Raw genomic sequence first — 288,358 nt, 5'->3', positions numbered from 1 at the left:
GGAGCTCTATCCAGCTGCCATTCTACCCTGAGGTGACCCCCAGGGTCTTATGGGCACCAATCAGTGGAGTAACCCTGGAGATAGACACAGAGCCACCCTACAGGGAGATGATGTCGAGTCCACCCCCCTGACAACAGTGCATCCCAGGGCTAGCGTGCGGAACAGGTGGCATGGCAAAGCATGCGCCACCGCCAAGTCAGATGGGCCCCCTTCTGGCTGGGACTAGGACATGGTAAGCAGCAGATTTTCTCCACCTCTGTTGTGCATCCTGGGGAAACACCGAGACATAGCGGCAGAAAATGGAGGGCTAAGCAGATAGAGGATCACTGAGATGACACTGGGCGAGAGGGGATCAGCACCATCAGGAGTAGGGACAGGTGGGTCACATTAAAACACGTTACACACGAGACAGCCCCGCACCCAGTTGCCCTCCCATGACGCCAGCCCCCCGGGCACACTACTAATAGACCTGGGCACACCCCAACCCCACACCGCAAGGTATACCACATGCAGGTTATGGACGTGGGCACGCTGTCAGCAGATATACAGGAGTCAGACTATGGCATAGATTGAGGAGCACCGGAGCTCATCAGGGAAAGCACAGGCCTTCCAAATGGGGCATGCTGTGCTTCTGGCCACTTCCAGCATAACCTATGCTAGGTGTTGCCAACAGCATGACATGCATGCACCAGAAGCCTGTCAGACCGTGACATTATTATATCAGCCATTATGACTGAGTTTGGTGCACAGTATTTGAATCTTGAAACCTGAACCAAACAGATCCATTTAATACATTTGCTTGCCAGTCACCAAAGAACATGCAGCTAGCTGAAATCTGGGACACCCTTCCATGGCGGTGCTACAATTATTGTAATGTAAGGGTCCTCCTGTTTGTTTCCCGTTTATTCCTTTATTTCCCCTTTCTTTTAGTTTGCTGACACCATTTTGATCCATGGATGAGTAATGGACCTGTGACTTTAATGCAGCCTGTATCTTTAAAGCAAAGAAGCGGCCTGTATGCAGCCTTGAATTCAGACAAGCAGATTCCAGAAGGCTGTGCTGTTTTAGACTGACACCAGTGGTATCTCAGGTTGATTGATGTGGCTAGTGGCCAATGAATGGGCCCAGGAGACTGTACCCTGCCCAGTGGTGATTGGTTATTACCTCACTGGAATGTTCCTCGGAGCCACGAGGTTCCTGGTAGTTTCACTTTCAATTCTGCTGGCTGGATGGGGAAATCTAACCAACTCACCCCAGGATTATCGAGTTAATTATCACCAAAAGGCCATTGTGAGAACCACCCCTTTCTACAGAACTGGCTGTGCAAGCAGAATCCAGAATCTGATAACTCCCTGCACAACAGGCTGATGTGAAGCCAGAGGCCTCTCCTGCAAAAGCTGTAATATGTACTGCAGAACTGCAAAAGAAGCTGTAGACCAGAGAGTTTAAACCACACTCATACTGTGAAGAGAATGCAGAGAAACAAAATCATCCTCTGAAGCAAGGACCCTCATCTTTTGACCTTAATCCTTATTATGTTTTCACCCTTTTATTTCTCCTCTGTGTTTGTCTTCCTTGTGTGTGTGTGGCTGGAGAGCGGGGCTGTGAAAGGGGAGTTGGGTATCAAAGGACATTTAACAAACTATATTCAATGCCTATTTCATCTTTGTTCTAGTTACAAATAAACAGTAATTGTGTTTGAACTTACAACCTTGGTGACCATAATTATTGGGCAGTGAAGAGCCAAAGATTTCGCATTTTTTAATAAGAATTATTGGTTAATTCACTTGTATTGTGACTCCGGGTGCTGGAACTGACCGCACAGTTGTTCAGGGTGGTGTAACGATAGGGCCAGGCACGCTACTTGCAGGTAAGATGCTTTAGACTAACGTCTGTTAATGCAAAGTTTGTGGAAGTACTGTGGAGTGCTTTGGGAGTTGTTATGGGTTTGGCAGGAAGTGTTGCTGCATCTGCACCAGGAGGGCAAGGCTTGGTGACTGGCTGGCTGCAACAAGCTCACATCCCAATAATGCATTGAAAAAAGATATGGGGCTCCACGTCTCTAGTCCCACAGCATGACAGAGAGATGGAGCAGAGGTTGCAGAGTGGGACGCTCATTGCAATGTTGTTTATTAAGTGGAAACTGGACTTCTCCATCCTCCTTGACAGTGCAAAAGGCTCTGTGATAGGTCAGCCAATGCAACCAATATTTCAATGTGCATGTTCATCAGCATTCTTCTGTTAGCTGCCCATTGAAGTCCTCATCTGAGTTCCCCGTAGCATAATTCATCTACGACCTCACTGTCTTAGCTGACACACAAACTATCCTTTCCTCCAGTTTGGCTGAAGCCTGCTCATGCCTGGTGACCCACCAGCTGCCGATCCCAACTCTATCATAGCCTCTAAATTACATTCAATGTCAGTGTCTGAGTTGGTAACTGTAAGCGTCAGCTCAAGTATTGGAGCCTCTCCATCACCTCTATTTTTTAAATCTCTATTCCACCTGTCGCTGCAGTTGCTGAGCAGCAGCAATTGTGGGTGTCTAAAATCAGAGAATTAGAAGGGAAACGTGGGGTGAAGGAAATGGGTTGCATTGGAAAGCAAGCGGTCCATGGACACACTATCTGCAGCATGTGTATCTTGCCATATAACAGGCCGATAGTAAGGTGAGATTGAAAATGGGCATCATTCTCAATGTTCGCAGTTAACCCTGATGCCACGGGCTCTGTTCCACCTACAGAGTACCTTCTCCTCTGTAAACCAGGAGATGCAGATATTCTTCTCCCAACATTGGTTCTGCTTCTCGTGATGGGCTACCTTCTCCTGAACATGATTGTGGGGCTCTCTGTTTGGGTGAATTGCCCGTCAGACTCAGCAGCAGTGTAAAGCTGGCATTATTCGAATATGTGTGAAGTTCAGATAGAATATCTAGTTGTAAGGATTGACTCCTAAGTGTTAGGGAATGCTAATGGGTGAGTGGGGAGATGTTGAATTGAGCAGTGAGAAGTTAGTGGTGCGATGGTTAAGATGTATCTTGTGCATTCAATAAACTTGACCACTGAACTTATTGTGATGTTATTGCCAGGGCCTCAGTATCAGCCATTGGACATTGGCCTCCTTGGCCACATATGGGTTTGCTTTAAGGTCCTCCTGGTTGCATCTAAGCTCCACCATCTACGCCTCTGGAATGCATTTATAAATCTAGGAATCGTCTCTCTTCCCTGGTGGTCCATTTGTGTAGCTCCTATTTGGAGTATAGGCAACTAACGGCAGCTCTCTCAGTTCTGTAGAAGGGTCATATGGGCTCAAAAAGCTAACTGTGTTTCTCTCTCCACAGATGCTGCCAGACGTGCTGAAGTTATCCAGCATTTCATTATAGCAGCATCCTTCTACTGTGTGCTGTTCCTCAAGAGCGACAGGCAGCCTTTAAATGAAAATCGCTTATTGTCACGAGGAGGCTTCAATGAAGTTACTGTGAAAAGCCCCTAGTCGCCACATTCCGGCACCTGTCCAGGGAGGCTGGTACGGGAATCGAACCGTGCTGCTGGCCTGCTTGGTCTGCTTTAAAAGCCAGCGATTTAGCTCAGTGAGCTAAACCAGCCAGAAGGGCAGGATGGCTGCATCACATGATGTATGCTGCTATATCCTTTGCTGAGTGCACAGGCAGCCAGTAGCATGGGTCCTGCTCAGTGTAATGCAACAATTAAGTAAATGTGGAGGCAACTCCAAATTTAAAAATGTTTTGCTTAACAGGAAATGGCGTGGACAGATTTCAAATTGTGGCCCCTCCCAATCCACCAAGGCCAAAAACTGACTTCAATGTATTTTAGCCTATTAAGTTGAATAGCAAGTTTGACGTTGGATATTGCTTTCTAGGTTGTAAACTAGAACACAATGCTCTGCAATCGATTGCCAGCTGTCATTCTTCTCTAAATCTTTCCACAGCATACTTAACCTTCTTTCTCTCCCAGTAATAAAAGTATCATAAACTTGTCAAAATCAGCTTGAGAAAATTATGTTTGAATGAAAGAAATTGTGTTTATACATAAATGATTATATCCTCATAACATCTCCACTTATAACTAGAGGGTCAGTTTTGTTGCTATGTCAGCAAATGGCAATTAATTTCACACAGCAAGGTCATGTTAACAGCAAATGAATGAATGATCAGATCATTTGCTTTGGTGGTGTTGGTTGAGGGATAACAAATGTCCAAGATATCAGAAGAATTCCTTATTCTTCTGTGAGTGGAGTTCTGGGATCTTTCATACCTATCTTAATAGATGGACATAATTTCTATTTACTGTCTCATTTAACAGCTCTGATAGCTCGGGCAGCGTGGTAGCACAGTGGTTAGCACAGTTGCTTCATTGCTCCCGGGTCCCAGGTTCGATTCCTGGCTTGGGTCACTGTATGTGTGGAGTCTGCACGTTGTCCCTGTGCCTGCGGGAGTTTCCTCCGGGTGCTCCAGCTTCCTCCCACAGTCCAAAGATGTGCAGGTTAGGTGGATTGGCCATGATAAATTGCCCTTAAATTGAGGTATGGGCTGAAGCGTGGTGCTCTTTCCAAGGGCCGGTGCAGGCTCGATGGGCTGAATGGCCTCCTTCTGCACTGTAAATTCTATAATTCTATAGTACCAGATTGAATTCCAGGTAAAAAAGAGAACTGAACCAGGAGATTGTAGGAGGAGACAGCATCCTTGTAAACAGAGTGGGGATTTGGACGAGGAACAGTATCTTCGTAAATTGGATCTGAGGAGTAGGGTTTCTCTATGAATGAGCAGATTGGGAGGCGAGAAACACAGGTGGATCTCCTGCTGTTGGCTGCCATCCAGTAATCCTTGTCAGAAAGTGCCTTCATGTTAGTCGAGGACAATGCCCTCCAGGCTTCAATACTTCTTTTTACACCAAGTTCACAGATAAAGAAAGAATGGGTGCTTTGGTAAATATTTGAGCAGATGATACAGCTGCAAAATGTACCACAGCAAGAGTTATATATTTTGGATAGAAGGGAATAAAGATTAGAAAATACTGGCGGTAGGCTGGGTGGTGGTGGGGCGGGGGGGGGGGGGGGGGGGGGGGGCGGGTGGAGAAAGAATTAGCTAAATATTTATTTCACTGTTTACAGCAATGTTCTGAATTGTACATACTGATCAGAAAGAACAGAAAGACCTTTCCTGAAGCTATATCCTCTTCATTTTGAAATTATTTTTTCAGTTACTGGTCAGTATGACAGTTCAATATGGTTCCTAATTGTGCAGTATAATATTTTACACAGTGACAGCTTTTGTTTATTTACTTTCTGTTTTCCGAAAATTTTAAATATGTCGCAAGAGTACTGAAATTCAGGCTAAAAGCAAATTACAGCAGATGCTGGAATCTGAAACCAAAAGAGAAAATGCTGGAAAATCTCAGCAGATCTGGCAACATCTGTAGGGAGAGAAAAGAGCTCACGTTTCAAGTCCCGATGACCCTTTGTCAAAGCTTTGTCTTCCTACAGATGCTGCCAGACCTGCTGAGATTTTACAGCATTTTATCATTTGGTTACTGAAATTCAGGTCACAGGTTCCAGGATTCGATGTGGACTTTGTAAAGTTATCAGAGAATTACGCATTGTCAGTCAAATCCATTTATTCTGACATAAAGATGTTAATTTAATACTTATGGTTGTATGATATTGGTTATTGTCAGCAAATTCATCACTTTAGAAGTACATTTTTTTAAGAAATGGGGAAACTAAAAGCTTTGGATAGATTTCATGTCATTATTACATAAGGCACTTCCCTCCTGTCCCAAGGCACTAATCAGCCATGACATTGCTGTTCTTCTTTTGTTAACTCCCAAGAACTGTTTGCTCGGAAAGGCCATTACAGCTTCTCAGTTGTCCAGTATAAACCCAGCCTTGCACAATTTTAGAGCAAAATGTACCTTTAAAATTAACAGCAAATGCTATTGGAGAAACCTTTCCTCAAAGAGCTGCAATATTACAATGTTATTCTGAAGGTTTTCTGTGACCTAATTTGTTTTTAAGTCTAGTTCTTGTGGTAAACAAAGCTACTGTGCATTGAATCGCTCATTTTAACATTTGAAACTGGATAATTCACATAAACATGGCGGAACCTTTCCAAGATGAAACTTAAAAACCTACCCTTGTCTGTAAATGTTATAATTCCCTCAGCACTAAAACATATTTTGGAGATTTTGCAGCTATAAACTAATTCTCACATACACTTCAGAAGCACCAACACGCCCCAAATGAACCTTGCACAAGGTAGCTTCTTTCTGTTACAGGATTATTAGCTGAGTGTTAAGCCAACGGATTGCTGAATTTAGCAATCTGCAAAGGCTGCAGATCTCTAGAGAGGAACAATATGATAATTGCATTCATCGTAATATGCAAAACAATCTGAAGGAACATTTAAGACTATAATTTAGAGTTTATGTTTCAACTTTTAAAATGCCAGAGGGGCAGCACAGTGGTGCAGTGGTTAGCACTGCTGCTTCACGGCGCCAAGGACCCAAATTTGATCCCAGCCCCGGGTCACTGTCCGTGTGGAGTTTGCACATTCTCCCCATGTCTGCATGGGTCTCACCCCCACAACCCATGGGGCAGCACAGTAGCACAAGTGGCTTCACAGCGCCAGGGTCCCAGGTTCGATTACCCGCTGGGTCACTGTCTGTGTGGAGTCTGCACGTTCTCCCCCTGGGTAGACGATGTGATTGACAGGAAAATTCTATTGTTCCTGAGAAGACCTCTGCATGGGTTTCCTCCGGGTGCTCCGTTTTCCTCCCACAGTCCAAAGACGCGCAGGTTAGGTGGATTGGCCATGATAAATTGCCCTTAGTGACCAAAAAAGGTGAGGAGGGGTTATTGGGTTATGGGGATAGGGTGGAAGTGAGGGCTTAAGTTGGTCGGTGCAGACTCGATGGGCCGGATGGCCTCCTTCTGCACTGTATGTTCTATGTTCTATGTTAACCCAGGTGGATTGGCCACATTAAATTGTCCCTTAATTGGAAAAAAAAAGAATTGGGCTGTTTAAATTTATTTTAAAACTTTTAAAATGCCAGATAGCAATCGATGAATCATAAAAAAAATGAGTATTCTTTGCTCAGATAAAAAGAACTTGCATTTAGATAGTCTATTTAAGAACATCCCAAACCATTTTACAGTCTGTTGCTCTTTTCTTTATCTAAACCGCACAGTGTGTGTTTAACCCATAAACAGTGGACAAATGATCACACAAGTTGTTTCGTACAATGATAGTTTATTTAACATACATAAAGTTAGTTACTTAATCAATCACACATTCATGCACATTGGACTATAAACTAATACACTTAAACAACCTTAACTTAACTTCCAGGTGACCGGCAAATACAGAGGAGATATGGTTTCTGGTAGTTTGGCAGTGCTGGGGTTCTGGTAGGTGATCCGTGTCCTCAGTTCTAGTCCCTCTGTGGATGCCGTGGGCTCTCTTGGTTGGTGGTAGATTCACCGTTGTTGGTGGCTGTCAAAGTTGCAGTCGAGAGGGTGGTGGCCTGCATTGTGCCTTTTAACTGGCTTGGATTTCTCTGCCCCTTTAGTGAGTGGTCTCTGGGTCGTTGTCAATCAATTGATCAGGGCTCCATCACCCTGATCGATCAAGTCCAATCAGGGGCTGCCACATTGATTTTGGGGTGGGTACTCAGTGGCCATGCCTGGAAGTGTTCAGAGCAGTGCTTGGGTGCTGCTGTGTCTGGTAGACAATGTGATTGACAGGAAAGTTCTATTGTTCATGAGAAGACCTTTTAATGGCCTTTTTCTTGTGTTCGTTTCTGCATAATCTGAGCTGCAGTTTGTATATTTGCAGGCTGCAGCCTGTCTGTGTTCAAGCTTCGCCAAATTTCTGAGCGTTCTTTGTGGGAGGCCATTTTAGATGGCCACAAGTCACGACAATACTTTTGAACTGTTCTCATTGCTGTCATTCAGGAATCGCAGCAGTCAATTCAACACAGTAAGGCCCCTCAAAGAGCAAGAGACTATTGGCTTTATTTATAGTGTTGGTTGAGAGATGAATGTTATCCAGGACACTGAACTCCAATGCTCTGCTTTGAATAAGAATCATGGAATTTTTGACATACTTGAGAGAGATAATGGGGACTGAGTTTAACTTCTAAACCAATAGGCACACCTTCCCCACTACTGAAGGGTCAGTCTAAATTATGCACTCAACCCTTGAAGAGGCTCTTGGACCCACAACCTAATGATTAATGGGTGAAAGCACTTGAGCATTTATGGTAGCTCACACAATTTATATGGTGGTTGAAAGAAACTGCTGATTGAAACTTTAAAACCAAGGATGTTAGAAGTTCTCATGTTCACTTTGATTGCTGTGGGATTGATAAATGGCAAATAAAATTTTCCCAAGATTTAGTTGTTCGACATTTGAAAGAACATGGGCGGCATTCTCCGTTGGCCAACTCCGGAATCGGGAATTGGGCGGAGAATTTGGAATTAGCCGAAAATTGAGGTTACCACTTGGCGCCCGACGGGATGCCATGCTACCATGCCGTGAATGCATTCTACGCTGCACATACATTAAACACCATTGGCATATCATTAACAGACCTGTCCCGGTAATCACCCGGACTCACGCGATTCTCCCCCACCAGGGTAAGTATTACCAACGACGAGGTTCACTTGCGGTTTTAAAAATCGGGGCATGGGACGGTGAAGGGGAACCTGGAGTATTCGTCGACTATGTTAAGGAAGTACGTGTTTCGGTCGGTGGAGGGGAGAGGCCCTTTGAAAGCCACGCTGAGGCGTTCAAAGGGGCGGGAGGCCTTCACCAGGTGCACTCGGTCTGGCCGGCAGAAGTGCGTTTTACACTCCGCGCAGACCTGGCAATCCCTGGTGTTATTCCTGATTTCCTCGATGGAGTAGGGCAAATTGTGGGCCTTTATGAAGTGAACAAAACGGGTGACCCCTGGGTGGCAGAGGTCCTTGTGTAGGGTCTGCAGTAGGTCCACTTGTGCGCTGGCACATGTACCTCGGGATAGGGCATCGGGGGGCTTGTTGAGCTAACCGGGGCGATACAAAATCTCGTAATTGTAGGCGGAGAGCTCAATCCTCCACCTCAAGATCTTATCATTTTTGATCTTGCCCTGCTGTGTGTTGTTGAACATGAAGGCAACCGACCGTTGGTCAGTGAGGAGAGTGAATCTCCTGCCGGCCAGGTAATGCCTCCAATGCCGCACAGCTTCTACTATGGCCTGGGCCTCCTTCTCAACGGAGGAGTGTCGAATTTCGGAGGTGTGGAGGGTGCGTGAAAAGAATGCCACGGGCCTGCCTGCCTGGTTGAGGGTGGCGACCCGAGCAACGTCTGATGCGATACTCTCAACTTGGAAGGGGAGCTTCTCATTGACCACGTGCATCGCGGCCTTGGCGATGTCGGCCTTGATACGGTCGAATGCCTGATGAGCCTCGGCCGTCAGGGGAAAAACGGAGGAGTGAATGAGTGGGCGGGCCCTGTCCGCATAGTTTATGACCCACTGGGCGTAGTACGAGAAGAACCCCAGGCATCGTTTGAGGACCTTGGGGAAGGGGGAGTTCCATGAGGGGGCGCATGCGGTCGGGGTCGGGCCCTAGGACCCCATTCTGAACCACATAGCCGAGGATGGCTAATCGGTTAGTGCTGAACACGCACTTCTCCTTGTTGTAGGTTAGCTTGAGGAGTTTTGCGGTGTGGAGGAATTTGGAAAGGTTGGCGTCGTGTCCTGCTGGTCGTGGCCGCAGATGGTGACGTTATCCATATACAGGATGGTGGTCCGCAGTCCGTACCGGTCAACCATTTGATCCATCTCCCGTTGGAAGACCGAGACCCCGTTAGTGACGCCGAAGGGAACCCTATGGAAGTGGTAAAGGTGGCCGTCCGCTTCAAACGCAGTGTACGGGCGGTCCGCCTTGCGGATGGGGAGCTGGTGGTCAGCAGATTTCAGGTTCACTGTAGAGAAGACCCGGTACTGTGCAATCTGATTGACCATATCAGAAATGCGTGGGAGGGGGTACGCGTCGAGCTGCGTGTACCGATTGATAGTCTGACTGTAGTCAACGACCATCCTGTTTTCTCCCCAGTTTTTACAACTACCACTTGGGCTCTCCAGGGGCTGTTGCTGGCGTCGATGATGCCTTCCCGTAGCAGACGCTGGACCTCAGACCTGATGAAGGTCTTGTCCTGGGTGCTGTACCGACTGCTCCTGGTGGCAACGGGTTTGCAATCCGGGGTGAGGTTCGCAAACAGAGAAGTAGGGTCGTCCTTAAAGGTTGTGAGGCCGCATACAGTAAGGGGTGGTAGGGGCCCGCCAAATTTGAGTGTTAGACTCTGGAGGTTGCACTGGAAGTCCAGGCCGAGTAATAAGGCAGCGCAGAGATTGGGGAGGACGTAGAGCCGGAAGCCGCTGAACTCTATGCCCTGGATGGTGAGGGTGGCGGGAGATATTTTGATTAATAGGGTATATCGTGAGGGAGCAGCGCTTTACCGTATCGGGGTGGATGAAGCTCTCAGTGCTCCCGGAGTCCAGAAGGCATGATGTCTCGTGCCCATCGACCTTCACTGTCGTCGACGTGGTCGCGAGGTTGTGCGGTCGGGGCTGATCGATCGTGATGGAGGCGAGACGCAGCTGATCAGCGGCAGTTGCAGGCGATGATCGGCCAGATGAGGTGCCCGATGAGCAGGGGTCCTGAGGCGGGGAAGATGGCGGCGCCTTTTGTGAGGTGAGCAAGATTGAGGCGCCCATGGAACGCACATGGGGGGTGCAGGGACAATAGCGGCAATGGAGCGGGCCTGGCACACAGCAACGAAATGTCCTTTCTTCCCACAGGCTTTTCAGAGCGCGTTCCGTGCCAGGCAGCGCTGCCGGGGGTGTTTTGTCTGTCCACAGAAGTAGCACTTGGGTCCCCCGGGGTTGGTTGGCTGCCGCGTGGCGCTGGCCAGGGGTTGGCTGGGGGCGGCCGCTGGTGGGGTCCACGATGGGGTGTTCGCTGGCGTGGTCCACGATGCCCAGGAGGTGTGAGCTGAGCGGTCAGGGGCATATGCCTGTACATTTCGGGAGGCGACCGTGAGTGAGATCGCTAGCTTCTTGGTCGCCGCGAGGTCGAGGGCTGCCCCTTCTAAGAGGTGCTGGGGGATGAAAGCTGACCCTATGCCAGTAACGAACGCACCTCGAATTAGAAGTTCAGAATGTTCAACATCCGAAAACGGCCTGGCAATCGCAGTCCCTCGCCAGGGCATGCAGGGCATGCCAGAAATCTTCCACAGACTCACCGGGGAGTTGATGCCGCGTGGAAAGGAGGTGCCTTGCATAGATTTTGTTGGTCTGTTGAGTGTAGTTCGCCTTCAGTAGCACCATGGCCTCAGCGTAGGTCGGCGTATCCTGGATGAGGGGAAAGATGTCGGAGTTTTGAAGCACTATCAATTACGATGAGACGAGAGTAGAGTGTAATCGAGGCTTTATTACGCAGAGATATGGAGTCTCCCGCAGCTGCTGCGGAAATGGCTGCAGCTCGGAGAGCCCACACATTTATACTCTGCCTACTGGGCAGAGCCAGCAGGCAGGGATCTTCCCCCGTACCTGTAGAACAGGGGCCTTACCATAATACACCTTATATACAATATATACAGCACAACAACACAACACAACAGTGATGACTCCCACAATGCGCAGGGCATTGATCCCCAGGGTGGAGGAGACAGAATACTCGGCCATTGCAGTCTCCGATCATGTTCCACACTGGGTGGATTTGCGTCTTGGGAGGAAGAGAGGTCAGCTCCCACTATGGAAGCTAGACGTGGGTTTGTGTGCAGATAAGGAGAAACATCAAGAATTACCTGGAAACTAATGATACGGGGAAGATAGCATCCACGGTGTGGGAGGCCATGAAGGCAGTTATCAGAGGGGAGTTGATCTCAATCAGGTCTCATAGAGAGAAGAAACAAAGAGCGGAGGGAAAAAGGCCAGTTGGGGAGATACCCAGAGTAGACAGGTGCTACACGGAGACCCCCGAGACGGGGCTACTGAAGGCGCGCCGGAGGCTGCAGGCGGAATTCGACTTGCTGACCACTGGGAAGGCGGTAGCAGCTGAGGAAGGCCAAAGGAGCTGTCTACAAATACGGGGAGAAGGCGAGTAGAATGCTGCCGCACCAACTTCGCAAGAGGGAGGCGGCCAGGGAAATTGGGAAAATACAGGATAAGGAGGGCAACACATCATCGACCCAGAGGAGGTGAACAATGTTTTTAGGGCGTTTTACGGTAAATTGTATGAGTCAAAGCCCCCACAAGGGGGGGGGGGGGGTGAAGCAATTTATGGACCAACTGAGGTTCCCAAAGGTGGAAGAGGATCTGGTGGAGGGAATGGGGGCCCCAATAGAGCTGGAGGAGATGGGAAAGAGTGTAGGGGACATGCAGTCGGGCAAAGCCCGAGGGCCGGACGGCTACCCTGTAGAATTCTACAAGACATTTTCGGAACTGCTGTGCCCACTCCTGCTAAGGACCTTCAATGAGGCCAAATTGAGAGAGACCCTCCCCCCATCAATGTCACAGGCTTTGATTTCACTCATCCTCAAACGAGAGAAAGATCCACTACAATGTAGGTCTTATAAACCGATATCGCTCCTGAATGTAGACGCCAAACTGCTGGCCAAGCTCTTAGCTGCTAGGATTGAGGACTGTGTCCCTGGGTGATAGGGGAGGATCAGACAGGCTTCATCAAGGGCAGACAATTGAACTCCAACGTACAGAGGCTCCTAAACATCATCATGATGCCCTCAGAGGGAGGGGAGGCAGGAGTGGTGGCGGCAATGGACGTGGTGAAATCCTTTGACCGGGTGGGATGGAAGTACCTGTGGGAAGCACTAAGAAGGTTTGGATTCGGTGAGGGGTTCATAGGTTGGGTCCAGCTACTATACCAGGCCCCAGTGGCAAGTGTGTACACGAACAGGGTGAGGTCGGAATACTTTAGGCTCCACCGGGGGACGAGACAGGGTTGCCCCCTCTCCCCGTTATTATTCGCCGTTGCGATAAAGCCGCTGGCTATAGCGCTGCGGACTTCAAAGATCTGGCGGGGGTTGGTTCGGGGGCGAGGAGCATCAGGTCTCGCTTTATGCGGATGATCTGCTCTTGTATATTTCGGACCCACTAGAGGGGATGGGGGAGGTCTTGCAGATTCTGAGGGACTTTGGCAATTTCTCGGGGTACAAGCTAAACGAGAAGTAAAGTGAGATGTTCGTGATCCAAGCTAAGGGGCAGGAAAAGGGACTGGGAGAGCTTCCGCTGAAATTGGTCGAGAAGAGCTTCCAGTACCTAGGGATACAGTTGGCTCGAAAATGGGATTCCCTCCACAAGCTTAATCTATCTCGGCTGGTAGAGCAGATGGAGGGGGACTCAAAAGGTGGGACATGCTCCCGCTATCTCTCGCGGGGAAGGTGCAGACTGTTAAGGTTACGGTCCTCCCCAGATTTCCGTTCGTCTTCCAGTGCCTTCCCATCTTCATCCCAAAGTCCTTCTTTAAGCGGGTGAACAAGATCATCTTGGGATTCGTATGAGCAATTAAGACCCCGTGAGTAAAGAGACTGTACCTAGAGCGCAGTCGGGCGGGGGGGTGGGCTGGCACTGCCGAACATTTGCAGCTACTATTGGCCGGCTAACATAGCCATGATTAGGAAATGGGTATGGGGGAGGGGTCGACGTGGGAACGGTTAGAGGTGGCCTCATGTAAAGGTGCCAGCCTAGGGGCACTTGCAACGGCACTTCTGCGTTCCCGACGGCCCGCTACTCCTCTAGTCCAGTGGTGGTGGCGGCATTAAAGACCTGGGGTCAGTGGAGAAGGCACAGGGCGGGGTAGAGGGAGCTACAGTCTGGACCCCGATACGCAACAATCACAGATTTAGCCCGGGCAGGATAGACAGAGGGTTTCAAAGCTGGCATAGGGCAGACATTAAAAGGATGGGGGAACCTGTTCATAGACGGGACTTTCCCCAGCCTGAAAACTCTGGAGGAGAAATTCAGTTTGCCTCCTGGAAACGCTTTAAGATACCTTCAGGTACGTGCCTTTCTGAAAAAGCAGGTGGTATCATTTCTATTGCTACCCCCACGCAGGATAGGGTGGTCTCCGGCACCTGGGTAGGGGAGGGGAAGGCATCGGACATTTACCGGCAACTTCAGGAGGCAGACGAAGCCCCAGTGGAGGAGCTTAAGGGAAAATAGGAGGTGGAGCTAGGTGGGGAGCTGGATGCGGGCCTGTGGGCGGATGCCCTAAACAGGGTCAATTCCTCCTCATCATGTGCCAGGGTTAGCTTAATCCAGTTTAAGGTGGTCCACCGGGCACACATGATGGTAACCAGGATGAGCAAACTCTTTGGGGTTGAGGATAAATGTGAGAAGTGTGCGGGAAGCCCTGCAGACCATGTCCATATGTTCTGGGCATGCCCGGCTCTTAAGGGATTCTAGCAGGGATTTGCTAAGGCAATGTCTGATGTGTTAGGTAGGTTGGTTCGATGTGGACTGCACTCGATGCAGGGAAGTTAGAAACAGACGTCTAACACTGGAGAAGATCCAACACTGTTTTATTCAACTCTAGAACTGCTATATATATTCAGCTGTGGGTCGACACTGACTGGTGCCACAAAGCCACCGATCTGCCAGCAATCCTGCCGGCCCACCCGACCACCGCGATGGCAGCGATCCCACCTATCCAAGTGCAGGCGGCTCCTGATCCACCTCTGCGGCGATCAACAAGAATTCGTCACCCACCACAATGACTGTGGTGATCTGACTGGTGACCTTGTAGTAGCCTGACCAGACTTACTAGCTACCGCATGGTGTTTGCACTTGTTGGCTCGTGGACTCTGACTGTCTCAGTAGCTGAGTCCCGAGAGAGCAGGAAACCCAGTGCCCTCTGGCTTTATAGTGGTAGTGTCCTGTCTGGTGATTGGCTGTACTGTGTTGTTTGCTGACTGGTCATCCTGTGTGTCAATCACTGCCTGTCTGCATCTCATTATAAACATGAGTGGATATTATGACATCTCGCCCCTTTTTTTTAGTTAAGTAAATACTGAGGTATGTATACGTATATATATTCATATATATGCCTGACTATATACAAACGGTGCTTTAAAAAACGTATATACATGGGAAGGTGTCGATAGTGCAGATACATGGCAAACAAAGCAATATTTACAAAGGTTAGATCGATGAATTCAGTCATAAAATTTACAAAAGTTCAGTCTACAGATTCAGTCTTTGTGGTGGGTGCCGAATTCTTGTCGATCGCTGCAGAGGTGGATCAGGAGCCGCCTGCACTTGGATAGGTGGGATCGCTGCCATCGCGGTGGTCGCGGGGGCCGGCAGGATTGCTGGCAGATCGGTGGCCTCGTGGCAGGGTACGTCCGGAGGAAATATGATGGCCGGCGGTCAGGTGGTGGGCGTGGAACTCTTCGCAATGCCCATCTGTTGCGCCATAGCAGGGAGCCATCAGCGATGTGGACAAGGAAAGACCTTGGGGCAACTTGTTTGACAACAGCAACTGTGGCTGACCAGCTGCCCTCAGGCAACTGGACGCGAACATGATCGGCTGGAGCCAGCTCGGGTAGATCCGTGGCAAGAGCATCATATGTGGCCTCCTATTGGGCCCGGGACGGCTGCATTTTTTGTAAAACCGTGAGATGGTCAAGGTCTGGAACATGGATGGCTGGAACTGTGGTCGTCAGAGTGCGATTCATGAACATCTGCGCTGGAGACAATCCAGTGGACAGTGGGGTTGCCCTGTATGCCAGCAGTGCCAGGTTGAAGTCAGAGCCTGAGTCTGCAGCTTTGCACAGCAACCGCTTTACAATGTGGACCCCTTTCTCGGCCTTCCCATTTGATTGCGGGTAGTGAGGACTGGAGGTAACGTGATGGAAGTTGTAGGGCTGTGCAAAATCAGACCATTCCTGGCTGTAAAAGCATGGACCGTTGTCGCTCATTACCGTGAGCGGTATCCCGTGCCTGGCAAACGTTTCTTTGCAGGCTTTGTCGACCGCCTTCGACGTGAGGTCGGACAGTTTCACCACTTCTGGGTAACTGGAGAAGTATTCGACCAGGAGTACGTAGTCACGCCCCTTGGCGTGGACACCTACTTTGGACCACGGAGAGGTCACAATCTCGTGCTGTTGCAGTGTTTCCTTGGGTTGAACCGGTTGAAACTTCTGACAGGTGGGGCAGTTGAGGACCGTGTTGGCAATGTCCTGGCTGATGCCCGGTCAATAAACTGCCTCCCGAGCTCAGCATCGGCATTTCTCGACTCCAAGGTGACCCTCATGGAGTTGACCCAGCACCATAGCCTGCATGCTCTGAGGAATAACAATCCTGTCGAGTTTCAGAAGGATTCCCTCCACAACCGTCAGCTCGTATTTCACGTTAAAGAATTGGGGACATTGTCCCTTCTGCCAGCCATGGGTAAAGTGCTGCATCACACGCTGCAGTAGAGGATCCTTGGCCATTTCCTCACGAATGTGGACCACCCGTTCGTCAGAGGCTGGGAGGTTGGTGGCACACAATTGCACTTGCGCTTCTATGTGGCAGATGAGGTCACCTTGTTCACACGGTGTGGTGATGGACTGGGATAGGGCATCTGCAATGATCAGCTCTTTGCCAGGTGTGTAGACAAGTTCGAAGTCATAGCGGCGGAGTCGAAGAAGAATTTGCTGTAACCGAGGTGTCATGTCATTTAAATCCTTCTGGATTATGTGGACTAGAGGCCTGTGGTCCGTTTCCACCGTGAATTTCGGCAGGCCATAAACGTAGTCATGAAACTTGACTATTCCTATTAGGAGACCCAGACACTCCTTTTCGATCTGGGCATACCGTTGCTCAGTGGGCGTCATGGCCCTGGAGGCATATGCCACTGGAGCCCAGGACGAGGAGTCATCTCTCTGGAGGAGCACCGCCCCAATGCCGTCCTGGCTTGCATCAGTTGATATCTTGGTTTCCTTGGTTGGGTCGAAGAACGCTAGAGCTGGGGCTGTGGTGAGCTTTGCCTTCAGCTCACGCCATTCCGCTTCATGTGTGGCCAGCCACTGGAATTCCGTTGACTTCTTGACGAGATGGCGGAGGGCCGTGGTGTGGGATGCCATATTGGGAATGAATTTCCCGAGAAAGTTGACCATCCCGAGGAAGCGGAGGACGTCCTTCTTGTCCTCCGGGGTCTTCATGGCGTTGATCGCCAAGACCTTGTCAGCATCTGACCACACACCCTGCTGCGAGATGTGGTCACCAGAAACTTAATATCCGATTGACCAAATAAGCACTTGGTCCTGTTGAGCTGGAGACCATGTTCATGAATTCGCTGGAAGACCTGCTTGAGGTAAGCGATGTGTTCCTGGGGCGTTGTGGACCAGATAATCACGTCGTCCACGTATACTCGTACCCCCTCGATACCCTCCATCATCTGCTCCATGATGCGGTGAAACACTTCGGAGGCAGATACGATGCCGAAAGGCATGCGGTTGTAGCAGTAGCGACTGAATGGGGAGTTGAACGTGCACAGCTTGCGACTGGACACGTCCAGCTGTATTTGCCAAAAGCCCCGGGAGGTGTCCAGCTTAGTGAAGAATTTGGCATGAGCCATCTCACTGGTCAACTCTTCACGTTTTGGGATCGGGTAATGCTCCCGCATGATGTTGCGGTTTAGATCCTTAGGATCAATGGAAATGCGGAGCTCCCCTGTTGGCTTCTTTACGCCGACTATGGAGCTGACCCAGTCTGTGGGCTCTGTGACCTTCGATATGATGCTCTGGTCTTGGAGGTCCTGTAATTGCTTTTTCAGATGATCCTTGAGGGGCGCCGGCACCTGGCGTGGTGCATGAATTACAGGGGTGGCGTTCGGCTTGAGCAGGATTTTATATCGGTACGGGAGCGTGCCCATTCCATCGAATACACTGTGGTACTGCGTGATAATGTCGTCTATGTCTGCTTGCAAATTTCCATCGGGCGAAGCCGTCGACGGTGATGATGACATGGTGTGGACTCGCTGAACCAGGTTTAGGAGCTTGTAGGCGCGAGCACGGAGCAGGGACGCCCTGTCAGGCCTGACGATTTCAAACCGTAAATTTGCCTTGATCGCCTTGTTGGATACCCCTAGTTGACACGGGCCACTGGAAGCTATGGCATTGCCATTGTAGTCAAGGAGCTGGCAGGCCGGTGGAAGAATGTTTGGTCGGGCCTGGATGGTGTCGAGGTCGGATTGTGAGATGAGGTTTGCAGACGCGCTGGTGTCCAGTTTAAATCGGATGCGAGCATTGTTAACTGTGAGGACAGCACACCACTCATCGTCTGGATCCACACTGAGGATCGAGAGGCGTTGTGCAGGTGTGGTGGAGGCCAGCTCATATGTGGTTATGATGCCCACCCGATATGGAGACTTGAGGCAGTCAGCATTAGGGTCCGTTGGGTTGTCGGGTTTGGAATCTGGCATGCCTTGCTGTATTGAGCGGACACTTCTGCGCCGCAGCTGGGATCGCTGGCTGCTGAGTGGTGGAGCACAACTGCAAAGGGCTGTGTAGTGGCCAAGCTTGCCACACTGGAGACATCGGCGTCCTTTTGCCGTACATTGCCGCTTTAAGTGGGCGGAGCCACAATTCGGACACTTCATGATGCTGACGTCAGCGCGTTCCGTGTGCCATCGCGCATGCGCAGTGCGGTTGGTCGGCGTAAGCACCTACGCAGTTGGGTTGTCGGTCTCATCGTCCACTCGGTCGTGGCGCACATGCGCAGGGATCTGGGAAAAGCGCGTGAAACAGCCTCTCTCCTCGATGCTCAGGCCCTGCATCTGTGCGATGGCCTGCACCCTTTCCGCCTCATGGGAGGCCAGCTTTGCAGTTTCTGCCGCCCTGATATGGGAGTAACGATTCTTGGCATGCTCATGGACAACGCACATCTCGATAGCGACAGAGAGGGTCAACTGTTTGATTTTAAGGAGCTGCTGCCGCAGGGAGTCGGAGTGGACCCCAAAACCCATCTGATCCAGGATCATGGAATCAGCCGTTGAGTCATAGTTACCTGACTGCGCGAGGATGCAGAGATGGGTCAAGAAGGAGTGAAAAGGTTCATCTTTACCCTGAAGCCTCTGCTCGAAGATGTACCATTCAAAGCTCTCATTCACCTCAATGTCGCAGTGGCTGTCGAACTTCAGCAGGACTGTTTTGAATTTTGTTTTGTCTTCGCCTTCAGCGAACGTAAGGGAGTTGTAGATATGGATGGCGTGAACCCCCGCAGTGGAGAGAAATAGCGCGATCTTCCTGGCATCCGATGCTGCCTCGAGGTCGGAGGCCTCGATGTACAAGAGGAACTTTTGCTTGAAGAGTTTCCAGTTGGCACCGAGGTTGCCGGAGATGTGGAGTTGCGGAGGACGCTGGATGTTTTCCATTTCGCTGGATGGCTGTTGCTAGTCAATGCTGATTCACTCGAGGTAGGTCCGTCAAGATCAGTATCACTCTGGTACCATGTGTTAGGCAGGTTGGTTCGATGTGGACTGCACTCGATGCAGGGAAGTTAGAAATAGACGTCTAACACTGGAGAAGATCCAACACTGTTTTATTCAACTATAGAACTGCTATACATATGCAGCTGTGGGTCGACACTATACTGACCTGACTGGTGACCGTGTAGTGGCCTGACCAGACTTACTAGCTACCGCATGGTGTTTGCACTGGCTAGCCCGTGGACTCTGACTGTCTCAGTAGCTGGGTCCTGAGAGAACGGGAAACCTAGTGCCCTCTGGCTTTATAGTGGTAGTGTCCTGCCTGGTGATTGGCTGTACTGTGTTGTATGCTTACTGGTCATCCTATGTGTCAATCACTGCCTGTATGCATCTCATTATATACATGAGTGGAACAATGTCCAAAATCTTAGGCACATGGGTAGTGCCAAGTCCAGGGATAGCGATCTTTGGTGTGTGAGACGATCCGGGAGTTCAGGAAACGAAAGAAGCCGACGTTTTGGCCTTTGCCTCCCTGGTAGCCCGGAGACGGATCCTTTTAATGTGGAGGGACTCAAAACACCCGAGTGTAAAGACCTTGGTTAGCGACATGGATGGGTTTCTCAGTCTCGAGAAAATAAAGTTTACCTTGAGAGAGTCCATGGCGGGGTTCTCTCGGAGATGACAGCCATTACTCGCAAGCAGTAAAGGTCAGCAGCAGCAGCATCCCGGAGTGGGGGAATCATTACGTTGTATTGTTCCCTTCTTTGTACAAACGGTTAACATTCTTTTTTTCCTCTTTGTTCTGTTAATTGTTGCGTACGGTTATGCAAAAATTATGTTTTTTGACAAAAATTTGAATAAAAATAATTTTTTTTAAAAGCACCATCCACTTATTACAGCTAAGCTAGCTAGTACCCAAAGAGCATAATGCACGAGTAGGAGGTAATGAATGATGTCTCAATGTATCAAAAATTCAGGAATACATTAATAAAATTATTTTCACTAATAAGGTCTTCCGTTGATCAGGTGAATTAGACCCTGAATGTGATCCAAGTTCACAGTACATGTTTGGGCAAATATTTGCATTTAAGGTGTAATGATTTTTCTCACTTACAAAAAGCAAGTGATCTTAAGAATAAAGGTCTGGTCAGATACTTTGAAATATACACCCTCATAAAAAGCTCCTAATGTTCAGGTTGTTGCAAATAGTAACTTTGAAGAAGTTCAAGATCCAGGGATTAATTTTCTTTAGAAGTTAGGGTACTTGGTCACCATAAAACTCTTTGTGGTTTTATCCTGAAAATGTGCTCCAAGATCCCAAACAGTTCTTCCACATGAAGTAGCAATTATTTATTTTAAGTTATATTCGCTGCTCATGACTATATACCAAGGAGACCGCAACTCTACCATGTCATTGAAACTTACATTTCCCAACTGCTTCGGTAAAATTCTAATAAAAAGTTTAGAATATAGTTGCGTCGTGTGCATGTTCCAGGACTCAAACTTCTGTTTGATTTTCATTATTTAGTTTTGATTTATTGATAGTAGCACTATAGAATGTGGTCCATTTTTGGGGAGGGGTGTGTGTGTGTGTTGCGGGGGTGGGGGGAAGGGTGGGTGCAGAGCATGTGGAGAAGGTAGTTAAGAGAAACAGGGCAAAATTAAACTAGAGTAACTTTTATCATGCAGTAACTAGTCCATTAACAAGCAGAACAATGCTCGGCCCAGCAAGGCCGGCAATGCAATTCAACATTAACTGGTTTACTTAACGAGGCCTCATAGGCTTTTCGCCCCAAAATGCCAGCCCCCCTCCCCCCCCCACCCGCTCCGCTAACAAGGCCAAGCAGCACTTGCTCAGCCAACACCAGCCAGCTCGCAACAATGGCACCGAGGCAACCAGTCCCAAGATTCGGGGATACTGACCTGGGGACGCGGTGGAGTCCAGGTGGGATGTCCTGTTCCCCCGAGGGTCCAGGAGGGCGAGCCACAAGGCAGCCAGTGTTACCTGGGGTGAAGTGGCAGCAGCAGTCAGCTCTTGCAGTGTGACCAGGAGGGCTGGCCTCCAGTGCCGGAAGAAGGTCAAAGACCGGGCAGCACGAGTGAGTGGACACCAATGTCCCACCCACCCCCCCCCAACCCCCAAGGTAGCACCCCCCCCCCCCCCCCCAGGTGACCCCCAGCCCTCTCTCCATCTCCATCCCCCTTCCGCCCTCCCTCCACCCGCCACTTCAACTCTCCCTCCACAAACACTAGGGGATGGATGGTGAGGGCGGGGGGGGCGGGGGGGGGGTTGGCTGCAGCATTGGGAGAGTGGGGATCTGTATTGAACAATAGACACACCTGTGCACAACCAGGAGGAAGCCTCTGTCACTTTCTTCCGCAACTGCATTCAGGTTCACCGCATGCAGGTGATGGGCGTGAGCGAGCACTCAGCAGACAGGTAGGGGTCAGACTATGGCATAGATTGATGTGCACTGGCACTCAGCTTTCTGCAAGTTATCATCAGCCCCCCTCCCTGCCCTCGGCAGTGACCCGCTGACAGTGCTGACACAGTCCCAGCATCATGGAGTGATGTGATACAGACCCTGGGAGGGTGGGAAATGGAAGTGGTGGTGGGTAAGAAAGCGACAGTGGACCAGGCTACATCCTAGGTGAATTGGGCCAGTATGAGGGCCTCCCTGGCCCTCCGGGGTTGCTGGACCCTCACCGTTGCTGCCTGTGCTGCAGCCTCTGGCTGGGCCTCAGGTTCCTCCCTGGCCTTGTCCTCCAGCCCCTGCTGTTCCGACACCTCCCAATCATCCTCATTCCCATCTCCCGCCTCCTTCCCCCTTGAAGGTGGCCACATGTTCCTCGTCACCAACCTCCAGCTCGTCGCCCAGTTGCTGTACGAGGTTGTGGAGGGCACAGCAGACCACAACAAAGTAGGCGACCCTCCGGGTGGTATGCTGGAGGGCACCACCGGAGCGGTCGAGGCATCGGAACCACATCTTGACGAGTCCGATGCACCGCTCAATCACAGCCCGGGTGGCCATATGGGCGTCATTGTATCGGGTCTCTGCTTCGGCCTCCATACTGGCATCATTAGCCAGGCCCTCAGCAGATATTCCTTATCCACCAAGAGCCAGCCACCCACCCTAAGGTGCTCCTCGAAGAGGGCGAGGATGACTAACTGCCCCAGTATGTAGCATTATCTTCATATGGTGGTTGCAGACAACAAAGAACAAAGAACAAGTTGAATATTGAGGGAGTAGAACCATTTCAGTTGATAGAGGGCAATCCCAGATGGCCTGCTGAGCGCAGAGCAACATGCATGGCATCTATGGCCCCCTGGACCTGGGGCATCTCGCCGATGGCGGAGAAGCCTGCTGCCCGGGCATCTTGCTGAGCTTGGTCCATGTCAAACACGATGTAGTCTTCCGCTCGGGCATAAAGGACATTCGTGACCTGCTTGATGCACCTGAGGGTTGTAGCCTGTGAGATACCACACAGTGACCTTGACAGCCAGCAGGAGCAGGTATCCTGCTCCTCCACATGGTGACAAATCCGCGAGCACATGGCACAGGCATCGCACCGTCTCCTTGTTGAGGCGGAGCCTCCTGCAGCACGCGCTGTCCATTATCTGTTCAAACGATCAGCGGCACCTGTACACCCTGGACCGTTGCGGGACTCCCCCTCTGGGTCCCTCCCCAGCCTGATGGGCGGCTGAGTCCTCAGTGTATGGGGCGGGGTATGGCACATGGGCCGTTGCCTCAAACATCTGCAGACGTTGCCTGTGTCGCAATCCGTCTCCGGCTTCTGGCATCATCACGTAGTGATGCGCTAACAATTGCACACAAAGACACGAATCGGTACAAGAGAGGCTTTATTATCGTGTGATGTTATTCCCTCGACTGCAGCTGTAGAATGGCAGCTCAGGAGAGCTCATGAATATTTATACTGCTGCCTGTGGGCAGAGCTAGCCGGCAGGGGCTTACCGGCAAACCTGTAATAGCAGGTACTGTTGTACATCCCCAATACAGGCACACACATATATATACAGTGGTGGATCACCACACGTAGCATCAGCACCATTAGGGCAACCTCTGTGTCCAACATCCCTGCCATAGCTTTCAATATCTGTAAAGAAGTGGGAGAGGGTGTTAGACTGATAAACTGCAGTGGCTCCTACCCCGGGAACCTTCATTGCCCCTATGATCCCCCCACCCTTGCCCTTACCTGGAATGCCCTGCCCACGCACACCTGGCAGCAGAGAGCCTCCCTCACCTGGCCCCAGACCCTGCACTGCAGATACCCGCTCACAATGTCAACCGGACTCCCCGTGGTGCCCATCTATTCTCTGGCCATAGACAGATCCCCAGAGCTGTGTCTCGTCCCCTGGGTTTTCGGATGTTGGCTGTTGCTTGTATGGTGTTGCCTCTCGTGTGTTCAATCACAGTGTCCAGGCATCAAGGTGTGATGCTAGGCAATGACTCCCACATGCTAAATGGCCCGCCCACTCACGGGAATCCACTTGACATCTGTGAACTGCTCACTTAACCACGATTGCCAATTCTCTATTAGCAATAGCCTTCAGCCGCACAGCCAGAGGCCTCAGCAAGTTATGGGTAGTCATTGGGGCAGACCTGCAGGGACAAGGGTTGGCCCCAGAATGGGTACACACAATCCATGGTGATGCAGTGAACGGTTGCCCCCGTTTGCCCCCACCAGTACCCCTCATCTACCCATGGTGACCCACCCCTGCGGAAGGACCTTCCCCCGCTGAGCATAGGGGCAGGAAGCGCAGTGCCCCCCGGGCATTTTGCCTGCGAACTAGGATGACTACTCCTCTCCTCAGCTCCCCACAGAAGCTCTTCCACCAGGTTCACTTTTTCAAAAGGAGTACTAATCAGTGCCAGCGACCCAGTGACCACTTGCTGGGGAGGCCGGTAAATGACAGGAGGCCATTGGATAATGGGGTAGCTCTCGTTAATTGTATAGAAATGGTGTTTAAGTGGTGATAATTGGTTTCTCGTCATGCTGTGGGGAGATCCTGATTTTGCCTATGGGAGCGGGCCGGTTGCATCGTGAACTGTTTGCCACCTGGCGCGAATCTCGTTTTTGGTTTCTCCCGCTATTCACCAGCCTTGAGCGAGAGTGTAACGAGGCTGGATGATTGCGCTCCTTGTCTCTCTTTTCAACATTAGTGTGCGAAGTTCAATCTCTGTATTGATTGCATTTTCAAGTCTACACCTTGTGGAGGAACAGGCTACCCCTGACTGCAATTTCTGGATTTCTGCATTTAACTGTGCAGATGCAGATGCTCGAGGTTGCTGTCTGTTTCAATAGACTCCAGATTAATGATGCCGAACATTGATAACCACAAAATCTTGGCCAAGGCTTCAACAAAGCCTGTACCCCAACCCAGGAAGGAGGCTGCAGCCACTGTCATTTGTCGTGCCTGGGCACAGGTGGCAGAGGCCATCAGCGCCGTGAGCAACACCATCCGACCGGCCAACAGTGCTGTAGGAAACTGCACGACCTCCTCAGGACAGACAGGCTGAGTAGGCAGCATGTGCCCCTGGCACCAACCCCCGCCTTACAAACCCATTACCCTCACTCCCCAACCCGGAGGGAGGCCGAACCCTAAATCTGTACCACATGCCGGCACCCATACCAACCGCCATGGCCAGTTGCCCTCGCCATCGAAGCCACCAGCTACTCAACACCTGGGCTGCATACATCGGACTGTCTAACACTGTCGTTTTTATTTCCCCCCTCTCCAAGAAAAGGCAGCCCAGAACCACCGGGAGCGGGAGAAGACTGGAGAGGGAGTTCCAGACCTGCAGCTCCTCACCTTGGCAGAGCAGAGGGCCCTGGACGTGGTCAGCAGCCTGGCGGAAAGGGGTGGAAGTCAGCGTCGGGTGAGGAAGTGATACCCCATTGAGTTGCAGTTCCCTGTGACACATGTGTCAACCCCCCCAACACCACCCTCACCCCCACACCACCCGAACTTCCCCCAGCCTGCGGTCTAATCATGCGTCTTGTCTTGTGTCTTGCATGAGCTGCTGGTGATGGGGCGGGTCCTTCTGGTGCCCTCGCCACCCGCCCCCATCACAGTCACAGTCGGAGCCCCAGGTGCCGACTAAGGTCATTGACACCGACACAGATGCGAGCCATAGACCTGAGACCCAGGACAACCCGGAGCACGAGTCCGAAGATGACACGGATTTCCTGAAACAGTTGTCACGAACACCTTCCACCATCCCAGAGACACTCACCTCAGTTGGGCTCCTGGGGCACTATCCTGTGCTCACCACACAGTTGCTCCAGTATAGCAGTTGGAGGTAGGAACTCCCGAAGGGGCGGACTGTTGGAGGGCAGGCCGACCCCAGGCACTAGCTGCCGTCTAGATGGGTTTCAGGCTCCTGGAACGGACAGTCCCAACGATTGTGGAGATGCAGTCATAGAGCCAGGGACTATATTAGGGGTTGTCGGCGAGCATCCAGCACCTGCAGGTTCAGGTGGAGGAGTCCAACCACAATCGGGAACAGGAGGTGGTGCTGGCCATACGTACCAACCAGGCCAGCAATGCACGTGTGGCATCCATGTTGGAGCCCTGAGGCAAGGGTTTCGGCAATGGATCAGCATGTCCAAGGCCTGGGGTAATCTGTGCAGGCAGTGACCGAGGCCCAGGAGAGGCTTGCCCTCTCACAGGCTACCCAGACAACCTGGAAATCGCAGCAGTGCTCCAGAGCATGGACCAGTCACAGCCAGCCATGGTTAAGAGCAACGGCGGCATTGCCCAGGTGCTGGCCGACATAGTACAGACACAGCGAGAGGTGACCCAGTCCCAAAGGGAGTTGGTGCAATCACTGGCTGATGTGGCAAAGACCCAAGCCCGGACCCCGTCACCCATTCGGCCCTGGAAGGACCCCCATCCCAGCCAGCCCAACCAGTGTCAGGACCGGCAGCCCATGTTGCGCTTCTCCGTGTCCCACCTCCTCTCTCTCCTTCATCAGCCACGGCGTCTGTTTCCCGATTTTAAAATGCACAAGTGAACCTCACTGTCGGTAATTTTCCCCAGTGAGGCAGAGAATCGCAGAGGCCCCGGAGAATACCAGGTTCGGCCTGCTAATGATATGCCAATGGTGTTTATTCCATGTGCGGAGTGGAACGCATTCACGTTGCTGTCGACACACCTCAGAATTGCGATTTGGTGTGAAACCGGCGCCCGTCATGACTTTGGCGCCAAAAACAATTTGCTGCCTAATCACGTTTCCCGATTCCGCCATCAGCCGACGGAGAACCCCGCCCAATATCTGTGCCTTTTTATTGTGCTGAGGTCAGAAGGCAGCCCCAAATTTCATTCCAACTCTATAAACTAATTGAGGCAGCATCACTATCTTCAGAAAGACCAAAATGCATCTGAAGAGTTGTTTATTTACATGATGTCATCAGTGTCAACAGGACCATATTTTCTGTCTAAGCACTGAATCAAGCAAAATCAACTCCTGCGTTCCCTTGATCTGGATGGGCTGCATCTTCCATCTGTCCATCCAGACTAGCAACAGCGGTTTCTTGTGATTGACCTCAAAAGATTTCCCCCAGCAATTGGTGCAGGCATCAATACATACTTTTGCAAATTGTAGCTTTCCAACAACTGAGCTTGCACAGTTTGGTGTTGTGATGACTGCTATGGAATTCACCATGAAGTATAAACAGGATTGATTGCGTATCAGCAGCTGCCAAGCCTCAAAACTATTACCAACCCATTTCGGCAATGTGCTGGGTAAACTGGGTGGATGTGACAGGGATTACTATGCTTCTGCAAACACTCGGACTGCGCAGTTTATATTCCAAGTATGTTGCCTCTGTCAGCATTCATTTATTTTTACACTTCCATATTCTGTTGAACTGGTTGGCCTGCGCACCTAACTTTTCTCGTCTTAGCTCTGACTGGGAAGAGCTGCCCTTCTTGTCAATTATCATTCCACATTGGTTTTCGCTAGACGATAAACACACCAGAGGTTGCTCCCATTACTGAAAGCACTGGAAGAGCTGCATGATTCAACTGCAGTTAATCATTACTTCCAGGCAAAAATAACCACTGTGTAGGTGAAGAAGAATCCAATTTTAGATGAACATATTTTATGTTGTCTGGTCTTGGTGTAAATGAAAATTAAATCAAACCATGGAGAAAAAGCCAGAGGTCCAGAGAAATAAAAGAGAGAGAGAGTCAGAGAAAGAGAGACCAGGACGATAGTAAAAGTGGAGATGAAAGAGGGTACATGGGGTCTCGGCATGGGAAAATGTATTCCCGAAGAGAGAGAAGGATATGATTGAGACTAGGAATTGAAGGGTGGGAAAATGAGGGGAGAGGATGATGGAGCTGGGCTTAGGAGCTTAGGGGTGTGGCAGAGGAAAAGGGAGATCCGGGGCTAAGATTCGAATTGGGGTGAAGGGGGGTAGGGTACCTGGAGATTGGGATTTGTGGTGGGACGAGAAAAGGTGTGAGGAATGGGCTCAGTAAGGGGAAAGAGGAAAAGGTAACTAGGCACTGGGACACATTTTAGAATTCACAACTCTCCCATCAACACCACCTCAAGTAAAAAGTAAAAGAAGTGCATAGATAGGCACGTGTTACTGAATGAACATTAAATTATTCAAAGTTCCATGACATTTTACAATAAATATAAAATTGCATTTTGATGTTTTAGAGCAAAAGCAGCTTGATTGAATCTTTGTAAAGGAAGACCACTTCCACATTACTCAACAATTCACAATAAGTGGGCCACATGACCGAGAGGATGTTGTGCAAGATATAAGGCAATGTTATTTTATTCAAAATGCAAGAAAAGCATTTGGATGAGGCAATAATCAAATTATAACTGTAAAGCCAGGAACACTTTGCAAACAACGCAAACCACAAAAAGTACAGTTTGTACCCTCGATATTGAGAGAAAACAAATGTTAGTGTTAATTGCTTTTTATCTGGAAAGGCGATTATTTTACTTTAATTACTTGAGAATTGCTATTAGATTTGGGCTCAAATATACATGGATAAGAAGAAGTGGTGACAGCACGGTAGCACAGTGGGTAGGACAGTTGCTTCACAGCTCCAGGGTCCCATGTTTGATTCCTAGCTTGGCTCACTGTCCGTGCAGAGTCTGCATGTGTTTCCTCCGGGTGCTCCGGTTTCCTCCCACAGTCCAAAGATGTGCAGGTTAGGTGGATTGGCCATGATAAATTGCCCTTAGTGTCCAAAAAGGTTGGCTGGGGTTACTGGGTTACCAGAATAGGGTGTAGGTGTGCTCTTTCCAAGGGCCGGTGCAGACTTGATGGCCGAAATGGCCTCCCTCTGCACTGTAAATTCTATGATACATTTTTAAATGGAATACCAAGTTTGAAAAGAAGTTGCTGAATGGTGAGTGAACCTAGGTGTTATCGGACATGAATTAGTCTCTGTTGCCAGTGCTGGGAGGCTGTAATGTCAAGAAAAGTTATATATAAATCATAAATACTATTCTTTCTATGTACAAGGCCTCGTCGAGAATGCTGGGTCCAAGTTTGGTCCCCTCACTTGGTTTGTAATATAGAGGATCGGGTAAAAGTTCAGAGATGGGCGACTAGATTGATACTTAGTTTAAAGTCCAGTTACTACAATAGCCTTAGAGTGGTGGAGGGGTGCAGAGAGCTGTAAGATGGGGAACATTTATTCATAATATATAAGTATACATTCTGAAAAGGGCTAGAGTGGCTTTTGGTCCCTTTATGTACATATAAGAAAATGTGTCTGCTGACATGTCGGTAAGTGTACCAAATAAACTGTCAAAATCATCATTGTTGTGTTTGGTCTTCCATATCTTGCAAAGGACTCCATAAACACCTAGACTGGTCCAAACAAGGATCTTTATTGAATTACACGTGGTAAGATGGCAATCTGTCACAGAGAAAGTTATCATGGAGTTTCTTTGAACTCCTCTGGAACTGCTCCGAGCACGACTGTTCACCTGTATGTCTTACTACCATCTCCTACAACCATCTCACAATGGCCACTTATATGGGAGTCCCTGGTCACACGACCACGGTCTTGAGACCGCATCGCGTGTCTGCTCCGCCACCTACTGGTTGGAGGTCGCGCACCATCCATCTATGATATTCTTTACAATATGATTGGATATCACCACAAACATTTTCTGGTTAAGAAAGACTTCAAATCTATAAAAATAAATTTCTATTTGTGTAGTAATGTAATTGAGGCCCACTTCCAAAGTTGTTCCCAGACCACTGTTCAGGCATAAAGGACAAGGCATACTGCATCTTCAAGGGTTAACAGAAGATCCTATACGCTGTTCGTTGAAATTCCAGAGGATCTTTCCCCTTTTAAAGTTTGCTCGTGTACAATAAAGTAAGTCCTGAAAGTAGCCAGATTTAGCATTCATATTTAAAACGTCAAACTCCACTTTTAACAAACACCCAGTCTGATATGATCTGGCTAAGGACTGGTAACATCTCATTTTAACAATATTTCACTTTTTTTTAAAAACAAAAAATCTATTATTGTATGTTAAAGAATTTTAAAAAGCAAGCACTATTAATTTAACCATATGATTTATAATTATGTATATTATGCACTCAGGTTTATTTCTTACTTTCCCCAAGAATTGTCTTATAAGACACATCAATCTTGAAGTAATTTACTTATGTAGGGTCACCCATATGTATGTCATAGCCTCCTGAGAGGTGAAACTTTGATTTAGTAGCTCTTGAATGTGGATGCCTCAGTCCCTTGTTCTGGTTACTTTTCACTACTTTCAAGCGTATCCGTTTGTTGTTTTCTTTGGTACAGGACCATTGTAGATTATCCCACAAGTTTCAAACTAGTCAATCTTCAAGCTTCTGTTCCGCCAAAAAATCCAGGCTGAGATTAAACATCACCACATTCCACACAATCAATAATGAAGTTAGTTTTTTTACTCTGCTTACAGCCCAGGCCTAGCTATCATTTACTTCGGCTATCTATTAACCACACAAGGTCCAAACTGCAGTTAAAAACTCTCCCAGCAAACACCCAGATAAATTGAAACCAAAACAGCCTCTCTAAACTTCACCCAACTCCATAATGATGTAACCTGCTCTGGGATGTCTACAAAACAACCTTTTAGATTAATTATCCCTCATTTACAAATTCTTCTTTAATCCGACGAAGTAAATGGGTATTACAACCTTTCAGGAATTACTGAATGCCTTTAAACTAATTTATTGCTACCTCCCAAAATAAAAGAAATTCTCTGGAAACTCAAGGATTGCAGGCATCAGCCCTCCAGTTCTTTAGCTAAGTAAGCTCCTCTGATGTTTTATAGCACTATCTCTTCTATTCTGAATTAATTATATAAACATAGGTCACCTTTTCAACTGCCATTTCTTTAGGTGGTTCGGTAATCTCCAAAGCCCAGTATGTTAATTAATGTACCTTCACAACCTTAATCCTCCGAGAATTAAAAGTTACCTCTAAAATATTAACATGGTCTCTTCCTGCTCCTGTTTTCTATGTTTTTATGAGCCATGAACGAGTCCCACTCCACACTTTACAAAAACATGGAGAACAGAAATTTAACTCACTCAATGAGCTTTTGGAAAATCGATATATATAATTTTGGCTACTTTTCTTTAATTAATTTTTAAGAAGGTTGCACTCTTGGAAGATACTTTTACCCATATCAATAATGACGAAAGGATTTCAGGTGGTTTGTTATCTCGTTGATACACAGAAAGTGTGCCCCCCCCCCCCCAACCAGGGAGTATATTTACATTAGCTGGATGGGTTGTCAGTGCCAGTCATTTCTCCATAGCCAGCTTACCCATTTCACATTATATGATATCAAGATTAAGCATTCCAAAGGTAAATCTTGGGATGGAGGGAGTGCTGGAGCAGTAATGTTGGGGCTGATTGTGAGCTCTGAGAAGTTGGGGAAAGCTACGCCTGTCCCCACAGTAACATTTTCAGTCTTTAGAAACAAAAACATTACCTTCTGCATACAGAATTCCCAAGTACGTTTCATACACAAAAGTAAGATTATGCAAAACATTCTGCCATGTAGAAGATACAATGGTCTAGACTTGGTTGAAATTATTGAATAATTTGTCTCTTAGCTCATAAAACAACTTCAAATTATTGGGAGTGGAATTATGAAGTGATGGGTGTATTGAAAACACACCACACATGTTTTTGCATCTGATAGCAGATATCAGAGCTAATAGTCTGGCACAGAGTTTGTTTATCACTACAGTAAAGGCAATAGAAGTATTTACATTCATTTGTTAATTATTAGTTCAGTCAGTTGCTTTTTTTGCTTTGCAGTCTGAACTTGTGGACTCAAGCTCCATTTCAGGACTTGAACTTTTAACTTGGGCTGACTGATATTTCACTTTATTGCTGAGAGTGCTGCATTGTTGGAGCTGGAGTTCTTGGAATTATGTGTGCTATCAGAGTCATTTCCAGAGAACCTGTGTCAAGAGATTGAGGGAACATCCATAGAATTTCAACGCCATTGCCTTTTAGACACAGAACTGGGGCCACGGATACCTTTGGGGCAGTACGGTAGCATTGTGGATAGCACAATTGCTTCACAGCTTCAGGGTCCTAGGTTCGATTCCCGGCTTGGGTCACTGTCTGTTCAGAGTCTGCACATTCTCCCCGTGTGTGCGTGGGTTTCCTCCGGGTGCTGTGGTTTCCTCCCACAGTCCAAAGATGTGCGGGTTAGGTGGATTGACCATGCTAAATTGCCCAAAGTGTCCAAAATTGCCCTTCGTGTTGAGTGGGGTTACTGGGTTATGGGGATAGGGTGGAGGTGTGGACCTTGGATAGGGTGCTCTTTCCAAGAGCCGGTGCAGACTCGATGGGCTGAATGGCCTGCTTCTGCACTGTAAAATTCTATGATTTCTATGATTATCAGGTGAATGTAAAAGATCTGTTACTATTCGGTGTCTACTAGTATAGTTCTAGTATCCAGTTGCACAACCTGCTGCTGTCTGTTTATGTGTTAAGTGACTACAGTTGAAAAACAATGAAGCTGTGAAACATTTTGGGACATCCTGGGGATGTGTAATGTGCTATATACAACTACAGGGTTACTGTGTAATCTACTTTAACATACAGCTTACCGTCTCTATAAAAACATTCATTTTAGTCTCTTACAAACAAAAACTGCAGTTGCCATATTTTGCTGCATATATATCTAATAATTCAATCACCCACCACAGCAACTTGACTTTTATTTACCTTTCATGTGTATTTATTATATGTTCTCCTTTCTCAAATTTCAGAAATTCATTTCACTCCACTTTGTCAGGGTTTACTATTGTCAGTCCTTTAGTTTGTTACCTGTTTTGATCCCCTCTGTTAGATTGATCTATAGCAGATGTAAAGACTTCTTGTTTTTTCATATCCATCCATGATAACCAGGAACATGTGTTTTTGAAAAATGTTTGGTGCATGTTTCTTTCATTTACTTACAAACATATGCCACGCCAGCATTAATAATATTTTTAAAACATCGCTGTGCTTTTTGCCCTTGGCCTTTTATCTTTATTTGTTCTTGGGATATGGACAAAATTAACAAGGCAGTACCCAATTCATTTTTTCCTATTAAGGGGCAATTTAGCATGGCCAATCCACCTACCCTGCACCTCTTTGGGTTGTGGGGGCAAAACCCACGCAAACACGGGGAGAATGTGCAAACTCCATTCGGACAGCGACCCTGAGCCAGAATCGAATCTGGGACCTTGGCGCCGGGAGGCACCAGGGCTAACCCACTGCGCCACCCTGCTGCCCCAGTACGGCAGTATTAATTGTACTTCCTGAGTTGCCTATTCATGAGTACCTGGATTCAATATAGAAACAGAGACAGGTAATGCAGTCATTTGACCCTATTCTACCATTCATTCAGATTATTGCTGATCGGGACCTCAGCTCTATTTACTCAACTTTGGTCCACAACCCTTGATACTCTTACCAAACAACAATCCAGCAATCACAGTCTTGAAAATGCCATTTGACTCTGTCCCTCCTCCCAGTTAGAAGCAGAGATTTCTGTAACAAAATAATTCATTCTGAAAAACAAGTAGTTGAAGTTAAAGTAGAATAGTTGCTGGGCCCTAATAACATACACCCTTACCCGTTAAAGGATTTCCAAGAATTGATGGGAAAGCTTCTGACTACAATTTTTAATTCTCCTTAGACATACAAATTCTTTCAGACAACTGCAGGACAGCCCTTCGGCTAATGTGTCGGTTCAATTCAACAAATGAAGTAAGGATAAGCTGGATAACCATATGCCACATATGCCACATCAGCATTAATAATATTTGAGCCATTTGTGGGCAATCGATTTATTGACAACTGGTTAAACAAATTGGGGGAAATGTAGTGTTTATCATTGTTTTTTAAACGTTTTTGCCCTGGACCCATTTTTACCAACCGGCCATCTTTCGCGACCCACGCCATGCAACCATAGCAATGCATCATTTTCTCTTGTTACAGGTCCCTTTAATGTTACAGGTGAGCCTGCTTGTTCCTCACGATCTCACTTCAATCAGGTTCACAGGAGGAGAAGGTAATGGGCACACCAGGTGCAAAGTTCAGCCGGTTTCTTTGTGCTGTCTTCTTCTTTGTGAGGACAGAAATTCCAACCTCGGACATGTAAGCTGTTGTGATGGGCAATAGCAACAAAATGCTTGTTTTACTCAGCACTGGATACTCCTCAGGGACGCCACTCCAGAATTCTGACAGCCTCATTGACTTGTGGTGTGTTTATAATATGCTGTCACAGGTGAGGTGCAGAAGTTCAATTTCTTCATTTGGAGCCAGCTGTAAGTTAATAACTGATTCTGGGGTCTCAAACTCAAAAGGGATTTTTCACCCACCACTTCTCTCTCAAAATCTGAAACCTCTCTGGAAAGTAGTGACATAAACTGTTGATCAGCACATCTATATGTGACTGAATAAGGTTTGCCAGTCTATTGACAGTTCCCTTACTGACACTGTTTTTTTTAATGTGTTGTAGCACTGTGGGAAAATGTAGTTCTTTTGGCTTTCTACTTGCACTTGACAAACTTTCAATGACTTTTGTAAAGCATTGTTTTCTGTGATATTATTGGCTCTAAAGTACAGCATTCGCTCTGCATATTGATTCCAGGGGCGGGATTCTCTGCGAACCGGCAAGGCGGGCCACCCTGGCACCGAGGAGTGGCGGGAACCACTCCTTCCCTTGTAATTTGAGGTTCAGTTAGTTTAGAATTGAAAAGGTGTCTGCAAGGTAAGACATAGTTAGTGCCCAAGTTTCATCACCAAACAAATCAGCCAGGGGGGACGATTTCTCAAGGAAGAAAGCATGGATTGATACTTCAATTCATAAACTCTGGCAAGCACCCGATCATTTGTCAGCCAACGTACCTCTGTGTGGAACAATAAATGTTTGTGCTTGGCCCCCATATCAGATCACAAGGCCTCAAAAAGCCTGGTATTATGTATTCACAACTTTCACAATTCCTGTCAACATCATGGGCCTCACGGTAGCATGGTGGTTAGCATCAATGCTTCACAGCTCCAGGGTCCCAGGTTCGATTCCCGGCTGGGTCACTGTCTGTGTGGAGTCTGCACGTCCTCCCCGTGTGTGCGTGGGTTTCCTCCGGGTGCTCCGGTTTCCTCCCACAGTCCAAAGATGTGCAGGTTAGGTGGATTGGTCATGCTAAATTGCCGTAGTGTAAGGTTAATGAGGGGATTGTTGGGTTACGGGTATACGGGTTACGTGGGTTTAAGTAGGGTGATCATTGCTCGGCACAACATCGAGGGCCGAAGGGCCTGTTCTGTGCTGTACTGTTCTATGTTCTATGTTCTATCACTTGTAGATTGAATGGAATTCCTTTCGGTGCCAATGCCTCACAGTGAATAAAACAATGATTCCAAATGATGGCCTGATCAGCTGCCCCCTTAATCCTTATTATAACTCCACTGTTTTTCTCAGTCATGTTGGCTGCCCATCGCTTGTGATTCCTCTGCAATGAATCCAGTTGAGCCCCCACTTCAGTGCTTCATAAATCTCTGCACCAGTTGTGCTGGTTGGTAATGTCAGGCTGCAAATTCATTGTGCCAAACATACCTAACATAAACCAGCAAGGTTGCACAATCTGAAACCCCATCCAGTTGTGTTGAGAATGCCTGTGCTGATTTTAAATGAGAAATAAGCTGGACTTCTAAATTCTCAGCAACATCATATGTTCGGGAATCACTGTGTTATCATTAAGTGGGATGCATTTCACTTTTTCAGCTAACCTCTCATCTAGGACCATACGAACTATGTCTATTGCTGCAGGGAGAATTAATCTCTCTGCTACAGTGTGGGCATTTTATCTTTAGCTAAGCTACCATGTCAGCGGCTAATTGTGCTTTGTCATTCAATGTAACATTTCTGCTGAGGACTTCAGCTGACGATTTAAGTTCTCTCTGCAGTCTTTGGAAAAAAACAAGAGGTTTGTCCTCGAACTCGCCATGCTTTGTCTGGTTTAGCTCACTGGGCTAAATCGCTGGCTTTTAAAGCAGACCAAGCAGGCCAGCAGCACGGTTTGATTCCTGTACCAGCCTCCCCGGACAGGCGCCGGAATGTGGCGACTAGGGGCTTTTCACAGTAACTTCATTGAAGTCTACTCGTGACAATAAGCGATTTTCATTTCATTCAATTTCAAATGCCTTTGAAGTTTTGAGTGTTTTAAACTTTCATTTGCCAGTACTTCCCTGCATATAATGCACATGGGCTTGGCATCCTGATTTGCATTGGCACAATTAATAAAGCCAAAGCTTAAAAAGGTCATCTTAATGCTGTTTTGTTCCTGATTTCAACTTCTTTTTAATGGGTTGCTCAACAGAGACCCTAGGCTCACACCAACACTGCTTCATCTTGCTGTGTACTCTCTTGAGCAGCTCTCTCCAGCAGATTTAGCTGTGATATCCTGGCCACTCTGTGTCTCTGGCCCTCTCTTCCTTATTACAGAACAATCTATTTCCAATTCTTCAGTGCTGGCAGTTACAAAATGGAGGAATCTCTGTTCGGTGATTGCACGCTAAAACATGTGACATCAGCATATGGGGCGCGTGACCTGACTCAGTGGGAGGAGTCTGTCATTTGCTTTAAGAATTTCTGGTCCTGGGACAGTGCGTTTATGTTCGGAGGAGGCGGTCCGCTCCGCTGGGCTCCAGGCCTGTGCACTGCCTTATCTGGCTGAGGGGGCACGCATGCACTGGATGACTGGCAATCTCAAAAGTTCATTGCGGCTGGCAATTTTAAAAGCCAGTTGCTGCCGTTGGGCGTTCCTCCTGCGATCGGGAATGCCATGACTGATCATGCTGCAACCCTTCCTGAGATCCACCCACTGAGGTTTAAAACACCTGGGGTATATGGTTGTTCAATAGATGTTTCACAGGAGGCTTGTTACAAAAACGTAGGCATATCAGCAACAACATTAGAAGGTTTCTTGTCTAATAGGTAACAGTTAGATTAGAAAAGGACTGGATAGTGTACCATAGAACATAGAACATAGAACATACAGTGCAGAAGGAGGCCATTCGGCCCATCGAGTCTGCACCGACCCATTTAAGCCCTAATTTCCACCCTATCCCCATAACCCAATAACACCTCCTAACAGTTTTGGTCACTAGAACAATGCACTTTTAAAAAATATTTGGATATATTGGATAGGCGCAGTCTTCATCATATTTAAATTTGTTGATGATAAATTAAGGCTGTAAAAATGTGGCAGGTAAAGGGCATGATCTCACCAAATTGGTTTGGTGTCCTGTGACGAGTGCATTTAGCTGGGATTTCCCAGCGTTCAGGATTCAGATCACGATGTCTCACGTGGCTAGCTGGGTAGGTCCCGAAAGAGGGTTCTCCCAGAATCCACCGGCCGTGCCATGCCGCCTCTCAGGCACAGCGTGGCAGGTAGATTGTGCCCACATTTTAATTGGTATAAAAATGAGGTTTGATAGAGAAATAAGCAATGGAACTAAAGGTAAAGTCACCATAGTCCAAGATGACCATAGGCTGCTTTTCCCTTTGAGGGGGAAAGCTGAGTTGTGGCGATTTAACCTGAGGATCATCAGACCTTAGGTGCAGGACAAGATTGAGAAGGTGGGCCTTCATGAATAATCTCAGCTGGCATGGGAATTGAACCCACACTGCTGTACTTAGCTGCTCTACATCATAAACCATCTGTCTAGCCCAGTGACTTAAACTGTGCACTCAATGTAAATATGCTAAAGTATGTGAATGAAGAGAAAGATCTAAGAAGTCATGAATAAATTTTATTTAAGTGCAAGTAGATAAAATCATAAAGAAGATCAATAGAATTTTGGATTTGCTGAATCACACAGAAAAAGATTAAAAAAGCAATGATGAACGTTTACACGCCAAAGAATATGTCACATTTGAAGTCATGTGTGCAGTTAGGCACACCCCACCCAAGGAAGAATATTAAAGTCATAGAAATAGTACAATGTAGATTTGCCATGATGATTCAAAGGAAATGGAACCATAGTTCCATGAGATTCTGAGACTATTTTCACTGAGGCAGAGAAGGTAACTAGATGGTTTACTAACAAGTTTTATTCCAATAGTTAGCAGCATGAATAAACATGGATACTAAACATACAATTTAGTGGCTAAGAAAAATGTATTTGATCATTTATCACGAACAGCAGCATGCAGGAAAGCTCTAATTTATTAATCTGGATTATCAAACATAGCACTGTGACGAGGACAGTCAGTAACTGAAGCAATCTACAAAGTAGCTTCTAAATAATAGCTATCATAGCTTTCTTCCCAACTGAGTTGACAATATTTACTGACATTGAAGGCTACAAATCCTTAATATTGTAGCAATTTCTGTTACTTCAGTCTGGGAAGACACTTCATAACATGAGGATTCAATGATCATGATAATTCTCTGCACAAAATGTACTAGGTTTTTTTGTAGGTTGAAACAATGCCCCCAAAAATATAACAGACTTTTGAAAAACTCAGATAATATTTTGCGGAAAACTGTTTCGAACTTCAAATTTTTTATGTGAGACATGCGCTTGAAATTCAGACACTCTAAAAGCAGCAAAGTTACACATAGATTAACTGTTTGAGAGTTGAGCACCCCATGAAGTATTTCCTCCCTCAAAGACAGGACGAAAATCCACCCGGATGTCTTAAATGTCTCTGCAAAAGACGCTGACCTTTAGCAGAAAGCAGGCCAGAACTACTGGGGTAGGAGTTTCTCTAACAGCACCAAGCTCATTTCAGGAAAGGGCAATATGGCTCCACCTATACAACTTGACAGAATTGGTAGGAGAGGGTGAGGAGGGTTGGCATAGCCTCATTGAGGGTTAATTTCCATCTTCCAACCAATTCTGGTTCATGTGTCTGAAAAATCAACTTGCAGAACTTCTTTTGCAATTAAGAATGATGATGAACCCCCTAAGTACTTTGCTGTTTTTTCTCTTTTTATGTCTTGACAGGAATACAAAGCAATTAGAGACCATATACTTCATAGCACCCGGAAGAAGCATATCATTAGGCACCTTGTCACAGTTTCAAAGCTTGACATGCAGAAAAGGAGGGACGTCCACTCGGGTAGTTTCAGATACTGGATGGAAATTTCCAGCCGTTCCGGCCGGAGGGATCTTCTGGTCTTGCCGATGGTGACCTCCCGCCGCAGATTCCCAGGCGGCAGAGGGTGCGAAGAACAGGAAACCCTGTTGACAGCTGCAGGACTGGAATTGCTGCCTTTGCCACCACAAAACACGCTGTTGGGGAAGGGGGGCAGAAAATCCTGCCCGTTAATATGAAGGGAAGGATCACGCAGGCCTAGGAAGAAGAAACCATGAAGGGGGAAGAAGACGAAACCCATCATTTGAGGACAGTGTAATAACCTGCACGGGGCATATGGTGTGGGGATCATTATTTTCCCCTAGCTCCTTCAGAAGTATGAGCTTCCCTGCTCGCGCGGGGTTGCTTAACTGTATTTGTATAAAAGGTCGGTCAGTCTGGACTAACCAACAGGTGAGAGTACCCGGTGAGGTAAGACTCCCCGCGCCTTATTAAACTGGAAACGAGGGTATACTTGGAACTGTTGACGTGCGACTTCCCCAGCTAAGCCACCTCCCTACGCTAATTTTTTGTTCTGAACCAAACCGTGAAGTTGGGTGACTGACAATGCCTCTGTTTGGGGGTTAGGGTGCCTTTGACCCCGGCATGGAAAACCTGGAATCAGTACGCGGAGCGAATATGGTACTTTAGAGCCAATAATATCACAGAAAACAAATGTCAGACCGTAATATTGCTGATGACCTACAGAGCGCATACGTTTGGAGTGATCTGGGGCCTCTCATTTCCGCCACAGCCCGACTCAATGACGCCGGACCAGCTTGTCATGTTGGTGGGTCAGCATTTCAACCCAACTGCTATCATCATTCAGTGATACAGATTCAATTTGGCAGAGAGGTCTACTGAGGAGTCCGTTGCAGAATTGATTTCGCGACTTCGAAAGATCACTGAATATTATGAGTACAGCACTGTTTTAGCATACTTGCTCCGTAATTGCTCGATCTGTGGGGTAAAAGACAATGAAACTCAGAAGAAATGTCTGGGCGAAAATTCCCTCATGTTTCAACAAGTGCTACAAATCTCTCTTTCTCAGAAAGTGCAGCAAGGGGCATTCAAGAGTTACAGGGTATGGAAGTGAATGTTGTCCCCACATGGTTCCCCGATGTATCAGAAGAAATTCTACGGCGATTCCAGCCTTTGGTCACGGGGCCAGGCACTGCACCACACACCATCCCAGGACTCCACTAACAGCGATTCTGTCCCCTGCTTGAAGTACGGATATCGCGCCAGACATAGCCGGCGGCAGCAGGCGAGCTGACGCCCCAGGCGCCCTGGTTGTGGGAGGTGTCGACTCATGGCAAGGCCTTGCATTTGGATGACCTGAAAGAGGCTGTGGATGAGGCCGAGGTGCATCTCAATTGTGTGCCGGCACCCCATGTAGCCCTGATCTGTATTCCAGTACAATCCAATGGAAATTTGCTCTGGATGGAGTTGGACATCGGACCGGCTGTTTCAGTAATGCCACAACACACCTTAGACCAGATCAAGCAGGGAGCGAGTATCTTATTGTGGACGGGCATGGCAGGTCAATTGGCCACGTATACAGGTGAATGACTGCACATAGTGGGGGTCTACGTTCGCTCCAGTGGTTTAAAACGGTCAATCTCTGCACCGTCCCGTCATTATAATGCAAGTCGATGGTCCGAGCTTGTTGGGCTGTGATTGGCTGAGCCACTTGAAGATTGATTGGCAATATGTTTTGCGAGTGGGGGCGGGGGGCATAGACACAGTATTGAGCAAGTTCCCCGAGGTTTATCAGCTGGGCCTCGGTACCATTAAGGGAATACTATCCAGGTGGACCCTCTTTGTTCTTTGGTCCCTTATGCCATGGTCGGGAAGGTTGATACCAAGCTTTAATGGTTGGAAAGTTTGAGTATCATCCGGCCAGTGCATTTCGCTGACTGGGCGGTGCTGGTGGTCCTGGTGCTGAAGCCGGATCAAATTATAAGTTAACGGTGAACACGGCTTCTAGGGTAGACTGTTACTAGCTGCCCAAGATAGAGGATCTATACGCTATGTTGGTTGGTGGATCGACGTTTACAAAGCTCGACATGAGCAATGCTTATTTGCAGCTTCATTTGGATAAGGCCCCGAGGAAATGCATAACTATAAACACACACAATAGTCTGTACGAATACACCTGTTTGACTTGTCCTCGGCTCATGCTATATTTCGGCATGTGATGGAGGCACCTTGCGTGGCTTACCATGCATTGCTATCTATCTCGATGATGTTTTAATCAAGGGGGCAACGGAGGAGGAGCGTCTGCAGAACCCGAGGCAATGCTACAGAGGTTCTCAGAGTATGGGGTCCGCTGCGCAGGGAGAAATGCATCTTTCACGCCAAGTAGGTCATACATTTGGGCTACCAGGTCGATCGCAAAGGTCTACATTCGGTAACAGATAAAGTACAAGTGATAAAAAATGGTCCCTGAGCCACAGGGCGCCATGGAACTCTGTTCTTTTTTAGGCCTCATCAACTATTACAGGCATTTCATTCCATAACTGGCTACTGTCTTGGCCCCCCCTTCATTTACTGTTGAAGAAGCTGCATCCGTGGGTTTGAGGTGCAGCCGAAGCAAACCCTTTAAGGAAGTAAAGCACCGCTTATCCTCTTCAAAACTGCTGACTCAATACGACTCGTCCAAACCGCTGTATATGACATGTGATGCCTCATCATATGGGATAGGAGTGGGCCTGTCCCATTGAATGGGTGACGGCCATGACCATCCAATCACGTTTGTCTCCCAGACACAGATGGCTGCCGAGAAGAACCATGCGCATATTGAGAAGGAGGGCCTGGCTGTGTTTTTTGGCCTCAAACGGTTTCATTAATATGCCTATGGTCACCATTTTATTGTCATAACTGACCATAAGGGCAGCACGGTGGCCTAGTGGTTAGCACAACCGCCTCACGGCGCTGAGGTCCCAGGTTCGATCCCGGCTCTGGGTCACTGTCCGTGTGGAGTTTGCACGTTCTCCCCGAGTCTGCGTGGGTTTCGCCCCCACAACCCAAAAATGTGCAGAGTAGGTGGATTGGCCACGCTAAATTGCCCCTTAATTGGAAAAAATAATTGGCTAATCTAAATTTATAAAAAAAAATAAAAAAATAACTGACCATAAGATGCTACTCGGGTCCCTTTCATGAGGACAAAGAGGTCGCCCCAATAGCGTTCACACGATCCAGTGCTGGGCTTTGCTGTTAGCCACATATGAATACACTTTTGAACACCGTCCAGGGACACAAATTGTGAATGTGGACATGCTGTGTCATCGTCACCTGCTGATCGTAGCTGCTGACCCACCCATGACAGACAAAGTCATCACAGTCGTCACCTTTATGGACTCTTTGCCTGTAACTGTTTCTTGTGTTCACGAGTGGACGCAGACTACCCTGTGCTGGCTAAGGTGCATCAGCTGGTGTTGTATGATGGGCAGTGGCAACAGCTTCCAGGAGAATTCAAGGCGTTTTGTTCCAAGTTCTGCAAAATAACCGTAGAGCATGGTATTCTCCAAAGGGACATGAAGGTCCTTGACCCTGCAAAAGAGCAGGCTTTGGTTTTGAAGGATCTTTATGCGGGCCATCCTGAAGTATCCAAGATCAAGATGTTGGCTAGAAGCTAGGTTTGGTGGCTAGGGCTAGATGCGGCTATCGAGGCATTGGCCCAGAACAGCCCCATTTATCAGGAATATCAGAAGCTCCCCACGGCAGCGCCCTTACATCCCTGGGAATGGTTGGGTCCACCCTTGGGCTCGCATCCATGTGGATTTTGCCGATTCCTTTTTGGGCTTGATGTTTCTGATCATGATGGATGCCCACTCAAATTAGCTAGAGGTCCACCGGATGATGCCCACCACATCCCGATAGACTACGTACTTCTTTTTCGTCTGTGGTATACCAGAGGTGCTCGTCACTGATAATGGAGCCTTGTTTACGAGTGAAGAGTTTGCTATTTTTTGCAAAGTGCAACGGGATTTGCCATGTCCGCATTCCCCTTATCATCTGACATCGAATTGTTGAGCTGAAAGAGCCGTACAGATGGTGAAAAGGGGCTGAGGAAGCACACTGTAATCTCAATGGATACCCGGCTGGCCCACGATTCCTGTTTTTCTACCGGACCACTCCTCACACCATGACTGGGGTGGCCCTGTTGCGCTGTTAGTGAGTCGACGGCTTCGGACATGATTGTGTTTGCTGGTGCCAGACATTGGCATTAAGGTGTACCGTAGCCAAGAGTCGGAAGGATGTGGCCCGGCTTGACGTCGATCTCTTCAATGCTTTGCACCTGACGATGCCATTTACATTTGTAACTTTGACGACAATGCTCACTCTCTGGGATCATTGTTTGTCAATCGGCCCTGTGCCATAGCAGGTTCATGTTCGTAGATGGCTGGGTCATATCCACTCCTGGTAGTCTTCTTTGTCAGCTACCGTGAAAGAGTTCTTCTTCGGATCCTCAGACTCCAATGCTGGTACATGTTGCTGTGACACCTGCATTACCCTGCAATGTGGACAGGCTACGACATGGAGACCCAAACATCTGGAATCTCCAACGCCGACATCGTGGCTCTGCCGCCCTCGACCGATGTTCAGCCCAGGCGTTCTAGTCATAAACCCATTCGCTGGCAAGGTACGTGCCATCCGGTCCTACTCCTCCGCTCGATGGAGACCTGCCAGAGCCGCAACTTCATCGTCATCCAACTGCTGCAAGTATTGCGCCGGTTTCCTTCTTTTCTTTTTCATCAACGATCCTTGCAAATTCATCGTCTTCTCTGCGTCATCGCCCTTTGAGGGGGTCCTCGGACTTTGGTGGGGGGGGGGGGGGGGGGGAATGTAATAACCTGCACAGGACATAGAGTGTGGGGGTTGTTGTTTTCTCCATGTTCCTTAAGGAGTATGAGCTCCCCGCTAAGGGCGGGGGTAGCTTACCCGTATTTGTAAAAAAGGTGGGCCCGTCTGGAACCGGCTGACCGGTGAGATTCTCCTGGTACTCATATATATAATTTCTGTAAAATAAATGTGGTTTACCTTTTGCTTATTTTGGACTTTGCATGCCTTATTAAAGACAGCTAAGGATTATTTCGTAATAATAATAATAATAATCTTTATTGTCACAAGTAGGCTTACATTAACACTGCAATAAACTTACTGTGAAAATCCCCTAATCAACATATTCCGGCGCCTGTTCGAGTAAGCTGAGGAAGAATTCAGAATGTCCAAATTACCTAACAGCACGTCTTTCGGGACGTGGTGGAAACCGGAGGAAACCTACACAGACACGGGACAATGCATAGTAGCTGGATTATGGAGACATGGTTGCACGGTGACCAGGGATGGGAACTAAATGTCCAGGGGTAATCAGTATTTAGGAAGGAGAGATAAAAAGGAAAAGGTGGTGGAGTGGCATTGCTGGTTAAAAAGGTAATTAACACAATAATGAGGAAGGATATTAGCTCCGACAATGTGGAGTCTGTATGGGTAGAACTGAGAAACACCAAGGGGCAAAAAACATTAGTGGGTGCAAACTGCAGAGGCAATGTTGATAATGGAATTAAACAGGAAATTAGAGATGCATGTGCAAAGTTTGGGCAAATCAAACTAGTCACATTACCGCAGAGAAGGAATTCCTGGTGTGTTTATGGGATGATTTTCTGGACCAATGCGTTGAGGAATCAACTAGAGAGCAGGCCATTCTAGATTGGGTCCTGTGTAATGAGAATTGAATCATTGGCAATCTAGTTGTGCAAGACCCTTTGGGGACGAACAATCATAATGTGATAGAATTTTTCGTCAAGATGGGGAATTAAGTAGTTGATTCTGAGACTAGGGTCATGAATCTTAATAAAGGAAACTACGATGGTATGAGGCGCAAGTTGGCTATGATAGATTGAGAAACGTTACTTAAAGCGATGACAGTGGATAGGCAATGAGAAATATTCAAGGAACGCATGGGGGAACAGCAACAATTGTTTATTCCTGTCTGGCCAAAAATAAAATGGGAAAGGAGGCCAATCCATGGCTGAAAAGTGAAATTAAAGGTAGTATTCGATCCGAGGAAGAAGCATGCAACAGGCCTGAGGATTGGGAGCAGTTAAGAATTCCGCAAAAAAGGAACAAGGGATTGATTAAGAAGGGGAAAATAGAGAATGAGAGTAAGCTTGCAGGGAACATAAAAACTGACGAAAGGTTTCTATAGGTACGTGAAGAGAAAAAGACTGGTGAAGATAAATGTAGGTGCCTTATAGTCAGAAAGAAGGGAATGTATAATAGGGGACAAAGAAATGACTGAGCAACTAAACACATATTTTGGTTCTGTCTTCACAAATGAGGACACAAATCAGATACTAGAAATGTTGGGGAATGAAGAGTTTAGTGAGAGGGAGGAACTGAGGAGATCAATATTAGTAGAGAAATGGTGTTGGGGAAATTGATGGAATTGAAGACTGATAAATCCCCAGGTCATGATAATTTACATCCCAGAGTACTTAAGGAAGTGGCTCTAGAAATAGTCAATCCTTTAGTGGTTATCTTCCAGGGTTCTATAGATTCTGGATATTGGAGGGTAGCTAATGTAACTCTACTATTTAAAAAGGGAGGTAGAGGGAAAACAGGGAATTCTAGACCAGTAAGCCTGACATCAGTAGTGGGAAAAATTTTAGAATCCATCAAAGATTTTATAGAAGAGTATTTAGAAAGCAGTGGGAGGATCGGACAGAGTCAGCATTGGTCTATGAAGGGGAAATCATGCTTGACAAATCTACTGAAATTCTTTGAGGATGTAACTAGTAGGGTTGACGAGAAGGCACCAGTGGATGTGGTATATTTGGACTTTCATAAGATTTTTGACAAAGTCCGACGTCAGAGATTAGTATGTAAAATTTAAGATAATGAGATTCGGGGTAGTGTACTGAGAGGGATAGAAAACTGGTTGGCAGACAGGAAACAAAGAGTAGGAATTAAGGGGTCTTATCAAATTGGCAAGCAGTGACTAGTGGGGTACCACAGGAATCGGTGCTAGGACTCCAGCTATCCACAATATTTATTCATAATTTAGATGAGGGAACAAAACATAATATCTCCAAATTTGCAGATGACACCAAGATGTGTGGGAGCATAAGCTGTGATGAGGATGCAGAGATCCTTCAGTGTGATTTGGACAAGTTGAGTGAGTGGACAAATGAATGGCAGATGATGTATAATTTGGAGAAATGTGAGGTTACCCATTTGGGCAGCAAAAATGAGAAGGCAGATTATTATCTAAATGGTCATAAATTAGGAGGGGGTAATATGCAACAAGACCTGGGTGTCCTTGTGTTCCAGTCATTGAAGATAAGCATGCAGGTACAGCAGACGGTGAAGAAGGCAGAAGGTATATTGGCCTTCATAACGAGAGGATTCGAATACAGGAGCAGGGGTTTCTTGCTGCAATTAAACAGGGCCTTGGTGAGGCCACACCTGGAATATGTGCAATTTTGGTCTCCTTATCTGAGGAAGGATTTTCTCGCTCTAGAGGGAGTGCAGTGAAGGTTTACCAGACTGATTCCTGGGGTGGTGGGACTGACATATGAGGTGTGGAATTGGTTGGGATTGTATTCACTGCAGTTCAGAAGAATGAGGGGGGATCTCATAGAGACTGAGAAATTCTAACAGGACTATACAGGGTAGATGAAGTAAAGATGCTCCTGATGTTGGGTGTGGCCGGAACCAGGGATCACCACCTGACGATACGGGGTAGATCATTTAGGACAGAGATAAGGAGAAATTTCTTCACCCAAAGAGTGGTCGGCCTGTGGAATTTGTTACCACAGTGTTATACTATTATACTGTATATATGGGTTTTACGGTAAGGCCCCTGTACTACAGGTACGGGGGTAGATCCCTGCCTGCTGGCTCCGCCCAGTAGGTGGAGTATAAATATGTGTGCTCTCCGTACAGCAGCCATTTCATCAGCTGCTGTAGGAGGCCACACATCTCTGTGTAATAAAGCCTCGATTACATTCTACTCTCGTCTCGTCATAATTGATAGTGCATCAATTTATTGCACAGAGATTTTTCAGAGCTGGACCTCCGCATCAAGCTGGATCGCCTGCAGCTGCATCCTCAAGCAGACAACGCCAAAAATGACTTCGAACATTGGCTAGCCCGATTTGAAGCATACATCGGCTCTGCGCCAGATCCAATCCCAGAAGCACAGAAGCTCCAGATTCTGTAGCTGAGCTCCAATGTTTTTCCCCTCGCGCCGACCTACGCAGAAGCCATGGCACTACTGAAGGAGAATTACGCTCAGTGGACCAACAGGATCTACGCCAGGCACCTCCTGTCCACGCGGCACCAATCGCCCCGATGAGTCTGTGGAAGATTTCTGTCATGTCCTGCTCGTCCTAGTGACAGACTGTGGGCAGGATTCTCCCGTACCCGGCGGGGTGGGGGGTCCCAGCGGGACAGAGTGGCGTGAACCACTCTGGCATCGGCCCACCCCAAAGGTGCGGAATCCTCCGCACAATCAGGGGCTAGGCCGGCGCCGGAGTGGTTTGCGCCCCGCCGGCTGGCGTGGAAGGCCTTTGGCGCCACGCCAGCTGGGGCCGAAGGGACTGCGCCGGCTGGCGCGAGTCCGCACATGCTCGGGGACGTCATCCCCCGCATGCGCGGGGGGGGGGGTTCACCTACGCATCGGCCACGCTTGACCTCGCGGCGACCAAGAAACTAGCGCTCTCGCTTACGGTCGCCTCACGCAACATACAGGCTTATGCCCCCTACCGCACGGCCACCCCCCCTGCGCATCATGGACCCCACCGACGGCCACCCCATCATGGACCCCATCAGCGACCACCCCAAGCCAACCCCATGCCTGCGCCACGCGGCAGCCAACCAACCCCGGGGGACCCAAATGCTACTTCTGCGGACAGACAAAACACTCCCGGCAGCGCTGCTCGGCGCGGAGCGTGCTATGCAAGGCCTGTGGTAAGAAGGGACATTCGCTGCAGCGTGCCAGGCACGCTCAATCGCCGTTATTGTCCCGGCATCCCCCACGTGCGGCCAGTGTGTGCCGCCATCTTCCCCTCCTCGGACCACGTGCAGCCCATGGGCGGCACCATCTTGCTCTACTCACAACACGTGTGGCCCGTGGGCCCCGCCATCTTGCCTGCCTCAGAACCAATGGGCACCGCCATCTTGCCTGCCCCAGGACATGTGCGGCCCGTGGGTGCAGCTATCTTACCCGCCTCAGGACCCCTGCCCGTTGGGCACCTCATCAGGCCGCTCATCACCTGCAACCGCCGACAACCAGCCTTGGTCACGATTGACCAGACTCGACCGCACAACCTCGCGACAGCTTCGACAAAGGTGAAGGTTGATGGGTACGAGATATCTTGCCTTCTGCACTCCAGGAGCACTGAGAGCTTCACCCACCCCGATACGGTAAGGCGTGGCTCCCTTGCGGTACACCCCGTGAACCAGAGAATCTCCCTGGCCTCCAGAGCCCACTCCGTGGCGATCTGGGGGTATTGCATCGCCACCCTCACCGTCCAGGGCGTAGAGTTCAGCGGCTTCCGCCTCTACATCCTCCCCAACCTCTGCACTGCCTTCCTACTCAGCCTGGACCTCCAGTGCAACCTCCAGAGCCTGACCGTGAAATTTGTTTGTGGCCTCGCGATCCTTAAAGTCAACCCGCCTTCCCTTTTTGCAAACCTAACTCCGTATTGCAAACCCATCGCCACCAGGAGCAGATGGTACAACAGCCAGCACAGGACCTTCATCAGGTCTGAGGTCCAGCGGCTGCTGCGGCAAGGAATTATCAAGGCCAGCAACAGCCCCCGGAGAGCCCAAGTGGTATTGGTGAAAACCGGGGAGAAAAACAGGATGGTCGTTGACTACAGCCAGACCATCAACCGGTACACGCAGCTCGACGTGTACCCCCTCCCACGCATATCTGATATGGTCAATCAGATTGCACAATACCAGGTCTTCTCGACAGTGGACCTGAAATCTGCCTACCACCAGCTGCCCACCCGTAACGCGGACCGCCCATACACTGCATTTGAAGCAGATGGCTGCATTTACCATTTCCTTTGGGTTCCCTTCGGCTTCACCAACGGGGTCTCGGTCTTCAAACGGGAGGTGGACCGAATGGTTGACTGGTAGGGGCTGTGGGCCACTTTCCCGTACCTGGACAACATCACCATCTGCGGCCACGACCAGCAGGACCACGACGCTAACCTTTCCAAATTTCTCCACACCGCCACTCTCCTCAACCTAACTTACAACAAGGAGAAGTGTACGTTCAGCACGAACCGATTAACCATCCTCGGCTATGTGGTTCAGAACGGAGTTCTGCGGCCTGACCCCGATCACATGCACCCCCTCATGGAACTCCCCCTCCCCCACTGCCCCAAGGCCCTCAAACGATGCCTGGGGTTCCTTTCATATTACGGCCAGTGGATCCCAAACTATGCAGACAAGACGTCGTGGTCCTGCTGGTCATGGCCGCAGATGGTGATGTTGTCCAGGTACAGGAAAGTGGCCCGCTGTCCGTGTGCGCCTGGTGAAGGCCTCACGCCCCTTTGAACGCCTCAGCCTGGACTTCAAAAGCCCCTCCCTCCACCCACCGAAACACGTACTTCCTCAGTGTGGTCGACGAATGTTCCCGATTTCCCTTTGCCGCCCATGCCCCGGACAGTCTAAATTTGTAACCTTCTCTTAAAAGCAATCTGTATGTATATAGTTCTCCACCACCCCCACTAGACTCATTTTTAACAGGGGTAAATGTGGTAGTCCCCACTGATGTATTATACTGTATATATGTCTGGGTTTTACGGTAAGGTCTCTGTACTACAGGTATGGGGGTAGATCCCTGCCTTCTGGCTCCGCCCAGTAGGCGGAGTATAAATGTGTGTGCTCTCCGAACAGCAGCCATTCCGCCAGCTCTGTGGGAGGTCACACATCTCTTTGTAATAAAGGCTTGATTACATTCTACTCTCATCTCGTCGTAATTGATAGTGCATGACACAGGAAGCAGTTGAGGCCAAAACATTGCATTTTTTCAAGACGCAGTTTGTTCTCACTGGAACGACGGGGGTTGAGGGGCGACCTAGAACATAGAACATAGAACATACAGCACAGAACAGGCCCTTCGGCCCTCGATGTTGTGCCGAGCAATGATCACCCTACTTAAACCCACAACCCAACAATCCCCCCATTAACCTTACACTACGGGCAATTTAGCATGGCCAATCCACCTAACCCGCACATCTTTGGACTGTGGGAGGAAACCGGAGCACCCGGAGGAAACCCACGCACACACAGGGAGGACGTGCAGACTCCACACAGACAGGAATCGAACCTGGGACCCTGGAGCTGTGAAGCATTGATGCTAACCACCATGCTACCGTGAGGCCCCTAATACCTGATAGAGGTCTACAAAATTATATGGTTCATAGGCAGAGTGGATAGTCAGAGGCTTTTTCCCAGGGTAGAGGGGTCAATTACTAGGGGGAATAGGTTTAAGGTATGAGGGGCAAGATTTAGAGGAGATGTATGAGGCAAGTTTTTTACGCAGAGGGTAGTGGGTGACTGGAACTCGCTGCCGGAGGAGGTGGTGGAAGCAGGGACGATAGTGATAGTTAAGAGGTATCTTGACAAATAAATGAATAGGATGGGATTCGAGGGATACGGACCCAGGAAGTGTAGAAGATTTTAGTTTAGACGGGCAGCATGGTCTGCACAGGCTTGGAGGCCTGTTCCTGTGCTGTACCATTTCTTTGTTCTTGTTCTTTTATATAGCACTTAGGACGAAGGGGATCAAAGGATACTGGGGGGAAAAAACGGCATCAGGCTATTGAGTTGGATGATAGCCATGATCCTAATGAATGGCGGAGCAGGCTTGGAGGACCGAATGGTCCTGCTCCTATTTTCTATGTTTCTATGTTCAGCAACGAAAACATGTAGGGCTGCTCAGAGCAATTGGCAGATCCAGAGCAACAGATTACCCCTTTTTTATGGTTTCAGATCCCAGCATGAATCACAATCTGATGCCATACAGACCCTCAGTTGATCGGGCCTTATTTGATTATTGAAAATCTGCACTGAAGACAGGAAATTCCACAAACACTCATGAGGTCTGGTAGCATCTGGGGAGGGGCCTGGACTTTTGGACCTCAGTAGAATGTGCAGAAAAGGGAGACCTCTCCAAACATGGAAAAAGCCAAGAAGTTCTTAGGGGGAGAGCGGGTTGGATTAGAAGTTGCACCTTCCGCCTTTGGAATGAGTGCAGTGGCTGACAGATGCAGAGGTGGGCTGGCCGGAAGGCTGCTTCCTTGTGCCAACACAGTGTGAAAGATTGGCAAAAAAACGATAAAGCACCCAAAACTCATGTCCCATCTATGCCCCTCCCCATGACCCCTCATGCAAACCTATCCCCCTGTATCTACCCTTGTGAACTCCCATACTCTCCATCCCGACTAATGCCTCAGTGCCTGCTCACCTATGAACCGCAATACAGTCCATGCCAACATATACCCTGTACCCACCCCCATGGACACCCACACCTTCCATACCAACCTATGATCCTCTTGCCTCCCCCCTTGGCTCCTCTTGCCCCTGATTCCAACCCACACGCCATGGCTCTTTATAGCCCCAATACTAACTCATACCAACCAATGACCTCCACCCACCCCACTTTGCCCTTAACCCCTCCATGCCAACTCACCTAGTATGCACCATGGGCATGCTGACACAAACTAAAATTGAGTTTATTGATGATTTCACTATTTAACTAAAACACTCTCATTGCTGAAAAAAATACTATGTGAGGATATTCCTTCAACTAATCTCTTCTGAAAATGAACATTTCACTGAAGTACTTAAGGTCTCATGAAAACAAACATCTCTATCCTATAACCACTTGCAACTGTCAATCAAACTGCTCACTTAACAGACACCTCACTGTGATAATGTTAGGGTATAAAGCCAGTCATGCAGCACCAATCCTATGATGAAAAACCTCAAGATTATGTCAACAAAACAGAGTGAAATAGCCAACACTATCATTTTTAAACTCTACACTTTTGTTTTAAAATTTAGAGTCCAGCAGAATGAAACCCCTTGACAGATTTGACAGTTGCAATGAGTTTTGAACATAGCATATTTACAGTGCAGAAGGAGGCCATTCAGCCCATCGAGTCTGCACTGACCCTTGGAAAGACCACCCCACCTAAGCCCACACCACCCCATCCCAGTAACCCAGCAAACTCTCCCAAACTTTTTTTGGACACTAAGGGCAATTTATCATTTTCAATCCACATAACCTGCACATATTTAGACTGTGGGAGGAAACCGGAGCACCGGGAGGAAACCCACGCAGACACAGGGAGAACGTGCAGACTCCCCACAGTCAGTGACCCAAGCCGGGAATCGGACCTGGGACCCTGAAGCTGTGTAGCCACAGTGCTAACCACTGTTCTACCGTGCCGTTTTGTCAGTTCTTTGATGTCTTGACAGTGATTTGACAGACTTGGTAGGTATTTGACAGATTTACAATACTTCGACAATTCTTTGACAGGTTTCAGAGATCCAATAAGCTTGTGCACTTTTTACACACAGTCATGCACGCTATTAACAATCCTAAAGAATATTTGATCTCTCCCAAAGGGAACCTTATCTCGCCCAGAGAGTACCTTATTTCTACCAGAAGGTATCCCTGGACCATATTCAAAGTCATACCTCACCTCTACAAAAAGGTAACCTGGCTAGCCAAACAAATCCACATGGCTCAGACCTGCTCCTGCCAGGTTAGTCTGCTCACTTTGGGTTACCTACCTCACTAAACTCACAAATAAGTGGAGGCAGTTACTGATTTATGTGAGCAGCTGCTTCCAGAAACCATGGCTGTGCAATTTAGACTTCTGGATTTGGGTCCACTGGCATTTTTGCGCAGAGGGAGGGGAGGGCCTCTCCTTTAGCACAAAAATTCGGGTCCACGCTTCAGGTCAATGAGGTTCTGATGATAGGTTGTTGACCTGAAATGTTAATTCTGTTTCTCTCTCTACAGATGCTACCTAACCATCTGAGTATTTCCAGAATTGTTTGATTTTAGTCACATAATAAGTAGCTCATGCCATGCACCCGGTCATGGTAGCATGGGTTCTGACAATATTCAGAGGTACATGCTGAATGACGAGTGGACAGCAGAAAGGGGTTGGAACTGATGGTTGATTTGGGTGCTAACTTTGGAAAGCTCTCTCCTTTGGCTGCACAGGAGTCTTGAAGCTTACAGGGCCAGATTATGTCCACCAGAACAGATCCGTAGATTGCAGAAGAATGTTAAGAGGGCTGTGTGGAATTGTGAAATTGCCGGTGAATTTACAATCCATGAATTAATTTTGAAAAGAAGACAGTTTATTGGAGGTTCATATCCTTCCCATGCACTTCCCTGAAAACATTCTTTTTAGAGTAGACCTTCCAGAGGCATGCTGCTCACAAAGATCCAAGAGCATTGATTGAGGCCTATAAACCCACTCAGATGTGTTCCTTCAAACTGGTGCTTTTCTTCTTGTTACTGCCTTACAGCTCTCGAAACCAAAAAAGCTTCTTGCTCATCATTATTATCATCATGTTCATTGTAATTATCCTCCTCCGCCACCTCCCCTCTAAGTTGCACAAGTACAGAGGAACTCCGAAGGAGATCTCCATCATACAGTTTCAATGGTAAGAGAAACATTATTCCTTTAAGGTTCAGAATGGAACAAAGTGATTAAGTTTTCTCTGTGACTTCGGTTCCCATACCTTTAAATTTGGATTACAGTGTGCTCAAAGCTATTTGTTTTGCCAGCATACTCCTTTATGTGGGCAACTAACATGTGACATACTGTTATTGTGACAGGAAATTGAGTAGAAGGTCTTTCTGATGTTACAAATGTGAAAAAGAACCTGATTCATTTTAAAACCTCCATCAGTTACAGCAGTAACCATGACCCCTCACAACCATCCCCGAATGCTGCTTCCCTTTCCCACCTTTCAGGCTGCCTCCTTTTACTTTTTACTTCTTCACTTCCCCTTCCTTTAGCTCGTCTCTTTTTCTCACTCCTTTTCCTGCTGTCCCTCCACTTTGATTCTTATTGGACAACACTGAGGTAGAGGGTTGAGTGCTCCTGCCTAATTTGTTCACTGACTCAGAATGCCTCCAGAGTATCTGTCAAGTGACGGATGACTACAAGACACAACTGAACCTTTGAGTGAAATCAGGTCTTGCTAACACAAAGGACGTGATTTAACAAAAAAAGTTCTAAGTGTCATTTCGGGCACGATTGGCAGGGTTTTTCCTGATGGCCACGCTGGCAAGATCACAGCCCATACTTAATAGCATTTTATGCCAGAAATGAGCCCCCATTACTGGCTATCGCGCCATCTGATTCCCAGAACCGCACCTCAGTTTCTCACTGCTAATAAGGAGATCATTTTAAACGCTCTCTCAACACTCACTCCCAGTCAACACGCAAGCATGATAACGCAGACCTGCTCCTCGCTTTGGGGAAGCTGACCTGGCCAAGCTTTTGGGCGCTGTGGATGCGAGACGGGACATCCTGTTCCCCCGAGGGTATCGGAGGGCCAGCAGTAGGGTCATCAATACCACATAGGAGGCAGTGGCAGTGGCTGTCATTTAGGGCAGCATGACCAGGAGAACCGCTGTCCAATGTCGGAAGAAGACCAACGACCTCCACCGAGTTGCAAGGCAAGTTACCACCTCTCTCCTGCTAGCAGTTCCACCTGTTATTCCTCAAGTTCCCAACCATCCCCCCCCAATTCACTGGCTGACACCTTGCACCCAGGGCCGGTCCAAGGCACCGGCAACACGGGCAGTCGCCCGGGGCGCCATGTGTTAGGGGGCGCCAGAGACTCGGGTCCCGCGCATGCGCAGTTGGGCCGGTGCCAACCAGCGCATGCGCGGTGGCTGCCCTCCCCCAGGGCGACCCACCCGCCCGCCCGCCCCCCCCTTCCGTCCGCCCGCCCCCCCCTTCCATCCGCCCGCCCCCCCCTTCCGTCCGCCCTCGGGCCCGCCCCCCCCCCCCCCCCCCCCCCCCGCCGCCGCCTCGGCCCCGCCCCCCCCCCCGCCGAGAATGAAGAGATATTCATTGAAGATCTGCACAGTGTGTGCGAGGTACGGAGTCCCGTTTCAACACTCACCCAAACACCTAATGTGTTCTGTGGGTGGTCAGGAAATCTGCACAAAGAGTGAGAATCAAGTGGCGTGGATGTCCTGGGATCTGGTCAGTCTATCAGGAAGAATCTGGGATCAGGTCAGTTAATTGAGGCTGGGGGTGGTTGGCAGGGTGTCTGGGTCGGAGTGTTGAAGAAGGGGCTCAATAACATGGCAGGAGGTGATCATTAACGATGAGATGGGGTCAGTGTAATGTGGAGAGGATCAGCTTAAAGGGGTAAGAGTCAGTGTAAGGGTAGGAGGGGGTGGTGTTTGGTGTCTAGGACCAGTAAGTGTAATTGGTGGAGGGGCCAGTCATTGTATTGTGGGAGAGTTAGGATCAGTTGGGATGAACTGTGCATGAGGAGCTGATAGGACTGGTTAAAGTGCAATTTAGTTCCTTTCCTCTATCTAACCCCTGCCTCGGCCCCGCCCCCCCCGCCTCGGCCCCGCCCCCCCGCCTCGCCCCCCCCCCCCGCCTCGGCCCCGCCCGCCCCCGCCTCGGCCCCGCCCCGGCCCCGCCCGCCCCCGCCCTGCCCGCCTCGGCCCCACCCCCCGTCCGCCTCGGCCCCGCCCACCCACCCGCCTTGGCCCCCCCCCCACCCGCCTCGCCCCCCCCCCCCGCCCCCGCCCCCGCCCCCCTCGGCCCCGCCCCCGCCCCCCTCGGCACCGCCCCCGCCCCCCCCCCCCCGAAGGGCGCCGAAGTTCAACTTGCCCGGGGCGCCAGCAACCCTAGGGCCGGCGCTGCTTGCACCCTTTCCACATTCAATCTCTGTGCTTGGTCCTCAGCATCCCCTGGCACCCACCTACACAACATGTCCAGTTGCAGTGCCCACACATGCCACCTGCTATAGACCCCCTGATCCATCAAGCGTGAGGCTCACTTTGCCCTCTCTTTGTCCCCAAAGGATAAGTTGGCCCATAATAAGTGTGAGAGGGTCAAGTCGGGGGGGCGGTGTACCAGAGATCAGAGTCCTCACTCTCTATGAGGAATAAGCCCTGGTGTTCACGGGGTTGACCGGGGAGAGAGCAGTCACCATGAGCGAGTTTGGCCTGTGCCACAGAAGTGAGGACCCACTGCCCCTTCACCCAGATGACCTGTACCAAGTAAATATTTCCTTCCTGACAAAAAGATCCTTCCCTCTCACTGACCCCATGTCCATTCACTCACAGGATCTCCATCTGATGAGGCCAGATCATCCAGCATCATCCCCCCCCCCCCCCACCTTCCTCCCTCCCGCCACCCGAGAAACCACCTCAGAGGGGTGCTCCGAGGAGACCACCATTGAGGCACCACAGCTATCACCCCCACCTTCCACCGGAGCAGAGACACACACCTCAGTGGGCGACACTAGTGGACAGCTTTCTGGGGCACAATCTGGGTGAGCACCAAGTTGCTGATGCACATCAGGTGGAAGCAGGGACATCCAAGGGAGTCAGCAGTTGGAGGTCCGTTGGATCCCAGGACCCAGCTGGATCCGAGTCAGAGGCCGAGCTTCTGGACAACGTTATCCCAGAGCTGATGCAAATGCTAGGACATGGTCGTGAGATTCAGGAGGGAGATGATACCCGGGAGATGATGCTGGCACCGAGACCTAAACTGCAAGGATGGAGAAGGCAGTGGAAAACCTGGAGCACGAGGTCAGTGTTTGAGTCCGAGGTCTGGCTCAGTCTGTGATGACCATGGCTGAGCGCCTCAACATCATGTCCCAGACACTGAGCTACATGTCCCAGATGTAGAGAGACTGTCCCATACGCAGAGGGATGTGTCCAAGACGCAGATAGACATTTCTGAGGCACTGCAGAGCGTGACCGAGTCACAGTGTAGCATCGCCGAGGGCGTCGAGACCATGGGGAGGTGCCAGGATCCGCGGAGCCAGACAACGCAGAGGTCCGTGGAGCTCACTCCAGCTTCCTCTCAATTCCATGGAGACCCCCAGGGCCCCATGAACACCGTCAGGTAGGAGGATCAGCTGGAGGCCAACCCGGGGCCTGCCACCAAGGCGACAATAGGGTCTCCAGTTTCTTTGATTCCCCCCCCCCCCTCTGACATCAGCACATCTCAAGGACAGCAGGCAAAACAGGGTGGCATGCAATGTCTGTGACAATGGTAAATCTGCCGGGGATCTGTGGCCATAGGCCCTTCAGAGGACATCCGCCAAGTGCATCACAGGCCACATGGCATAGAAAGCAGCAGGCTGCTTCCACCTCTGATATGCATCCTGGGGAGTCACGTAGACGTAGCACTAGACCACATAAGATCAAGAGGAGTGAGGAGCACTGGGTTTGCACTGGTATGGAGGGGTTGGGTGTGGGGTCACAATCTGTAGCTAGGGAGAATGGAAATGTCCAATGTTCATTATTAAAACATGTTACACCTGGTATATGTGAAGCATCTGTCACGTTAATCTTCACAATGGATTGCCTGCACCCACACCCCTTGTTGCCCTCCACTGCCCCCACCGCTGGGCGCAATGGTCTAAGATCACGTGCCCTCAATGCAGACCCTGTTCAGAGGATGGTGTTAGCCTGCTGTCAGCAGAAACACAAGAGTCAGACATCAAATGAGGAACACCAGAGCTTAACCTCTCAGCAAGTGATCATCACTCTCCTACCTAGCATATTGACATGCTAACAGTGTCAGCACATGCCAATCACCCTGGAGTGAAGTACACATACCCTAGGAGCATGCAACTGGGTAGTGGGGAGGAGGGGGGTATGGAAGGTGAGGAAGAAGGCAAAGTGGAAAGGGGGGGGAGGGGTGAGCTGACAGACAAAGCCTTTCCCATGAAAAGCAGGATGAGGGCCTCCCTGGTTCCTTGCCACCACCTGTCCTCCATCCCCAGCTGCTGCCCCCACTCATCCTTTATCCCCACCTGGTCCACCTCCTCCTCCTCCTCAGGTGAGGTCAAATATCCCTCCTCCTCCTCCAGGCTGCCCCGCTGCTGTGCCAGATTGTGGAGGGCACAGCAGACCACCACAAAACGGGAGACCCTCTGGGGTATATTGCAGTGTACTACCAGAGCGGTCCAGGCATTGGAACTGTAAATTCTATTGTCCGATAGACTACTCAATGACAGCACAGGTGGCAGCATGGGCCTCGTTTTATCAGGTATCCGCCTCAGTCTTTGGCCTCCACATTGGTGTCATCAGCAAGGGCCTCAGCGGGTACCCCTTATCCCCCAAGAGCAACCCATCAGAGGAACCCCTTCCTGTTAATGAAGGGCACTCCCTGATGCCCCAGTGCATGCAAGGCAACATGCGTGCCATCAATTATACCGTGGACCGGTAGCACAGTGGTTAGCACTGTTGCTTCACAGCGCCAGGGACATGGGTCCGAGTCCCGGCTTGGGTCACTGTCTGTACGGAGTCTGCACGTTCTCCCCGTTTCTGTCTGGGTTTCCTCCGGATGCTCCAGTTTCCTCCCACAAGTCCTGAAAGACGTGCTTGTTGGTGAGTTGGACATTCTGAATTCGCCTCTGTGTACCCGAACAGGCGCCGTACTGTGGCGACTAGGGGTTTTTCACAGTAACTTCATTGCCGTATTAAACTACTTGTGACAATAAAGATTATTATTATTATTATCCCAGTGATGGGGGAGAATCCTGGGCTAGCGGGCGTGGTCCAGCTCAAAATTGATATAGTCAGCTGCCTGGGCATACAGGGCATCTGTGAGCTTACGGTTCCATTTGTGGGCTGTAGTTTGTGAATATGCCGCAAAAGTCCATGCTGAGCCCTGGAACAAACCGGTGGCATGAAAGTTCAGGGCTGCGGTGACCTTCACGGCCACCACGGTGGGTGTCCTCTCCTCCATGGTTGCCTTATTCACGAGGACATGGCACAGTTGCTGTACTGTCTCTTTGTTGAGACGGAGTCTGTTGCGGCAGATGCTATATGTTATCTCCTTGAAAGATCGTTGGCCATGTACACTGTGGGCCATCGCTGACATCCCCCTCTGGGTTCCTCCTTGGCCTATTGGGCAACTGGGTCTTCATGGTGTACAGCAGCCCCCTGCACATGGGGTGCCGCCTCCAGCCTGCGTAGACGCTGCTGCTGCCTTCCCTGACATCTGGCAGCCGGGGCTGCCACCAGCACTGCAAGGGGATCCTGTGGAGGATCGACAACACCAGTCATTCAGGTCTCTGTAAAGAATTGGAGAAGGAGAGAGACCGACAATCACTTTGGGCTTCCACCCAATTCCTTCAATTCCCCATAAGCCTCCCCCAACAATGCTTGTCCCACCTTCTCTCAGAATGCCATCCACCGAGCCACTTGTGTTGGAAAGGCTCTCTCTGCACACCCAACCCTGGCACAGTGAGAGCCCCGAACCCCAAACCCCAGACTCGTGCCGGGTACATTAGGGAGACCGTGCTCAGATGCCCTCCCCTGATCCACACATTCACCCTTTGGTCCCCAGTGCTGAAGCCCAGCTCGAGTGTTTACTTGTTAGCTGCAGCCTCTGTGGTTCTGACATTTCTAGCATTCAATCAAAGCATTCAGGCCTCAAGGTTTGAAATGCGATACAATAATCATCATCTAAGACACGGCATGTGGACTTACAGTAATACACTTGAGAATATTTTATTTATTAAACGGTCAACAGTAACAAAGTTCTGAAAATTATCTACGTAAAATTCCAAATAATACAATAACCATGAAACACCAAGGAAACGTCACTGTTCCATATTGGTACCAACACAAAGCTACATCAGCTCATTTTCACAAATAAATCAAATACACAGAATCACCCCTCGCAGGTTCCTCAACAGAAACGGAGGAGAAGCTTGAGAATGTGTTACCATGTCCAGACCTTTGTCATAAAATTGATCTGTTCATCTTGTTCCATATATCAGTGCCACTGTCCGTCCAGGAGCCGGACCGCAAACAGGCCCTACCACACGGCCCAATCTCACCGGAACCAAATCCTGGCATCCACATATTCCATTGCTGCTCAAGGTGCATTGAACATCCTTAACCTCCAGCGTGTTTAACCCGCGGTAACATGCCAGTTAGATGCGGCACTCGCCACACCAGCAACAAAAGCACCAGCAATCTGCAAAAGCATTTCTTCAACAGCATCATCAGGTGGCCCATTTGGATATAAGTCGTGCACCATATCCTGAAGCGATTTCATTCTTCAAACCGGATTACTTTCTGGAAGCTTTAGTCCTCCTGAGCTCGGTATTCCAGGACCCAGTTATCTCAGAAATAATTGTCCTTCTTTCTGGCTACAGAAAAGGAAGGAAACAGCAACAGTTGTTTCCAGGCATTTGCAGCCACAAGCAGGAGCAAGCAGCAAACACAAGCTGGAGTTCTGAAGTGCTCTGACAACAAGCAAGGAAATTCCTTATCAGCAATAGCCTTCAGCGAAGGGAGTTGAAATGGCGTTCAGCATATAACCAAGAACAGGGCTCTGTCCTGGAAGTGTTTTTTGCGGTAGTTGCCACTGTTATGAGTATCAACAATATTTAAAGATGGCTTGAAGGCCTCATGAATGGAAAGCCCCTCACCCCCCCCCCTCCCACCAGCCCAGTGGCTGTCCCCGACCTGGTTCAGAGCAGACCCTGGCCAAGCCCAACCACCCTGAGGGGCCCCACCACTCCCTGCTTCCCCCATCCTGAGGGGGCCCCCACTCTCCTCCACTCCCCCTGAGCATTGGGACAGCAGTTCCAGTACCCTTGAGCTGGATGCCCAAAATGGAAATGGCTACTCACCTCATCAGATCCCCTCAGCAGCCATAGTGCCAGCTTCACATTTTTAAAAAGGGATACTAAACACCCACGTGATTTTCCACTAATGATATGTAAATTTATGTTAATTGGGGTTAATGATATGCGCACTATATCTGAGCATGATGCAGAATATGGGCAGCACTGTAGCACAAGCGGCTAGCACTGTCGCTTCACAGCGCCAGGGCCCCAGGTTTGATTCCCCGCTGGGTCACTGTCTGTGCAGAGTCTGCACATTCTCCCCGTGTTTGCGTGGGTTTCCTCCGGGTGCTCCGGTTTCCTCCCACAGTCCAAAGACGTGCAGGTTAGGTGGATTGGCCATGCTAAATTGCCCTTAGTGACCAAAAAGGGTAGGAGGGGTTTTTGGGTTACGGGGATAGGGTGGAAGTGAGGGCTTAAATGGATCGGTGCAGACTCAATGGGCCGGGTGTCTCCTTCTGCACTGTGTGTTCTATGTTCTAATATGCCATCAGCAGCAGGCCAGTTAGATAAAGAACTGATTTGTGCCCTGCATGAATATTGATTTTGGTCCTTCCCGCTATTTAACTGCCATTCCCAGATTTGTGCCGGGTGCAACACAGTGGTTAAATCGAGCCCAAAGTATACCCATAAGACACAGTTTTATAAAGACATGCTCCTTGAAACGGAGCCTCCCTGGCTTTGAGTGCATATTGAGAAATCATAAACTTAATGTGCAGGAGGATCTGTGCACAGAACATGCATTTTGAAAACCAGTTTGTTAAGTCTCTTTCAACTTTGTAAATATGATTTCACAACTGGGTTGGGCTCAGTTATCAGGTCAAGATAATTATGGCATGCCGAGAAGAAAATAACTTACGTTTAGTGTTACTGTAAAAAGAAATATGTTGTTGAAGCTTTGTGTCTTATCATCAAGGCAGATTTACACTTTAGAAGTGAAAGAGTTTTACAAATTTGGTTCGAGGGATGAGAATCTTCAGTTCTGAAGATAGATTGAAAAAGTTTGGATTGTTCTCCTTTGAGATGAGAAAGATAAGAGGAAAGATAAGAGGAGATTCGATAGAGATCTTCAAAATCATGAGGGGGCTAGATAGAGTACACAAGGAGAGACTTTCTGCTCATAAAAGGATTGAGAACGAGAGGGCACAGATTTCAAGTGATTTGCAAAAGAAGTAAATGCCTTGTGGGAAAAAAAACTTGTTCACACGGCGAATGGTTCAGGTAGGGCATGCACTGCCTGGGCGTATGGTGGAGTATGGTGGAGGCATGTTCAATCAAGGCATTCAAGAGAGCATTTGATAATTATTTTATGAGAAACAATGTGCAGGATTACAGGAAAAAGGCAGGAGAATAGCACTAAGTAATAGTGCTAATTTTGGAGAGCTAGTACAGGCACGATCGGCTGAATGGCCTCATTCTGTACTCTAACAATTCTGTGATAAAGATTTATTCTCTCCACTAACAATGCACAGTGTGAGCAGCATGGTGGCGCAGTGAGTTAGCCCTGCAGCCTTATGGCGCCGAGGTCCCAGGTTCGATCCCGGCTGTGGGTCACTGTCCGTGTGGAGTTTACACGTTCTCCCCGTGTTTGCGTGGGTTTCGCCCCCACAACCCAAAGGTGTGCAGGCTAGGTGGATTGGCTACGCTAAATTGCCCCTTAATTGGAAAAAATTAATTGGGGACACTAAATTGGCAGTAGTGGGCAGTGTGTACCATCAATAAGATGCACAACAGAAACATACCAAGGCTTCTTCAACAACTTTTTCCAAAGCGACAACCTCTACCATCCAGAAGGACAAAGGCAGCTGATGCAAGAGATACCACCATCTGCAAGTCACCCTGTAAGAAACACACCACTCCAAATTGGAACTATATTGCTGTCCCTTCACTGTGGCTGGGTCAAAATCCTCAATTAGGAACCCTCTTCCTAACAGTACTGTAAATGTTCCTACAACACACGGACTGCAGCGGTTCAAAATTGCAGCCCACCACTACCTTCTCAAGGACAATCTGGGATGGCAATAAATGAATGGTGAGCCACCGTTGTCGACATCCCATGAAATTTAAAAACTGTAATTGCGCTCGTTGGGTAACGGAGATGTACAGAGCTAAACATGCAGTTTGATTAACCACAGCAATGTTGAATGAAAATGTCAGAATACAGTCCCTCATCCCTAGCCAGGAATAAATTACATCAGTGTCTTGAATGTTGAGGACCTCTTCATCCCGAAGTGCAATTGGGCATTTATATTCTGCCAATGATCAGGGACTGAATCAGGCATTGTGGAGACTAGCTATAAGTGTTGCCGGAGTAGAATCGCTCCTGGTCTCTGCTGGCGCAACAACCAACGCCCAGGAGTGATTCACTCCCCTTTTCCATGAAAATGTATGCATGGAGGGAGATTGGGGGATTTTGTAGGAATCCGCAAGTAAAGGCCGCCATTTTGAGCGGGTGGTCGAACTCCGAGGCTGGCCCACCTCCCTCACAATACAAATTCTGCCCCCCCCTCCCGATGACAGGTCAGGGCAATTTCTCCCCCCCCACCCCTCCACTACCATGGGAATTACGGGTCACCAGCCCCACAACACGCATGCATGATCTAAGCACCCCTCCACCACCGCCCTTACTGCCCCTCCATCAGATGCTCCAACAGGGACCCCATCAGTTCCCCCCTCAACAGAGGCCCATGTCAGAACTCCCGTCAGAGACCCCTGCCTGGAAGCTGAAGAACAGTCCAGATAATAGGTGGAAAAATCACTGCATTTTCACTTACCCTTTTCTAACATCTGCTGCTTCAGACAGAAGTGTTCAAAGCAACTGCTGTTACAAGTGTTAGAGGCTTCCTCCAAGCCCAGTACAGGTCAAAAGGCTTAACAGTCTTTGAAATGCAGATCTTCCAGGTCCTCACCACATCAAAGGCAGCTAAGTGCTTTGACTCCCTCTTTTTCACAGCAGGAAGCATTTCCTGAATCAGTAGGGTTCGGTGTGCAGCAGAGAATCCACCCCAGATTCAAATTATATGGTAAGCATCAATTTCTGTAAATCTGTGTCTCTATAATGTCCCTGAGCCCCACAAATTCATTCTTAGAAGGACAAGCAACTCAATTATATTTGTGTTTATATTCCTTATTTGTTAGTTATCCGGTTTAATTTTGTTGATAGTTTGCAAATTCATGGTGCTGTTTCTTCATTGGTGGATAAACCCTAAATTAGGAAAACAAATTATCCAGTTATTAACACACTGTTGTTTGTGGTAGCTTGATATGTGCCTATTGGTTGCTGCGTTTCCTACATTACAAGTGACAACACTCCAAAAGAGTTTCATTGGCTGTAGAGTGCTTAGAGATGTCTGGTGGTCATGAAAGGTGCTGTAGAAATACATTTTTCAAAATACCAGAATCTGTTAGTATCAGTAGCCTGAGATATATGGAATGAATGTGAACAGGTTACAGGGAATGGAGTCAAGAAGGCCACCACTCCATGTGTGCATGTTTTGTGCTTACTTTACAGTTAGAATACACTCAATATAGGCAACTTTCCACTTTTAATTTTCAAAAGCTTAATTGAAACAGAGGACCTTGTAATCAAACTAAACACAATGGAAGGAGAAAATAGCAAGAAAAAACTTTTCGGCCACCTGGGCTGCTGTTATTATGACGCTTGAAGATCTCTGGCAAAATGGGCCAACAAAGATATGAAAGAGTAAAAAGTCTGCCAGATATCAAAGGGTTAAGAGAGATCAACAAGAAAAGATCAAGAAGTAGAGAGAGATATTAATTATTGAATTCAGCCAGGTAAAGGAGTTGGCAAGATCTAAGAACTCCAAAATTACTCAGTAAATTGTGAATTGGATATAGTTAATGTTGGGAAGCCATATCTTCCACGACTGTAATTCCTTTTTAAAGCCTGGGAGGTCCTTACATTATTTGGACACTTGGGAGCTACATGAATTTTTTTATTGACACAAAGTCAGAAGTTCACCTTGGACTGAGAGCAAGCATGCCTGGTCCCAGAAATCACCTGACCACCATGGCACTTGAGGAGGAGACCTATTTACTTATTTGTACAGTAATTGCTTTAATGGCTGGAAAAAAACGATTTAAAGGAAAGTTACTGAAAGTCACACGATGAAGACGAGCTTTATGTTTTGAAGTTGTTTTTTCTGAACTCAGTTGGGAATGAACTGAAAAGTGGAAAAGCTGCCCAACTCACACTCTCCTTACCGGGCCTGAATCAGTGTGGTTATCAGCATGCAGTTAGGAATCCTCACTTAGTGGAACTTGTCTGTATTTGGAAACCCAAAGGTCTGAGACAAGAAAGGCTGCATCAGCTCTATTGTCCTTCACACTGAAGTTCTGATGGTTAAAACCTCCAGACATCTACTGGAACTAGTGGTTCGCCTTTGCATGAGGGAGTACCAGATTGACGGCATCAAAACCTTGCGAACATTATTCACAGAGTTTTACAGCATGGAAAGAGGCCCTTTGGCCCATCGCGTCCACACTGACCATCAAGCAGCTAACTATTCTAATCCCATTTTCCAGCACTTGGTTCATAGCCTGTATGCAATGGCATTTCAAATGCTCATCTAAATACTTCTTAGTAGTTGTGAGGGTTTCCGCCTGTACCACCCTTTCAGGCAGTGAGTTCCAGATTCCAACCACCCTCTGGGTGAAAACATTTTTCCTCACATCTCCTCTAGACCTCCTTCCTATTACTTTAAATCTGTACCCCCGGTTATTGACCCCCCATTAGGGGAAAAGTACCTTTCTGTCTCCCCTATCTATGTCACTCATACTTTTATACACCTAAATCAGGCCCCCCTTCAGCTTTTTCTGCTCCAGGGAAACAACCCCAGCTTATCCTGTCTCTCTTGATAGCTGAAATGATCCAGCCCAGGCAACAACCTGCTGAATCTCCTCTGCACCCTCTCCAGTGCAATCCAGTGCTTTCTATAGTGTGGTGACCAGAACTGCACACAGTACTTCAGCTGGGGCCTAACCAGCATTTTATACAGCTCCAGCATAACCTCCCCGCTCTTATATTCAATGCCTCGAATAATAAAGACAAGAATTCCATTGGCCTTCTCAACCACCTTATCTATCTGTCCTGTTATCTTCAGAGATCTATGAACCTGCACACCAAGGCCTCTTTGATTATCTGTACCTCCTAGGGTCCACCCATTCAATATATATTCCTTATCCTTGTTAGTCCTCCCAAAATGCAATACCTCACACTTTTCATGGTTAAACTCCATTTTCCACCCTTCTGCCCATTTAACCAGCCCGTCTATATCATCCTGTAATCTAAGGCCTTGCTCCTCACTATTTACCACACCATCAATTTTTGTGTCATCTGCAACCTTACTTATCATACCTCCTACATTCACATCCAGATCAAACAACAAGGGTCCCAGCATCGATCCATGCAGAACAACACTGGACACAGACTCCCAGTCACAAAAACAACCTTCAACCACCTGCCTCCTACAACTAAGCCAGTTTGTGATCAAGTTCGCCAAATTGCCCAGGATCTCATGGACTCTTACTTTCTTCATCAGCCTCCCATATGGGACCTTGCCAAAAGCCTTACTAAAGTCCATGTAGCCTACATCCACTGCACTACCCTCATCTACACACTCCGTCGCCTCCTCAAAAAATTCAATGAAATGCGTAATCATGGGGTGCAATTCTCTGGATGCGATGCACTCGAGCAAGAGCACAATGTGGCCGGTGAGTCCCAACAGAGTCCTTCCCGCAAGCTTCCCAGCAGCCTCTGCACCTTGTGGAATTCACTCATCCCGCGAGGCATCAGATTCGGAACTCTGCTCAAAAGGGGCGGGACCAAACAACGCTCATGGAAGTAGGTGTTTAACCTACTTAAGAAGTCCTTACCAAATTTCTACCGACCTCCCTCGATTCTCTGGCCTCCTCAGGGAGGCTGCAGCAGGGTGCTGATCAGCATTGGTCCACAAGAATGTTGACCAGGTGGAACAGCACCGGGGGGGGGGGGGGGTGTGGGGGGGGGGGGGGTCTCCGGGCCATCGGAGATGCCTGGGTGGTCAGGATCAGTGCGGGTGGCTCCCTGGTCCAGCCCCTGGAACATGGGCATCTTGGTACTGCTGAGCTGGAACCTTGGCACTGCCAAGGTGCCCAGATGGCACTGCCATGATGGCTGGAGCACTGCCAGGGTGACAGTGAATGGGAGCCCGAGTGCCAGGGTGGCACTGCCAAAGATAAAAGCCCGAAGGGCCCATGGAAGGCGGGTGGAGCAGGGGGGTGGGGTTGAAGGGTGAGGGTGTGCAGGGCAGATAAGTAAGGGCGGGGGGTTGCTGGGTTTGGGTCCTGGATGGGAGGGGGTGCTGTAAGGGGGCTTGAAGGGGCCTGAAGAAGAAGGGCCCCAGGGACCCCATAGCGGTGGAGGGGGGGGGGGGGTAGTTCCCATATGTGTGGGAGGTGACATTGCCCATGGGTGGCGTGTGTGGGTGGGACTCATAAGCTCACTTACAGATTGAGGCACCCTTTCAAACTGGCGACCCGATCTCTGAGTTCAGCTCCCCAGTGCCAAAAAACAAAAATGGGCACGATTCTTCCTCCCCAACCGATCCCCTGGCGAATGTGGCCGGAGAATCTCGCCCTAAGTGTGGGCTAAGCTGGTGAGAAACTCCACAGGGTCCAAAAAAGTGACTAAGGGCACAATCTTCCGGCCTCCTTACACTCGGGCTCAAATGTAACGAGGCCAGTCAACAGCGAGAGAGGCCAAAAACGAGAACCACACCAGGCGCCAACACTTTGGATGCAACCGGTCTACTCCTGTAGGTGAAATCAGGATCTTGCCGCAGCCTGGTGAGAAATCAATTATCACCACTTGAGCCCATTTCCATACAATCAACGAGAGCGACCCCATATCCAATGGCCTCCTGTCATTCATCGACCTCCCCAGCATGTGCTCATGCTGGCGCCGATTAGTACTCCTGTTGAAAAACATGACCCTTGCGGACGGGCGTCCGTGGGGAGCCGAGGAGGTGAGTCGCCATCTTTGCACACAGGCAAAGAGCCCAGGTGTGCTGGGCTTGCCACCCTAGTGCTCAGCGGGGGGTGGGGGACCCTCCGCAGGTGTGGGCCTCCATGGGAGGGTTGAGTGGGGGGGAGGTTCTGGGGGTTGACTGGGGGGGGCAATTGCTCACTGTACCACCATGCTAATCCCTGGATCCCAACCCCATTCCGGAGGCAACCCTTGTCCTTGCCCGTCTGCCCCACTGATCACCCATAATCCCCGCTGACTGCTGAGGTCTTTGGATGTGCGGCTGAAGGCTATTGCTAATAGGGAATTGGCAATCATGGTTAACTGAGCACTTGACACATGCCATGTGGATTCTAGTGGGTGGGCGGGCCATGTAGCATGTGGGAGTCATTGCCAAGCATCCCACTCACATTTTGATGCCTGGACACTGTGCCTGAACACTACAGGAGGCAAAACCACACACACAGCATGCAAACACCAAGGGGATGGGACTCAGCTCCGGGGATATGTCCACGGCTAGAGGGTGGGTGAGTGCCATGGGAGGGGTTGGGGTGGGGATGTCGCAAGAGATAGGCAAAGGATCGGGGGTCAACCCACATTGCGGAAGAAAGTGACAGAGGCATCATAATGGTTGTTCAAAAAGTTGTTGAATATGCTGTACAATACACCATCCTGATAGTGCCGCCCCAACCCCCCCAACTCTACCCCGTCCCAAGCCCCTACCTAACACCTCCACCTCCCCTATCCCGGTGCTCTCAGCGATGCCCAACATGCCTGGCCCTCCTAGCTCTACCACTACTTCTTGGTGTTTCACCAGGATGCACATCTGAGGTGGAGGCAGCCAGCTACCTACCTCGTCCCATAGCAATCAATGCCTCTGGCGGGCACCCTCTGGGGGCTCTGGGGCTCAAGTGCCCCGGCTCACTTGTCAGCAGGCACATGGACAGCCATGCCGCTCTGTCCCGTGTGCTGACTCCGAGATGCGGCCTCATCAGAGGCCACTCAATGGGACGGTCCGGGTTGGCACCTAGAGCACCCTTCTCCTGATCAATGCCAGTAGGGCCCTGGGGTTCACCTTGGGACGGAAGGGTAACTGGTTCGAGGCCCAACTGCGCCTACATCTTCTGGCACTACCAACCCTGGCGGTTCCCCATGGTCTGCACCATCGTGTCGACTCCCTCAACGATGCTCCTCAGTGACTGGGCCATGCTCTGCAGCACCTCGGCAATGCCCACCTGTGACTAGGACAAGCTCCGCAGCGCCTCGGCCATGCTGATCTGAGAGCGGGACATGTCCTGCAGAAACTCATCAATGTTAGCTGGGTACTGGGTAACATCCCCCAGCGAGGCAGACATGCTGCCGAGACCCACAGCCATAGCCGTCACTGACCGCAAAGCCTTTTATCACCTTCAATCATGGTACCTGATCTGTTGTGTAAGCTGGGTCTGCGAGGACTGCATTTACTGTAGCAGTGGTGAGAGACAGGCTTCCAACACTTGAAGAAATGCAACTCAATTTTATTGAACTCTTAACTATACATACTTCAACTGTGGGTTGACACTATGCTGAGTTGATTGGAGACCTGAGGTAACCTCACCAGACTATCTTACTACCACATGGTGGATGTTCTAGTTGTTGCTCACGGGCTCTGACTGTCTCAGAGGCTGGATCCCAAGTGAGCGGGAAAACTAGTGCCCTCTGGCTTTATAGTGGTCGTGTCCTGTCTGGTGATTGGCTGTTGTGTTCTGTGTGTTCATTGGTCATCCTATGTGTCAATCAATGCCTGTCTGTGCACCATCAAATACTTGTGTGTATATTATGACATCTCCCCCTTTTTGTTTACTTAAAAAAAATGTGTATAGGTCAATAAATAGTGAGTGTGTGTAGGAGCCTGACTATGTACAAAGTATGTGAGCGTATTTACGTGAGTAGGAGCCTGACTATATACAAAATATATGAACGTATTTACATGGGAAGGTGTCTAGTGCAGATAGAGGACATACAACAAATTAGGAAGAAACAATATGTACAGATGTGTAAACGGATCACAAGGCAATGCAACATTCAGTCTATAAGTTCAGTCTCTGTGGCAGGCGACAAATTCTGGTTGACCGCCTCAAGGGTGGGTAAGGGGCCGCTTGCACTGGAACGGGCAAAGCTGCCTCCAATGTAGAGGGTGGTAAAAGAACGGTCAGATCGGTGGCCTCGTGGAAGGGTGCGTCCTGAGGACTCAGCAGACGAGGCGGGACATCACGTTGAGGTGGCGAGTGTGGAAGCAGCCGCAGTGCCCGCCTATTACGCCGAAGAAAAGAGCCATCATGCATGCGAACGAGAAATGATCTCGGGGCCACTTGCTTGACCACCACAGGTGTGGCAGACCAGCCACCATCAGGTAGCTGAACACAAACTCGGTCAGCAGGGACCAGAGCAGGGAGATCTGTGGCGTGGGCGTCATATGTCGACTTGCATTGGGCCCGAGACTGTTGCATTCTTTGCAGGACCGGAAAATTGTCAAGGTCCGGGATGTGGATAGCCGGCACCATCGTCCATAGTGTGCAGTTTATTAGCAGCTGTGCTGAGACAGGCCAGCGGACAAAGGAGTCGCCCTGTAGGCTAGTAGCGCCAGGTTAAAATCTGAACCCAAGTCAGCAGCTTTGCACAACAGTCTTTTAACAATGTGGACCCCCTTTTCAGCTTTCCCATTTGACTGGGGGTAGTGGGGATTTGAGGTGACGTGCATAAAATTGTACTGCCGGGCAAAATCCATCCACTCCTGACTGAAGAAGCACGGGCCATTATCAGTCATGACTGTAAGTGGAATGCCATGATGGGCAAACGTCTCTTTGCATACCTTGATGACTGTTGCTGATGTGAGGTCAGTCAGTCTGACCACCTCAGGTTAGTTAAAAAAATAGTCCACGAGGAGGACATAGTCTCGGCCCTTTGGATGAAACAGAGCAATGCCAACCTTGGTCTATGGGGAGGACACCAGTTTATGCGGCTGCAAAGTCTCTTTCGGCTGACCCGGCTGGAACCGTTGGCACGTTGGTCAATGGAGAACCGTGTTGGTGATATCCTGACTGATGCCAGGCCAATATACTGCCTCTCGGGATCGACGGCGACACTTTTCGACCCCCAGGTGACCCTTGTGGAGTTGGCCGAGGATGAGCTCTCGCATACTCTGTGGGATTACTATCCTGTCCAGTTTCATTAGTCTTTTATATTATAGAACTGTGGGCATGCCCCTTTTGCCAACCATCCGTGAGATGGCGCATGACCCGCTGGAGTAAAGATTCCCTGGCCGTTTCCTGACAAATCTGCACGACCCTTTCATCAGTGGCCGGAAAGTTGGATGCACAGAACTTCACATGAGCGTCGATCTGACAGATGAAGTCCGATTGCTCACACGGCGTGGTGATGGATCGAGAGAGTGCGTCGGCCACAATGAGCTCCTTGCCCGGGGTGTAAGCCAGGTCGAAATCGTAGTGTCGGAGTTTGAGGAGGATACGCTGTAGGCGTGGCGTCATATCATTGAGGTCTTTCTGTATGATGTGAACCAGTGGCCTGTGGTCCGTCTCAATCATGAATTTGGGGAGTCCGTACATGCAATCATGGAATTTGTCAATCCCTGTGAGGAGGCCCAGGCATTCTTTTTCAATCTGAGCATATCGCTGCTCAGCAGGTGTCATGACTCTAGATGCATATGCGACTGGGGCCCAGGAGGAGGATTCGCCCCGCTGGAGAAGTACTGCCCCAATGCCAGCCTGGCTCACGTCGGTGGAGATCTTCGTCTCCTTGGCAGGGTCGAAAAACGCCAGTACCGGGGCATTGGTGAGTTTTGCCCTGAGCTCACGCCACTCTCGCTCATGAGCGGGGAGCCACTGGAAGTCGGTGTTTTTTTTAACAAGATTGCGGAGAGCTGTGGTGTGAGATGCAAGGTTGGGGACAAACTTTCCAAGGAAGTTGACCATCCCTAGGAAGCGGAGGACCGCCTTCTTGTCCTCCGGTGTCTTCATAGCGTTGATCGCCGACACCTTATCTGCATCTGGCTGCACACCAAACTGCGAAATATGGTCGCCGAGGAACTTTATTTCTGCTTGACCGAACGAGCATTTGGCTCTGTTGAGTTGGAGGCCATGCTCGTGGATCCTATGGAACACTCATTTGAGGCAATCGATGTGCTCCTGATAAGATGTGGACCAGACAATGATATCATCGACGTACACTTGCACCCCCTCGATGCCCTCCATCATTTGCTCCATTATTCGGTGGAACATATCCGAGGCAGAGATGCTGCCAAAGGGCATCCGGTTGTAAGAGTAACGACCAAATGGGGTGTTAAATGTGCAGAGCCTTCGACTGGACGCATCCAGCTGTATTTGCCAAAACCCCTTGGAGGCATCCAGCTTTGTGAAAAACTTGGCATGAGCCATTTCGCTGGTGAGCTCTTCTCGTTTAAGGATCGGGTAATGTTCCCTCATGGTGTTACGGTTCAAATCTTTGGGGTCAATACAAATGCAAAAAACCTGATGGTTTTTTGACACAAACCATGGAGCTAACCCAGTCTGTGGGTTCCGTGACCTTAGAAATGACGCCCTGGTCCTGGAGGTCTTGCAGCTGCTGCTTGAGGCAGTCCTTAAGGGGTGCAGGCACCCGACGGGGTGCATGAACCACAGGTGTACCATTCGGTTTCAGAAGGATCTTGTATCTGTAGGCGAGCGTGCCCATACCTTCGAAGACGCTGTGGTATTGTGCTATGATGTCATCTAATTGGGTTTTGAAGTTGGCATCTGGCGAGGCCGTTGCCTCAGCGGGCGACATAGTGTGAACCCACTGCACAAGATTGAAGATTTTGCAGGTCTGAGCAACGAGCAAGGAACCTTTGTTGGACCCTACAATTTCAAAACGCAGGGTGGCTTTTGAAGAATGATGGGATACCGCAAGCTGGCATGGGTCACTGGCAGCAATGGCATTGCCATTGTAGTCGAGAAGCTGGCAGGCCGGTGGAAGAATGCTCGGCTTGATGTGGACGGTATCAAGATCAGATTTTGAAATGAGGTTCGCTGAAGCGCCGGTGTCCAGCCTGAAGCGTATGCGAGCCATGTTGACCGTAAGGGTGGCACACCACTCGTCGTCCGGATCAATGCTCATCACTGGGAGTTGTTTAACCTTTTTTGCGGAAAGCATCGAATGCTTGGTGATGATGCCCACCCGGAATGGACTACAATGTGAGGTCCTCGGTGTCGGGATCTGGAACCATGTCGGAGTCGGAGTCTGCAACAGGTTGCTGCACTGACCGGACGTTCCTGCGCTGTGGCTGGGATCGCTGTGTGTTGGGCAGTTGAGTGGATCTGCAGAGGGCTACATAGTGGCCAAGCTTGCCACACTGGAGACAGCGTCGAGATTTTGTGGGACATTGCCGCTTTAAGTGGGCGGAGCCACAGTTGTTGCACATCATGGCGCCGATGTCAGGACGCTCCGTGCGCCACCGCGCATGCGCGGTGTGGTCGAACGATTTGCGCACCTGTGCAATTCGGTCCTCGGCCTCGCCGTCCCCTCGGTCATTCCATGCATGCGCAGGAGCCCGGGAAAAGCGGGCGAAAAGGCCGCCCTCATCCAGACTCAGGCGCTCGAGCTATTTTACGGCCTGCACCCGCTCCGCATTGTGGGGGCCTTGCCGCGCCATCTCTGCCACCTTGATATAGGAGTACCGGCTATTAGCGTGCTCATGTAGGATGCAGGTCTCAATGGCGATGGTAAGGGTGAGCTGCTTAACTTTAAGGAGCTGCTGGCAAAGGGGATCGGAGTGGACCCCGAAAACGATCTGGTCGTGGATCATGAAGTCGGAAGTGGAGCCGTAGTTGCAGGACTGAGCGAGGATACAGAGATGGGTTAGGAAGGATTGTAAAGGTTCATCCTTACCCTGAAGCCTCTGCTGGAACACATAGCATTCAAAGCTCTCATTGACTTTGATGTCACAGTGGCTGTCGAACTTCAGCAGGACTGTTTTGAACTTTGTCTTGTCCTCACCTTCAGCAAAGGTGAGGGAGTTAAAAATGTGGATAGCGTTGTCCCCAGCTGTAGAGAGGAAGAGAGCAATCTTCCTGGCATCCGATGCGGCTTCGAGGTCGGTGGCTTCAAGATACAGCTGGAACCTTTGCTTGAAAATCTTCCAGTTTGCTCCGAGGTTGCCAGCGATGTGGAGCGACGAGGGAGGGCGGACGCTGTCCATGTTACCGGATGGCTGATCGCTGGTCAAAGGCAGACTATCTCAAGGTAGGTCTGTCAAACTCTAACATGTCTCACTGGTACCATGATGTGTTGGGTATGCTGGGTCTGTGAGGATTGCGTTTACTGTAGCAGTGAGAGAGACAGGCTTCCAACACTTGAAAAATGCAACTCTATTTTATTGAACTCTTAACTATCATACATACTTTAACTGTGGGTTGACACTATGCTGAGTTGACTGGAGACCTGAGGCTAACCTGACCAGACTATCTTACTACCACATGGTGGTTGTTCTAGTTGTTGCTCACGGGCTCTGACTGTCTCAGAGGCTGGATCCTGTGAGTGGGAAAACTAGTGCCCTCTGGCTTTATAGTGGTCGTGTCCTGTCTGGTGATTGGCTGCTGTGTTCTGTGTGTTCATTGTTCACCCTGTGTGTCAGTCAATGCCTGTCTGTGCACCATCAAATACTTGTGTGTATATTATGGCAGTGCCGACGTTGTGTAACAGGCTCTCCACTGCGGTCACCACCCTAGCAGTGTTGGCCTCGGTGCCACTCATTGTCGGTGTCATCTCCTGCGACCATAGCCTCTGGGACTCCTCCAAACAGTTATGGTTCTGCTGGAGTGACGCTAACTGGGGTTGGCTGAGCAAGTGCAGTTTAAGTGCTGTTCAACTTTGTTAGCAGAGGGCTGGCAAGCACGGACCCGGTGAATTGGCTGATGAGGTGTTATTTGCTGTGGGAAGCCCGTGAGGCCTCGTTAAGTGGACCAATTAACATTGAATTGCGTTGGCAGTTTCACTGGGCCGAGTGCCGGGAAACTCGCTGCAATTCCCACTCGCTACAACACTCGGAAATATTTCCTGAACATCATGCTCGAAGTGTGATTGAATAGTGGTGGGGAAGTCGCTGACAGCCGGCGTGAAATTCCCTGAAAAACCCGCCACAAATGAACTTAGAAATTTTTTGGGAGAATCATGTCCATGATCTCCCTTTGTCAAAACCATGCTGATTAATCCTCACCTCCCCATGTACAGATTAATTCTCTCCCTCAAACTTTTTTCCAGTGGTTTCCTACCACTGAAGTTAGATTCACCGGCGTGTAATTTCTTGGCTCGTCCCTACTTCCCTTCTTGAATAATGGCACCATATTAGCTGTCCGCCAGTCCTCTGGCATCTTTCCTGTGGCCAGAGACAATTTGAACATTTTTTTCAGAGTCGCTGCAATCTCTTCCCTTGCCTCCTCTACAGCAACCAATGTATCTAATCTGACCCAGGGATTCATCCACTTTTAAGACCATTAAAAATGGTAATGCCTCCTCCCTCTCAATGTTAAGTCGTTCAAGTAAATCACAATGCGCCTCCCTGATTTCTGTACCTACATAGTGAACACAGATGCAAAGTACTCATTTAAAACCTCATCTATAGCTCCACATACAAATTGCCATGTTGGTGTCTAATGGGCCCTTCTCTTACCCTGGTCAACCTCCTGCCTTTTTTCATACTTATGAAACACCTTTAGATTTTCATTTATTTTACCCGCCAGTGCTTTTTCATGCCCCCTCTTCATACTACTAATTCATTTCTTAAGTAACCCCCTTTATATTTTCCTTTCGGACTTCTGCTGTTTTGAGTCCTCGGCATCTGCCATAAGCCTCCATTGTTTTCCCTTATCCAACACTGGTTATCCCTTGACATCAGGGTTCTCTGGACATATTGCTCCCACCCTTAACTACCATGGGAACATGTTGGCCCTGTACTGTCTCTATTTCCTTTTTGAATGAATCCCAATGCTCTGATGTAGATTTTCCTACAAGTAACTGCTCCCAGTTAACTTTGAACAGATGCTGTCTTATTTTATTAAAATTGGCCCTCCCCCAATTAAAAACCTTAATTTCCAGTCTATCTTTGTTCCTTTCCATAACTACCTTAAATTCTACTGAGTTATGGTCACTGTTTCCAAAATGCTTCCCCCATTGAAACTTCACCCACTTACCTGGCTCCAGTCCCTAAAACTAGATCTAACACTGCCCCCTCCTTTGTAGGATTTCCTACGTAAGTACATAAAAAGCTCTCCTAGATGCATTTTAAGAATTCCGTCCCCTCTGAGCTTTACAAATATTGACTATCCCAGTTAACATTGGGGAAGTTGAAATCCCCTACTATTATTACACGATTTTTCTTCCAATTTTTTCCGTAAAGTCTTCTTTAACTGCCAATCTCTGCAAAGACCAATGTGTTTTGTTTGTGTGTATGTGTGTGTATGCGAGGCTACTTTAAAAGTGATAAATAGTTACTTCCAGATTATAAATTATGTACAGATTACAAACCAATTCTTGCCACTTGTTTTTCAGAAATGTTTTCTTTTTTAATAAATCAATTATTTTCAGTCTACTGAAAGAAGCCTGGTTAAAGTCTCTTTTGTTGTTGGGCGAGCAATAGCGAAGTAAATAATTGGCCATTTTGGTGAGTGAGTTGCACATTTTCATTAATGGTGTGACCTGTGGAGTAGTGGCGCTTGATCAACTGGGTACTCCTGCCATCCCAGTCATAACATTAAAAATGATTTTCTTTGAATCAAAGCTTATTTATTAGTATGCATTATGCCCACTAGCTGTAAGACATGGATCCAGCCCAGTACTCCAGAAATAAATTGATTTCTGTTTACTGTGACATAGGACTGTGGAAGTGCAATAATACTAGGAGTGGAATGGTTGCCTTTATCGCTTGTTGTGCAGAATCAGATTTGTCTTAAAGCAGCCAGTGAAAAGTATGTAATGTTTCTTTAGCCTGCTGTTTCCATGTAGGGGATAGCTGAGCTGCTAAATTAATCATTTTCATTTTGGAATTCTTTCTGCTTCCCTGAGACCAAACAGAAATCTCCTCTGGGCTGGTAATCTTACACAGCTGAATGCTGTGTTTCCAGTTGATCTGGCCAACCGCCTCAAGTCCGGGGCCTGTAATTTATTACATTTTAATGGTACTATTATCACAATTCACATTTCCCCTGGTCTGGGGTGGATGTAAAATACCTCATGACAGTATTTAGAAGAAGAGCATAAGAGAGCACCCTGGCCAAGATTAATCCCTCAATCAAAATCACAAAAACAGGTTTGATCACTGCCACATTTTTGTTTGTGGGAACTCGTGGTCCACATTTCCTACAGTATAATAGTGATTAAATTTCAACAGCGCTTCATTATCTGCGAAGCACTTTCAGACATCTGCTAGTTGTGATAAGCGCTATATAAATGGAACCCTTTCTTTTGTTCTGTCTCCTCTTGTCATGAGACCCACCTCCTCCTCTCTTGAGCCTAGTCCATCTAAACTGCTGACCACCCAACTTCCCATCCTACTATTCATGCTGGCTGGTATTGTTGACAGCTCCCTCTCCTCAGGGACTGTCCCCTGCCCTTTCCAATTTGCCAGATTCACCCAATCTCCTCAAAACAGCAAACCACGCCTTGTATTTGTAAACTGCACACTACCTTCAAACTCGCATTATTTTCCAAAGCTCTTGAGCAAATGCCGACAAATCCGTGTCATCTATCCCACAACTTTTTATGTGAGTCCCTCCAATTATGTTTCTGTCCTGTCACAGCTTTAATCAAAATCTCAAATAGCATTCTCTGTGACTATGACTGTAACCATGGTGCTCCCCATCCTGCTCACTCATTCTGCAGACTTTGACATGGTTTATGACACTATCCTCTTGCAGCCATTGTTGAACTTACTCTTTCCTGCTTTCATTCTTATTTATCCAGTCTCAGCCTAATAATCTCATATAATGTTTTACATCTGGAGTCCTCCAGGATATCTCCTTGATCTCCTCATACTCTTTTAATTTTGTCCCTCAGCAACCACATCTGAAGACATGGGCCAAGATTCTCCATTTTGGAGACTAAGTGATGACATAGGGACTTAATTGTGTGCAGTTCGTGTTCCCATTGGGGGCGCTATTTGTGCAGCAATTCAGGACTTGCTAATGGGACAGCATTCTGCTGCTGTGAATTCCAAACAATTCCCAGCCCAGCGGGCGTTCTAACCGCTGGGGCCATAGTTAGTACCAAAGAGCTTGGCGGCTGAGGCTGTTTCTAAGTACTACACGCACCACAGACACACTACAGACACCAATATGGCTCAGAGAAGTCCTATCCTTGAGGTTAGGAGTCCGAGGTGGACCCACACCTCCATGCAAGTGAGGGGCGGAGAGACAACGTCTTCCCCAGTTAGGACTGCAGACTCAAGCCTGCCCTCCTGAACACTGCGTGGGAGGTGGTGCCAGGGCAGTCAGTGCTGCCAGTCTCACCAGGAGGAGACAGCTGGTGATCCAGAGGGATCGGGGGGGGGGGGGGGGGGGCACTGGTGAGGCCTCTGCTCTGAGAGGGGCAGTGAACCAGGGAAGGTTCCAAAGGCCGCGGTGCAGGTGTCCTCTGGTTGGGGTGAGCTCTGCTGCTCCCCTGCTTCATCTGCAATGGGGCAGCGCTTCTGAGTGCCATCACTTGGTGGGCCCCTGATTGAGCTTAGTCACTCTCAACCACTTGATACAGCTGAAGTATGCAGACGTACTTTGCAGGCGGCATGGCAGCATAGTGGTTAGCACAGTTGCTTAACAGCTCCAGAGTCCCAGGTTTGATTCCCGGCTGGGTCAATGTCTGTGCAGAGTTTGTACGTTCTCCCCGTTTCTGTGTGGGTTTCCTCCAGGTGCTCCGGTTTCCTCCCACAATCTAAAGATGTGTGGGTTAGGCGGATTGGCCATGCTAAATTGCCCTGAGTGTCCAAAAAAGGTTAAGTGGGGGTTACTGGGTTATGGGGATAGGGTAGATACGTTGGCTTGAAGAGGGTGGCTTTTTGTAAGGGCCGGTGCAGACTCGATGGGCTGAATGGCCTCCTTCTTTAAATTCTATGATTCTATGTATGAGGGTGTCCAGAGGGGCAGCCTGAGTGGGCTCCCAGATGACCAGAGGCCTTCTGAGCATTTAAAGGACACAGGCAGCACTCAGCAGTGTGAGTGTGAGCAGCCAGGAGCCGGTAAGTAGCATCAAAAGGGTGCATTTAAAAGACAGGCTGCAACAATGGCAGTCTGAGCCAGGCCACCCTGATCCCAAGGGGGTAATCTGAAGTCCACAGACTTGGTACCAAGACACTAACTGCTCCTGCCCCTGTCTGGGCAGCCACCTCCCAGAAAGCCCAATAGTTTTCAATGGTATTCCCCGAGAGAAGCCGTTTCTGAGGGGGCGAAGCATTGCAAAAATGGCGCCGCCCCCGATTCCGCCATAAATGGGGATTCTCCGGCCGATCGGCAAATGTGATTTCGACTTCAGCGATCGGAGTATCCTGCCCAACATCTTTTTGTGTCCACAACCTGATTTGTCTTGTGGTCACTGGTAACATCTCCAGGAAGTTTAAAGTCATCACAACAGCCTTAGGCATCAGTTGGGACGTGTGGAGCATAAGAGTAACGGGAGTTGGCTTAAGGCATCAGCATGACATCACGGCATGGTAGCACAGTGGTTAGCACAGTTGCTTTGCAGCGCCAGGATCCCAGGTTCGATTCCCGCTTGGGTCACTGTGCGGAGTTTGAACTTTCTCCCCGTGTCTGCGTGGGTTTCCTCTGGGTGCTCCGGTTTCCTCCCACAAGTCCCGAAAGACACGCTTGTTAGGTGAATTGGACATTTTGAATTCTCCCTCAGTGTACCTGAACAGGCGCCCAAATGTGGCGACTAGGGGATTTTCACAGTAACTTCATTGCAGTGTTAATGTAAACCTACTTGTGACAATAATAAAGATTATTATTATTACTAGAACATAAATGAATTATGCTCATCTAGAAAAATGAGCATAATTTTCGGTGTAAGAAGGTTGACCATTACCTTTATGGGCATCATTTACTTTTTGACCGATTATTGACCCTTGACTACAATCTGGGGGGGGGGGCGTAAACCTTCATTGGCAGCTAGCAGATTGCAAAGATGACCATTGATATTGTCGTCACACACTTACAATATCCAGTATCGCAAGTCTGAGCAGCAAGCAAATGCTGCTGCTTTATCACGATTGCCGTTACAAGTCAAGCATGACCCAGTAGAAAGTTTTGTCATTATTTTGTATTTCTCCCTTACGGATTGTGTACCTGTGACTTCATCTCAAGTTCAAAGATATACAGTAATGGGGCAGGTGAAAGACTTGGTCCAAAGAGGAATGCTATCAGATATTCATTAGAAAAACCCAGACTTCAAGCCCTACTTCACGCAAAGACTTGTGTTGATGGTTCAGAATAGAGTTCTATTATGGGCAATCCGTGTGATTATCCCTCCATGCTTGCGTAGTACTCATTGACCAACTGCACGAGGGACATCCTGGTGCAGTGAGGATGATGGAATTAGCACACAGTTATTTTTGGTGGTCAGGATTAGAGACACACATTAAAAAGAGAGTTGGACAATGTCAATCTTGTGCAAAATTAAGAAACACTCTGCCATTACAACCATTATATCTGTTGGAATGGCCGAAACAACCATGGCAGAGAATATACATTGATTATGCAGGTCCACTGGAGGGTAACATGTCCTTAGTGATAGTGGATATGCACTCCAATGGCCAGATGTCACGATAATGAAGTCAACGATGACTGAGCGGACCACTGAAAAACTAGACGAAATATTTGCAAGATTTGGAACACCAGAGTAGATTGATAATGGAACGCAGTACACATCGAAGGAGTTTGAGGACTACTTGAAAGGGAACTGTACACCATATGTTGTGGCGAGCATCAGGGATCACGTAACCTCCCCATCTGAGGCTTCGGCAAACCTCGGAGGCTATGTTACACCCAGCCTATCAGGGCAAAGCGCGTGCGATTCCTGCAGGCTGTGTCTTTTAAAACCTGCAGAACAGATGCAGTGTAGGAGAAGAGTTGGAGTCACTGGCTGGTATGTAATGTTCCTGTTTACTTTCTGTAAAGTTTTTGCCTCTAAATAACAGTCTGTTACTGTTATCCGCTGATGGTCACCTGGAGTTCCTGTTAGTACATTGACGCCAAGGGTAGAAGCAGCCGATTGTGGGACGAGCACGGTAGTTTTTCCATATCCGGTTTCTAGCAATTCCCAGTGCACAGCGGAAGGAGCTTGAATAAGCTAGAATCTTTCAATGTGGATGAGGAAGATTGGGTGCAATATGTGGAGCGTGTGTGTTACTTTTTGCAGAGCAAACTGCATAGAAGGGGACGAAAATAGACTTATCAGTGATAGGCAGCATGGATTTGTGCAGGGAAGGTCATGTCTTACAAACCTAATAGAATTCTTTGAGGAAGTGACAAAGTTAATTGATGAGGGAAGGGCTGTAGATGTCGTATACACGGACTTTAGTAAGGCGTTTGATAAGGTTTCCCATGGCAGGTTGATGGAAAAAGTGAAGTCGTATGGGGTTCAGGGTGTACCAGCTAGATGGATAAAGAACTGGCTGGGCAACAGGAGACAGAGAGTAGTGGTGGAAGGAAGTGTCTCAAAATGGAGAAGGGTGACTAGTGGTGTTCCACAGGGATCCGGAATATTGCACCCAATCTTCCTCATCCACATTGAAAGATTCTAGCTTATTCAAGCTCCTTCCGCTGTGCACTGGGAATTGCTAGAAACCGGATATGGAAAAACTACCGTGCTCGTCCCACAATCGGCTGCTTCTACATAAATGACCTGGAGGTCTGGAGATCTACATAAATGACCTGGAGGAAGGTATAGGTGGTCTGATTAGCAAGTTTGCAGATGATACTAAGATTGGTGGAGTTGCAGATAGCGAGGAAGACTGTCAGAGAATACAACAAAATATAGATAGATTGGAGAGTTGGGCAGAGAAATGGCAGATGGAGTTCAATCCAGGCAAATGCGAGGTGATGCATTTTGGAAGATCAAATTCAAGAGCGGACTATATGGTCAATGGAAGGGTCTTGGGGAAAATTGATGTGCAGAGAGATCTGGGAGTTCATTGTGCCCTGAAGGTAGCAACGCAGGTTGATAGAGTGGTCAAGAAGGCATACAGCATGCTTGCCTTCATCGGACGGGGTATTGAGTACAAGAGTTGGCAGGTCATGTTACAGTTGTATAGGACTTTAGGTTCGGCCACATTTGGAATACTGCGTGCAGTTTTGGGTGCCACATTACCAGAAGGATGTGGATGCCTTGGAGAGGGTGCAGAGGAGGTTCACCAGGATGTTGCCTAGTATGGAGGGTGCTAGCTATGAAGAAAGGTTGAGTAGATTAGGATTGTTTTCGTTGGAAAGACGGAGGTTGAGGGGGGACCTGATTGAGGTCTACAAAATTATGAGAGGTATGGACAGGGTGGATAGCAACAAGCTTTTCCCAAGAGTGGGGGTGTCAGTTACAAGGGGTCACGATTTCAAGGTGAGAGGGGGAAAGTTTAAGGGAGACGTGCGTGGAAAGTTTTTTACGCAGAGGGTGGTGGGTGCCTGGAACGCTTTACCAGCAGAGGTGGTAGAGGCGGGCACGATAGCATCATTTAAGAAGCATCTAGACAGGTATATGAATGGGCGGGAACAGAGGGAAGTAGACCTTGGAAAATAGGAGACAGGTTTAGATAAAGGATCTGGATCAGCGCAGGCTGGGCGGGCCGAAGGGCCTGTTCCTGTGCTGTAATTTTCTTTGTTCTTTGAAAGACAAAAAATTATTTTGCTCACGGCCTGTGATACCCAGATCTACAGCTTGACCTACCCTGAGGCTCCAGATTACAAATCATTTAATTATTTTGTGGAATTGGTTAGAGGTCATTATCACCTGAAATCCTCCATCATCCTTACGTGGTATAAGTACAATTCAATGGGATAGGCCACAGGCGAATCCGTTACAGTTTTGTGGCTGGCTTGAGGAAATTGGTGGAATATTGTGATTTTGGGACTTTCTTGAATGATATGTTACATGAGAGGCTGGTGTATAGGGTTAATAACACAGCTATTCAGAAGAGGTTTCTGGCAGAACCGGAGCTGGACCTAGAAAGGGCAATGGAAATAGTTTTATCCATGGAGTAAGCTGATAAAGGTGCCCGGGATTTGCAAAATATGTCTGGGGGCAAGATCCACTACTTGAAGCAAGGGGCCACAGGTACCAGCCCCAGGAACGAAGGTTATGGTTCAGATAGGGGGAGATTCACCCATGGAGGGAACTGGGGCAGGAGCTGTTGTCTTAATCGGACGGCAAGTTTCAACAAGTGTTTTAGTTGCGGGGGAAGCCATGCTCCAGACAGGTGCAGGTTCCGAGAGGCTGTAAAACAAAGCACTTGAGGCATGGATGGAGAGACAAGCAGAGCCTGTCCAGCCCAGGGAGGGGAAAAAAAACTGGCAGCTGTTCACAGTATGGAGGAATACAAAAACTCTCATATTGGAGCAGAGTGGCTCCAATAACCGTAGTATTACTTGTCAAGAGACACCTTTTAAAGAAGGAAGAAGATACCGGGGCTTCAGCAACCGTTATGGGGTAATAGATTTATTATTACTTGCAAGACCGGATCCAGCCAATGAGGTTGAAGAACACTACAGCCCATTTAGCCACTTATACAGGAGAGACGCTAAAAATCAAGGGGTCCACGGTGACTCCGGTAGCATATGAACAGCAGTCGGCCTGGCTCCCACTTTTGTTGTAAGTGACAGGGTCCAAACTCAAAGGGGTGTGACTGGCTTCAACACATAAAACTGAATTGGGTGGAAATAGTCAAACTGCGTGAGGGGGACCTGGAAGAAACTATCTGAAGGTATTCTGAGGTTTTCTGGGATGAACTGTGGAAAATAAAGGGGTTTCAAGCCAATAGAAAATGCAGATCCTGTGGCTACACCAAGATTTATACGGCCAGACCGGTCCCTTATTCCATGTTAGAAAAGGTGGAAGCAGAGCTTCAGTGCCTTAAAGACCTAGCCATCATTAGACTGGAGTAGTTCACAGAGTGGGCCGCACACATTTTCAAGCTGGATAAGAATTTGGAGTGATTATAAACTAATAGTCAATCGAAAGGCCAAATTGGACCGGAACCTTATACTTAAGATTGAGGACCTGTACGCTAAACTCACTGGGGGTTTGGTGTTCACCAAGCTGGACATGAGCAATGCTTACTTGCAACTGGAGATTTTTTTCTAATTCTTTCATGGGATGTGGGCGTTGCTGGCCAGGCCAGCATTTATTGCCCATCCCTGAGGGGCATTTCGGAGTCAACCACATTGTTGCGGACCAGGTAAAGACACGAAAAGACCCTTGCTGTCAAAAATCAAGCAAATAATTTTGAATGGTAGTTTCCCTGGTCTTGCTTCGGGCCCATTAAAGCCTATTTGACCAGGAGACACGAGTTGAGCTGCGAGGATGGTGTGCTCCTGTGGGGTTCGCGTGTCATCGTTCAGGGTCCTGGTGGACTATAATTGGAGGCGTTGCATAATGCCCGATGGGCAAATCTAAAATGAAGATGTTGGCACGGAGCTACGTGTGGTGGCCCAACATAGACGGGTGATATTACTAGCATGGTTGAGCATTGCGACCAGTGTCAAGAATATTAGAATTTGCCCACTGCCGCCCTTCTGCAGCCGTGGGAATTACCTGGTAGGCCTTGGGTGAGGGTACATGTCAACTTTGTGGGGCTTTTCATTGGGACCATGTTCCTTTAGTTGGTAGATGCCCACTTGACATAGATGGATGTGTACCACATGAAGGCCACTACATTCTTCGCAACCGTGGAGTGGTTATGCTAGGTCCATGGTGTACCCGAGGTCCTCATTTCAGACAATGGTACTAGATTTACCGGTATGGAATTCCAACGGTTTAGGTCTTACAATGAGATCGGGCACATAAAATCTGTACTGTCCCACCCTTCGTCAAACGGGTTGGCGGATGCCCTGTGCAGACACTATCCCAATAGGCTGGGGGCCTTTAAAACCTGCTGAACAAATCCAGTCTAAAGGAGTTGGATTCGCAGACACAACAACATAGAATGGTTAGAGAGCGGGCCTGGGGAAGAAACAGCTGCTCGAGCACAGGAATCGTCAAAAGGAGCAGCACAGCGAGAGTCAGAAAGACACACCACAGACTGGAGAGAGAGTGGACCAAGGGAAAAAACAGTTGCTAGAGCACGGAATACTTCAAAAGAATCCAGAGACAGAGCTCCTGAGACAACGTCAGGATTCAGAAAGTGAGGAGCAGCAGCGGGGCGAGGAGCCGTAGTGAGGAAATATCTGTACCATGTGCATCTTGCCAAGACCATTCAGGACCTTATATACTTCACTCTTCTAAACTCCAGTGTCCAACCTATCCTCATGGGACAATCTGCTCATTCCAGGTATCAATCTAGTAAACCTTCTCTAAACCATCACCAACTCATTTTCGCCCTTCCTTAAATAAGACTAAAACTGCTTGTTGCATTTGAGATGTGATCTCACCAATGTCTGTGCACCTGAAGCTCAACATCTTTACTTTTATGTTCAATTCTTCTTGTAATAAATTACAGCATTCCATTTGTCTCCTTGATATTCTGTACCTTCAAACTAACCTTTTGTGACTCATGCACTAGAACACTTAGATCCCTCTGCACCTTGGAATTCTGCAGTTCTTCTTTCATAAGAATCCCTACAGTGCAGGAGGTCATTCGGCACGACCTTCTGAAAGAGTACCCTACCGAGGCCCACTCCCTTGCCCTATCCCCGTAACCCCACATAACCATTGGACACTAAGGGGAAATTTTAACATGGCCAATCCACTTAACCTGCACATTTTTGGACTGCACATCTTTAAGCAACACTCTACTTTTTTATTCTTCCTGCCAAAGTGAACAAATTCATATTTTCCCGCATTAAATTCCATTTGCCAGAATTTTACCAACTCACTCAATCCATCGATATCCACCTGCAAATTCCTTGTTTTCTTCATAAAATACTTTACTACCTGTCTTGTGTCACCTGCAAATTTAACTACCATGCCTTTGCTTCCCTTATCTATATCAGTGGTAAATTGTAAAACGCTGAGGTCCCAGCAGACTCCACTCGTCATATCCTGCTATTTAGAAGATCACCCATTTATCCATACTCTCTATTTCCTGCCAGCCAGCTAATTTTCTATCCATGCTCACGTTAGCCATTGCCCCATGAGTTTTTATTTTCTGCAATAACCTTAGATGTGCCACCTTATCATATGCCTTCTAGAAATTCAAGTACAGCACATATACAGGCTCCTCTTTATCCATACCATGGGCAGGTTTCTCCATCCCGCCAGCCCCGTTTTCTGGCGTGGCGCACTCCCGCTGGCAGCAGGATTTGCTGTTCCCACAGCCAGCCAATGGACCCGCGGATGGAGAATTCCATAGCATATGTTGTGGTTTGAGGAAGAGTGTTCCAAAAACTCATGACCCTTTAAGGTTAAAAAAATGAAAGACCTCTTATTTTGTTTAAACAGTGACCCTTAGTTCTAACAAAGTCTGGCCTACCCAGTGTCTTTGCCAAAACGACAGCTAGTTTATCTGATAACGCTTTTCCGTGTTAAAGGCGCTACATAAATGCAAAGTAGTCATATCCAACTCTGCAGTGAAGCTGTCACGCCAGATCTGATAAGTTTTGCCAACGTTTTCTGTGTTTATTACAAATATGCAAATAGTTATTGAAATGAAATGAAAATCGCTTATTGTCACAAGTAAGCTTCAAATGAAGTTACTTTGAGTGTGGGAGTACTTTAAAAACATCTTCTAAATGGCTTTGAGCTTGGGGGGGAAACCTAAAATGAAAAGGTTGCGGTGAACCCAAACGCCTCACCGTCTGACAGCAAATTGTTATTGCTTTTAACTGCCAATGGCTCCTCTCACCCGTCAATCATTAGACATTGCCCAACCTCTATGAGAGACGAAGTACCTCAACCGGAGCCTCACCTCCTCCCTCAGCCCGAGCCGAGGACTCCCGATCGGAGCCGAAACTCCCCCCCGCCACCCACCTCAGCCCGAGCCGCGGACTCCCGATCGGAGCCGAACCTCCCCCTCAGCCCGAGCCGCGGACTCCCGATCGGAGCCGAACCTCCCCCTCAACCCGAGTCGAGAACTCCCGATCGGAGCCGAACCTCCCCCCTCAGCCCGAGCCGAGGACTCCCGATCGGAGCCGAACCTCCCCCCTCAGCCCGAGCCGAGGACTCCCGATCGGAGCCGAACCTCCCCCCTCAGCCCGAGCCGAGGACTCCCGATCGGAGCCGAACCTCCCCCCTCAGCCCGAGCCGAGGACTCCCGATCGCCGTTCTGTTGAGTGACACAAGAGAAGAAATGGCGCCCAACGATCCGTAGAGCCGGAGCGGCCGGGAGAGGAAAATGGTGCGGACTCGGCGGAACTCGGCGCTGGAGTCGGAGCTGATCAGCGGCCGCATCTCGTCCAGGACCCGCTCGTCTCGCTCCTCCGCCAAACACGACGACAGCAAGCGGGTGAGTGCGGGCCCGGTTCCGATTCCCATTCGCCCGCTTGTACAAGCCGGCCGGTAATTCAGGAGAGTCCGGGGCTGTGAAGCTGGGCTCGGGCCGGGGCAGACGCTCTTTTGTTTCGCCTTTTCGTTTCCCCTCAAACTAGGCGAGCTGGGGCTGTGACAGTCCGGGGCTCCGGGGTTACGGTGCCAAATGGCAGCCTGTCTGGCGGCTGTTATCCGGAGGCTTTTCAGTCTCAGTGTCTCTTGTGGGGAGAAGTCTTTGTGTGTTTTCCAATGTCTGCGGGGGGAAGGGACTGGGAGGCGCCATCAGCGGCCAGCTGCAGAATTACAAATAATAATAAAACTTCAAATCAGCTTTAAAACCGAATCTCCTCCAACTTGTTATTAATTACAGAGCGCGATGAGAAAATAAACATAAAGGGGTTTCTCTTGTTTCCTGCCAGCTCTGTTGTGGGGTTAGCGTTCGAAATAATGTGGTTTCACCGGCTTTCAGATGATCGTGTTGTGGAAATATATCGACTCGGTTCTAAAAAGCCCTGTGATCACATTATTATGCTTGCGTCTACATATTTTTGTTACCTTTTGAAATATTGTAGAGGTGTTGATTTTGACACGCAAAGAGCAAGAAAGCTATTAGGATTTAAATGCCCTGAAGGACTTTGAAACGTCTTAGTCGGCAAGAAAATGACAGATACTTGTCGGGTTATCGAGGTTTTTAGACCATAGAATGTACAGTGCAGAAGGAGACCAATCGGCCCATCGAGTCTGCACCGGCTCTTGCGAAGAGCACCCTACCCAAGCCCACACCTCCACCCTATCCCCATAACCCAGTAACCCCTTCCAACACTAAGGGCAATTTTGGACACTAAGGGCAATTTTAGCATAGCCAATCCACCTAACCTGCACATCTTTGGACTGTGGGAGGAAACCGGAGCACCCGGAGGAAACCCACGCAGCCACGGGGGAACGTGCAGACGTGACCCAAGCCAGTGACCCAAGCCGGGAATCAAACCTGAGACATGTAGACACTTGGAAACTGCATTTCAGAATGGTATCTCAATTTGGTATCTTTAGATAAAGTATATTCCTAACGTTGCAATGGTTTTAAGTGCAATTTAGTTGGAAACCTAAACAAAATTAATTTATGAGTTTTAAATCCTAAACTGATACATTAAGTTAATTTTGGAAAGACAACTGAAGCTATTTCACTCTCACTGGTGGAAAGGTGAAATGTTTTAAAACATATATTTGAGTTTGTTAAATATTTTACATGTAATGAATACAACATAAATAAATTAAGGGTTTGGGATGTTAGCTATAAAAAAACATTTAAATTATATGTTTACTAAATGAATCCATGGAATCCCTACAGTGCAGAAGGAGGCCATTTGGTCCATTGAGTCTGCACCGACCCTGTGAAAGAGCACTCTGTCTCGGCCCACTCCTCCGCCCTATCCCTGTAACGCCGTGTATTGATCATGGCTAATCCACTCAACCTACACATCTTTGAGCTGTGGGAAGAAACCAGAGCACCAGAGGAAACCCATGCAGATATGGGGAGAATGTGCAAACTCCACTTAGACAGTCAGCCAGGCTGGATTGGAACCCGCGTCCCTGGTGTTGTGAGGCAGAAGTGCTAACCACTGTGCCGTCGTGCCGTCCAAATAGTGTTGTCCTTGGCAAAGACAAATGCAAAACCCAGATGTCTAAACATGGGTCCTATTAATACACAATACATACAAATATTTCACAGTACAACCATAACTATGTAGCAAAAGCTGAGCAATGAATCTTTGTCTACTTTTAGCGGAACTTCTCTTTGCTCTTCCATGCTCCAATCGGCCCTTTGCCCTCTTCTTCCTAGGTCTTTGCCATTGCCTTCTGCTTCAAGTATTTATCCAAATTTTCTTAAAAGTAACAACTGTTGTCTCGACCACTCCCAGTGGCAAATCGTTTCATGAGTCCTATAATTATGTGAAATATACAGCACAAAAACAGACCATGTTGACATTTATGCTCTAATGGAGCTCCTCCAATTTTTAAATTTCTCATTTAACTTTTATCAACATTATCCTCAATTCCCATCTTCCTCATATTTCTAATTTAACTTCCCCATCAATGCATATAAATGCATAGTCACCTCAACTACTGCTGTGGTGTGTTCCACATTCTTACTTCCTCTGAGTAAAGAACTTTCTTCTGAATTCAGTATTTGATTCCATGATGACTCTCTTACATTGATTGCCTCTAGTTTTGCTCTTTATAAATTAGCACTTTCTGTTCTACTCTGTTATAGCTGTCATTATTTTGAAGACTTTGAGTAGATTGCCCCTCAACGTTCTTTTTCCTGGTACCATCACATTTCTGGTATCATCCTGTGTCAATATTTTAGCACCACCTTCAGTGTCTCTGCATCCTTTTTATAATGTGCTGACCAGGACGATATACAGTACCTAGAGCGGTCTAACCAAGATTTGACACCAGTTCCAAAAACCTTTTGTGTAAAGAAATTCACTTCGTTGATAATTTTAAATTGATGTGTGCTCACCTCTTACTCCCCAGACAGAAGAAATTACTCTTTTCTTATTTATTCTGTTGAAACATTCATTTTTTTCTATCAACTCTCTGCTTAATGAAAAAAGTCCTAATATTGTGCAACATTTCCAATAGAAGTAACTTTCCATCCCTAATATCATCTTGGTACATCAGTACTGAGAGTTTTCTCTGGTCACAGTTGGGTTCCTACGACCTCCATATGTGGTTGTGACGACCTCCATATGTGGTTGTGGCTGAATCAGTATCTTGCAGAAAATCTTCTTCATCTATTTATTCATATACTCTATCCCTCACTTTGTAAAACTTAAAATTCTTTTGGCTTTTTAAAGGTTTTATCAATCAGTACTCGTTTTAGGAATTTTGTATGGCTCCCTGTTCACATATATCCTTCAGTGTACACTCTTTTCAATAAATGTACACTCTGATTCCTTATTTTCTCCTAAAATATATTACAGTACAATAAACCACTTGCCAGCCTAATCCGTGCCTATTTTCTTGAAACATTTTAAAGTCCTCTCAGTATTTGCATAACCTCTTAATTTTGAGTTGTCAATAATTTATATACCTAAGTGCAATCATCTAAATATACAGAGAACAAAAGTGGACCCAACACTGACTCTGGGAGTGCATCACTTCTCTAAGTGTATTATTAACCAGATATTTTGAAATCTAGACTACAAAACAAGCACATTTAAACTCAATTTTATAAAGATAATATCTTATCAAAAGTGACTTTGTTAATTTAGGTTGAAATTTGAAAAAGTAATGGCAATATGAAATGGTGTGTTTCTCTCCCCACGTTTCTCTGAATCTGGGGATTAATTAAAAATTACAAATGGTAATCAGCCTTCTATATAAGAATAGTTCGAACAATTATTCTGTTGCCTGGCTCTAACATAATTATGGAAACGTCATATCGTATCTAGAAAAACACTAATTTAAGTCAACTAATTTTCAGCTCTTTTTATTAACATTCAAGATAGAATTGCTTTGTGCCACAATTTACTTTCCAAATTCGTAAATTAAAAACATTGTTTTGGAGGGGTTATGGAGGGAGAGTGGGTCTGTATGAAAAGCAACTGAATTCATAGTTGTTCGGTGAACATTTACATGGCTTTATTGATGTGGGTGGAATATAAGTACGTAATCTGTAATGCATTGTCTCCTCCATATGAATGCTGCCTGTCCATTATGCATTCAGTACAATTGACTTAAATTAATATCTGATTCATTTAGAAATCAAAAACTTGAAATGGATTTCTACACAGATGGAGCTACACAGTATTTACAGTGTAGAAACAGTTTTCACTGTCGTGTTGGTGCTTACACTCCACCAGTTCCTATCATATCACCCTGTCAATGGAGTCTATTCTTTTCATCATAGATTATCTCATCATAGAATTTACAGTGCAGAAGGAAGCCATTCGGCCCATTGAGTCTGCACCAGCTCTTGCAAAGAGCACCCTAACTAAGGTCCACACTTCCACCCTATCCCCATAACTCAATAACCCCACCCAACACTAAGGGCAATTTTGGACACCTAAGGGCAATTTAGCATGACCAATCCACCTAACCTTCACACCTTTCGACTGTGGGAGGAAACTGGAGCACACGGAGGAAACCCACGCGCACACGGGGAGAATATGCAGGCTCCACACAGACAGTGACCCAAGCCGGGAATCGAACCCGGGACCCTGGAGCTGAGAAGCAATTGTGCTAACCACAATGCTACCGTGCTGCCCCGTGCTTCTCCCTCATCTTCATCCAATTTTCTCTTCATTCATCTATGCTACTCGCCTCAACTACATTCCCTATAAAAGGCATCAATAACTCCCTTATATTTATGGCCCTTCATTCTGGTCTTCCTGCAAGTGGAAATATTTTGATGTTTACCCTAACTTAATCTTAACAATCTCTATCAAGTCATACACCCACTCCCCCAATCTTCTTTATTTTTCTCTGGGAAATGGATCCCCTTCCTGTTCAATCTTTTTTGATAGAAATTATCTCTTATTCGAGTAATTTCTATTTTTGTACCTCTTCCAGTCCGTTTCAAAATACGAGATCAGAACTGTTCACAATACGGTATCATAGAAAGGTTATGGCACAGAAAGAGGCCATTAAACTCAATGCGCGGGATTCTCCGGCTCCAATTTTTGGGCGGGGATCACTCCACGCTGGTCGGTGGCCGTTGGACCTGATGGGCCGAGCAGACGTTGGTTTCTGGCCAGTCCAGCCGTCGTGAATTGGACATGGTCCCACATGGTGGGACCTGGCTGGTAGGCCGGCTGGTGCGGTCCTTGGGGAGGCGCGGGGTATCTGGCCCCGGTGGGGGGGGCATGGTGGCCTGGCCCGCAATCAGAGCCCACCGATCTGCAGGCGGGCCTGTGCCGTGGGGGCACTCCTTCCTTCCATGCCGGCCCCTGAAGGGCTCCGCTGTAGCCGGCGCGGAGAAAACACCACCCTGGTCATGTGCTAGAATACCCTGGCCGGTGGTTCTGAGCATGCGCTAACTCGCGCCGACCGCTTTGGGGCCGGCTGGCGCAGCGCCAACCCCTCCGATGTCGGCCTAGCCCCGGAAGTGTGGAGGATTCCGCAACTTCCAGTCGGCCCGACGCCGGAGTGGTTCGCGCCATTTTTACACCGACATCGGGCCATCGCGGGGATTTGGGGAAATCCCGCCCAATGTGTCTGTGCCGACTGAAAATAAACAAATAGCTGTCCAGCCGAATCCCACCTTCCAGCACCTGGGTTGTAGCCATGCAGATTACAGCATTTTAGATGTGGAGCCAGGTACCTTATAAATGAATTGAGATTTTCTGCCTTAATGACCAATCAGGCAGTGAATTTCAGATGAAAATAATTCTAATGTGGGCAAGCCCGGTGAGGAACCCCCAGAATCCGAAAAAATGACAAACGCACTTCACTCACCCCAGGTACCCTAATGTACCCTCTAAATCTTCACCCTTTTTAGGCCAGCCTCGAGCTCGAGCCCTCTGCTTCCTCGAGTCCCCACTCGAGCTGTCGCCGTTCCCGACCTCCCATTTGTCCCCTAGTAACAGCAGGGTAGCATGGTGGTTAGCATAAATGCTTCACAGCTCCAGGGTCCCAGGTTCGATTCCCGGCTGGGTCACTGTCTGTGTGGAGTCTGCACGTCCTCCCCCTGTGTGCGTGGGTTTCCTCCGGGTGCTCCGGTTTCCTCCCACAGTCCAAAGATGTGCGGGTTAGGTGGATTGGCCATGCTAAATTGCCCGTAGTGTCCTAATAAAAGTAAGGTTCAGGGGGGGTTGTTGGGTTACGGGTATAGGGTGGATACGTGGGTTTGAGTAGGGTGATCATGGCTCGGCACAACATTGAGGGCCGAAGGGCCTGTTCTGTGCTGTACTGTTCTATGTTCTATGTAACAGTTCCTCCCCTGTCAGCAAAGCAGCTCCCCCTCCCCCCCCAGCGACAGCATTAGAAACCCAATCCCCCAAGTCAAGCTCCAGCATAACACCTGCTCACCCCCCACTGCGCTTCCGAGAGTCAGCTGACCCATGCTGACTCGATAGCTCCTGCCCCTGGCACCAAGCAGTCTGTCTCCCTATTGTATTGTACTCTCCTCTTCCCCCCCCCACATGAATAAACATTTAAAAGCATCACATTTCCCCAGTGAACATACAATAGAAAAAACAGTGACGAAACAGTCACTTTCGAAAAATAGTCATCCAAAAAGCAGAACTAAATTCAAAGCCCATCCCCCCCCTTAACAAGGTCCCTGCAAGACAGAGCAACCTTTAACCATCCACACAGCCCATTATTTAACATAAAGCTACTTAAATTTATATAATCCAGCACCACAAATCGCTGCCACAGTACTTTTCCAAGGCTTGTGTCTTTTAATTCGCCTCCAGCTTCATTTTTTTAATACAGGTCCATACTTTGTCTGGAATTTCAAAGTAGAAGTTCCGTTCCTCATGTGTGACCCACAGACGGGCTGGGTATAGCATCCCGAAATTCACCCCCTTCTTAAAGAGGGTCGTTTTTGCCCGATTGAACCCAGCTCGCCTCTTGGCCAAATCCGCTCCCATCCTGATAAATGCGCAACTCACAGTTCTCCCACTTGCTGCTCCGTTCTTTCTGGGCCCACCGCAAAACGTGTTCCTTGTCCATGAAACGGTGAAAACGTGCCACCATGGCCCTCGGTGGCCCGTTCGCTCTGGGCTTCCTCGCAAGGGCTCTGTGCGCTCTGTCCAATTCCAGGGGCCGAGGGAACGCCCCAGTCCCCATCAACTTCTCCAACATGTCCGTCACATAGGCCCTCGCATCCAATCCCTCACTGCCTGCCTCATGGTGCCGAGGTCCCAGGTTCGATCCTGGCTCTGGTTCACTATCTGTGTGGAGTTTGCACATTCTCCCCGTGTTTGCATGGGTTTCGCCCCACAACTCAAAGATGTGCAGGCTAGGTGGATTGGCCACAATAAATTGCCCCTTAATTGGAAAAAATGAATTGGGTACACTAAATTTATTTTAAAAAATCATCCCTCATCTTGCTTTCCAGCACGGTTATATACTCCTCGTGCTCGCACAACTTTTGTTCGACCTCCTGGATCGCTCTCCCGCGGGTTTCCTGATTCTGAACCACTTGATCAATCAAAGCCTTTATCGGGTCCAGCGTGTCCTTCTTCAGCCCTGCTGTCCCTTGTTACCAGCTCTGCTTGCGTCTCCCTTATAGGACTTTGTCTTCTCTCACGGCCACTTCTGGTCCAATTCTCCATACACCGGAGGGGATTTTCTCCTTACTGCCTCATTTTTCACAGATTTATCCCATAAAATCCGAAAAAAACGGGGGGAAAAGGTCCAAATGTCCGTTACAGGCGGGAGCTATCAAATGTGCGACCTACTCCTCCATGGCCGCCACCGGAAGTCTGCTTTTAATGATTTGTGTATCTGTACTCTGCTGTTCTACCGATTTTCAAATTCTTAGGCGCGATCTGTTGGCTGCGTCTTGCCTGAACGGGGGCATGACGCTGCCGGGAGAGGCCTCCCTGGGCTAGCTGATGGCTGTTGCACCTCGTGAAATCTAACCAGATTTCGAGAGGGGTAGCTATGTCGGCGGGATCCAGTGTCGCATGGCCAAGTGGGTTTAAGAACCGGCTCCCAGTATCTATCGCCCCCCCCGGAGTAACTTTAGCCAGGCGCCGATTAGTCCTGGTCCAGGAAAACCTGGAAGGTCAGAACCTGAGGGGGCCATGCCCATGAACAGAATGGGTGAAAGGGGATAGGGAGGGAGGATGGAGGGGTCTTCAGAAGTTTGGGGAGCGTGAAGATTGGGGGTCCTGAAACGGTGGGGACTGAAAGGGGGCAAAGAAAGGCCTGAAAAGGGGGACACTCAGCGACTCCATAGAGGGGTGTGATCACTTGGTTGGTGGGGTGTGTGGGGGATCCTGCAGCTCAGTTGGAGATTGGGGCACCCTTTCAACATGGTGGCGGATCTCTTGAGGAGCCAGTCTGGCTAGAGAATTCAACTCCCCAGTGATGAAAATAATTCTAAGTGTGGGCTAGCCTGGTGAGAAACCCCTAGGACCCAAAACAGTGACTTAAGTGTGGTTAGACAGTGTGCGGGGAACTTGCCAACAGAATTGGGGCGAAACTCCCAGCCAAAGCCCCCAGAAATGACATTTAGAAATTTTCTCGTTCGATTGCGTTCTTTATTTTCCAAAGAGTATGTGGCCTTCTTGTTCTTGCTGCCAAAATGTCGTACCAATCATGTCCAAGTGTTATGGATGTGTCCAAAGCTCAGGGGGTTCTGGCAGGGGTTCTCTGTGTAGGGGTGGCCCCGCGTCTGGAGGTGGCGATATTCGGAGTGCCAGAAGAGCTGGGAGTCCAGGTGGAGTGGCCGATGTCTTGGTCTTTGCCTCGCTGATAGCCTGGAGATGGGATTCTGTTGAGCTGCCAAAGGCGGAAGTGTGGGTGAGCGACCTGGCAGAAGTCCTGCACTTGGAAAAGATTAAGTTTGCCTTTTGGGGAGCGCAGGAGAGTTCACCTGGAGGTGGAAGCCTTTTGTCGACTTCTTTAATGTGAATTAAGGCGTCAGCGGGGGTGGATAAGGGGTTTTATGTTTTTTCTTTGTTTCGGGGGAGTGAGGAGAAGAAAGGGAAAAATTTAGGGATGGGGTGAGTTATGGGCTTGCTATCAGTTGCCGCGTTTGGCTTGTGTTTTGTATCTGTGGTTTTCTTGTTTTCTGATATTTTTAAATTGTAGTACTTCAAAATTGCCTTAATATCCTTTTGTAATTTGCTAAAGTCTCAGTAGTCTTACACTCAATCTGATACACTTAAATTGAAACTGTGCTTCTGATTCCAAATAATTTATGTAAATTGTGAGCCACCATGGCTCTTGCCAACTATTTGCCAACTTTCGCTAGTCTGTTTAACTATGTGTAATAATATTACCTGTCATCTGTTTTGTAGTAAACTTATTGTTTGTTCTGCTAATTGTCTTGTGACCTTCCACATCGGGGGCCCATTATGTGGTGCATTCGCAAAGATCTTTTGAAAATCCAAATATATTATGTCGCTGGCATACCCTGTCTATTCCTTCTGTTATAGAGTCATAGAGGCCTACAGGAGAGAAAAGGCTCTGCAGCCCATCACATCTATGCTGGTCAAAAACAACCACCTAACTATTCTAATCCCATTTTCTAGCACTTGTATGCCGTGGCATTGCAAGTGTACATCTAAATACTTCTTAAATGTGATGAGGGTCTCTGCCTCCACCACCAATCCAGACAGTGAGTTCCAGACTTTTCATCACATTCCATCAAAATCTTCCCCTTACCTTAAATCTCTGCCTCTTGGTCATTGATCCCTCCACCAAAGGGAAAAGTTTCTGCCAGTCTTATATAATTTTATACATCTCAATCATGTCCTCCCTATGTCTCCAAGGAAAACAACCCCAGTCTATCCAATCCCTCTTCATAACTAAAACTCCAGCCCAGGCAGCATCCTGGTAAATCTCTGCACCCTTTCCAGCGCTAACATCTCCCTCCTATAACGTGGATTGCAGAACTGCACACAATACTCTAGCTGTGGCCTAACCAACGTTTTATACAGTTGTAGCGTAACCTCCCTGCTCTCAAACTCTATTAAATCTGTCCCTCGGCTAATAAAGGCAAGTATACTATATACTTTCTTATCCACTTTGTCCACCTTAAGGGACCGGTGTATATGCGTATGCCCACTCAAGGTGGTTCCTCTGATCTTCGATGCTTCCCAGGGTCCTGCCGTACATCATGTATTCCCTTGTCTTGTTTGTCCTGCCCAAGTACATCACCGTACATTTATCCGGATTGAATTCCATTTGCCACTGATCAGCCTATCTGACCAGCCCCTGTATATCTTCCAGTAATAAAGGTTATTCTCTTTGCTACTTACCACCCCACTAATTTTTTTATCATCTGCAAGCTTGCTGATCAACCCTCCCACATTGAAGTCTAAATCATTTATATAAACCACAAACAGCAGTAACAGCTGTTAATTCAAATAATTCAATAAAATTGGACTAAGATGACCTTCCCTTTTGAAAGCCTTGTTGACTATTCATTACATTTTCAGTTTCTAAATTATTTTTCATTGTCTCCTTTAGGTATCTTACCTTTCCTACCCCAAACATCTTAGAATTATTTAATTCAGGCAGCTTAATACATAATATATCCAAGAAGTAGCCCTTATGTACCAAGCTATAATCGGTGAGAGAGTGGGAGTAGGTGGTCTGTAAAGAATAATTTGACCCTGTGAGAATTTCAAAGAAATGTGCTGAGACCTTTCTATGGATGGTTGAAAAACCTTGTGGCTGATTTCTTGTTTTGCACCTCATTGCATGCAGTGGAAAATATTTTGGAATTCAAAGGGTGTGTAACCCGCTTTTCATGGAGAGGTAGAGAGAAACCAGGGAGCTATAGACCAATGGGCCTATCGTCGGTAATAGGGAAGCTGATGGAATCCATTATCAAATATTTCATAGCACAGCATTTGGAAAGTAGCATTATAATCAGACAAAGTCAGCATGGATTTATGAAAGGAAAATCATGATTGACAAATATACTGGAATTCTTTGAAGCTGTAACTAGTTGATCATGGAGACCTTGTGGATGTGGTTTATTTAGACTTTTAGAAAGTTTTCAACAAGGTCTCACATAGCAGATGGTCTCACATAGCAGTTAAAGTGCATGGGACTGGTAGTGTTTTGAAACGGAGAGAAAGCTGGTTAGCAGACAGGAAACAATAAGTTGGAATAAATTGGTCTTTTTCCGATTGGCTGGCAGTGGCTAGTGGGGTACCGCAGGGATCTCTGCCAGGACCCCAACTGTTCACATTATATATTAATGATTTGGATGAAGGAACTAAATGTAATATCTCCAAATTTGCAGATGATACAAAGTTGGGTGGGAGGGTGAACTGTGATTTGATTTAGATTTATTGTCATGTGTATCGAGATATAGTGAAAAGTATTGTTCTGCATACAGTCCAGACAGATCGTTCCATACATGGACAACATAGGACATATGATAAGTACACAATCTAAATACATAGACATAGGGTGAAGCATACAGAGTTAGTGCTACTCTGTAGAGAAGATGCGTGGAGAGATCTGTTCAGTCCATAAAAGGGTCATTCAGGAGTCTCGTAACAGCAGATAAGAAGCAGTGTTGAATCTGTTAGTGTTAGGAGGATGCAAAGATACTTCAGTGGACAGGTTGGACAGGTTGGGTGAGTGGGCATATGCATAGCAGATGCGATCTAATGTGAGGTTATCCACTTTGATAGCAAAAATAGGAAGGCAGATTATTATTTGAATGGGTCTAAATTGAGACAAATGGATACTCAGCGAGACCTTGGTGTCCACATGCATCAGTCACTGAAAGTAAGCACGCAGGTACAGCAGGCAGTAAAGAAGGCCAAATGGTATGTTGGCCTTAATAGTGAGAGGATTTAACTATAGAAATATTGCAATTGTATAGGGCATTGGTAAGGCCACACCTGGAGTATTGTGTGCAGTTTTGGTGTCCTTATCTGAGGGAGGATGTTCTTGTTATGGAGCGAGTGCAACAAAGATTTCCCAGGCTGATTCTGGGATGCCGGGACTGTCATAGGAGCAGAGACTATAAATCAGTTAGATTATATTCATTGGCGTTTACGAGAGTGAGCGGGGATCTCACAGAAACGTATAAAATTCTAACAGCATTAGACAGGATAGATTCAGAAAGGATGTTCTCGATGGTGGGGGAGTTCTTAACTAGGGGTCATAGTTTGAGGATAAGGGGTAAATCCTTTAGGACTGAGATGAGGAGAAATTTCTTCACCCAGAGAATGGAGAATCTATGGAATTCACTACGACAGAATGTAGTTGAGGTGAAAACATTGTATGTAATTTCAAGAATGAATTAGATGCAGCTCTTGGGGCTAAAGGGATTAAGGGATGTGGGGAGGGTTGGATCAGTTATTGAGTTTGATGATCAGCCGTGATTGTAATGAATGGTTTAGTAGGCTCGAAGGGCCCTCCTGCTTCTAATTTCTATACATGTTTATATGTATGTTACGCTTTTATGGAGCTCACCATCTTCACAGTATTGTCCAGGACCTCCTTCAAGTTGGTAGACATCTTTTTGGCAGCAAACACTTTCCTTATTTATACTACAGTGCACCCACATAACTTTAGGATCTCATACTTAGTTGTGTGTCGTAACTCCACTGTACATATAGTAATAATAATAATAATCGCTTATTGTCACAAGTAGGCTTCAATGAAGTTACTGTGAAAAGCCTCTAGTCGCCACAATCCGACGCCTGTTCAGGGAGGCTGGAACGGGAATTGAACCCGCGCTACTGGTCTTGTTCTGCATTACAAGCAAGCTGTCTTAGCCCACTTTGCTAAATTCATGATGTTCAATTAATATATTATGACCAGGTATTATTTTGATTTATGAAGCTGTCAACTGTAAAATCTCCTCAACTGTTCCTCTGCTAGACAGCAACTGGGAAAAACAAAATGTCTTTCGAAATTGCATCTTCATAAATGTACCAGAAACTAAGCTAAATTTGCTATGTCTGTGCACTTCTCCAGCTGCAGAGCAAAGTACTGGCTGCTAATGACACGGGTTCTTAATTGAATTAGAACATCATTGGCTGCGTCATTAATTTGGCGTGACATGGTTGTTTGATAAGAGCATTAACTGAATTAATTATTTGCTGCATTTCCCAGCCTAATGCTTACCATGTTTCCAGCCACAGGTAGTACTCGTTCCTTTACTATGGTGTGAGAATATCTTGACTTGATAACTAAATGTGAGGCTTCAAAGGCCTTAATTTTCTTTCAGATCAGTGCAAAACTGTCTTGCTCACGATTAGCTGTGCTCATGTTGACTTGAAAAGTTTTGACATTAGTCTTACGTACAGTACATATTTTATTTCCAAGTCTCTGCATAGAAGAGATGGTTTTAGGCTATTATTTAACAAGAATTCACATAACACATTATAGCTAAGGTTCTTTCAGCTCCAGTTTAAGTAAACATAATTTCACTTAAAAAAAAATAAATCATATTAACACCTTTGATAGCGATCTTGTTATGTGCTGGACATTTTTCTTCAAAGGTTGAGTTAACAGTTATTATCTTGCTGCCAGTTTCAGAAAGTGCGTTGATACTGGTGAGACAAATTTCATTACTTCTCAACACTGATACTTTGTGTGTTCGTATTGGACTACCTGTCTTTTGCCATCGGCTGATTTTTCACTTGCATTCTGGCTGATATTTACTATGTGCTGTATATAACCACAAAAAAGACTGAGTTCTGAGGTCTGTTATGACAGGACAGCTGAAATCAACTAGTGCACGGTGATTCGAGGTGAGGGCTGTACAGGTTGTTGTGTGTCATTGTTACATATTGAAGTAAATTATTTTATGCACATATTCCCAGAATTTAAAACTTAGTTTAAAAAACCTATTATTGATATGCAATAAATAACAAATAAATAAAATCCAACAATAGACAATTTATGGAGAGAGCACATAGCACAGGTTGAGAACTCCTGCTTTAAGCCAATGTGACAGATGAGTACTCAGATTATAAATGTAATCATGTATGCTGCTGAGATTAAAATATATAATATAATGCTGAGCCTTTTAATCAGATGTATAAACTAGTTTACATTGAGTGGAGGATTAAAGAACAGTAAACAATGAATGCTACAAACTTGAAATAAAATAAAGAACTGGTCTTTAAAGTGCAGCACTTTAAAGACTAGTTCATACAATTCTGATGAAACATTTGTGTGAATCTAAGATTCCAACAGAGAATCACATGGGAAATATTGTGGGCGGGATTCTGTCAGCCTGGGGCCGGGCTGTAGAATCCCCGCGACCGGCGCGTATCGCGCCATGGCACACGAGTCACCGCAGGTTCTCCGATTGGCGTCAGCGTGGTTGGCACCGCTGGTCGGAAGCCGCTCTATGTGGCCGGCCCGCCGATTCTCGGCCCGGGATGGGCAAAGCGGCCATCGTAAATCGGCGTGTTCCGCTGGCAGCATCCATACCCGCTCTCAGCCGGCGGGAACTCGGCGTGGAAGGGTCAGGGGCTGCCGGTGCATGCGCGCGTTGGCGCCGGTGCCACTGCGCATGCGCGGATCTCGCGGCGTCCAGTTCGCGCCGGGATCAGTAGCTGGAGTGGAGTGAACTGCTCTAGTGCCGTGCTGGCCCCCTGTAGGGACCAGAGGCCGTGTTGACGCCGTTGAGAAATGCGACGGCGTTTCCGACGGCGTCAACACTTCGCCTCAGGATCACAGAAACCCGCCCTGTGTGTTTCTGCCTGTGTCTTCTTTATCCTACCCCTGTAATGTTAGAGGATCCTGAGGGTCTGTTCTTTCCCTCTTCTCATTCATTTGCGTGTTGTTCCTTGCCACATTGTCTGAAAATATGGGAACCAAGCTCTGCATCTATGCCAGTGACATTGTGTTCCACATTTACAACATACCTCTCTCAACCCCTCAACTGCTTATTTGTTGTTCAACTCCTTGTTCAATAATCAATCTTTAGTGAGCTTGAACTTGATCTGGTTCAACAATGGGAAGACTGACACCATCTTGACCCCTGTCACTCTTGCCACAATAACACCCATTTTCCTGGCTGGTGTCTCAGGCTGTTCACAATAGGAACATTCCTTTCATCCTGGGCAGACCTCTCACTCTTTTTAGTAAAGATTGCCTACTTCTGACTGCATAATATTGCTTGATTTTGCTCCCTCACTGTAATCCACCAGTTGCTTAATCCCTAATTCCCATGCCTTTGTCACTTCCAGACTTAACTATCCCTGTGGTCTACAGGCTGGTCTCTCAATGTTTCAGTCTGCTCAGCCATTACCCCTCTTCTGATCCGACATGCCTCACATTTAAAATTCTCACCATGTTAAATCCTTGTGGCTCTGATAATCCTTTCCTCTGCAGCCTTCTCCAGCCCAACAATCAACAACTGAAGTTTGGTACCAAAGAGAAAATGCTGGAAAATTTCAGCAGCTCTGGCAGCATTTGTAGGGAGAGAAAAGAGCTAACGTTTTGAGTCCAGATGCCCCTTTGTCAAAGCTGGACTTTGGTATTCCTGTGGACTTTTCATAGAATCATAGAATCCAGACAGTGCAGAAGGAGGCTATTCGCCCATTGAGTCTGCACCGACACACTGAAAGAGCACCCTATCTATGCCCACTCCCCTGCCTTATCCCCGTAACCCAAATAACTGTTGGACAGATGGGGCAATTTAGCATGGCCAGTCCACCTAGTCTGTACATGTTTGGACTGTGGGCGGAAACCGGAGCACCCGGAGGAAACCCATGCAGACACGGGGAGAATGTGCAAACTCTACTCCGAGTCACAGAGGTCAGAATTGTACCCGGGGCCCAGGCGTGGTGAGACAGCAGTGCTATCCACTATGCCAACGTGTTGGCCTAGCAGCTACAGGAAGAATTGATCAGACTTCGTCAGTTGGCAAGAACATGGCAGGTAGAATATAATGTGGAAAAATGTGAGGAACAGATGTGCAGAGTATTTCCTAAACGGTAAGAAATTAGAAAGTGTTGATGTACAAATGGACCAGGGTGTCCTTGTCCATAAGTCACTGAAGGCTAGCATGCAGGTGCAGCAAGTTATTAGGAAGGCTAATGGAGTGTTAGCCTTTATCCCAAGAGAATTTGGATAATGGAGTAACAATGTCTTGCTTCGATTGTATAGGAACTTGGTTAGAACGCACCTGGAGAACTGTGTATGGTTCTGGTCTCTTTACCTCAGAAAATAAATTATTGCAATAGAGGGAGTGCAACAAGTGTTCACCAGACTTGTTCTGGGGAAGGCGGGACTGTCTTACGAAGAGAGATTGGGCAAACTGGGCTTGTATTCTCTTGTGTTTCATAGAATGAGAGGTGATCTGATTGAAACCTACAAAATACCTCAAGGAATAGACAGGGTAGATGCAGGTAAGATGTTCCCCTTGGTTGGAGAGTCTAGAACCAGGGGACACAATTTCAAAATAGGGGGGAAGCCACTGAAGGCTGAGATAGGGAGAAATTTCTTTACACAGAGGGTTGTGAACCTTTGGAATTCTCCATCCCAGAGGGCTGTGGAAGCCTAGTCAGTGAGAACTTTTAAGGCAGAGATTGATAGACTTCTGATTAACCCTAATGTAACAGGTTATCATAGATCATAGAATTTACAGTGCAGAAGGAGGCCATTCGGCCCATCGAGTCTGCACCGGCTCCTGGAAAGAGCACCCTATCCCCATAACCCAGAAACCCCACCCAACACTAAGGGCATAGTGAAGTGTCCGATCAGCCGTGATCATATTGAATTGCAGAGAAGGCTTGACTGGCTGAATGGTCTAGTCCTATTCCTATCCTATTCTGAAAGCACCATCCAAATCCACGACTACTACCATCTAGAAGGGCAAGAGCAGCAGATACCTGGGAACCCCACCCACTCATCATTCTGACTTGGAAACATATTGGCCGTTCCTTCACTGTCGCCAGGTCAAAACCCTGGAACTCCCTCCCTAACACAGCGGGTGTATCTACACCTCAGGGACTGCAGCAGTTCAAGGCGGCAGCTCATCACCACCTTCTCAAGGGGCAATTAGGGAATGACATGCAAAGTTCACGTCCCAGGAAAGCATGTGAAAAAAGATAGGTGGAGATGGAGGGAGAGGGAAAGGGTCATGGACGAATTGGAACAAGAGGAGGGAGAGTTTGGTATGAGTCAGGACAATCTTTCTGCACTAGTTATCATAGCTGCATGAAAGGTCAGAATGGATCGCGAATCGCGGGCACTAAACATTGGAAATACTCGGGCAGTCTGGCAGCGCCTGGGGAGACAGAAACAAGTTAATCTTGCAGGTCAAATGCAAAGGAAGGCAAATGAGACAAAAGTGGAAATCCTGATGGAGAAAAGAGCAGGAGTTCGCCAAGTTTTCCCCTGGAGGGAAATGGCAGAGAACTTAACAGGAGTTCAATACCGAGACATCTCCGACCTTTTTGAGTTCTGCGGGAAAGATAATGGACTGAAACTTTGTCTTCCCTTCTGCCCCCTCCCCTCTGCCATTTTGCCTTTGCTGAGTGCTCACAGTGTGGATGTAAGAAACTGGTGTAGATATTAAATATAAGAAATTGACATATATTGTATTTTATGCTGCCTGCAGCAAGGTTTCTAAAAAGCCTGAGTTCAGGTATGTATTTGTTGCAGTAATATTATTAAAGAACCGGGTTAAGGTCCAGACTGTGTTTCTGCTAAAGCTGCAATTAAGAGGTCATAAATGGTGAGCCAAATCTTAATTTTAACCATTTGCTGATTTACATAGAGATGCCTAATGGTACTTTGTTATGATTGCTGGAGAGTTCCTGGAAAGTATCCACTTTGAGACATTGTTTCTAGACTTGGGTAAACCTGTTAGGGGTCATCTAAGTTGGGTAGAGATTTTATAATTAATGGGAGGAACCAGGTATGTTGCAAGCAGTTTAGCTGTAGGAGCTTTTAGTCTAACAGGGATGGCAGGATTCCCAGGTTGCGCCTGAAAGGGGGGTTCTATCCTTTTTTGAAAGGAAGCCTCTACAAAAGAGTACAGTAAGTATCCCTGTTGTTTTCTAACTTTATTTTACAAGTGGCTTTTGACTGGTAATGGGCTTTGTTTAATTGGAGATAAGGTGTTGTAGGTTAGTAATTAAAGTGTTTCTGATTATTTTAAGACTTATTTAACTGTTAATTGTAGAGTTATTTTTTGGTGTTGTTAAAGTGGTTAATACTGTGTTAATAGTAAAGTTTGTTGTGACTTCCGGTGGCGGCCATGAAGGAGTAGGTCGCACATTTGGTGGCTCCTGCTCGGGTCGGACCTTTGGACCTTTTTCCTCGATTTTTTTTTTTGTCGGATCTGATTTGGAAAATTGATGGTGGATGTAATTGTGAAGAGGAATCCTACATCAGTACATGGAGAGGCGGACCAGGAGTGCTCGCAAAGGAAGAAATAGGCGAACAGAGAAGGCTTGGGCTGAGTTTGCAGTGGGAGAAAGCATGGCGGATGACCGGAGTCCTGGCTCGACGACCCAGCGGTCGACGGAGCAGCTGATGCAGTTCATACAGGAGGGCTTCGCCAAGCAGAAACAGGAATGCTTGGACTCGATTAAGGAATCGATTGCGCGACTGGAACTCAGACTGGATTCTCAAGATCGGGCAATCCAGAAAGTGGAGAAGGTACTGACTGAACAGGAGGAACACCAAGTTGCAGTGGAGTTGGAGGTGGGGATGTTGAGAGACAAACCGAAAAGTCTCCAAGAGAAGGTGGAGAATCTAGAGAACCGGTCCCGCCGGCAGAACTTGAGAATCTCTCCCGGAGGGATCGAAGGAACGGAAGCAGGGGGTACATAGCGGACATGTTCAAGAAGTTACTGGGGGAGGGGATGTTCACCCGACCCTTGGAGGTGGACAGGATGCACAGAGCGCTTGCGAGGAAGCCGCGTGTGGGGACAAGCGCCCCGAGGGCAATGGTGGTGAGATTCTACAAGTACCTGGACAAGGAGTGTATCTTATGGTGGGCCAGGCAGTCACCGAGCTGTAAAAGGGAGTACAGTATCCTGCGTATATACCAGGATCTGAGCACGGATGTGGCCAGAAGAAGAGCAGGGTTCAACCAAATAAAGTCGACCCTTTTCAAGAAGAAGATAAAGTTTGGGCTGCTGTATCCGGCCCGTCTTTGGGTCAATCATGAGGAGCAATATTTCTACTTCGAGTCACCCGAGGAAGCGATAGACTTCGCTAGAAGGAAAGGGATGGTAGCGCACTGAGGTATTTGAACTGAACTTTGCTGCAGCGTTCATGTTAAAAATGTTTTTGTTTTTGGGGATTGTCTGTAATGTCTTCTGTATTGATTTAAGGCCTGCGGCCGAGCTGTGTGAGTTAAAGTTTGCATTTGCACTGATGGGGGATGGAGGTGTGAATTTCTGATGTTGGATCTTTTTGATTTTCTTTTTGTTTCTTTCAGGCAATTGGGTTGGGATTGCTTTTATATGCATATGTGTGTCTGAGCGGGGGAGAGGGGAAGGACCAATAGGTGGGAAAATGTCTGGTGCCAAGGGCGTGGGCCACTAAACTAGCTGGGTGGGCTAGTTCACAGAAGCACAGTGGGGGGTGAGCAGATGTTATGCTTGTTGAAGGGAGTGGTTTGCACAGTGCTGTTACTGGGGGGGGGGGTGAATGTTCTGCTGACGGGGAGGGACTTTTGCTGTGGGACAATAGGGAGGTTGGGAACGGAGGCTGCCTAGGGGTGGGCCTGCGGATGCGTGGGGCGCGAACTGGAGACTGACCCAAGAAATGTGATGGCCGATCAGCAGGTGGTGGGGGGGGGGGGGGGGGGGGGGGGGGGGTGCGAGGCGAGACGAGACGAGAAGCACCCCAACCAGGTTTATCACATGGAACGTAAGAGGGCTAAATGGGTCGTGCATTTGAGGGGACTGAAGGCGGATATGGCAACGTTGCAGGAGACGAACCTTAAAGTAGCTGACCAGGTCAGATTAAGGATGGGATGGATCGGACAGGTTTTCCACTTGGGGCTGGACTCTTAAGACTAGAGGGGTCGCGATCCTAATCAACATGCAAGTGTCATTCGAGGCGGGAAGAATAGTTGCGGATGTGGGAGGTCGGTACATCATGGTTAGTGGGAAGCTGGATGAGCTGCCAATGGTGCTCGTGAATGTGTATGCGCCAAATTGGGATGATCTGGAGTTCATAAGGAGGATGTTGAGGAGGATCCCGGACCTGGATTCGCATAAGTTGGTCATAGCGGGGGGGGGGAACACAGTCATTGATCCTGGGCTAGACCGGTCCAGCTCAAGGACAGGCAAGGTGCCAGCAATGGCAAAGGAGCTAAAGGGGTTTATGGAGCGGCGGGGGGGGGGGGGGGGGGGGGGAGGACCCACGTTGGACCCATGGAGATTTGGCCGGCCAAAAGTGAAAGAGATTTCCTCATGTTATGTGGAGGCCCCAGAGGCAGGGCTTCTAACGGAACGACGGAGGCTACAGGCGGAGTTTGGCTGGTTAACTACAGGGAAGGCGGTGGAGCAGCTGAGGAAGGCAAGGGGGGTGATGTATTGATGTATGAATATGGGAGAAGGCCAGCAGAATGCTTGTGCAGCAGCTCAGAAAGAGGGAGGCAGCCAGGGAGATTGGGAAAGTAAGGGACAAGGATGGGAATCTGGACGGAGATTCAGCAGGGGTTAATGAGCCGTTTAAGGAGTTCTACAGCAGGCTGTAGGAGTCGGAACCCCCAACTGGGCCGGAGGGGATGAGGCAATTCTTAGGGAGCTGAGGTTCCCGAAGGTTGCCGAAGGGTTGGTAGAAGGGCTGGGGGGCCTGATTGGGTTGGAAGAAATAGCAGAAGTGCTGAAGGCCATGCAGTCAGGTAAAGCGCTGGGACCGGACGGGTACCCAGTGGAGTTTTATAAAATGTTCTCTGCGATACTGGGGTTGCTGCTGATGAGGACATTTAATGAGGCAAGGGAGAGAGGGGGCTGTCACAGGCCACTATCTCATTGATCCTGAAATGGGATAAGGACCCGGAGCTATGTGGGTCCTACAGACTGATCTCCCAACTAAATGTAGATGCCAAACTGTTGGCCAAAATCTTGTCCTCTGGGATTGAAGACTGCGTTCCGGATGTCATTGGGGAGGACCAGACGGGATTTGTTAAGGGTAGGCAATTGGCGGCCAACATAAGAAGGCTGCTGAATGTAATTATGATGCCCCCAGAGGGTAGGGACTTGGAGGTAGTGGTCGCAATGGATGCAGAGAAGGCATTTGATCGGGTGGAATGGGATTATCTCTGGGAGGTAGTGGGGCGTTTTGGATGGGGCTTCATCGACTGGGTTAGACTGCTGTATCAGGCGCCCGTGGAGAGTGTTCGGACGAACAGGTTGATACTGGGCTATTTTAGGCTGCACCGGGGGATGAGGCAGGGATGCCCACTTTCCCCACTGCTGTTTGCGTTGGCCATAGAACTGCTGGCAATTGCATTGAGAGCCTCAAGGGGCTGGATGGGGTGGAACACAGTGTCTCGCTGTACGCAGCTGACCTGCTCTTGTATGTTTCGGACCCACTAGAAGGGGTGGAAGAAATTACGAGGCTTCTGGGGAACTTTGGCCGGTTTATAAATGGAACATGGAGATGTTCGCGACCCAGGCAAAGGGGCAGGAGAGGTGATTGTGGGAGCTGCCATTTAAAGTGGTAGGGGGAAGTTTTCGGTACCTAGGCATCCAGGTGGCGCGGGAATGGGAACGGCTGCACAAACTAAATCTGGCCCGACTAGTAGACCAAATGAAGGAAGATTTCCGTAGGTGGGGAGTGCTCCCACTGTCACTGGCTGGGAGGGTACAGACAGTGAAAATGACGGTCCTCCCGAGATTCCTGTTTGTGTTTCAGTGTCTCCCCATTTTTATTCCACGGTCCTCCTTTAAATGGGTCAATAAGGTGATCACTGGTTTTGTATGGGCGGGTAAGACCCCGTGAGTTAAAAAGGAGATGCTGGAGCGCAGCCGGGGAGAGGGCGGGCTGGCGCTGCCGAACTTTAATAATTATTGTTGGATGGCGAATATAGCCATGATTAGGAAATGGGGGGTGGGTGGTCGGTGTGGGAGTGAGTAGAGGCCACATCATGGGAGGGCACTAGTCCCGCCAGCATGGTACTCCACCAGCCCCGTGGTGGTAGCGGCCCTGAGAGACTGGGGGCAATGGAGGAGACATGTGGGAGCAGAGGGAGCATTGGTCTGGCCGCTAATCTGCAATAATCACCGGTTTGCTCCGGGGAGGCTAGATGGAGGGTTCCGGAGATTGCAGAGAGCAGGGATTGAGAGGATGGGAGATATGTTTAGAGAGGGTAGCTTTCCCAGCCTGAGGGAGTTGGAGGAGAAATTGGAATTGACAGGAGGGAACGAGTTTAGGTACCTGCAGGCGTGGAACTTCCTACGCAGGCAGGTCTCAACCTTCCCGCTCCTACCACCAAGGGGGATACAGGACAGGGTAGTTTCCAGAATGTTGGTGGGAGAAGGGAGGGTTTTGGACATTTATAAGGAACTCATGGGATCAGAGGAAACGCAGACCAAGGAGCTGAAACACAAATGGGAAGAGGAGTTAGGAGGAGAGATAGAGGATGGTCTATGGGCGGAGGGGTTGAGTAGAGTCAACGCGTCCACATCATGTGCCAGGCTCAGCCTTATACAGTTTAAGGTCATTCACCGGGCTCGCATGAAAGTAGCCTGAATGAGCAGGTTCTTTGGGGGAGAAGATAGGTGCACCAGGTGTGCGGGAGGACCAGCGAACCATGTTCATATGTTCTGGGCATGCCCGAAGCTTAGGGAATTCTGGCAGGGGTTTGCGGACGTCATGTCCAAGGTGTTGAAAACAAGGGTGGCTCCGAGTCCAGAGGTGGCGATTTTCAGAGTGTCGGAAGATCCAGGAGGAGAAAGAGACAGACGTTCTGGCCTTTGCCTCTTGGGTAACCCGGAGACGAATATTATTAGCTTAGAGGGACTCAAAGGCCCTGAAGTCAGAGGCCTGGCTCACTGACATGGCTGGCTTTCTCTGTTTAGAGAAAATCCAGTTCGCCCTGAGAGGGTCACTGTTAGGGTTCGTCTAGAGGTAGCAGCCGTTCGTCGACTTCTTTGGGGAAAATTAACCGTCAGCAGAAAGGGAGGGGGGGGAGGGGGGATTGGGGTTTAGTTTAGAGTAGGGTGTCAAAAAAGGTGGGACCTGTGAGGGAAGAAGATGGCTTTTGCACTATGTTTATATTTGTATGTACACTGTTTCTTCAGTTATTGTTATAAAACCATAAATACCTCAATAAAATGTTTATAAAACAAATAATGTTTGTTTAAATTGAAAAGATTCCCATTTGACAATGGAATCCACCCCTGGAGCGAAGTATGAGTAATTGGAAAAACTGTTGGGGTCTCGTCCGGTTTCCTCAGAAAATTGGGGCCCGGTTCGGTAACAATGTTCGAAGTAATTAAAAAAAATTTTTTTTTCGGGCACCCAATTATTATTTTTTCCAATTAAGGGACAATTTAGCGTGGCCAATCCACCTACCCTGCACGTCTTTTGGGTTGTGAGGGTGAAACCCATACAGGCACAGGAGAATGTGCAAACTGTACATGGACAGTGACCCAGGGCTGGGATTGGAACCCGGGTCCTCAGCGCCGTAATGTTGGAAGTAATTAATGCTCGTGGAAATATTCTGAACTGGAGGCCTGCTGAACAATATTCACCCAGAGAAAGAGTGCGTTTCGTTCACGAGCGTCAAACCCCACCCTGGCCGCAGTCTGGGATCCAGCCGGACTACTCGCAACTTTAGTGTCACATTTGATCCCAGGATCTCAAAACTCAGCACAATTCAACACCCACACTCTCATGTCTGTAACTGCCTCCAGACTATTTAACCCCCTCAACTCTGTTATCCCCTCAAGCCCTCCCTATCTCTGTAACCTCCAGTTCCTGTAACCCTCCCTATCACTGTAACCTCCACCACCCCTGCAACCCTCCCTATCTCTGTAACCTCCTCCAGTCCCTACAACCCTCCCTATCTCTACAGCCCCTGCCAGCCCCTGCAACCCTCCCTACCTCTGTAACCTCCACCAGCTCCTACAACCCTTCCTATCTCTGTAACCTCCACAAGGTGCTACAACCCCGCCAGCCCCTGCAACCCCCCTACCTCTGTAACCTCCACCAGCCCCTAAAATCCTCCCTATCTCTCTAACCTCCTCCAGCCCTGACAACTCTTCCTATCCCTGCAACCTCCACCAGCCCCAACAACCATGCACCTTTTTCACCTTGCCATTTCCACCCATGTTTTCAGCCATCTGAACCCCCACTCCCTAAGTCTGTAAGTCTTTTCAAGCTCTCTTAGACAATTTATTGTCTACTGTGGGATTAGGAAGATGAGTAACATGCTGGTGTTTATATTGCCTGATTTAATTTATGTCAATTTTTGTTTATTTTAAAATATAGGACCACAAGTTAACGGCTTTATATACTGTCTTTAACATAATAAAATATGCAAAGGTGCTTCATGGGAGCATCATAAAATAAAATATGCACCATGCCACATGGGAAATATTCAGTGGGATTCTCACTTTTGGGGGACTAAGTACCCATGCCGGCGGGAGAACCGGCGCCAACCGCTCCGGCGTCAACAGCTGCCGAAATTTTGTGCATGCGCCAAAGGGCCGACGTGATCTCACCACCGGTGTGGTTCCGCACATGTGCAGACCGACCAGCCTAGGTGGAGCCCTATAGGGGGCGGCGCGGAAGGAAGAAGTGCCCACACGGAACAGGCCTGCCCGCAAATCGGTGGGACCCGATCGCGGGCTAGGCCACCGTGTCGGGGGGGGGGGGGGGGGGGGGGAGGATCTAACTTGACTGCCAGGTCCCGCCGTGTGGGACCATGCATAACCCACGCCTGTGGGACTGGCCAAAAACGGATGGCAGCTCGGCCCATTGGGGCCCAGAGAATTGCCCGGGTGAGGGGGGGGGGGGGGGGAAGCATTGCCAACAGCCCCCAACCGGCGTGGTGTGAATCCCGTCCCCGCCCGAAAAACGGCGCTGGAGAATACAGCGTCCAGGCGGCGGGGCGGGATTCGCGCCGCCTCCCCCCCCCCCCCCCCCCCCCCCCCCCCCCTGGGGATTCTCCGACCCGGCGGGTGGTTGGAGAGTCCCGCCCATTAGGTCAGATGACTAAAAGTCTGGTCATATATGGATCTTACGAAGGTATCTTAAAGAAGGCAAGTGAGATATAGGTGTAGGAAAGATATCCCAGTGCTTTGGCTCCAGGCAACTGAAGGAATGGGCACAAGTGGTGGAGTGATTAAAATTAGGGATGCTCAAAAAAACCGAATTGGATTGGTACAGATATTTGAGTTGTGGGTCTGGATGATTTTACAGCAGGGCTGTGATAAGTTTTGAAAACAAGGATTGGAATTTTAAGATCTATACGTTGCTTGACTGGAAGCCAATGTAGTTTGGTGAGAAAAAATGGGACTTGTCTGAAGTTAAGACATGGTCAGGGAGTTTTAGATTAACGCAAGATTTTGGAGGATAGAATGTGGGCGACAAGACAGAAATAGTTTGAAATATCCACATCTAGAGGTAACAAATACTTGGGTGAGGGTTTAATTAGCAGATGAGCTGAAACTGACAAAGTCACCCGATGTTGCCAAAGTAGACATAGATGGTCTTCCTGATGATGTAAATATGTGTTTGAATGCTCATCCAATGACCACAAGAAATAGAAGGGGACATGGTGGCACAGTGATATTGTTGCTGGACGAGAAATTCAAAGAACCAGGGTAATACTGTGGGAACTCTGGTTCGTATCCCACAATTAAAAGTCTACTGACCATTGTCATTAAAAACCCATCTGGTTCACTCATGAAGAAAATCTGCTGTCATAGAATCTCTACAGTGCAGAAAGAGGCCATTCGGCCCATCGAGTCTGCACCAAAACCCCGAAAGAGCGCACCACCCAAGCCCACTCCCCTGCCCTATCCCCTTAAACCACCTAACCTTTGGACACTAAGGGACAATTTAACATGGCCAATCCACCTAACCTGCATATCTTTGGACTGTGGGAGGAAACCACAGAAACCACGTAGACACGCGAAGCACGTGTAAACTCCACACTGACAGACACCCAAGTTTGGAATTGAATCCAGGTCTCTGGCACTGTGAGGCAGCAGTGCTAGGCACTGTGCCATCCTTGCATGTCGACGCTGCAAAGCCCTTCTTGCGCAAAAACTGGGAGAGCTGTCTCACAGGCTAGTCAAGCAACAGTCTGACATAGTCATACTCATAGAATCATACCTTATGGATAATGTCCCAGACACCACCCTCACCACTCCTGGGTATGTCCTGTCCCACCGGCAGACGTAGCAGCCCAGTCGTGTATAGTCGGGAGGGAGTTGCCCTGGGAGTGCTCAACTTCGACTCTGGATGCCACTTGGCAAGGAATGTTCCTGCTGCTGCCATGTAAACCCCCCCCATCCCACCCACACACACACACACACACACACACACAATGTAACGCAGAACAGAATGCATTGTGCATGGGGGACTTTAATGTTAATCACCAAGGGTGGCTAGGTAGTACCACCACAGATCGAGCTGACCAGGTCTTCAAGGACATAGCTGCTAGACTGGGACTGCGGCAGGTGGTGAGGGAACCAACAAGAGGGGAAAACATGCCTCTTCCTCACCAACCTGGCTGCTACAGATGCAGCTGTCCATGACAGTGTTAGCAGGAGTGACCACGACGTAGCCCTTATGGACATAAAGTCTCACCTTCATATTTAGGATACCGCCATCATGTCGTGTGGCACTACCACTGCTAAATGCGATAGATTATTATAGAATTTACAGTGCAGAAGGAGGTAATTCGGCCCATCGAGTCTGCACCGACTCTTGGAAAGAGCACCCTACCCAAGGTCAGCACCTCCGCCCTATCCCCATAACCCAGTAACCCCACCCAACACTAAGGGCAATTTATCATGGCCAATTCACCTAACCTGCACATCTTTGGACTGTGGGAGGAAACCGGAGCACCTGGAGGAAACCCACGCACACACGGGGAGGATGTGCAGACTCTGCACAGACAGTGACCCAAGCCGGAATCGAACCTGGGACCCTGGAGCTGTGAAGCAATTGTGCTATCCACAATGCTACCGTGCTGCCCGATAGACTTCGAACAGCGATGGCAGTCCAAGACTGGGCATCCATGAGGCGATGTGGGCCATCAGAAGCAGCAGAATTGTGCTCAACCACAATCTGTAACCTCATGGCCTGGCATATCCCCCACTCTGCGATTACCAACAAGCCAGGGGAACATCCCTTTTTCAACGAAGAATGCAGGACTGCCTGCCAGGAGCAATGTCAGGCATAGCAGAAGACTACCTGTGTGCCAAACAGCATAAATAGCGAGTGATAGAGTTAAGCAATTCCACAACCAACTGATTAGGTCTAAGCTCTGGAGTTTTGTCATAAGCAGCCGTGAATGATGGTGGACAATTAAACAACTCACTGGAGGAGGAGGCTCCACGAATATCACCATCCCCAATGATGGAGGAGCCTTTAACATCAATGCAAAAGATAAGGCTGAAGCACTCGCAATAATCTTCAGCCAGATGTGTTGAATGGGTGATCCATCTCTGCCTCCTTCGGAAATCCCCAGCTTTGCAGATGTAAGTCTTCAGCCAATTCAATTCACTCCACCTGATATCAAGAAAGGCTGAAGGCACTGGATATTGCAACGATTCTGACAATATTCCAGTAATAGTATGGAAGACTTGCAGCCTAGACCTTGCTGCACCCATAGCCAAGCTGTTCCATTACAGCTACAACACTGGTATCAACTCGGCAATGTGGATACTTTGTGTGCACACAAAACAGGACAAATCCAATCCTGCCAATTATCGCCGCATCAGTCTCCTCTCAATCATGAGTAAAGTGATAGAAGACGTCATCAACAATGCTATCGAGCAGCACTTAAGTCAGCAATAACCTATTCACGGATTTTCAGTTTGGATTCCACCAGGGTCACACAGCTCCTGACGTTATTACGGCCTTCAAACATGGACTAAACTGAATGCCAGAGGTGAGAGTGACTGTCTTTGACACCAGGGCAGCTTGATCAAATATGACAACAAGGAGCACTAGCAAAACGAGTCGATTGGAATCAGGGGCAAGCTCTCTGCTGGTTGGCGTCATACCTAGCACAAAGGAAGATTGTTGTGAAGGTTGGAGGTCAATCATCTCAGTTCCAGGATATCACTGCAGAAGTTCCTCAGTGTTGTGTCCTCGGCCCAACCATCTTCAGCTGCTTTATCAATGACCTTCCTTACATCATAAGGTCAGACGTGGAGTGTTGATGATTGCACATTGTTGAGAACCTTTCATGACTTGGACTGACAAGTGGCAAGTAACATTCTTGTCACACAAGTCCCAGGCATTACCCATCCCCAACAAGAGAGGATTTAACCATTGCCTATTGACATTTAATGGCACTACCATCACTGAATCCCCCACTATCAGTGTTAAGTAATGGGTTAAGAGACATTCCAATTAGTTGTCTCATTTATGATAAGTATCCAATAAGTGACACTGATATGTAAAGGGGCTTCAGGTGGCCTTTGTCAGGTGTTGTGAAGATCGAGTTTTGTTCAGAGTCTGTTAAAGTGAAATAAAGGTGTTTGTAAAAAGGAGCAGTACCTTTGACTCTTTATACAACAGCAGCTAAACGTCTAACAAATGGTAGCAGAGGAGGGTTTCTCTGCAAATGTGAAGGGTTGAAAGATACAACTTTTCCATACCAAACCAAGGCGTGAGTGAGAAGAAAAAATAGATATATGGCTGAACCTCGGATAAAGATGGCCGGTTATGAATACCACCCCCCCCCCCCCCCCCCCCCCCCTTATTTTCTGAAAGGGGATCGTACGACCAATGGAGAAGTGTAGTAGTTTTGTGGACAAAGATAACTGCCTTGGGAAAGAGAAAACAAGGTATGGCATTGGCTCTTTTTCTACCTCATGACAGTAAAATCCGAAGCAAAGTGTTTTCTGAGCTGGAATTGGAAGAGTTAGACTCAGAAGAAGGTCTGGAGACTATTACGTTATATGGATAAGATTTATAAAAAGGATGACATGTTCAGTGCATATGAATAATGGTCGGATTTTGATAGGTTTCGGAAAATAGAGGATTTCTCCATGGAAGACTATATAATGGAATTTGGCAGACTATATAAAAGGCTGCAGAAACACAACCTGGAATTTCCACAGTCTGTGTTAGCCTTTAAATTACTTGACTGTGTGAGAGTGAGCAACATGGATAGGCTCCTGGTTTTGACAGGAGTTCAGTTTGTGGATAAGGATACCTTATTCGATCAGATGACAGAAACTATAAAAAAGGTTTCTGGGGAAACATTCGATTCTGATGGCTCTGATGACCCAAATAGGTCAGTCTGCAATAAAGCAGAATATGGAAGATACACTACTAACAGGATGGCAAAATCGCACAGCTACAAACAGGTTCCAAGACTATAAAGGAGATCGGGACACGGAAATTATGAAGACAGAAACCCAGTTAGAACCTACAATAGGAAGATGAACCCCAGAAATGTCCGGGTATGATAAATGGATGTTTTCGATGTAACTCTCAATACCATTATGCTTTCAGCTGTCCAATACGTTATAATAGAGTGTTTGAAGTGACACATGACACAGAAGAGTCAGAAGAGGAAAAAGATAATGACCAGAAAGTAGGCATTGTCCTATTAACAAGCAGTTTTACGCCGGTAATGAGGGCGTTGGTTGCATGAATCCTTCAATTGTGCTGTATTGGACAGGGGCTGCACATCTACTGTGTGTGGAATTGACTGGTTAAAATGTTACCTGAACTCCTTGAATGCTGAAAATCGTAACAAGGTTAAGGAATTTGAAAGTTTCACAAGTTTCAGGTTTGGGGATGATAATACTCTGAAGTCGCTGAAAAGAGTGGTGATCCCATGCAATATTGACGGAGTGAATAATTTCATTAGCACGGATGTTGTATCAAGTGAGATACCTTTGCTCCTGAGCAGACTGTCGATGAAGAAAGCACACGTGAAACTGGATATGGAACAGGATAAGGCAACAGTTTTTGGAAAGACTGGACTTACGATTTACACAGTCAGGACACTATTGTATTCCATTACTGACAAATAATATTTCAACTACAGTTGTTAAGGATGTGTTAATAGCAGTTGAAAATGGGACTTTAGCTGATAAAAACTTTGTTGTATTGAAACTGCATAGGCAATTTGCTCATCTGTCTCCTCGGAGGCTGAAAAATTTATTAAAGGATGTAGGGGTAAGGGATGAAGACTATACTAAACTGATAGAACAGGTTAGTGATCACTGTGAAGTTTGTAGGAAGTACAGAAGGACACCAGCACGACCGATAGTAACCCTACCTTTGGCCAGAGATTTTACACACATTGTGGCCATGGACCTTAAGATCTGGGACAAAGCCAATAATATATTTATTTTGCATTTTGTAGTTTTAGCAACGAGATTTAGTCAGTCAACAATTATACGAAGTAAAGAAACAAGAGTAATTCTGGATCAAATCGTGTGAAAATGGATCGGGACAGGAATGGGCTCACCGGCAAAATTCCTTGCGCACAATGGGGGAGAATTTGCTAATGATGAGTTTAGGGATATGTGTGAAAATGTGAATATCACGGTTATGAATACGGCTGCGGAATGCGCATTTAGTAATGGTGAATGTGAAAGAAACCATGCGGCAATAGATGACATGCTCTGGAAAATTTTGGCAGATAGACCAAACTGCAAGCTAAATTCAGCGTTAGCACGAGCGGTACATGCAAAGAATTCATTGTAGATGGTTGGGTGCTATAGTCCCTATCAAGTAGTGTTTGGTAGAAATCCTAAAATTCCATCCATTTTAGATGACCAGCCTCCAGCTTGGGAAGGGACTACAATTAACTCTGCCTTTGCTGAGCATTTAATTGCATTACATGGCAGCAGAAAAGCTTTTTTGGAAGCAGAAATCTCTGAAAGAATTTGCAAGCTTTAACACATAACGTATGGCCATCAAATACCGTTTTTCAGCAAGGAGACATAGGGAGAAATTATCGGCGGACCGACGTGACGCCCATTTCCGGCGGGCAAAAACGGTGCGGATGACTCCGGCGTCGGGGCCTTCTTTTAAGCCGTCAATCTCCGTTCCCGAAAGGGCCAGCAGCGGACTGACGCGATACGCGTCGGTTTCACCCGCTGCGGAAGTGGCGAGTCCCGGCGTTTGTGTGGTGGGGGCGGGAGAGAGAGCTGGCGTTTTGGGGGGGGGGGGGGGGGGGGGAGAGAGCCGGCGTTTTATGGGGGGGGGGAGGAGAGCTGGCGTTTTGGGGGGGGGGGGGGAAAGAGAGCCGGCGTTTTGGGGGGGGGGGGGAGGAGAGAGCCGGCGTTTTTGGGGGGGGGGGGAGAAGAGAGACGGCGGGTTTTGGGGGGGGGGAGAGAGCGGCGGTTTTTGTGGGGGGGGGAGAGAAGCCGGCGTTTCTTGGGGGGGGGAGGAGAGCCGGCGTTTGGGTGGGGGGGGGGGAGAGAGCCGGCGTGTTTGGGGGGGGGGGGGGAGAGAGAGCCGGCGTGTTTGGGGAGGGGGGGGGGGAGGGGGAGAGAGCCGGCGTGTTTGGGGGGGGAAAGAAGAGCCGGCGTTTTATGGGGGGGGGGAGAGAGCTGGCGTTTTTTGGGGGGGGGGGGAAGAGAGCCGGCGTTTTTGGGGGGGGGGAGGAGGAGAGAGCCGGCGTGTTTTTGGGGGGGGGGGAGAAGAGAGAGCCGGCGGTTTTTGGGGGGGGGGAGAGAGCCGGCGTTTTTGTGGGGGGGGGAGAGAGAGCCGGCGTTTTTGGGGGGGGGAGAGAGTACCGGCGTTTGGGGGGGGGGGGGAGAGAGCCGGCGTGTGTGGGGGGGGGGGGGGAGAGAGAGCCGGCGTGTTTGGGGGGGGGGGGGGGGAGAGCCGGCGTGTTTGGGGGGGGGGAAGAGAGCCGGCGTTTTTATGGGGGGGGGGGAGAGAGAGCCAGCGTTTTATGGGGGGGGAGAGAGCCGGCGTTTTTGGGGGGGGGGGGAGGAGAGAGCTGGCGTTTTTTGGGGGGGGGGGGGAGGAGAGAGCCCGGCGTTTTTTGGGGGGGGGAAGAGAGCCGGCGGTTTTTGGGGGGGGGGGGGAGGAGAGCCGGCGTTTTTGGGGGGGGGGGAGAGAGAGCCGGCGTTTTTTTGGGGGGGGGGGAGAGCCGGCGTTTTGGGGGGGGTGGAGAGAGCCGGCGTTTTGTGGGGGGAGGGAAGCCGGCGTTTTGGGGTGGGGGGGGAGAGAGACCCGGCGTTTGGGGGGGGTTGCGGCATTGAGTTGAGAGGCGAGGCGGGGGGGGGGTTGTGGCGTTGAGTTGAGAGGAGAGAGGGGGGGGTGTGGCGTTGAGAGGAGAGGCGAGGGGGGTTGCGGCGTTGAGTGAGAGGCGAGGAGAGGGGGGGTTGTGGCGTTCAGTTGAGAGGAGAGAGGGGGGGTTGAGAGGAGAGGAGAGAGGGGTGGGGGGGGTTGCGGCGTTGAGTTCAGAGGAGAGGGGACGGGGGGGGTTGCGGCGTTGAGTTGAGAGGAGAGGAGAGAGGGGGGGTACCTGCGTTGAGAGGAGAGGGTGGGGTACCTGCGTTGAGAGGAGAGGGGGGGGTACCTGCGTTGAGAGAGATGGGGGGGGGTACGGCGTTGAGAGAGAGAGGAGGGGGGGTACCGGCATTGAGAGAGAGGGGGGTGGTACCGGCGTTGAGAGAGAGGGGACGGGTACCGGCGTTGAGAGAGAGGGGGGGGGGGGCGGCGGCGTTGGAGTGGGGGAGGGGTGGTGAGGGGTTAGGGGCTGTTGGAGGGGGTAGGGGTGGTGAGGGGGTTGGGTAGGGGTGGTGAGGCTGGGGGTAGGGTTGGTTGAGGGGCGGTAGGGGTACGTTGGAGGGGGGGTAGGGGTGGCTGGAGGGGGGTTTGGGGTGTGTGAGGGGGGTAGGGGCGTTTGGAGGGGGTTAGGGTGGTGAGGGGGGTAGGGTTGGTGAGGGGGGTAGGGTTGGTGAGGGGGGTAGGGTTGGTGAGGGGGGTTCAGGGTTGGTGAGGGAGGTAGGGTTGGGGAGGGGGTAGGGTTGGTGAGGGGTCCTGGGAGGGTTGGTGAGGGGGGTAGGGGCGTTGAGGGGGGGTCGGGAGGCGTTGGAGGGGGGTTGCGGGGCGGTGAGATGGGTAGGGGTGTTGGAGGGGGGTTAGGGGTGTTTGTGTAGGGGGTTCGTAGGGTGTTGGAGGGGGGTAGGGGTGTTGGAGGGTGGGGTGGTGAGGGGCTGGTGAGGGGGGTAGGGCGGTGAGGGGTGGTAGGGGCGGGTGACGGGTGGTAGGGGCGGTGAGGGGGGGTAGGGGCGGTGAGGGGGGTAGGGGCGGTGAGGGGGTGAGGGGCGGTGAGGGGGGTAGGGGCGGTGAGGGGGGGTAGGGGCGTTGAGGGGGGTAGGGGCGTTGATGGGGGGTAGGGGCGTTGAGGGGGTAGGGGCGGTGAGGGGGGTAGGGGCGGGTGAGGGGGGGTAGGGGCGGGTGCGGGGGTTAGGGGCGGGAGGGGGGGTAGGGGCGTTGAGGGGGTAGGGGCGTGAGGGGTTAGGGGCGTTGAGGGGGTAGGGGCGGTGAGGGGGGTAAGGGTTGGTGAGGGGGTTGGAGGGGGGTAAGGGTGGTGAGGGGGGTGGAGGGGGGTGGGTAAGGGGCGGTGAGTAGGGGTGGAGGGGGGTAAGGGTGGTGAGGGGGGTGGAGGGGGGTAGGGGCGGTGAGTAGGGGTGGAGGGGGGTAGGGGCGTTGGAGGGGGGTAGGGGCGCTGGAGGGGGGTAGGGGTGCTGGAGGGGGGTAGGGTGCTGGAGGGGGTAGGGGGTGCTGGAGGGGGTAGGGGCGGTAGGGGGGTAGGGGCGGTGAGGGGGGTAGGGGCGTTGAGGGGGTAGGGGCGTTGGAGGGGGTAGGGGCGTTGGAGGGGGTAGGGGCGTTGGAGGGGGGTAGGGACGTGGAGGGGGGTAGGGGCGTTGGAGGGGGGGTAGGGGCGTTGGAGGGGGGTAGGGGCGTTGGAGGGGGGTAGGGGCGTGGAGGGGGGTAGGGGCGTTGGAGGGGGGTAGGGGCGTTGGAGGGGGGTAGGGGCGTTGGAGGGGGGGTAGGGGCGTTGGAGGGGGGTAGGGGCGTTGGAGGGGGGTAGGGGTGGTGAGGGGGGTAGGGGTGATGAGGGGGGTAGGGGTGATGAGGGGGGTAGGGGTGGTGAGGGGGGTGGAGGGTGGTGAGGGGGGTGGAGGGTGGTGGGAGGGGGGGTGGAGGGGGGGGTAGGGTGGTGAGGGGGGTGGGGGTGGTGAGGGGGGTGGAGGGGGGTAGGGGTGGTGGAGGGGGGTGGAGGGTGGGTGGAGGGCGGGTAGGGGTCGGTGGAGGGGGGTGGCGGGTGGTGCGGGGGGTGGAGGGGGGTGGAGGGGGGTAGGGGTGGTGTGGAGGGGCACGTGGAGGGTGGTGAGGGGGGTGCGAGGGGGTAGGGGTGGTGGAAGGGGGTAGGGTGGTTGGAGGGGGGCTAGGCGGTGGTGGAGGGGGTAGGGGTGGTGGAGGGGGGTGGTGGAGGGGGGTGGCGGTGGAGGGGGTGGGTGGAGGGGGGTAGGGTGGTGAGGGGTGGTAGGGGTGTGTGAAGGGTGGTGGTGAGGGGGGTAGGGGGTGGTGAGGGGGGTAGGGGCTGCGGTGGAGGGGGTGGTATGGGGGTGAGGGGTGGTTGAGGGGGGTGAGGGTGGTGAGTGGGGTAGGGGTGGTGAGGGGTGGTAGGGGTGGTGAGGGGGTAGGGGTGGTGAGGGGGGTGTCGGGGTGGTGAGGGGGTGTAGGGGTGGTGAGGGGGGTAGAGGTGTGGTGAGGGGGGTTCGGGGTGGTGTGGTGAGGGGGGGAGGGGTGGTGAGGGGTGTGAGGGGGGTAGGGGTGGTGAGGGGGGGTGGTGAGGGGGGTAGGGGTGGTGAGGGGGGTGGTGGTGGGTAGGGGTGGTGAGGGGGGTAGGGGTGGTGAGGGGGGTGGTGGTGGGTAGGGGTGGTGAGGGGGGTAGGGGTGGTGAGGGGGGTAGGGGTGGTGAGGGGGGGTAGGGGGGTGGGAGGGGGGGTGGTGGTGGGTAGGGGTGGTGAGGGGGGTAGGGGTGGTGAGGGGGTAGGGGGGTGGTGAGGGGGGTGGTGGTGGGTAGGGGTGGTGAGGGGGGTAGGGTGGTGAGGGGGGGTAGGGGTGGTGAGGGGGGTAGGGGTGGTGAGGGGGGTAGGGGTGGTGAGGGGGGTGGTGGGTAGGGGTGGTGAGGGGGGTAGGGGTGGTGAGGGGGGTGGTGGGGGTAGGGGTGGTGAGGGGGTAGGGGTGGTGAGGGGGGTAGGGGTGGTGGGGGGTAGGGGGGGTGGTGAGGGGGGGTAGGGCGTGGTGAGGGGGGGGTAGGGCGGTGGCGTGAGGGCGGTAGGGGTGGTGGTGAGGGGGTAGGGGCTGGTGAGGGGGTAGGGGCGGTGAGGGGGGTAGGGGTGGTGAGGGGGGGTAGGGGCGGTTGAGGGGGGGGTAGGGCGGTGAGGGGGGGTAGGGGTGGTGAGGGGGGGTAGGGGGGTCAGGGGGGTAGGGGGCTGGTGAGGGGGGTTAGGGCGGTGAGGGGGGTAGGGGCGGTTAGGGGGGTAGGGGCGTTGGAGGGGGGGAGGGGGTTGGAGGGGGGATAGCGGGCGTTGGAGGGGGGGTAGGGGCGTTGGAGGGGGGGGAGGGGGGTAGGGGAGTTGGGGGGTAGGGGCGTTGGAGGGGGGGGGGAGGGGCGTTGGATGGGGGGGTAGGGGGTTGGAGGGGGGGTAGGGGCGTGAGGGGGGGGGGTAGGGGCGTTGGTGGGGGGGGGGGTAGGGGCGTTTTGGGGGGGGGTAGGGGCGTGGTGGGGGGGTAGGGGCGTTGGTGGGGGGGTAGGGGCGTTGGTCGGGGGGGGTAGGGGCGTTGGAGGGGGGGTAGGGGCGTTGGAGGGGGGGGGTAGGGGCGTGGAGGGGGGTAGGGGCGTTGGAGGGGGGGTAGGGGCGTTGGAGGGGGTGGTAGGGGTGGGGAGGGGGGTAGGGGTGGGGAGGGGGGGTAGGGGTGGGGAGGGGGGGTAGGGTTGGGTGGGGGGGGGGGGGGAGGGGTGGGGTGGGGGGGGGGGGTAGGGGGTGGGTGGGGAGGGGGGTAGGGGTGGGGGGGTGAGGGGTAGGTGGGGTGGAGGGTGGGTAGGGGGGGGGGGTGGGGTGGGGAGGGGGGTAGGGGTGGGGTGGGGAGGGGGGTAGGGTGGTGGGGGGGGGGGTAGGGGTGGTGAGGGGTGAGGGGTGAGGGGGGTGAGGGGGGTAGGGGTGGTGAGGGGGTAGGGGTGTTGGAGGGGGGTAGGGGCGTGTGAGGGGGGTAGGGGCGTTGGAGGGGGGTAGGGGTGGTGAGGGGGGTAGGGGTGGTGAGGGGGGTAGGGGTGGTGAGGGGGGTAGGGGTGGTGAGGGGGGTAGGGGTGGTGAGGGGGGTAGGGGCGTTGGAGGGGGGTAGGGGCGTTGGAGGGGGGTAGGGGTGGTGAGGGGGGTAGGGGTGGTGAGGGGGGTAGGGGTGGTGAGGGGGTAGGGGTGGTGAGGGGGGTAGGGGTGGTGAGGGGGGTAGGGGTGGTGAGGGGGTAGGGGTGTTGGAGGGGGTAGGGGTGGTGAGGGGGGTAGGGGTGGGGAGGGGGGTAGGGGTGGTGAGGGGGTGGGGGGGGTAGGGGCGGGGGTAGGGGTGGAGGGGTGGTAGGGGCGTTGGAGGGGGGTAGGGGGGGCGCGGAGGGGGGTAGGGGTGCTGGAGGGGGGTAGGGGTGCTGGAGGGGGGTAGGGGTGCTGGAGGGGGGTAGGGGCGGGAGGGGGGTGGGGGGTAGGGGCGGTGAGGGTGCGTAGGGGCGTTGGAGGGGGTAGGGGCGTTGGAGGGGGTAGGGTGCGTTGGAGGGGGCGTAGGGACGTTGGAGGGGGGGTAGGGGCGTTGGAGGGGGTAGGGGCGTTGGAGGGGGGGTAGGGGCGTTGGAGGGGGTAGGGGCGTTGGAGGGGGGTAGGGGCGTTGGAGGGGGGTAGGGGCGTTGGAGGGGGGTAGGGGCGTTGGAGGGGGGTAGGGGTGGTGAGGGGGGTAGGGGTGGTGAGGGGGTAGGGGTGATGAGGGGGGTAGGGGTGGTGAGGGGGCGGAGGGTGGTGAGGGGGTGGAGGGGGGTAGGGGTGGTGAGGGGGTGGAGGGTGGTGATGGGGGTGGAGGGGGGTAGGGGTGGTGGAGGGGGGTGGAGGGTGGTGGGGGGGGGTGGAGGGGGGTAGGGGTGGTGGAGGGGGGTGGAGGGTGGTGAGGGGGGTGGAGGGGGGTAGGGGTGGTGGAGGGGGTGGAGGGTGGTGAGTGGGGTGGAGGGGGGTAGGGGTGGTGGAGGGGGGTAGGGGTGGTGGAGGGGGGTAGGGTGGTGGAGGGGGGTGGTGGAGGGGGGTAGGGGGTGGTGGAGGGGGGTAGGGGTGGTGGAGGGGGGTGGTGGAGGGGGGTAGGGGTGGTGGAGGGGGGTAGGGGTGGTGGAGGGGGGTGTGGGGGGGGTGGTGGAGGGGGGTAGGGGTGGTGAGGGGGTAGGGTGGTGAGGGTGGTGGAGGGGGGTAGGGGTGGTGAGGGGGTAGGGGTGGTGAGGGTGGTGAGGGGGGTAGGGGGGGTGAGGGGGTAGGGGTGGGAGGGGGGTAGGGGGGGTGAGGGGGGTAGGGGTGGGTGAGGGGTGGTGAGGGGGGGTGGTGAGGGGGGTAGGGGGTGGTGAGGGTGGTGGAGGGGGGTAGGGGTGGTGAGGGGGTAGGGTGGGTGGTGAGGGTGGTGAGGGGGGGTAGGGGCGTTGGAGGGGGGTAGGGGTGGTGAGGGGGGTAGGGGTGGTGAGGGGGGTAGGGGTGGTGAGGGGGGGTAGGGGCGTTGGAGGGGGGGTAGGGGAGGTGGTGAGGGGGGTAGGGGGTGGTGAGGGGGGTAGGGGTGGTGAGGGGGTAGGGTGGTGAGGGGGGTAGGGGTGGTGAGGGGGGGGTAGGGGTGGTGAGGGGGGTAGGGGTGGTGAGGGGGGTAGGGGTGGTGAGGGGGGTAGGGGTGTTGGAGGGGGTAGGGGGGTGAGGGGGTAGGGGTGGTGAGGGGGTAGGGGTGGTGAGGGGGGTAGGGGTGGTGAGGGGGGTAGGGGTGTTGGAGGGGGGTAGGGTGCTGAGGGGGTATGGGTGGTGAGGGGGGTAGGGGCGTTGGAGGAGGGTCGGGTGGGGAGGGGGGGTAGGGGTGGTGAGGGGGGTAGGGGCGTTGGAGGAGGGTCGGGTGGGGGGGGTAGGGGTGGTGAGGGGGGTAGGGCGTTGAGGAGGGTCGGGGTGGGGGGGGGTAGGGGTGGTGAGGGGGGTAGGGGTGTTGGAGGGGGTAGGGGTGGTGAGGGGGGTAGGGGTGTTGGAGGGGGGTAGGGGTGGTGAGGGGGGTAGGGGTGGTGAGGGGGTAGGGGTGGTGAGGGGGGTAGGGGCGTTGGAGGGGGTAGGGGCGTTGGAGGGGGTAGGGGCGTTGGAGGGGGGTAGGAGTGGTGAGGGGGGGTAGGGGCGTTGGGGGGGGTAGGGGTGTTGGAGGGGGTAAGGGTGTTGGAGGGGGGAGGGGGGGTGAGGGGGGGTAGGGGCGTTGGAGGGGGTTGGGTGTTGGAGGGGTGGGGGTAGGGGTGTTGGAGGGGGTAGGGGTGGTGAGGGGGGTGTAGGGGCATTGGAGGGGGTTGGGTGGTGAGGGGGGTAGGGGCGGGGGAGGGGGTAGGGGCGGTGAGGGGGGTAGGGGCGTTGGAGGGGGTAGGGGCGGTGAGGGGGGTAGGGGCGGTGAGGGGGGGTAGGGGCGTTGGAGGGGGTAGGGGTGGTGAGGGGGGGTAGGGGTGGTGAGGGGGGGTAGGGGCGTTGGAGGGGGTGGGGCGTTGGAGCGGTAGGGGTGGTGAGGGGGTAGGGGTGGTGAGGGGGGTAGGGGCGTTGGAGGGGGGTAGGGGCGTTGGAGCGGTAGGGGTGGTGAGGGGGGTAGGGGTGGTGAGGGGGGTAGGGGCGTTGGAGGGGGGTAGGGGCGTTGGAGGGGAGTAGGGGTGTTGGATGGGGGTGGGGTGGTGAGGGGGGTGGTGGGGTGGTGAGGGGGGTAGGGGCGTTGAAGGGGGTAGGGGCATTGGAGGGGGGTAGGGGTGGTGAAGGGGGGTTGGGGTAGGGGGCAGCGGCGTGCAGAGGGGGGGGCGACGGTGCGTTGGCAAGATCGAGTTTTGTGCAGAGTATTGAAGTGAAATAAAGGTGTTTTTAAGAAGGAGCAATACCGTTGACTCTTTATACAACAGCAGCTAAACTTCTAACAATCGGAGCAGGTGAAAGGCTAGGAATCCTGTGGTGGTGACCCCCGTCTGTCCATCACCTACAAAGCACAAGTCAAGAGTGTAATAGAATACTGTCGACTTTCCTGGATGAGTGCAGCTCCAACAGCACTCAAGAAACTCAACACCGTCCAGGATAAAGCAGCCCGCTTGATAGCTACCCCTTCCACAAACATTCCACCACCACCGACAAACAGTGACAGCCGTGATGCACTGCAGGAACTCACGAAGGTTCCTTAGGCAGTGACTTCCAAACCAACGACTGCTACCATCTAGAAGGACAAGAGCAGCAGATACCTGGGAACAGCACCACCTGGAGGCTACTCCAAATCACTCAAAATCCCGACTTGGGGTAGAGTAGAGTAGGAGGGAAAATATGGCGGGTAGTACGGGTGGGAGGGGAGCGGGCTTGTGCAATACGGTACGATGGAAGTATTGAAAGTACGTGGATGTTTGCACATTTTTGCCTTTTTTGCTTCCTTTCTGATGATGTCTGTAACTGTTTATAATGCCAAAAACTACCTCAATAAAATTGTTTATTAAAAAAAAAATGCTCGCCCAGCCAGTGATACCCACATCCCGTAAATGAAATGTAAAAAACTGAGCAGTAGACCTTTGTCGAGTCTGTTATGCCATTCAATACGATCATGATTGATTTTGGGTTTCTACTCCACTCCCTTACTCGTCCCCCATATCTCTCGATTTCCTGACAGACCAAAAATCTGTCTGTCCAGCTTAAATGATGTGTCTGCTTTGTCTTCGAAGATGTGCATCCTCTTGAGTTTTGGGGTCAAGTATGAGACAAAGGTTGTGAACAGGCCGGTTACTCTCAGACTGCTGCCAAGAAGTGATGGAGTTGGTAGCCAGGAAACGGGGGCCGGCCTCCGTGCCGATCGGCTCCAACGCCGGGACGTGATTCTCCGGTGACCGGAGAATCGGTGCTGGTCGAGGGCAGTTGAAAGAGGCCCCTGCGGCGATTCTCCACGGTCGACTGGTTGAGTTCCGCCGGTGTGGTTCCCGTATGGTTTCACCCGGCGGGAGCTCGGACACGCGGCGCGGTGGCCGTCCTGGTTGGGGGGGGGGGGGGGGGGTTCAGACTCAGGGGGGCCTCCATGACGGCCAGGCCCATGATCGGGCGCTACCAATCGGCGGACGCACGCGATCTGGGGAGAGTCTATCTTCTTCCGCGCCGGCCCATTGTGTGGCTCTGCCATGATCCGCGGCGGCCCACGGACCCACGGCCGGAAGTGCAGAGCCCCGTATTGGCAACAGGAGCTGCGCAGTGCACGTCAGGGCCCCCCTAGACCCCTTAGAACTGGAGAATCACTTTTTGAAAAAAGTCTGGAGTGATTCGCACCCGTTTTCCAGTGGCTGTGGGGACATAGCCCCACTTTCGGAGAATCCCGGCTAGGGTTTGAGGTGTGGAAGTGAGCAAAAACATTGGCTTCAGTTTTTCCAATATTGTAGGAAATTCCTGCTCAACCAGTACTGGATGTTAACATGCAGTCTTGAAAAAGGATGATAAATATATTTACTTTGTGAAGTATGTACTCTTTCCTATATAAATTGCTCTTGTTGAAATCAGCAATCTTAACCTTGTACTTTTTATGTAGTCTGAGCCCTTTCTTCTTCATGATTAGTGACACTTTCTGGTAATCTGCCAAATACCTTTACCCCCAAACCATAAGGATGGTAGGCCCTTCTTCAGCATTCAATTACTCATGGGATGTGACAAAAGAAAATAGTGTGATGCTGACTTGTGCCTGTAACTTCTGAATTCCAGTGGATGTTAGATATTTAGTGGCCGTAAATATTTCTGCTCTTGGGATAACCAAACCAATGGGCAAGCCAGTTGAGTCATAGTTGTGTGTTCTAGATCTGATTGCAAAGTTACATTGCAGCAGGAGCAAGTTTTCCACTGCTCCTTTGATTGGGAGGCACAGTGCAACCTGGAAAAAGTGACGGTTGGGGGGCGGCGGGAGGGCAGCGATGCGGGGTGATGGAATGTAAAGGAAACAAAACTGATTAAGAAAGAATTATGACGTTAATATTTAAGAATCTTGTTAATTTTGTATTATTGAATCTTTGGTATTTTACCGATGGCAAAACTTATGCATATATAAGCCAAAGCCTACAGTTATGCTCAAGTCCTGAACTGCCATTTAAGTTTTCTAAATATTTTACAAACTTCCTGCAATAAGAATACGGGAATAGTCAGTTTCTCCCCTCAATTCGAGCATGGCTTTATTTACCAGTCTTTGATCCATGTTCTTTTTTGAATTAAAAATGTGTTGAACTGTATTCAAAATTTACAATAATGAAGCATTCAAAGCCTTTTAATGGAGAGAATTCCATATATCCACTGCTTATTGCATTAAAAGGTCTTAACTAATCATTCCAATTGGAATGTTACTCAATTTTCTAAACACAAGGAGCGGGATTCTCCGACCCCGCTGCCGGGTTGGAGAATCGCTGGGGAGTGGCGTAAATCCCACCCCGCCGCTCCAACGCTGGCTGCCGAATTCTCCAGCTCCGGTTATTGGGCGGGGACGGGGATCGCGGCGCGCCGATCGGGGGCCATTGGCAGCCCCCCCCCCCCCCCCCCCCCCCCCCCCGGCAATTCTCTGGGCCCCGATGGGCGGAGCGGCCGCCCGTTTTCGGCCAGTCCTGCTGGCCTGGATTAGACATGGTCCATACTGGCAGGACCTGGTTTGGAGGGCGGCTAGCGGAGCCCCCGGGTGGGGGTGGGGGGGAAGCCCACGGTGGCCTGGCCTGCGATCGGAGCACACCGATCTGTGGGCGGGCCTGTGCCGTGGGGGCACTCTTTCTTCTCCGCGCCGGCCATGGGAGCCTGACACAGGCCAGCGCGGAGGGAAACGCCCTGCGCATGCGCAGGAAACATGTCACGGATCTGTGCATGCGCCAACTCGCACTAGCCGGCGGAGGCCTTGCCCCCGGAAGTGCGCCGGATTCCGCAACTTCTGGGCAGCCCGACGCCGGAGTGGTTCTTTGGCGCTGGTACGGGCCGCCTTGCCGATTCAGGGAGAATCCCGGCCAAGGATTATGTCACCTGTCCTCGTAGCTCAACCCAAATGTCTTGGTTTAATGGTTACTTTGACTTTTGGAGTTGCTCCAGTTGTTTTGTGTTCAAAGTGTATTCTTTTTTTGTTTATAGAATCAGTACAGTACGGAAAGAGGTAATTTGGTCCATCGAGTATGCATGTCCTCTGAACCCCACCTAAAATTTTGGACACTAAGGGCCAGTTTATCATGGCCATTCCACCTAACCTACATATGTTTGGACTGTGGGATGAAACCCATGCAGACACGGGAAGAATGTGCAAACCCCACAGTCACCCAAGGCTGGAATTGAACCTGGATAATTGCGCTGTGAGGCAGCAGTGCTAACCACTGCCGCCCGATGAAAAAGATCTTAATTTTAATCCAAGCATGCACTTGGACCACAGCATGTAAAGGGTTTTTCAATACCTGTAGCATGCCAGAATAAATGTATATGGTGAGAAAATTGTCTGTTGGGCTAGAATATTTAAGGATTAATGTTCAGGCCCTTTTAGGGAGTTAAACTCAGTTGATTGATTTGTGTTTTTAAAAATTCATTTGTGAGATGTATGCATCACTGGTAAGGCTAGCACTTATTGCTCATCCCTAATTGCCCTTGAATGTGCTGGTGAGCTACTGCTTTAAAATGCTGCATTCTTTACGGCGACGGTGCTCAAAGTGCTGTTAGGTAGTGAGTTCAAGGATTTTCATCCAGCGATGAAAGAGTGGTCATACGTTTTCAAATCTGGAATGTGTGTCACTTGAAGGGCAATGGTATTCCTAAGTGCCTGCTGACCTTACCTTTTGTGATTTGAATCGTGGGTTTGGGAGGTGCTCTTGAAACGACCGTGGCAAATTTCTGAATGTATTATGGTTCAGATCACCAGCATCTGCAATATTTTGTTTTTATTTTAGAACTACAGACTAGTTAACCTGACGTCCATTGTCAGGGCAATGTTGGATTATTTTTAAAAAGTCTTAACAATATGCTGATAAAAATAATGCACAAAAAGTATGATCAGACAAAGTCAATGTTATATTAAAAAAGGAAAACCATGTTTTGACAAATCTATTTGTCATTTTGAGGATTTAACTAGCAGCGTAGATAAAGGTTGCCAGCAGATGTAGTATACCTGGAGTTGCAAATGGCATTCAATAAGGTAGCACATGTGCAAGATAAAGGCTCGTGGATTGGATGGATGGTGGATTGGTTATTGCATACCAAGCAATGGGAACTAATGAAGTGTTAGAGTGCTGGGTGTCGTCTATTTACAATCCATCCTGCTGACTGAGACCGAGATCAAGACTGATGTATCGATGTTTGGTGACTATACAAAGCTAGGTGAGATTGCAAATTGTGAGGAAGTCACAAGGCCTCAACGACATAGAATCAGATAAGTTAGTAGGAAACTAGGGCGGCGCAGTGGTTAGCATTGCTGTCTCACAGCACCGGGGTGCCAGGTTTGATTCCAGCTCTGGGTCACTGTCCGTGTGGAGTTTGCACATTCTCCCCGTATTTGCATGGGTTTCACCTCCACAACCCAAAGATGTGCAGGGTAGGTTGATTGGCCATGCTAAATTGCCTCTTAATTGGAAAAAATGAATTGGTTACTCTAAATTTAAAAGAAAAAGTTAAATTTAAAAGAAAAAGTTAAATTTAAAAGAAAAAGTTAAATTTAAAAGAAAAAGTTAAATTTAAAAGAAAAAGTAAGTAGGAAAGCAGGTGGAGTATAACATGGGGAAGTGTGAGGTTATTCACTTTGATAAGAATAGAAAGCTTTAATTAAAAGGCATGAAACTTTTAAATGTTAATGGTCAGAGAGAGACTTGGATGTACAAGGAGAAGAATCATAATGTTAGCATGCAGATAAAGTTGGCTGTTAGGAAAGCAAATGGCATGTTTTTTTAAGCAGATTAATTTATCGTACAAGAATGTGTAAGTATTACCGCAATTATCGAGGGCTTTGGTTGGTGAGACCACACCTTGACTACTGTGTGCAGTTTTGATCTCTAAGTTTAAGGAAGGATGATTTGCTTGGAAGCAGTACGTCAAAATTTTGGTAAATTGGTTCCTGGGATGTTCTATGGTAAGAGGCTGGTAAATTGGATCTTAATCCCTGGAATTTAAAAGAATGAAAGGTGATTTCATTGAGACATAGAAGATTGTGATGGGTCTTGAAAGTGTAGACATTGAGAGGCTGTTTCCCCAGGCTGTGAAGTTTGGAACACACTGGCATGACCTCAGGATTAAAGGACCAATCGTTTAGGACTGAGAAGATTTTCTTCACTCAAAGGACTGTGGATCTTTGGAATTCTTTACCCCAGAGGGCTGTGGGTGTTCCAACATTAAATGTATTCAAGGCTGAGAGAGGTTTTTGATAGCTGAATGAATTACCTTGTGTTTGCTGGAAAATAGAGTTGAGGCAGAAGAACAGCCATGATCATATTGGGAAAGGCATGAGGGGCTTTATGGTTAACTCCTGCTTTTATTTCTTTGGATCTTTCTTCATCTTATTAGGACTTCTTAGTGCTACACACAGATGTAACCTTAATGCCAAGGGTATTCATTCTCACTTCACCTCTGAAATTCAGCTCTTTTGTCCAAGTTTGGACCAAGGCTTTGGCTGTAGCTAACCACTGCGCCACCATGCCACCTGACATAATATAAACTTGACTCAGAAAGTTTAATCTTTTTTTAGTCAAAGTTCACTTTTAATACAAATAAACATTAATTACTGCAAAACAACATCTCTGGTGCTACAAATCAATGATGACAAATTTCTAGTTTCATTCCTTCAAATTTTAATTGTTAGAGATTTTAAAAATATATCATTTTTAGAAATCTTTTTTCCTTCTCTTTCTCTCCCTCTCTGATTTTTCTTTTCATTTTTCTTTCCCCCTCTTCATTTCTCTCTTTACACTTGTTTGGGTATTGAATTTATCTATTCTGCTTTATATTCAATACTCAGTTCTTGCGCTTTTATTTCACAATCCTTTATTTTGATTGGCTTTTTAAAAAAAGTATCCAATTTTTTTCCAATTAAGGGGCAATCTCCAACACAAAATGAGCATTTGTACCGTTCGGCCTTGTATATATTTAGAACATAGAACATAGAACAGTACAGCACAGAACAGGCCCTTCGGCCCTCAATGTTGTGCCGAGCCATGATCACCCTACTCAAACCCACGTATCCACCCTATACCCGTAACCACCCTATACCCGTAACCCAACAACCCCCCCCTTAACCTTACTTTTATTAGGACACTACGGGCAATTTAGCATGGCCAATCCACCTAACCCGCACATCTTTGGACTGTGGGAGGAAACCGGAGCACCCGGAGGAAACCCACGCACACAAGGGGAGGACGTGCAGACTCCACACAGACAGTGACCCAGCTGGGAATCGAACCTGGGACCCTGGAGCTGTGAAGCATTTATGCTAACCACCATGCTACCCTGCTGCCTCTTTACTGTTTTAATAAAAAGATATGGCCAATCCACCTGCACACCTTTGGGTTGTGGAGAGGAGACCCAAGCAGACACTGGGACAATGTGCAAACTTCACACAGACAGTGCTTTAGTCAGACTGGCTAGGACGATACACAGATGCTTGTCCTGTTCACTCGAGCCGCAAGTGCCCAGTTTTCCTGTGTGACATTATTGATGCACATTTTCAGAACTTCTGCTGCAAAATGTCATTGTGATTAAACAGGCAATGGATGCAGTTTGTTCACTGCTACAGTAAGTTATGGTCCATTAAAATTGCTGTGCTTTTTAATGATTTTTTGGAATAGATATTTTAAACACTCCTTTTTAGATTGTGTTTAATTTACGATACGTTTTTGCCTACTTTCAATGCTTGTCATAGTGTTACCAATTTTCGGGTAATGATTTTTTAAATGTTTGTTTTGATTGAAATTAGTGTTGTAGCTTTGAAATTACTGTTATCTGTGGAACTATTTTAGATGCTGATGTTTTAACTGTCCATCAATAGTTTTGTCTACCAGTCCATGTTTGACTGCCTTTTTTTGCAAAATAATAATCTTTATTAGTGTCACAAGTAGGCTTACATTAACATTGCAATGAAGTTACTGTGAAAATCTCCGAGTTGGATCATTCCGGCGCCTCTTCGGTACACTGAGGGAGAATTCCGAATAACCAATTCACCTAACAAGCACGTCTTTCGGGACTTGTGGGAGTAAACCAGAGCACCCGGAGGAAACCCATGCAGGCATGGGGAGAACGTGCAGACACCGCACAGACAGTGACCCAAGCCGAGAATCAAACCCAGGTCCCTAACGCTGTGAAGCAACAGTGCTAACCACTGTGCTACCATGTCGCCCATTCTTACATTGGATTTCTTCCATACTGAGCAAGAAAGGGGCTGTACTCTCACTGACAATCAAATCCCTTTGTTCCTTTTGCAGATTCATACTATCGGTTTATTTGTGAGCTGGTTGAAAACTCCCGTGATTGTTATTCTATGTCTGCTAGTTACCTCCTACATTTGCCTCCATTATCCGCTTATATTCTGCTGAAACCCTCATTCATAACTTTGTTAACTGTAGACTTGACTATTCAATGCACACCTGGCCAGCCTCACATTTTTATCCTTTTTAAAATTGAGATCATCCAAAACTCTGCTCCGTGTCCAGCTCACTAAAAGTCCAGTTCACCAATCGCCCTACACTCACTGACCTACATTAACTCCCAGTTAAATTAACACCTTGATTTTAAATTTCTAATCCTTGTTTTCAAATCCCTCCCTGACCTTGCTTCTCTATATCTCTGTAATCTTCAATCCTGCAAACCTCAGGAATATGCATTCCTCCAATTCTGGCCTCTTGAGTATCCCTGATTTTAATACAAAGAACAAAGAAAAGTACAGCACAGGAACAGGCCCTTCGGCCCTCCAAGCCCGTGCCGACCATGCTGCCCGACTAAACTACAATCTTCTACACTTCCTGGGTCCGTATACCTCTATTCCCATCCTATTCATGTATTTGTCAAGATGCCCCTTAAATGTCGCTATCATCCCTGCTTCCACCACCTCCTCCGGCAGCGAGTTAGGTGTGTTTCCAGCTGCCAAGGCCCTAAGACCTATCACTCTTATTTAAAATGCTCCTGCAAAATCTCTCTCTCTCTTTGACCAAGCTTTTAGTCATCTACACTAATTTCTCCTGATGTGGCTCAGTGTTAAAATTTATTTGATAATGTTTCTGTGAAGTGCCTTGGGTTGTTTGCTATGTTCATAATGCTACATAAATTCATTTTTATTGTTACAGATTTCTTCCTTAATTTTCTTCCTATTTGCTGATCGATAGTACACCCCATAGAGTGATGAATTCCTTCTCATTTAACTTGGTCCAACTGGATATTTCACTGTCAGTTACATCTTTTTTTCTAGTGCCATTATGTTATACTTTAGGCAACACCAACCTACTTAATCTTGCCTCTGGCTTCTCTTCCTAGGTGTTTACTTCTCAAACCTGTTTTCTAAAACATGGGTGGGATTCTCTGTTGCGAGTCCACCCCGCTACCGCTGCAAGTGAGGATGGAGAATTAGGCCGCACCGTTCGCTAGCGCGGGATTCTCTACCCTCTTGGCTTGTCAATGGAATTTCACCCCACCCCATGCTATCGAAAAGTGCTGCCGGCAGGACCGGAGACTCCCGCCCATCTTTTCTAATTAGTCATCTCTACCATAACCTTTGAGGAAGTTGTTAATGTAGTGGACAGGCAATGTCTATGGGTATTATTTATATGGATTTCCAAAAGGCATTTGATAAAATCCCACACAAAGAGACTGTTAACCAAAGTGGAATCCTATGGAATTGAGGGCAAATTATTGACATAGTCAGGAAACTGGTTGAGTGGCTGGCGAAGACAGTTGGGATAATGGGTAATTACTCAAATTAGCAGGGGGTGACTAGTGGTGTACCACTGGAATCTGTGCTGGGGCCTCAATTATTCACAATATTCATTAATGACTTGGATGATGGCACATAAAGTCATATATCCAAATTTGTGGATGATACAAAGTTAAGTGGCATTGTAGACAGTCTAGATGACAATTTGCTAGGTGACATTGACAGAGTAGGTGAATGGGCAAAATTGTGGCAGATGGCATTCAATGTAAATAAAGTGTGAGGTAATCCATTTTGGACCAAAAAAGGATGGGGTAGAGTAATTTTTAAATTGTAAGAGGTTGGCTACAGTGGATGTCCAAAGAGACTTGGGGGTTTAGGTGCATAGGTCCTTAAAATGGCAGGAACAAGTGCAGAAAATAATCAGAGGCTAATGGAATGCTAGCCTTTATATTTAGAGGATTGGAACATAAAGACACAAGGGTTATGCTGCAGCTATACAAAACCCTGGTTAGACCTCACTTGGACACCTGTGAGCAGTTCTGGGTACCACACTTCGGGAAGGATATTTTGGCATTGGACGGAGTGCAACGTAGATTTACAAAAATCACACCTGGATTACAGGGGTTGAGTTATGAGAAGAGGACACTCTCAAATTAGACATGTTTTTGCTTGCATTTAGATGGCTAAGGGGTGATTTGACCAAAGTATTCAAGATATTAACAGGGAAAGATAAGCTACTTACATTTGTTAGAGAGCGAGGCCATCCAGGAGAGTGTCAGGAAGCACTTCTTCACTCAGTGGTAGAGGTTTGGAACTCCCTCCCACAAGCAGCAGTTGAAGGTAGATCAGTTGTTAATTCTAAATCTGAGATAGACAGATTTTGTTTAACAAAGATATTGAGAGATATGGGTCAAAGGCAGGAGTATGGAGTTGGGTCACAGATTAGCCATGATCTCGTTGAATGGTGGGATAGGCTCGAGGGGCTGAATGGCCTACTTCTACTCCTATAACCAGATTCTCTCTTCAAATTCTTGCACTTAGTTCACCCAATTCATCTTAAACCAGCAGTTTAGCTTGTTTTCATTTACTGCCCCCTTTGTTTTTACAAGTTATTTTACCTTGATATTATTTGACTTTATTTGATTTCTCTCTCTTCCTTCTGCTCATTCATGTTATTCTTATTCCCTCCTTTAGTTTGTCCTTTATGCTTTTTTTATTGTCAGGTTTATGTAAAATTTAGCAACCCCCCTCCCCAATCAATGTTGCCTTAAATTCTTCTTTTCCATCCATTTCTAGATGTCCCTTATTGGAACATAGGAATTAGGAGCAGACTCAGGCAATTCTGCCCTTCGAGTCTACTCTGTCTTTCAATCAGATCATGGCTGATCTCTTCCTGATCTCAAAGCCAACTCCCTATATGTTTCCCATATTCCTTCAACCCATTTTTAAAATCAGAAATATATTTATCTCCCTCTTGAAACCATTTAATAATTTGGACTCCACCGCACTATGGGGCAGCGAGTTTTACAAATTCACCACCCTCTTTGAGAAGTAGTGCCTCCTCATCTCAGTTTTAAATCTATTGCCTCTCAACCTATATTTGTGATCTCTTGTTCTTGATTGCTCCACAAGGGGGAACATTTGTTCTACATTTACTTTCTCAGTCCCTTTTAGTATTTTATATACCTCGATCTGATCCCCACTTATCCTTCTAAACTCCAGTGAGTATAAGCCCAAGCTGTTTAATTTCTCCTCATACGTCAACCCCTTCATCCCCGGAACCAATCTGGTGAATCTCCTCTGAACTGCTTCCTATACCACCACATCCTTCCTCAAATAAGGAGACCAAAACTGGACACAATATTCCAGATGTGGTCTCGCCAACAGCCTATACAATTGCAACAATACGTCTCTACTTTTATACTCCAGTCATTTTCCAATACACACTAACATTCGATTTGCCTTTCTTATTACATTTTGACTCTGCATATGACACCAGTAGGCATCATGACATTTGGGATTCTCGATCCTGACTGCAAACAATTTTTAAAATCTATTCCTTTAGTTATCACTGCAACCTTTAACTACAACCTTTATCCTCTTGGACTAGCTCCTGCTTTGGCTTGCATTCTGGCTATCTTTCTCAGTCTTTTTCCTTATCCTCACAGGTATCAAATACTTTGTATTTGTTGGACATGAGTCGTGTCTGCTGGAGCAGTGTTTCCCTTGCCGGGCTGCATGTCAGTCACACACTCCCATTCTTTCACCAGTGTTTTCCTTGGTTATGGATTACTCTGGAGGAAATTATCCAGTAATTCCTCTTCCGCTATCCTTGTGTATGATTGTAGCTCTGAGCCAGTGTTTTGAAGCAGAGATATTTCTTGCATATGTGGCAGTCTGGGAAAATCTTGTTTTCCACAAACTTTAGGCATGCTATCTAAACTGCCATATCCATTATTTGTTAAATGAATACACAGCAATTCCACCAGATTCTGATCTCCCTAGTATCTTCTCAAACTAGTTTGAGAAGATTACATTACCTGACTGTAGACGACAGACCTTGAACTAATTTGGCTGATGTGTACATATCAGCCGAGAAAATAAACAAAAGTTGCCCAACAGCTTCACAAAGGTTGTCACAGCCCATGCAAATATTACAGAATCAAATGTTCAAGTCACTGAAGCTCTATATATATATAAAGACATGGGGTGGCATTAAAATGACTGGGAGATGGGCAGTCATCACTGAAGCTACAGATATACCCAAAATGTGATTGCTTTTGCTGTGGGGGGAAAAATTGCACAGAAGTGCAGTTTGAGGCAGTGGTACTAAAGCAAGTTCTGACGAATGCAGATTTATTTTCAAAGGAATTTCTTAGAATTCCTACAGTGCAGAAGGAGGCCATTCCGCCCATCTAGTCTGCACCAAACCTCTGAAAGAACACTCACCCAAGCCCACTCCCCTGCCCTATCCCAATAGCCTCTTAACCTAACCTGCACATCCCTGGACACTTGAGGGCAATTTTAGCATGGGCAATGCACGTAACCTGCACATCTTTGGACTGTGGGAGGAAACCGGAGCACCCAGAGAAAACCCATGCAGACACTGGGAGAAAGTGCAAACTCCACACAGACAGTGACCCAAGGCCGGATTTAATCCGGGTCCCTGGCGTTGAGACGCAGTGCGTACCACTGCCACCGTGATGCCCCAATGAGTTCTCTCTTCCATGAAAATGAGATTTTTCACATTTCCAACATTGCCATCAGTATTTTGGAGCTAACTATAATTTTGCTTTTTAAATTAAGAGTTTTGTACCGGGACGAGTTGAGCTATGGGGTGGAACGATGGCATTGTGGTTAGCACCGTTGCCTCACAGCACCAGGAACCCGGGTTCAAATTCAGCCTTGGGTCACTGTCTGTGTGGACTTTGTATGTTCTCCCTGTGTGCTCTGGTTTCCTCCCACAGTCCAAAGATGTGCAGATTATGTGGATTGGCCGTGTTAAATGCCCCTCAGTGTCCAGGGATATGCAGTTTAGGTTGCGAGAATAGGACAGGGTGGAGTGGGTATGGGTAGAGTGCTCTTTCAAAGTGTCGGTGCAGCCTCGATGGGTTGAATGGCCTCCTTCTGCACTGTAGGGATTCTGTGATTTTGAATGTGATGAAAACAAAAGTGATAATGTTGTGTAGGCTTTATATTATAACTTTACAGAATAAAATTAAAATAAATTAGATAATGTCCCTTTGTTAAAATAACAAAAGAGAAGCATGTTATTTGTACACTTTGTTTTAATTTATAGAATATTATTGTCAGTCCTAAATTGTGCAATATATCAATTCTTTTGAATGTATTGGGATTTATTTTTTGTTAAAAATAAGAAATCATTGTATATGGTAAACATTCAACAATAAGCAAAAATATAGTTTCCAGGAACTCATAGAATTTACAGAATCATAGTATTTACAGTGCTGAAGGAGGCCATTCAGCCTATCGAGTCTGCACCAGCTCTTGGAAAGAGCACCCTACCCAAGCCTACACCACCCTATCCCCATATCCCAGTAACCCCACTCAACCAACACTAAGGGCAATTTCTCATGGCCAATCCACCTAACCTGCACATCTTTGGACTGTGGGAGGAAACCGGAGCACTCGGAGGAAACCCACGCACACACTGGGGGAACGTGCAGACTCCGCACAGACAGTGACCCAGCCGGGAATCGAACCTGGGACCCTGGAGCTGTGAAGCAATTGTGCTAATCACTATGCTACCATGCTGCCCCTAAACTGCCACAGTTGGTTTCCAATCTAATATATTGCCAATTGCTGATGTTAATCATATTTCCCCATGGGAGGTGATTGTTTTAATATAGGTGGTGTGGCTATCTCCCCATTGATTCCATAGTGATGCGAGGACTTCAGCTATTTATAAGAAACAAATTTAAAATAGCTATATTACAGAACATAACTAGGCATTTCCAGTTAGTCACAGGCTGACAGTCAGCGTCACTCAGCACAGCAGTACACTTGTAATATCCTAAATATCTGAATCTTGGGGTAACTTGTTTAAGTTAAGGCTTCTCTCCCCCCTTCAAATTTTCATGTTTCTACCAACAACGTGGCAGTAATGTTCAACAAAGCCAGCTAATGCATTCACCCAAGAAACATGTTCCATATCTCAAAATAACCACTGCAACTGGTCTTGAGATTGTCACTCAAACTATGGATTGCAAATCCAGCAGGTTGTACTAGAACACTCATGCCCGTGTGGCCTATCATACTTGTTATATTTTCAAGCACAACTTGAGGGATAAACACAAAATAAACACATTTGCAAATGTGAAGCAAAACTGTCAGCTCGGATTAAAACTCCTCAAACTTGGCTCCAACCAACCGGGCGAGAAAGAAAATTGGTTTCTGAAAGCATTTTGTTCTACCCACTAAGGAAAAAGCAGGGGAGTTTTCTAGTGAAGCTTGTCTCTCAACTTTGCTGTTTGTTGGGCTTGTTTTATGCAAACTGGCTGATTCTAAATGATAGGGTGCAAATAAATGTATTCCCTCCCCCAACCTATTGTTTCTATAACTGTTAGATTTTAAAACTCAACCTTGATGCTACTTAATTACCACTTGCTGGTTTACATAATTTTATTTCTCTTATCGTCTCAATGAATCTCATTGAGAAACCAAGGTGAATGAATATCAAATAAAATTAAGGCTGCTGCTTATATTTCTATTTGAGACTGTCCACATTCAGATTATTTGTTTGGATCATGTAGCAAATTCAGAGTTTAGAGCTTTTTTTAATCAAATGTTTTAAGAATTCATTAATGGGCTGGGCCAGCGTTTATTGTCCATCTCTTATTACCCTTAAACTGAGTGGTTTGCTGGACCATTTCGGAAGACAGTTAAGAGTCACCCATATTGCTGTGGGTCTGAAGTCACATGTAGGCCAGACCAGGTGAGGATGGCAGATTTCCTTTCTTAAAGGACATTAGTGTGCCACATGGGTCTTCACAACAATCGACAATGGTCATCATAAGACTTTTAATTGCAGATTTTTATTGAATTCAAATTCCACCAACTGCCATGTCTCTGGTTTATCAGTCCAATGACATACCACTATGACATTGCCTCCCTAAGTGTCCTCTTTACACCTGTTTTGTAAATAGGGTCAGATTGTGTTGAGGCTGAAGAAAGAACTGGGCCAATTTTTGTCGACCAGTACACACCAAGAGCAATTTGAGAGGTGTACTGGAAGTTTACTCAGGCTGCAGCTGATTTGCTGCGAGGAAGATCCTACAGGCAACATTGAGAACGATGACCTAATGATCCTCAAGCTCCAATGCTGGTACATGCTTCTGTGACACCTGCGTTGTACCGCAATGTGGACACGACTGTCATCCTGTCCACATGCTATGACATGGAGACCCAAATATCTGGAATGTCCAACGCCGACGTTGTGGCTCTGCCGCCCTCGACCGATGATCAGCCCACACATTCTAGTCACGCATTCTTGCCACTGGCAAGGTACGTGCCATCCAGTCCTACTCCTCCGCTCAACGTAGACCTGCCAGACCCGCAACTTCTTCATCATCCAAATGCTGCAAGTATTGGTTGCAGTGGGCTAAGACAGCTGGCTTGTAATGCAGTACAAGACCAGCAGCGCAGGTTCAATTCCCGTTCCAGCCTCCCCGAACAGGTGTCGGAATGTGGCGACTAGGGGCTTTTCGCAGTAACTTAATTGAAGCCTACATGTGACAGTAAGTGATTATTATTATTAAGTAGGCTTGAAATGAAGTTACTGTGAAAAGCCCCTAGTCGCCACATTCTGGCGCCTGTACGGGGAGGCTGATACGGGAATTGAACCTGTGCTGCTGGCCTGCCTTGGTCTGCTTTAAAAGCCAACTATTTAGCCCTGTGCTAAACCAGTCCCTTCAAAAAGGAGCAGTTAGCCATTTAATTCTATTCAGTGACTGCTCTGCCCGAAGTCAGCTTCTCGGCTGAATCGTAAACTCCTTGGGATTTTTTGCTACATTAAAGGCGATTTATCAACACAAGTTTCTTTTTAAGCCTGGTTGTAAATACTACAACCACCTTGAAAGCTAAGCCTCATCAAAAATAAATAGATAATTAGTGACTTTTAAAACATTCAGCAGTTGATGAATGTGTCAAAATCCATTTTAGCTGGCCAGAAGCCATAATTTGCAATCATATGGCTTCATTGGTTTGTTTAAGTTTCTATTCTCTGACTTGCCACTGATTGGGAAGGAGTTTATAATAGGGCAACATGATTATGATAAACATCTGGCAGAGGAACAGGGATAACACGTGCAGGTGTGAAGAATGACTGACAAAACAAATTGACAAAAAGAAAGGGGCACGAGATTGAGGCTGCTTTCTTTATTCTAAGTGACATAGAGTAATGGTGGGGAAGAGGAGATTTATTCCTTGTTGCAGTGAATAAGTTGCTTGCAGCTTAGGAGGGGGCAGACAAATTTTAGTGGCTTATGATTGTTTCACATTATCAACCTTTAAATAAGTTGCAATGCAAAAAGGAGGTAATAGCGAACTGAAAACTGCCTTCATCTAAGTGTACATGACTGGTTGCATTGAGTGTAAAGTTCTGAATGCTAACAGAACTATTTTGTATTCGGAGAGTCAGTTTGATGCACATTTCTTCTGCACACCCATATTTTGGACATTATTTACAAGTAATGGAGAGGGAAGTCTGCCCTTGTATTTTGCTTTAAGGATTCACTGCCTTGGTTTCAAATTTGTGACTTTGTTTTTCTGTTTTACAATGCTAGGTTAAGATCGTATACTAGGAAAATTTTAGATCCTGGGAAAGTTTGTCTCTGTTAACTTTATCCTCTTTGCAATATGAAATTTCTTCTTCAAATCTATTAACTGATAAAACATTATTTCTGATCTTTTCTTGTAATTTACTTTAGTTGGATTGGATTCCACCTTTACTGCCCCAGGTTGTGGCCACTCAAATGCAGTCATCTGATCATAAACAAAAGCAAAAGTTGATGCTGGAAATCTGAAATAAAAAGAAACAATGATGGAAATATTCAACTGGCCAAGGGCCATCTTTAAAGAGCGAAACAGAACTAACTTTTCAGGCAATGACCTTTCATCAGAACTGGATAAAGTTGGAGATGTAACTGTTTTGAGTAAGAACAGAGACTGGGAAAAGAGAGAAAGAGAAAGAACAAAAAGGAAGGTCTCAAAACATTAGAAGTGGAACAGGAGCAGTGAGGGTCTCATTGCTTTTCATGTGACCAACACAGTTCCTTATTTGAGGTTCAACCTCTTAAACAAAGGCAAGCATACAAATAGAAACAGAATACATATTGCTTCTGTACTTTATTGTGTACTTGATTTCAATGATTTTTCATAATTGATCATTTTGAAATTGTGAAATTATCCATTTTGGCAGGAATAATTAAAAAAAGAAGCTTATTATCGAAATGTGTGAAATTGCAGAGCTCTGAAGTGCTCTGAAGACCGAGATTAGAAGATTTGTTTTCTTTGAGAATCATGAGTCTCTGGAATTCTCTTCCTCAGAGGGAAGTGGAATTTTTTTCATGTGGAGCTAGATTGAATCTTGATTAACAGTTAGGTGAAAGGACTCTTAATTAACAATTAAGTGAAAGGTTATCGGGGTGGGCAGGAATATGGCATCGAGGTTACAGTCAGATCACCCATTATCTTATTGACTGGTGGAGCAGGCTTGAAGGGCCGAGTGGCCTACTCCTGCTCCTAACTTGTATGTCTCAAGATTATTCCATACAACATAGATTTCCCATTTTGGTTTATTGTTGCCAGATAACTTTATGCTTGTCCACAGTGCATTGCATTTGCCATCTGCTGGCAAAATGCTAAAAGGGACAGGATTGGGAAGGAAATTTTAACTATTTCTATAAACATGTTGGCTGTGAGCAGAAAACTACTTGTTCAATAGTCGGGAGTAAACTAATTTCATAATAATTATTTCCCCCTTCCATTAAAGTTTGACAAGCATTCCTGAAACTTTTATTTAAGGAAAGCATTATTTTTTTTACAGCAGGATGCTGGTAACGATGAAGCAAGTTTAAGTGATAGTCAGGCGGAACCACCTGCAAAACTGAGGCGAAGAAATGCTGATCCAGTTTCAAGTGATCTTTCAACTGAGCGTGGTCCACATAACAGTGGTCCAGCAGAAGAATGGTGTGGCTCAACAAGGCAATCCAGGTAGGATGAATTTACAGCATGTTTACTAAGTGGTTATGGGAATACATTGAATGACCGTATCAGTAACGCTGTATTAGAGTCACTTCAAGATTTTCTTGTTAATGATATAATTTTGGAAATTTGTATGGAAAGATCCTTTTAACTTGGAATTTGACACTCCAGCACAGAAGGTGATCATCATGGTAGAGCATGCATACATAGTGCATGCAGTAGGGCAAGTTCCGCCATAAAATTGATCACTAATTCCGTCATTATTTTTTATCTCCATATCTTTACATTTATAATTTATTCTCTGCTTCAATAATTAATTGAGACAAATAATTTTTGTTCGTTAAATATTTACATAGCCGTTTTATGCTTTTAAGTACTCATTTTAAATGGTACATTCCTTGTCCATGAACCAGTGGGAATACCATTTAATTGGGCGGGATTCTTGGGAGCCCCCCGGCGACCGTAAATTCCCAGCCGAGGTCAAAGGACCTTTACATGATCGGCGTCCCAACCTTGGAGATCTTACGGCGGGCGGGGCAGAAGACTTTAGCCCATGTTTTGCTTTCTTTAAAAGGTTTAAACATGTAGAGCTGATCAGATGCCCTTAAATATCTTTCCTCCACCACATGAAGCCCTGTGCTTTTGTTTGTTTAACATCATAACCTTCATCCCTTATTATTCTAATGAATCTATAGATTTCATGGACTTTTTCATGACTTCCATATCATTTTACGACATGAATGCGCAATCCGGTGTGGGTGGGTGGGGGTCAGGCATAAAGGCCTGATAGTATTTAAATCTATGCAAATGAGGATTCCCGATAGATCATAGGCAGAGACAATTGATTGGGGAAATCCCGCAGGCTTAAAAGCTGTTTTGGGACTCCAGTGGTATTTTCTGTCCCTGCTGCCATTCGCGACCCTTAAAAACAGAAGCAAAAAAATCCTCCGCATCTCCCCACTGCTTCAAAATATATGGAAGTACCAAACTGCAGTATACATTTTTAACAAATATTCTATTCTATTTAAGCTGCCAGTAACAATAAATGAAATGAAATGTAAACCTGAAACATCCACTCCATTAATCTGCTCACAAGTGGCTTCAGTTAAAAGGAAATACAGCTATACCAGTTATAACCATAGCAACTACAGCTGAAGTTTCTGTGTTAGTATCACAAATAAATTGTATTTGCACTACACGGCTCACGTTTTTTTTTAAAAAAAAGCTCATCCTTATTCTTGAAGCCCAAGTGTAAATTCTATTACTGTAAAATAATAATCGCTTATTGTCACAAGTGGGCTTCAATGAAGTTACTGTGCAAAGCCTCTAGTCGCCACATTCCGGCGCCTGTTCGGGGAGACTGGTATGGGAATTGAATCCGCACTGCTGATGCTGTTCTGCATTACAATTCAGCTATTTAGCCCACTGTGCTAAACCAGCCCCTTTTTCCATACTGACTGCACTCTCATTATCGCCATCACTTTAGAATTAAATGCACAGCAGCTCTACTACCTTGCCAAGTGTAGGGGAAATGTGCATAAATGCAAACTGAAATTTTGGTGTCTTATCCCTTGTTTGTAAGTAAGATAAATGGTTGCTGAAGCTATTAACGAAGCAAAAGAGATACTAAGACTGACCTTTGCTAGAAAGTATCTCCAAGAATTCACCAAAATTGTCATTGCCCTTGATACCTTACTGGAAACTAAATTAAAATGTATGCAGTTTTTATAACTATTTCAAGGTAATAGATAATATCCTGAAATATATTTCAGTGTTACACGGGACATACTATTTCCAAATTTACAAGAAATCCTCCTTTGACATCACAATAACAGTTTTTATAATTTTTGACTTTTCCAGGTTAACTACTCATGCAGGTGCTTCAATGCAAAATGGTCACAGTAGTTTGGGTAAGTTGCATATTTTACAGTAATTGGCATTGAAGAAAGTTTTTTATGTATATTTATATATACAGCTATCTCAAAAGGGAGTACGGTAATTTTCCAGTTTAAGCTGGGCTGCTTGAGCTGGAAGAAAGACTGGTCAAGGAAAGATTGCTTTCTTCAAGGATCAAGCATAACGCATGGGAGCTATGCTGATAAATGTAGTATCCAGTGTGGAAGCTCCTGTCCATAGTATTAAAAATGTAACTAGTTTTTCATTTGCAATTGATGAAGCTCACAATTTTAGAAATTATATATTTTCTAACACTGAATTTTTTCCCCTTACCCTTGTCCTGCTGTTGGTGTTTTGTGGATACATTTTGGTGCACCATCACCTTTCACATGACACATTTTATATGAAAGTAAAACATAAAGGAACAAAGTGGCTTATGTTGAGTGATGAAAGATCATCATCCTGAAACATGAACACTGTTTCTCTCTCTGATACTCATTCTTCTCAGATGCTGCATAACCTGCTGAGTATTTTCTGTTTTTATAACCAAATATCTTATTTTTCTTAGTGTTACTTATTGTTGTTGAAATAAGGAGGAAAAACCAGTAGTTTCAAATCCTTAGAAAATTCTAACAGTATTTCGGATTTGATTTATTGCCACGTGTACCAAGGTACAGTTAAACGTACTGTTCTGTGTACAGTCCAGACAGATTGTTCCATACATGAAAAAACATAAATACACAGCCATCGGCATACAGAGTGTAGTACTACTCAGTAGAGAAGATGTGTGACGAGATCAGTTCAGTCCATAAGAGGGCCATTCAGGAGTCTGGCAACAGTGGGGAAGAAGCTGTTTTTGAACCTATTAGTGCGTGTTCTCAGACTTCTGTATCTCCTGCCTGATGGAAGAGGTTGGAAGAGAGAATAATCTGGGTGGGAGGGGTCTTTGATTATACTGCCTGCTTTCCCCAGGCAGCGGGAGGTATAGACAGAGTCGATGGATAGGAGGCAGTTTCGCGTGATGGACTGGGCTGTGTTCACGACTCTCTGTAGTTTCTTACGGTCTCGCCTATGTTTGTCCTTTGGACTTATTCAGACAATTTCCTAACAGAAAATTCTTGAGCAGTAGCCTTAAAGAAGAACACATCAGATTATTATCCATTTAACAGGACAGTGAGAGTCAATCATATGCTATGGGACTGGAATCAAGTGGTATAAATATTTGCTGAAGAACATAGTTTTTTATGACTGTCACAATTTTTTCTGATGCCAGCTTATACATTATCAGATGTTGATAAATTTACTTTCACAGTTTATCATGGAATGATTTGAATTCCTGAACTCTGGATTGCTTGTCCAGCACCATAATCATGCATGGTTTTAGGAATAAATGCATTGAAAGATTACTACGCAACTTGCAATTCCATTTATAGCATTCATTCACGGCAGACTCCAGACTGCCTGTGAGGAGCATTGCATACCTATGTGTATCTAAGTAGAGCTACTTCTAAAATATACACATCAAAATTATAATTGATGGTAACCCTTTGCTATCCTAAAAAGTTCTCAGAAATCCTGGAAGTCGACGTGAAAGTCAAGAGGATGGGAACCATTCTCACATGAATGGAGATTCAGAAGTTAGAAGAAGTGGTCGAGCAAGAAGGAACAAATTTGAAACCCTCAACCAAAGCCTCCTATTCGATCAGCTGGTAAACAGGTATAGAACTTATACTGTAGTTCTCTTATTAAACCCAGGTCCCTGGCGCTGTGAGACAGCAGTGCTAACCACTGAGCCACTGTGCCATCCCAAAGAAGAAAGAAATAACAAAGAAAATTACAGCACAGGAACAGGCCCTTCAGCCCTCCAAGCCTGTGCCGATCATGATGCCCTAACTAAAGATAAAACAACCTTCTGCCCTTACTTGGCCAGTACCCTTCTGTTTCCTCCCTATTCATGTATACATCCAAATGCCTCTTAAATGTTGCTAATGTGCCTGCTTCTACCACATCCTCTGGCAGCGCATTCCAGGTACCCACCACTCTTTGTGTTAAAAATTTAACACACACATCGCCCTTAAATTTTCCCCCTCACCTTGAACCTGTGCCCCATTTTAATTGACACTTCCACCCTTGGAAAAAGCCTCTGACTGTCCACCGTGTCTATGCCTGTCATCATTTTGTAGATCTCTATTAGGTCTCCCCTCAGTCATGGTCTTTTCAGTGAAAACAATTCTAGTTTATTCAGCCTATCCTCATAGCCAACACCCTCGAGACCAGGCAACATCCTGGTGAACCTTCTTTGGACTCTCTCCAAAGCTTCCATGTCCTTCTAGTAATGTGGTGACCAGAACTGTATGCAATACTCCAAATGTGGCTGAACCAAGGTTTTATATAGTTGCAACACGATTTCCCAACTCTTGTACTCAATGCCCCGGCTGATGAATCTGTAAGCATGCCACATGCCTTCTTAGTCACCTTGGCCACCTGTGTTGCCACTTTTAGGGAGCTGTGGACCTGCATGCCCAGATCCCTTTGTATGTTAATGTTCCTAAGGGTTCTGCCAGTTACAGTATAATTCATATTATATGAATATATTCATATTATATGAGATTTGATCCTCCAAAATGCATCACCTCACATTTGTCCGGATTAAACTCCAACTGCCATTTTTGTGCCGAAGTCTCCATTCTATCTTTATCCTGTGTATCCTCTGACAATCCTTGGCACTGTCAGCAACTATGCCAATCTTCGTATCATCTGGAAACTTACTCATCAGACCACCCACATTTTCCTCCAGATCATTTATATATACTACAAACAACAGACGTCTAGCACTAATCCCTGCAGAACACCACTACTACAGATCTCCGTTCGGAAAAACACCCTTCCACCGCTACTCTCTGTCTTCTATAACCAAGCCAGTTCTGTATCCATCTAGCCAGCCCACCCCGAATCTCATGTAATTTTAGTTTTTGTACCAATCTGACATTTGAAACCTTGTCAAACGCCATACAAACTACATCCACAGCCCTTCCCTCATCAATTTTCTTTGTCACCTCTTCAAAAAGCTCAATCAAGTTGGTGTCAATCAAAGGTGTCAGAAGGTGTCATGCATGAATCAAAAAGGCAGAAATTAGAAATCAAGGGCTGTTTTTTTTGTACCTTCTTGTAACAAATTGAAAGGTGACATTGGTAAGTCATCTAGCTGCACATATGTCTTTAAAATAGTTTTGTACTGAAATACTCAAATTTGCATTTAGTTACTATATCTTAACACAATAATGTTTCCATGCATTACAGACATCACTGCAACAGCTTTCTATTACTGTATCAATAGTTTCATAATAGTATTTGAGCAGATTTCATCCATTTCAAGGGGCACCAAGAGGCAATTATGTTCTTGTATGACCGGAATCAAATGTATGAGTGTCTAATTTCCTATGCTAAAAGACACCAGTAAACCAGTTAGTTTTTATTACAGTCCATCCAGTGTCTTACATAATTTACCCATTCACAAAGCATCATGTTTTGTTGAAATCACTTTCACAACTTGCCATGGTATAATTTCAGTTCTTGTGTTTTGGATTGCTTTCCCAACATCATAACCATAAAATATGTATGCTTTTAGGAATAAATGCGTTGAGAGATTATTGCATAACTTTGAATTCCACTTTTAGTACATTTGTATAAAGATGTTTGCGTTTCCAGGGCTGCATCACCTGCCTGTCCCCTTTTAAAAAGCTAATTTTTTTTCCATAAATCAATTTGTGATTCCAACATCCAACTTACAGACTCCCAGCCTCAACCATATACCCACTCTCATACAAACCTTGACACTGGAGACCACCTAGACCTATCATCCCCACACTTGCCGTCCTCTCACATGACCAAACATCTTCCTTAGCCTATGTTTTTTGTTTCTGTGGAATAGAAAATAATACATTTTGCAATAAGTAACTTGTTTAACTTTGCATTGTATTAATCCAGTACTGCAGAAGCTGTTCTTCAAGAAATGGATAACATTACAAGTAACATTAGACAAAACAGAAGACCAGGGGAGGTGGAACGTCTCAGAATGTGGACAGATACAGAGTTTGTGAGTATCTTTTCTTTTTGATATGTCAGCAGGCACATAGTCCTGAAAATGTAGGTCTTCACTAAAACTCACAAATGCAATTTTAAAGTTATTGCTAGATTAGTGTACGTTTTGAATACTTAAAGCAGATAGTAAATGCAAATTGGAGAATAAATCAATAAATTCTCCACTTTGCAAGGACCTTTTTCTTTATTTCATGGGATCAGGGCGATACTGCCAATCCCATCCCTAATTGCCCTTCAACTGCGAGACTTGCTAGGCCATTTCAGAGGGCAGTTAAGAGTCAAGCACATTGCTCTGGATCTGGCATCAAATCTAGGGCAGACCAGATAAGGATGGCAGGTATCCTTCCCAAAAAGGACATTAGTGAACCAGATGGGTTCTTGTCGCAGTTAATGATACTTGTAAGCCCACCTTTATATTCCAGATTTATTTATTTATTGACTTTAAATTCCACCAGCTGCCGTGGTGGGATTTGAAGTCATGACCCTAGAGCATTATACTGAGCGTTGTTGACCGAGACCCTTTCACCAGCCAATTGATGGAAATAACAACTTTGAATCGGTCCGGGCAACAGAGTCTGTATTACTTGTCTAGTGACACAATCATGCCACAGAAGATGCTTTAATAAACAATTGCTAGCCTTCAAAGAAGTTAATAACCTTTCCCTATGCAACATGATATCTTAGGACTTGGTTCTTCATGATGAAGTGAAATGTATATCACAGGACGTGACTTCAAATATAATATACTGAACTCACATCAGTAGCTCTGTGTGTTGTATGCAGTTCTGATGAAGTGAAGGAGAAATTACATTTAAATTTCAGGAGTTTTTTGTCTGGAGGAACAATACTTTGAAAATATTCTTAATCTTTCTCCATTATCTGCTTTAAGCATTGCTCTCCATTCTGTGCAATAATTAGGGCAGTACTGTAGGTATATATAGAATGTATATTAGAATGTATATTTCATTTCATTTTCATTATAATAAATAGAACATGTTTTCTTGATTTTTTTTTTACAATAGCGATATTTATGCAGTTGTGAGGTGATATCTTGGGAAAAATTTAATCCTGAAGAACTGCATTTTTGAATTTTTAGGATGTGAATGCATTTTCATGCAAAGTCCAGCTTCAAAAAAGTACAGTTCAGCATTATTTGTATTGTATATTTTTTAGGATTGTACTGTCCCACAATTTTTGTTTGACTGATGTAGCATTAAGTATTTCCCAAAAGCATTGAATGTTAAAACTTACTCCCAATTGCTTGCATTGTCCTCTGTAGTAGGTTTCACTCGGCCACATGGACCAGATCAAAAGCTTAGGCTGAAGCTTTTATTTAATACTGATGGCTTCCACATTATTATCTGCTATTTCAGTTGCAATGTGTTCAGCCCCTTTATATCTGTGCTGGACAGCACTGTGCCTAATTTCACTCTCAAAGGTTTTGAGAGTCACATAGATTATAAGTATAGTTTCTAGCTCTCACCATTTACCATTTAATCAAGTAGCTAGTTACAGCTGATTGTCTGTATACTGACACTGACCTGCAGTTTCCGTAAACTGTTTTGCATTGTTTTTGAGTTAAAACAACTATCTAATTCCATTGGTAACTACTTACCACTATGAACTACTAACACCAAATTTATAGATTTCACTCTGTTATTCGCTTTTGTTATGATCTTTTCAGCCCTGTCTCCAATTTCCAATACCTGTGCCTGAGATTTTCTACCAAACCTATTTAAACATAATAGGCAAATAATTGAAAAGTAATCAAAACAGAAAGTGCTGGATAAACTCAGCAGGTTTGGCAACATCTGTGGAGAGTGAAACACAGTTAAAGTATTAAGTCCATATGATCCTTCTACAAAACAAGTTTGGACTCAAAACATTAACTGTGTTTCTCTCTCCACAGATGCTGCAGGCTATCTGAGTTTATCGAGCATTTTCTGTATTTATTTCAGATTTCAAGCATCTGCAGTATTTTACTTTTAAATGAAAAGTCTGTTGCTACGCTTTTGGGTGTCTCAGAACTGGTTTAGTCATCTGACTGTGGCTGGATTCTGCAGATTGCTGAAATTAATTATTGGGCTCCTTTCTTGTTTATCTTGCAAGTAAGTCAACAAGTACCAGCTTCCCCGAACAGGCACCAAATGTGGCAACTAGGAGCTTTTCACAGTAGCTTCATTGAAGCCTACTTGTGACAATAAGTTATTATTATTAATATTAAGTTGCAACCATACTCAAGCGTTTACATCAAGGTACTTGACTGGCTGAAAGATGGTTTTTAAAGATGGTGGGTAGCAAGGGTGATGGGAAGTTACCTGGAACTGTTGGCAGCTAACAGCTTTTCTTTTCTTTACTAAAACCACCCAGCCACCTTTAACTAATCTACATTCAGCCAATGAACTATAATATGTCTAATTTCTATGTATCTGACTTTACTAAAACTTGAAGATCAATTTAAGGGTTCCAGGTCTTGAAGTAGATTCACCATTTGGGAACCTTTACTTTTGAAGAGAGATATATTGGAAAAATTTGCACATGCAACATAGTTTTCTTTGAAAATAATTGTGCAATTTCCAAATAAATTGCACACCATTTATTAAACATGATGATGTTCTAAAACATTATATTATGTCTGCTTTCTTCTTGGTTCAGTATTGCTACTTCATGCATTTTCAACGCAATTGTTTACTCCAGCTCTGATTGATTATCACATTACTGGTTTGATGACAAGCTACAACATTATCACTGAACATATTCAGAATGTTTTTCAGTATCTCTCCTGATCCTTCAGTGGTTTAAATGTACATATTGATGTGATCTTAAGTCACGTAAAACAGGAATGAGAGGTTTGATCCTTTGTTTCTGCAGAGTTAGCTGATTTCCACCAGGAACACAAGGATTGCAGTTGACTCTTAAATGCCCATTAAAGTGGTCTAGCAAGCCACTCAGTTGTATTAATCGACCTGGGCACCAGAAATGACAACGGTAAAGTTGCCCCGAAAACACTGCAAAGTCCTCCTTGCTAAAATCTGGGGTTGTGCCAAAATTGTCTCTCAGACTAGTCGAGCACCAGCCTGGAAAATTTCCTCAATGGACTTCAATGTCCATCACTAAGAGTGGCTTGGTAGTATCACCACAGACCGAGCTGGCCAGATCCTAAAGGACAGAGCTGCTAGACTGGAACTACAGCAGGTGATGTGGGAACTAACAAGAGGGAAAAATGTAATTGACCAAATCCTCTAACCTGCCTACCACAGATGCATCACCATCGCACAGTCCTTGAAGAGACAAAGTCCTGTCTTCACATTGAGGACACCCTCCATCGTGTTGTATGGCACTACCACCGTGCTAAATGGGCTAGACATCAAATAGGTCTAGTAACTCGAGACTGGGCATTCATGAGGCGCTGTGGGACATCAGCAGCAGAATTCTGCTCAACCACAGTTTGTAACGTCGTGGCCTGGCAAATCCCTCACTCTACCATTACCATCAAGCTACGGGATCAACCCTACTGAAGCTACAACACAGGACTTGTGTGCCAAACAGCATATGCAGCAAGTAATAGACAGCTAAGCAATTCCATAACCAACAGATCAGATCTAAGCTCTGCAGTCCAACTCTGAATGGTGGGGCACAATTAAACAACTCACTGGAGGAGGAGGCTCCACAAATATCCCCATCCTCAATGATGGAGGAGCCTAGCATCAGCGCAAAATAAAAGGCTGAAGCATTCGCAAAAATCTTCAGCCAGAAATATTGAGTAGGTGATCCATCTCTGCCTCCTCCAGTTCAATTCACTCCACGTAATATCAAGAAGTGGGCCCTGAAAATATTCCGGCAATAGTCCTGAAGACTTGCTCCAGAACTTGCCACAACTTTAGTCAAACTGTTCCAATACAGCTACAACACTGACATTCACCCGGCAATGTGGAAAATTGCCCAGGTATGTCCGTAACACAAGAAATAGGCCACAACTAACTTGACCAATTACCGTCCCATCAGTCTATTTTCGATCATTAGTAAAGTGATGAAAGAGGTCATCAGCAATGCTGTCAAGTGGCATTTACTTAGTAATAATCTGCTCATGGATGCTCAGTTTGGGTTCTGCCCGTGTCACTCAGCTCCTGATGTCATTACAGCTTTGGTTCAAACCAGAACAAAAGAGTTGAATGCCAAATGTGAGGTGAGAATGACAGCCTATGACATCTCTCAGCATTTGGCTGAGCAATGTTCAATGGCATTACCATCGGTCAGTCTGCCACTATCAGCATCCTGCAGGTCACCATTGACCAGAAACTTGACTAGCCATGTAAATACTATAGCTATTAGAGCAGGTCCAAAGGCTAGGAATCTTGCATTGAGTAACTCAACTCCTGACCCCACCAAAGTCTGTCCATCACCTACTTGGCACGAGTCAATAGTGTAATGGAATATTCTTCATTTGCTTGTATGAGTACAGGTGCAACAATGCTCAAGAAGCTTGAAAGCATCCAGGACAAAGCAGCTCACTTGACTGCAAGCCATTCCACAAACATTCAGGGCTCAAATCTCTGGCCTCATTGTGCTCTCTCTCTCAAGACGAAGCCGGTGAATAGCGGGAGAGGCAGAAAACGAGAACTGCACCGGGCACCAAACCGTTTGCGATGCAACCGGTCCGCTCCCATAGGCGAAATTGGGATCTCGCTGTAGTGTGGTGAGAAACCAATTATCGCCACTTAAGCCCATTTCCATACAATTAACGGGAGCCACCCCATATCTTTATTTCATAAATTTAGAGTACCCAATTTTTTTTTCCAATTATGGGGCAATTTAGCGTGGCCAATCCACCTAACCTGCACATCTTTTGGGGGGTGGGGGTCAAACCCACGCAGGAACATGGAGAATATGCAAACTCCACACGGACAGTGACCCAGGGCCGGGATTCAAACCTGGGTCCTCAGCGCCGCAGTCCCAGTGCTAACCACGCCACCGTGCTGCCCTCCATCCTATATCGAACAAGCGCCCGTGATTCAGCGGCCTTCCCAATAAGTGGTCAGGCTGGTGCTGATTAGTAGTCCTTTTGATAAATGGCAGATGGGCTGCTGCGGGAAGCCGAGGAAGTGTGCGGCCATCTTCGTTCACAGGCAATGAGCCCCGGGTCACTGGGCATGCTACCCCTCTGCTCGACGGGTGCAGCTCCGGTTGGGGGTGGGCCGTCGTGGGGGGGGGGGGGGGTGAGCGGATAAGCGTGGGTCTGCCATGCCAGCCTCTGTACCATGCGTTCCCATATCTGGGGCAACCCTAGCCCCTGCCTGTCTGCGTCACCGACCACCCATAATTCCCACTGACCGTGGAGGCCTTTGGCCTTGTGGCTGAAGGCTATTGCTAATAGGGAATTGACAATCATGGTTAAGTTGAGCACTTCACACATCCCAAGTGGATCCATGTGGGTGGGTGGACCATGTAACATGTGGTGCTCATGGCCTACCTCCCAATCACATCTTGATGCACGAACACTGTGCTTGAACATGCGGGAGGCAGCATTACAGAAGCAACAACCAACCTTCGATCACCGAGGGGATGGCCCCAGCCCTGGGCACATGTCCGTGGGCAGGCGTGTTGGAGGGGGGGTGCATGGAATTGGTGGTCAGCCAGCATCACAGAACAAAGAACCAGAGGTGTCGTACTGGTTGTGTTGAGGGTATTTTAATGTTCCTTGTCCAAGTGTACACCAGTGCCCCACTATCCCGAATGTAGCACCCCACTGTCCCACCCTCCCTCTCCCCAGCACACACACCACCCCCTCAGTGATCTCGATGTGCTTGGCCTTCCTTGCTCTGCCATTATCTAGGTGTATCCCCAGGATGCACATCAGAGTTGGAGGCAGCCAGCTGCTTACCACATCCCGTGGCTTTCTATGCCCCTGGCAGGTGTGCTGTGGGGCCGGAGTGCCCCAGCGCACTTGTCTGCGGTATGTGCACAGCCGTGCTGCCCTGCTTCAGCTGCTGACTGCGAGACGGGACCTTATCAGGGGGGTGGAACTCTGGGGAGCTGGTGGCCACTGTCGCTAGTCCATAGGATGGGTTCGTGATGCCACCCAACACCCTTCCTTTTGGTCGGTGCGCATTGAGCTCTGGGATTCACCTTGGAACAGTGGGACGGCTGGTCGAGCCCCGGTTGCCCCTGCGTCACCTGGCTCTGCCAACCCTGGTGGCTCCCCAATGTCTGGACCATGGTGTCGACACCCTCGGCAATAGTCCTCAGTGACTGGGACATGCTCTGCAGTGACTCAGCAATGCCCACCTGTGACTGGGACAAGCTCCGCAGCCCCTCAGCCATTCCCGTCTGAGGGTGGGACATGTCCGCCGCACCTCATCAAAGTCATCCTTGTCCTGAGTCACGTCCCCCAATGAGTCGAACATTCTGCCGAGCCCTCAGCCATGGCCATTACTGAATGCGCAATGCCTTGGCTACCTTTCCGACGATGTGCACCAGGCTCTCCACTGATGTCGCCACCTTACAGGGGCTTGGGAGCAAACTATTGCCGGTGACATCTCCTGCGCCCGTAGCCTCTGGGAGTCCTCCAATCGGCTATGGACCTGCTGGAGTGTCGCTGACATCTCCCTCTGAATGGCCCTGCCGCTCCCTAACGTTTCCATCAGCTCTGAGTAAGCCTATTCCAGAGGCTCAGCATCGACTGGGACCCCGCTGGATCCTGAGATCCAGCAGCCATCTGACCGCTGTCTCACCTGGGATCCTACCTCCATCTGATGTACATCAGCAACTGTGGGTCTCACCAGATTGTGCACCAGAAGCTTGTCCACTAACGTTTCCCACTGAGTTGTTGGTTGCTGTGCTGGTGGAGGGTGGGGATGACAGTTGTGACACATGGACTGTGGCATCCTCGGTGCTCTCCTTCGAGGTGATCCCTTGGTGGGCAGGGAAGGGGGCCACTCTGGATGAGCCGGCGCCGTTGGGTGAAGGACCTGCAGGAGAATGAGCTCGTGGTCAGTTAAGAGTGATAGGTCAGTCTGTATGGCATTGACAACTCACTTGTGACAGCTCATCTGCGTGGGGCCTGATATATCGTCACCTCTACGTTATGCGCCCCTGTCACCTCCAGGGCCCGTTTCTCGAATATTGTGAGGATTCTTGGCCGGGATTCCCCCCTACCCAGTGGGGCGGGGGTCCTGGCGTAGCGGAGTGGCGCCAACCACTCCGGCGTCGGGCCTCCACAAAGGTCCGGAGGAATGCTTTGCACCTTTAGGGGCTAGGCCCGCGCCGGAGTGGTTTCCGCTACGCCGATGGCGCCAAATCGTCGGCCGGCGTCGGGTCTGGCCGAAAGGCCTTCGCCGGTCCGCACATGCGCCGGTGCGTCAGCAGCCACTGACGTCACCACCGGCGCATGCGCGGTAGGGGGGGTCTCTTCCGCCTCCGCCATGGTGGAGGCCGTGGCGGCGGCGGAAGAAAAAGAGTGCCCCCACGGCACTGGCCCGCCCGCCGATCGGTGGGCCCCGATCACGGGCCAGGCCACCGTGGGGGCCCGCTCGCGCCGCCAATCCCGCCGGCACCAGAGGTGGTTTAAACCACGTAGGCGGGACTTCGGCCCATCGCAGCCGGAGAATCACCGCGGGGGGCACGCTGATCGGCGGGTAGTGATTCCCGCTCCCGCCGATTCCTGGGTTGTCGGAGAATTCCGCCCCTTATGTCCAACACCCCTTCTGGGTCCTCTCCTGGCAATTGTGGGAGAGCTTCTCCTGTGGAGGCACACAGAGGGCATTGCTTGCCAAATGTGTGGGTCACAGTGCTGGGAGGGTTGGGGTGAAGGGAGGGTGGGTTGGGGAAGCAGATGGAGGGTTGGGGGAGGGGGGGGTCAACCCACACGTGCTTCCCCTTTGATCTTCTTGCAGCACTGGAGGCCAGTCCTCCTTGCGGAGCACGTTGCTGTTGCCGCTTCACCCCAGGTGGAAGTAGCTGCTCTTTGGATTACCCTCCGGGACCTTCGTGGAGGGGAGGGGAACAGGGCATCCCTCCTGGCTTCCATCGCATCTAGGAGCCTTCCCAGGTCTGCATCCCAGATTTGTGGGGCCGGTCGCCACGGCGCCATGGCTGCAAATAATGCGGTTGGCAAGTCCTGTTTAAATGCTGCTGGTCTTTGTTTGGGGGAAGGGGAGCGGCCAGCACTGTCCTGGCGAATTGGCTGGCAAGCCTTCACTTGCGGTGTGAAGCCCGTGGGCCTCGTTAATTCGACCAAGTAACGTTGAATAGCATTGCTGGCCTCGTCAGACCGAGCGCTGGGAAGCTCGCGGTAGTTCCTGCTCACATCCACACTTAAAAATCTTACCGGAGAATCGTAACCCCAATCCTTCCACCACCAACAAATAGTAGCAGCCTCTTTCTTGTGGATCGTCACCTCTACGTCGTACGCCCCTGTCACCTCCAGGGCCCGTTTCTCGAATATCATGAGGATTCGTATGTCCAACACCCCTTCCTCCAGTCTGGAAACCTTTAAGAATACACAAGAAGATTTCTTGTGCATCATCTACAAGATGCTCTGCAAGAGCTCATAAAGGTTCCTTAGCCTGCACTATCCAAACCCACGATCACTACCATCTGGAAGGACAAGAACAGCAGACACATGGGAACAGCATCACCTGGAGGATTCCCTCCAAGTAACTCCCCTTCCTGGCTTGGAAATATATTGTTGTTCCTTCACAGTCGCTGGGTCAAATCCCCTCCCTAAAAGCACAGTGGTTGAACCTACACCATTGACTGCAGTGGTTCAAGATGGCAGCTCGCCATCACCTTGTGAAGGGCAATTAAGAATGGGCAATAAATGCTAGCTTAGCCAGCGATGCCCACATCCTGTAAATTTAAAATAATGTTGATCATATGCTACAGGGGAGAACAGATCTGGCTTTAGAATTGCAAATAGAATGGTGTCAATATATTTATAATAATAATCTTTATTGTCACATGTAGGCTTACATTAACATTGCAATGAAGTTACACTGAAAAGCCCCGAGTCACCACATTCCGGCGCCTGTTCAGGTACACAGGCAGGAATGTTCTATTCTCTAACCTTCATAATTATCAGAGAAAAACCCTGTTGTCTCCCTAACTACCTCTTTTCCTTGCACTCCCCATCCCCCCAATCTATGTAATTATAAGCAGTTTTCACAGGTTAGATTTGTTTTCAGTAAGAAGATTTAAAAGTAATAGTTTAGAGAAACATTTGAATGCCTTCAGTTTTCATTTCTGGATTTTCAAGGTGCTGCAGAGTAGCTGTTTTCAAGAAGGGCTGAAGATTTCTAAGATTAAGTAAAAGTAACATTGTTTGATTATTTAGCTGTTGATCTATTTTAACATCTTTAATTGAAATCTTATTTTCTGCTTGCTGATACTCTGACATTATTGTGTTGTGATATGTGGTCACGTGTGCTCAAAAGCTGCAATACCATGGAAAGATTAAAAGAAAATTCCTGTCATTGGCCTTGTTTCATTCTGAAAAAAGTCATATATCTCATACGTAGTTGACCTTCCGTTTCATGTATTAGTTTAAGAAAATGACACATTAAATTATTTACTTGTGTTGTTTGACCTTAAATATGACCTGGAGCCTCAAACTTAAAATTCCCCAATTCATAAGCTTGGACTATTGGTCAGTAAGGATCTTTCCCACAATGCTGTAGATTCTGGGAGTATGGACTTGCATCACACTGGTTCTTCTGAGGTTGATCTGGGAGTGCTGGCGAGAACTCATGAGTAAGAACTCCCTTTATTTAACCTTAATTTAGGTTAAAACAAACTATTTAATAACAATACCTGTTTAGCCCAACAGATAAGTATTTCCACTTAACCCTGGTATTTGAATTCTAATATACTTTAAATAATAGTGAAAATATTAACATGTAAACAGCTCCGTTTTATGTTCTTTTGTAAGATTGTAATTTGAAATGATATCCATATCTTAATCAGGAAAATATGGATATGTATTCCCGTGTGAAGAGGAAAAGGAAACCTTTAAGAAGAAACATGTATGGAATGCCGATCCATGTTGAAGAAGCTAGTGAAGGAGAGGAAGAGGAGGAAGAAGAAGGAAGTGAAGGTATAGTATATATATATTTTATTTGACTGAAGTTTTCTTTGTTTAATTTGTTGTACCTTTCATCTCAATCCTCAGTGATGAGCAAAAGGAATCTATTTTCACTATTGGGAACATTACTCCATTCTCTCTCTTTCCTATTTTGTGCCCTGGTGAGATTGCTATTCAGGTGTTTAAAAGTGGCTAGAGGATATGATGCACTGATTTTCCAGTAGGAAAAATGAAGTTGCTCCTCCTCTTAAATTCACGTTCAAATGATGCTGCTGAGATTTGGAATGGAGTGTGGGCATCAAACCTGTATTTGATCATATTGAAGCAAAAGTATTCTGTGCTCAAATATATCGCCGGCTTCTTTCTACTTGTTTGTAGCACAATATTTGGAATATTTGTTTACATTTGTTACTAGATCGTGGTGCTGTGAACAGTTCTATGTCGTTTGTCTGGAATGGATTATTAAGATATCTTAAGTTAGTGCAAATGCAAATGTCACTCATGAATGTGGCTTTCGCAAGTGATAGTGTACAGATAGGGTGCAAGCTCCATCAAAACTTAGTGCTTCTTTTGGTTTTCATCTTTATTTGGTTGCTTATATCTGTGCTCCAAATATGTGCAAGTTAATTACTAAAATTTTCAAAAAAATGCTGCAGAAACATTCTTTACTTGAGGAAGGTAGCATACACATCTGAAAGTTCCCAACCCATATGCTACTTTCCTTACTATTTGTTACTTTAAATGTGGTAAAGTTCTGTTTCATGATCTGACTTATTGAATAGACTTTTCTTTGAAATTCTGTACCTTTTATGTTCTACGTATTTTGGCCTAACCCTCCCTTGGCATCATTAAAGATATATTGGGTATGATCTACCCGTATAGGAGCAGGGTCCTGTAGCGTGCAAGATTAGCTGGGTGCACCAAGAAACACCCCGCTGTCTAACACCCATCTGGTAGATCAGGGCCCTCAGCGGGAAACTCCCCGATGAGGCCGCACTTAGCCCAATTTTTTGCACTGAGGGGTTCTGCTCGCCGGTGACATAATGGTGTCCCAATCTCGAGTCCTTGGCCCGACCCCGAAAGGTGAAGCTTTTTTCTGTTCATATATTGCGAAAAATAAATCACTGCTCTCAATCAACCATACTCTTTCAGAAGAACTAAAAGAAATAACATGGTGCTGGTAATGCGATGATGGCATTATGCTGAAGAGTAGTCACAAAACACACATGAGTTAACTCACCACTTACTCGTTCACCATGTAATGTGTGATGAAGCCAGATTTGCAGCAGATAATCGAGAAGAATCAGTGAAATTGGAGAAAGCTGCTTAGAAATTACAATGCATTGTGCACAACGATTGGAACAGTTGTAGATTAAATTTTATGCAGCCAATTAATGTTGGAGAAAATAAATAGGGACATGCATGTTGAGTGTATGGAGTGTTGGAAAAGCAAAGCATGAAGCTGAGACAAAAGATATAGTAGACTTGATGCTCAACATGAACAGTCAGTTCAGAACTGCAGTTGGTTAATTAAATGTTAAATATATATCCAAAGCAGTAGAATGTGTCAAATTATGTTGTGATTGATCTGTGTAATGTCCTGGTCAGGTCTCTATCCTGCATAGAAATCATCTAAGCAGAATTGTTTGATTAATTAAAAAGTTGCTTTCAGCAGCCTAGCACAAACGGAACCTTCTGCACTCCCTATACCCAATAAAGTTCATTGTATGAGACTTCATTGCAGTTTCCGCCACTTAAACTCTTAAGAATATTTAATACATCAGAAAGCACAATAGTCCAGCTACAGTTTTTCATTTCCATTATTTTAAATCAATTTATTTAAATCAATTTTTTTAAATCAAGAAGGGGATAGACACTAGTATATGACATATTTAATTCTAAACACTTTTTGTATTCTTTGACCATAGGAAAGTCTGTGTTCGAAGCGCATAAAAACAGATTTGAAGATGGCAAACTACTCTCTAAATCTATCATTGAAAAGCAGAAAATATTTTTTATTTGAAGCAGTATCAGAAAATAATTAAAAATAAAACTTAAAACAGTAGCTTTCATGCATACTTTCCTGTTGTGTAACTTAAGGGATAATTTGCACGCGCCTTTTATTTAAAAAAACAACTGTTTGGTTAAAAACTAATGATTATACATATCCAATTTGATAGTTGCAATCAAAATATATATTTTTTCTTTTTTATAAATTTAGAGTACTCAATTTCTTTTCCAATTAAGGGGCAATTTGACGTTGCCAATCCACCTAGCTTGCCTGTCTTTGGGTTGTGGGGGCGAAACCCACACAAACACGGGCAGAATATGCAAACTCCACACGGACAGTGACCCATGACCGGGATCGAACTCGGGCCCTCAGCGCTGTGAGGCAGCAGTGCTAACCACTGTGCCACCCCAGTTACAATCAAAATAGTTGTTGATCTTGCTGTGTGTTTTAATAGAATCTCAGGAAGAGGAGGAGGATGGAGATGAAGTTGAAGAGGCTGAAGAAAATGACAGACCATACAACCTGAGACAACGGAAGGCTGTACAAAGATACCAAGCCCCTCCAATAGGTAAAAGTAGCAAAATTGTTTTTGTTTTGTGAAATATGAATTACGCTTACAGGCATAGTTTTACATTAATTGTTTATTTTCAACATCCTACATATCTGACATACTCTAATTTCATTGTACACTAGACCAGATTTTAATAAAATTACTTTGAAACTGAATTTTTAAAAAAAGAGTTGTTTGTTTCTAGTCGTGTAGAATGATGTAAATTCATTACATTTTCTAGTTAAAATGACGATCATGAAAATGAGCTTTCTAAAAAAGCATATGTTTATAATTTTTTCAAATAGTGAGCAAAAATTGAAAATAGTGCATTCATTATATATAGCACCACATAGTATGGGGCTGGTTTAGCACAGGGCTAAATCGCTGGCTTTGAAAGCAGACCAAGGCCTGCCAGCAACACGGTTCAATTCCCGTACCAGCCTCCCCGAACCGGCGCCGGAATATGGCAACTAGGGACTTTTCACAGTAACTTCATTTGAAGCCTACTTGTGAGAATAAGTGATTTTCATTTCATTTCACATAAATTTCTTCTATTTTGCAATCCTGATATCAGTGTATGCCTGATATCAGCATTATGAAGCAAAGTACCTAACCTAACGGTTCCTTAACTACAAATTAATTTGCATTTTTAGAGCCTGTTCATCGGAGACAAAGACAAAGCACACTATTTGATACACTCAGATCTCCTGCGAGGAGGACTCACATCAGGTAAAATCACTCACAAATGTCAAATAAATTGTACTTTTAACAATTGAAGCTACCAATTTTAAGTTATAAGTAAGTTGAAGTGGGTTATAGAATACTGTGAGGATTTTTTTCTCTCTTTCGTGTTTGGCAGCACAGATAGCAGATCAGTGCGAGCTTTTTCAGGGACCATATGAACATAAATGAAAGGATTCTGAAGAAGAGGTATACAGACTAAAAATATTAACTCTGTTTCTTACTCCATAGATGCTGCCTGACCTGCTGTATTTTTTGAGCATTTTCTATTTTTATTCCAGATTTCCAACATCCGTTATATTTTGATTTTACAAATAAGACAGACGAAAAACAAATCTGGTCCATCAAGCTTGCCCCACAAACATATTTTTGACTTGATACCTAGATGTTTTTAATTTTTTTTTATTTTAAAAGGAGAAAGAAGCATGCAATCCACAGCAGTGACACCACATCGTCATCTGATGAAGAACGTTTTGAAAGAAGAAAATCTAAAAGCATGGCACGAGCCAGAAACAGGTGATGCATATCAACAGAGATCTTAATGTAGGGTATTTCAAAATGTGTGTCACGGATCGTGGTAACAATTCGGCTTGCGGCTGGTAACAATTCTGTAGGGAGAATAGGGAGAAGCTGTTCCGTTGTAAAAACAAGAATTTAACAAACCATCAACTCAAAATGAAATTCCGAGGTAACACTACTGAAGGATGGAAGTGTCCTGTGGCCGTTGATACTCCTGTCTGCTCTCGCTTGCATCAAACCATATGACAAGCCCCAAGTGTTTCTCTCAGCGACTACCAGACTCCAGCTGTAGCTGCAGCTCAAATGCAGTGTTCAAAATCAGTTCTCTTCCCGACAGCCCCTCTCCCCTCCCTCAGTTAGCATAGCAACAATCCCTCGGTGTTAGCATTTTTGCTATAAGTAAAAAGGAATCTTTGATTGAAAGCCAGGTAGAAAAGTCTTTAATTTTCTTATCCTTGCAACTGCACCGGATTTTTGGACCCAATATCAAATTCAATGGTGTCTTCGAGTCCCACACTTCACTTTTTGGCGGATTTTATCCTTGGCTCCAAAAAAAATGATTAAGTGTGGGAGAATTGTGATAGGAATTGTGCCGAAACAGCCAATGCAATTCAGTTGATTTTCCCACTTAGTCATTTTTTGAGAGTATTCCGCACATAGTCAACATTCAGGCTTGGGCTGATAAGTGGCAAGGAATATTCACATCAAACAAGTACCAGGCAATGACCGTCTATAATCTATAATAAGTATCCATTTAGTCACCTCTTGATGTAAAAAAAGGCTTGGCATTGCTGAAACCCTGCCAGCATTGGGGGGGGGGGGGGGGGGGGGGGGGGGGGCAGAACTATACCAACCACCCCTATATTGTGGTTACAAAAGTAGGTCAGTGATTAAGTACTTTGGTGATTACTGCTTTATTTTCCAAAGCTTTTCTGATTCCACAAGGCACAAGCCAGGAGTGTGACCCTCCAGTTGCTAGGATGAGTGCAGCTCTAACAGCACTCAAGAAACTTGACACAACCAGTCAAAGCAACCCAATTGATTGGCATCCCATTCACCACCTTAAACATTCATTCCCTTCAGCACCACTTCAGTTAAAATGTGTTCTCTCTACAAGATGCACTGCAATACCTCTGGAAATATTCAACAGTGCCTTGCCCACCTTCAAAATCTACCACCTAGAAGGATAAGGGCAGCAAGTGCTCACCACTGCCTGCACGTTTTCCTATTATGTCAGACACACTACTCTGACATGGAAATCTATCACAATTTTGCCATATTTGCTGGGTTCGAAATTCTACCTCTCTCAGCCGACACATGGAATGCAACAGTTCAGGAAGACTGCTCACAAACTCCTTAAGGGAATTTGGAGATGGGCAATAAATGCTGTCCTTGTCAGCGATGCTCGCATCCATTTACAAATGAAAACAAAATTCCTAGCAGCAGTCTGTCTCATCTTGATTAGCAAACAGCATAAAGTAAAATTTAAAAAGAACCCATAAAAAACTAGGTAGGTTTAGGACATTTTAAGAAAAACTATAAACAGTATGACAATGTATTTACTAACAGATGCCTTCCGATGAACATTAGAACAGAAGATTTAACGAGTGAAATCCTTAGGGAACGAGTCAAAGTTGGTGCCAGTTTGGCTGATGTAGATCCAATGCACTTGGATGCGTCAGTAAGTATTCTTTTAAAGAAAAATTGTTCTTGTATTAAGTTGTTTCAAATACTTTGTTTCAATGTGAATTCAGAATTTTGGGAAGTGTTTTGCATCATAGCCCAGTAACGTAATTAGTCTCATGGTTCCAAAATGATCGGTGAACACCAAATACAGTATTAAAACAAACAAGTACAAGGCTCGAAAAATATTCAGAGCGAAACAAAATCTAACTCAATTGTCCAGTGTTTACATTTTCATCCATTTTCCTTTGTATCTTCAGCATTATTATTCTCTACTCCTTTCATGGACAGTCTATCCCACACATGCGCTCTTCATATAATGTAGCCTTTTAAGCTTGTGCCGATTCCTGGTTATAGGGTTTGTGACCATTTCCAACATATTGGGCGGGATTCACCGGTCCTCAGCGGTGCGTTTCTTCGCAGCGCGCTGTTCGCTGGCAGCGGGATTTTCTACTCCCACTGTTTCTCAATGAGATTTCCCATTAAAGCCACCCGGGCAAGGTATGCTGAGGGCGGGAACAGAGAATTCCAATGGCTGGAGAATTCCAGTCATTATTAGGTTCAATCTCTCTTGAGCCTACTCGTCAGACTAAACAATACCAGGTTCTAAACTCCTCAGGTGCATTGTCCTAGTTATCCATTTGACTGCCATTTTCTTCAATGCCTCTTGTACTTGGACGTTGCTTTGTGTTCGTGATTAATTATCATTGTATGAAGTATTGTGTTATACTATTTTAAAGATATTGCATGAATGTAAGGTGCTGTTGTACACTTTCTCTGGCTTCTTTGTATCAAAGTCAATTAGCTTTTCTTAGCTTTAACAGGTGTCCTCATCCCGTTCAACAAATCCTTTCACCCGTCTCTGGTATTCTCCCTCTACCTGGACCCCACTTGTTGGCCTTCCACCCCCGCTATTGATCTTTCCATTGAGAACGATTGGTGTGACATCAGCCATCTCAATTTCTCTGCCCCTCTCACCCACTCCAACCTGTCTCCCTCAGAACCTGCTGCACTCTGTTCCCCTGAGTCTAACCTTGACCTTGGGATCAAAAGTGCTGACAAAGGTGCTGCTATTGTTGTCCGGCATACTGACCTCTACCTCACAGAGGCTGATCATCAACTGTCAGACACTTCCCCCTGGACCATAACCCACCACCAAACATCAGGCCCTTGTTTCCAGGTCTGCCACTACCCTCATCGCCTCTGGAAATTTTCCCTCCATAGCTTCCAACCTCATAGTTCCCCAACCCTGCACAACTCGCTTTGACCTGCTTCCCAAAATCTATGGTATCAACATGTTCCATCCCCACGGAACTCATTTCTTCCCATTTGACTCCATCTTCTCTACTCTTGTCCAGCCTCTTCCCATCTACATTCATCAATCCTCTTGGATCCTACATCTTATCGACAATTTCAAGCTCCCTGGCCCTAACCACCTCCTTTTCACTATGGATGTACTGTCCTCTACAGCTCCATCAGACGGGCTAAGGGCTCTCCGCTTCTTCCTTAAGTGGAGGCCTGAACAATCCTGATCCACCACCATCACTCTCTCCGCCAGGGTGAATTTGTTCTATCGCTCAACAATTTCTCTTTAACTTGTCTTACTTCCTGCAAATTAAAGGTGTGATCTTGGATACCCACATGTCCCACAGTTATGCCTGTCTTTTTTTGTTGGTTATGTGGAACACTCCTCTTACAGTCCTTCTTAGGCCTCTCCCATAACTTTTTTTTCCCATTACATTGATGACTCTATCGGTGCTGCTTCATACACTCCACTGGACTTGGAGAAATTGATCTATTTTGCTTCCAATTTCCGCCCCTTTCTCACCCTCACATGGGCCATCTCTGACACTTCCCTTCCCCTCCTTGACCTTTGCTCTATTTCTGGTGAGAGGCTGACCACCAATATTCATTACAAGCCCACTGACCCCCATAGCTACCTTGACTACAGCTGCTTGTACCCTGCTTCTTGTAAGGACTCCCATCGTATTCTCCCAGTTTCTCCACCACCTTGGCATCTGAATATGCCAAATTTGCGTCTGACATGTCAGCCTTTTAACAAAGGTTCTTATCTCACCCCTATGGTTGATAAGGCACTCAACCGGATCCGACACTTTTCCCCACCTGTGCCTCGGCGTTCTCCTCCCTCCAAGAACCTGTATAGGATCATGTTTGTTCTCACTTTGCACCCCACCAGCTTCTGCATTCTCTGCATTCAAAGGAACATCCTGTCATTTCTGTCAACTCCAACATGATGCCACCATGAACCCCCCACCCCCCAACCATCAGCATTACACAGGAGTTGTTCCCTTCATGACATCCAGCTGAGAGTTCCGGCAGGACCGGCTCCTTGCAGATCGGGTGCTGTTTTGAAAGGCTGCCCTGATATCTAAATGCCCCCTGCTTTCAGGACCCCCCCTTCCCCTCCTACGCAGTGCAAACCTGGCATCTGGGCATCCTGGCAATCCCAGGATAACATTACCAGGTTGCCTGGGTAGCATTGCCAGGCTGGTAGTGCTCGGGTGCCAGGGGGCTTGCCAGGGTACTACCCTTCCCTGTCCCCGACCACCGAAGGGGCTCTAATCACCTGCGGGTCCCCCTGAGGTGCATTCACGCCTGGTCCATGATTGTGGAAACCAGTACTAAGCGGCACCCGGTTGAGACCTCGCAAGCACGGCCGTTGATTCCCGGGCGCTGAGTGAATATGGTGTCAAGATATTCAAATTAGCCGAATAGCTCATTTAAATGTCATCTGGCACTTGGGCACATTGGCACTGCCAGCCTGGCACCCTGGTAGTTACCCAGCAGCCTGGCAGTCCAAGCTTGGGAGCGAGGATGTCATCCAGATTGCGCCCCTGGCGCAAAACCCGATTGGGAGCTCTCCCGCGAATCACCGTGTTGTGCCCGAAGTGGAGCCGGGCGTGACGCGGTGGAAAAATCACGCCCCAAGTCTTTCCACTGTTCACTGAACTGCTTCATTGTTTCAGAGTAATATTGTGATGGGGCAAACTATTTCTACATAAACAATTTGTTCTTGATCATTTGTGTACATTGTGTGTTGGTTTAATTAAATGCAATTTTGTCGTAACACTCTTGTTACCAGATTAACACATATTAATAGCCAACAGCAGTCATGTTATTGCTGACATTATGTGCCATTATTACTCCTATACTATTGTTTACCTTTCAGCAAAATAGTACAAATCAAAATCTCTGAGCTGCAATTTAACTTCTGTGGATTTGGTTTTATTAGGTGCGGTTTGATAGTGTGGGAGGGCTTAGCCAGCATATTCAAGCTCTCAAAGAAATGGTCGTTTTTCCTCTGCTGTATCCTGAAGTATTTGAACGATTCAAGATTCAGCCACCAAGGTATGCACTTGTAAAGGAGCTAGGAATTAATAAATTTGACAAGTTTGTATGTCCATAGACAAGGGGCGGGATTCTCTGCTCCGCTGCACCAGTTTTCTGGTACGGCGCGCCCCTGCCGATGGTGGAATTCTCTATCCCGCCAGTCGACCAATGGGGTTTTCCATTGTGGGCAGCCCCACGCTGTTGGGAAATCCCTGGGTGCGCGTGTGGTGCCGGCGCAACGGAGAATCCCGACAGCGGAGATCCCAGCCCTAGGTTTATGTTGAAGTTTGCAGAAGTAACTTGCATATTGATTACACAAAGCATTGTAATAACCATCTCTCCCCACTTGGGGGCCTTTCCAGTGTGGGTCTGTTGGGAATTATGTGGATATCCTGATTGGTTGTCTGATATTACCTTACTAACTATAAATGTTTATATTGGATTCCTACTGGTCTTGTTTAAAGGTCTGCATTGAATACCAATTGTAATGCATATTTCTCCTTTATTTCGAAGTTCTTTTTTTCTAATTAAACCTCTGTAAAGCACATTGGGAAATTCTGCAACGAAGAGGCAATCTAAATCCCAGTTGTGTTTTTCTGCTAATCAGCTGTTAGCACTTCATTTGAATACTGTTCTTCTACTGTAATCAAATTATTTTTGCATTTTATGAGACATTCCTTCATGCTGTGCAAATGCTTTTTCAAAACACTTTGGAAGATGAATCATTTCAAACATATTTTGTGCAGAGTGCTGACGTTGTGGCCCCATGATAGCCATGTGCTACTCATCTTTTTGCTGTACACTTCTGTGCAGTCTGCACTTTCCAGTTTTCCATTTATTGTTTCTGTGGTGAAATCAATAGTTCATTTCCAATACTTTGTTAGACTTTTAATGCCATAATGTGAGAGTGCTCATTATGTATTTGACCATCTATCTCTGACTATTGATCAAGGCTAAACTGTTATAAATGTCTTCTTTCAATGGTGAATCCAAAATATCCCTGTATTATTTGTTGCCTAATATTCCTACTTTCTGTTAACTTTACTGTCTTGCAATTACCAAAACAAAATATTTTAAAACTAAAGTGATGATTTAAAATATGTCCTTCTGCCAGAAATGGAATGAGCGGATAATTAAAATAACCCAGGCCACTTATTCGATAACATCTCACAGTCCAAAGATGTGTGTGCAGGTTGGTAGATTGGCCATGCTAAAATTGCCCCTTAGTGTCCAAAGATGTGTGGGATGGGGGGGGGGGGGGGGGATGGGCTTAGATGGGGTGCCTCTTTCAGGGGGCTGGTGCAGACTCAATGTGCCAAATAAGCTCCTTCAGCATTGTTGGGACCCAGAGCCATTGTTCAAAATTCTGGTAGGGCAGGCTGGTAAAGTTGAAGATTTTGCAAGGGGTTGCTCCTCTCATCACACACCCGTACTCTCCCATATTTGCTGTTGATAGGCTCCAATGAATCTCTGCCTCTGATTGGACACCCCAGTAGTGAGCTCTCTCAGCCTGTCCTGCTGTCTTCAGTGACTTCTATACATATATACCGATGGTGTAGGGGTTAACATATTAGCATTGACAAAGAACTGGTTAGCTAGCAGGAAGCAGAGAGTAGGGGTAAATGGGTAATTTTTGGGTTTGCAAACTGTTGCTAGTCATGTGCCATAAGGGTCAGTGTTGTACCCTCAATTGTTTACAGTGACTTTGATTAAGGGACTGAATTTTGGGGAGATGATGGTGAACTGGTAATGTCACTAGACCAGTAATGCAAGATCTAGGTTAATGCTCTAGTGACATGGGTTCAAATCTCACCATGGAACTCAATAAAATCTGGAATTGAAAGGAGTCTCAGTGATGGTGACCATGAAACTACCGTCGATTGTTGTAAAAATCCACCTAGTCACTAATGTCCTTTAGGACACAAAATCTGCCACCCATGCCTGTTTGGGGTTCTATGTAACTCCAGGTCCACAATAATGTAACTGACTCTTCACCTCTTCTCAACTGGCCTAGCAAGCCACTCAATTCAAGGGCAATTAGGAAAAGGCAACAAACGCCAGCCTGGACAGCTACACCTACTTCCCATGAAAGAATAAAAAAATACTCTTCTATAGCTAGCTAAATTTGCTGAAGACGCAAAGATAGGTGAAAAAGTAAGTTGTCAAGTTGTGAGAAAATCTCAACTTGCCCACTTTGGCAGGAAGAATGGTAATGCAGTATTTTTAATGGCGAGCGATTGCAGAACTCTATGGCATAAAAGCACCAAGGTGTTATGCTTCATGAATCGCAAAATGTTAGATGCAGGTACAGCAAGTGATTAGGAATGCAGATAGCATGTTGATGTTTATTGCAAGGGGAACCGAGTGTAAAAATAGGGGAGTAATGCTGCGACTTTACTGGGCCTTAGTTGCTGCGACTTTACTGGGCCTTAGTTAACTGTACATGGAGTACTGTGTATAGTTTTGGTCTCATTACTCAAGAAAGGATATAATTGCATTCACAGAAACTCTGAGAAGGTTCACTTAGCTGATTGGGATGGTGGGATTAGCTTATGTGGAAAGGTTGAGTGGGTTGGGTCGACACCCATTGGAGTTTGGTAGAATGAGAGGTGATTTTATTGAAATATTTCAGATCCTGACTGGGTGAATGTTGAGAAGATGTTTCCTCTCAGGGGAGTTCAGAACTAGGAGGCACAGTTCATAATAATCTTTATTATTGTCACAAATAGGCTTACATTAACACTGCAATGAAGTTACCATGAAAATCCCCTAATTGCCACACTCCGGCATCTGATCGGGTACCCTGAGGGAGAATTCAGACTGTCCAATTCACCTAACAAGCACGTCTTTCGGGACTTGTGGGAGGAAACCGGAGCACCCGGAGAAAACCCACGCAGATGAGGGGAGAACGGGCAGACTCCGCACAGACAGTGACCTAAACCGGGAATCAAACCTGGGATCCTGGTGCTGTGAAGCAACAGGGCTAACCACTGTGCTACGTGTCGCAGTCACCCTTCCAGCTGGCAGCCCATGTTTGCGGCTTGGAAACATGTCTGACCTCCTCTCTCATCTTCAGCAGCCACAGCGCCAGGTTCCCGTTTTTAAATACCACATGTGAACTGCGGCAACTTTCCTTCCGTCTGGTAGAGTCCGAGCATTGGGGGAGGCCGGTTAATGAGATGCTAACGGCCGTTACTGTACAATTTGCAAGGTGTGGAATGCATTCATGCTGCTATCGAGTGCTGGATCTGGCATGCCGTTTCTTTGGATGCCCGGCGCTGACCTCTATTTTTGGCTGACACGCAGTTGTCCATCCGATCACGATTCCGGCATCGCTGGATGGAGAATCCCGCCCAAGGGATCTCCCATTTAAGACAGAAATTAGAATTTTCTTTCCCCTAATGGTTATTGTCTCTGGAATTCACTTTTTCCTAAAACACAGTGGCGACTGGGTTTCACAGTAAATACTTTTTTTAATGGACAAGGGAGTCAAAGCAATGTGGGGCAGACAGGAAAGTGGAGTTGAGGCCTTAACCATTTGGGGCAGGCTCGAGGCAACAGATGGACTACTAATTCATGTGTAAAATCATATCTCCTTTGTTGAGTCTCAGCCTTGGTTAAATGGTTACGCTGTTACCTTGTCGGAGGGACCTCGATTCAAGCTACACTTCAGATATCTGAGCATAGAATCTAGGTCAACACTTCAATGCACTTCAATGTCTTTCGGTTGAAACATTAAACCAATTTTGTGGCTGACTTGTCAGGGGTTTGCAATAGACTACTTGGAAGGGAGATGGGGAAATGAACAATATAGCCCAGAACTACTTTGGAATCATGAACTTTAAAATCAGAAATAAACAATTAAATGAGAATTATTTTATTTATTATTGCCTGATACAGGGGTTGTTTATTCTACGGACCGCCTGGAACTGGCAAAACCTTGGTAGCTAGAGCCCTGGCTAACGAATGCAGTCTAGGAGATAAGAAAGTTTCATTCTTCATGCGAAAAGGTGCAGATTGTCTAAGCAAATGGGTAGGGGAGTCTGAACGACAACTTAGGCTCCTGTTTGATCAGGTAAAGAAAACAAATATTTCCCATTTTCTTTGAATGCACAATTATAATTCATAAATATAATTTGTATGTATAATGTGCAATATTTGATTTTTGCTTTGCAGGCTTACTTAATGCGTCCCTCCATTATTTTTTTTGATGAGATTGATGGCCTAGCGCCAGTTCGTTCAAGCAGACAAGATCAAATTCATAGGTATAGTTTTATGAATTCTACTGTAACTAATTGAAACGCTGGTGGAGCCATAAAACATTTAGAATTGCATCAAAGGAGAAAGAAAAGCCATAATTATGAGGGGAAGTATTGTTGTGTTTTCTATGTGTAGGATCATCTTGAAAGCTGATTTATTTTTCCTTGCATTTACAATGTTGCTACAGATCACACAGAGCAATTCTTCCTCTGGTGTTGATGGAAAGGTCAAAAAAACTAATTGTTGAACATATCTCAGTTTTATCTTTATTCCCTCTGTCTGCTATTCATGTTATCTAATATAATTTTTCTAACTACTCACTGCTCAGCCACCATGAAATTATCTAATTTGACTTTTTCTAATAGTTCAGTGCTCACTTAACATATAGCAAGTTGGAATCTCATCTGTACCAGAGAGTTGATGATTCAAATTTAATGTTTAACTTAGCATCAGTTTATTTGGGAATATTAACCATCTGGTTCAGTTGTTGTTTGGTGGAGGTAGCATTATCAAGTCAGCCACTTGATTACATTAAATATGTTAGTTTTCTGATTGAATAAAGTGTCAATCACAGTCTGCCTGGATTGTTGTCAAATCAATTAAAGTAAAGGATTCTTGGAATATGTTGTATAGGGATGTATTTGTGAATTTGTTTCCAACATGTTTCTTTATAAATTAATTAGCATTGTCAAGCTGAGGAACATCTGGTTCACCCTGTCCATTTTCTGCCCTTTAGCAATTTGCCCATGCAGTCCTTGGTAATATTGCATCTTTGATCTTCATCTTTAAAACCAATCTCTTGCAGAATTTAGCAAGCTCTTTTTGAAAGCCCAAATATACCATACCTTGTGTATTATTTTTGTTTGTTCACTTAATATTTTAACAAGTTAAGCATTTACAAATCTTTTGCCAGTACTACAAAGTATTCTTATTTCTATATTGATGATAAAATTAAGCTACTTCATTAAGAGCTGGTATGACAGCCACTTTTCAAACAAAATATTTGACTCATGGCAGAGCCCTTTTCAATTCCTCCCAGGTTCATGCCAAGCTTAAAATTGTTTGTCCTAAGTGAGTTCTCCATGGTCAGATGTGGAATATAAATTTAATTGGAATTGTGCCTTTATAGGAAGAGATACTGCCTTGTAAACTTTTCCATAAAATCTGATTGAAGTATTGATTAATTTCCTCTTTTGGATTAATTTTAAAATTTTATGCATTAGAAATCTAAAGATTTTGTCAATATTTTATTTGACTGCTCCTTTGTTGCTAAACTAGATGCTGTATTTGTACACTAAATTTAATGAGAAACTATTTCTACTTTGGTTGTTTTCCATATTAGGCATAGAAACATACATAGAAAATAGAAGCAGGAGGAGGCCTTTTAGCCCTTCGAGCTCACCCTGCCATCCATCACAATCATGGCTAATCATCAAGTTCAGTACCCGCCTTCCCCCATATCCCTTTAGCCCTAAGATCTATATCTAATTCCTTCTTGAAATTATGCAATGCTTTGGCCTCAGCTACTTTCTGTGGTAGTGAATTCCATAGATTTACCACTCTCTGGGTGAAGAAATTCTCCTCACCTCAGTTCCTAAAATATTTACCCCTTATTCTCAAACTATGACCGCTAGTTCTGGACTCCCCCACAATTGGGAACCTTCTTTCTGAATCTACCCTGTCTAATCCTGTTAGAATTTTACAAGTTCCCATGAGATCACCTCTCAATCTTCTAAACTCCAATGAATAGAATCCTAACTGACTTAGTCTCTCCTCATATGACAGCCCCACCATCCCAGGAGTCAGCCTGGTAAACCTTTGCTGCACTCCCTCCATAGCAAGAACATCCTTCCTCAGATAAGGACACCAAAACTGCACACAATATTCCAGGTGTGGCCTCAACAACACCTATACAATTGCAGTAAAACATCCCTATTCTACACTCAAATTCACTCGCTATGAAGGCAAACATACCATTTGCCTTCTTTACTGCCTGCTGTACCTGCACGTTTACCTTCAGCAACTGATGCACACCAAGGTCTTGTTGAGTATCCACCTCTCTCAATTTACATCTATTCAAATAATAATCTGCCTTCCTTTTTTGCTACCAAAGCAGATAACCCCCATTTATCCACATTATACTGCGTCTGCCATGCATATGCCCATTCACTCAGCCTGTCCAAATCCCTGCAACCAAATCACTCTATGCTTGAGGACCCATAATATAGACAAGAATGGTTCAAAAGGTTGCAGATTTGTATCTAATGTTTGATTTCACAATCTACATGTGTACATATATGTGATATTAAAGTTAATCATAATGTGTTCTGGTTATTTATACTTGCAGTGTATCAATGAAAAAAATTTATATTTCTTTATCAGCTCTATAGTCTCTACATTGCTGGCGCTGATGGATGGACTGGACAATAGAGGGGAAGTGGTTATAATTGGTGCTACAAATAGACTTGATTCCATTGACCCTGCGCTCAGGAGACCTGGTCGTTTTGACAGGGAATTCCTTTTTAGCCTGCCTGATAAAAAGGTATATTGGAAAGTTTTTAACATCCTAGTTCCTTCCTGAAACTTTATATTGCAAATTTCCTGTGGCTTACAGGTAATATCGGAGCTGGTTTGTGATTTTTTATGCTTCCGGTGGTCCCTCAGCAGTTTCAGTAAAACATTGATTGTTGTTCTTGTAATACAGCATGTTTAATGATGCAATATCACATAAATGATGTGAGGTAAAGTATTAATGGACATTATTGATAATGAAGTATATACGCCTTATTTTTAAGGCGACTTGGTTTTCTGTGTTCTTTCAGTGTCTTTCAGAATTTATAATGGTAAATGTTGGCAGGAAGTGCACAAAAAGCATGAGTAATAAAATCAAAAGTACTTTGATTTTCTGTTCCAAAACTTCTTTTGTTAAATTTTATATAACTTGTATATATTTTAACATTACTGCTACAACTTGCAGTATTTTTACATAAAGTATACATCACATAAATAGGTAATATGGACCAAAAGCCTATGCCTCCCTTCCTATCCACACCAATTACCCTGCCAACCTCTTCTATTCCTTTCTTCTTCATGTACCTTTAGCTTGAATGCTTCTGCGCTATTCACCTCAGTTACTCCATCTGATCGAGCAAGTTCCACAATTCTGAGTTAAAAGGTATTTTTCCTAAATTACCCATAAGCACCTTGGGATATTTCTGTACATTAAAAGCACTCTATAAGTACACGTTGCATTGTATTTTGATTTATTAGTGGCAATCTTATATTTATGAACCTTGGTTCTGGAGTGCTCACAAGTGAAAAGCTGTTCTCTATGTACACCCTATCAAATTGTTCTATAATTTTAAGGATCTTTTATCAGGTCACCTCAGCTTTAATTTTTCTAGAGAAAAAAGTTCCAGTCTGCTCAAGCTGCCTGGAGAGTTCTAACTTCTCAGTTCTGATACAATCCTTGTAAATCATCTTTGCACCTTTTCCAGTGCCTCTATATCCTTTTCCCTGCACAATACTCCAAGTATTGTTAACTCAAGGTGTTCTGGATATTTAACTTCATCCCTCTGCCTTTCAGTTCTTTCTAGAAATGAACCCCTTGTTTTTGTTGCATTTTTATAGTCTTTGTAACCTCTACTCCTATCAGTACCCCAGCATGCCTTTGCTCCTCTAACCCATTTGGATTCTTGTTCAGCAAAGTGCCAGCGAGTGATTTTGACACGGGGTGAGATTATTCAGCTTGTTGAGTCTTTACAGATTTTGTGGTTTCTATATTTCGCCTGCCAAAATACACCACTATAAACTGATCGCTTAAGATGGTATTTTTTCATTAACCCTTGACAAAATCATTTATTTTCCTAATTATAAAATATAATTTTGGATTTATGTTTTTCTTTGCACTCGATTAGAATTTTTTATTAATGCTATTTTAATGTAGCCTATACTCCAGACTCCAGTAATCAGAACCTTGAACAGAGGTTATCCTTCTTAGCCTGACAGCATCAAAATCTCAGGATCAAAAGTGGCTAATAAATATCCGCTGTCGTCTCAGTGGAATTTCCCCCCTCCCTCCCTTTCCCCAAACTCTAAAGAAAATCCTAAGCAATGCCAATTGACCCTGACTTTTAAATGTAACTGCTTATGCTATATATTATGATGTGGGTAGAGCGATGATGAATAAAATATTTTGTTTATTTCCTGCTGGGCTTGCTTCATCATTGGTGTTTTTCAATTTTACCTAGTTACGTTATTCAGATTATAATAGTGCACACTTGATTGTACAGGAGAGGAGTGACAATGCTGTATCTCTCACACACAAACTGGAGATTCTAACAATTAATATTCATGTAAAATTACCAACACTAGGACTATGGCAGAACTCAATCCCCAGGAGCTGGAGCGAGGGGCACCTCTCTAGGGGAAGTCCTTCTAAACTAAATTATTAATTTTGTGCAGACAAGTTCTGGATTATTGAAGATATGTTTTATTAAAAACTTTCTTTTTATTAGTGTGTAGCATCCTTTTTCCAAAAAAGTAAAATGATGGCTGAAAACATTTTTAGTATACTGATTTGTGAATCTTTTAAAATTATGATTTCAAATTTGTTCCATTTTGCAGTGTTGTGGAAGCAAAAATACTAAGGCTGCATCTGGTTATTTTTGTTAACCATTTAGGCACGGAAGCACATATTTCAGATCCATACCAGAGACTGGAATCCAAAACTGTTGCAGGGTTTCCTTGACGAATTAGCTGAAAAATGTGTTGGTGAGTATTTAACTTAAAATGCTTTTAAAACGAGTTTACATTATTATTGTAGGTTGAATTTTATGATTACTTTGAATGACAATTGTTTGAGCAGCTTCATTGTGGTATTAAGTATATTGAAGTGGGATGAGTTGAAGTATGGTTGAGCCTCATTCAACAGATAGCTTATGCCAAACATGCAAGTGCCTACACTTTAGCTATAAGAACTTAAACCAAATTTTGAGTCTATTGCATGTCAGTAAGTGTGTTAAGGTAAATGTGGCATTTTGTTCCCTATGCCTTTTTAATTTTCAGAGATTATCTTTTTTATTTTCCCAGCATTAATAAAATGTCAACATTTAAAACTTTCAATATGAATGTTGCTGGCAAGACAGACATTTATTGTTCATCCTTAGTTTACCTCTGGTGGTGATGTGTTGCCCTCTTGAGCTTGCTAGTCTGTTTGGTGAAGGTGTTACCACAAAGCTATCAGTTAAGTTGGGAGTTTGTGGATTTTGACTCATGATGCAGAAGAAATGCAACTTGCTGACACCAAAGACATATTTATACTGCAAGATTGGTCTTGTTTTAGTAGTCATGGGGATGCTCGCCTGTACTTACACTGCACTTGCTTTGCAGGCCTCCCACTCAGCTCGTGATTGTGAATTGCACATGAACAACAAACCAAGGGCGAAATTCTCCGACCCCCAGCAGGGTCGGTGAATCGCCTGGGGGCGCCTAAAATCCCGCCCCCGCCGTGGCAGAGATTCTCCGCCACCCGGGAAGTGGCGGCGGCGGAATCTCGCCACTCCGATCGGAGAGGCCCCTGCGGTGATTCTCCGGCCCGATTGGGCCGAAGTCCCGCCGCTGGGAGGCCTCTCCCGCCGCCAAGGTTTGAACCACCTCTGGAACGGCGGGATCAGCGGCGCGAGCAGGCTCCCGGGGTCCTGGGGGGGCGGGGGGCGACCAAACCCTGGGGGGTGCCCCCACGGTGGCCTGGCCCGCGATCGGGGCCCCCTGCTCAGACTCAGGGCCAGTGCCCTGGCTGCACTATTTTCTTCCGCGGCAGCTACGGCCTTCGCCATGGCGGAAGCGGAAGAGAACCTCACATCGCGCATGCGCCGGCAGTGACGTCAGCGGCCAGCTGCCGCTGACGTCACTGCCGGCGCATGCGCCGACTGGCGAAAGCCTTTCGGCCAGCCCCGCTGCCGGGGGCGCCGGCTTTTTGTGCCAGTCTTCTGGTGCAGACCGGCGCGGGGCTGGCCCCCAAAGGTGGGGAGAATTCCCCACCGTTGGGGACGCCTGACCCCTGAGTTGTTGGCGCTACTCCCCTACGCCGGCACCCTCCATCACGCCGGGTAGGGGAGAATGCCGCCCCAGATGTCTGACTCCGAACTATCATGATCCTAACAATGCTGTCATGCTGTAATTTGATGTCAGCAGCAGGTTTTGCAGTTGCTAAAACAGTGTTTTTGGTGACCACTGTTAGGCTCCTGTTAAACTAGCAAGTGCTCAGACCCAGTAAAAAAACAGATCTTCATGGCCTTTGACCTCATACAATCTGGTTGGCTACAGGAGGCCCAGACAATTGGAACCTTCAGCTGCATAAGGGGAAACCACATAACGGAAGTCTAACAAAACGGGGGGAAGCTGTCAGTTAATTGACTATAGGATGTTTCCTCTTGGGAGAGATGAGAATTGGGGGGCACAATTTAAAAATGAGGGGTCTCCCATTTAAAATGGAGATTAAAATTTTTTTTTTAAATCAAGGGTCGTGAATCTTTGGAACTCTTAGAACGGTGGAGGCAGTGAATTTTTTTAAGGCAGAGGAAGATAGATTCTTGACTAACAATGATTGATTGATTGACAGTGGAGTCAAATGTTATCAAATGTAAGCAGAATGTGGAGCTGAGACCACAGTCAAATCAGCTATGATCTTGCTGAATAGTGAAGCAGGTTTGAGGGACCCAATGGTATGCTCCCAGTTCCTAATTTGTATGTTCATATATGTGATCTCAGATTAATTTTGTCCATAGTACAAGTCTTTCAAAGCTCCAGTCTTGGAGTTGGGCTTAATGTTACTGCTGAATCCCATACATATGTGTGCTGCTCCATATGCTTACATATATAATCATAGAATTTACAGTGCAGAAGGAAGCCATTTGGCCCATCGAGTCTGCACCGGCCCTTGGAAAGGGCACCCTACTTAAGCCCATGCCTCCACCCTATCCCCATAACCCACTAACCCCACCTAACCTTTTGGACACTAGGGGGGCAATTTAGCAAATATGGCCAGTCCATCTAACCTGTACATCTTTGGATTGTGGGAGGAAACCGGAGCACCCAGAGGAAACCCACGCAGATACGGGGAGAAAGTGCAAACTCCATACAGACAGTCACCCGAGGCCGGAATTGAACCTTGATCCTTGGAGCTGTGAGGCAGCAGTGCTAACCACTGTGCCGCTCATGTACAACCTGTCCGAATTCAAATGTATAGGCTTATAGAGTCCATCTTTCTTTCTATAGCTTGTGATATAAATGTACATTATCTATGTTTTATCAGCCACTTGCTACCTTAAGAAATAGGAGTAGGTTATTTGGCCCCTTGAGCTTGCTCTGCCTTTAAATAGGATCATGAGTGATCTGATTGTGATCTTAACCCCACTATCCTGCCTATTCCCCCATAACCTTTGACTCCCTGGCGATTTATATAATCTATTCAATGACCTAGCCTCCACTGATCTCTTTGTCTCAGATGGGAAACCCCTTATTTTTAAACTGTACTCAGCAGTTATCGATTCCCTCATAAGGGGAAGGGGAAACAAGCATCTATCCCGTCAAGCCCCCTCAGACTCTTATGTTTCAGTAAGATCACCTCTCATTCTAAACTCCAATGAGTTTAGGTCCAACCTGTTCAATCCACCTTAGTGGAGGAATATTGAGAAATGAGCCCTGGAATAGTTTTGCTCAAGTAGATAATGTAGTCTTGGTTGATGATGCTACAGTGAGCGATCAATGTGTTTTGGATTATAAACTAGTAAACATTGAAAAGCTATGGTTTAATGATCATGTCAACTACTCAGCGATCCTATCAAAATCAGAAGTTTACTGAAAGATCAGGAAAAAAGCAAATGTGAGACATGTAAAATTCACTAGACTCTGGGGTGGTCCCGTTGGATTGGAAATTAGCAAATGTGACACCATTGTTTAAAAAAGGAGGTAGGCAGAGAGTGTGTAATTATAGGCCAGTGAGCTTAACTTCGGTAGTAGGGAAGATGCTGGAATCTATCATCAAGGAAAAAATAGCGAGGCATCTGGATTGAAATTGTCCCATTGGGCAGACGCAGCATGGGTTCATAAAGGGCAGGTCGTGTCTAACTAATTTAGTGGACTTTTTTGAGGACATTACCAGAGCAGTAGATAATGGGGAGCCAATGGATGTGATATATCTGGATTTCCAGAAAGCCTTTGACAAGGTGCCACACAAAAGATTGCTGCATAAGATAAAGGTGCATGGCATTAAGGGTAAAGTAGTAGCATGGATAGAGGATTGGTTAATTAATAGAAAGCAAAGAGTGGGGATTAATGGGTGTTTCTCTGGTTGGCAATCAGTAGCTAGTGGTGTCCCTCAGGGATCCGTGTTGGGCCCACAATTGTTCACAATTTACATAGATGATTTGGAGTTGGGGACCAAGGGCAATGTGTCCAAGTTTGCAGATGACACTAAGATGAGTGGTAAAGTGAAAAGTGCAGAGGATACTGGAAGTCTGCAGAGGGATTTGGATAGGTTAAGTGAATGGGCTAGGGTCTGGCAGATGGAATACAATGTTGACAAATGTGGGGTTATCCATTTTGGTAGGAATAACAGCAAACGGGATTATTATTTAAACGATAAAATATTAAAGCATGCTGCTGTGCAGAGAGACCTGGGTGTGCTAGTGCATGAGTCACAGAAAGTTGGTTTATAGGTACAGCAGGTGATTAAGAAGGCAAATGGAATGTTGTCCTTCATTGCTAGAGGGGTGGAGTTTAAAACTAGGGAGGTTATGCTGCAATTGTATAAGGTGTTAGTGAGGCCACACCTGGAGTATTGTGTTCAGTTTTGGTCTCCTTACTTGAGAAAGGATGTACTGGCACTGCAGGGTGTGCAGAGGAGATTCACGAGGTTAATCCCAGAGCTGAAGGGGTTGGATTACGAGGAGAGGTTGAGTAGACTGGGACTGTACTCGTTGGAATTTAGAAGGATGAGGGGGATCTTATAGAAACATATAAAATTATGAAGGGAATAGATAGGGTAGATGCGGGCAGGTTGTTTCCACTGGCGGGTGAAAGCAGAACTAGGGCATAGCCTCAAAATAAGGGGATGTAGATTTAGGACTGAGTTTAGGAGGAACTTCTTCACCCAAAGGGTTGTGAATCTATGGAATTCCTTGCCCAGTGAAGCAGTTGAGGCTCCTTCATTAAGTGTTTTTAAGGTAAAGATAGATAGTTTTTTGAAGAATAAAGAGATTAAGGGTTGTGGTGTTCGGGCCGGAAAGTGGAGCTGAGTCCACAAAAGATCAGCCATGATCTCATTGAATGGCGGAGCAGGCTCGAGGGGCCAGATGGCCTACTCCTGCTCCTAGTTCTTATGTTCTTCTGTACAATAAGACCTTGAACATCGAAACAGAACTGCTGGTTTAGTAGTTTGGATGGAGATACTTCAGGATAGAAAACCCAACTGTGTATTTCATGTTCTGATTAGGCGTCCTACATTGGCTTTTTTTTAAAAAACTGAGTGTCGAAGAAATTCTTCCTGCCTTATGCTATGCTGATTCTGTGCACAGGTTCCAAGAGAGACTTGATTAAGAGCAGAAGTTAATTTTGAAATGCTGAAGTTAATTTGAAACCCTCAATTCCCTGCACACCCTACCCACTCTGATTCAATTTGTTTTATTGTCAGAAGTATTTTTGTTCAAAGGCTGCATTAGGTGTATACTGCTAAATATTACGCCACGTGACTGAGTAATAAAGAGGAGGTAATATGAAGGCTAGCTGTACTTCAAGTTAATAAGTCACCAGGATTGAACTGGATACTATCCAAGGTTGCTGTTAAAAGTAAGGGTAGAAATTTTAGGGGTCCAAATCATAGGGCGCGATTCTCCGCTGCCCACGACGGGTCGGAGAATAGCGGAGGGCCTTCCCGACATTTTTCCCGCTATTCTCCCCCCCCCCCCCCCCCCCCCCCCCCCCCCCCCCCCCCCCCCCACGGCCGCCCCACGACACGAATCGCTGCTCGCTGTTTTTACGGCGAACAGTGATTCTCCCCAAGCCGATGGGCCGAGTTCCCAGGCCTTTACAGCCGTTTTCACGAATGCAAACACACCTACTCTCACCGTTCGTGAAAACAGCCGCAAAGTGCTGTCCCGGACAACCATGGCACCGATTGGCATGGGCCTGCGATCGGTGGGCACCGATCGCGGGCAGCGAGTCCGATACCCGCGCACTATTTGCATGACGGCCCGTGCATGCGCGGGTTTGACGCATCTGCGTGATGAGTCATCGTGCGCGTCAGCCGCCGTGACGCTTGGCGCGCGGGCTTAGCGACCGTCGCTAAGCCCGCGATGCCGTGCTTCACAGGGCCGCGTTGCTAGCCCCGCCCGGGGGGGAGAATCGGGGAGAAACAAGGCCAGTTTCACGGCAGCCTTTACGACTCGCCGCATTTGCGGAGAATCGCGCCCATAATCTTCCAACCCTCTTTAGACATGGGGGCCTTGTCAGAGGACTGGAGAATTGCAAATGTTACTCCCTTTCTCAAAAAGAGGTGTCAAGATAAACTCAGCAACTATAGGTCAGTCAGTTTAATTTTGCTGAAAGAAAAGCTATCATATAATGGGCTTGCTAGTAAAGCTAAATCCCACGGAATAAAAGGGCTGGCAGCATGAATATAGAATTGGCAAAGTAAAAAGAAATAGTATTGGTGAACAGCTATTTTGATTTGGAGGAAGGTGTTCCTCAGGAGTTGATTCTCAGACCACTGCTTTTATTTACAAATATTAATGATTAAGTTATTATGGGTATAAATGGAACAATTTCAAACCAAAGACGTATTGTGAACTGTAAGAATAGTAATTGATTTCAAGAGGACATAGGCTAGTGAAATGGGCAGGTGAAATGTAATGCAGAGAAACGTGAAGGGATACATTTTGAGTGGAAGTATGAGGAGAGGCAATATGAAATAAGAGTACAATTCTAAAGGGGGTGAATGATTAGAGAGACCTGAGGATGTACAAATCATTGAAGTTGGCTGGGCAGGTTGAGAAAGTGATTTTAAAAGCATAGGGAATTCTGGGGCTTTGAAATAAGGGTAGAGAGTATAAAAGTAAAAAAGTTATGGGGCAGGATTCTCCCCTACCCGGCGGGGCGGGGGGTCCCGGCATAGCGGAGTGGTGCCAGCACCTTTAGGGGTCAAGCCCTCACATTGAGGGGCTAGGCCCACGCCGGAGTGGTTGGCGCCACGCCGACTGGCGCCAAAACCGGCGCCAACGGCCTTTGACGCCCGCTGGCCGGTGTCGGGGCTGGCCGAAAGGCCTTCGCCGGTTCGTGCATGCGCCAATGCGTCAGCTGCCGCTGATGTCACCACCGGCGCATGCGCAGTAGGGGGGGTTCTCTTCCGCCTCCGCCATGGTGGAGGCCGTGGCGGCGGCGGAAGAAAAAGTGTGCCCCTATGGCACTGGCCCGCTCGCGCCGCCAATCCCGCCGCCACCAGAGGTGGTTGAAACCACGGCGGCGGGAGTGGCCTCTCAGCGGCGGGACTTCGGCCCATCGCAGGCCGGAGAATCGCCGCAGGGGGCTCGCCGATTGGCGCGGCTCGATTCCTGCCCCCGCCAATTCCTGGGTGGCGGAGAATTCCGGCCACGACGGGGGCGGGATTTTCGCCAGTCCCAGGCGATTCTCCGACCCTGCGCGGGGTCGGAGAATTTCGCCCAAGGTGAGCATTTGTAAAACACTGGTTTGGTTTCAACTGGGGCGCTATATCCAGTTCTGGGCACTGCACTTTAGGAAGGATGTGAAAGCTTTGTAGAGGATAGACAAGAATGGTTCCGGGGTGGAGGACTTTAGTTACATGGATAAATTGGCAAAGCTGAAGTTGCTCTCCTTAGAAACACTATGGTCAAGGGTAAATTTAATATGGGCACTCAAAATCATAAGGGGTCTAGGTAGTGTAATAGAGAAAACCTCTTTCCACTGGCAGAAGGGTCAAGAACCATAATATACTAATTTAAGGTGAATGACAAAAGAACCAAATGTGACATATGGAAAAACAATTTTATGCAATGAGTAGTTAGGTTTTGCTTAAAAGAGTATGTTGGGGGCAGGTTCAATGAGGCTCTCAAAATTGAATTGGGTAAGCACTTGAGAATAAGGTTGGAGTAATGGAGCTAGATGCACTTGCTGAGAGCTGATATTGACATGACGGGTCAAATGGTTACCATCTCTGCTTTAACCATTTGAAAGTTCAATAATAATTAACAGATTTAGTTCACAATCTAAATGAAGTAAATCGTTTGCATTTTAGTAGTGATGCTTGTTAAATTGAATTGTTGGCACATAGATTAATTGCTTTGATATTTTAAAAATAATTTTGTTTTTTCTAAGGCTACTGTGGGGCTGATATTAAAGCACTTTGCACTGAGGCAGCCTTGTTTGCCCTTCGCCGACGCTATCCTCAGATTTATGCAACTAGTCAGAAGCTGCAGCTGGATGTCTCCTCTATTGTTTTAAGTGCACAGGACTTCTACCTTGCCATGCAGAACATTGTGCCTGCTTCACAACGAGCTGTGACCTCATCAGGAGAAGCACTATCGCACATCATTAGGCCTCTGTTGAAAAATGTCTTTACAAGAATTCTAATTTCTTTGTACAAGGTTTTTCCTCATGCTGAACAGACACAGAATGACAACAAAGATGGTCTGTATATATACTTTTGTATTTTATATCTAGTGTCGTATAATTGCTGTATTACTCAAATAACTATGATATTTTTTGATGACAGCCATTTGATCTTCCAAAATGATTGTACAATATAAATACTTTAATACTTGAAATTGTAGACTGCTGTACAAAATGATTTGGAGCTGGAAAGATTGGTATAGGTTAATCTATTTATTGGAAAAAGTTCAAGGGCGGAATTCTCCCATTTTGGGATTAAGTGCAGTGGCGGGTGTCTCCGGTTTCACTTGTCTGTCAACCAGAATAGTGCGATCCCATGCCAGCTTCAGTGCTTGGAACCTCATTAATTATGCACAGTTGAATTTCCCTCTGAACCTGGCAGCTGATTTGCCCTCCCGCCATCAGCTGACAGGTTTGAAGGTCCCATGGCGATATTTAAGTACCAGTCCAGTACACTCTTTCACTCTCCAGCCCACCTGTCTTCACCAGACCTGCCAACATGTCCAGAACCCAGAGGGAAAAAGCTAGCAGGTCCAGGAAGAAGGCAGCAACGGTTTTCAGCGCCTATCCAGGGTGTGTAGGCCCACCACCATATCCTCTACTCCAGGGATGATTCAAAGAAACACACCAACTTCATTCCATCTCTCCAGCCTGGGAGGCAGTTTCCTAAGAGGTCAGCGGCATCACATGCTCACAAAGTGCCATTCAGTGCAGGGGCTCCGCCAGGGTAAGACCTCTCTCAGCTCCCTCCACCATCAAACTCTCAGCGTGGCATCATGTACTTAAATGGCTACGTCCTCCTGGATCTCGCATCCATTAGCGGGGGGCACATATCAATACTTGGGTCACGATATTCTCCCCCCAAAATTTCAATTTGTGGCAAATTTTTCAGGGAGTTTCCCGCCGGCGTGTTCCCCTCCGCTATTCAGTGACACTTAGTCACTTTTTGGGTCCTGAGGAGTTTCTCTCCGGTTTAGCCCACAATTAGAATTTTTTTTAGCACTGGGGAGCTGAACTCCGAGATTGGCCACAATTTTGAAAGGGTGCCCCGATCTCTAAGTGAGTTTGTGGGTCCCCCACACCCTCCACCCATGGGCAATGTCACCCCCCACACACATGGACAATACCCCACACCCCCCAAATGAGGACGCCCCGCTATGGGTTTCTTGGGGGTCCCCCTTCTTCAGGCCCCCCCCAATCTCCCTTACAGCACCTCCTCCCTTCCAGGACCACCAACCGTCACCCCCCCCCCCCCCCCCCAAAAAAACTTCACGGAGGCCCCAATTACCTGCCCAGCACTCTCCCACCCTTCAAATCCACCCTCCTTTCATGGACATGGCCCCCCTGGCGCTTGGCATGGCCACCTGGTCACTGGGCACCCTTGCACTGCCTCCCTGGCACCCAGGCAGTGCTCCTGCTGGCTTGACAGCGCCACCCAGGCACCTTGGCAGTACCAAGGTGCCCACATTCCAGGGGGAGGGCCAAGGACCACCCTGCACTTACCTGTCCACCCATGGGTCTCCGATGGCCCGTGGGGCATCCCGGGTGCCGTTCCGCCTCGTCCATGTTTGTGTGGATTAGTACTGAATGGCGCCTGACCACGGCTTAGCTGGGGAGGCCGGTGGATCCCGCATTGCCAGTGGATACTGCGTAAATTCGCCTAAGCTGGTTTTAAACCGACTTTGGTGTGCGCCCTGTGGTCACACCCCTTGTGGGCATGTTTCATATTGCAACGTCTTGCGGGACTTTGGTGAATCCTGCGCGGTACAAAGACTGTCGGGAAGCCTGCAAATGGGCTCTCTCGAGATTCAGCGGTCGCACCACACTCGAGGAGGATCGGAGGTTACCAGGTCTCTCAACAAAACCTTCACAACACCATCACCCCATCTGTCTTGTTTCAAGTCCAATCTATCTCCCTTCTGGCACTACAGAGCTCATGTATTTCAACCAACCTCTGCTCCATTCCCTCCCATCATTCTTTCTTTTGTCCCCATACAGGCCAAATATGCGCACAACATGTGAGCGTGAGCCCAGATTGGGGGAGGGATGGCAGAGATAATTGACCTCACTGTGGTCGAGGAGGCTACTGCACAGTTCACCAGCGAGGACTTGGATCGCTCCAGTGACTATGCAGAGCTAGTACAGATCTCAGCTTCAACTTCACCCAACCCTGCAATCCACAAAACTGTCCTATTGTCTTTTGCAGGTGCCAGCTTCTGTGGCCAGCTAGCCCCCTTAACAGCTCTCCGAGCCCCTAGAGTACATCTGCAAATGAGGAGCTCGGGAAGAACCGGCATAGTACTCACCTACACCAGTGCAGAGACATGCACCTCGATGGGGCGTAGTTCAAGGCTAAACTGGGGGTCACTTTCTGGAGAACACCTCACAGACATGTCCCCGCAACAGCTGGAGACAGGGAGAGCCCAGGTCTCCGTCACTCACGGGGCTGCTGGAGACCAATCACCCACGCAGACCCAGGATGATGATTGCCACCGCACAAAAAATGCAGTGTGGCAACTTGGCAGCGAGTGCCCCTGCCTGCTGGCAGTGCTACCAGGCATAGCTGTTCGATGTCCCAAGAAGAAACCTGTTAGTGTCCCAAGCCATGATAAACACTTTAGGATGAGTGCCCAATCCTGGTTTGCACTTCCTTCATTGCAGTGTTTGTATCCTTTCGTCCTTACATGGCATGGGAAACGTCCAACCTCAATACATATTGCTGTTCCTTCTTGCTGGACTTTAAGTTAACAGAGTGAGCACATTGCCATGACACTGATGCCCATATCTAAAATCTGACCCTCGTGAGTCATGAGCATTTATGGCCCAAGTATGAATGGCAAGATCCATCCTCTCAGCAATTGTTCGGCATTTCTTTCAGAAGTCACAAAATGGGCTGAAGATGTCTCCTGATGATCGGGCTGAAAGGTTTACTCCTCTTGAAACCGTTCAGCTGTGAGGGTGAAACCTTTCAGCTGTGAGGGTATCATGGGCACGCCTCTTGCGTCTCCCTCCAATTACACCATGACACATATGATGTTCCTCAGCATACTGCAGGGCTTCCTGCACCTCTTCACCTTCTGAGAAGGGATTCTCCCCCTCTGATTTACCCTCTGGCAAGTCCTCACCTCTCTTCATAACCAGATTGTGAAGTGCATAGCAAACTGCAGTGAAGCACCAAACTCTCATGGTGTGTATTGCAGAGAGCCACATGAGCAGTCCAAGCATCTGAATCACATCTTCAACGGCCCTGTGGTCTGCTCTATAATGTGAGTCGCATTGTATCTTTCCTCGACTGGAGTGTTGAGGGCGATGCACCTGAGTCATGATTCACTCTTTAAGTGGGTAGCCCTTACCCACTAGCAACCATCCCTGTAGATTCTCTGGCCCTGAAAGGTGCTAGGCACATGGGAGTGACTGGGGATGTTGGAGTCATGGCAACTCCCACAAATATGCTTTTTTAAAAATAAATTTAGATTACCCAATTATTTTTTCCAATTAAGGGGCAATTTAGCGTGGGCAATCCACCTACTCTGCACATTTTTGGGTTGTGGGGGCGAAACCCACGCAGACACGGGGAGAATGTGCAAACTCCACACTGACAGTGACCCAGAGCCGGGATCGAACCTGGGACCTCAGCGCCGTGAGGCGGTTGTGCTAGCCACTAGGCCACCATGCTGCCCTCCACAAATATGCTTTTGAAGGTCACACACCAACTTCACTTTGACGGAATGGAAGCCTTTGCAGTTGACGACCCTCAGGTGATGCTGCCAGTGAGCCCGTATATCCATAAGGCACAGTCTGTTGCTCCCTGCACCCTCGGGAACCCAGAGATAGCTGAGAAACTCCTGAATCTCTGAGCCTGGCTGTCACTGTCCAAGGCAACATTTACATAATGATGGTCTCTCCTGTAAAGGCAATTGGTCACATCCCAAATGCACCGATGAGTTGCTGACTGTTAAATGTTTTGCAGCTCCCCAGTTGCTCCAAGAGGCAGAGAAATTGAGTGTTCAGGGCCACTAGCAGAGTGAAACCTCCAAACCCACGTGGTGTCAATCCATCTTGGAACAAGTGGCATACCTGACGGACCAGATCTCTGGACAATCACAGTCTTGCCCTGCAGTACCTTTCAATCATCTGCAGAAAGGCGACTCTTGGACAAGAGACCTTTGGGTCTCTGCTCCTCATTCTCCCCCTGGCCTTGTCCCACATGCAGTGCTTCCTGCTGAAGCTATATCCCATCTGCCTCGAATGAGGATTTGTAGAAAAACTCACTGGGCCATTGGATCCAGAATCAATTTTGGATCCTCTCGAAAAACAGATATTGAAGACCAGAATGGGTAAAGGGTGCTGAGTACAATGGTGTGAGTGAGAGAGTTATGGGAGAAGTTGGGCAGCTAAACTTTGGCAACTTAGATTGCATTGTTTCTCATGCTCCCAGGGACTCTAGCACATACATGGAGGTGATCAGCATTCCATTCCACAAGTGTTGAGCCACGTGAGGATGAGAACTTGCAAATAATCTCATTCAATCAATGTGGCTGTGAACTCCACTCATTCACTTGGCACAACTATGAATGTTTGGTTGCTCATGGTGAATGAATGGAATCCATTTGGCCACTGATGAATGAATTAACTATTAACCCAATGACTCTGTGATTATATGCATAAAGCAAGCTTGTACATAATGTTATGCACGACCTCCGTGGCAGTGTTAACCCACCGTGTGACCCTGTGGCTGGAGAGTTGGGAGTAAGTTGTGCTAGTGGATAGACTTATTTTGCAGTAGCTCTCCAATAGTTAATTAGTGTTAGTTTATTATTTTCTTTATCTTAGTAACCTTTAACACGCAGTTATTTCGTAAATTATTTAATCTAGATGTTCTGTAGCTCATCATTTACTTCGGCCAGTCTACAGAACATGACATACCAGGATTGATGATTTACTAAAGAACTTGAAAATTCAGTACGAAAAAATCCAAACCACTAAAGATAACTTTGAAGGAAAAGGAAGAAAACACATCTTTGCTACTACCCTTGCTAGCTACTGGCATCTGGTGCTCAACGCGCGGTAAAACTTCGAAGTCTGGGATGGAAGGCATCAAGGCACCTCAACAGCTTCGGATTACCGGAAACGGAGACGAGGATTGGAAGTGTTCAAGCAACAGTTTGAACTCTTATGTTGCAGCCCTCAGTCTGCAGGCACAGCCCGATGAATGAAAAATGAAATGAAATGGAAATTGCTTATTGTCACGAGTAGGCTTCAATGAAGTTACTGTGAAAAGCCCCTAGTCGCCACATTCCGGCGCCTGTCCGGGGAGGCTGGTACGGGAATCGAACCGTGCTGCTGGCCTGCTTGGTCTGCATTAAAAGCCAGCGATTTAGCTGAGTGAGCTAAACCAGCCCCTAGCTAAACCCTAGCTAAGCCCTTAGCTAAACCAGAGGCATATCGCGTGCTGCTCACTGTAGCAGGTCCCCAAACAATTGAAATCTTCAACACTTTTGTCTTTGAACATAAGGCTGGCTGACAGCAATAGCTTCGACGAAGTTCTTAAACAGTTCGATTGCCATTTCTCGCCTAAAAAAAAGGAAACCTTTGAGCATTATATATTCCGTACGCGCACCCAGAACTCGGGAGAGGCATTCAATAGCTTCCTCACTGACTTGCGATTGAAGGCACAGTCGTGCAACTTCATCACACTCCAGTTGTCAATGATACACAATCAGATAGTTTTTGGAATCTCCAGTGATAAAGTGCTCGATCGGCTCCTGCGGGAATCAGATTGAATCTCCGGCATTTTGGCGCGAAGGCAGAAGAGGCAGCAGACTCTTTTAGTGTGATGACGCAGCTGAATAAGAAACTTCTTCCTAGTGCGTGTGGCCATTTTGAGCGGCTGGCCTGATCCTCCATCTTATGTCCGCGATGTGGCAAACGGCATTTGCTACGGCAATGCCCTGAATGTGAAAACACATGTGCCATCTGTAATGGCAGAAATTATTTTGCAGCACAATGTTATTCAAGGAGAAGGCCTGAACAAACAAAGAATATCAGTGCTATTGATGAAGTGTGCCTAGAGGGGGGGAACAAGGTGGTGCAGTGGGTTAGCCTCACGGCGGTGAGGTCCCAGGTTCAATCCCGGCGCTGGGTCACTGTCCGTGTGGAGTTTGCACGCTCACCCTGTGTTTGCGTGTGGTTCGCCCCCACAACCCAAAGATGTGTAGGCTATGTGGATTGGCCACGCTAAATTGCCCCTTAATTGGAAAAAATTAATTGGGTACACTAAATTTAAAAAAAGGTGTGCCTAGAGGACACAGTCTTTGTTGACCTGATCTCCAGCGAAGACGGGGAGACTTAAGTGACACCAAATAACAATGTATTTATACCAATCTGCAGCAATAGTGATTTGGCAGATAATCATAAGGCTAAATGGACAATGCCATTAAAGATAAATGGCACATTGTATTCGTCGTGCTCGACACTGGTGCGAGAGCTAAACTCATCAACCTGTCCGATGTTTTAAAACAAAATGCTACGAATTGAACCAAAAGTAGTTACCATATAGCTATTGTTAAGAGATTACAATGGTAACAAAATCATGTCATTAGGAGCATGTGAGCTTGAGGTCGCTGTAAAGAACAAGTTGAAATTTTCTGTGGTGGCGACAGACAGCGAGTCTTTAATTGGAGATAAAGCATGTGAGAAGCTGCAGCTAGTGCGACGAGTCTACAGTGCTGCATCAGGCCCTCATCCTTCAGGAGATTCCATACTGAATGATTTCCCTGAAAGTTTCCACGGTTTTGCTACGTTACCATACACCTACAAAATTCAATTAAAGGAAGATGCGAAGCCTGTGATTCGTGTGTCGGGATGTGTGCCAGCGCCATTTAGGGATAAACTAAAGGCAGAGCTAGAGAGAATGACTCGCTTGGGTATCATTAAGCATACTGAAGTCCCCACAGACTGGGTTAATTCGATGATATATGTAAGGAGGCGCAATAAAGAACCTCCACAATGGATGACCTGTATTGATGGTGTCAAACTAAGAGAAGAAACTAATAAGGACCCAATGTTGCAGAAGGTGAGAAGAGATCTTCAAGAAGGGTGGCCCAGAGAATCCTGCTCCGGTTTCTACAACATGAGAGCAGAGCGGAGTGTTGCGGATGGAGTTTTGCTGCGGAAAAAATAGAATAGTAATTCAGATATCGTTAAGATCGGTGGTTCTGAGCGAACTCCATGCAGAGCACAATGGGGAAAAGAAAGTGCAAAAAGAGAGCCGAAGACACGGTCTATTGGCCGGGCAACCTCTGGGATATCAACACAATGGTTCAAACCTACTGGAGTTGTTGGAGGATGGAAGTAGTGGAATAGATGAGGGTGATCCAGTGGATGTGGTCGATTTGGATTTTCGGAAAGCTTTTGATCAAGTCCCACACAAGAGGTTAGTATGCAAAACAAAGGCACATGGGATTGGGGTAATATCTTGGATTGGATTGGGAATTAGTTAGTACACAGGAAAAAGAGAGTACAAATAAATGGGTCTTTTTACGAACTGGCAGGCAGTGACTAGTGGGGTCCTGCTGGGATCAGTGTTTGGAGCCCCAACTATTCACGATATACATCAATGATTTGGATTAGGGAATCAAAAGTAATATTTTCAAGTTTGCAAATGACACAAAACTTGGTGGGAATGTGAGTTGTGAGGATGATGTTAAGAGGCTTCAAGGTGATTTCAACAAGTTGAGTAAATGGGCAAATACATGGCAAATACAGTATAATGTGGATCAATGTGAGGTTATCCAACAGGCGAAGAAACGCAATGGCAGAGTATTATTTAAATAGTGATAAGTTGGGAAATATTGATCTACAAAGGGACCTGGGTGTCCTAGTATACCAGTTGCTGAAAGCAAACATGCAGGTACAGCAAGCAGTTAGCAAGGCAAATGGTATGATGACCTTCATTGCAAGAGGACTTGTTCAGGAGCAAGAATATCTTACTGCAGTTGTGCAGCGCTTTAGTGAAACCACACCTGGAGTATTGTGTGAAGTTTTGGCCTCCTTGTCATAGAGGGAGTGCTGTGAAGGTTCACTAGACTGATTCTTGGGAAGGCAGGATTGTTGCATGAGGAGACATTAGGTCAACTGCATATGCATTAACTGGAATTTAGAATTATGGTGGGAATCTTATTGAAACGTATAAAGTTCTGATGTGGTTGAACAGACTGGGTGCAGGCATGTTGTTTCCTCTGGCTGGGGGGGCCTGGAACAAGGGGTCATGTCCCAAGAAATGGTAGGCCGTTTAGGACTGAGATGAGGAGAAATTTCTTCACTCAGAACAGTGGGAACCTATGGAATTGTACCACAGAAGTCTGTGGAGGCCAAATCACTGAATATATTTAAGAAGGAAATGGATTACTAAACTCTAAAGGTGCCAAGTGGTATTGGGAGAGCGTAGGAATATGGCATTGAGATAGAGGAGCATCCATGATCATATTGAATAGCAGAACAGTCTTGGAGGACTAAACGGCCTAGTCCTGCTATTTTCTATGTTTCCATGTTTCTCTAATACTGGATCCTTTCATTGTGGTGGTGGACATTGATGCATTTTGGAATTCGGCTTCCTTCCCCTGAATTTCTTCTGCCTTCCATTGTTCATTCTCTTCATCACCCACTTGACCTTCTGTTTGCCATTGTGAGCCCTTTGCCGTCCTTCACCCCATTCCTTGTACAGCCCTCCTTCCACATAACCAACCCCACTGTCTTTGTCTGTCTACCGTCACATCGCATCCCTCCCCCAGTCGCAGCACAGTGCTGTACAGATAGACACTGATGTGTGGAAAGGGGGGGTGGGGTGTCTGTGGTATTGTGCAAAGCAAATAATGACATGATGGGAAAACTAGTCAAGTTTTCTTGGTACAATTGAATTTAAACTGACTTCACATAACCTAAGGCACAAATACAAGCAGCCAAGGTCAACTTGACCCGAGAACTGGCTGACTCTAAACTCGGATAAGGCGCTTTCGTCATGAGACCAGAGCAGTCTAAATACATACGATAAGCTAAAAAACTGTCTCTTTCTGTACTTAAACAAATTTGCTCCATCTCTTAAAACAAAGACAAGATAATGATATGAGACCCCGAGTCCTCTAAAGGTCAGCAAGGTGATGCCATTGTAATGATTATTACTTATGTTTTACTTTTGCTCAAATTCCTGACCAAGCTGTATTCATGTTATCTTGATCCTATAATGTATAAAAATCATCTTATTCTTTTGTAATTTTGCAGACTTGAGACGGACCCAGCAGTTTGTACTTGACTGCCTTCCGACTTCAAGTCTCAGCCATACTGCTAGCAGTTGTAGTCCGTAAATAAAGCTTAGTTTTGCTTACCTAATGAATCATGTTTGAATCTTTCTATCACAGTCCAGAAGCGGGGAAAATATTGACTACGACATTTGGCGCTGCGAGAAAAAATCCACGGTCCCAGGAAAACCAAGAAATCCGCCTTAAGCACGCAACCCCCCGCACACCCAAGCCCCAAAGAACCATCATTGCAAATGAAAGTCCCATCTCTTCCCTTGTCCAAATATATACAGTGTCGACTCATTTAGTACATACACCAACACTCAGTGAAAAAAATAAAGTTACATGAGGCTACATCGGTACATGACCATTTCTCAGTTCTGCCACAGTCCTTCTGCCTTCGTTCAAACACCTCCGCTGCTTCCGCCGTCCCAAAATAAAAGTCCTTGGATTGGTAGGTCACCCTCAACTTAGCTGGATATACTATGCCGCACTGCACCTTGCTGATGTACAGTGCATTCTTCATCTGGCTGAAGGCATCCGTCTCCTCGCCAGCTCCACTGTAAAGTCCTGGTATATGCCTATACCAGCTCCAGCCCACTGCACCACCCGCTTCTGCTTTGCCCAGCACAGGACTTTCTCCTTCACAGTATACCTACGGAAACACAGAGTTGCTACTCTTGGCGGCTCACTCGCATTTGGTATAGGCCTCCACAACCGATGAGCCCGATCCAGTTCATATCGGGAGGGATCATTCCCCCTCCCCCAATAGCTTCGCCAACATCGTGGCAAAATACTCCGTCGGCCTCGGGCCTTCCAACCCTTCGGGCAGACCCACAATCCTCGGATTCTGTCGCCTGGTTCAGTTTTCCAGGTCTTCCATTTTGGCTCACAGACCCTTGTTGGTCTCTATCACCCTTCACAACTCCTTCCCCATCGAGGTGAGTTGATTACTGTGCTGCGATAATGCCTCTTCCACGTCCTTCAGTGTCTCACCTTGCTCCCGCACCTCCGCTGCTGCGCTTAATACCGCCATCCTCACTGGGGCAATCGCCTCCTCCACCAGTACTTTCAATACCGTCCCCACCTCCTTCATCGCTTCCATGTGTTTTGTGAATGTTTTTCAAGTTCCACAGCCATCACCTTGGTCATTTCTTCTGCGAGCGATGCGGCCTCCCCTGGTGCTCCAGCCTAAGCTCTCCTTACAGTTCCTGCACTGACGTTTTCACTCCCCAGCGGACCTCCGTTAACCCCCTTTTTCAAGGCCGTGTTTCTCTCAAACCTGGACATTTCTCCTCCCTGTGCCTTCTTACGGCCTTTTCAGCCTCCGTTACCCCCGGGACTGGGCGTTAAAACTTCAAAATTCCTATTCCCGAGTGGGAGCCCTCCAGTGTGCAGCTGCCTCCCGCCTGCCATCACCGGAAGTCCATATTGTGTTTTGTATTTGTATTTTCACTATAGCCATCATTTTATTATTCCAGTTATTACACCTGGGTTGAATTCTTCAAATTATTTCAGAATGTAAATAAAAATATTTGACAGTCTTGATCTGTTCATATCATCCAACAGAATATATATTTCTTATTAATAAAGAAATATTCACAGATGTATATTCTTATGATAAAGTGCTGTGGAATAATATATCAGGGCCTGGTTTATTTCCACTGGCAACCTTTCTGTTTCAACCTCCATGCAACTGAAAGAAATGCCAAAATCATTGACTTATAATGTTCATGGAACACTTGGTGCTTTTGTATCTTCTCCAATGCTGCCTGAGGGGAATATCTATCCACAGTTATAAATTTAAAATTATAGAATTACATGTTTAGATCTGTATGATGCAGAGCATTGGAACTCAAAGAAAGGACTACTTGAGATTCTGAGCCTGAGTGATTGTTAGTTGCATTGCAATAAATGCCTCTGCAGGAATATCACAAATTACTAAAGTTTCTTGAAATGTAATTTTTATGCTGGAAAATTTATAACAAGCTTTTTTACATGACGCATTTTATAAAAAGATAAAATAAAAGTAGCAACCCCAAAATAAATTTAAAATTTTGAAATAATGATTGTTGAGCTATTGTTTCCTAGCTGTAATTTCTCGATTATGTTAATATTTGTTCTTTGTTCTAAAACTTAGTTAACATATTCATTATTGAATATATTTTGAAAGGTTTAATTTTTGAACATGCTTATAGTGCTCCATTTACCCAACCTGTATTTAACTGGTGTAATGGTAATAGCATAGATTTTGCTAACAACTTGTCAAAAATAATGATTAAAACTTTGAAGGTAACACTTTTTGGGCCGTGTAAAGTTTCGAAGTCCAGTAGTTGAGAACAGCACTGAATGGAAACAATAGCACTATATATAGTCTAATTGTGATCATTCAAATGAGGTTTGCAAGGCTTTAACAATTATTGCAATGTTGGCATTTACACAAGGAAGAAATCTAATATTTTGAAAATATTTTGGTTTAGGAGGCTAAAGGATTATTTAAGTGTAAATATTTTGAGTTATTCATATACTTCGAACAGTTCTTATCTATTATATTTTATTAAATGATCTTAAAATAGAGTTCAATCTTCATTGCGTTATGTTTGATTGTTTTGTCAGATGGTATGAACCACGTTCTGGGAGATTACAACCCCAGTGATGATGAGGTTGAACCAGCAATTTTTGACAGTAATTCTTCATTGGGATCACCAAAGAAACAACCACCAGCTACTAAACATAAGCCCTTTATGCACTTCTCCACGTAAGTAATTGCATATAATAACATATTGAAGGTCATTGTTCTGATTGTTCATTGGATATTTATTACAGTTAAAGCAATTCCAACAATCGTGAGAGAGCCAAGAATTGGTATTCGTACCATGCGTGTTAATTGTAACAGTCGTTTTAATTCTCCCAAACTGTTCTGTGAATTGTGTGCTAATTTACCAAAGACATTTTAATCTTAGTTATTTGTATGTTTGTTCATGGAATGTGAACATCATTGGCAAGGCCAGTGTTTTGTTGCCCATCTCTAATTGCCTTTGAGAGGTGCTGAAGAGCATCTGCCTTGAACTTCTGCAGTCTGTGTGCTGTAAGTACACCCACTCAGCTGTTAGGAAGGGACTTAAAGGTTTTTGATGCAACGGAAGTGTAAGAATGCCGACATAGTTCTAAGTCAGGACAGCGTATGGCTTTGAGGGAAAAGGGCATGTACTGGTACTCCCATATGTTTGCTGTTCTTACCCTTCTGGGCAGTAGAGGTAATCGGTTTGTAAGGTGCTGTCGAAGGATGCTTGGTGTGTTGCTGCATTATGTCTTGTAGATGATGCACACTGCTGCAATTATATGCAAGAGGTGGAGAGTATGAATGTTAGTGGATGGGTTGCTGATAAAGTGAGCTGTTTTGTCCTGGATGGTGTTGAGCTTCTTGAATGCTGTTGGAGCTGCACTCATCCAGGGGGAGTAGTGGGGAGTAATCCATCACAGTCCTGACTTGTTCTTTGTAGATGATGGATTGGCTTTGGGGAGTCAGGAGGTACATTACATGCTGCAGAATTCCTAGCTTCTGACTTGCTATTCTAGCCACAGTGTTTATATGGCTGGACCAGTAAAGGTCATGGTTAAATCCCAGAATATTCATGATAAAATATTTAACATTGGTAATGCTACTGAATGGGAACAGTAGATGGATGGGTAGATTCTCTCTGGTTGGAAATTATTATTGCTTTGCACTCTGTGGCATGAATTTTACTTGCCATTTGTCAGCCTCAGTCTGAATGGTGTCCAGGTCTTGCTGCATGTGAGCATGCAGTGCTTCTGTATCAAGGAGTAAGCACATGGTATTGAAATGTGCAATCATCAACAAATATCCCCACTTCTAACCTTCTGATGGAAGATAGGTCATTAGAGAAGTAGCTGAAGATGTTTATGACCAAGGTCAAAATCTTGAGAAGCTCCTGGAACAATGTCCGGAGACTGAGATAATTGACACAACCACAACCTTCTTCCTTGGTACTTGGTGACAAACTAACCAATGGAGCGTTTTCCACCTGATTCTGATTAGAGTCTTTGCCACACTCAGTTAAGTGCTGCTGTGTTGTCACATTTGTGGGGCCACATTTCAATATTTATATATTGTCTCTCACCCAACCACTCCCCTGACTGAACAGATACTCCGTTGCAACTACTTCTGCCTTTATATCAGTTTTTGTCATAAATTTAAAGTCCCCAATTAATTTGTTTTCCCAATTAAGTGGCAATTTAGTGTGGCCAATCCACCTACCCTGCACATCTTTTGGTTGTGGGGGAGAGACCCACGCAGACACGGGAAGAATGGACAAACTCCACACGGACAGTGACCCGGGGCCGAGATCGAACCCAGGTCAGCGGTGCCGTTAGGCAGCAGTGCTAACCGCTGTACCCATGCCGTCTGCCTTTATAATCTATTTATTTATGATCATGCCCCTATGAATTACTTGGTATATTTTTCTCTGTTAAAGATTTGAGTGTATCACATCAGTTATATATATTTATGCAAGAGCCATATTAAGACAATTATTTTCAAATCCAGCCTTTCTATTCCTGAAGCAAATGTAACCAGGTTAAAGTCCAACGCTGGCATCTCCACATCGTGAAGCAAATGTACCAGTGAATATTACTTACTCTTGACACTAAGATGCAGAAATCACTTGCAAATTTAGTAAATGTATTAAACTGTACCAAAAATTGAAATATCATTAATATTAATGCCACTTTCCTTTTGAAACTCATGTAAACTGTCTGGATCAGAAGCTTTGGCTAGTTTATTCATTTGAAGGATATATGATATCATTGGCTAGCCCAGCATTTGTTGCCCATCCCTAATTGCCCTTGAGAAGGTGGTGGTGAGCTGCCTTCTTGAACTGTTGCAGTCATAGAATTATAGAATTTACAGTGCAGAAGGAGGCCATTCGGCCCATCGAGTCTGCACCGGCTCTTGGAAAGAGAACCCTACCCAAGGTCAACACCTCCACCCTGTCCCCATAACCCAGGAACGCCACCCAACACCAAGGGCAATTTTGGACACTAAGGGCAATTTATCATGGCCAATCTACCTAACCTGCACATCTTTGGACTGAAGGAGGAAACCAGAGCACCCGGAGGAAACCCACGCACAGACAGTGACCCAAGCCGGAATCGAACCTGGGACCCTGGAGCTGTGAAGCAATTGTGCTATCCACAATGCTACCGTGCTGCCCCAAAGTCCATGTGGTGTATGTACACCCACAGTTCTGTTGGGGACGGAATTTCAGGATTTTGACCCAATGACTGAAGAAACGCGATATATTTCCTAGTTAGGGTGGTGAGTGGCTTGGAGGGGAAGTTCCAGATGGTGGTGTTCCATGTGTCTGCTGCCCTTGACCTTCTAGATGGTAGTGCTCGTGGATTTGAAAGGTGCTGCCTAAGGAGGCTTGATGAATATCTAACTTAAAACATAAAACAAAATTACACGAGAAGGGAATATGGGTGTGGATGGATGAAAAGTAAGTTCAGGAAAAATGTTAGGAACCAATGTGGATAATTGTCTTCTGAGTAAAGTTATACGAGCAAAAGTTAAATTATTCAAGGGTTGGTTAGATGTTGTGATAGAATCATAGAATTTAGAGTGCAGAAGGAGGCCATTCGACCCATCGGGTCTGCACCGGCCCTTGGAAGGAGCACCCCACGTACGCTCACACCTCCATCCCCATAACCCAGAAACCCACCTAACCTTATTGGACAGTAAGGGCAATTTAGCATGGCCATCAACCTAACTTGAACATCTTTGGACTGCGGGAGGAAACTGGAACACGTGGAGGAAACCCAGACAGACACGGGGAGAATGTGCAGACTTCACACTGACAGCGGCCCAAGCCACGAATCGGAACTGGGACCTTGGAGCTGTGAAGCAACTGTGCTAACCACTATGCTACCGTGGTGCCATAAAGGTACCATAATTTCCGAGGAAGCAGATAGTAGATGAATTGATCTCATCTTCGTAAAACGTTTTGATTGTATGTCCTTTATTATTTACAAACGACCATGGCTCTCTATCCATCTGAGGGGATAGATATTTTTTTTTTAAATCCCATAGTATCAGTCAAAGAGGGGTGAGTACATTTGGTGTGTGGCCAGCATTTAAACCTTGATGTGATACCTCATCAAATGCCTTCTGGAAATCAAAGAACAGTGCACCCACATGTTCTCCTTTAACCAAGCTCATATTACTTCTTCAAAGAACTCCAATATGTTGGTTAAACATGATTTTTAACTCACAAAACCATGTTGGTTCTGCCTCATTACCGTGAAAATTTCTAAGTGCCCTGCTACACCATCTTTGACAAAAGCTTCCCTATGACGGATGTAAAACCATTGTACTGTTCCACTTTGATGCATTACTATGTACTCAAAACTTTGTGGCAATTCTGAACTTCACTCTGTTGGTTTCAGCATGGCAATTTCCAAATTGTTATTGTCTGCATATAGTAGTTTTACAGTGAGTCAAAAATGATTCTTGGAGGTAATCAGAGGTTGTACCTGTTGAAATGTTCATCTAAGCTAAGCCGATGTGTATTGGCTCTAATGGTTTATTTAACTGTTCAGAACAAATACAATTAATTAGCTATGAATTATTCGATTGTGCAACCAATTTTCCTAAAAATCTTGCCGTATGTTGCCATCTTCTGGAAGGTTTCAGTTTTGCACACTATATTTACCATTAAAAAAAAATAGCGGCCTGTAACCTCCTGACTCCCCAGTGTCAGATTTAGGGGTGTATACCAAAGATCCGCTGGGAAATCCCTCTTGAAGTTCCCAGGTAAGGGTTTACGTGACAATTGTCCAGAAGTGTTAACTTCCCCTGGACAATTGTGCTGCATTGGGAACCATCCAACATAAATATTGGCCAGGACATGGGCCTCTGCTCTCCTTTGAAATAGTGGCATTGCATCTTTGACATCCACTTGAGTGGGCAAACAGAGCCTCTATTTAGCATCTCAAAGTGAAATGCTCCCTCGTTCATCTGAAAAATTCGACTTACAATTTTATCAATACATGCATATCTTTGAATAGGAAGCACTCAGTTGAAGATTTCTTTTTACAGGTCAGTCCATCACCAGCCAACATCCCATCGCCCACGGTTCCTTCTTTGCGGAAGCAAAGGTTCTGGTCAGAGTTCACATCTTGCTCCTGCTGTGCTTCATTCACTTGAGAAGTTCTCCGTACATAGGTTAGATCTGCCAGCAATGTACTCAGTTAGTGCCAAAACACCAGAGGAGTCATGTGCACAGGTGAGGATAAAGGAAGTGAGGAAATTGTGTGGATGTGATTTATATGGACAACTTTTAAACTAAGTAAACTATTTATTTTTCTCTCACCCTTTCTTTCACTCCTTCCTAGGTTTTCCGTGAAGCACGTCGGACATTACCAAGCATAATTTATGTGCCTCACATTAAAGAATGGTGGGATGCAATTAGTGATACAGTGAGAGCTACTTTCTTGACTCTGCTTCAGGACGTACCACCCTTTTCCCCTATTTTAATATTGGCTACCTCTGAAACACAATATATTGAGCTGCCAGATGAGGTAGGTTATCAATTTTACTAAACTCCATCAGTGTTTGGGTGCTCTGTTCAATACTAACAGTTTGACTCCAGGAGGTTGTCTATATTGTGATGCAATCTAAAAGTAATGGCAGTGCTTTCATACAAAATATAGCTTGAAATAGAAATCCAGAGTGTTTCACGACAGCGTCGGAGGCCGTTCCTCGCCCGGGGGGGGCGAGGAGCAGCGTTGCGGAGAACTCGGCCGCCGGGCCTTGACGCTGGCGTCAAGGCGGCGCGCCGAGAATGACGCGGCCGGCGGGGCCTAATGACGTCAGCCGCGCATGCGCAGGTTGGCCGGCTCCAACCCGCGCATGTGCGGTTGCTGTCCTCCGCTCCGCTAACCTGCAAAACGTGGCGGCTTGATCTTGCGGGGCGGCGGAGGGGAAAGAGTGCGTCTCTTGGAGACGCCGGCCCGACAATCGGTGGGCACCGATCGCGGGCCAGTCCCCTCCCGAGCACGGCCGTGGTGCTCAATCCCCTCTCCGCCCCCCACAGGTCCCAAACTCACCTGTCGCACGCTGTTCACGCCGGCAGCGACCAGGTATGGTTGCCGCCGGCGGGAACAGGTCGGGAACGGCAGGCCGCTCGGGTCATCCGGGCCGGAGAATTTCACGGCGGCCCGCGATTCTCTGAACCTACAAGCCTAAGTTTTAAAATATTAACTTATTATGTATTCAAGTTTTCAGCACTGTTTTGAATGTCAGAGTAAAAAATGCATTGTAACAGTGAAGTATGCATGTTCTAGCAGTGATGTACAAAATATGTGCATAAATATATTGGGCGTGGTTCAGCGACCCCGTTGCGCCTGGTGCCAGGCGCAATGGGTGAATTGCGTGAGAGCCCAAAATTGGGCTCTGCGCCAGATCGATCACAAGTCATCCAACTCACCCAGCCTAATGGCTCATTTAAATACCCGAACGCCGGATTCATCCTGCGCCCGGGTCACAAAGGCCACACCTGTGAGACCTTGCCAGTGCATTTTTTAGGTTGGCCCGCACGCCTCAGGGTAGGAGGCTTCTTTCTCGCAGGCCATTAGAGACCCCCAGTGGTCGGGGACAGGGCAGGGTGGTAGCCTGGCATTCCTCCTGCTACCTGGGAACATTTCCACTGTCACTGGCACAGGGTTCCAGGGGCACTGGGTGCCAGGCTGACAGGGACAGGGTGCCCAGGTACCAGTTTGGTATTGCCAGGTGTTGAGGCCAGGGGGTGTGAGGGGAGGGTTCCAAGTTTTGGAGTGATGATAGTGAAGGATGGGACCTGGAAGAGGGTGGGGGAAGATTGGGGCTGCCGTTCAAAGTGGTGCCCCGATCTACGAACAAGCGTTCCTGCTGGCGAAATCTGCTCGCCAGCAGGAAGCCATCAAAAGTGTGGCCTGGGTGGGCCAAAAGAACGCTGCGCCACCAAGAAACACCCCACCAAATGTGCCCAATAGTGCCCCTGGAACCCTGTGGCAGTGGAAAGGTTCCCAGGTGGCAGGAGGAATGCCAGGCTACCACCCTGCCCTGTCCCAGATCACTGGGGTCTCTAATGGCCTGCGAGAAAGAAGCCTCCTTCCCTGAGGCTGAATTGCGGCCATTGTTTCTAATTCTGATTATTAATATGTAAATTTAATTTGCTTGGCCTGATCTGTTAATATTTATCTGCACGTTCTTTTGTAATTTAACATACTCAGCGGGATTCTCCGAGCCCCCGCCGGGTCGGACAATCCCCGGGGGCGGCGAGAATCCCGCCCCGACACCGGCTGCCGTATTCTCCGGAGCCGGTTTTCGTTGGGTGCGGGTTTCATACCATGCCGGTCAGCCCCCACGGCAATTCTCCGGACCCCGATGGGCCGAGCGGCCGTGCATTTCTGGCCAGTCCAGCTAGCGTGGATTAGACATGGTCCCACACGGTGGGACCTGGCAGGTAATTCGGCTGGTGCGGTCCTCGGTGGGGGATCCGACCCCAGGGGGCCCCCCCCCATGGTGTCCTGGCCCGCGATCGGGCCCCACCGTTCTGCGGGAGGGTCTTTGCTGTGGGGGAACTTCTTCCTTCGCGCCGGCCCCAGTAGGGCTCCACCATGGCCGGTGCGGAGAAGCCAACCCCCTGTGCATGCGCGGAACCACGCCGGCCCTTCAGTGCATGCGTTAACCCACGCAGTCCCTTCACCTCCGGTGGCGCGGCGCCAACCCCTCCCGCGTCTACCTAGCCCCCGCACTTTTGTGGGCTGTTGACGCTGGAGTGGTTCGCGCCGACTTTCCCACCGGCGTGGGGACTTAGTCCCCGGAAAGGAGAATCCCACCCCATATGTTTCATTTAGTGATACAGTTATTTATTTGAACTATCAGTTTACCATAGGGTCACATTATTTGTAATGAATTTTCTTTTTAAATTTAAGGTTAAATGCATTTTTGAAATCCATTATGGGGAAGTTATAGATTTACAGACACCTAATGAAGATGACAGAACAAGTTTCTTTGAAGATTTGATATTAAACCAAGCAGCAAAGCCTCCACCAAGGAAGAAGAAAGCTGGTAAGAGTAAATGACAGAATTTTTTTTATTCAAATTAGATATGATTTAGCACTGCTGCCTCACGGTGCCAAGGACCCGGGTTCGATCCCGGCCCCAGGTCACTGTCAGTGTGGTGTTTGCACATTCTCCCCATGTCTCACCCCGCATAATCCAAAGATGTGCGGGGTAGGTGGATTGGCCACACTAAATTGCCCTTTAATTGGAAAAATAAAGAAACAAATTAGATAAGATGCAATACCACGATAACCAAGCTAAGTATGATACATTTATCTATAAATAATGTGTAGATTACACTATAAGTCTTCGTATTGCACTCTTCATGCATCACTTGATAGTTAGTAATGGGCCACATTTTGCAGGATTTAGATCTTAAGGAAGAATGAGTTTGCCTCAAGGTATTTTGATACAACATCCTTTTGACCAATCCCACTGTTGCACAGGATGAACCAGCTAATCTTGTTAAAGCATCAGTTTTTCCCTTTTATATGGAATGATTTTGGCATTTGTTTGCACATTATTATAAAGGCCTAGATCTTCGATCAGCGGCAGAGCTGACTTCAACCGTTCATTTGCTTATTTACTATTTTATGCTGGAGCCGTTGAACTTTCAGGTTCTGAATCCTGGTGGGGTGAGGGTTGGGGCAGTTGTTCGAAGGCTCAGCATTGTAAGAAGGTGACGGTGAGCATTACTGGGGGAGCTGGTGTGGAATGAGCATTGCTGGGAGTCTGGTTTGGAAGGGGAGCTGTGGTTTGTGTGGGGCTGTAGTTGACTGTTGCCCGTGGACATGATTGCCACATTCTGCTGGATTCCGTCTAAGTAGCTTTTTTCCTACTGGTACGATTGAAGTGTTTCGCACGTGGAACAAGGGCAAGTGAAATGAGGTGCACACAACATTGACTGAACCGTGGACTCCCTTTGCGTCCAAAGTGTAAATATTTATTTTGCTTTTATCATTTGTAATTGATGAGCGAATGATAATATACAAATGATTAAACATTTCCTATAACTCGTGAAATATTCGGCATGTATCAAATGTATTTGATCTTATCCAGCTGATCACGTTTAGTGAACAAGCCTGATTTCAGTCTTGTGCCCCACCAAGATAATGGAGGACCACTCGTGCAGCCCAAGCACTAGTGTAGGTTTCCCATCACTGCTCTATCTGATTTAATCCTCAGCAGGCTTTCACATGCTAGGAATATTTCGAAGTAAATCTATGCAACGCCAGAGTAAGTATTGGACAGACAGCGCAAATCTTCATGGATACACGCAGCTGATCCTGCTGTCATGGGAAATTGTGCAACAATCTGTGCTAAATTGCCCCTTAGTGTCCAAAAGCTAAGGTGGGGTTACGGGGGATGAGGCAAGGGGGTGGATCTGGGTAAGGTACTCTTTTGGAGGGACGGTGCAGACTCAGTGTGCCAAATGGCCTCCTTCTACACTGTTATGTGATGAATCCAGACAGGGCAAAATCAGCAATCATAAGTTGAAACTTCCCACACAGGTGCCGCACAAGTGCACGTGTCAGGACTTCCTCGGGATTCTGAGTTACATCAGCGACTTAAGTTGAGTCATTCCCTGCTCCGCATATTGGAAAATTTTGGACATTAAATGCTCATCAGCATCAGGACCAAAATTAGTCATTTACCTTATTGCAATTTTTGGTACTTGGCTCAAAATGGCTTTGTGTTAATTTCTGCAATAATTCATTGTATACCCTGTCCTTTCGAAATTTGGAAGTCGTGAAATTTATTATGTAAATTAAAGCTTTTTTCTTAATTTTCATTCATCATCAGTATTCCAGTATTTTTCAAATAAGATTGGTACTAATATATTTTTTAAAATATTTCAATATGATCACAGTTAATATCAGTTTCTCCTAGTCCACCAATTATTATTGGGGGTTTAGGTTAGCAGATAGCCACAATAGGTGTTTCACATGCCTCCATCCAATATGACTGAGCTTTAGTTTGATAGAAACCTAGGTCTTGGAGATCGTGAACTTGAATACATTCTGTGTCTGGAAACCTGAGTTTTTGCATTGCTCGATCAAATTACTTGAGGAACTTCGAATGTGGTTATACTGGTAGCCAAAATAGTTTTATCGCCAGAAAGTAGGTGAAATAATCCAGATCACAATGGGGTTATTTCCATCAAATATACTTGATAGATTCAAAAAATAGAAAAGGTGCTGTTCAATTCTTCATTGTCCACATCTGAACAACAGGGCAAGACTACTGCAGAATTTCAGGCATCATGTCTTGGAGACTTGCAAGATACGACGTTTCATTTTGCTGAATAGTTATTGTTGGCTCAGTTTTTGGTGTTATAGATATTAACATTGTATGTTCTATTCGGTTAGTCTTTGTTCTCTAGCCAGTCACAAAATGGCCTTCAGTCATTGTAGTGAATTTCGTACAGTGCCATCTACAAATAGGCAGTTGGCTCATAAGCTTATTTTGCATCGAACAGGTACTTATCACAGTTTGGCAATGCAACTTGGTCAACCTACCGCATTTTTATGTTGAGCCATGGTAGGAATCCCATTAATATAGATTTTGCCACAAGTAGCCATGTCAATTTGCACAATTTTGATTTTTAGCCATCTAGATTGGATTCTCTTCCTCACAGGTTTTAACAATGGTATGTTTTCTCTGTGTCACAGCCATCTTCATCATTTCCGCATGCTGAACTGTTTGTTTGATCACTAGAGCTGAATATATATCATGCTTGGTCTTCTACAGGCCAACTTTAATCCCGCTAGTTTAAGTACTTTGTTCTGGATCTGAGATGCTGGTCCTTGGAATAGTGTCCTTCAGAGCATTTTGCTAGACACAAGATTACTCAGTTATAGGATGAGTGAGTCAAAGCAGATAGCCTATTATAGTCCTCTTTGGCACATCGCCGTGTACAAAATTCAAAGTGGTCTCTTTGGATTTGAGATGGTTTGGGATTGTGGTTGGAGAAAGAGTGGCTATTAGAGCAGGTCAGAGCTGGTATTCAGTGGCAAGTAGCTTGCCACTTGACTTCCAAAAGCCTTTCCAGGTATAAGTTAGGAATGTAATTGAATGCTTTCTATTGGCCTGGATGGATGCAGTTGCAACATCATTCAGGATGCTTGATACCATCCAGGATGCATCAGCACCTTATTCACCAGCCTTATTATTCACCCTGTTGACCACTGCCATAACCTAGCTGTAATGTATACTAGGCAGGCTAGTAAAATGAGTGTATGGGAACATCACCTACAAGTTCCACAGTATCCTGACATAGATGGGTGTCAGCATTCCTTCATCGTCACTGGGTTAGAATCCTGGAACATCTTGCATAACAGCATTATGGAGTATCATCAACAAAACTGTAATAGTTCAAAAAGACCTACCACCACCATCTCAGGCTAACTAGGTATTTGCAGTAAATTCATTTTTTTAATTTCATGGGACGTGAATATTGCTCACAAGACACCATTTGTTGCCCATCCCTAATTGTCCCTCGAGAAGATGATGGTGAGCTGTCTTCTTGAGTGCTGCATTTGATGCAGGTGCATCCACAATGCTAACAGAAAAGGGGCTCTAGGTGTAAACATCGTGACAGTGAAGGAATAGCAATTATATTTCCAAGTGAGGATGGAGTGTGTATGGGAGGGGGTATTTGCAGGTGTTCTCGTGCATCTGCTGCCCCTGTCCTCCAAGGTAGTAGAGGTTGAGGGTTTGGAAGGTGTTGTTAAAGGATGCAGTGCATCTTGTCAACACTGCTGTCATTGTGCACTGATGGTGGAGAGAGTGTGGGAAATGGGGTATTGATTAAGTGGGCATCTTTACCCTTGATTGTGTCAAACGTTTTGAGAATTCTTGGAGCTGCACTCATCCAGGTGATGGATAGACTTTGGAGATACAGAAGCTGCATAATTCCCATCCTCTGATCATGTAGCGACTGCTCTGTCTAGTTACGTTTTTGGTCAGTGGTCACCTCCTCTCTCTCTCTCTCTCTCTCTTCCCCCCCCCCCAAAATTCCCCAGGATGTTGATGGCAAATTCAGTAATGGTAATGCTGTTGAATCCAAAGGGACATTGGTTACATTCTGTATTTTTGGTATAGTTGTTGCCTTGCACATTTGTGGTGCAAATGTTGCCACTTAACAGCCCAAGCCTGAACAATGTCTAGGTTTTGCTGCATGCTGGCAGGTACTGCTTCAATATCTGAAAAGTGGTAAATGGTACTGAATATTGCAATCACCAATGAACATCTCCAATTCTGACTTGATAGTGGTGAGGAGGCCATGGATGAAGCCGTTAAAAATGCTTGGGTCCAAGACACCACTATGAAGAACTCTGAACCGATGCCATGGGGCTGAGATGTTTGACCTCTGACAACCACAAACATATTCCTTTGTGATAGATATGACTCCAATCAGTGGAGAATTTTCCTCCAGATTTCTGTTGACTTCAGTTTTGGTAGGATCTTTGGTGCCACATTTTGTTAAATACTTGGATGTCTTGATGTCAAGGGCAGTCGTTCTCACCCATCCTCTTTTGAGTTCAGCTCAAGGCAGTAATGAGATCTGGAGCTGAATGGTCCCTGCAGTGAGCAGGTTATTTCTGTGTAAGTTTTATTTGATAGTACTGTCAATTGTCCTTTTACCTCTTTGGTGATAGAGACTAGACTGATGGATAGAGAATTGGCCTGTGAACAGGACAATCCCTGGGCAATGTTCCACATTATCAGATAGATGCAATTGTTGTAGTTTTCCTAGAGTAGATTGGCAAAGGAAGCAGCTATATCTGGAGTACAATTCTTCACAGTGTTGTTCTTTAAAGTATCCAGTGCCTCCAGCTATTTTTTTATATCAGGTGGAGTGAATTAAATTTTCTGAAGGTTGGCATCTGTAATGTTTGGACCTCAGGAGGATACAGAGGTAGATCATCCAATCAGAGCTTCTGGCTGAATATGGTTGGAAATATTACAACTTTGTCTTTTCCATTAATGTGCTGGGCTTTCCCATTATTGAGGCTGGGATATTTGTGGAGTCGCCTCCTCTATTTGGTTGTTTAATTGTCTACCGCCATTCATTTAAAAAAAAATAAAAAATTTAGAGTACCCAATTAATTTTTTCCAATTAAGGGACAATTTAGCGTGGCCAATCCACCTAGCCTGCACATCTTTGGGTTGTGGGGGCGAAACCCACACAAACACGGGGAGAATGTGCAAACTCCACACGGACAGTGACCCAGAGCCGGGATCGAACCTGGGACCTCGGCGCCGTGAGGCAGCAGGGCTAACCCACTGTGCCACCATGCTGCCCCCTACCGCCATTCATGACTGTGGCAGGACTGCAGAGCTTTAATCAGATCCGGTGGTTGTGGAATTGCTTGGTCTATCTCATACCATTGCCTGCTGTTCAGCATGCATTTGGGCCTGTGTTGTAGCTTCATTAGGGTCGGCACCTCATTTTTTGGTGTGCCTGATGCTGTTCCTACCATGCTGTCCTGTAGTCCTCATATGATCGGCATGGTAGCACAGTGGTTAGTATTGTTGCTTCACAGCGCCAGGGACCCGGGTTCAATTCCCGGCTTGCTTCATTGTCTGTATGGAGCCTGCATGTTCTCCCTGTGTCTGTGTGGGTTTCCTCCAGGTGTTCCGGCTTCCTCCCGCAAGTCCCGAAAGATGTGCTTGTTAGGTAAATTGGATATTCTGAATTCTCCCTCAGTGTGCCTGAACAGGTGCCGGAGTGTGGCGACTAGGGGATTTTCACAGTACCTTTATTGCAGTGATAATGTAAGCCTACTTGTGACACTAATAAAGATGATTATTATTGGACCGGGGTTGATCTGGATTGGTGGTAAAGGTAGAATGAGGAATATGTCAGACCAAACAGTTGTAGATTGTGGTTGAATAAAATTTTGCTGCTGCTGATGACCCATTGCATCTCCATGGATGCCCAGTTTTGAGCTACTATCTCTGTACTGAATTATTTGGCACTGTGGTAGTGCCACACTGGGGTGTCGGTTTAGCTCAGTGGGCTAGACAGTTGGTTTGTGATGTAGAACAAGGCCAGCAGCCCGGGTTCAATCTCCATACCGACTGAAGGCCGGTTATTTATGAAGATCTGCCTTCTCAACCTCGAAGTGTGGTGATCCACAGGTTAAACCACCACCAGGCAGCTCTCCCCTTCAAAGGGAAAAGCAGCCTTTGGTCATCTGGAACTATGGCAACTTTGCCTTTAGTGCCATACAACACAATGGAGGGTATCCACAAAGATTTACAATGATCAGTGCCCCCCCCCCCCCCCCCCCAAATTGTCATAGGCAGATGCATCTGTAACAGGGAGATTGGATGAGAATGTGATCAAGTAGGTTTTTCCCCTCACGTTGATTCTCTCACTACTTGCTTCAGGCCCAGTTGAGCAGATATGTCAACCTTTTAACTACCGTGGAGGGCATGGTTATTTTTGTGTTGAATAATTTGATACTTTAATGCACCCTAACATGTACTGCAGAGTTTTTCAAACTGGGGTTTACGACCCGTGGGTGGGTGCTGGGAGGGACGTAGAACAATCGGTGGCGGCGTTTCCAATCACGGGAGAATTGTCCAATGGCCCCGACCGGCTTCCAAGTGCCGGCCGCAACCGGCTTTTAAGATGAGAATGCTGGCTGCAACAAGTCTTTCAATGCAAAGTGGCGGTAGAGATCAGGTTGAGCGCCCGAAATGTATTTTGATGTCATTTGCCTTGAATGTCAGTGCTTTGGGTGCAAAATCACAGAGGAGGGATTCCTCACTGCCAGCAAGAAATCAACAGGACTGTGAAGATGGGACATTTTGTAATAAGGAAGAGAGGGCCAGAGCAGCAACCAGTCCAGGATCTCACAACTGAATCTGCTGGAGAGAGCTGGTCAGGAGAGTCCACGGCAGGACAAGGCAGTGTGAGCAGTATACAGAGCTGCAGCGCCTTCGGTGAACAACCTGTTAAGAAGAAACGAATCGGGAACAAAGCAGCATAAAGATGATCTCTTGAGGTATGGCTTTGTTAATTGTGCCAATGCAAATCCGGATCCAAAGCCTAAATTTGTGTTATATGCAGGGAAGTACTGGCAAATAAGAGTTGGATGCTAACTATATCTTACCTTGCAAACATCTTTCCAATTCTAAACTAACTGAACCTCAAATTGCAAAGGAAGAATGATGATTGCTTTCGGCACTGTGAAGAAACAGATGCTTTCCAAAAGTCATTGAAAGTTTGGCAAGTGCGAGTACAAAGCCAAAATTACTGCATGTTTCCCACACTGCTACGACACATCGAAGAAAACAATGTAAGTAAAGGAACTGCCAGTAGACTTATTCAGTCGCATCTGGCTGTGCTCATCAATAGTTTTTGTCAATACTTTCCAGAGAAGTTTCAGATTTTGGAAGAGAAGAGTGGGTGAAAAATCCTTTTGAGACTGACATTGCAGAGTCGAATTATTAACTTACAGCTGACTCCAAAGGAAGAGACTGAACTTCTGCGCCTCACCTGTGACAGCACATTAAAAACCCATCACAAGTCCATGAGGCTGTCAGCATTCTGGAGTAGCATCTCTGAGGAGTATGCAATGCTGAATAAAATAAGCATTTTGTTGCTATTGCCCTTCACAACGACCTACACAGGAACCAGATGAACTTTACACCTAATATGCGAATTGCCCTCTCCTCCTGTAAACCTAATTGCAGTGAAATCGTGAAGACCAAGCGAGCTTACCTATCGCGTTAAAGGTAAGCAAAGATAATGTGTTGCGAAGGTTGGCCGACGAGGGCCTTGAAGGTTAGCCGATTGGTAAAAGTGGATCCCGGGAAAAATAGTTTGAAAAATACTGATATAGTGTACAGACTGAAATTTTTATCTGAAAATGATTTTACAGATTAATGGTTGTCGCAGATTGCAGCACAATGGCTCATAGTTAGGTACATTGCATTATACAGTGCTTGGTAAAGCCCAGGACTTTTTTCTCTTGCGCATCTGTGTGAATATAATTGGTTTCACCTTGGGTTCCTAGTGTTGCTGAATGCAGCACAAAACGCTTTCACATACTATTTCTAAATGTAATATTTAGTATATGTTTGCTATTTATTAGAGAAAACTATAAAGTTTCAGAAGATGAACTAAAAATATTTAAATTTACATTTTAAAGAATCACTTTTTACCATTATTACACCCTATTTTTAGCTTTACTTGCGTTGGAAGTCCTTCCACCAGCACTGCCTCCTACACCACGGCAACTATCAGAGGAAGAAATAAAAAGGATAGAAGAGCAGGAGGAAAATACCTTTCGGGAACTTCGATTATTTCTCAGGGATATTACTAAAAGACTTGCCATTGACAAACGTTTTAGTATCTTTAGTAAGCCTGTGGATATTGAAGAGGTAAGCTAGGAAGCTTTTAAAATTCTTTATTTACAGCTTCAAAAAGGAGAGTTTTCTACCAGGGGATCCAAACAATAGTTGGCTACACTATGACTCTCCAATGTTACAAAGTGTGAATGCAGTATGATGTGTTGATGGGCCAGGTTTGATTCCTGATCTTTAAGTTACCGAATCTGAGGAGTCGTCCTGCAGCTAGTCGTAAGACAGTGAGGCAAAAAAACCCATCAGGATTCGAGGGCCCTAATCACCATCTGGTAATCACTCGTGGCAGGTAACACTTGCGTGAAAGTCAAGTATAGACAGGAACGAACTTGGTTGCATACCCACATTGGATGACTTATAATTGACAGATGCTTAATTAAAACACAAGTGCAACTTGAAAGGAATCATCTGAGTTAAGTTAAAGTGATAATGGTGCAACCAAGAGAAGTATAAGTTAAAAAGGACCACCTGAAGGAAAATTTAAACTGAAAACGGAACACAAACAAGTAATGTATAATCTAATCGGAGGCATTTGAGAAGTAAAACTAAAAGTAAGTAAATGGCAGGAGTAAAATTAGTCTGAGAACAACTGAGCTGGGAGCTGTGAGTTATGCTTGATGTGTGAAATGATGCAAAATTTATTTGTTAAATAAAAAATTTTATTGTAAAAGTTATGACTTAACAGGAACCTGGATAAAAGTGTTAGAGGTTTCTGAAGTGTAACTTAAGGTCTTAAATTGCTGTGGAGGGAGGAAAGCTGCCTTCGTGCCTTCCCGCTACAGACTTAATTGGGTCAGAGGCAGGAAGGTGGCAGGGTCAACACCCACTATTTCCCATCCTATTAAATGCCCTCTCCATTACGAAAATAACCTTGGGGTGGGCATTTAATTCTGTCCTTGGCATTTGGTAAAATAGAGGTGTTGAGTAGAAAATTGAGATTGTGAATGAATGCCTGGCAACCTGGGCATTCATGAAAATCATAAGTAACTAGAAATACTTCAGAACCAATCACTGATACAGGAGAGATGAGCTGCACCTCAACCAATTAACAACGGTGAGAACTTGAGCAAATTGAGGCAGCTATTAAATTATTTAAACTGCGGTGGTTTGGGAATTGGAGGTATAGGGAAGGAACTCTGTCCCAGTTTGGAACGTAGGTACCGTTTCTGAAAATTGATGGTATAAAAGAACCAGAGACTGGGAAAAGTCAGACGCTATATTAAGATTGACAGTTAATCTTTAATAGAATGCAAAAATAATTGCTGGAACTATTAGAAATTGAGGTGTTGGAACTGGAAGCTGCTATGATAATTTATGTGTACACAGAAAACTGAAGATGGCATTGAATATATATTGTTTAAAGAGTGTTCAGAAAAGTAGATGGGGTTACATGTGGGAAGTAAATTAAGTCAGTCCTGTGGGAGGTGGACAGTGACATAATGGTTAGACATCTCCAATGTAAAGAAAAACCAAGTTGATGCAAGGAGTTTCTTGAAGGCTACCTATCAGCGTAAGATGGAAGGGCTTGTTTTATGCATATTTAGAGAGAGAATAGAATATGTGAGAACAGAAGAGATATTTGAATAAGTAATTTCAAAATTGCAAAAAGCCAAGCTATTTAGAATCAGCTGGTAAATGTAGGATTCAGTGTGCCAAAGAATCCACAAGTGGCAGTGCTGACTCTCAGATAGACTTTTCAATTGATATTCTACTAATGTTGCACAACACATTTATCATTTTCCTTCTGTTTAAACTTTGCATGTATTTGTTTCTTTTACTAGTTCGGTTTCTTTAATTACCGTTTATTTTTGCAAAATATTTTTAGGTTTCTGACTATTTGGAAGTAATCATACAACCAATGGATTTATCAACAATGATGATGAAAATTGACAACCACAAATATGAAACCGTGAAAGACTTCCTGATAGATATTAACCTCATCTGTAGCAATGCTCTTGAGTATAATCCTGATAAAGTTCCTGGAGGTAAAATGGGATTTAAAACAGATACTTGAGTGAGAGTCACAAATGAACAAGCAAACTTTTGATTGCAAGAAATGAATACAGTTCCTACTAGGGTCATATTTGACAACCTTATCAACCCAGTTATTGGGGAACAAACATTATGTGCTTATGCTATTGTGTAGTTGCTGAGAAAAATATTAATTAACTAAAAGCGTACGGAAAGAAACAAATCTCTCTGATCTGGATTCAAGTCCAATTTACTAATAGGATTTGTTTCCTGTCTTCGGATTGTATGTGTTTTGCATGAGATTGGTTTTGAATAGCCTAATTTGTTTTAATTGAAGATCCACAATCACAACGGTGGTAATTTGGCAACAAGAAAATTAGCAGAGTATCCAAAGTTTAAGCTGGCTGCTGGAGGGAAGTAGAAAGATATTACCTTCGGGATTGCGTACTATTCAGTTTAAGATTTAGATGCATTGTTGTTTAAAAAAGAAAAGCAGGAGAACTTCTGGGGTCATTAGACCATGACCTGGAAATGTTTTATATTAGAGTACCCAAAATGGAAAGTATTCTTTTCTCCAACATTTGAAAACAAAAATTTGCTTTGAACTAAATTCAGAGTAGAATCGAAAGGAAAGTTTAAAAAAAAAAAAAAAATTTGCAGTAATATTTTCTTTTATTGAAGAATATTGAGACTAATATATATTTTGCCAGATTTCAGTCAATGTAACACAATAAACTTTAGCGTGAAACACTTATTTTGATTTCACTCAGACATTGCTCTTGGAAGCTCTTGCCGTGGGCTCAATAAATAAGTTTTATGTTGCTATTTACCAATAGCAAATAATATTTAGTAATGAATTGATTCATTCAATTACTAGAAAAGGAGAGGTCATCTGCTGGAAAGTAATTTGAAGCAGAATGGTGAATGTGACTTGTCCCATGTTGAATGTAATAGTTGATTTGAAGCCAGAATTGCTTCCTTATGAGATTCCACAGAAAGATCTCTGTTCACATCAGAGAAATGTGTCATAAAAGTGGCAGTTTCATTTTTTATGGATTAATTAAAGACATGATTCACAATATAGTTATCTGCAATTTAATGAATTGTTTAAAGTAGTGCGAACTGAGTTTTTTTTGTTCATGGGATGTGAGTGCCACTGGCTAGGCCAGCATCTATTGCCCATCCCTAATTGCCCTTTAGAAGGTGGCAGTGAACTGTCTTCTGGAACACTGCAGTTCATGTGGTGCAGGTACACCCACAGTGCAGTTAGGGAGGAAGTTCCAGGAGTTTCCAGCGACAGTGAGGAAACAGCGATATAGTTCAAATCAGGATGGTGAATGGCTTGGAGGGAACCTTGAGTGGCAGTGTTCCCATATGTCTTCTCCTGCCCTTTTTCGAGTTGCTGGTTTGTATTCTTCACTCTTTCCCACCTCCTGGCTCATGTGCACTCTTACCCCTCCCCCACCCATGCGCACTCTTTCTCCTCTCCCTCCTCCCTGCAAGTACTCTCACTCTCCCCCCCCCCCCAGCCCGCACGCACTCTTCTGCCACCTGCTTTCTTCCATGCTTGCCCGCTCTCTGCAGGGCCCACCAGCTCACTTCCTTGGCCCGCTCTCTCTTCCTCGGCCATCCCCCCACACGCTCTTTCTTCCTCAGCCCGCGCCCCACGTGCTCTCTCTTCCTCGGCCCTCCTCCATTCCCCCATCCGCTCTCTCTTCCTCAGCCCGTTCTCTCGCCCTCAGCCCTCCTCCATTCCCCCATCCGCTGTCTCTTCCTCGGCCATCCCCACACCTGCTCTCTCTTCTTCAGCCCGCGCCCCACGTGCTCTCTCTTCCTCGGCCCTCCTCTATTCCCCCACCCGCTCTCTCTTACTCGGCCCTCCCCCCCCCCACCTGCTCTCTCTCCCCTGCCCCCCCCCCCCCCCCCCCCCGCCTCATGAACCCTTCTTACCCCACCCCGTCTCACATGCGCAAGTACCCTTGAACTAGTCCTTTGGAACTGAGAGATCTCAGGCAAGTAATTGTCCTCTTTTTCCACCACTGAATAGCTTAGATAACCATTCAACAGAGCCATATGCTGGAACGGTGGTTAAATTGAAATACACTATAATTGCAGAAATGTTATATATGTTTGAATAGAATCCAAATCTCTGATTTTTGTTAAAGATGTGCAAAGTTGGAATGGGTTACCCATCAAAAATTACACTAATAGTAAGAAATCATGCGGAGTATTATGCATGCCCTTGATTACGGTCAAATTAAATAACACAATTTACCATGTTTCGATGGCACAATTGTATTCTGCATTATCATTTTATTTAAATTCTTCAGAAAATCTCTCGTCGTTGAGCCGAATTTGTGCAATTCATTTGCTTAGCAAGTGTGGGAGAACTTTTAATTTCAGACAGGAATTTCAGAATGTTTGTTTGGTGCAAAGGTAACTGCTTGCTGTTTGTGTTTGTACTCCAGATCGCATAATTCGTCACAGAGCCTGTACACTTAAGGATACTGCACATGCAATAGTCGCCGCTGAACTAGATCCTGAGTTTAACAAACTCTGTGAAGATATCAAAGAATCCAGGAGGAAACAAAGTGAGTAAATACTGAAGCAAGTAATAGCTGTAATAGGCCAGCGGTCTTTGAAGAAGAGATTGGAATTTGCACTTATGATGGATATATTAAAGATCCTTGGCTCCCCTCAGCTTTCCTGATTTAAGGATCCTTTATTTTCAAACTTCTTTAAACATCTCTTGTCCTTTCAGTTGTAAATTTTTACATCTGTGGTCCCGTCTTCTCCTTGAACTGTAGTTTAAGGTGCAGCTCTAGGACTGCTTACTTCTGCTAATGTATCGTACTCTGAAATTAAAGAGACAGTCAGTGCTGATGGAGAGTTTTACTTCACCCATCCCACAATTCCCGTTATCGGGAACCCATTTTCTGAGGAACCCATTTTCTGAGGAGGGTTGATGTAATATGTCACAAATTTGGTTTGAGTGAAGGCTGTTACTCAAATCCATTAATTACATTTTTTAGTGCATAGATTTTTAATGCATGTTTTAGGATACTGATTCCATGTTACTGAATCTAAATTGATCCCTATGAGCAAAATCTTTCCATCCCACTACCATGAAACCTGTCGCGGGCAGGAGCGGAGAATCTAGCGGCAGGCACAAAGCAGGAAATCCACTGGCGGGAAAACAGGTATCAATTCTCCCAATAATGAATTAATGGTGGCTTGGTTATCCAGCTGCCTGGTGGCGTGAACGTGCATTCATTTGCACCCCTTTAACGCTCATTAAAACAGCTGCTCACCAGAATTTACCCACGCTGTTCAATCTTGCATTATGTCAGTGCGAATTTATGTTGGCCTCAAACCCATTTGAAAATAAGTGGCATGCACAAGCCGGACCTCGGTTCGTTTGTGACGTCAAGGTGAATGTAAAAAACATATTCTACCTGTCACTGTGCCACTCCTGTTGCACTCAGTACTACACTGCTGGGGCTCTGCAGTTGTTCCTTTCCTGCTGTATGCTGACGTTTCTGTACTGTGGAACTCATGCAGCCTCCACTTTCAGGCAGGGGTTCTTATGCTTCCGGTGCCTGACAACATTGTCTGCAGAGACACCGCTGTGCTGTGGGACTCATGCAGCCTTCACTTTTATCGACTTGAAGTTCGACCGGGAATGAGGTGAGAATGAGGGGGCAGACAAATACAAGGGGCCAATGGGGAAGGATGGCTGTGCAAAGGCAGTGCGGGTGAGGGGGGAGGTGTTGGCAAGGAACATGATTGAAGGCAGAGGGACAAGGAGGTGGAGGAGGATGACAAACAATAAATGGCAGAGGGAAGACGCAGGGCAAGGAAGCTGCAGCCGACAACGGTTCATTAAACGCTGACAAAGAAAGGTGTCAAATGGATATTACATATTTTACTGGAAGGGTTTACACACAGACTCTGGAGTGGCATGACATTAATAGTGTGACACATAAGGAATAGTTCACAAGAAGACTCAGAAGTTGGGTATGATGTGACCTAGGAGGGACACTGTTGTTCTTTGTCCTCATTGTAATGGGGAATTATGTGGAAGTTAAAAGTTTTTGTTCAGGGGCTTGCAGACAGGAGTCTTGGAATGCAGACACTCCAGTACAAAATTAAAAGGAGTCACGGATGACAAATAAGTGCCTTCATAGTCAGAAGTCAGAGATCGGAGACAGTGCAGGAGCAACGGGCACGCAGCAGGAGCAGTCTTTGGGAGTATGGTGTACTCCAGCTGCTGAAAGGGGCAAGGGCTGTGTGCTTCGAAGGAAAAAAGCACAGCACATTGTGCAGGGCTGCCATTATTCCGATGTCCTGGGCATGGTGGGCTAGATACTGTGCTGGAGAGGATATAGTGATGATTACTGGGGGCATCTGCAGCCTGTTGCTAGGGAAAAGATAATAAAAGTGATGAGGGGGTGCTGTGAACTGTGTCGTGGCTGTGAAACAGCCTCCAGGTGGGGTGTGTAGAGGTCCACATGGAGCATGGCTGCATGAGTACTCCACGGGTGTAGGGCTGGAGGGGTGGGGGGGTATTGGTTGGCTGGCAAGTCCAGGATGATGGGATCAGTATTATTGGGGAAGGCTGGAAAATAACAGGAGGTTGTCCTACTTTCACGTGGGCAGCGAGGGAGGGAGCGTCGAACAAGGTCTTGAAGTTCACCTTGTAGCAGCACAATTTTGTGATCCCAGAGTAATGGCGCTCAGCAAAAGTGAAAGCAACAGCAATTTTATCCAAGAGACATTTGAGTCTGTGGGATGACCACTATGCAGGGGCAGCACAGTAGCATAGTGGTTAGCACAATTGCTTCACAGCTCCAGGGCCCCAGGTTCGATTCCAGACTTGGGTCACTATCTGTGCGGAGTCTGCACGTTCTCCCCCGTATGTGCGTAGGTTTCCTCCGGGTGCTCCGGTTTTCTCCCGCAGTCCAAAGATGTGCAGGTTAGGTGGATTGGCCATGATAAATTGCTCCTTAGTGTCCAAAATTGCCCTTAGTGTTGGGTGGGGTTAATGGGTTGTGGGGATAGGATGGAGGTGTGGGCTTGAGTGGGGTGCTCTTTCCAAGAGCCGGTGCAGACTCGATGGGCCGAATGGCCTCCTCCTGCACTGTAAATTCTATGATTCTATGAATGGGGCACCTTCTTGGGACGTGTCCAGGTTAGTTTCAAAGAAGGGAAACCTTGTTACCCAGAAACAAACTGAGAGCCAATCCTTTCCTTTAACGCTGTTAAAGCGATAGACATAACTCAGTGGCAGGACATCACAGTTGCATTACCGACAATGTAACAGGAATGCAGACTTGATGAATGTAGACTATAGTGAAGGGGGGTTCAACTGCATAATATATGGCATCCCATTTATGAAGGCCAGTCACAAGTTCAACAGAAGTGCCATTCATAACTGATTAAATGGCTTTCACTCTTCGACCATGAGCAACTGATAAAGAATGGAACGCAGAGCTAGTTTGGTTAAATCATTTCATTTGCAGCTTATCACGCTCCAGATGCCACATTTTTGGAATGCAGTATTGATCACCTCATTGTATGCATTAGCCTCTCTGGGGCAAGGCTGCATCAATGCAAGCAAAGGCAGCCAAAACTGTGGAGCCCAACATGCCATAAAATACAAATCCCTGCAGTGCAGAAGGAGGCCATTTGATCCATCGAGTCTATGACCCTCTGAAAGAGCACCCTACCTAGTCCCTTCCCTGCCCTATCCCTGTACCTCCATAGCCCCACCTAACCTTTGGACACTAAGGGACAATTTAAAATGGCCAATCCACCTAACCACATCTTTTGGACTGTGGGAGGAAACGGGGGGAAACCCACACAGACACTAGGAGAATCTACAAACTTAAAGGCCACAATTGAGCCCGGGTCCCTGGTGCTGTGAGGCAGCAGTACTAACTATTGGGTCACCGTGCCATCCTCGCAGTAACTGGTTTCTAAATTGCAGCTTCTCTTTCTGGACCCTTTAATCATTCTTTAGTTCAATGTTCATTTCAAAGAGAAGGCCAAAGAACGAATAGATCCAGGGCTCAGAGTCCTAATTCAATGGAGTAGGTGAAGAATGGAAAAGCAACACTGAGTACAGCTCCAGCAGGAGCCAGCGCCTGGGGGACTTGATCTGGGGGGGTCAGAGGATGAACAAGAGGGTGAGGAGGATAGACCAAGACAATAGATGCGACTCACCAAACTGAGGGTTTATCATCGAAGAGTAGCCTACATACAAATGAGTGAGAGTGCCAGATATGCAATTGTGTAGAGACCGTGCTCATCACGTATGCAACATTTTTCATCAAGACTTGAAGCCACATGGAGTTGGAGGCTTCTCCTTGCTTTCAAGGTGACAGCAGTGTTCAAGCTATTTGTCTCTGGGTCTTTTCAGGGATGAACAGGGACCTACGTGGCATTAATCAGTCCAAAACATTGATGCATAAAGGAGGTCACTGATGCACATTACAGGGAAGGCTCATCGTCAGGTCAGGTTTGCTCTGGAGAACGTTAGCCAGGTTGCAACATTCAATGGCTCCCCACCCATCGCAGGCTTCCTAAGAGTGCATGGTGAAATAGACTGCACCCTTGGCTCCTTGGCACCAGTCACTAATGTTCCCTACCATTTCAACAGTGCAACTGATGTGTGACCATTGAAAGCATATCTTGCACATCTATTCACAGTACACTGGGAGTTGCCATGACTCCCACACCATGAGTGACTCCCAGTTGAGGTTGCTTTGCCACCTGTGGCATCCCTTGGGTAGAGGACATGTCTGTTCGCCTGGACTCAGTTGACCAAATACTCAAGGGCCTGGTGGCTAAATCAGGGTACTGTCTTCTTCTTGAGACTGCTAGCTTCTGGATTCATAACGTCCTGCATGGCCTCATGATGACAGTTGGGCTGGAGAGAGTGAGATGCATGTGTTGAACTGGCGTTTAAATATGGCGCCAGGACCTTAGAACATTCCCACTGGCCAGAATGGTGGGAACTTGCCCACTAATTATGGACAGTTGAGAAATGGAAGACTGGTACAAAAGGTGAAGTCACACGGGATCAGAGGTGAGGTGGCAAGATGGATACAGAACTGGCTCGGACACAGAAGCAATAGAAGGGTGTTTTTCTGAATGGAAGGCTGTGACTAGTGCTGTTCCACAGGGATCGGTGCTGGGGCCTCTGTTGTTTGTAATATACATAAACGCTTTAGAGGAAAATGTAGCTGGTCTGATTAGTTTGTTTGCGAATGACACCAAGGTTGGTGGAGTTGCAGATAGTGTTGAGGATTGTCAAAGGATACAGCAGGACGTAGATAGGTTGGAGACTTGGGCAGAGAAATGGCAAAAAATGGAGTTTAATTCAGACATTGGGGGGAAATATACAGTAAATGTTAAAACTCTTGGGAATATAGAAAGTCAGAGAGATCTGGGCGTACTAGTCCACAGATCTTTGAAAGTGGCAACATAAGTGGACAAGGTAGACAAGAAAGCATATGGAATGCTCTCTTCGTTGGATGGGGCTTGAGTATAAGAACTGGCAAGTCATGCTACAGTTGTATAGAACGTTGGTAAGGCTGCACTTTGAATATTGCGCATAGTTCTGGTTGCCACACTACCAGAAAGATGTAGAGGCTTTGGAGAGGGTGCAGAGGAGGTTTACCAGGATGTTGCCTGGTCTGGAGGGTGTTAGCTTTGCGGATATGCTGAATACACTCAAGACTGTTTTAATTAGAACGATGCAAGTTGAGGGACGACTTGATAGAGGTCTACAAGATTGAGAGGCATGGATAGCGTGGATGAGCAGGCACTCTTCCCAGGGTGGAGGGGTCAGTCACTAGGTGGCATATGTTTAAGGTATGTGGGGTAAAGTTTAGCGGAGATGTGCAAGAGGGCTTTTTTACACAGAGGGCTAGTGAGTGCCTGGAACGCGCTGCCAGTTGTGGGAGCAGATACAGGAACGGCTTTCAAAAGGCATCTCGACAAATACATGGATAGGATGGGTATAGAGGGATACGGCACTAGGAAGTGCTGAGGGTTTTGGCCAAGGGTGGCATCATGATCGGTACAGGCTTGGAGGACTGAAGGGCCTGTTCCTGTGCCAGCCTTTGAAGCATCCAGAAAAACCATCCTCTTCGGAACTCAGTGTTTCTTCAGCTCTGCATTCTTCTCTTTACGTATTACCAATGGTGCCATTTAGGTCTAACACTCTGTAAGTCACTCCTATAAATGACCCTCCTTCGAGATCATGCTTAAAATCTGCCCTTTCGACTAAACTTTTGGTCACCTCTATTGATAACTTCTCTCTTTAGTTTAATTTTCTTTTCAATTATGGAAGGGCCTTGGGACATATTTTACTTAAAGATCCTATATAACTATAAACTGATACAAGGAAAATAATTGTAATTTGTTTGGTTCATTTGCCTTCCTGGATAACTAACTTAAATCTGACTTATACCTCAGTTTTTTATTAACTCCTATATGTTTTTTAAAAATTACACCCTCAAGGTTTTTGAGTTTTTAAGGTATGAAGTACCATTTTCAACAGGAATAAGTCACATTATCTTGATAAATCCTAATACAATTTACAGAAACTGCTGGAAAACACTCAGCAGGCAGCATCTGTGGAAAGAGAAACCAAGTTATTGTTTCAGGTCAATAACTGTTCATTGAAACAGAGTGAAAACTTGAACAACCAGTTCTGATAAAAGGTTATTTATCTGATAATTTAACTGTTTCTCTCTTCAGGGATGCTGCCAGACTTGCTGAGTGTTTCCAACATTTTCTCTTTTTATTTTGCATTACATGATTGACCCATTCAAAACATCTCTGTATTTCCTTGCTTTAAAAATGCTTACGTTTGGCTGCTTGTATTGCATTTATACCTGTTGACCCATTTTCTTCTGGGACTGAAATCCTTCTGAATCTGGTTGTGTTGACTCTTACTTTAGTATCATTTGCAGATTGATGACTTTACCATGATGATAGCAAATTTTGTGCCTTATCAAACACTCCTGATTTAAGAGCATTTAATCTTATATAACCACTTCTTCACAACTTTTTATCTGATTGTTACTAAAACTGATCTCCAACCTCTTATATAGGTGAATACAGAGTAATTGTTCATCAGTTCCTATTTCTTTGTCTCCAGTTTAAGATAGCCACTTATTTTACATAGGTCAAAATTTCTTCACACTATGTCTATTGCATCTATATTTGCAAAATATTTTTATTAAAATATCTTTTGACCATATTTCATTTTAAATTATTATATAAATCTACAAGTTATTTCCCATGTCATTTTGTTATGTATTTTGAATATGTTACCCGTTCCTGACTAAACCTTATTTCTCTTTATGCTTTTAACTTTATTCAGATGAATTTCAACTGCAACTTCCCCTTTTTCTTTTTGAGATTTACTATTTATTCACTAGGCTTCTCATACATTTGTGTTCCCATCAATTTTCATTTTATTTTCCTTTAGTGTCTGAATTTTATACGTTCGATGTCTCAAGTGTCATTGCACTACCTACATGTCCTCGTGTCCATTTCAAATCTGATCGAGTTTATCACCAGAGATTTCTTGCCTCCCAGTTCCAATTTAATATCTAATATCTGACTCATTTCTCGATATGTGGGCTAGAGCAGCCTCTGACTGAGTTGACTGATCAGCACAAGATGTAATGAAACAGGTCCTACACCACCCTAAGAACATATATGGCTAGTTTTCTTTTCTCGGTAGCTGTTACTCAGTTAATTATCTGGGGAATATAAATCTCCATTAGATGGGCTTACGACACTCTGGGCTAGTGCAGGATCAATTCCCGCCCCACAGACCTCGGAGTCCCAACATAAGTGAATTAATCAATAATTCATATGTTTTTCTGAGATCTTTGGCCCTCAACTGCTCCAATGACTTAGAGGCACCAGATTTGGAAGTAAAATATACAAAAAAACTTTATTTATAGCAGGAGAAGAGATAAACAGGTAATAGAAATAATAGAACAATGGTCTAGTAATCTAGCTATTTCCCCAAACCCCGTCTCACCCACCACCCAGACACACAAGACAGACAAAGGGTGAAGGGGTAGGAAAGGTTAGAAAATAATAGGGATTAAAACTGTGGGTAAGAGATGCGTATCTTCGCTGCTGAGGTTGTGGGTCTTTGTAGGTGATGATATTCTCTGGGCAAGAAATGTTGAAATCATTGGTTGATTTGGATGTTCTGGAATCTGTCATCAGTTAGACCTCGCGGGCGCAGGAACTCTTCTGGAGCGTCATTTTCACTTGTCCTACCTCCACCAGCTTGACTCTCAGTCTCATTGAGACAATCTTAGAATCCCCTGCGTGAGAGTTTAAAAGTGGGTGTTCTGTCCAATATACCTTGTATATTGTCTGCCGTATCCCTGGGCATGGTTCTGGCTGTGGTATGGAGAGAGAGAGATTAAAAAGGCCTGGACTTCAGGACCCTTTTAGGATTCTCAGAAGAGATATCAGCCTGAGCTGTTCCCAGCCTTCCTCACAGAGGTTTAACTTGTACAGGCCTGCCTGGAAAGAATGCTTGTAGCATTTAAAACATGAGTTAAACCTTCACAGGCCTGGCTGGATAGAGAGAGTGTTTCACACCTACCTCTAGCTGCTCACGATATATAAGCAGTAACTGTTCTTTCCAAGGTGTAAGTAGTGCTGAATTAAAATGGAGCCAGTGCTGCTTCTCCCCAGAAACCTCTGGGTTACTCTACTAATCACAATCGAGAATAGAGTATGTCCCATAATCCCAGAAGAGTTGATTGGCTGCTCGCCAAATCCATCAGAATTACATCATGGGACTATACAGACAGCGCCCCGCACGGAAGGGAATCCCTTGCAGCAGGGGAGTTTCAAAAGTCTGCAGTTAAAACAGTAGCTAGCAAAAATCAGCCAGCAAGACCGGGATTTAAAAAATACACCAGGATTAGACAAGGATTTAAAAGAAGATCCTTACAAGCACGGTATGAGTTTATGATACTGAACTAATAATTTGAAGATGTGACTTCAAATCCCGCCATAGCAGTTTGTGAATTGGACTTGGTTAAATAACTAAATCTAGAATTAAAAAATCTAGTAGTAATAGCGACCATGAAACTAATGGTTTTTGGTAAAAATCCAACTGAATCATTAATTTCCTTTCGGAAAGGAAACCTCCTGCCTTTGCCTGTCCAGCCTACATGTGATTCCAGATCCACATTAATGTGGATGAAGTAGCCTAAGCAAGCCGTTGTGGCAACTTCCTACCACCTTCTCAAGAGTAAGTAAGGATGGGCAATAAATCCTGGCTTGCCAACGATGTCCACAACCTGTGAATGAATAATAAAAAGTAAAAGTTGCTGAATACATCAATGTGATTCAGAATGGTGTTTAATGCCTTAAAATGTTTATTTCTTGTAATATGTAAAGACATATATATGGTAAGATACGACGTTGACGATTGTTTGTAAGATCATACTTATTTACTCTGTTCAGACTTGCAATCAGCAGCAGAGCAAACAAGTCGCAGTATAGAAACAAAAAGAGACCTGGCTCAAGACTCATCTCGGAATTTGGAAGCAAGTACCATAAATGGGGAATTTAAACATACAAGTAAGTGCTCAGACTGAATATAATGGTTGCAAAAGACTCACTGTTAACGTTTTCATTTTTAAAAATTATGCTAACATTTTGGAGGTGTATGTTCCATTGTGATTTTGAACATTCCACCATAATCTGTGTGCCATGAGTGTAAATATTCCACGCTGTCTCTAAAATTTCTCTCACTCACAATGATGTAAAGTTTACTCAGTGCTGTCTGCCTTGATAATTGATTGTCGTGTCATTGTTGTATTACTATTGACCTTTACAATTTAAGTGATGTGGCATTTGAAATATAATGTAGCAAATGATGAGGGAAATGTTTGCCTTCTGAAGGATTGCATGTCTTTTTACATGAATCACAGAAATCTAACATGCAAGTTCAGAAAACAATTAAGAAAGCAAATGATATGTTCACCTTTATTTCAAAGAGTGTAGAAGTTACACTAAGATTATATAGAGCCTTGGTGAGACTACACTGGGTACAGTACATAGAACATAGAACAGTACAGCACAGAACAGGCCCTTCGGCCCTCGATGTTGTGCCGAGCAATGATCACCCCACTTAAACCCACATACCCGTAACCCAACAATCCCCCCATTAACCTTACACTACGGGCAATTTAGCATGGCCAATCCACCTAACCCGCACATCTTTGGACTGTGGGAGGAAACCGGAGCACCCGGAGGAAACCCACGCACACACGGGGAGGACGTGCAGACTCCACACAGACAGTGACCCAGCCGGGAATCGAACCTGGGACCCTGGAGCTGTGAAGCATTGATGCTAACCACCATGCTACCGTGCTCTCCATGCATAAATATGCTTAAATATAATACAGATTTGATGGAGAGCAATGGAGGCTCACCAGACCTGATTCCTGGAAGAGGGATTGTCCTATGAAGCAATATTGAGCAGACTGGGCCTATACACTGCAGTTTAGAAAAGTGAGAAGTGTTCTAATTGAAACATATGGGGCGGTATTCTCCGCTCCCGATAAAAATCGGGACGGCCGTCGTGAAATCGGCCGAGCTTCACGATGGCCTCGGGGCCCGCTCCCCGCACCTAATTCACCCCCACCCGGGGGGCTAGGAGCGGGCCCCCGTCGTTCCCGGCCGCGACGGAAATGATGCGGAAACGGCGCTTTTCTGATGTCATCCGTGCATGCGCGGATGACATCAGCGCACAGACGGCACGAACCCGCGCATGCGCGGTGCCATCTTTCTCCACCTGGCAAGACGTGGCGGCCTGATCTTGCCGGGCGGCGGAGGGGAAAGAGTGCATCCGTTTTGGACGCTGGCCCGACGATCGGTGAGCACCGATCGCGGGCCTGTCCCCTCCCGAGCACAGTCGCGGTGCTCCCGTCCCAATCGGGCCCCTAGATGCCCCAAACGGGCATCTGCCGCCCGTTTCACGAATGCAGCGACCAGGTGTGGTTGTTGCCGTGGTGAAACGGGCGTGAAGGGCCGGCCGCTCGGCCCATCGGGCTCGGAGAATCGGCGTTTGCCGTGAAAAACGGTGAGCGGCGATTTTTCTGAGCGGGGGGGGATCGCTGGGGGCGTAAAAAATGTCGGGAGGCCCTCCCACGCCACGTGGGGAGCGGAGAATTCTGCCCATGAAATTCTTAAGGGGCTTGATTGATGTGTGGTGGATGTGTCCAGGAACCAAAGATCCTAGAACTAGGAATCACAGTGAGAAATGTATTCCTTAAAAGGGTTTTGAATCTTTGGAATTCCCTATTCAGAAAGCTGTGGATGCTCAGTCATTTAGTTAGTATATTTAAGGTCGAGATTTATAGATATTTCAATTTCGAATATTAAGTGATATGGGAATATCGTGGGACGTAAGTGAGATAGCAGGGCAGATTTGATCATGTTGAATGGCAAGGCAAGCTTTAAGGACAAAATGGCATACTCCAGTTCATGGGCTAACTCTCTGCTTTGCGGCGCCTGAAAAGAGAACCATGATCGGGCAGAGAATAGGGCGTCCGGCCAAAATCAAGGTTTGCGGCGCCATGCTCCGTCACTCCCTGGTGGCAAAACCGAGCTTTGACCCTGCACGGCGGCGGAGGCATGCAAACCCAGCATTTACATTGATTTAGCGTGTTTGACCCAGTATGCTTCTGGCTTCCACGATACTCTGCCCCTAGCAGGCGGAAGTCCCCCCAGGTGTGGTTTATTACAGGTATTTACAAACGGTGAGTGGGTGCCATGGCTGCTGAGGGGGAGAGGGAAGGTATGTGAAGTTTGAAAAACTGTTAAAAATTGTACCGCTTGCTGAGGGATGGCTGCCAGAGTCGTGGGGGGTTGCAGGGAATGGAACGACTTGGTGACAGTTCCATGGATTTGGGGTGTCCCCCTCAGGATTGGGGCGGCCTGGCCTAGGCTGCCATTGCTGCAGCATTTGTTTTAAATGCACCCATTTGGTACAACTTACAGGATCCTGGCTGCTCACTATACCGACTGCTCACTATGTCCTGTAAATATTCACAGAGACTTTGGTCATTTGGGAGCCCACCCAGGCCAGCCTTCTGGAAACACTCAGACCCCAGTGGTAACATCAACGAGATGGGTGTGGCTAAACACAATCGTGGCCCACCTGCTGCTGGCACTCATTAGAAGTGTTGCGCCACTGCAAGGGAAGCAGGAGAATAGCAGAGCTCGCCCCAAAGAAAGGACACATGCACTGTGGCCTTTGGCACTCTCCCTGGCAGAGGCCTCACCAGTGACACTATCAGCTAATTCACCCCACAGGACCACCAGCTTTCTCTAGATCCTGCCTGCCCACCAGGCTCCTGCTCCCAAACAGATTGTCACAGCCTGTTTGTCACACCCAAGACCAACATTACACTGCAGCTATGCTCCTGGCAGACGCACACTTCTCTCACTCACCCCCATCTGTAGGACAAGCCCAAAGACAATCCTCTAACCATGGAGGTGATTGATGGCACAGGGCGACCCTCATTATTGATCAAAATGTTAGCAATTGCTAACAGATAGTAAATTGGTCATCAACCCCTAAAAGGGGCCATTCCAAGCATACTTTCATTTCTTTTATCAAAATGGTTTCTTCTGCTAAACCAGCACTGCAACTCAAGACACATCTGGCCACCTCCTGAGGTTGTTTAGCTCCTGAAGCAGCTGGCAAAAATCACTCCTAGTTTGTCTCCAAAGGAACAATGCATTGCTAGATATTGTCTTTTGTGTAATTTAAAATTCACAGAACTTCTGCCAAAACCAACTCAAATAAATAGTATTTCATCCAAAAATGAAATTATTATTTTGAAGTTTGGTATTCCTTTCTTCACCATCTGATTTCTATTAGTACCTTTTCAGTTTGGTATCATTACTGGATTTATTCTCGTATGGATTCCTTTGTTTTAAACTGTTTGCATCTAAATGTGTGTCCATTTTTTGTTGGGTCTAACTCTTGAGTTGTGTATGCCAAATTATACACATGTATGAACATTTTTATGATGGTCCTTAAGGTTAAATATGCGACTAACACCTGTCGTCCAAGCTCATTCAAGATCAGCTCAGACAGTTGACAGTGAACTTTGATTAACAAATTGGACTGTTAATTGCCAGCATCATTTATGACAATAACATAACATCCATCACTTTAATGCACCCACACATTCACTGTTTTTCCTTTATGCACTGTTTGATCACCTTGAGTTTGTAGGCATGGAGTTACAGTGATGGTAGAGAGAGAAAGGAGGGTGACAGACCATAGAAAAAGAGCACTTTGAGATAATAGATGATAATCAGATGGAAGGAGTAAGCTGGTGTTGGAGATGCCAGCAGAATATTAGAGGTGAGATTAATGGTAGGGAGAGGGGAGGTGATGATGCTTGATAAGAGAGTAGAGGAAAAATAGTGAGACACAGGGTGAGAAAAAGGATTGAACACAGAGGGGATTGGGGATGGGACCCAGGTAAATGGTTTCTCTGTTTATATCAGTATTGTCCTGCTCTGGATGCAGAGGTGAAAAGGTTGGTTGAAGCCCAGGGGAGCTTGAAAGGAAAGGGCGAGGACCAGGAGAACAGGTCCCGACAGCGGAATATATGGATTGTGGGCCTGCTGGAAGGCATCGAGGACAGAGACCCGACAGACTATATCGCCCAAATGCAGGGCAATCTAGTCGGAAGAGACAGTTTCCCCAACCCCCCCCAGAACTTGACCGAGCACACAGATCGCTCAGACCAATGCCCAAGGCGAGGGAGCAGCCGAGTGCGATCATAGCGAAGTTGCACTGATACCAGGATCAGGAAAGGATCCTGTGGTGGGCCTGACACATGAAGGCGAGCACATGGGAAGTTCATAGAATCTGGGTCTTCGGGGCAGACCTGGCAAAGAAAAGGGCCGAGTTTAACATGGCAATGTCGGCACTCTGCAAGAGTTGGGTGCGATTCGGTATGTTATTCTCGGCCAGACTGAGTCACGTACCAGAGCAAAGAATATTATTTCAATACCCCGACAGAAGCAAATGACTTTGTACAGACTGACGGCTTGGACAGAGAGCAGGCGCGGCACGATGAAGGCGTGTCAGGGGAGGATCGCTGAAAGACAGAAACAAAATCAGAGACTTATAGTCTTGGTTGTGTGTTTGTGCGGGACTGAACTGCCTCGTTCTGACCAGAAAGACTGACACAGAAGAGAGCATGGACAAGAAAAGCAGGTGAGGGGGCGAAGAAGAAAAACAGGCAGTCAGAGGGCACCGACAAAGGGCTAGACCAGCCCTGGGAGGGGAGGTACCGTACTAGCAGGGAGGGCTAGCATGGGAAGACAGACAGTAAGGGGGGGCTATGGCGCGCTTCTCAGCAGAGAGAGAGCGCCTGGCCGGGATGCGAGACGCAGCGGTAGGGAGGGAGAGTGCATGTGGGGAACAGGGAGGGGGAGTCATGGGGAGGGGGGGGAGCACAGAACACACAGGGAATAGAACGGAGGAAGCAGACAGGAAGCAGGCCGAGGAAACAAGATGGCGTCGCAAGCAGCCACTTTGGAGGGTCCCTAAACAAAGGGAAACCCCGGATAGGGGCGCACCCACATGGCATACACACAGTTGGCGGCCATAAGGGAAACTCCAAGCGCAGGGGCCTGGCCTCGTGCTGAGAACAGTGACCGCGGCCATTTTTGACGGCCCCCTAACAAAGGGAAGCCCCGGAGTGCAGCGCCACATCCACTAGGTAAGTATGGTTGATCCTGCAGGAATGGGGGGACAGAAGCACTCCCATCAGGATAGACACCTGGAATATAAGGGGACTTAACGACCCAGTGAAAAGATCCAGAGTCTTCGCCCACTTAAGAAGCCTGAAGGCCAACATAATCCTCGTGCAGGAGAAGCATCTTTGGGAGAAGGACCGACTGCTGGTAAGAAATAGCTGGATGAGACAGATGTGCCATTTATGGGACAACGGCTAAGGGAGGAGCCATACTGATTAGCAAGGGGACTAGGTTTACGGAGACTAGGATGGTTGCGGACTAAGGAAGACGGTATGTCATGGTCAGCGGTAACCTAAATGGGGCACAGGTCGTAGTGGTAAATGTGTACGTGCCTAACTAGGATGACACAGACTTCATAAAGAAGACAATGGCGGAAATCCCCAACATTGACTCACATCGACTGATTATGGGGGGGTGAATTTAACTGCCCACAGGACCCGCTGACTGACCGATCAAACCCAGACAGGGAAAAAGACAGGCTTGGCTAGGGAACTGGGAACATTCATGGATTAGATGGGAGCAGTGTACCCATGGAGGTTCCTGCACCCTGATGAGAGGGAATTCTCGTTTTTCTCACCGATTGACAAAGCATACACCCAGAGCAACTTCTTTGCAGTGAGGAAATCGGTGCTTCCAGAAATAACAAGGGCGGAATACTCTGCGACAGTCATCTCCGACCACGCTCCAGATTACATGGATATGAGGTTGGAGACGGGCTGTGCCCAGCGCCCATATGGAGGTTGGACAAGGACCTCTTGGCCGACGAGGTCTTCTGCCAGGAAACATCATAGGCCATATGCGACTACGTTACTAACAACCGGAACGGGGAAGTCTCACCTTCCATGTTCTGGGAGGCACTGAAGGCTGTTATCATGGGGGAAATTATAGCCTACAAGGTTCGCAGAGACAGGGAAGAGAGGGTGGCCAGGTGACAGTCGTTTGTCTCCATCCTGGAAGTCAACAAAGTACTCCGAGGCTCCGACCGTGGAGCTTCTGGCGGAGAGGAAAAAACTACAAATGGACTTTAACCTGCTATCCACTAGGAAAGCAGTACATCAACTCCGCCAGACACAGCAAACCTTCTACAAGCACGGAGAAAAGGCCGCTTACTGGCTCACCGGCTAAGAAAGCAGGCAGCCACGAGGGAACCAAAAGAGGTCAATCGGGCGTTTTAGACTTCTACCGAAGGCTGTACACTTCCGAGCCCCGCCGATGGGGACGTGGGGATGAAACAGTTCCTCGATGGACTGGACATGCCGGTTGTGGGGGAGAAGAGGCAGGGGAGCTGGAAGCCCCAATAGTTCAGAGAAATCATGGCGAGCACCAGCTCCATGCAGGCAGGAAAGGCGCCGGGACCCGAAGGACTTCTATAAAAAATTTTAACCAGCCCTGGCCCCCCTTCTAAGGGACATGTTCGCAGACTCTGGCGAGGGGCACCTTGCCTCCTACGATAACACAGGTCATGATATAGCTGATACCCAAAAACGACAGACCCGACGGAATGTGGATTGTACAGATCCATTTCGCTGCTAAATGTAGACGCGAAGATACTCGTGAAGGTTCTGGCCAAAGGGCTGAAGAACAGCGTACCAGGGTTGGTCACAGAGGACCTGGCGGGCTTTATCAAGAGTAGGCAGCTTCCTGTGAATATCAGGCAGCTGATGACTATAATAATGACCCCACCCAGGGAGAGAACACCAGAGATATCGTCTCCCTAGATGCAGAAACGGCCTTCGACAGAATTAAATAGAAATACCTCCTTGAGGTACTGGAGCGGTTTGGGCTAGAAGCAGAGTTCACGTCCTGGGTGAAAATCCTGTACAACGCTCCCAAGGTGAGTGTTCGTACCAGGGATGCCCACTGTCCCCGCTCCTGTTTGCCCTAGCAATTGAGCCCCTGACGATCGCTCTGCAAGATGTGAAAAGCTGGAAGGGCATCCAAAGGGGAGGCAGAGAGCACACAGTCTCACTCTATGCGGATGACCTGCTCTTCTATGCCTCGGAACCGCAGGAAGGGTTGAGAGCAATCATGCAGCTCCGGAAAGAGTTCGGAACCTTCTCGGGTTATAAACTTAACCTGAGGCATTTCCGTGAACCTGAATGGGGGAGGGACTGAGTTGGAGGGACTCTCACTCAAACTAGCCCAAAACAAATTCCATTACCTGGGGATCCAAATAGCCCAGGACTGGACATAGATTCATAAGTGGAATCTGATCAGCATGGTGGAGGAAGTCAAAAAGGACCTACAGAGATGGGACACACTCTCGCTCTCCCTGGCAGAGAGGGTGCAGACGAACAAATTCAACGTACTGCCACCTATACCAATCTTCATCCCCAAGGCCTTCTTCCACAACATAGACAAAATGGTCATTGTGTTTGTGTGGGAGGGTAAGAATCCAAGAATTCCCAAATCAACACTGCAGAGGCCAAAAGTCATGGGCGACCTGGCACTACCGAATTTACAATACTACCAGTGGGCAGGAACGGCAGAGAGAGTGAGGGGATGGATACGCAACACGGAAGGGGTGCGAATGGAGGCATCTTCCTGCAAGGGAATGACCCTCCGGGCCCTCCCACGGCAGCACTCCCACTCACCCCCGACGAAATACACATCCTGCTCAGTGGTCTTGGCTACACTAAGGACATGGAACCAGATGAGGCAACATTTTGGTTTGACCGAGATGGCCCCCATCTGTGGAAACCTTGGGCGCGATTCTCCGCAAATCCGGCGTGTCGTGAAGGCTGGCGTGAAACTGGCCGTGTTTCACGCCAGCCTCGGAGCTCTGTCCTGGGACCTGATTCTCCCCCCCGGGCGGGGCTAGTATCGGGGCCGGGGGAACCACGGCGACGCGGAGTTAGCGAACGTCGCTGACTCCGCCCGCCAAGAGTCACAGCGGCTGACGTGCACGATGACGTCAGCCGCGCATGCGCGGGTTGGACGGCTCCAACCCGCGCGTGCGCGGATGACGTCATCACGCAGACGCGTCAAACCTGCGCATGCGCGGGCCGTCATGCCCCTCAGCCGCCCCACGGACTGATCCTGCGGGGTGGCGGAAGAACAAATAGTGCGCGGGTATCGGACCCGCTGCCCGCGATCGATGCCCACCGATCGCAGGCCCGTGCCACCCTTGGCACGGCCATGGTGCGGCCGTGCCAATCGGTGCCATGGTTGTCCGGGACGGGCACTTTGCGGCCGTTTTCACGAACACTGAAAGCAGGTGTGATCGCGGCCATGAAAACGGCCGTAAACTCTGCGGTATTCGGCCCATCGGCCTGCGGAGAATCGCTGTTCGCCGTAAAAAACGGCGAGCAGCGATTCGTGTCGGGGGCGGCCGGAGGTGGGGGAGAATAGCGGGAGGCCGTGAAAATTGTCGGGAAGGCCCTCCCGCTATTCTCCGACCCGTCGTGGGCAGCGGAGAATCGCGCCCCATAAGTTTCCACCAGCCATGTTCGACACCACTTTCAAAAATGGAGACAGGACGGGGAGGATGCTGACAGTCAGGGACTTTTACATGGGGGACAGACTAGCGACACTGAGCAAACTGACTGAGGATACGGAACTACTGACAGACGGAACTTTGACACCTCCAGGTAAAGCACTTTCTCTGCAAGGTGACAGTAGGATACGCCAGGGCCCCGGGAACCACATTAGTGGACAGTAAGGAAGCGGGAATTTGCGGGAAAATCTACGGACAGCCACTGGACAGGGCGAAACTGCCACTGGACGAAGCCAGACGAAAATGGAGACACGAACAGGGGACACTGGTGCAAAGCACTGAGCAGCGCCAACTCCACCTCCTCCTGCGCAAGGCTCAGCCTCATGCAGTTCAAAGTAATACACAGAGTGCACCTAACCAGAACCCAAATAAACGGGTTCTTACCGGAAGTGGAGGATAAATGTGAACGCTGCCAGCGAGGCCCGGCCATCCACACCCTCAGAGTGGCAATCTTCAGGGTATCAGAACACCAGAGCTACACATAGGGAAGACGGCCGATGCCCTAGCTTTCGCTTCCCTAACCGCATTTCCATAAAGCATGGGGGCAATTCGTCGACCTGTTCCAAGACCTGTTCAAAGCCAACGGCGGCTAGGGAAAAAGCAAGAAATGGGAGAAAGCAGACAGAGGCACAAATCGAAGGGGAAGGGGGCAGGAATAGAGGAGGAAATACAGGGAGAATAGTGGAGGGAGAGATGGTGGGAAGCCCCCCCCCCCCCCCCCCCCCCCCCCTCCCGAACCCACAAGGCCTGCAACAGAAACATAAAGGGAAGAGGAGAATCGGAGCTAGGGGACAGAACAGCCTGAACATAGGGGGGTATGGGTTGGGGGAGTGGGGGGGGGGGGTCACCAAGAACGATTGTATGTACATAAGAACGGCATGATCTGTAAATATTGGACACAATGTTTTACTGTGTACAACTCAAAATGCCAGTAAAATATTTTTGAAAAATGAGCTTACTTCCCTGAAGGCTGAAAAAAAAAACATGGCAACCCTACACAAAAGAACATAATTTAAGCAGAAAATGCTGGTAACACTCAGCAGATCAGGCAGCGTCTGTAGAAGGGAGATGAACTTAACCTTTCAGGTTGATGACCTTTTGTCAGACCTCTAGGAGCTGCAAAAAAACACACTGGTCATATTTTACTGAAAAAATAATTGTGTGTTAATGTCCGAGCTGTTGTTATTGTGAAAATCAGGGAAATAAATATGCCATGAGTTATGAAGCTGGTAGGTTTACATCTCACCCTTAGCCTCCCCATTATTTTTGCTGGGTTTGTGCATTGATTATCTTTTAAACTCCGCAAATGTTAAGTCTGGTAATTAACACCATAATGTACCTTTTGTTATTGCAAATGCAATAAATAGCAGTTAATCTCTTTGGCCCAGAGAATAAACAGTTTAATGTGTAGTGTTTCATCCATTATTATTAGAGATTTTAAAATTGTTAATTTTGTAATCTTTCCCTGGTTCTCTTACTGCCTCCCCTATCAATCCAATCAATATTTCCCTCCATTTATTTTTCTCGCTGTACCTGATCAGGTTTTCAAAGAATTTACAGTGCAGAAGGAGGCCATGCGGCCCATTGAGTCTACACTGACTATTTGAAAGAGCACCTTACCCAAGCCCACACCTCCACCCTATCCCCATAACCCAGTAACCCCACTAAGGGCAATTATGGACACTAAGGGCAATTTAGCATAGCCAATCCACCTAGCCTGCACATCTTTGGACTGTGGGAGGAAACCAGAGCACCCGGAGGAAACCCACGCACACACGGAGAACGTGCAGACTCCGCACAGACAGTGACCCAAGCCAGGAATCGAACCCGGGACCCTGGAGCTGTGAAGCAATTGTGCTAACCACTATGCTACCGTGCTGCCCATAGTATTTTTCTCAGTTCCTGTTTCTAAATCCTTAAATCTCATTTGCAATGAAATACACTTGGTCCCACAGTTCACGTAGGTTCCGGATTCCGTATTGCCTTGTCCACACCATTATCAGCTCGTGTTTCTGACAAGTTATGACTCAAAAATTGTTTAAGTGGAGAGTTTAAAATGCCCATTTTAAGCAAGATCTAGCCTATAACTCTGTCATTGGGTTCTAAGATCAGACTTTGTAGTGCAGTGCCATCTAGCGGCTAGAATCTGTAATTATCTGTGGACTAGTTTTTTTAACCACATACCCAATATTTTGTAGTGAGTGTATTATGTAACACTATGTTTGAGCGATTCTGCGATGGACAAGAACATGCCACGAAAATGCCTATTACAATGCAACAGACAGATATTAAAATGAGTTCTTAATGAAGATTCCACTTTGCACCAAATTTCAAATATAATGGCTGTCGTCCAATGTTTCTGTGACTATGTCCTGTGCTGTTACTAATTAACATTAGAACCAAACCAGCTATAAAAACAGCATTAATTATTAAGATAATCAGTTTTCTAGTTTTAAATGATCAATTAATTTGTCATTAAATCTCACTTTGAAATGCTGACCCGGTTTTATATTTTTAACTTATTGTTGATTTATAGTTGTACGATTCGTTGGCTGGTATTCAGCATTGACTTATACAGCACAGAAGAGGCCCTTTGGTGCATCAAGCCTGCACTGACAAGAAGGATTTATCTACACTAATCCCACTTCCCAGCACTTGGCCCATAGCCTTGAATGTTTTGATGTTTCAAGTGCCCATCTAAGTATTTTTTAAAGATTGTGAGTTTTCTGCCTCAACTACCTTCCCAGGCAGTGCATTCCAGACTCTTACCACCCTCTAGGTAAAAATTATTTTCCTCAAATCCCTTGTAAACCTCCTGCCTTTCACATTAAAATTATGCCCTCTGGGGTGGCATGGTACGCAATGGTTAGCACTGCTGCCTCACAGCACCGAGGACCTGGGTTCAAACCTGGCCCCGGGTCACTGTCCGTGTGAAGTTTGCACATTCTCCCCATGTCTGCGTGGGTCTCAATCCAAAGATGTGCCAGGTAGATGAATTGGTGACGCTAAATTACCCCTAAATTGGAAAAAAAAGAATTGGGTACTTAAATTTTTTTTTTTTTAAATTATGCCCCCTTATTATTGACCCTTCAACTGAGGGGAACAGCTGCTTTCTATCCACCTTGTCCATGTCCCTCTTTTTCAGTGCCAATCAACTTTAAACCCCAAAATTACTTGAACAGTAATACTTCCTTGATGTACACAGCATGTTTTATTAATATCTCTGAATGTAAAACATAGGACAAAAGGGAAAAATACCTCCTTTTAACTCTTGTAACCCATGACATTTCTACTTGCATTATTAAAGAGATAAGGGAAGTATATCACATTTCATTGTATGGTCTGCAGCTCCATCCCTTTATGTCCAAGGAACGCAGACTTGAATCAAAATGGTGGAAAACCAGTTTAACCAAGTGCCAGATTTGGCTGGACCACATAAAGCACAATTGCTTCTTTCTCTCATCTACAAAAAATGTTTACTATTATAGGGTCATCCTGGAATTCACATTTAATCCCTGTTTCTTTTTTCTATACTGCAAACTGTTGTCTGAAACCCATCTCCTCTATTTCCTGCACCTCCACCTTCACAGCCAATTACAAATGTGAGGAGCTTACATATTTCTTTGTTAGAGACATTGAGTTCTGTAATGAACTCCAATTGGCTTTATTGGTTGGCCAATTGGAGTATGAGCTCCCTCAATGATAACTCATTGAGGGGGCCCATATAATCACCTGTGTAGGCTTTGTTAGCCAGTCTTAAGTTGACTGGACTGCTAGCAGCACTGTTTGTAGCTGCTCCTGTAATATCGTTATTGTAAATAAATATTGGTGTGGTGATGGAACTCCTGCCTCCCGTGGATTACTACAGTGGCGACGAGGTAAACTACGAATTTTGCGGAGACCAGCTGCCGCACTTGGAGGGTAAGCCTTGCCATTTTAAAAATGCCGTTTTTTGGGAGGTTAGAGGCATTCGACCCGGCTATTGAGGACTGGTCCCAGTATGTGGAGAGAATGTGTTACTTCTTCCGGGCAAATGATATACTGACGGACGAAAGGAGAAGGCTTATCCTGCTGTCGGCGTGCGGACCCTCCACTTTCGCCATTATACGTAGTCTGCCTTATCCCGATGCGCCGGACACGAAAACTTTCCAAGAAGTAACGGAATTGGTGAAAGAGCACTACGACCCAAAACCGCCCCTCATTTTGTGTAGGTACAGATTTTACACAGCGAAGCGGGAAGACAGGGAGTCAGTCACGAATTTCTTGACCCGCCTGAGAAGGCTGGCGGAAAAATGTGAGTTTGGCCCGACGCTAAATGAAATGCTTCGGGACTGGTTAGTGTGTGGTATAAACGACCTCACAATACAGAAACGCCTGTTGGCGGAAACGGAGCTAGACTGCAGGCAGGCGTTACAGCTCGCACTGTCCCTAGAAAAGGCAGCAAGTGGGGCGCAGGAACTACAGGGCACGCCAATGGAGGTAGATACCTGTGAGAGGGACTGCCACAACGGGTCCTGCTACCAGATAGCCGCTCTCAGGAAAAGCCTGAGGAATCGAGGGAAAAAGGAAAACCCCAGAACTGCCCCCAAGTCTGCCAGGACTAACTGGAGAGAGAGGGAAGTACCGGCTGAGGCTCCCCCAACAGAGAAGGACCGTTTCTGGCACCAGACAGAGTGGGGTAACAACGACAGAAACCCTAAAAGGAGGTGGCAAAAGAGGAATAGCAGGTGGGGACACAGGGAAGTACACAACCTAGACGCCCCATCCTCCTCCGAGGGGGAACAATTATATAATATTACAACGAAGAAAGCAGAACCTATTAGGATTACCCCACGGGTGAACGGGCGGCCGACAGTAATGGAAATAGACACGGGTGCGGCCGTATCAGTAATGGGAGTGGCAGCATTTAGAAAAATCAAAGATGGATTCCAGCCACTAACCCTAACAAAAACATCGACAAAACTTAAAACCTACACGGGGGAACCCCTGGAAGTTCTAGGCACGACTCATGTACCTGTGGAATATGAGAAACAATTGCTCAGATTACCGTTGACGATAGAGGGCTCCGGACCGAGCTTAATTGGACGGAACTGGCTGAAAGACCTAAAATTAGATTGGATGAAAATTTTCCAGACTGGAAGCGGGCAGTTGAGTGGAGTACTCCAAAAATACCCGGAGGTCTTCCAGGAAGGTTTGGGGGAAATCAAAGGCGCCAAAGCAACTTTGCACGTAGACCCAGAAGCCCTTCCGAAATTTTGTAAGGCCAGGCCGGTACCTTTTGCATTAAGAAAGAAAGTACGTAGATGATGAAATAGAAAGGTTACGGCGTGACGGCATTATCAGACCAGTACAATTCTCAGAATGGGCAGCGTCGGTGGTACCAATTTTGAAGCCAGACGGCTCGATACGTCTCTGTGGAGATTTCAAACAGACAGTAAACAAATACGCACTGCTGGACAAATGCCCAATCCCGAAAATAGGCGACCTATATGCCAAATTGGCAGGTGGGCTTTTGTTCACGAAACTAGACATGAGCCACGCCTACCTGCAGTTAAAACTGGACAAGGGCTCCCAGAAGTTCGCTACGATCAACACCCTGAAGGGCCTTTTTCGTTATACTAGGCTACCTTTTGGAGTGTCATCAGCCTGCGCTATATTCCAGCGTACGATGGAAAATATTCTGCAGGGACTACCGCAGGTGGCGATTTATTTGGACGATGTCTTAATCACGGGTAGGACAAACAGGGAACACTTAAGGAACCTGGAGGAAGTGCTCAGGCGTTTCGCAAAGGCTGGCGTACGGCTAAAAAGGGAAAAATGTGTTTTTCTGGCCCCACAAGTGACGTACCTGGGATATAAAGTAGACGAGCCAGGCTTACATCCATTAGAAGACAGGGTAAGGGCAATAAAAGAAGCCCCAGCTCCCTGCCACGGTCCAGGAGTTACAATCATTTCTAGGGTTGGTAACCTATTATGGAAAATTTATTGAAAATAGGGCGTCCATCCTGGAACTCCTTCACCAGCTACTAAAAAAGAGGCAAGAATGGAAATGGTCCACCCGCCAAAACCGAGCATTTAGGGACATTAAGGAACAGCTGTCATCCGTAAATGTCCTAGAGCATTATGACCCAAGGAAGGAGTTGGTTGTCACTTGTGATGCATCCCCATACGGGGTAGGAGCCGTCTTAGCCCATAGAGGAAGGAATGGGGAAGAACGGCCAATAGCCTATGCTTCGAGGACCTTGGCGATGGCTGAGAGGAAGTACGCCCAAATCGAGAAGGAAGGACTGGCGGTGATATTCGCAGTAAAAAAATTTCACCAGTATCTGTACGGGCGGAAATTCACCATAGTGACGGACCATAAGCCGTTATTAGGGTTATTAAAAGAAGACAAGTCAATACCCCCGATTGCATCAGCTAGAATCCAACGCTGGGCGTTGTTACTGGCGGCATATAGATACGTTCTGGAGCACAGACCGGGAACGCGAGTAGCACATGCAGATGCTTTGAGCAGACTTCCCCTCCCGGACACTCTGCCGCAAATACCAAAAGTAGAGGAGACAGTAATGACACTAAATTTTTTGGACACCCTACCAGTAGACGCACAACATATTCGGTTGTGGACGCAAAAAGACCCAGTTTTAGCCAAGATAAAGCAGTTACTGCTAACAGGGGAACTGGAAAGACCAGTGGAGCCCCAGATGCACCCATACTGGAGCAGAAGGGACCAAATAACCATAGAAGACGGTATCCTATTATGGGGAGCCCGGGTAATCGTCCCAGCTCAGGGCCATCAGGCAATCTTAACTGAGTTACATCACGGACACCTAGGGGTGTCTAAAATGAAGATGCTAGCTCGAAGCTACGTTTGGTGGCCAGGTTTGGACACAGACATAGCAGCCTTGGTACGTCGGTGCCAGGAGTGCCAACAGGGGCAAAGAGTGCCACCAGCGGCGCCATTGCACCCGTGGGAATGGCCAGGCAGACCGTGGACCCGCCTGCATATTGACCATGCCGGCCCTTTCATGGGCTCAATGTTTTTGGTGATAGTGGACGCCCGCTCCAAATGGTTGGACGTCCACCGGGTAAACACGGCAAGCACAGCATCGACAATTGAAAAGCTCAGGGCCTCGTTTGCAACACATGGACTTCCGGAGGTATTGGTGTCGGACAACGGAACGGCATTCACAAGTGGGGAATTTGGAAAATTCCTGAACGAAAACGGAGTCCGTCACATCAATACGGCCCCTTACCATCCAGCAACCAACGGCCTGGCAGAGAGAGCGGTCCAGACACTTAAAGCGGGACTCAAGAAGCAGCCAGCAGCGTCAATAGACACAAAGCTCTCCCGCTGGCTGTTTGATTACAGGACCACACCGCATTCCACAACGGGCATACCGCCAGCTGAACTCTTAATGGGAAGGCGGCTGCGAACGAGGCTGAGTCTCCTTTTCCCAAATTTAACGGGGAAAGTGGAGAAACATCAGGAGGCCCAACGCAGGGTGCATGATAATAGTCGGCAGCAGAGACATTTCCAGGTGGGGGCACCGGTTTGGGTCAAGAATTATGGGAATGGACCAACGTGGATCAAAGGCACGGTAGAGTCCCAAACAGGGCCCATATCCTATGAGGTTTCAATAGGAGGTAAGGTGCTAAAGAAACACCTAGACCAAATAAGGACCACACCTGGAGGCAGGCGAAGCAGGACCGCCTCAAGCTGGGATAGCCCAGACGGAAAGGATACCCACACCCCAGCCCTGAGCAATTTCTCCAGACCCCGTCATCCAGTCATCAGAGTCGGAGATGGACACACTCGACGAGGCCGCCGCGACACCTCTCCCCGAGGAGGAGGAAGAACAACTTCCAAGGAGGTCATCAAGGAAAAGACAGGCACCTATAAGGTATACCCCGCCCACTTTGGAGAACGACCCGGCGGACGACACAGAGGTGACGGACCCAGACATGAGGAGCAGGAAGAAGCTCAGAGGAATGCCAGCTGGCAGGAATTCCTCGGACCTTGGGGGGGAGGGGTGTAAATGAACTCCAATTGGCTTTATTGGTTGGCCAATTGGAGTATGAGCTTCCTCAATGATAGCTCATTGAGGGGGCCCATATAATCACCTGTGTAGGCTTTGTGAGCTAGTCTTAAGTTGACTGGACTGCTAGCAGCACTGTTTGTAGCTGCTCCTATAATATCGTTATTGTAAATAAATATTGGTGTGGTAATGGAACTCCTGCCTCCCGTGGATTACTTCAAGTTCTCTAGCTTGTCTCCTATTTTCCCACATGCCTTCTCTGGGCTTATCAAATCCACGAGATTCAATTCTTGCTCTCCTGGCACTATTCCAATGAAACTACTGAAAATCCAATCTCCTTTTCTGGCTCCCATGTTTGCTATTAATAGTTCTTCTCTGGTACTACCCCTGTTTCCTTCAAGCTGCCATCATCACTCATCTCAAAAAGCCAACTTCTGACCATGCACACTACTACATCATTTTCAGCCTTCTTTTCCCCCATGTTTGAATCCTTCAAAACATATACGCCCCTGCTGCAGTAGCAAAACAGCTCTTACATGGGCACAAATTACATCCTATGTGACGGTAGCAAAGGTAAGCCACCCCTCCTTAACCTTCTCAACTTGCGTCCAGTCTTTGACAAAGTTGAGCATACCGGCCTCCTCCGGAGCATCTCCATTAACTGGGTGTGACTGCCCAGTCCCCTGGTTCCACTTACACCTATTTAATCATTGCCTCAGAATCACCATCAGTGGTTTCACTTTTTATTTTCACAGTTACTTTTAGTGTCCCTTAAAAAACTGTCCTTGGCCCTCTGCTATTTCTCATCTTCATTCTGCACCTTGACAGCATCATCCAAAAAACACATCAGGTTCCACATGCACACAGATGAAACCTAGCTCAACTTCGCCACCAGCTCTCTTGAACTCTTCACTTTCTAAACACTGCTTATCCATTATCCAATACTGGTGAGCAGAAGAAGCTGGTTTATTAGCTCAGTGGGCTAGACAGCTGGTTTGTGATGTAGAACAAGGCCGGCAGCACGGGTTCAATTCACGTATCAGCTTACCCGAACAGGCGCCAGAATGTGGCGACTAGGGGCTTTTTACAGTAACTTCATACTTGTGACAATAAAAGGTTATTATTATTCTAAATTGCCTCCAGTTGAATATTGGAAAGTCTGAAGCCATTGTCTTCAGACTCTACTCCAATTCCACTCCCTTGCCACCTATTTCATTCATCTGCTTGGCAACTGTCTGAGGTGGAACCTGCTATTCACAACAGTTTTGACCCCAAGATGAACCTTTAACTACATATCTACACTGCCACTAAGAGTACCAATGATCACATCTTTAATGATGCCTGTGTCAAACCCTGCCTCAACCCTTCTGCTGCTGAAGGCCTCATCCATGCCGTTGCTACTTCTAGACCTGACGCACACCTGTTTGGCCTCCGACATTCTATCCTATATAAACTTGAGATCATCCAAAGCTCTGCTGCCCGTGTCCTGATTCACACAAAATTACCCCTGTGCTGACCTACACGCCTCCTGGTTAAACAATATTCGATTTTTAAAAATTCTGATCCTTGTTTTCAAATCCTTCCTTAACTTGGCTTGTTCCTATCTCTGTAATTTCTTTCAATCTTGCAACTTCTGAGATATCTATGCTCATTTAATTCTGGCCTCTTTAAAATCTCCAATTTTATTATTTCCACTATTGGTGGCTGTGCCTTCAGCTGCCTAGACCCGAAGTTCTGGAATTCTCTTTGCAATGATTAAGTTTTTGGTTGTCTGATCTAAATTCTCCTTGTGTAGTTTGGTGTGGTATTTTGTTTTATGATGCCTGTCTGAAGTTCCTTGAGGCATTTTATTCTATTGAAGATGCTATACAAGTTGTTCTTGTTATAAAATTTCATGTGTTCTTTTCACAACTATGTGGAATGCAGCTTAGCACTTTAAATATTTTGGTAACTTAATAAGTAAGTAATGCTTTTAGCAACCAATCTTCTACTTTGGATACAGAAATAAACCATAAACTAAATGAAAATGAACCAGCACTTTGACCATTACTGTTCAAAAAGCTTGGGGAAAAATCTGCTATTTAGGTGAGGGAGTGCCAAAAAAACTGTTGGTTCGGGCTGGAGGGTTACAAAGGTAACTTATTTTGTATACCATCTGTATTACAAATAAGCAGCTGGTTAGTTTATTCTGGTGACAACCTGTGCATTAATCACAGCAATAAGGAACTCTGTGCATGTGCGCTTCTATGGAGCAATGCTGCAGTTAATTTAACATTCAGCATGGAGCACTTTAATGTTGAAATCTACCATGACGTTTAAGTGTAGTCTCATATATACTTTGAACTCAGTAGAAATTTAAGTTACACGTCTCGGGTGCGAAATGAAATATTTTATTATGTCTATTGATTAGAATTGAGAGTTTGAGACCATCTTGTGGTTACAAATCAAATGTTCTCAATAAGCCTCTGCCAGCAGAAGATTTTGAGATATAATCGACTTAGTAGTTTACAAACAAATTTAACTCTCAAAATACAGTCATGGTTTCTTGCTCAAAGCAAAACAGCTTGCGCAGACTTTAAGAGTTAGAGTGGAAATATAAAAATACGAAATAAGGATAGCGAGTAGTTGGGTAAAAGATATAGAATGATCCTGGATGGAAAATGGCTGCCCGGACCTCTATGTTTAAGGATAATGTTAGCAGTCTGACTCCATCTATCCCTACCCCTGAAATGTGCTGATTGGCTTGGGTGAGTCTCAAATGCATTTGGTTGGATGTCAATTGTCAATCATCAATGTGCAACATAGCTGTAGATATGTTGCTTTTTAGATGCTTGTCATGTGTTGGAATGTGATTTATACTTTTAATCAGCTCTGGTTTCTGCTTTTTTTTCTGCTGACTGCTATACTATTCATATTCTGAACAATGGTGGATTCATGTTGTCATGGTGCTTATTTTGACCTTGATCAGATTGTGGTAATGAAACTAATTTGAACTTCCGCAAGTATGTTCATTAGAACAATGGACAGTTTATAATGTCAATTTAACTTTTCAGTAGAAATGTTGCATTTGCTTCTAGCTAGCCTGTGGATGTTTCAAATTCTGTGCTTTTGTTACTGCAAGCTGTGTGTTTTTGTAACCTAAGGTTATGCTTGAAGTCGTATGATGAAATCCATTTTAAAATGGATTTCAAACTGGGCTTTAGTATTTTCATTAAAATAGCTAAATCAATGACCCTTTTACCTATCAGAAATAGCTGGTTCCCTTCAATTAAGTTCCCAAGAGATTAGATTAATTAGCTCGTCACTTTTTAAAAGAGCAATAAGAAGAAAACACAAATGGCTTAGCACTGTTGCCTGGGTTCAATTCTGGCCTTGGGTGACTGTGTGGAGTTTGCACATTCTCCCGATGCCTGTGTGGGTTTCATCTGGGTGCTCTGGTTTCCTCCCAAAGATGTGCAAGTTGGGTGCATTGGCCATGCTAAATTACCCCATAGTATCCAAAGATGTGCAGATTAGGTGGAATGGCCTTAATCAGTATGTGAGGTGGGGGAGGGGGTAAAGGCAGAATACTCTTTCGGAGGGTCAGTGCAGACTTGATGGCTGAATGGCCTCCTTCTGCACTGTGAGGGTATTATGGTTTAATCAACCACTTCTAGTTTTTATAACGTGTATTTCATAGAACAGTATTTGACATATGTTACTGTTCATGACATGGACCTAGGTTGGAGTAAAAAAAAATGTTAAAAGGTAATTGTTTGTTTCATACAAAGTTTTTATCCATGAATGTTGAAATTACCCAGCTGAGAAAATTCCTAGTTGTTCTGCTGCACTGTGAGGCATATTACTGACTAATTAGTTGATTGGGCTCTATAAAACGTACCCAATAGTCCCCAAAGAAAATGAAGAAAAAACACAGAAAGCAATTAAAGAAGTGAAGTAATTGCTTTTTATAGGAATCTCGTAGTAATTAACAGTTTCACTTTAATATTTTGCATTAATTTCTGTTTCATTTTAATCAACAGTTCACATTAAAAGGAAACCACGTCGGCGTTCCAAGTGGGGTCGAGGTATTATTAAGAAACCAAGGAAGGTTATACACCTTAAGAAAGAAGACGATTATATTAAAAATGATGAACATGATGGTGACCAAGGTGAAGAAAGTGAACTAGCAGAGAATGGAGAACTGGAAGTGAGTACAGATTATCATGAAAATGGTGATCTCTCCCTGACGAATGATGAATCATCGTGTGATATCATGGATGTTGCCCAGGTGGGAAATAAACTTGAAAATGGTACAATGGAAAAAGGGAATGGTGATCTCAAATCCACAGGAAAAAAGGACTGTGCAGGCTATAAATTAGCTGGGAATAATGAGTTTTCCAAAAGAAAAACAAACGCTGCCCCAGGAGAACAGTGTGTACCTAATGATGCAATCACTCCTGGCAAGGGGTTGGTACCTAATGAGTGTACGTGGAGTGATGAATCTATGGCAAGTGCTGAAAGTGAATCTGTTCAAGAATGTTTGGCTGGCAGGACGTGCACATCTGGTAATCCTGCACCTGGTAATGATTTGTCTGATGCAAAACATGAACCTGGAAGGGAACGTGAACCTATCAAGGAGTCCATGACTCAGCTTGTGCCAAACTCAAAGTCACTTGTAATGGAAAAAGGCAAAAAACAGCTGGTTGAAGATAGCTCTCACACTGTCACTGGTGCAGCACAGGCAGTCATTGCAACAAAGTGTTCACAAAATGAAGATGTTGATCTAAAATCACTAGGATCTGAAAAAGATGGTAATCTTTTTTATTTACTAATATGCACTTTATATGTAATGCACTAATTTGAATGTCTAAAGTTGTTGTAATGTATAATTTGTATTTTTATCAGTTGTAAATTCATTTCATTTTAAAGTCATCACTCCAGTAAGACAAATTTGTACTAGACCATTTTTTCCTGTGCTGTAACATATATAAAGCTGACAACTTTTAACATATTATCATATAGTACACCATTAACATGCAGTACTTGATGTAAAATAGGTTTATAGATGACACGGTGAATGACTTGGAACTACTGTTTCAAAGTTCAGAATTTAAATCCAACCCACACCACTGAGATGTGTATTTTCCTGATGAGAGTTGAAACAACTATATTTGACAATTTTAGATGATTGTCGGCTAGCTCCTAATAAATGAATCTGCCTCTCTGGATTTTCAACCTTACTGGTGAAAAAGGTGGAAGTGTCACAATATTGTCACTGCTTTTGAGATTGGAATTGAGGCAGTGTAGAGGACACCTTTAAATCATTGGAGCAGGATCGATAAACTTTACACTCATTTACGATCCACCCGACCAGGGAGTACTATCTGGACGTGGAGAGAAAGGACATTTTTGTTCATTGGTGCTAACTTTTGTTTACCTTTTTGGAAGTAAAAAAATGTGCCTTCATCAAAAGTAAGGTGATGTGGAGATGCCGGCGTTGGACTGGGGTGAGCACAGTAAGAAGTCTTACAACACCAGGTTAAAGTCCAACAGGTTTGTTTCAAACACGAGCTTTCGGAGCACGGCTCCTTCTTCAGGTGAATGGAAAGGCTTGTTCCAGAAATGTTTATATAGACACAGTCAGAGATGCCCCGGAATGCGAGCACCAGTACTTTCCTGGGGCGGAGAAACTACGACATCTTCTTCGCAGCCTCCAACACATCATCAGCGAGGATGGACATCTTGCCAAGGTCATCCCCACACCCCCACTACTGGCCTTCAAACAACCGCGCAACCTCAAACAAACCATTGTTTGCAGCAAATTACCCAGCCTTCAGAACAGCAACCACAACACCACAAAACCCTGCCAGGGTAATCTCTGCAAGACATGCCAGATCATCGACATGGACACCACCATTACACGTGGAAACACCACCCACCAGGTACGCGGCGCATACTCGTGCGACTCGACCAATGTAGTCTACCTCATACGCTGCAGGAAAGGATGTCCCGAAGCGTGGTACATTGGCGAGACCATGCAGACACTGCGACAACGAATAAACGGGCATCGTGCGACTATCAACAGGCAGGACTGTTCCCTTCCAGTTGGGGAACACTTCAGCAGTCAAGGACATTCAGCCTCTGATCTCCGGGTCAGCATTCTACAAGGAGGCCTTCAGGAGACGCGACAACGCAAAATTGCTGAGCAAAAACTTATAGCTAAGTTCCGCACGCATGAATGCGGACTCAACCGGGATCTGGGATTCATGTCGCATTACATTCGGCCCCCACCAACAAGCCTGGACTTGCAGAGGCCTACCGACTGAACTGGCTTGGGACAATTCACACCTCTTTAACCTGGAGTTACCTCTCTCTCTGCATCTTTGATGATTTGATTGCCTGCAGGTGCTCGCATTCCGGGGCATCTCTGACTGTGTCTATATAAACATTTCTGGAACAAGCCTTTCCATTCACCTGAAGAAGGAGCCGTGCTCCGAAAGCTCGTGTTTGAAACAAACCTGTTGGACTTTAACCTGGTGTTGTAAGACTTCTTACTGTGCAAAAGTAAGGTGACAAGGAAACAAATTGCTGATATGATATTGGCTCAAATCATTGGGCTAATTGTTTATTGCAAAAATATAATCAAGCCTTGCTGAACATTATTAACGTCAATTAAAATCAAATAAGTTTGCTTTTTTGGCTTAAGATTGGGCTCAAGGGATAGCATATTTTCCATTAAATGTGTGTAGTTCCAGTATCATTGATCTGTGGGTTAGAGTTACTTCTAATCTGCCTGGCAATTTGCTTAAACTGCAGTTGTAATAGTTTGAATTTGTCATTTTGCAAGCTCGGTGCCTTTGAAACTGCTCTGTGCACATTTGTTGATTAATGCCAAATTACTGGCGATTTTATTTCCTATTAACTCACGCTTGCTGGGAATTGGGATGGAATTTGATTATTGCATCCTTACATCTAACAGACAACGGCGATCCTCATATAATCTATCTGATTCATAGTTGATCTTGGGTCAATCTCATTCTGCTTTAAACTAAATAGTGGAGGATGGTGCAATGGACTCGAGGGGAAATCTAGGAAGTTAAAGAGAAAGGACAATGCAATTGTGTAGAGCAGTGATGGGGTGATAATTATAGTGTGAAAGGAAGGGACAGGGTGTATATACCTAAGAGCACTCCATTAAATAGCGCAGAATAGGGAAAGATTATTGTAAAGAAAGAAATAGAAGCGTAGAATGGTTACAACACAGAAGGAGGTCATTTAAACTGTTGAGCCTATGCTGGCTCTGTGAAAGCAACTCAGCTGGTCCCTCTTACATGTAACACTGCATTTTTGTTTTAATAAAGTTAGAGTACCCAATTATTTTTTTTCCAGTAAAGGGGCAATTTTTTAGTGTGGCCAATCCACCTATCCTACACATCTTTGGGTTGAGGGGGTGAGACCCACACAAACACGGGGAGAATGTGGAAACTCCACACGGACAGTGACCCAGGGCTGAGATTGAACCTGGGACCTCAGTGCCGTGAGCCAGCAGTGTTAAACACTGTGCCACCATGCTGCCCGCATTTTATTTTCCTGTTCATGTAATTATCCAATTCTCATTTATAAAGCATGATTATATCTGCCACCATATTGTCAGGCAGCGCATTTCTGATCCTAACCACTTGCTGAGTAAAAAGATTTTTCCTGATGGCATCCCTCATTCCTTTAGCAACACCTCAAATCAGTATTCTGCAGCTTGTGACCCTTCCGCCATAGGGAACAGTTTCACCCTTTCCACTCTCCAGCCACCTCATGATTTTGAATACTTCTGTCAAATCTCTCGGCCTTCTCTTCAAGAAGAACCGGCTCAGCTTTGCCAGTCCCTCCACGTGACGGATGTCTCTCACCCTGGAACCATTCTTTTTTTTTTTGCAACTTGCTCCAAATTGTTTAGTGGTGTTCAGAACTGGGTGTAATAACAACTGAGGTCTAGTCAGTGTTTTCTAAATGTTTGGCCACAATGTCTTTTTTTAATTCTCAATGTCTAATTATAAAGCCCGGAGCCTGTGTATCTATTAACTGCTTTCTCAACCTGCACTGTCGCCTACAACAATTTGTGCTCCTAAAGTATCATTTATTTTTTATTGCCTTTCCTTATTGCTCCTTCCAAAATGCATCACTTCAGACTTCTCTGTATTAAATTTAATCTGCCACTGTTGCATCAGTTCGTCTATGTCATTCAGGGCTCATTATTTGAATGCACACAGCATTCGTAACAAGATATATCGATTTGATGGCATAAAATAAATGGGTATGATCTGATAGACATTGCAAGGTGACCAAGGCTGGGAGCTGAACATTCAGAAGTACCTGATGTTTTGGAAAGATGGGTAGAAAGGAAAGTAAGTCTATGGATTCTAAATCGGAGTAGCTCTGTTAGTAAAGAATGAGATTGGTAGTGAGAAATTATCTTGCTTCAGAAGATAAAGATGTAGTATTCGCTTGGGTAGAGATAAGATATAATGAGGAAAATAAGTCAATGGGAGAAGCTACACTGTAGGACCGAGCATGAATCAAGAAATAATGAGAGCCTCTAAGAAAGGTGCTGTAATAATCATGGGTTAAATCTCATATCGTTTAAACAAATCAAGTTGATTAAGGTAGCCTTGAATTGGGGCAATATGTTATAAAACCAAACAAGAAGCAGGCTATTTAAATCTGGTAATAGTAATGAGACAGGATTAACTACTGATCTATTGGTCAAGGATCCTCTCATAAAGAATGCTCATAAAATATAGAATTTCACATTAAACTGGAGGGTGAGAAATTTGGGTCTGAAATTATTGTCTTAAACTTAAATAAAGGAAAATAAACTTAAACGTAAAATGGTAGATAAGCCATGGCATACATTTAAGGAAATATTTCATAATTCTTAAAGTTTTATAATCATGAGTTTTATTTGATTGTCTTTTAAGATTTGTCTTTAAAGTAAAATGAAGGGGGAATCATGTGATCTGTTTTAAATACTGTTTGTGTGTGTTGGAGCCTAAAGGAGGCCCAGATTATTTTACTGAGAAGAAGATACATAGTGTTTAAACTTAAAAATTATGGAAGTGGCTTGTGTGCTAACAGTGGTAGAATGCGAGTCTCCAAAGTCTCAGAAAAATGATGAACATGTTGGGTTGTAAATAGTTGTGCTTTAAACTGTCTATTTAGTTCCAACATGAAAGAGAGTTGGGCTTGCAATGATAGCTAATTAGCATATCTATCTGACTCTAAGGCCCATGTGATTCACGTTTGCCATGGTGATGAACTTTGTGATGATGGAAAAGGTACAGAGGAAGCATTGTCATATCGGGTTACAAGCTTTCTGAAAATATCACTGAATATCACAGACAGGTTAGTCTGCCCAGATTCAGGAGAGAGAGAGAACTGCTGGAGGCCAAAAGTCTCCATGGTTCATCAGAATGGAATGTGCAATGGATCGAAAAGGCCAAATTCATGAGTTAAAACCAGGCTGGAACATTCCCCCAGCTTCCACTAGAGGAAGGGTTTCCTGTAATCTGTCACCATGAAGCATTGTTATGGGGTTAAAAGTTACCAAGCTGAGAAATAAAAAGAATAGAAGTAGATTTTCTGGAGATAAGAATCATTTTGGACTGATTTTGGGATAATTGAATGTCTACTTAAAGGACATTGTAACATATACCTGAGAGTACTTTTCTCAATTGTTAAAAAGTTCTTTAAACTATAAGAAACTGTAGTTTAAACTATAAGTTGCCGACAAAAATACTGTTTAGTTAATACTGTCGCACTTTTTAGTCTGTTACAGTAAACCTCTTAAAATGAGAAATATTGTCCTGACATCTGTTCAGCTATTAAATGGAAGTTGATTTTTTTTTAAAACAAGTTATTGGTCTCTATGGGGATCATAATGAATTGAGGGTTCATTGTAGTATTTTGAATCCACAGGCTGATTCTGAGTTTGTTGTTGTTTTTCTTCTGGCTCCTCATACTGCACAAGGCAGGCTTTCGTCTGTTCCCATCCCAAGGATTTTCCCGGAAGAGGTCACTGGAGGCCTCGCTCTGCAATCCAGCATGTTTGGAGTCTCTCCTGCTCTTACTACCTGCCATTGGCATGTTGAAAGGATTTTGCAGGTTGAAACTCAACCTGTTTGGCTGCATTATGAATGCACCTTCCTCAGCCTTGATGTTCTGGGATAGAACCGGAACATGGAGCTTCAGGCTCCGACACAGGGAAACAACCCACAGCATTACAGGGTCTCCTCAGACTGGGTTTGGCCAGAGTTTAAAAGATCAAGATTTTGCAATGACCTTTGTAGTATCTATTGAAAAGTTAAAATTACTTTGCCTATTGCTGACATGTTCCTTGAAAGAGAGGATTTTCTTTGAGTACATTAAACTTAATGGTTACTTAATATGTTATCTCTGGCTCTTGAAATTAAAAGAATTTCAATGTATTTACTAAAAACATACTTTAGTTTTGGGCAGGGTGAAACCAGATCATTCAGAACATGTTGAACAGAAGACAGTGCACATGGAACAGGTGTTGGAAGACTCTTCAGAACCTACACCACCGGTCATTTTGGACCATGTGCGACTAAAGGTAACGAGTAGTTGATTGATATCTAAAAAGTCTTTGGAGGTATTGTCAGTTTGCAAAAGTATTCTAGGTCTAATGTTTTGTTAAACTTTCATGAATTCTTAAGAATACAATTGGAGAGGCAATATTAATTAAGATTTTTATTTTCCATGCATTCCGGAGGGATCCTAGTCATCAAGTGAACAGAGCCATAGGATCAATACCTGTCTACAATATTTTTAATATGAATGTATTTACATAGTCATCCATGTTTCGTGTTTATATATTCTACCTTTGCATGCTCCCCTTATCACATAATAAACTATCCTTTAGCTGTTAAAATGGTTGTACAAGAATATAAAAAATAGAAGCTGGAGTAGGTCATTTAGCTCCACTATTCAGCAAGATCATGACTGATTTTCAACTTCAATTCCACCTTCCTACACTATTCATATATTGCTTAATTTCCATAGTACTTATGAAACCAACCTGTCTTGAAAATTCTCAACAACTGAGTATTCACTTCTCTTTGGGGTAGATAATTCCAAAGATTCACAACCTTTTGAGTGAAGACACTTTTCCTAATTTTTTTTTGTTAATAGTACCCAATTATTTTTTTCCAATTAAGCGTGGCAAATCCACCTATCCTGCACATCTTTGGGTTGTAGGGGTGAGACCCATGCAAGACACAGGGAGAATGTGGAAACTCCATATGGATAGTGACCCAGGACCAGGATTGAACCCGGGTCCTCGGCACTGTGAGGCAGCAGTGCTAACCACAGCGCCATCTTGCCGCCCTCACTTTTCTTCATTTTCATTTGAAATGGTGTGTATCTTATTCTCAGACTGATCCTGTGTTCTTGTTTCTTCAGCTAGCAGAAACATTTTTGCAGCATCTACCCTGAAAAACCACTTAAAAATTTTATATGTTTAAATTGGACCATCTCTCATTCTTTTGAGGCCAGTATGCTCAATCAAATGTCCTTCCTTAGGGAAGGAGACCAAAACTGCACACATTACTCCAGGTGTGGCCTCACCAATGTCATGTATAATTGTAGGAAGTATTCATAGAATCTTTGCAGTGCAAAAGAAGGCCATTCGTCCCATCGAGTCTGCACCAACCCTCTGAAAGAGTACTCCGCCCAAACCCATTTCCCCCACCCTATCCCAATATCCCCTTACCCTAACCTACACATCTTCTTTGGACACTAAGGGACAATTTAGCATAGCCAATCCACCTAACTTGCACATCTTTGGAGTGTTGGAGGAAACTAGAGTACCTGGAGGAAACCGACTCAGACACGGGGAGAAAGTGCAAACTCCACAGTCACCCAAGACCAGAATTGAACATGGTCGTTGGTGCTGTGAGGCAGCATGGCTAAGACTGGAGGCCACTACCACCGTGACCCCACATTAACACATGAAACTAATTCACTTTATCCTTGTAGCCCAATCCCTTTGTAACAAAAGCTAACATATCATTTGTCTTCCTGATTGCTGTATCTTTGTGTTAACCTGCTGATTCATATACAAAGACACCCGAGTAGCTCCAAACGCAAATGTTTTTGTGTCTTCCACCAGCTTGTCTATATCCTTTTGAAGTTCTACACTGTCCTCTTGAGTTACAATACTTCCAAGTGTTGTATCATCCACAAACTTTGAGACTATCCCCAGCACACAAAGATCTAGATCATTAATATTTATCAGGCAAAGCAAGAGTCCCAATACTGACACTGCGGAACACTACCACAAACCTTCTTTCAGCCTGAAACATGTCCATTGACCATTATTCCTAGCTTTCTATTTCAGCTAATTCTGTATCCATATTGATCTCCTTTTTCATCTGGAAAGCTCTGGTTTGTTTGCACTACCTTTCCTTATTGAGGGAATAACCCCCTACAGTGTCTGGACCTTTGTTTTAGAGGTAGTCAACTGTTCAACTGACGTTTTTCCCCGCCAACCTTTCATTCCATTCCAACTGACCCAGCTCTGTTCTTGCCCCATTGAAGTCAGCACTCACCCAGTTAATTATTTTTACTCTAGGTTGCCTTTTATCCTTTTCTATCTTCATCCTAACCTTACGTTATAAAGAACAAAGAAAAGTACAGCACAAGAGCAGGCCCCTCGGCCTTCCAAGCCTGCATCGACCATGCTGCCAATTAACCTAAAACCTTCTACACTTCCGGGGTCCGTAACCCTCTATTCCCTACCTCATAGACTCCCTACAGTACAGAAAGGAGCCATTCAGCCCATTGAGTCTGCACTGACCCTTTGAAAGACCACCCTACCCAAACCCTATCCCCCGCCCTGTAACCTCACCCTATGAGCAATTTAGCACCTCCAATCCACAAAACCTGCACATCTTTTGACTGTGGTGGAAACTGGAGCACCCGGAGAAAACCCATGCAGACACGGGGAGAAAGTGCAAATTCCATACAGTCAGCCAAGGTGGAAAATGAACCCGGGTGCCAGGCACTGTGATGCAGCAGTGCTAACCACTGTGCCACCGTGTCCTATTCATGTATTTGTCAAGATGCTTCTTAAACGACATGATAGCACCTGCTTCCACCACCACCTCCAGCAGCGTGTTCCAGACACCCACTACACCATGTGTAAAAAAAAAATACTTCCCTCGCACATCTCCTTTAACCTTTGCATCTCGCACCTTAAACCTAAGTCCCCTAGTAATTCACTCTTCCACTACGGAAAATCCTTCTGACTATCAATTCTGCCATGCCCCTCATAATTTTGTAGACTTATATCATTCCAGTGAGAACCAACCGAGTTTATCCAACCTTTCCTCATAGATAATGCCCTCCATACAAGGCAACATCCTGGTAAACCTCCTCTGTACCCTCTCCAAAGCCTCCATATCCGTCTGGTGGTGTGGCGACCAGAATTGAACACAGTATTCCAAGTATGGCCTAACTAACTTGCAGCATGACTTGCAAGTTTTTGTACTCAATGTCCCGGCTGATGCGATATGCCTTTTTTTTTGACACTTTAATCAAAACAAGCTTTATTCTCAGAACTTAGTTTTTTTTTTAAATAATTTTTATTGGAATTTTTTGAAAAATATATATCAACAAAATAATAATAACAATATCAATAATAATAATTAACACCCCCCGGCACCCGTAACAACGCATATAACAAACCCCCCCACCCCCCTAACCCCAATAAACAACAAAATAAATTAACAAAAAGCAAATTAACTTAAACACTATCCCCCTAAACCCCCCCCCCCCCCTTTCCCTTCCTCCCCCCCCGGGTTGCTGCTGCTGCTGACCTAGTACCTTATCGTTGAGCCAGAAAGTCGAGGAAAGGCTGCCACCTCCTAAAGAACCCTTGTACCGACCCCCTCAGGGCGAACTTGACCCTCTCCAACTTAATGAATCCCGCCATGTCATTAATCCAGGTCTCCACACTCGGAGGTCTCGCATCTTTCCACTGCAGCAAGATCCTCCGCCGGGCTACTAGGGACGCAAAGGCCAAGACATCGGCCTCTTTCGCTTCCTGCACTCCCGGCTCCACCCCAACCCCAAATATCGCGAGTCCCCAGCCTGGCTTGACCCTGGATCCCACCACCCTCGACACCGTCCCCGCCACCCCCTTCCAGAACTCCTCCAGTGTCGGGCATGCCCAGAACATATGGGCATGGTTCGCTGGACTCCCCGAACACCTGACGCACCTGTCTTCGCCCCCAAAGAACCTACTCATCCTAGATCCGGACATGTGGGCCCGGTGCAGCACCTTGAACTGGATGAGACTAAGCCTCGCACATGAAGAGGAGGAGTTCACCCTCTCCAGGGCGTCCGCCCATGTCCCCTCCTCAATCTGCTCCCCCAGCTCCACCTCCCACTTAGCCTTCATCTCCTCTACCGACGCCTCCCCCACCTCCTGCATTACCTGGTAGATATCAGACACCTTCCCATCCCCGACCCATACCCCCGAAAGCAGCCTATCCCTTACCCCCCGCGGGGGCAGCAAAGGGAACCCCTCCACCTGTCGCCTAGCAAACGCCTTGACCTGAAGGTACCTGAACATATTCCCCGGGGGGAGCTCAAACTTCTCCTCCAGTTCACCAAGGCTCGCGAACCTCCTGTCAATAAATAGGTCTCCCAACTTCCTAATGCCCGCCCTGTGCCACCCCAGGAATCCGCCATCCATGTTCCCTGGGACAAAACCGGTGGTTCCCCCGCAGCGGGGCCTCCACCGAGCCCCCCACTTCCCCCTGTGTCGCCTCCACTGCCCCCAAATTTTGAGGGTGGCCGCCACCACCGGGCTCGTGGTGTACCTCGTTGGAGGGAGCGGCAACGGAGCCGTTACTACTGCCTTCAGGCTCGTGCCTCCGCAGGACGCCATCTCCATCCTTTTCCATGCTGCCCCCTCCCCCTCCATTACCCACTTGCGTACCATCGAGACATTAGCCGCCCAATAGTACCCAGAGAGGTTGGGCAGCGCCAGCCCCCCTCTATCCCTGCCCCGCTCGAAAAAGACCCTCCTTACCCTCGGAGTCCCGTGCGCCCAAACAAATCCCAGAATGCTGCTGTTCACCCTCCTAAAAAAGGCCCTCGGAATGAAAATGGGGAGGCACTGAAACAAAAACAAAAACCTCGGGAGCACCGTCATTTTAACGTACTGTACTCTACCCGACAACAGCAGCATAATGCCACCTTTTAAATTCCTCCTCCATCTGCTCCACCAACCTAGTAAAATTGAGCTTGTGCAGAGTCCCCCCACTCGTAGCCACCTGAACCCCCAGGTACCTAAAACTCCTCACTTCGCTCTTTAGCGGGAGCCTACCAATCCCCTCCTCCTGATCTCCCGGGTGTACGACAAACAGCTCACTCTTGCCCAGGTTCAATTTATATCCCGAGTAACTCCCGAACTCAGCAAGGATCTCCATCACCTCCGGCATTCCCCCCACCGGGTCTGCTACATACAACAGCAAATCGTCCGCATACAGCGACACTCTGTGCTCCTCCCCACCTTGCACCAAACCCCTCCACCTCCTCGACTCCCTGAGAGCCATGGCAAGAGGCTCTATTGCCAGCGCAAAAAGCAAGGGGGACAAGGGGCACCCCTGCCTCGTCCCACGGTGGTGCCTGAAGTACTCGGACCTCCTCCCATTTGTCGCTACACTCGCCATCGGGGCCTTGTACAGCAACCTCACCCATTTAATAAACCCCACCCCAAACCCGAACCTCTCCAACGCCTCCCACAAGTACCCCCACTCAACCCTGTCAAAGGCCTTCTCCGCATCCAATGCCACCACAATCTCCGCCTCTCCTTCTGCTGCCGGCATCATTATCACATTTAGCAGCCTTCGCACGTTACTGTTCAGCTGCCTCCCCTTCACAAAACCCGTCTGATCTTCATGTATCACCCCCGGCACACAGTCCTCTATTCTAGTGGCAAAGATCTTCGCCAGCAACTTGGCGTCTACATTCAGCAGTGAAATCGCCCTGTATGAACCGCACTGCAAGGGGTCCTTATCACGCTTCAGGATCAGGGAGATTAGTGCCCGAGACATCGCCGGGGGCAGAACACCCCCCTCCCATGCCTCGTTGAAGGTCCTGACCAACAGGGGGCCCAGCAGGTCCGCATATTTCTTATAAAATTCAACCGGGAACCCATCTGGTCCCGGCGCCTTCCCCAACTGCATGTGGCCAATCCCACTGACCAGCTCCTCCAACTCGATCGGCGCCCCCAGTCCCTCCACCTGCTCCTCCTGCACCCTTGGAAATCGGAGCCTGTCCAAAAAACTCTCGATTCCCCCTCCCACCGCCGGCGGCTCCGACCGGTACAGTTCCCTATAGAAGTCCCTAAAGACCTCATTGACTTCTGCCCCCTGCCGCACCACATTCCCATCTCTATCCGTCACTCCACCAATCTCTCTAGCCGCGTCCCGCTTACGAAGCTGGTGCGCCAGCATCCTGCTCGCCTTCTCTCCATACTCATAGACCGCCCCCTGCGCCTTCCTCCACTGTGTCTACGCCTTTCTGGTGGTCAATAAATCAAACTTGGCCTGCAAGCTACGCTGCTCCCCTAGCAATCCCTCCTCCGGAGCCTCCGCATACCTCCTATCCACACTCAACAGCTCCTCCACCAGTCTCTCCCTCTCCCCCCTCTCCCTATGGGCTTGGATGGAGATCAGCTCCCCCCTAATCACTATCTTCAGAGCCTCCCACACCATCCCCACCTGGACCTCCCCAGTATCATTGACCTCAAGGTACCTCTTGATAAATCCCCGAACTCTCCTACACACCTCCTCATCAGCCAACAACCCCACGTCCAGACGCCAAAGCGGGCGCTGGTCCCGCACCTCCCCCATCTCCAGATCCACGCAATGCGGAGCATGGTCCGAAATCGCGATAGCCGAATACTCGGCCTCCTCCATCCTCCTCCATCCTCGGGACCAGTCCCCTGCTCAAAACAAAGAAATCAATGCGGGAATAAACCCTGTGCACATGGGAGAAAAAAGAGTACTCCGGAGCCCTCGGCCTCCCGAACCTCCAGGGATCCACTCCTCCCACCTGGTCCATAAACCCCCTCAACACCTTGGCCGCCGCTGGCCTCCTGCCTGTCCTTGAACTAGAACGATCCAGTAGGGGATCCAGCACCGTATTGAAGTTCCCCCCCCCATGATCAAGCCCCCCACCTCCAGGCCAGGAATGCGGCCCAACATACACCTCATGAAACCAGCATCATCCCAATTTGGGGCGTACACATTAACCAACACCACCCTCTCCCCCTGCAGCTTACCGCTCACCATCACAAATCTGCCGCCACTATCAGCCACAACCTCAGACGCCTCAAACGCCACCCTCTTCCCCACCAGGATCGCCATCCCCCGGTTCTTCGAGTCGAGCCCTGAGTGGAAAACCTGCCCCACCCACCCCTTCCTCAGACAGGCCTGGTCCGCCACCTTCAGGTGGGTCTCCTGGAGCATGGCCACGTCCGCCTTCAGCCCCTTCAGATGCGAAAACACCCGGGCCCGTTTAACCGGCCAATTCAACCCCCTCACGCTCCACGTAATCAGCCGGATCAGGGGGCACCCCGCCCCCCCTCCCCTGTCGACTAGCCATAACCCATCGACTGCTCGCCCCTGGCCATCACCCCTTTTGCCCGTTTCCCACGACGATAGAACCTCACCCCGACCCCCCCGAACTCCTCCCTGGCCAATCCAGCAGCAACCCAGTATCCCCCCCGCCCCAGGCTAGGACCCCTCCTAGCCGTGACTCTCCCTCCACTGTACTCCCGTGAGCCAGCTGACTTCTGCTGACCCCGGCAGCTCCCACTCTAACTCCGACCCCTCCCGATATGAGGTCCCCCCTCCCCTGCATCAGCTCCTGGCCACCGCTTCAGCGCGGGAAACCCGGTCTAATAACCACGGCCCTCGCCACCAGCTCCACCCCCTCGTACCGCAGCGCGGGAAACCTGAGAAAAGCCCGCGCTTTCACACTGCCCCACCCCACCAACGCAGCTCCCAAACAGCAGTCCCAACCCAACCACCAACTCCGTACAAACAAAGACACAGATCAACCACAAACCCCAGTACCCCCCTTAGAACACAGAACCATAACCCACATCGTCCAAAAGAGAGAGAAAAAACAAAAACAAACAGAATAACCCGCTACAGCATAAACAATGATACATGAATAGAAAAACTCCCACAGCCCCCAATCTCTAGTTCGAGTCCAGCTTTTCAGCCTGCACAAAGGCCCACGCTTCCTCCGGGGACTCAAAGTAGTGATGCCGGTCCTTGTAGGTGACGCGCAGGCGGCAACATGCCGAACTTCACCTGCTTTCCATGGAGCACCGCCTTCGTCCGGTTAAACCCGGCTCTCCGCTTGGCCACCTCCGCACTCCACTCCTGGGAGATACGCACTACCGAATTCTCCCACTTACTACTCCTCACCTTCTTGGCCCATCGGAGAACACACTCCCGGTCACTGAACCGATGGAACAGCACCGCCCGCGGGGGTTCATTCACCTTAGGCCGCCTGGCCAGTACTCTGTGGGCCCCCTCCAGCTCCAGGGGCAGATGGAAGGATCCTGCCCCCACCAGCGAGTTCAACATCACGGCCACATAGGCCGGCAGGTCCGACCCCTCCAGCCCCTCTTCGAGGCCCAGGATCCGCAGGTTCTTCCTCCGTGACCGAAGCTCCATCTCCTCGAACCGATCTTGCCACTTTTTATGAAGTGTCTCGTGTATCTCCACCTTCCCCACGAGAACCGAAACCTCCTCCTCGCACTCAGAGGCCTGCTGCTGCAACTCAAGTATCGCTGCACCCTGGATTGTCTGGGTCTCCAGCAGCTTACTCGTCGTCACCTTCAGGGATTCCAACAACTCCCCTTTCAGCTCCGTGAAATAGCGCAGAAGGGCCGCCTGCTGCTCCTCAGCCCACTGCCTCCACTCCTCAGGTGCTCCACCGGCCGCCATTTTGTCCACCTTCCCCCGCTTTTCCAGGGGAGCTGCTGCCGTTTTTCTCCTCGCCCCATTTCGAGTCCGCACCATAAATCCCGGAGGGTTTTGCTCCAGACCCCTTTATCCACCGGGAATCGTCGAATCAGTGCCGTTTGGGGCCCTTAAAAGAGCCTACAAGTCCTTTTAAAGCGGGTGCTGCCGAACGTGCGGCTTAGCTCCGCATAGCCGCAACCGGAAGCCCCGCCATATGCCTTCTTGACTACCTTCTTCACGTGCGTTGCCACTTTCAGTGACCTGTGGACCTGTACTCCCAGGTCCCTCTCTCCGCCCATACCCTTAAGGGTTCTGCCATTTACTGTATATTTCCCACCTCAGACATTCCAAAATGCATTACCTCATTTGTCTGGATTAAACTCCATCTATCATCTCTCCGCCCAGGTCTTCAACTATATCCTGCTTATCCTCTGACAATCCTCATCACTGTCCGCAGTTCCAACAACCTTTGTGTTGTCCGCAAACTTACTAACCAGACCAGTTACATTTTACTCCAAATCTTTTATATGTAGTACAAACAGCAAAGGTCCCAACACTGATCCTACTAGTTACAGCCCTCCATTCAGAAAAGCACTGCTACCCTCTGTCGTCTATGACCAAGCCAGTTCTGTATCCATATTGCCAGCTCACCCTGGTCCCGTGTGACTTTACCTTCGGTACCAGTCTGCCATGAGTGGCCTTGTCAAAGGCCATACTGAAGTACATGCAGACAACATCCACTGCCCTATCTTCCTCAATCATCTTCGTCATCTCCTCAAAAGTCTCGACCAAGATAGTGAGACATGACCTCCCGTTGTCAAACCATGCTGCCTCTTGCTGATGCATCCATTTGCTTCCAAAAGATAGTAAATCCTGTCTTGAAGAATCTTCTCCAATAAGGCCCACCGGCATGTAATTTCCTGGATTATCCTTGCTACCCTCAAACAAAGGAACAAGACTGACTATTCTCAAGTCCTGGCACCTCACCTGTAGCCAGTGAGGATACAAAGATTTCTGTCAAAATCCCAGCAATTTCCTCCGTTGCCTCACTCCATTTTCTGAGGTAGATCCCATCAAGCCCTGGGGACTTATCTATCTTAATGTTTTTCAAGACGCTAACACCTCCTTTTTGATCTCACTGTGACCCAGACTATCTACATAACCGTCCCAAGACGTATTGAGCTGGATTCTCCGATTTGAAGACCAAGTGCTAACACCTGTGTGGGAACAGTGGCATTTTATCCCTGAAAAAACAGCTCAAAAGCAGCACCGATCCTCCAACTGGTGGGGGGCTAGCAGGCACACAGCGCAAAGCCCCGGTTTAACCTGCGATACGGCCGTAGAATTGCTGGGTCCATGGCCGTGTATGCGCACGACGGCCGGCCGCGTAACATGGCGCTGGCTGTGCGGGGACCCGGCCTGCCAGAAACTTTGCCTTTGGAACGACTCCCCCCGACTGTGGCGGCGCTAAACTCAGTCTGCAGCTGCCACACCAGGTTCACAAAAATACAAAGGACAAGTGTTCCACGCCGTCGGGAACTCAGCCCATCGGGAAGGGCTTCAGGTGACGTCATGAGGCCGCCCTGACAGCGTGTGGCATACGTTTTTGAGGGGGCGGAGCACTACAAAAGCAGCACTGCCTCTGATTCCGGCGCAAACGGGGATTCTCCGGCCGTTCGCCGAAAGAGCTTCCGCCGTTGGTGACCGGAGAAACCCCCCATTACCTACCAAGTCCTTCTCTTTGGTGAATACTGATGCAAAGCACTCATTCAGTATATCGCCCATTTCGTCTGGTTCCACACATAGATTCCCTCCCCTGTCCTTGAGTTGGCCAATCCTTTCCGTGGCTACCCTCTTGCTCTTTCGATAACATGTAAAAAGTCTTGGGAGTTTCCTTAATCCTGTTTGCCAATTACTTTTCGTTACCCCTTGTCGCCCTCCTGACTCCTTGCTTAAATTCCTTCCTGTAATGATCATTGCCTCCTAAATGTTCTCCCACTAACAGTTGATCAACTTGGCCCACCTCATTTCCAAGAACCAGGTCCAACACTACATCCTTTCTTGGTCATGATGTGGAGATGCTGGCGTTGGACTGGGATGAGCACAGTAAGAAGTCTTACAACATCAGGTTAAAGTCCAACAGGTTTGTTTCAAATCACTAGCTTTCGGACCACAGCTCCTTCCTCAGGTGAACCAGTTAGCTGAGGAAGGAGCAGTGCTCCGAAAGCTAGTGATTTGAAACAAACCTGTTGAACTTTAACCTGGTGTTGTAAGACTTCTTACTGTCCTTTCTTGGTGAACTAGACGCACACAGTAGTCCCCTTTTATAACGCGGGTGTTGGGGTCCAAGACAGCCACCCGCGTTGCATCCGAGCCGCGGATATCCACGATGGGGGTTTTAAATTTATTTTAAAATCTATGCATGCGCTTCCCATTGTGAGTCTACGGGGGGCGGGGGGAGAGGTCAGACCCCCGTAGACTCACAATGGGAAGCGCATGCATAGATTTTTAAATAAATTTAAAACCCCCATCGTGGATCTAATTAAAACAAGCACTGCTGCATTTTTAACAACTTAAAAGTTGGATTGGAGGGAGAGAGCAGCCGGCAGTGTCAATTTCAGCGGCCGGCTGATTGTTTCAGTGAGAGTGCAGCTTCCCTCTCCGGATCAAAGTGAGCCGGCCGCTGAAATTGACACTGCCGGCTGATTGGAGGGAGAGAGCAGCCGGCAGTGTCAATTTCAGCGGCCGGCTCACTTTGATCCGGAGAGGGAAGCTGACAGTTGGGGTCCATAAGCCCCCCCCGCCGTATATCGCGAACCGCGGTATTGCGGAGCGCGGTATAACGGGGGACTACTGTATTGCTGTTGAAAATTTTCCTGAACATAATTGAGGGTCTGTGCGGAGTCTGCATGTTCTCCCCTTGTCTGCGTGGGTTTCCTCCCACAAGTCCCGAAAGTCGTACTGTTAGTTCATTTGGACATTCCGAATTCTCCCTCCGTGTATCCAACAGGCGTCAGAATGTGGCGACTAGGGGCTTTTCACAGTAACTTCATTGCAGTGTTAAGGTAAGCCTACTTGTAACAATAACAGATTATTATTATAGGCATTTGCCTCTCTCCGCCCTTTTCACTACTACTGTCTCAGTCTACATTTGGGTAAATAAAGTCCCCCATTATAACCATTCTAATGCCTTTGTTGCCCATCCTTAATTACTCTATGTAATTTCCCTGCAGATTTGTTCTTCTTCTGCAATGCTCTTGTTAACTAATACTGCCATCCTTCCTCCTTTCCTGAAAACTTTGTACCCAGGAATATTTAACACCAAGTCCTGCTCTTCTGTTATCATCACACCCAATCTGTGTCTGCAATTCCCCATCTTATTTACTATACTCCATGGGCGGAATTCTCTGCAACGGCCGATGCCGTTGTGAAACCGGAGTGTTTCACAACGGCGTCGGAGGCCGCTCCTCGCCCCCTATTCTCTCTTCCCCGCCCCGGGGGGGGGGGGGGGGGGGCTAGGTGCGGCGTTTCGTGATACTTGGCCGCCGGGCCTTGCCGCTGGCGTCAAGGCGGCACGCCGATAATGACGCGGCCGGCGGTGCCTTAGTGACGTCAGCCGCGCATGCGCAGGTTGGCCGGCTGCAATGCGCGGTTGCCGTCTTCCCCTTCGCTGCCCCGCAAGACATGGCGGCTTGAATTTGCGGGGCGGAGGAGGGGAAAGAGTGCGTCTCTTGGAGACGGCTCAGTCCTAGTTCTGTTCAAGTGCAATCCATCCAACTTGTAGAGATGCTGTCTGACCTTGAGCGAGTCCCAGTGTCCCAGGAATCTAAAGCCCTCCCTCCTGTACCATTTTTTCAGCCACACATTCATCTGTCTTGTCCACCTATTTCCATACTCACCTGCATGTGATGTTCGGAGTAATCCGAAGACTACTTGATTTGATATCCTGCTTGCTAATTTTCTACCTAACTCCCTAAATTATGATTGCAGGAATCCATCCTCCTTCCTGCCTAAGTCATTGATACCAGTGTGGACCACGACCTCTGTCCATTCACCCTCCCCCAGAAGAATGTCCAGAGCAGCTCTGTGACATCCTTGACCCTGAAACCAGGGAGGCAACATATCAACTTGAGTCATGTGTACAGACACAAAAATCTGTCTGTTCCCCTAACTAATGAATAAACTATTACGATTGCTCTTCTCCTCTCCACAAACCTGGCTCTGACTGAACTCTGAGGAGCAAGCTTCGAAAACAAAATCAATTTCTGAGTGAGACTGCTACACTGCCAACCTAGTTCTCTCGTACTGCCTGGTAGTCGTCCACTCCCTCTCTGCCTCCAGTCCTTTAAGCTACGATGTGATCTCCACTCTGGCTATCCACTTGGCTCTCAGCTTCACGGAAGTGCCATAGTGACTCCAGTTGCCGCTCCAGTTCTGAAACCTGGCAGCATTTCTTGTCATCTAGGACACCTCTGCAGTTTCTTTGTACCCTTCTCACCATTACATTCCCATCTAACTTTGTATCGTCTGCTAACTTGGATAATTTACACTCCTTTCTGACTCTAATTTATTAAGATAGATTGTAAAGAACTGAGGCCTTACTACTGATTCTCACTCGTTACAGCCTGCCACGCTGAAATTGTCTTTTTTATTCCTACTCCGATTTTTGTATGTTGACCAGTCGTTAATACATCTCCAATCTCATGAGCCCTAACTTTGTGTAATAACCTCATGTGAGACACCTTATCACATGCTTTTTGAAAATCCAAGTGTACGACATCCACTGGTTTCCTGCTCCCCCACCCCGTCTATCTTACGTGTTACGTCCTCAAAACTGTTTTGTCAAACCTTTTCATATATCAGTGTTAGCCCTGCTTAATCATGTTATGTTTTTTGAAGTGTCCTTAAATAGATTCTAGCATTTACCAACTATTGATATTAGGCTAGCTGGTCATTGGGTCTTGTTTTCTCTTTCTTCCTTTCTTATCAAATGGGATTGTGCTTGCTACCTTCCAATTTTTGGGGACTCTTTTAGAACCCAAAGAATTTTGGTAGATCGAAACTAAGGCATCTGCCATCCCTGAAGTTACCTCTAAAACCCGAGAATGCAGGTTTTGGATCCAAGAATTTGTTGTCACTTCCTCCCATTAAATCTTCCAGTACAATTTCTTTACTTATACTGAACTCTTTATGTTCCTCATTCTTGCTAGACCTGTGGTTCCCTATTATTTCCAGACTGCTTTTTGTCTTTTCTACCTTGTAGACAGATGCATTTAAATATCTGTCACTTCTTATCCTGCATTATAATTTGAGCAGTGTCTACGTCTAATGAGCCCATGATCACTTTCACTATTTCTTTTCTGTTTACATGCTGTAGAAATGTTTACAATCTGTATATCACCTGTTAAGCAAGAAGGGAGACTAGTTTGCAATTTTGCATGCACCCAGTTCCCCTCTAGCAAGGCGAGAAGAGGAAAGAACCTGTATATTTGGTCGATGCATTTGACTGAAGGTTTGAACTTTTTAGCTACTTCCGGATTTTACGGAGTAAGGCCAGTCTGACATAGGAGAAGACTGTGGTTCGGTAACAAATTTGCTAAGCCAATTTTGTGTTTGGGAAAATGAAGGCAAATGGTCTTCAAACTTTATTTGGCATAAATGCTGCAGCACACTATTTATACTTTCACGGGGGTGTGTGCATAACTGGCTAGGCTGGTTATGAGCTGCCTCCTTGAAGTGTTGACGGCTATGTGGTTTATGTACAATGCTGTTTTGAAGGAAGTTCCAGGATTTTGACCGAGCGTCAGTGAAGAAGTGGTGATATATTTTCAAGTCAGGATACCTAGCAGTCGGTGGTATCTGCTGCCCTTGTCCTTTTAGGTGGTAGATGGATTAGAAGGAACTGTCAAAGGAAGTTGTTGCAGTGCATCTTGTAGATGGTCAGAGTCATAGAGTTCCACAGCACTGAAAAGGCCCATCGCGCTTGTGCCAATCAAAAACCACATAAATTTTCTAATCCCATTTTCCAGCACTTGGAATGTCTTGCATGCCTTGGCATCACAAGTGCGCATCTAAATACTTCTTAAATGTTATGAGGGTCTCTGACTCCACCACCCTTTCAGGCAGTGAGTTCCAGATTCCCATTACCCTCTGGGTGAAAATAGTTTTCTTTACATCCCTGCTAAACCTCCTGTCCCTTAGCTTAAATTAATGCCACCTGGTCATTGATCTCTCCACCAAGCTGAAAGGTTTCTTCCTGTTTTCTCTCTCTGTGCCCCTCATAATTTTATACCTCTCAATCATGTACCCCTTCAGGCTCCTCTGCCCCAAGGACAACAACCTAAATCTATCCATTCTCTCTCCATCCACCAACATCCTGGTGAATCTCCTCTGCATCCTTTCGAGTGCTATCACATCCCTGCTATAATGTAGATTCTAGAACTGCACACAATACTCTAGCTGTGGACTAACCAACGCTTTGCCTAACCATCCTGCTCTTAAACTTTATGCCTCAGCATGCTGCTGCCATTGGGCATCAGTGGTGGAAGGAGTGAATGATTAAGGTGGTTGATGGAGTATCAGTCAAGTGGGCTTCTTTGTCTTGGATGGTGTCCAGCTTTTTGACTGTTGTTGGAGCTGGGCTCATCCAGACAAGTGGAGAGTATTCCATCATATTTTCAACTTTTGCCTGGCAGATGGTGGACAAGCTTTCAAGAGTCAGCTGGTGGGTTACCTGCTGCAAATGCTCAGCCTCTGACCTCTTAGCTACACTATTTATATAGCTGGTCTTGTTCAGTTTCTGGTCAATGGTAATCCCCAGGATGTTGATGGGGGGGGATTGAACAATGGGTAATACGGTTGAATGTTATGGGGAGATGATCATTGCCTGCCACATGCGTGGTGCGAATGTTACTTCCCACTTACCCTGGATATTGACAGGTCTGGCTCTTTGTGGACATAGATTTCTTCTGTACCTGTAGGATTATGAATGGTGTTAAAGATGGTACATTCATTAGCAAACATGTCATTTCTGACCATATGATGGAGGGAAGGTCATTAATGAAGCAGCCTTTGTTGCCCATCCTTAATTGCCCTTGAACTGAGTGACAATGGTTTTATTGTCATTATTAGAGTTTTAATTGAATTCTAGATTTATAATTGAATTAAAATTCCAACATCTGCCGTGATGGTATTTGAACCCAATCTCCAGAACACTACCCTGGGTCTCGGAATTACTAGTCCAGTGACAATACCATGACACCATCCCTTCCCCACCCTGAAGAACATCTGCAGCAATGTTCTGGGACTGAGATGATTGACCTCCACCAACCACGACTATCTCCTTTGTTCTAGGTATGACTCCAAACAGTGGAGGGGTTTCCCCCCCGATTTCAATTGACTCCATTTTGCTGACACTCCTTGATACCACACTTGGTCAAATGCTGCCTTGATGTCAAGGACAGTCACTCTCAGCTCACCTTTTTAAAAATGTGTTCATGGGTTGTGATCGTCAGTAACTGGGCCAGCATTTATTGCCCATCCCTGAGAGCATTTAATCCACATTGTTGTGGATCTGGAGTCACATGTACGCCAGACCAGGTAAAGATGGTAGTGAACCCGATAGGTTTATATAATAATTGACAATTGTTTCTTGGTCATCATGGGCAACACGGTAGCATTGTGGATTGCACAATTGCTTCACAGCTCCTGGGTCCCAGGTTCGATTCTGGCTTGGGCCACTGTCTGTGTGGAGTCTGCACATCCTCCCTGTGTGTGCGTGGGTTTCCTCCGGGTGCTCCGGTTTCCTCCCACAGTCCAAAGATGTGCAGGTTGGGTGGATTGGCCATGATAAATTGCCCTTAGTGTCCAAAATTGCCCTTAGTGTTGGGTGGGGTTACTGGGCTATGGGGATAGGGTGGAGGTGTTAACCTTGGGTAGGGTGCTCTTTCCAGGAGCCGGTGCAGACTCGATGGGCCGAATGGCCTCCTTCTGCACTGTAAATTCTATGATTAGACTTTTAATTCCAGATTTTTGATGAATTCAAATTTCACCATCTGCCATCATGGGATTTGAACTTGGGCCCCTAGAGAATTACCTGGGTCTTTGGATTATAAGTCCAGCGACAATACCACTACGTCACTGCAACCTGAGTTCAGCTCTTTTGTCCATGTTTGGATCAGAGCTGTAACAGGGTCAGGAGCTCAGCGGCCCTGGTGGAACCAAAACTGATTGTCAATCAGCAGGTTATTGAGTATAAGTCAGCAGGTTATTGAGATGTAAGTGCCGCTCGGTCACATTGTCGACAACATCTTCCATCGGTCCGTTGATAATCGAGAGTAGCATGGTGGGACTCTAATTAGCTGGGTTGGTTTTTTGTGGACATTTTCCACATTGTTAGTGTGAGGGATTAAGACCTCACACTTTATTTTCTTAAAATATATCTGATATCCTCATGGCTATTTCTGAAATTTTGAAAACTGAACAAAGATCCTTAAAATGGCTGAAACTATGTCTGTCTGTGACCCCAGAACAAAAGAAGTCACTTGTACTTTTGGAAATCTCGCACCTCGTTATCTCTGCGAACTGTACAGCCCAACATCAAAGGGAGTTACATCGAAGGCTTTTTTGTATTTGATAACCCAGGCATGCAGTGGAACATCTAAGACAATAGCCTCTCAAATATTCCTTTTACCCCATAATGGCAATACTGAAGACCAGATCCTGGACGTCCTTTGTTGAAGACCTATGGTGAGGTAATGTCACTTGACCTAAGCTGCTGGCTTGATGAACAAGTTAATGCCTTGCTGAGCTGCATAGCTCGGTCTGCTGTTTAACATCTGACTAGCAGGTCACGCCACTGCCCAGGTTGAACACCTGACCCCCATTTTTCCTGCTTCTGCTGGAAGCTCCGTATCATTGCCGACAAGAGTGATTCATCTGTGAGTGCCCATCTCATCTTGTGAAGTGCACACCACCAGAAAAATGAATTTTACAACATTAGTTTTCAGCCCGCCGATCTCCATGAAGGATTACTTCACTGGATTCTGGACTCTGGAACCCATGTGAAACAATATTTCTTTTCTTTGTGGTTTGCACTGTAAATATTTCTTTATTCCTCTCTTTACTATCTGAATGCAAGGGGAACGCCTGAACCGCCTTTCACATTTTGAGTGTGTGCAAATAAACTAACCCTTTAAGTTAATCCTATTTCAAGTTTGCTGTGGGATATGAATAGAAAATTGGATTGCATAAAAACTGATGGGCTGGGGAAAATGTCACTGCTTATCAAAAGGGAAACAAATCAAAACCGGAGGTGAGAGGAGAAAATAGTTGTGTTTAAATTAACCCTCACCCTCCGGTTTGTAACAGTCATTGTTGCAGTTGTACTGGGCCAGCTTAGCTATGAGCCTAGTTAGTTCTGGAGCACAAGTCTTCAGCAGTATTGCAGGAATGTTGTCGGGATCCATTATCGTTGTAGTGTCCAGTGCCTTCAGCCATTTCTTGATGTCACGTGGAGTGAATTAAATCGTCTGACGACTGACATCTGTGATGTTGCCGACCTCGGGAGGAGGCTGAGATAAATCATCCAACCAGCACTTCTGCCTCAAGATGTTGCAAATAATCTATTTTCAAAGCTTTGTTGACTATAATTAAGCTATTGACACTGATGCATGATGTCCCTCAAATTTAATTTGTGCCTTTATGTTTGCTGCATTCAAATTGGTTAATGACTTACTGTTTCAAGAACTATGTGTGCGATCTAACAGCCATGCCGCACCCGGTAAAGCGAGCTTTACCCGGTTCACCGCGTCTCGCAAAATCTAATGGGATCTTGCGAGATGTCGTGATCTGGATTTGAATTGATCAAATTTGCATATTAAAGTGAGCAACTAGTCTCACTTTCTTATGCACTCGCTGGATCCACCAAAGCATCGGGATCTAATCCCTTCTTCTCGGAGACCCTAAGTGAGTACTGTTTAGCACTAGTCTCGACAAATGGGAACCAGGCGGAATGTCACCGGGGAGGTCTCCCAAGGGATCAAGGGTCCCTGGGTGGCTGGGCTCTGGGAAGGGTGGTACTCTGGAACTTGCGATAACAGCCAGGCACCCTGGCACTGCCAGTACTAAGGTGCCCACGTGGCATTTTGCCCACGCTGGGGATCCGGCCCGGGGTGCCCTGCCCTTATTAGATCGGGTGTGGGGTGCTTGATGACCCCATTACAGGTGAGCCGGGATGAACCGTATTGGGGGGGGGGGGGGGGTCTTGAGATCGAGGTGCCATTTTTTTCCTTCCTGGAAATGAGACCAAGTGCGGTGTTGGTGAGGCTTTCACCGTTGAGGCCCTGAAATACGAGTTCTGTTAGATAGCTGGGAAACACCCAGCTAAACGTGCTCGACACGGGACTCTGTTTCATTTCCGTTAGATGTCTTTGTTTAGGTCCTTTCTAGTAGCTGATGTCTCTGTTTAGGTCCTTTCTAGTAGCTGCTATCCATGAGAAATGTTTATATTTTACACTGATGTTGCATGAATTCAGGTTGTATAATTTGTTTGGACAGAGCATCAGTTTTTCAATATTTACCGTTTATTAAACTTGCTTTTTAAAATTTAAATTCTGTTAGATGTTTGATAAATATCTATCGGAAAGGTTTTGAAGTCAAAGGTGTAACCATTGATTAAGTAATACTCTCGAGGATCATGACTCCTGTACTGAAGTCATCTGCAGTTTACAATAGGTCAAGATAACCTAATGAGATTACGTACATTTTCTTTTGTAGCACCTTCTCCAGTTGGCCACTCAGAAGAGCAATAATTTTACGGTTGATCAACTCGAAAAGCTTTATTCTTTGTTTAGTCAATGTATCTATCGTCATCGCAAAGAATATGACAAATCCCATTTGCTTGAGGTAAGCAGTAGTTTAAGTTCAGCTTGATGTCCACTCGAAAGGAACTATTTACAGTTGTAACAAAATATTATGGCCGGATGTGTGGGGGACACAACTGCATTTCTCTCCTCCCCCCCCCCCCCCCCCCACACACACACATACACACTCCTTATGTACAATCCATGCCAAATCACATTACCTTAGGCCTACTACCTACCGTCTCTGACCCTCATACCCTCTATGCCAACCTTTGGCCCTTTTAGCCCGATGCAAATTTTGTGTCAACCCATGAGTCCCAATCACCCCATGATCACTTATAGTCCCATTGTCGGCTTATGCCAGCTCATGAACCCACCCACCCCGTCCCCTCTATACTTTGTGCTTACTGCATCCATATTGGCTCACCTAGTATACATCATGGGCATACCTCAGGAACCGTGCTGTGATAAAATAAAATAAAGTTCTAAGTATTTATTATAGACTTAATTATGTAAAAGCGAAAACTCTCATTGATAAAAGCGTGCTCAATACATTTAAATTCCTTGAAGTACTTAATTCCTTATAAAACTCAGCCCGACAACAAAGTGAGCTAATCTCTCTATGACCACATGGAGCTGCAAATCAAACTTTCAATTTACAGCCAGCCTACTGTGATAATGATAGAATGGAAAAGCATTCAAACAGTACTGATACTTTTAGGATAGCCCTCCGGCTTATGTCAACAAATAACCTTTAAAATTGCAAACATCATTGCTTTTTCAACTGAGACACGGCAGGCTTTTCTTTTTTCAAAATTGAAAAAGCAGGGGATTTAAATAACCGTGCAACTTCATAGCTCTTTATTAATCTTTTGGGCATATTAATGTATACTCATAACAATCCCACAAGAGTACTTGGCTCGCAAAAAAGGGTACTTGACCTCTCCAAAGAACTCCGGTAAGTTTAGACCTTTTCCTCAAATATGTAAAGCCCACGAGTTGTGTTTCAGAAACCTGGGAGATAAAATTTGCTTCTGTGCCACTTGAGATGTGCCGTTGCCTCCATGAACTGTGGGTGTGAAATACATCAGGCTGGGTTCCCCCGCCGCTGAAAATGATGGGGCTGGATACGGGTATGGGACTTCCACATTGCGGGCTCTGGCACTGTTTTGGGTAAGGCGCAGAGCCCTTTAATTTCTTCGGATGCTGCCTGACCTGTTGAGCATTGCAATTTTGTGCTTTTGCATCAGATTCCCAACGTCCACAGTATTTTTGCTTTTGACTTTACAACTTTGTTATGCAATTAGTTATTTGTTAAGCTATTGAAAGTTAGAACAATTGGTTATATTGTAGTCATTAATTTATGAAGCTGTTAACAATAGAGTATGAGTAATATAAAGACCTTGGGGGTAAAAAAGTCTCTGGTTATAAGAATGGTGACCACAATTTAATTTTGGTGCCAGTTCTGCCCAATCATCGTCTACAGTCTGCTAATCCATGAAACCTACCTTCCCTTAAACACTGACCCTCTGTGAACTTTAAAATATCTTTGATACCATTAAACCATTTTCTAAAGGCAAGGTCACAGTGATCATGGGGGACTTCAATATGCAGGTGGATTGGGTAAATAATGTAGCCAGTGGATCCAAAGAAAAGGAATTCATGGAATGCTTACAAGATGGCTTTTTGGAACAGCTTGTCATGGAGCCCACAAGGGAGCAGGCTATTCTGGACCTAGTGCTATGTAATGAACCAGACTTTATTAAAGATCTTAAAGTAAGGGAACACTTAGGAAGCAGCGATCATAATATGGTTGAGTTCAGTCTGCAGTTTGAAAGAGAGAAGGCAAAATCGGATGTAATGGTGTTACAGTTAAATAAAGGTAATTACGAGGGCATGAGAGAGGAACTGGTGAAAATCAACTGGAAGCAGACCCTAGCAGGGAAGACAGTAGAGCAAAAATGGCAGGAGTTTGTATGCATAATTGAGGACACTGTACAGAGGTTCATCCCCAAGAAAAGAAAGATTATCCAGGGAGGGATTAGACAGCCATGGCTGACAAAGGAGGTCAGGAAATGTATCAAAGAAAAAGAGAGATCCTATAAAGTGGCCAAAAGCACCGGGAAATCAGAAGATTGGGAAGGCTACAAAAACAAACAGAGGTTAACAAAGAGACAAATAAGGAAGGAGAGGATCAAATATGAAGGCAGGCTAGCCAGTAATATAAGAAATGATAGTAAAAGTTTCTTTCAATACATAAGAAACAAACGTCAGGCCAAAGTAGACATTGGGCCAATTCAAACTGATTCTGGAAGGCTAGTGATGGGAGATGAGGAAATGGCTGGAGAACTTAATAAGTACTTTGCGTCTGTCTTCACAGTGGAAGACGTTAGTAATATCCCAAAAATTATAAAGGGTCAGGGGGCTGAGTTGAGTATGGTTGCCATTACAAAAGAGATGGTGCTAAAAAAGCTAAAAGGTCTTAAAATTGACAAATCTCCTGGCCCCGATGGGCTACATCCTAGAGTTCTGAGGGAGGTGGCTGAAGAAATAGCGGAAGCGTTGGTTGAGATCTTTCAAAAATCACTGGAGTCAGGGAAAGTCCCGGACGATTGGAAGATCGCTGTTGTAACCCCCTTGTTCAAGAAAGGATCAAGACAAAAGATGGAAAATTATAGGCCAATTAGCCTAACCTCGGTTGTTGGTAAAATTCTAGAATCGATCGTTAAGGATGAGATTTCTAATTTCTTGGAAGAGCAGGGTCGGATTAGAACAAGTCAACATGGATTTAGTAAGGGGAGGTCGTGCCTGACGAACCTGTTAGAATTCTTTGAGGAGGTGACAAGTAGGTTAGACCAGGGAAACCCAGTGGATGTGGTCTATCTGGATTTCCAAAAGGCCTTTGATAAGGTGCCACACAGGAGGCTGCTGAGTAAGGTGAGGGCCCATGGTGTTCGAGGTGAGCTACTGGCATGGGTTGAGGATTGGCTGTCTGACAGAAGGCAGAGAGTTGGGATAAAAGGTTCTTTTTCGGAATGGCAGCCGGTGACCAGCGGTGTCCCACAGGGTTCGGTGTTGGGGCCGCAGCTGTTCACCATATATATTAATGATCTGGATGAAGGGACTGGGGGCATTCTAGCGAAGTTTGCTGATGATACGAAGTTAGGTGGTCAGGCAGGTAGTGCTGAGGAAGTGGGGAGGCTGCAGAAGGATCTAGACAGTTTGGGAGAGTGGTGCAGGAAATGGCTGATGCATTTCAACGTGAGAAAATGTGAGGTCTTGCACTTTGGAAAAAAGAATCCAAGCATAGACTACTTTCTAAACGGTGAGAAAATTCATAATGCCAAAGTACAAAGGGATCTGGGAGTGCTAGTCGAGGATTCCCTAAAGGTAAACATGCAGGTTGAATCCGTGATTAAGAAAGCGAATGCTATGTTGTCATTTATCTCAAGAGGGTTGGAATATAAAAGCAGCGATGTGCTACTGAGCCTTTATAAGGCTCTGGTTAGGCCCCATTTGGAGTACTGTGTCCAGTTTTGGGCCCCACATCTCAGGAAGGACATACTGGCACTGGAGCGTGTCCAGCGGAGATTCACACGGATGATCCCTGGAATGGCGGGTCTAGCATATGAGGAACGGCTGGCGTTCCTGGGATTGTATTCATTGGAGTTCAGAAGGTTAAGGGGAGATCTAATAGAAACTTACAAGATAATACATGGCTTAGAAAGGGTGGACGCAAAGAAACTGTTTCCGTTAGGCGAGGAGTCGAGGACCCGTGGGCACAGCCTTAGAATTAGAGGGGGTAAATTCAAAACAGAAATGCGGAGACATTTCTTCAGCCAGAGAGTGGTGGGCCTGTGGAATTCATTGCCGCAGAGTGCAGTGGAGGCCGGGACGCTAAATGGCTTCAAGGCAGAGATAGATAAATTCTTGATGTCGCGAGGAATTAAGGGCTATGGGGAGAATGCTGGGAGGTGGAGTTGAAATGCCCATCAGCCATGATTGAATGGCGGAGTGGACTCGATGGGCCGAATGGCCTTACTTCCACTCCTATGTCTTATGGTCTTATGGTCTTAAATGTACTGGGTTCCCAGGTTGTGTTTGAAACTAATCATTTGACCACATGACTATTTTTCTCTTTAGCAGTTAATTAGTTTTATTTTTGAATTTTCTGCAGCTAGAATGATTGTGAATTTATATGAATGAAAATATTTTTGAAGTTAAATACTGAAAATGGTTTTCATTTAAAATAATGCTCTTGACCTTCATTATTTATATTTCATTTCAGTATTTACTTTACTGCAAATCTCTTTATTAGAGCATGGTGTGGTGCAATTCAAAAGCTTCTTATTAATGTATTTTTACGATTTTGATTGATGTAGGAAATGGAGAATCTATTAAAGAACTTTCAGACATTCCTGTGAACCTTTGAAGAGGAGCAGGTTCATCACATAAACTGCTTGCAGGGAAGCAGCCTTCTGAGCCATTCAGCAACATTCAGAGCCGTGGTCTTAATCTCTCTTCGTGAATTGGTGCTATTGTCTCAGGTACCTGGAACAGACCAGCCTACAGAACCAAACTGGACATGATTGAGATTACACACTCAACCACTTGCCATCACTGTTGCACAGTCTGGTGCTATAAAACATAAAGGTGGTTCTCATTGGTTTTTTCCCCCAACCTTAACTTGCCATCATTGAATGCAATGGAGCAGAACTTCATAATTTAAGAAACTGGATAGAGTGATTCAGCCTATTTTATTAATTTTTGACGACATTTAGCTTAAGATTCGCTTTTATATTGATGGATTTTGGAGTTTTGAATGTTCATTTTGTAGTGGATTAAACCGTCGATGCTTGCGTCATGATAATAGCTGGAGTAACTGGATGCAATTTTGAGTAATTTTAAAGCCACTGACCGCTGTCATAGTGTAGGCTTTATTCCTGAAGCTGGTGTTTTGTTTTCTTTCTTTCTAAGCACACAATATGAGAATTAACACAATTGCAGGTCCAGTGTTACAAAGCCCACTATCCAAACATCCACTACAACCTCTTCACAAGATAAGGTGCATTATAACAAAATATGCAAACATAATCACTTACAAAAGAACAGTGATCTTGGACTACTGCAGCTATATGTTGAGCTACCTCAGCTTTTTCAGTCACACAGTTTACCAGTTACCATCAGTGTTTACTGAATACTGTAAGTAGTGTGTGCGTGCTACAGTTTACTTTCTAAAGCTAAGGTACTTGATTATAAGACATTTTTGCAGTTCCTCATATAACTTGCAAATGTTTGGCTTCAAGAAACTGCAGTAATCCAAAGTGCTCTTCAGAGTTCCCATCTGAACCTTGAACTCCCAACTTGAACAAATTTCAGTAAAATGACTGCTTGGGACTATCTATTTAAAATGTAGAGAAATAAAAGTTTATAGAAATTTAATAAGACTAATAGGAACTCACATGAATTTCATTGACATACGTTTTCACAGTGATGTTTTCCTTACCTATTTATTGAAGAAATATAACTGCAAGAGGGTATTTTACAATCTAAACTACACTAAACTAACAGCATTTTTTATGGAGCAAATTTGGGAAATTGTTATTACAAACTGTACATTTGTTGAAAAACATAGCTGAATTTTGTAGCAAGTTTCTGATTAAAAAGGGTTAAATAGGTCTCAGGAACTGCTGCATCCTTACTGTTTTTGAAATGAATTGTTTGTTCTCTATTCCATTTGCAATTTAATGTCCTGTGCCAGTAGCAGCATTGGTAGCATCAAACAAAACCTACAAATATTTTTACGTGTGTTGTACCAAATTTAATAATCTCTTAAATCTCCTCCCTTACCTGATAACTCCCATGCCAACTTGTTTTATCCAGATTCCTTTCAACAGAGGATGTATTTTGTCTTTCACATTTGTTTTATGTCATGTGTTTCATAATCCCACCTCCACTGAATATGGGAATGCCAGGTCATGTAGATGAACATGGGATTCGTCATAATATAAGCTTGAATTCCTTTGAAAAGCAGCATTGGCTGTTGTATTTGTACATTTATTTTCCTAGTCATTGGTGTCTTGTTTTGGTTTCATATAAAGGTGTGTCTATTTTTGTTTGATTGCTTAGCTTTGCAACATTAACTATGCTATATATTGAATTCTATAGTTATTGAGCATTGTATTAAAATGACTTTCCATTTTTTGAATTTCACGTTAGTGTGAGATAATAAGTTATTTAAATGTCTTGTTTTCAAACTTTGGAATTTGGAATACTTTTACTGTAATTTGTAAGCCAACTGCTGTGAAATACTTGAATAAAAGTGAGAAGCAAGAATATTGTTGTTCCTGTTCTGAATCAATTAATGTAGAAAGGCTTTACGATATGAAGACGTGATTAAAAGGGTACCGGTGTGAATGATTAATAGACATTTTGTAGTGAGTTTGGTGCTCAAATAATATGAACATGCAGCAATGTCTTGAAAATCATGGAGTTTGAGGATCTGATGCTGTTTTCACAAAGTTAATGTTGGAGTGTCACAAATCAGCCAGTATCTTGAGGTGATTTGCAATTCAATGTTTAACTTTTACCTTGCTGAAAGTTGGTGACTGATTTCTCCATTAATAACAACATGCATTAATTTTAATATGGGAATGTATTTCCTTGTTTCACTTCATCTTCTAAATTGTTATGCGAAGTAAAAGCTCCTTTTATTTACATGATTTGTGCAAATCGATCACTAAAATGCCTCTTTTGGACTTTGTCCAAAGTGTAGTTCTTTGATAAATTTCTATGATTACTAACCTATTCTACAATATCGCAATCTGATCTTAAAATTTTTGGTTACTAAAGTTACATACTAAAGTGACAAAAATAAGGAATACCTTTTCCTGACTTAATTCAAATATGGTTTAAAACTTGAAACACCTAGCTATATTTCTAAGGGAAGTTCATTGTCTTTGTGAAAAAATTACCGTTACAATGTAAGTAACATTACAGTGACGCAATGGGAAATATCTTCTTGGTTCTCTAACAGCCTCTTTCAAGAGTTGCTTGAAGGCTAACACTATTTTGAGTGATTAAGTTAAGCAGGTTAACAAATAATTAAGTATTGAACTTAATAATTTGGCTGAACTGTTAGGATGACAGCAATATTCTTATGCCTATAATGTGGCAAAGAGTAGTGGGAAGTCAGAAGATTGGGAAGGCTACAAAAACAAACAGAGGATAACAAAGAGAGAAATAAGGAAGGAGAGGATCGAATATGAAGGTAGGCTAGCCAGTAACATTAGGAATGATAGTAAAAGTTTCTTTAAATACATTAAAAACAAACGGGAGGCAAAAGTAGACATTGGGCCGCTCCAAAATGACGCTGGTAATCTAGTGATGGGAGACAAGGAAATAGCTGAGGAACTTAATAAGTACTTTGCGTCCGTCTTCATAGTAGAAGACATGAGTAATATCCCAACAATTCAGGAAAGCCAGGGAGCAGAGTTGAATATGGTTGCCATCACAAAGGAGAAGGTGCTAGAGAAACTAAAAGGTCTGAAAATTGATAAATCTCCGGGCCCAGATGGGCTACATCCTAGAGTTCTAAAGGAGATAGCTGAAGAAATAGTGGAGGCGTTAGTTATGATCTTTCAAAAGTCACTGGAATCAGGGAAAGTCCCAGAGGATTGGAAAATTGCTGTTGTAACCCCCCTGTTCAAGAAGGGAACAAGAAAAAAGATGGAAAATTATAGGCCAATTAGCCTAACCTCGGTTGTTGGCAAAATTCTAGAATCCATCGTTAAGGATGAGATTTGTAAATTCTTGGAAGTGCAGGGTCGGATTAGGACAAGTCAGCATGGATTTAGTAAGGGGAGGTCGTGCCTGACAAACCTGTTAGAGTTCTTTGAAGAGATAACAAATAGGTTAGACCAAGGAGACCCAATGGATGTTATCTATCTTGACTTCCAAAAGGCCTTTGACAAGGTGCCTCACGGGAGACTGCTGAGTAAAATAAGGGCCCATGGTATTCGAGGCAAGGTACTAACATGGATTGACGATTGGCTGTCAGACAGAAGGCAGAGAGTTGGGATAAAAAGGTTATTTTTCGGAATGGCAACCGGTGACAAGTGGTGTCCCGCAGGGTTCAGTGTTGGGGCCACAGCTGTTCTCTTTATATATTAACGATCTAGATGACGGGACTGGGGGCATTCTGGCCAAGTTTGCCGATGATACAAAGATAGGTGGAGGGGCAGGTAGTATTGAGGAGGTGGGGAGGCTGCAGAAAGATTTAGACAGTTTAGGAGAATGGTCCAAGAAGTGGCTGATGAAATTCAACGTGGGCAAGTGCGAGGTCTTGCACTTTGGAAAAAAGAATAGAGGCATGGACTATTTTCTAAACGGTGACAAAATTCATAATGCTAAAGTGCAAAGGGACTTGGGAGTCCTAGTCCAGGATTCTCTAAAGGTAAACTTGCAGGTTGAGTCCGTAATTAAGAAAGCAAATGTAATGTTGTCATTTATCTCAAGAGGCTTGGAATATAAAAGCAGGGATGTACTTCTGAGGCTTTATAAAGCACTAGTTAGGCCCCATTTAGAATACTGTGAGCAATTTTGGGCCCCACACCTCAGGAAGGACATACTGGCAGTGGAGCGGGTCCAGCGGAGATTCACACGGATGATCCCAGGAATGGTAGGCCTAACATACGATGAACGTCTGAGGATCGTGGGATTATATTCATTGGAGTTTAGGAGGTTGAGGGGAGATCTAATAGAAACTTACAAGATAATGAATGGCTTGGATAGGATGGACGTAGGGAAGTTGTTTCCATTAGCAGGGGAGACTAGGACGCGGGGGCACAGCCTTAGAATAAAAGGGAGTCACTTTAGAACAGAGATGAGGAGAAATTTCTTCAGCCAGAGAGTGGTAGGTCTGTGGAATTCATTGCCACAGAGGGCGGTGGAGGCCGGGACATTGAGTGTCTTTAAGACAGAAATTGATAAATTCTTGATTTCTCGAGGAATTAAGGGCTATGGGGAGAGAGCGGGTAAATGAGTTGAAATCAACCATGATTGAATGGTGGAGTGGACTCGATGGGCCGAATGGCCTTACTTCCGCTCCTATGACCTATGGTCTTATGTTTAACATTTACTGATAAGTTGTAGATTCTTTGTTTTTGGCTTTTCCATAGACTCAAAGATTTTCCATGATTTATGGAAAGCAGCATTTTGCTCTCAATGCAAGACAGAAGTTGTGGAGTCATTAGGACACAGGTGGAGGCAATTTGGTTCATTGTATCTATGCCAGCTCCCTGTAGAGCAATCCAGTTGTTCCTATTTCCCTACTGTAGCCCTGCAAGTTTATTTCATTCAAATTATTATCTAATTGCCTTTTTAAATCATTGATCATCCCCGCTTCCCATGTAGGCAGGGTTTCCATTAATTTCCACCCATTGTGTTAAATAAAAAACAAAGTTCTTGCTTGCACGCTCTGTATTTCTTCTCAAAACATTGTGTCCCCAAGTCCGTGCTCTTTTTTTGACCATTTTAAGTCTTATACACTTTAATTTGCCCTCAAAATATTTTGCTTCAAAGGAGAACAGCCCCATATTCTCCAACCTAACCTATATCAAAATTGTCTAATTCCTGGAACCATTCTGGTAAATATCCTCTGTAATGTAGCCACCTAAGATGGACACTGGGCTAACAAAATGGAGAACTGCTAAGACTGTAGGGAGAAAACAGTTTAGCCAGGACAAGCAGTCTGCAAAGGCTAATTAGCATTCTGCACGTAGCAAAACTGGTTTATGGCCAGGTGGAAGATCTCAACCAAAGGTGTAAATAGCAAAACGCTTTGCATAGTAATGAGGCAATCCAGATCTGGGCACACACAATAGCAACATTTGGGTTTGAATGGATACTTTGAGTGGAAGCCCAGACGAAAAGGCACCAGAAGTATCCATCACAAAAGACCCTAGAGACCGCCCCACCCATCGAGAAGAGACCCTCAGATTGGGGGATTTGTAAGACATCGATTGGGAAATAACCCAATCAAAACATGGCAGGTAAAGGCCCACCCCGAAAAGGCACGGACATTGGGGGCCCTATAAAGATAGACCCCCGCACATGGTTCTGTCTGTTTTTGTGCTCCGGCTTGGACTGCTGCTTTGACTCCGGCCCAGATCTACTGTTGTATCCTGACTCCGACTCCAGCCGTTGATCCTGTCTCCCATCACCAGCCGTTGAGCACCAGCCATCGTTCAGTAAGTGCCAAAACGACGCTCGCTACGTGAACCCAGCATTGCCTATACATTAATCTACTAGTAACGAACAGAAGGTGCAGCCCAGAAAGGAACAAAGGCCTTGTCCCCTGACCTTGCTGGTTCCTACTTAGATAAGTATTTAGTCGTTTAATAGTAGAAATAGGTATTAGTCTTTAGCGTGTGCATGCGTATTTATTATATTTGTATAATAAATATTGATCGTTTGAACTTACTGATCGGTGTATAGTTTTATTACTTTGAACCTGACCTTGAAATACTTGTGAGGTGTCTATATACGGCACCTGGCGACTCCGAGCTGAAAATACACACACAGAGCTGTAGCAGTGTTAAGCACACGGCCTTTAAACGGAGGCGTGTTAATACACTCCAATAAACGCGTAATACACTCAAGTAAAACGTGCAACATTTAGTGGTGACTTCCTGACGGGACCCGGTTACAAGTGGCACCCCACTCCGTCGAGGACCCTGAAATTTGAATTAGAAATCTGGTAAAGAAATCACAAGTATTCAAGGTGTTCAAACGAATAAACGTAATTCGGAAGTGTGTTTAGTGCATGCGTACTAACAGGGTTGTAAGGAAAACCTGAAAGCATTTTTGTTGCGACAAACTTTCGGTAGTTTTGTGAATGGAACATAGCGTAAGCCTTACCCGTTTCGTGAGACATAACCTCAACACCCCCTGTTCCAAATTAAAGTGAGTCAGAGAAAATGGCCATGCAGGCAATGGAACGTCTCATGAACCCAGAATGGTTTGTGGTCGCAGCGACCAGCAGTAGCCGAGTAGGTCAGTGTCCCGTGTGGGAGCTGGAACTCCGCAAATATCTGCAAGGAAAGGGATGGCCCCTTTGGAAAGAATTCTGTATGAATGAGGAGACAGGTCCCGGAAGTATAGGACATTCTCAAATTCATAAGAAAAACCTTAGTAAAGCACGCAAGCCGATGGCAATCGTGTCCTGTTTGGCACAATTGCGAGGCACAGAGGAGGTCGTTCAGACGCTCCGGGCAGAATTAGAGGAGAGAAATCGAATGAGTAAAGTGGATGTCAGGGACATCGAGAAAGAAAATACGGATCTTAGAGGGAAGTTGGCAGAGAAAGGTAGAGAGGTGGATGATGCCAAGAGGGCACATCAGTCTTGTCTAGCCCATCTCAGCAGTTCCCAGACCCAGTACGAAAAGGCCTATCAGGACGTGCAACGTGCCGTCCTGATAAGAGAAGAATCAGAGAAGCAGGTAGAGGCTTTGCAGAGGCAATGCTCTGACCTAAAGGCAGCTTTAAGAGCACTCCATGCTGCCACCACAGAACAAAGACAGAGTACAGTAGACCATGCAAAATGCAGGAAGCAGATTGCGGAGCTGCAATCGCTGCTTTCAGTGCAAAATGGGTTCCAAAGCACCTTTGGAACGCAGTTAGATGAGGAGAATGCCCCAGACTGGAAAGAATTAAGCGAAACAGCGCAGCGTTATGTTCAGGGAACATGTGCGCCAGCAGCGCAGCAGAAAAGACAAGCATCCCAACCCCCCACAGATCAGATAGTTACCGCACCAATGAATCCAGTCACCACCCAGAGGAAAGCGACCACAGAAGGCGCACCCGATATCACCTACACCACCCCCTTAACTGTAACCCAACTCAGGGACGCGTGTGAGAAAATCACTCCGTTTCTCCCCACCGCAGACCCCCACCAATTTTTCGCAAAAGTAAAGCAACAGGCAACCATGTACGGCCTGGACGAGAGAGAGCGGGTTAAGCTCACAGTTCTGAGTTTAGACCAATCGGTAGTAGCAGCCCTCCCCGACCCACAGACCCGTAGAAGGACTTAACAAGTGCCGACAGAAGAAAGCCGAGCACCCCACAGCATTCGCAGGAAGGCTGTGGATCAATTTTAACGCAGTTTTTGGCGATTTAAATAGAGCCTATTTGAACCGTGAAAACATGGTTAAATGGACGCGCACCATAATTTCCCATGCCACAGATGCAGGACAGAGTGCTTGCAACAGCTATGACCCCTCAGAAGAGGCCCATAATGAGAAGTGGGTCCTGAAAAGATTGTCCCGCGCTTGGGAGCAATCAGTTCAGGGCAGAGGCAAAGTGAAATCCCCAGAAGAAGCTCAGGCTGCAGCGGACATTCAGGCAGTGAGAGCGCACCAAAACCCCGCGTGGGTGAATGAAGGAAAGAACAGCCCTCCACAGAAGTCGCAGGAATGCTACAACTGTGGCCAGTTAGGACATTGGGCTAAGGAATGTAATGCACCCCAGAGATCACAGAGAGGCCAGCAGACAGGCACTCTGAATAGGAATAAAGCCAAACCAATCCATAGTATAGGCATACAGTCAGGACAGACCAATGTGGACGGAATGGACTGACGGTGTTCGGGCTCCCCCACTTGGGTCTGTGACACTCTTTGGGATCAATCCGGAAGACCGGTAGTCACAGCTAAGGTTAGAGGGAAGCCCATAGAGTTACTTTGGGACACAGGAGGGTCACGCACCACGATTAATTCCACCACCACGGCACAGGCAGACACGTGGCCGACCACCTCCACCATCACACTTAGCGGTTTCACAGGACACTCGCAGCAGGGACACATTACAGCACCCGTAGCAATCCAGCTAGGGAACATTTCCACCAAACACCCCGTCGTTCTAGTAAATCTTCCCCGGACAGCAGAACACATCCTAGGGATAGATTTCATGAATGCCCATAGCCTGTCGTTCGACCCAGTTAACCAGTGTGTCTGGCGAATGGCGAGATCGGACAGAGCACCCGCTACTCTCACAGTGGGAGAGTACGCTAACCGGATTAGCGCAGTAGGAGACTATTCATTTGACCTGACCACACTAAACACGGACAGACAAGTAAAGGCAGTATTACACAAACATAGGACAGCATTTGCCAGTCACCGGCACGACTGTGGCAGAATGACTGGACAAATTCACGTTACCGGACCTGACCCTCGACCACAGAAATAATATAGATTTCCCCTAGAAGCAGAGGGTGAAATAGAGAAAGTGATAGGTAGCTTATTGGAGCAAGGTGTGCTTAGAACAGTAGCCTCGACCAATAATGCCCCTATTTGGCCAGTGTGAGAGCCCGACGGATCATGGCGTCTGACCATCGATTATCGGGAGCTCAATAAAGTAACCCCAGCAGTAGCCCCCACGGTAGCAACAAGTCCCGAGACCATGCTCAAACAGGGACTCAACTCCAAATATTTCACGGTATTGGACATTAGCAACGGCTTCTGGTCAATCCCATTGGCAAAGGCGTGCCAGTACAAATTTGCCTTCACCTTCAAAGCACAACAGTATACGTGGACATGCCTTCCACAAGGATTCCACAATTCCCCCTCCATTTTCCACCGACAGCTGGCGAATGGTTTAGAGAAATTTTCCCGCCCCGAATGTCTGGTACAGTATGTAGACGACCTACTACTGCAGACAGACACAAAGGCAGAGCACATTACGCTTCTGGCCGAGCTCCTGGAACTTTTAACCTCAATTGGGTGTAAAGTTAACCCAAGAAAGGCCCAGATTTTGGAAAACAAAGTGATGTATTTGGGTACAGTCATCACGCACGGCAAACGCAAGATCGAATTCAAAAGAATTGATTCGATTGTCAAATTGCCCCTTCCCTAGAATGTTTCAGCCCTCCGGTCGTTCTTAGGACTGGTTAGTTATTGTCGGAACCACATCGACGGATTCGCG

General features: G+C 46.7%; 1 protein-coding gene and 1 long non-coding RNA gene across 4 annotated transcripts; both read left to right on the top strand.

The window, feature by feature from the left end:
• Window positions 1-87,545: 87,545 nt before the first annotated feature.
• Window positions 87,546-280,717, top strand: atad2b (ATPase family AAA domain containing 2B). Of its 3 annotated transcripts, none has more exons than XM_038800192.1 (28): window positions 87,546-87,757; window positions 144,278-144,444; window positions 146,296-146,345; window positions 147,895-148,048; window positions 150,319-150,427; window positions 160,393-160,522; window positions 162,976-163,089; window positions 163,725-163,800; window positions 164,227-164,328; window positions 165,901-166,012; window positions 169,268-169,383; window positions 173,266-173,440; window positions 173,542-173,630; window positions 176,008-176,167; window positions 178,308-178,398; window positions 186,016-186,327; window positions 198,222-198,363; window positions 202,723-202,909; window positions 203,019-203,204; window positions 205,602-205,737; window positions 213,935-214,131; window positions 215,939-216,098; window positions 218,553-218,675; window positions 227,608-227,724; window positions 248,493-249,263; window positions 254,952-255,076; window positions 274,296-274,424; window positions 278,764-280,717. In XM_038800192.1, the coding sequence occupies exons 1-28, from the start codon at window positions 87,647-87,649 to the stop codon at window positions 278,803-278,805; spliced, it is 4,383 nt and encodes a 1,460-aa protein (XP_038656120.1). In that variant the 5' UTR covers window positions 87,546-87,646; the 3' UTR covers window positions 278,806-280,717. The 3 variants fall into 3 exon arrangements, 2 of the variants coding, with proteins under 2 accessions (XP_038656120.1, XP_038656121.1); XM_038800193.1 differs by having other exon boundaries at window positions 87,552-87,757; window positions 144,281-144,444; XR_005461013.1 differs by lacking the exons at window positions 274,296-274,424; window positions 278,764-280,717 and adding an exon at window positions 253,730-253,848.
• Window positions 141,265-143,406, top strand: LOC119967524. The gene is made up of 2 exons (XR_005461014.1): window positions 141,265-141,735; window positions 143,160-143,406. It is a non-coding gene; the product is annotated as an uncharacterized LOC119967524 (long non-coding RNA).
• Window positions 280,718-288,358: the final 7,641 nt, after the last annotated feature.

Source organism: Scyliorhinus canicula, chromosome 6 (assembly GCF_902713615.1).
Source record: "Scyliorhinus canicula chromosome 6, sScyCan1.1, whole genome shotgun sequence".
NCBI lineage: Eukaryota > Metazoa > Chordata > Chondrichthyes > Carcharhiniformes > Scyliorhinidae > Scyliorhinus > Scyliorhinus canicula.
The sequence above is the reverse complement of the archived record's forward strand: the minus strand, read 5'-3'. Positions and strand labels throughout refer to the sequence as shown.

What these genes read in the sequence shown, in the direction of transcription:
- atad2b (XM_038800192.1), top strand. Translation starts at nt 87,647, where the DNA reads ATGGTGCGGACTCGGCGGAACTCGGCGCTGGAGTCGGAGCTGATCAGC. An exon ending in ACCAAGGAAGAAGAAAGCTG is followed by an intron (nt 205,738 to 213,934) that starts GTAAGAGTAAAT and finishes CCCTATTTTTAG; the next exon opens with CTTTACTTGCGTTGGAAGTC. An exon ending in TGGACCATGTGCGACTAAAG is followed by an intron (nt 255,077 to 274,295) that starts GTAACGAGTAGT and finishes TTTCTTTTGTAG; the next exon opens with CACCTTCTCCAGTTGGCCAC.